Source organism: Peromyscus maniculatus, chromosome 7 (assembly GCF_049852395.1).
Source record: "Peromyscus maniculatus bairdii isolate BWxNUB_F1_BW_parent chromosome 7, HU_Pman_BW_mat_3.1, whole genome shotgun sequence".
In the NCBI taxonomy this organism is placed as follows: domain Eukaryota; kingdom Metazoa; phylum Chordata; class Mammalia; order Rodentia; family Cricetidae; genus Peromyscus; species Peromyscus maniculatus.
The window spans coordinates 24,617,531-24,905,212 of NC_134858.1; the positions used below are offsets into that span (position 1 = coordinate 24,617,531).

The window sequence follows — 287,682 nt, forward strand, 5'->3', positions numbered from 1 at the left end:
ATTTGTATGTGTGTTTATGTGTGAGGATAAGCCTGCAAATGATACACACATTCAGACCAGACAATTTGAAGGACTTGAGTCTCACCTTCCACTATGTGGGTCCTGGGGATTGAACTCAGGTTGTTGGGTGTGGTAGCATGTGCCTTTCTTCACTGAGCCATCTCACCAGCCCTCATTAATCCTTTATTTTGTGTTTTATTTAGTTAGTTATTGTTTTCATTCTATTCCATTAGTTTCTCCCTTGGTCTTAATTATTCCTTCCTATCACCTACTTTCGGGTTGGGTTTGCCCTCATCTTTCCATGGCCCTAAGGTGCGCACATCATTATTTACTTGAGATCTCTCACTTTGCAATGCACTTAGAGCTACAAATTTACCTCTTAGGGCTGAATTGCCTTCATTGTATCCCATAGGATTTTGTATGTTTTATTTCTGCTCTCATTGAATTCTAGGACCCTTTAAATTTCCTTCTTAATTTCTTTAATGACCCTGTTGTCATTTAACACTGTGCTGTTCAATTTCCACAAGTTTGCTGATTCTTTTGCTGATTTCTAGCTGGTCAGAGAAAAGTATAAGTATTTCAATTTTCCTATATTTGTTGAGACTTGTTATTTTTCCTGATATGATCTATTTTAGCTTAAGTCTCGTGGACTGCTAAGAAGAATGTGTATTCTGTAGTGTTTGCATAGAATCTGTGAATGAGTTTTAAGTACACTTAACCCATGGTGTTCTTTAATGCCAACATTTCTCTTTATTTTTGGTCTGACCTATTGGTGAAACTGAGGTATTGACATTACCTACTTTTGATCAGTGTGTTGGACTACTTTGTTGTAGTAGCAGTACCTGTTTTATGACATTCGGAGCACCTGTATTCCGTATGTGCATGTTAGAGCTGCAATCTTCTTGAATTATTCCTTCAATCGGTGGAATGCCATTTTTATTTATTCTGATTCAGTTTGAAGTCTATTTTGTCAGATATTAAAAGAGTGGTATGTGGTGGCTGGAATGAGATGTCCCTCATAGTACTGGACATTTGAATGCGTGTCCCCTAGTTGGTGGTGCTGTTTGGAGAGGCTTAGGAGGTGTGAGATTGATGGAGAAAGTGTGTCGTTGGAGGAGGGGTTTGAGAGCTTAGAGACTTCATTCCTAGTTTGCTCACTACAATTCTTCCTTCCAGTTCAAGACGTTAGCTCTCAGCTTGCTGTTTCATCCTCCACATCTGCCACCTCTGCTCTGCCACCATCAACTCTAACCCTCTGGAGCTGTAAGCCTTAATAAATTCTTTCTTCTTTGTTCCATTAATTATGGCACTTTATCACAGAAACATAAAACTAATATGTGATACCTGCTGGCTGACTGGTTCCATTTGCTTAAATACTTCCGCACATTCTTTCACCCCAAGGAAGCCTCTATCTTTGATGGTTAGATGAACTTTTCAGAGGAAAATAGGGATCCTATTTTCTCATTTAACCTGCTAGTATGTCTTCTGATTTGGAAACTTAGACCAATAAAATGCAAAACCGTACTGAAAAGTGTGTTTTATTGTCTTTGGTTTGTTTTCTTGTAACTGCCCTATCATCATCCATTTTTTTCTTCTTCTTGAATGTGTTTATCTTTTTTATTCCAAAGAATTCCTTTCAGTATCCTTGGTGGAGCTGACGTGGTGGCTATAAACTCTTTGAGTCTGCCCTTATCATGGTATGTTTTTCTTTCTCCCTCACACATGATAGCTTTGCTGGGTTAGTTTGGGTTCCCAGCTGTGATCCTTGAGTTTCCGTGGAGCGATCAGCTGCTATGAGCCTGCTTTTACATGAAACTTGGTGTTTCTCTTTTGCAGCTTCCATACACCTTTATTCAGTGTATCTGGTGTTTAAACTGTGCTATGGTGTGAAATTTTCACTGTGGTCCTGTCTATTAGTATTTCCTTAAATTGCTTGTACCTGGATGGGTCCCTAGATTTGCAGAATTTTGTTATGATTACATCAAAAATATTGTCTATGCCTTTGGAATAGAGTTCTTGTACTTCTATGCCCATATTTGTAAATGTGGCTTTCTCATGATATACCAAAGATTTCACGTTACATTCATACTTTCAAAAAATTAATGCCTTTAACTAAAAATTCCAACTCTTCCACTCTGTCTTAAACTTCTGAATTCTGCCCTTCTAATAATCTAATCAATTGGTAGGGTTTTCCATTGAGCTATTTACTGAAATTTTCATCTCCAGCATTTCAGATTTTTCCCCCCAGTATTTCTAATCTTTACCACCACCCCCCATCCTGTACTGCCTTCCTTATTTCCATCAACAGCTTATTTCTGTTCTTATTCGTTTGTTTGAATACATTTGCAGCCACTTTATAAAATTCTTTGTCTGGTGCCAGGCAGTGGTGGAGCACGCCTTTAATCCCGGGAGGCAAAGGTAGATAGATCTCTGTGAGTTTGAGGCCAGCCTGGTCTACAGAGCAAGTTCCAGGATGGACAAGGCTGTTTCACGAGAAACCTAGTCTCAAAAAAAAAAAAAAAAATCTTTATCTGGAATCTCATCTACATCTTTTCTACTCTGGGACTGACAGTTTTTTGTTGTTGTTTTTGGGACTTGCACATTGGTTTTTGTTATTTTCTTCCTGTGGGAGTTCTTGCAGTATTCTGCAGGAACCAGGTCGTGCTATGGTAAGCTGTTCTTTCTCCATTAGGCTGGTATTCTATTCCCAGACCTCAGCTTAGAGCAATGCTTCTCAACCTGTGGGTCACAACCCCTTTGTGGGGTTGACCCTCCCTTTCACGGGGGTCACATATCATCAGATATTTACATTACACAACATTACAGTTCACAACAGTAGCAAAATTAGTTATAAAGTAGCAACAAAATAATTTTAAGTTTGGGGGTCACCACAACATGAGGGAGGGTCACAGTATTAGGGAGGTTGAGAACCACCGCCGTAGAGTAAAATTCCAACTGCAAAACTAGACAGAGCTCCAGAGTAGAACCATTCACTGCTGTGTTCCCTCGGTGGTGTCTTACATTCCTGTCTTGGCTCCGAGAAGGTTGTCTTACAGCTGAGGTCCTATGATGGACATCCACTTTGTCTTCTCTCATTTTGATGACTATTCTGGAACAGTCTTAGGTGGTTACTGCCTCATACACTGGTCTGGAAGTCTGGAAGTGGCTCTGTAGATGGGTTCTGACCTTACAGTTCTTGAAAGTTCTGTGCTGAATGCTTGGTGTGGTGTTTGCTATTACCCCAGCTTGGCTTGGCTTGGCGGAAGTTCAGCATCAGAGAAAATTTTGAGTGGTGTGATCTGAGGTCATCCTGGCTTGGCTAGTTAACTCACAGGTGGCTGGGGTGGGGGGTGGGGTGGCGCTAACCATGGAGTTGTGGGTCTCTGACCTCACACAGGACCGGTCAGTTCAAGTGGGCTGTACCAAGAGGCTGAGTGCAAGGGTGTGGTGATATTCTCTATATGTTCTAACATAAAGTTTGTCTGAAGATCAGAGGGCATATCCAGCCAGAGTTAGCCACAGAGGTCAGGCAGTGGTGGCACACACCTTTAACTCTAGTACTCAGGAGACAGAGGCAGAGAGTTTGAGGCCACCCTGGACTACATGAGATTAATCCAGTCTAAGAGAAACAGAGCCAGGTGGTAAGGGCTCACACCTTTAATCTCAGTACTGGGGAGTCACACGCCTTTAATCCCAGCACTAGCAAGGTGGAGACAGGAAGTGATATGGCTGGGCTGAGAAAAGAATGTAAGGTGGGAGGAGACAAGTTTGGCCCCCTTTCAGCTGAGGACTCGGGTATTCAGTCTGAGGATTTGTGGAGACAGGACCTTTGGGCTGAGGAGTGGTGAGGTAAGAAGTGGCTGTGGCTTGTTCCTCTGATCTTTCAGCATTTACCCTGATATCTGGCTCCAGGTTTTTAATTGTAAGACCAATTAGGATTCATGCTACATAAAGGTCTCAGACTTCATATGTGGATGGGAGGGTCAGCATGGAATGTGCATGCATTGGAAAGCTGAGATGGGCAGTGGTCACAGATCTCTAGTTTGACTTTTAAATACAGAACCTTCTTAAAACATCATTTTGTGTATGGTGTGAGGTAGAGTCAGATGTGCCCATCCCAACTTAATGGAGGCAGAGTTCTTCTAGGATCATCTGTAGAAAACCAGCTATTTACCTATTGAATTGCTTTTACCTCTCATCATAAATCCGTGTGTGTGTGTGTGTGTGTGTGTGTGTGTGTGTGTGTGTGTGTACACGCGTGCGTGCACAGGCCATGAAACATGTAGAGGTCAGAGGGTGATTTGTAGGAATTGGTTCTCTTCATCCACCACGTGGGTTCTGGGGAACAAATTCAAGTTACCAGGCTTGGTGCCAAGCACCTTTAACATACCAAAACTCTATCTAGATAAGTGTAACTTTTTTCCAAGACAGGGTTCTTTTGTATAGCCCTGGCTGTTCTAGAACTTGCTCTGTAGACCAGGCTAGCCTCAAACTCAGAGATGCACCTGCCTCTGCCTTCCAAAGTGCTGAGATTAAAGGCATGGGTCCCCATGCCTGGCTGATTGCTGTAATTTTAAAGTAAGTCGTAAAAATTAAGACCTTCATCTTTACGGACTGGAAAGATGGCTCAGTGGTTAGGAGTTCTTGCTGCTCAGGTTCAGTTTCCAGCACCCACATGGTGGCTCCAGTTCCAGGGAAACCAATACCCTCTTCCAGTTTCCACGGGCACTAGGCAGTCATGTGGTACACATATATACATGTAGGCAAAACCCATACACATAAGATGACAATAAATCATTTTAAGAAAGATTTTCAAATTTAACTCTTTTACTTGGGCATTCAAAATCAAATCGAATACTCAGTAGTAAATATTTAACAATGGACATATGTAGGTACTTTTAGAATAAGCTCGTCATATTCTATTTTCAACATCCCCCCACCCCCGCCACAATCTGTGATTTTGCCCTGCACTGATTTCAACTGACTGTGTAGATGAACTTAGAGGCAAACCTTAACATTAACAATGAGATTTTGTTTATAACTTTTACATTTTTCATAGCAATATTAAATATCTTCAGTGGAGGAGGCCCTGTATATCTTTATGTTTGTATTTAAATGTAAATGTTTGGGGACATCACACATGTGATATTTTAAATCTTTACTTCTCAGTTTCTTCTTGTTAGTGCTGGGAAATACACTGTGACTTATCATTTTGAAGCTGTGGAACAAACGGTAGACTCGGCGAACACCGCACCACTGAGCTGTGGCCTCAGCTCTACTCCGCTCTTTAAGACGGCACTCCAACACTCTACAAGATTTCAATGAGGCTGATCACATGACTCAGCTCAGGGAGCACAACAAAATACCACATATTGGTGGGCTTAGCCAGCAAATATTTTCTTAAGAGACCAGAATGTCACAGCTTGGTTTTTGTCTGAGGGCTTTGAGGGACAATCTGTTCCATGCCCTCATTCTGGGTTCCTGTGACAGCTGGCAATAACTGGTCAATAACAAGGACACCCTTAATGGTGTCCTTGGGCCTGAGTCTTCATAGACTCTTAGAAGTAGTAACACTGTTTTATAGAGGTCTACCCTAGTGTAGACCTCATCACCTCATTTTAACTAATTATATCTGCCAAATTAGATTACATGCCAAGATGTTCAGAACTATTTCTAGGGGAACACAATTCAAACCCCAGCATCACCTCAATTCCTTCAGTGATGATGTACTTTCCTACACCCCAAACATGAGGGCCATGCCATATACCTGGCCTTACCATAGGAGTCTCTCAAAGAATAGTGAATATTGCTATAGCATTTTTGCTTCTACTTATGATATAGGACAATGATGGGAATTAGTTAAAAAGTTCATTGACCACTTGCTTGCCAGATGACTGGGAATATGAAATCTCTTAGTAATATCTGGAGATGACAGTAAGAACTTTATTTCAGTGCTAGAGGCGGAAGCCTAAGGGCTCCTGAACACGAGTTAAGTGAGCTACAATGCCAGCTCAAAACAGGGTCACTCAGTCTGTATGCAGCCCAGGCTATACTTGAACTCACGGCAATCCTCCTGCTTTAGCCTTCTGAGTGCTGGGATTACAGGACTGAACCCTCACACTCAGTTTGTATTTTTTTATTTTCATTACTTTTAATTATGTGTATTTCAGGGGTGTCTGTGTGAGGGTGTGTGCACATGAGTCCAGGTGCCTATAGAGGCCAGAGTTACAGAAGCTGGAGTTTACAGGCAGTTGTCAGATGCCTGATGTGGGTGCTGGGAATCCAACTTGGGTCCTCTGGAAGAGCAGCAAGTGCTCTGTAGCAGGAATCTTAAAAGTTCTTATTAATAAAATCAAACCCGAGGCCAGTTATTGGGGTCAATGCTGGTAGATCAGAGAGACAGAACAAGCCACAGCTATCTCACCTTGCCAATTCCTCAGCTGATCCTGTTTCCTCATACTGGAAGCTTCTGTGTCCTCATCCAGAATGAATCTCAGCTGAACTGTGCTGCTCGAAAGCCTGAAGCTTAACCAGCCACATGCTTAACTAGCCAAATGCTTCTAGTTTCTGGTCCTCACGCCTTATATATCTTTCTGCTGCCTACCACCACTCCCTGGGATTAAAGGCTGGCTTTCTGGGATTAAAGGCGTGTGTCACCATGCTCGCTATTTCCAATGTGGCCTTGAACTCACAGAGATCCAGAGGGATTTCTATCTCTGGAGTGCTAGGATTAAAGGTGTGAGTGCCACCATTTTCTAGCCTTTGTATCTAGTGGCTGTCTGTTCTCTGACCCCAGATAAATTTATTAGAGTACACAATATTTTGGGGAACACAATACCACCACAGTGCTCCTAACTGCTGTGTCATCATTTCAGTCCCACAGCTCGTACTCTTCAATAACCATAACTTCAAAGGCATCAGTACAGACAGCATTGTGACTGCTTCGAGGAGGAGCAGGAACCTCAGCAATCAGACTGGTTCATGACCAGCTCTCTGTACTAACCAGCTTCCCCAGTGGACATTCTAAGCACTGGTCTACAGTGGCTGTCACCTGCTCGCTCTCCCTGTTTCCAAGGATAGGCTAAGAGGCTCTCACACTTGGACAATTTTCAGTATTCTTAAGAATGGGTGAGCCGGGCGGTGGTGGCGCACGCCTTTAATCCCAGCACTCGGGAGGCAGAGGCAGGCGGATCTCTGTGAGTTCGAGGCCAGCCTGGGCTACCAAGTGAGTTCCAGGAATGGCGCAAAGCTACGCAGAGAAACCCTGTCTCGAAAAACCAAAAAAAAAAAAAAAAAGAATGGGTGAATCTGGAACCAGTGGGATGGCTCAGTGGGGAGGTGTTTGCTGTACGAGCTTGATGATCTCTTTGATTCTCGGAGCCCCTCACAGCGGAAGGAAAGAAATGACTCCCTGAGCTGTTCCACAAAGTGGTACTCACACATGGACATCATACACACACACCCCCACACACAGATAGACAAATAAATAAACAACCCCACCCATCTTTTTCCATTGTTCTAACCACACTTAACTCATACTTTGTTTCATGCCAACCCCAAACCACAACAAACACAAATGTCCGCACCGCCCACACAAATCCTGTACTCCCTCCCGACTTCTGCAAAGCAGTCTCCCTTTAGACATTTTCATAAAAGCTTAATCTGAGTTTTTACCTCCTCTGTGAACCTCTTTCTACCTTTCCTTGTTTCCAGACTATTCTGTCTTGTACAGACTCTGTGATCATGCATTCCATTAGCTCCTGTTAGGTACAGCTGTGGGACAGCAGAACCCTATTTTCAACTCTGAATTACACCTTGCTCCTTGTGCACAGGACAATTTCAGACAGCATAAGCATTCAGAAAAAATGTCTACTACAGTTATAGACATACATCCTTTTCTATAATCAGTGACCGTGGTTAACAAAACATCATGTACATTGTTCTTTCCTAACATCAAAAGATGGATTAGATAATCATCTGTAGCAGGGTTTTCCCAAAGTCCTAATCATTGAGTAATACTTAGACTTCCATACATGACAAATAATGCTTTGTTTGCAAAATTAATTAAAAGATGTACTTTTAAAAAGACAAACTGCCTTAGAAGAGATTCCTAATTATTCTAATATCCAATTGAATATTGAATCAAATATTTAATTATTCAAAAATCCAATTAAATATTGAATCAAATATATACTGAATCAAATCAAGTATAGTTATAAGGCTTATAGTTGAAAGAGGTAGATTTTATTTACCAAGGTACTAATAAAAGTACTTAAAAAGAGAAGCAGCCCCAAAAGAGGAAATAAAAGCCCATATAAAAATTCAAATGTTCCAAATAATCTTAGCCCTTGACATTTATTATGTGGTGGGGAGAGTAAAGATGTCTGATTCATAGCTTAGCAGTAGATTCCCACATATTTACTTCATCATGATCTGAGTTCAGGAGTGCTGTCCTGAGACCCTGCCAGTGCAGAACAGACAGCAGAAAGAGAGAGGCTGTCCACTTGCCTCCCCCAACCTCTGCCTATGCAATCAGGAAAAGCTTCATTGAGGGACCCAGACCCTAGGACAAGAATCAACGAAACGCACATCGTGTGAATCCAAGCCACAGTGTTGACTGCTTGTCTTTCCAGAATGAGGACAGCAAGAGAGCAAGTCTTCTGGCATGCTCCTCAGGGCCCTTCCAGCTCTACTGAGAATCCTGTTCCTATCTCAGAGCCAGCACACTGCTGACCACAAAGGTTCTCTATCAGAAGAGCACACCCTTCAATCTACTCCAGGATCCACTTGCAACTGAACAAGCTATCTGAGTACTCCACACTGATTGCAGCTGCACATGAACTCCAGGCCAGACTCTGCAGTTTAGGACCTAGTCCTGAAGCAGGCTTCGAGAGATCAGCATCCTCATCACCTCATTGCTACCTGCAAAGGGGAACAAGGAAGGAGTCAGTAGGTAAAGGGTAGTCATGGATTTAAACTGTTGCTTCTTTTGTAATTATCAAAAAACGACAGTGTAAGAAACAGTATTTACATTTGTTGTTGTTTGGTTTGAGACTGGCTCTAATGTAACCCAAGCTGTACTTGAACTACACATACAGTTGAGGACGACCTTGGATGTCCTTGAACTCCTCACCTTCCTGTCCCCACTAGTGCTAGCATTACAGGTGTACAACACCACACCCAGTAATATTCATGCCTTAAATTTTTTAAATTACACATATTTATTGTGTGAATGAGTGTGTGTGCGCGCGCGTGTGCGTGTGCGTGTGCGTGTGCGTGTGCGTGCCCATGCCATGGTGTGCATGTGAAGGCCAGGGGACAACTTGCAAGACTGCTTTGCTCCTTCCACCATGTGGGTCCTGGGGATCAAATTCAGGCCTTTTACCCACGAGCCATCTTGCGGGCTCCGTGAGACATTTACATTTTTTTTTTTTTTTTTTTGGTTTTTTCGAGACAGGGTTTCTCTGTGTAGCTTTGCGCCTTTCCTGGGACTCACTTGGTAGCCCAGGCTGGCCTCGAACTCACAGAGATCCGCCTGCCTCTGCCTCCCGAGTGCTGGGATTAAAGGCGTGCGCCACCACCGCCCGGCTAACATTTACATTTTTTAACACCTCTCCTGATGACAAAAATGACTGTATTAACAAGTAGAAGAAAAATGGTATAACTCTAATTTTAAAATTTTAATCATACTTGTAAAGGGATAGGAAAAAGTCCAAAGAATTTAACAACAACATATATATATATATATATATATATATATATATATATATATATATATATCTTAGATATAGAAACAGGAGTGTTTTTTTTCTTTTACTTTTTGTGTATTTTATAGATTTTCAATAATACATATTTCTTTTGTAATCAGAAAACTGAAGCATAAAATAAAACATTTGCCTTGAAGGAGGGAAATTAATAGCTCATTTTATTTTTAATAGTGGCCTTCAGTACATACAAAATACAAAGTAAAGCCCTTGCGGGAACAATAATCACATTGTCTCAAAGAAAGCCAAATCCAAACTTCCTTGCAAAAGGGTGACATTTCCCACTCAAAAAACTCTGCAAGTTTAATTTCAGTATAAGGGCCTGAGCCAAATACAGGTTAGAGCTTGTTTGGATAGAAGGTGGTCCTTTAGGATTCGAATTCAGACATAGGGAAAGCAGGGCTCAAACTGTTCCCACACCGGTGACCACAGCCTTCACTCGGTCCACTGGAGCAGAAACTCTGAGGGTGGGACCCAGGAGCCTACTTAAAATCCTCCCGAGGAAGATTATGGTGCTCACTCAGGTGTGACATGAATCCCTTTGAAGGCAGGGAAGCACAACCATAAAATACCCTACACTGTTTCACCAAGAGTCACAAGACAAGTCTCCATCCCACGCTTCCCCAGTCCTGTGACAGCCCTGGCTGCCTACACAAGCCGGGACAGAGCTGGGCTCCTTCTAGACTGACGCACTGATTGCTGAATGGAAGACGCACTCTGCACCTGACTAAAAGCTCACGCAGTTGCCCAATAGATGTCTGTAAAGAACAAAGCCACACGCTGACGATTTTACTAAACACTAGCAATACCAGAAATACTGACAAGGACGACATTTAGACAATGTGGCTGCCAAACTACTTTTGGAAGTTTAGGATCCCTGAGGTTCAAGTCCTTTACAACGGCACAAAATACCACCAGTGTGCTTTCCAACAAGACTGCTCGTGTACTAGCTTGGTTTGAGCCTTCTCTGAAATCTACAAAAAGAAGTGGCGTGATGCCTCACTCATGAGGGTGAAGCGGAGTCTCCTGGCGCCCAGCTTAGAGTGCTTCCTAATGCAGCGGGAGACCAGCTTCAGGGAAGGGCCGAGGAAAGGAAGAATGGAGGAAAAGACACAGGGCCTGGCAGGACCCCAGCTCAGAAGTACTGAGACCGGCTGGGAAGAGCATAGCAAGAGAACGACTTCTGCAAAGTTTTACCTTCTAGGATCTGGTGGACCCTGGAGTCCCGCATATACTGCTGAACAGCATAATCCTTCAGGTAGCCATAGCCCCCATGCATCTGCAAAGCCTGGTTGCAGATCTGCTGGGAGACAGGGAGTAGATAGATGTCTTTGATCCCAGGAAGCCTGTGGAGTCCTTGGCTCCCCTCCACACTCCAAACCTCAGTCTGGCAGTCGAGAACAAACAGAGCCCAAGAGAAGCTCCAGATTCTAAATAGTCAGACAAGACACAAAGGCAGTCTTCCTACTTAACCAGTCAAACAATGCACAAACATCCACACTGCTTCTTCATGTGATCCTGGAGGCAAAGCTGCCTACAGTCACCCATTGACTGATCATAGGAAGTTCATGCGCCACCTAGTGGCAATGTAGTCTCAGCGTGGAGACAGCTCCGTGCTGAAGTAAACATGGCAATTAGTGCTACATTTGGGCTATTTTGAACATTGCAAAGATGTGCTTCTTCCAGAACACATCTGAGAGACAGAGTCTTCCTGATGCATTTAACACCATGGAAAAGGCTACAAAGGCAGTAGGGAGAGCTCTCTTGCAGGCCTTTCAAAAAGTCGTTTGTAACCCTAAGCCCCAAGGTGATTCCTTCACTGTCTCAGGAGGCTAGGGTTCTATAGATGACTCATCTCTCTCAAAATCCCTAAGCACAGCAGCTCTTCCTGTCTACATCAGGAAGGCCAGAAGACTTATCACTTACAGTGAAGCATTCCTCTGTAGCAAAGAGCTTGGCCATGGAGCACAGGGCCACTGCATCTTCCCGCTCCTCCTGCAAAGCCACTGCGGCAGTACGGATCATCAGCCGGGAGGCAACCAGCCTGGTGGCCATGTCCGCTAACTGGAACTGCAGGTACTACAGCCACAGGAGAGGATGAAACCAAAAAGGACACATGGTTTTTAGACAGGCCATCTGGGATCTGATCGGGAACCACTGGTAAGACATCTTGAGCTGGCAAGCTGGCTCAGCAAGTAGAGGTCCTTACTTATACACAGATCTGACCATCCGAATCCTACCCCAAGATGACCCCATGCGTGGCAGGAAAGAACCAACACCTGAAACTTATCCAAACCTCCACATACACACTATGACATGCATGTAATTGCATGCACCTCCACATACGCACTGTGACATGCATGTAATTGCATGCACATCTGTGTGTGCGCATGCGTGTACACACACACACACACACACACACACACACACACACACACACACACATCTCAAGTTAGGTGCCTTGTCTAAGTATATCAAAGTCTTTTGCCACTTCTAAAGTCTGCTTTGCTTGGTATTACTGCCTCCTGAAAAAAGGCACAGGTACTTGTAAAACATACATTCTGATTAAGATGGGGGAAAGGTCTTCATGGGATATCAGCCCCACCCAATTCCACCAAGAACAGGGGCCCCAGGGAAGATCTCAACAGAATACAAATGCAGACCCCGGGTGTCTTACTTGGCTTCTGGCTAGAGGTGCTCCAAACTGCTTCCGGACCTTTAGGTGCTCTTGGGTAAGGATAACTGAAGCATGAGCAGCCCCAAGAGAGCAGGATGCTAGAGAGGAGGAGTCAGGACTTCAGCTGAGCCTGAATGGCAGTGGCTAGCCTCAGCTTTTGCCTTCCTTCCCCAATTCCTTTTGGGCCTCACCAACATTGATCCTCCCGCCGTTCAGTCCTTTCATGGCGATGAGAAAGCCTTGCCCCTCGCTTCCAATCCTGTTGGCCACAGGGACAGCACAGTCTTCAAAGATCACTGCGCGGGTTGGCTGGGAGTTCCACCCCACCTGGCAAAAATCAGGGTCTGGGTGGCTGCCCAAGGATTCCCCTTCCCTGTGGACAGAAGCTTGTAAAGTCTGGGTTCCAGCACCCTGGCACTTAAACCCATCAGAACACAAAACAGAAGACGAAAAAAGTTCAGATGTAAAAGTTTATCAATACTTAGAGAGATGCTTATTTCAGGTAAACAGTGTTTTGTTTATCTGTTAACATGGGCTTTCTTACTCTGTAGTCTGGGCTGACCTGTGGCATGCTCTTGCTGCCTCAGGCTCCTAGTGCCGGGGTTACAGGTATGAGTCACCATGCTTGGCTAACACAGTGTAACACATTACACAAATCTACTTTGTATACTCTAGCTACAAATACCTGTCACTTCTTGTAGGATCAGGTCCAGATCCGTCCTCATTTTCAGTGCCTCTGTGAGTGCTTTTCGTCTATGTGCTGCCAAAGCGAGCACGAAAAGTTAACTTTTAAAGGCCTTCTGAACAATCACCACATTTTCCCTAAAAGGCACTATAATTAGACAAGGTAAAGGACATGCACCAGAGAGCCCTGATGTGGCATTTAGCTGCAATGACACTCAGTGGGATGTCGCCTCACTAGAGCCAATTATACCGCATTTCCTAACCTGGCCATTCAATGACCTTGCAACGGTGTTTGAAGTCAGCCATTGAATTGGCAAATGCCACAAATACGAGTTTTTGTTCTGTTTCTCCAAGAAAAATGTCTTTCTGGAACATCACTGGATATGTCAGATGTAAGCCCAGAAAAACTTCAGAACGCTTGAAAGGCAGCCTCTGTCCCAGATCTACCTGGGCATAATTTCCATCTTTGGATAAGCTTGACTACTTTGTGACCTTTGTTTCCTTATGTAAGTGTTGACCTAGGAAGTTCGTAGATCCTCTTAGTGAAGTCTCCAACGTTTCATGCCTAAACAGAAAGGCCTCACTCCTCATCCCTGTCAGCTCCTCATCGAGGTACTCAGGAACTCAAAGGAACTTCAGGTTCAGCAAGGTAGCTCATGAAAACCAGGACCTAGACACACCGCCTGAGCTCCCTCCCACCTGGAAGACATGGCTTTTACATCATTCCTAACGTACAAACTTCTAGCCAGGCATGGTGGTGCCTGCTTGCAGGCAGCCACTAGACACAAGAAGCAGTGAAAGTAAGATATACAGAAGGAAAGAAAAGTAAAAAGCCCGAGGCTAAAGATAGATAAAGAGAAACAGGTTAGTTTAAGTTAAAAGAGCTAGCCAGAAGTGAGCCTAAGCAAGGCCAAGCATTCAAAACTAATAAGTCTCCATGTCATGCTTTGGGAGATGGTTGGTGGCCCAAAAGAAAAGGCCTGGTATGTTTTACAGACAGTCATAGAAAAAAAGTAAGTAGTTGATAAATAATAAAAAAAGAATAAGCCACATAGAGATGGGAAATACACAGAGAGTCTGGATCCTATAGAATATTATGTTGTCTTTGAATTTTTTGATTGCTGACAAGCAAAAGATAGCTGCTGGGAGACATGGGATTGTGGAAGAGACTGCTGAAATAAACCAGCCTAGATAAAATGCCTTAACTTTAAAATAGAAGTTTAAAAATGTATTGCTTTGGGGAAGAGGTTGTGCTTTTGTTTCCACAGGAAATGAAAGGCTGTGGATTCATTCAAGGTTAATAGAGATCAGGTTTAATTGGGGAAGACCCCCTGAAACCTGGTCTACCTCTACCTTCTGGAAGACCTGCATGCCTAGACAACTGTGTGAACAACCATTCCTGTTCAGTCTTTTTACTCTTCTGCATATTGTCCTCGCTTCCAGAACTCCATGACAAAACTCATTCTCCCATAGAAAGCCTCTTAAAAACTAAATCCAAGATAAAGTAAATAATTACCCTCCTATAAAGTGGGAGGTTAAAAACTCTCATTAATATTGTTAAGAATGCTAACTGAAAGAATCCAGCCCCTATCTTGCTCACTGCAACCCCACCTACACGCACCAAAATTCTTTTTTGCTTCTGAAAATAGGCAAATATTTTTGTTTTTATAATTTTGAGGTGTGTGTGTGTCACATGTAGCCTGGGCTGGCCTAGTACTTGCAATCTTACTGCCCCAGACTTCCGAATGATGGAATCATATATGTGCACCACCATGCCCAGCTGTAGAGATTCTATACAGGTAAGTCCAAACAGGGCTAGGAATGACTAAGGATTGCTGTGGGATATTACCGTGTGAAGATGTGTTGCTGTTATTGATGTAATAAAAAGCTGAACGTCCAATAGCTAGGCAGGAGGTACAGGTGAGACTTCCGGGGAGAGAAAGGAAGAGGAGAAGGAATCTCAGCATGCAGGGATGACAGGAGACACAGAGAGGAAACAGGATGTTCAAGGTGGAAGAGAAGTAACATGATAGAACATAGATGGATAGAAACGGGTTAATTTAAGTTATAAGAGCTAGTAGAACAAGCCTAAGCTATCAGCCAGACTTTCATAATTAACAATAAGTCTCCATGTTGTTATTTGGGAGCTGGCTGGAGGGACAGAAAAAGACTCCTTACAAAGGATTCTGCATCCTCCCAGGAGCCAGCACATAGTTTTGAACACTGTAGGCATCTAATAACCTGTTATGCTACAAAAGAGAGGAGGCACTAAAACCTATATATGACCCCTTGGCAGTTGTTAAGAGCCAAAAAGCATCATGAAGAAAAAGAAGAAACCCTATGTAGATGTAGGAAGTATTCAGGGGTCATTTCATAACTGACTTATCTCCCGAAACCCTGAACTAAGGACAGCAACTGTACTCCTTGTTTTGATTATCTGTCCTGAAAAAACCTCCTCACTTATCAGCAATTACATTATCACAAGTTTCCTGTTCAGGGCTTGCGTGTGGGGTTTCTCAACCCTAGGAGTATCTTAGTTTTCAAAGCACTTACAGAAACAAGTCCTGAGATGGCTGAAACATCTACAGCCTCTCCCTGTCGATGAGTGTTTTATTTTTGTCTAGAGAAGAAAAGTGTCCTGAGACTTCTGACAAGCATCAGATCTTCGGTAAGTATCTCTTTCTGGGGTAGCGAAGTGTGGTGAAAGCTGAGTTAGAAACACAGGACAAGAGCTTGGGAGATGGCCCAACTCGCAGGGCGCTTGCCGTGTCTGCACAAGGACCCGAGTTCAATCCCCAGTACCCACACGGGAAGCCAGGTGCAGCTGGGAAGGGGCTGACAGGAGGAGCCCTGGAACTCACTGGTCAGCCAGTCTCACTGACAGGGCAAGCTCCAGGTTCATGAGGAGACGCTGTCTGGTCAGGCAAAGGGAGGAGGGAGGCAGATCTCTGTGAGTCTGAGACCGGCCTTGTCTACATGAGAGCAGCCAGGGCTACATAGTGAGACCCTGCCTCAAAAACAGTAACAACACACGTAAAGGAATTAAATTAAAGGAGACCCTGGTGGGAACACGAGGCGGAGAACAATCAAGGAAGGCACCCAACATCAACGCCCCTCCAACACATGCACACGGCACAGAAACAGAGAAAAAAGACAGAACAAAAGTTGACACAGAAACAAGAGAATTTAAACAGTGGCCGCTTAGGAAATCGGCCGGCAAAGTTGGCCTTTCCCCAGGAGTCTGTTTCTTTAGCAATGACGTCTCCGCGACATACCCACTCGTGAACCTATTCCGTGAAAATGGGCAGGAGGAGTTGGTCTAGCAGACAGCACAGACAACTCATAACTTGAGTTGCTTACAATTGAGTAGCCACTCACCTTCTTCTCCTTCTTGCCAAAGCTGAGGCCAGGGGTTCCCTTCTCAACAACTACGCAGGAGATGCCTTTGGGGCCCGATCCTCCAGTTCGGCACATGACCACATAGATGTCTGACTCACCACCCCCACTGATGAAGGCCTGTGGGTGGAGAGGGGGAGGATGAGGACCAGCGAATGCAGGCGTTCTGAGCCTGACCTCTGGGAAAGCCACTGGAAGACTTCTGAGGACAGAGCAAAGGCACAAGGCAGAGAACGGGTGAACGGGAAAAGGGTGACTAAGTCCCTGATCCTCTGCCAGTGCCTACAGGACCCGGGACTTAGTCTGTAAAACTAGAAACGAGACGAAAATCCGTGCAATTGTTCTAACCGGATCGTAGAAGACACGCAGTGAGATTCTCTTCCCAACATGTAAACCTGTACATGGGAATGCGAGTCCACAGACTCAAAGGAACCGGGGGCTATCAGGAGGCATGAGGGAACGGCCCCTGGCTGCCAGGGGAGTGCACGCTCTTACCTTGGAACCATTGAGGACGTAGTGATCTCCTTGTCGTTTGGCTGAGGTCAGAAGAGAGGCAGCATCACTTCCACTTCCTGAAGTTGGGACCAAAAGGGGACAGACAGGGAAGGGCGTCAGCGAAGCTACAGCAGCTCAGCACAGCTCCACGTCCTCGAAATCTTCCTCAGAGAGCTCATCACGCACTACTTTAAAATCCGCATGGCCAAGGAATTCCGCACACTTGGTAGAAACTGCTTACACCCAGCCGTCCACTGCCTCTCTAACAAACCAGCTAACGGTGCTGTGCAGCCAGGAGGAACTCTGACTTAAAGGCCCCTGGGACCTATACTCCACAACCAAGTGCTTGGTAAACGGGTCAGGAGCCGGTGCTCAAGGCTGCTCAGTGGCCACACAGGCTCCACCTCTCTCCTTGCTGGGTGTCACTTGCAGGGGGGACAAACGCACCTGGTTCCGTGAGGCAGTAGGAAGCAAACTTCTCCATGGTACAGAGCGGTGGACAAAATTTGTGCCTCTGTTCCTCATTTCCAAAGCGATCAATCATCCAGGCACACATGCTGACAAGAAACGGCATTGGCAGAGATGAAGACAGAAAAGAGAATTGAGGGGGCGGGGATGGGGGTGGGAAAAGAAACAAAGAATGAATGAAAGCAGGAGAGAGTGGGAAAAGGAAGAGAGACAAATGAGAAGCTTCTCCTCCAAAGGAAGGGACTCGTTTAAAAACATTGCTTGAATACGTATACCTGAGGCCCAGGTGTTTCTCAGATTAACGAGTCCTAAAAATCAGAGATAAATGTACTTCCTATTACTGTCTCCAATTACTGGAGGTTTCAGCTGTAGATTGAGGAAAACTGGAGAAGTCTGCTGGTACCAAAACTGGGACTGGGGAGAAAGTCAGCAGAACCGATTCCCTAAGCACTAATATAGAAGACAACAGAATCAAACCCAGCAGCCAGCTGCAGACCCACTGTGTACCAGTACTAGCTTAGTTTTTCAAGTACAAGCAGCCCAACACGATTCATCGTCTTCTCATGTGAGCGTAGCCCTTCACCATGCTTTTGAGTGTGAATACTCACTTGTGGATGCTTATATAGGCCGTGGTGCTGGTGCAGCCCGTGGCCAAGGCTTCGAAGATGACAGAAGTATCGAGGCGAGACAGTCCAGACCCACCCACGTCTGTTCGTACGTAGATCCCCCCAAAGCCCAGCTGCGCTGCCTTCCGCATCACGTCCACAGGGAAGAGCTCCTGTGGGAGAGAGAGCAAGGCAGTCGGGAGCTGGCTCTGAGGCAGGCAATGGAGGGATGCGAGTGTCTGCATCCGGGAGATTATAGGGATTCTCTTAACTTCAAATACCCTTGCTGTTTTATAGTGGCATCCGTTAACATTATGTTCACCAAAACTTTTCTATAGGACTGCTTTGATTTCATGTGTGTCTAAATCTTTGTGGTGGTATTCTAATTGTACTGAAATGTGATTTTGATTGTATGTTAATAAATAAAGTTGCCCGGGGGTCAGAGCTATTAGAGCCATAGCAAGAGTGTGGCGGTGGTGGCACATGCCTTTAATCCCAGCACTTGGTAGAAGAGCTAGATAGATCTCTGTGTGTTTAGGGATACAACCAGCATTGGAGACATTCGCCTTTAAGCAAGAGTGTGGCGGTGGTGGCACACGCCTTTAATCCCAACACTTGGTAGAAGAGCTAGGTAGATCTCTGTGTGTTCAGGGATACAGCCAGCATTGGAGACATATGCCTTTAAGACCTGGGGGGCTGTACATACAGACAGTGACAAGGCATTCACGTATTTGGGTTTACAACCAATGAGAAGGCAGAACAAAAGACTATGAAAAGACATACACACAGGAAATAGCTCTCTTTCAGGAAGCTAGGACCACCGCAGGAGGAAGGGTGAGATTTTAGCTCTGAGCTCTGACCTCTTGGCTTTCTCTTTTACATTGGTTCTGTGTTTCTTATTTAATAAGACGGTTGGTTACATCTACAATCATTGTTCAATTAAGAAAGACAAGGGACATCTACATGATGTCTGGAATGGCTTCTATGAAAAGTCTTCTACTGTTCCAGTCAGTGATGAAACACAATGATGACAAGCAACTTGGGGAAGAGAGGGTTTATTTCACTCACAGTTCCATACAACATCAAAAGCAGTGAGGGCGGGAACTCAAGTAGGGCAGGTGGCAGGAAGTGACACAGAGGCCATGGAGGGCGCTGCTTCCTGGCTTGCTTCCCAGGCCTTACTCAGCCTGCTTTCTTATAGAACCTAGGACTATCAGCCCAGAGGTGGCCTCATTCAAATGGGCTGGGCCCTCCCACATCAATCACTAATAAAGAAAATGCCCTACAGGCTTGGCTACAGCCCCATCTTCTGGAGGCATTTCCCTAACCGAGGCTCCCTCCTCCCTGATAACGCCAGCTTGTGTCAGGCTGACATCAAACTCCAGCACATCTATCATCAGTCTTCACACCTGCAGTAAGAGTTGGGGAGTGGAGAGCAGACACTGAGTAGTTAGGACTATAAGGAGGGAGAGATGAGTCATTGCAGGAGGCCTTTGTTGGAACATCTAGCCACAAGAAGACTCCTACCTTCTGATCCCACTCCGCCATATTGGGAGCCATTTCCCGAGCAGCAAAGTCAAAGGCCACTTTCTGAAATTCTTTCTGTTCTTCATTTAGTCCCAAGGAAGCTGTGAACAGAACCAGACATATCCAATTCTAGGATGGAAGTGAGAGAGCAGTTTCACTGACAAGGAATGCCTCAAAGCTGAGGACAGACCTACTACAGCATTTCCTAGACAGACCCTGTAAAAGCAAGAGAATGGTGCCATCTATTGCGTGTTTCATTGTTTTTGTTTTTGAGATAGGGTCTCAGGCTCTAGATCAGGCTGGCCTGGAGCTCCTGATCAATCACCCTGCTTCTGCTACCCGATGTGAGCATCACTACTGGTTTCCCGGGTGGAGAAGGGACAGTTCTAACATACGCACTTACCCACATTACCCTAAGATAAAACAATTCCCGGACTTCTCTTCCTCAGTTACTAAGATACAGCGATAGCCCAAAATAGGTACAGGTCTCAGGAAAGCAATGGGGAAGAACCAGGATGCACAAAGAATCTGAGTGGGAGGAGCAGGGTGCATACAAACACTAACTCATCAAACAGCATGACTATTCTTTTTAAAACATGGTTTTATTTATTTATTGAGTGTGAATGTGTATACATATGTGGGTGCATATTGGGGTCAGAGGACAACTTTTGGGAGTGCGTTCTGCGGATTACACTCAGGTCATCAGGCCTAGTGACAGGTGCCATTACCTCCACTAAGTCATCTTGCGGGCCCACCGTTCTTCCTTTAATTCCAAGTGGGTCAGCTGCCTTTTCAAAGTTGTTTATCTCCTCTTACTCATAAATCCATTTTTTTTTTTTAAATGAAGGGCTGGAGATACAAGGCAACGCAAAGGGTTGCCTCGTTGAGGTCCCTGTTCAAGCTCAGCAACGTGAAGCAAAAATAAAAAAAAAACACTGAAGCACCCAAATGACATGTTTTCTGAAGGACTGTCCCAGCTTTTCTGCGTACATTCCTTGAAACAGCCCCACCCAATCTCTGCCTATCTGGCAGCAGCCACCGTTTCCACCAACACGTGCACTTGAAAACAAATTGAGAAATCATAATCTGTGTACTTTGGCACACTTTCCAACTACGGAAGCAATGGAATAATATGGCTATACAACCCATGGATAAGACTGGTTAACAAATAAATAAAGCTGTCTTACATCAAAACAGTTAAATCTGCAGTAGAGAAGTTGAACTCTTAGGACGTTTCTGTCTTAGCCACTAGTGCTATGACCTGGTAACTGCTTCATTTCTCAGACTGAGACAAATGAAGCTTGGGAGAACGAACCGGCAGAGTGATGGTGACAGACAAGGAGGATGGATGAACGGGAACATTTTCTAAAAACTCCTAAAACTTCCAAAGGCTGCACTAGAAGAGCATCTCATCAAAAGAAATAGCGAGAGGCACTAACGTAAGTGACCTGGTCCCCTAGTGCTAAAACACAGAGTTGATTTTTACATTCCTCCTCAGAGACCACATTCCGTAAGGAAGGTAGGGCTGAATTGGAAAGCAGGATTGTCTACCAACTAGCTAGCCAGAGTCCTTTCCGTACTTTCTAAGATGAAGCAGATTTCAAGCAGATTTCTTACTTCTAGTAAGAGCTCAAGATTTGCAGGCACTGAAAGCAAAGAACTCAGGCCAAACTCTAGTGAGAAGCAGTGACCGTTCAAGACTGGAAAAGAAGACAGAACGAATTCCAGGAGCCAGAGCAGCGGAGCAGACCCAGCAACTTGTAGAGAGGGTCAGATAGGTCTACACTGCTCACATCCATGTCTCTCTTACTGTAAGAACAACTGACTCAGGTGTGCAACTATAGGAAGGGGTGAGTGCATGCCTGTACTTAGAGGCCCAGTAAAGGTGAGGGTAGTGACGAATGCGTGCGTGCGTGTATGGCGGGGGGGGGGGGGGGGGGGGGGGGGGGGAGGCGCATGTGGATGCTCTGTAGTTATGTTCTAAGGTATGGCCCTTCAACTCGAAAACTTTGGTCATTATGATACTAACGAATACTGAAGAGTAACTACGAGGAAGAGATGGGGACATCTGAGGTGGTATGGATGTAGACGTCAAGGAAAAGGACAAGCCACTCTTGACAATAAATTACTTTGGTGCCTGCTAGCTATGCACGGTCCTTCCAAGAGCACACAAGTGTTGGCAGCGAAGTCTGTTCCTCTGGGAGTCAAAAGGAAAGCCTAGCATGGTAATTCACACCTTTAATCCCAGCACCCAGGAGGCAAAGGCAGGCGCCTCTCTGTGAGTCTGAGGCCAGTGGGACCTGCACAGAGAGTTCTAGAATATTCAGGGCTACACAGTAAGACCCTGTATCAAAAGGGGGGTGAGGAAGGAAACTTAGAAAGGAAAAGGTGTGAGGATTCTAGAGAATGCTTCCCTAAGAGATCCAGAGCAGAAACCTGAGGATATCACCCTTAGGAATATGGTGTGGGACAAAAAAAAAAAAAAATCAGTTTTCTTACTGGAGGTGCTGGGGAGAGGGAGCGTCAGGCCATTTTTCTTGCTTTCTTGTACAAGCGCTGTTATAGCTCATAGTTTAATGCTCATCGGCAAAAGAATTGGGGGAAGAATGCAGCTGAGAGGTAATGCCCTTGCCTAGCATGTGTGGTACACACACACACACACACACACACACACACACACACACACTTAAATGGTAATAATTCAAAGACCTTAAGATATAAAGAAGTGCTGTAGAATCTTACTTCTAGTAAGAGCTCAATACAGAGTCTGTTGTTACATGTTTTGTTTGGTTCTAGTTTTCTGAGATAAGACTCCAACTCTGTTAGCCCAAGCTGACCTGCAATTGACTACATAGTTCATGTTGGCCTCAAACTTGAGGTAATCCTCTGTCTAAGCTTCCGAAATACAGGAAGTACAGGTATGAGTATTAATAAATCATTATTATATTATGACAGAATGAAGGGATACTTCTTACGACAAGCAAGTTCAGGTAACCCAAGACTTAGAAATTTAGAATTTCATTCTAAGTAAAGAGTAGCTGCATATAAGTTATATATAAGAAAACACAATGTATAATCACATATTCTTCTTACATAACAAATACAGTTGATTTTAGAAACGGAAAAGATCCACAGTAGGAAAATACTGCTTAGAGGAAAAAAAAAATGGAGATGGCAAGCTAAATAGTCATGCTTATAACCCCAGCAGGGGTCACAGAGGATCATGAATTCAAGGCCAGTCTGAACTACATGGCAAATTCAAGAACAGCCTGGGCTGTATAATGACACCCTGACTCTAAAAAGCAAAGTGACTGAGCTAGGTCCCCAACGCCAATACCTTCTTTAAAAAGAGTGAAAGAGTATCTAAGTTGCTCAAGTGAAACCACCACTTCCTGGGGAAACTCACATTTTGTTCATTTGCTGGTGGGACAAACTCTTACTAGCTTTGGCATGAAATGGGGCAACATGGTTTACTCAGCTCTTAAGTGCCTGAGTTGGGCAGTGCCTTTAAAAGGGTCTCTGGTCTTCTACAGAAAACAGTCTTCTATGCCTTCGTGTGAGTTTATAGACATGTTCTCAATCAAGGTCATACTGCCATAAACAATGAATACTTATTTTAAGTAAATAAAAATCACTTCTAAAATTGCTTCAGAAGGAAAAAGTGGGTTTTTTTTTTTGTTGTTGTTGTTGTTGTTATTTTAAGTGATTGACAGAACTCACAAACTGGCTGGGTGTCCCACAGTCTGCGTGGGTGGCCAACACGCCTTGTTACATTCAAGTTTTCTGCCAGGTTCCTAAACAATCAGTTTGTAATCTCTGATAGTGTTTCTCAATGTGGTAATCTTTGTTTTTCCTGCAGCAGTTCTACAGGATAAGTGTTTTCTGCTCACAATTATAAATTAGGAAACCCACGTATGTGAGCAGAGCTTTTCATATATCTCGACCAGCACTCATAGTCTTACTTTCTTGCTACCTTGGGAATCTATTGCTATTACTTCAACCAACCAAAGTCACAATTTCCTTCACCTTTATAAAGCATGGGCCGGGGCTGGGAGGGGGCACTGGACTGGACTAAGAGCCGGTCGCAAAGACCACACGGAGCTGGTCCTGGGAGCAGATCCTGGGATATGGGAGGAAGCAGGTTCGGGAGACAGGACTGGTAGGGGAGAGGGAAGCGGGTCCGGGACGGGACAGGGCATAAGGAAGAAATGAGTCCGTCAAGGGACCCGAGGACTGGACCGAGGGAGTCGGGTGTATGTGTTAGGACGAAGCCCAGAAGCAGCAAGCTGTCAGAAACCGGGATCCGCACAGATGCCCACCAAAGTCCCGCTCTCCCTTCGCCCAGACGAGCCTTACGATCAATGCAGAAGGTGACGCTCCGGTGGTGAGCCTGGGACCGGAGAGCGGCACGCAGACAGCCAAGGCGCCGGGAGCCACACCGCAACATTGCCACAGCTGCTTCTAGTCCTCAGACCCTGGACCAGCTCGCTCGGGCCAGAATTTGCAGGTCGCGATTTTCCCCGTGGCACCCTGGGAGTTGTAGTCCATCAAGGCCTTGAAGCTCGAGCTCAAGAAGGACTACTGGGGTAGTGGGACTACAGTTCCCAGAGATTCTCTGGGCGGCGCCGCTGAGACGCGTCTTATGCAAAGTCGGCGGGGGCGCGCTAGTCTTCTCGAGGCATTTTGGAGATCCGCCTGGCGGTGTTTATCAAAGGTCTGGCTGGTGTGTTGAGAGAATGGTGGCGGGAAGAACGGAATAAGGGACTAAAGAGTGTTCAGGGGCAGATTATGCGAGATGGAAAGGGCGCAGATAACGGAGGGGAGGTTTAGAATGGCTTAATCATGACTTTTCTTCACAAGTCTCGGGCCCTTTAGGCTTCCTTGCCTCCATCTTGCACCGTGCAGGTTTTGGAAGACAAGAGTTGCTTCTTGCATGTCCGGTTATCTTCAGCCTCCTGCAGAGCGAACATGCCAAGACCCCGGAAGAGGCTGACTGGGGCACCTGGCCCAGGTGAGCTGCACCTAGGCTGCAAAAGGCAGCAGGTGAAGAACTCGTCTGTAAGGCGTTCATTGCTCGTTTTTTCCACTCCCTGGTTTGGGAGGGAAACCTTCAAGGCTCTTACTTAACTGTCATCTTGACTCTTTCTGCCAAACTCCCACTTGAAGTCCTTACCACTTGTTTGTCCATTCAGAAAACAACTATTAAGCACTAAGAATATTTGCAGTACATACACGTACGGGGCTGTGGTGGCCCACGCACGTGGGAGGTTGAGGCCGGAGGATTGCCTTGAGTTCAAGACCAGCCTGGTTACATAGGAGTGAGTACCACGCCAGTACTACATGCGCAGGATCTCCAAAAAGTGTGTGTGTGTGTGTGTGTGTGTGTGTGTGTGTGTGTGTGTGTGTGTGTGTGTGTGTGTATTCTTTCTAGCATGGGTGGAAACACTATATTTTTAAAAGTACATTTATTTACTTTTTCAAGGTGTGTGTGAAGTGCGTGCATGCGTGCGCGCGCACACACACAAACACACACACACACACAATCACACAATTTATTCAGAGGATAACCTGCAGGAATCAGTCCCCCTTTTCCACTTTGTGAATCGCAGGGATTGAATTCAGGTCATCAGTCTTTGTTTAAAAAAAAAAAAAAAAAATTGCCTTTGCCACCTAAGCAGCCCTTGGATCGTTGCTTTGAGTGAAATAAGCCAGGCAGAGAAAGTCCTGCATGGTTTCATGTGAAATGTAAAAAAGCTGAAAGTAAAGGGAAGATCGGTTCAAGATATTTCTTGACTACATATAGCGTTTGAAGCCAGCCTGGGCTACAGGAGACCCCACCCCACCCCACCCTTCACCCCCCTAACCCCCACCGCACACAGTTTTCTGAGGTTTTTAATCTTACCAGCCTTAATTTGGAATTGCTAAGTAATTGAGAGTGACCTGGATTCCTGATCCTTTTGCCCCTATTCCCAAGTGCTTTTGTTATAGGTTTGATAAATTGTCCAAAACAGTTTTACTTAATCTTAAATTTCTGAACAATGTCTTTCAGAGGCTACCAAAACCTTTTTTTTTCCTCGAGACAGGGTTTCTCTGTGTAGTTTTGGTGCCTGTCCTGGATCTCACTCTGTAGACCAGGCTGAGCTCCAACTCACAGAGATCCGCCTGGCTCTGCCTCCCCAGTGCTGGGATTAAAGGCGTGCGCCACCACTACCTGGCAAGGCTACCAAAATCTTATGTATATTTATTGCTAAGACACTTAATGTAGCTGTGCTGACAAGCCCTGTTGGCTAGGGCTTTCCCAAAGTACTTATCTTGTACCTTATCTACGTGTGCCGTGGCCAATGTGCTGGTGCCTGGAAGTTGGTTCCCGCATCAGATGGGCCCTAGGGGATGGAAGTCAGGTCATCTGGCTTGTCAGTAAATGCTTTACTGCCACACTAGCAGCTGTCTCTTAATGCATGTGCTTACTTTTATGTTAAACCCCTTTCCTGTTTTGAGACAGGCCTCTATTGCCTAGTCTGGCCTTGAACTTGTAGCAAGTCTCCTGCTTCAGGCTCTATAAAGTTCAGGGATTGCAGCCATGAGCCAACATGCCCAGCTTAAAATCTTTTAAACTCCAACTTGGCATCATTCTCCCTGGCCTTGAGATGCTTTTGTGTGTTGTAAGAATCCCAGGTTGTGGGTTCAATGCGGGTTACTGTAGCCAGCTTGCTGTGTTTCCTGTTGTGGATGACAGTGCACTGTACATTTCAGAAAAGCAGGAGCACAGACTTGTAAATGCTATCACGGTAAACAGTAGAGCCAAATGTGACAGCTCATGCCTGTCATTAAGATACCTGCCTGTTCTAGGCCGGCCTGGGCTACAGCATGAGACCCCTGTCTCCAAACCAACCAAACAGAAATCATCTGTGATGGTTCCTCCCTGTAATCCCAACACTTGGGAAGCTAAGGCAGGAGGATTTCTGCAAATTGGAGGCCAGCCTGGGCTATGGAGTTCTGAGACTCTATCTCAAAATAAATTAAGTAGATGCTTCAGGAAGTATATTCAAACTGAATGATGTATTCAACAATGTATACATGTGTGGGAAAACCATGTTGGTGCCTATTAAATATGTACAGTTTTTGTTTTCTATGTCCGTTAAAATTTAATAGAAAAAGGCAATTGACTTTAAAGTGAAAACAAAGAAGATACAGTACCTTTTCCAAGGAAAAATGCAAACATATATGAGTGAAAGGTCCTTAAGACAGATTTGCTGGAGGTATGGAAGGGGTGGGAAGACAGAGAAGGCCTGGAGAAGGAAGCAGAATTTGAGCCCAGCCTTAAAAGAACATGAGGGCTTTCCACTAGCAAAATCCTAGAACTCAGAAAACATGTTTTTTGGGTTTTTTTTTTTCATTCACAAAAAATGAATGTATGCTATGAATAAAGAACAGAAATTGAGCAGTGGAAGGTAAAAAAAAAAAAAAAATGAACCTCTGTTAAGAATTTCAGCTTGATCACAATACATTGTGGTTATTTAGCATAGCATGCCTGATTGCTGTGGGATGGTCTTCCTATATGCTGTGAATATTTGTTGCTCTCATTGGTTGATAAGTTAAGTTGTTTTGGCCTATAGCCAGGCAGAATATGGATGGGCAGGAAAGCCATACAGAGATACAGGGAGAAGGGGGGAGTCAGGAGAGATGAGATCCAGTCGCCTCAAGGAACAAGATGCCAGGGTACTGGTAAGCTATCAGCCATGTGACTAAACATAGATAAGAATTATAGGTTAAGTGTAAGAGCTAGTTAGTAATAAGCCTGAGCTATCGGCTGAGCATTTATAAGTAATATAAGCCTCTGAGTCAGTTATCTGGGAAGTGGCTGCTGGGTATTTGGGAGTTGGTGGCGGGACAGAAACTTCCACTTACACCTATTTTTTTTTATTTGAAAATAGATTATTCTGTCATAAGATATATCCTGACCACAGCCCCCTCCTCTGCTCCTCCCAGCTCCCCCCTCCCTCCCCATCCACTCCCCCTCTGCTTCCCTTCAGAAAAGAGCAGGCCTCCAAGAGGTATCCACCAAACACGGAAAAACAAAATACAGTAAGACAAGGCAAAAAGCCTTCACACTGAGGCTAGACAAGGCAACCCAACAGGACTATATCCCAAGAGCCAACAAGAGTCAAAGACACACCTGCTCCCACAGTTAGGAATCCCACAAAAATACTAAGGTAGCAGCCACAACATACATGCAGAGGATCTAGTGCAGAACCATGCGGGCCCTTGTGCTTGCTGCTTCAATCTGTGAGCCCAGGTGAGCCCTGCCTGGTTGAGACAGTGGGCCATGTTCTCCTGGTGTCCTCCATCCCCTCTGACTCCTACAGTCTTTCCACCCTCTCTTCTTTGGGGTTCCCTGAGCTCCAAGGGGAGGAACCCTATGGAGACCTCCAGTTTAGACTCTGCATAATGTCTGGCTGTGGGTCTGTGCACCAGCTCCCATCTGCCTCCAGCAGAAGCCCCTCTGATGATGACCAGACAAGGCACTAATCTATGAGAATACCTGATCTGAAGGATAGCTGGGAAATTGTGCTAAGATAAGCTAAGTTCAGAGCATCAGACACCCATAAAGATATTGAATGAAGACTGATGTGGTAGCAAACTAGATTCTGAGGTAGTAGAGTAAGTTAACTGTAGGTTCAGACAGACTCAAGTGATTCGATTCAGGGCTTCCTTCTGCCTGGCTGGATTGTGATATGCTGCAGCACATTGTTCAGGTGGGTAGAACACCTCAGAGGCTGTACCAGAGTAGGGTTGGGGCCTGATGTGTCGAGTGATTGCTGTGTCTCAAGCACATTTTCTTTTATTCACTGAGGAAAAGCCAGATTTCAGGGCTGAAGATGTAGCTCAGTGGCACAGCACCAGCTAGCATGTTTGAAGCCACAAGTTGAATCTTGAGAAGTTGGCAGGTGGGGAAACTGGGGCTGATTCTGAAGAGCTATAATCCAAGCTAATCAGGAGGTCGGTTGGTTCATTCTCGGCTCATCTAGACCACAGAGTGAGCTGAAGGCCAGCCTGGGAAATTTAGTGAGACTGTGTCTCAAAATAAAAATAAAACAAAACAAAAAGGGGATGGAGATATAGCTTAGTGATAGGTTGCTGGTCTAGCATAGGTAAAGCCCTGGGTTCCTTCCCCACCATTAGAGGGGGGAAAATCTAGTCTTTACCATGTCTACATGGTCCTGAATAAATAAACTCTTGACATCTTTAAGATTCAGAAAGGCATGCATGAAGCACGAAAAATGTATGAGATGATGATAATGGCTAATATTTACTGGACATTCATGGTAATGTGTAGATGTAACCAACAGTCTTATTAAATAAGAAACACAGAAACAATGTAAAAGAGAAAGCCAAGAGGTCAGAGCTCAGAGCTAAAATCTCACCCTTCCTCCTGCTGTGTCCCAGCTTCCCGAAAGAGAGCTATTTCCTTGTGTGTCAGTCGGTTCAAAGTCATTCTGCCTTCTCATTGGTTGTAAACCCAAACATGTGACTGCCTCGTCACTGCCTGTATGTACAGCCCTCTAGGTCTTAAAGGCATATGTCTCCAATGCTGGCTGTATCCCTGAACACACAGAGATCTATGGGATTAAAGGCGTGTGCCACCACCGCCACACTCTTGCTATGGCTCTAATAGCTCTGACCCCCAGGTAACTTTATTTATTAACATACAATCAAAATCACATTTCAGTACAATTAGAATACCACCACATTTCCCCTTTTCTATTTTAATAAAAAGAAAAAAAAAGCAAAAGGTTATAACTAACAAAAGAAAAACTATATACAAAAGTACAATAACTATATACAATATATAAAAGTAATGAATACCTAAACAGGTATTTGACAAATCAGAGAAAATAATTCCATTATCTATCCTATTTTGGTAAATCCAAGATGTATCTAATGCACTTTCTATCCTAATTAATTTTCAACTATAACTAATCTTCAACCATAACTAACTAATCTTCAACTCCCTCAGAGACCCAAGAAGGAAATAATATTAGCTAACAAAAATAAAAACAGGAAGTGCATGCAAGCAACTTCCAAAAAATTTGTGAGTTGACAGAAACAGCCAGCTGCCTGGGCAGTCACCTGACGTTTCTCCGTAGTGTTGGGGCATCATCTTCAGCCTATAGGCTTAGTGTATCTGACAGACTCATTTGTGAAGTAGGATGTACACAAGGTCAACAGTTCAACCTCACATTGGGTGAGAGCAGTCCATGTACCAGAAACACCTGAATTCCACTCGTGTCCTATCATGATTCAGGATTTTAAATTCTGGAAATTGTTGACAGTTTTTTAATTCAGCTGTCCATTCTTCTTGGCTGTGTATATATGGTTTCATCTAAATATCCCCTTCTTCTCCACATCCCTCCATTAAATGCCAGTCTACTATCAAGAGGTGTGAGCTTTCAGCTGCTGTTCCATTGCACAACAGAAGCCATCGGCCCTCTGCCTGTTAAGCTGCCTTCGAAGAAAAGGGCACTGTACCTTTTCCGGATTGCGAAGGCCACTTCAGGGATGGGGCCATAACCACACTTGTTTTGGCAAGAATCAGTATGCTTTGTTTTGTGTTCTGTCTGTCCATTTTGTCCTGTTGATTCAAGGATACTTTGTTGTCCAGTGGCTAACTTTTGCCACAATGAAAGTTGACTCCATATGCAGTTTTCTTCAATGCCCATATTTTCTCTAAATTAGATTGGTACTGCCAGGAGCCGACATGTCTCAAAAAAGAAAAATTTTCTAAGTTATTAAAATATTTTAAATGCCATATTCTGTAGATCTCTGAAGGGTTTGAAGATGACCTGTCTAAAACATCTCTGCTCAATTTTTAAAACATATCTAATATGACTACAAATTCTATTGTAATGTCTAATTACTAACTTTCATTTCTTTATATCCTAATAGTTGGTAATAATAACATTCAAGGATCAGAAAATTGCATTACATTGTTAAATGAATGGTATAAATACAATTAGAAATATACATATAGCATTTTCTAACAATATCAATTTCAAATTTGTATACAATATAAAACAATCCAATCCAATGTAAAGTATTTAAAACTAGTAATTGTCTTTCTCTTTTCTTTCATTCTTTCTTTCTTTCTTTCTCTCTCTCTCTCTCTCTCTCTCTCTCTCTCTCTCTCTCTCTCTCTCTCTCTCTTTCTTTCTTAACAAGAACCTTAAATCTAATCTCCTTTGCTTAGCCTTTTTCCTAACCCTTGACAACAACTTGTAACCAACCCCCCTAAACATTGAAAATTATCCCAGAACCAAAACCCATTAAAAAGACCAAAAAACCACCTGCCCCACACCACCTCTTTGGGAATGTGGGAGTCGTATTCTTAAAATTGCTTCCTGCTGGGTATGGGCGAAGTTTTCTTTATCCTGAAAGAAAAATTTTAGGTTAATTGTCAAATTCTAGGAAAGGTAACTATATCCTTCATTATCCAGTCTGTGTATAATGCCAAAGTTCAGGGTTTATCTCAAGTCCTTATTCAAGTAGTCTTTGAGACTGGATCATCTCAGCTAGTCATCTCAAAATTGCTCTGAGCACCTTGTAGTTCAAAGTTGATCTGTGGATGATGTTTGTCAGCTTAATGATATTATTATTTTCCACATGGAATTGTTGTTGTGGGGCCCCATCTTCTTTCTGGAGACTTCAGTTGATGTTAGGCCTGGCTGTGATTTCCTGCAGAAAACTGATAAGAGACTCGAACACAAAGACATATATATGCAGGTAATTGAAGCCTTTTTTTTTTTCTAGAATTAGTTAGTACTCTATATGACCATTCATATCTTAACAAGGTTTAAAATGTATAAATATCTCTCTATATATATTAATCTTATAAATTTTGATATAAAATTCATCCTTTAAGAAGAGTTTAAAGAATCAGAATAGAATCAAAGAGTTGAGATTAGTAATAGAATAGTCCCTTAATTAATTTGGCTTTTGTCCTGTCCCATATCAGAAGATGGCTCTTTTATTCTGGCATGATACAGGCAGTTTGCATTTTCATTTTAACAACATGCTTGAGTTTAAAGAAGGAGAGAGCCATTCTCCAACTCCAAAGTCAGCTTTAAATTTTAATTGAACTGGGACTATTAGAAAACCAATAGTATTAAATCTTTAGAGAAAAGCAGAAACAAACATTTAGGAAGACATAACAATTTTTTAGATAATATATACCCATACACCGTTTCACTCTGTTTCTTGGAATACATGATTTGTCCCTTTTCTTCAGTTGTCTCATTTGTCCAGTGTTCTTCAGATTCCTTAACCTTCATTCTCCTAAAAGACAAAAACAAAAACCTTTCCCCAAGACTAATTTTGGGGATGTTCCTTTTTGGCAAGTTATTATCTGATTAAATGAAAAGGCATGTGTTATTGATACAAGTTAGTTTAAATTGGATGTTCATGCTGGTTGATGAACTATCATCTCCTCTAATTAAGAGGTCTCTCTTGTTCAAATTGAACCTTTATCAATTTTGATGGTACCCACAGCTTATCTTCTCCTGTAGAAACAAAAGCAAAACCTCGTCCCCAATGTAATACATACCCTGGTTTCCATTCTGAGGTCAGCACATCCTTAAAGTATATAGGCTGATTTAATTCTGTAGTTTTTTCTATTATCCAATGTCTCTCTGCAGCTGTTGTTCCTTTCTCATTGGCATTCAGAAAATTCAAAGTTAGAAGAGCATTATGCACTCTATTTCTGGGGGTTTTTGTTACCCCTTTCTGTTTATTTAGCATATCCTTTAGAGTTCTGTTTGATCTTTCTATAACTGCTTGACCTGTAGGATTATGTGGTATGCCTGTAATATGCTTTATATTGTAATAAGCAAAAAACTGTTTCATTTTAACAGAGACATATGATGGAGCATTGTCACTTTGATTTGTGCAGGTATACCCATGATGGCCATAACTTCTAGCAAATGAGTGATTACAGAATCAGCTTTTTCAGAACTCAAAGCAGTTGCCCATTGAAATCCTGAATAAGTATCGATAGTGTGGTGTACATATTTCAATTTTCCAAATTCTGCAAAGTGAAGCATGTCCATCTGCCAGATTTCATTTCTCTGAGTACCCTTTGGGTTACATCCTGCTGGTAATGGCGTTTGATTGTAGAAGGAACACGTAGGACATTTCTTTACTATTTCTTTGGCTTGTTGCCAAGTTATAGAAAAATCCTCTTTTAAGCCTTTACTATTGACATGATGTTTTTTATGAAATTCTGAGGCCTCCAGCACATTTCCTATCAATAATTTATCAATCTCATCATTGCCTTGTGCTAGAGGGCCTGGCAGACCAGTATGGGATCGAATGTGAGTTATATATAAAGGACGATTCCTTTTCCTGATTGTATCTTGTAATTGAATAAATAGTGAAGTTAATTCTGAAGCATCAGGGATAAATTCTGCAGTCTCAATATGTAATACCACTCTTTCAGCATACTGAGAGTCAGTTACTATGTTGAGAGGTTCTGAAAAATCCATTAATACCAACAGAATAGCATACAATTCTGATTTTTGAACTGAATTATACGGACTTTGAACCACTTTACTTAAATTTTCTGATTTGTAACCTGCCTTTCCTTCTTTGTTGGCATCTGTATAAAATGTACGAACTCCAGATATGGGTTTTTCCTGTACAATTCGAGGCAAGATCCAATCAGCTCTCTTTATAAGATCAATTCTATTGTTTTTGGGATATTTGCTGTTAATTTCTCCCAAAAAAATTACTGCAAGCTCTTTGCCAAGGTTCACTTTCTGTCCATAATTTTTCAATGTCCTCCTTAGTTAATGGTACGACAATTTCTGCTGGGTCTATTCCTGCTAACTGACGAAGTCTCAATTTTCCTTTGCAAATCAAGTCAGAGATTTTTTCCACATAAGTTTTTAATTTTTTACTTGGTTTATTTGGTAAAATATCCATTCCAAAATAATATCTTCCCTCTGCATTAATATTCCAGTAGGAGAACGCCTAGAAGGTAAAATAACAAAAATGCAATCCAGCTTTGGATCATTACGATCCACGTGCCCTTCATGCACTTACTTTTCTACCAAGGCCAATTCTTTCTCAGCTTCAGGTGATAATTCTCTTGGACTATTTAAGTCCTTGTCACCTTCTAAGGTTTTGAACAAATTAGTCAGTTCATCATTTTTTACCCCAACAATAGTTCGTAGATGAGAAATATCTCCAAATAATCTTTGAAAGTCATTAAGAGTCTGTAGTCTATCTCTCCTAATTTGCACCTTTTGGGGTCTAATTTTTTGTAGCTCTATTTTATATCCTCAATAATTAATAGAATCTCCTCTTTGTATCTTTTCAGGAGCAATTTGTAATCCCCAGCAAGGCAAAATTTTCTTTACTTTTTCAAACATTCTTTCTAAAGTATCTGCATTTGAGTCAGCTAGTAAAATATCATCCATATAATGATAAATTATAGATTTAGGAAATTTTTTACGTATCACTTCCAATGGCTGTTGTACAAAATATTGGCACAAAGTTGGGCTATTCAACATTCCCTGTGGGAGGACCGTCCATTGAAATCTTTTTTTTTTTTTTTTTTTTTTTGGTTTTTCAAGACAGGGTTTCTCTGTGTAGCTTTGCGCCTTTCCTGGAGCTCACTTGGTAGCCCAGGTTGGCCTCGAACTCACAAAGATTCACCTGGCTCTGCCTCCCGAGTGCTGGGATTAAAGGCACGCGCCACCACTGCCCGGCCCATTGAAATCTTTTAACCGGTTGAGAATTATTATAAGTAGGCACTGTAAAAGCAAATCTTTCTCTGTCTTTTTCTTGTAAGGGTATTGAAAAGAAACAGTCTTTTAAATCAATAACTATGAGAGGCCATCCTTTTGGTAACAGAGTAGGCAAAGGCATCCCAGATTGTAGAGAGCCCATTGGCTGAATTACTTTGTTAATTGCTCTAAGGTCTGTTACCATTCTCCATTTACCAGATTTCTTTTTAATAGCAAATACAGGAGAATTCCAAGGGCTGGTTGATTCTTCAATATGCTGAGCATTTAACTGTTCTTCTACCAGCTCTTCTAAAGCCTGGAGTTTCTCTGTTGTTAAAGGCCATTGTTGGACCCATACAGGCTTATCTGTTAACCATTTTAAAGTTAGAGCTGTTGGTGTCTTTGGAAGATCATCAGTTATTGTGCCCTGTTCTTGTATAATATGGATGGCTGGTGACCACTCATTAGAACAATATCTTCTAATATTTCTCTCAGAAACATGTTATAGTTTATGATTTGTTTCTGAGATTGGAGGGATGTTAATCTGAGTATTCCATTGTTGCAACAAATCTCGACCCCACAGGTTCATAGCTATGTTAGCCACATATGGTTTTAATTTTCCTCTCTGTCCTTCTGGACCTATACATTCGAGCCATCTTGCACTCTGTTTCACCTGAGATAATGTCCCAATTCCTAACAGTTGAACGTTTACCTCCTGAAGAGGCCAAGTAGGATGCCAAAATTCTGGTGCAATTATGGTAACATCCGCACCTGTGTCTACCAGACCAGACAACAAAACACCATTTATTTTTATCATTAATTTTGGTCTTTGTTCATTAATAGAAATTTGCCAAAAATTTTCTTTATGTTTTCTCCTGAATTTTTTATTCTCTCTGTTTTATCATCCTGACCAGCATGATTTATTCCAATAGGCATTTGGTTATTTAATTGCTCAGAGCAAGGATTTCCTCTATGGCTGCAGGAAAGGTTTGAACTGGATTTGCAACGGGGGCCTGCATGAGGCCCCTCTGGGAGTTTCCCGAAGACTGAGGTGAAGGATTACCCTGTCTGTCCTTTGTTGATCTACATTTGTTGGTCCAGTGTTTTCCCTTACCACACCTTCTGCATACTCCAGAAGGGGCATTCTGTTGCCATTGTTCCTTGAAGAAACATTGTTTCTAGGAATGACCTGTCTACAGTCCCTTTTCAAATGTCCTTGCTTTCCACATCCAAAACATCTAACATTTCTCAAACCTTTTGAAATTGCTTCTCCTACCCACATAGCATCATGCTCATCAGCTTCAACATTAACTGTATCTCTAATCCAATCTTCCAAAGGTGCAGATCTTGCCCTTAATGACCTGATTATTCTTTTGCATGCTGCATTCGCATTCTCAAAGGCCAAAGATTCAATTATTGCCTTACTAGCTTCTGAATCCGAGACCATTCTCTTTACTGCTGAAGCCAGTCTTTGTAAAAAAAAAAAAAATCTGTAAAAGACTCTTTTGGGCCTTGCATCACCTTTGTAAATGACTCAGATTTTTTTCCTGGTTCCTCAACTCCGTCCCATGCATTCAAGGCTGCCGTTCAACATAAAATTAGGGTTTGGACATCATATAAACATTGTGTTTGTACTGAAGCATATTGGCCTTCTCCAATAAGCTGATCCTGGCAAACTTGTATTCCTTTATCCCTCCATTGTTTTTCTGTTTTTAGCCTCCTCCTTAAACCAGGTCAGAAATTGAAGTCTCTGGCTGGGTTCCAGAACACCTTGTGCAAGGTCCCGCCAGTCCTGTGGTACAATCCTATTATATGTTGACCAAGAGTTTAACATTTGCTTTACATATGGGGAATGCATGCCATAAGATACTATTGCCTCCTTAAACCTTTTTAAATCCAACATTTCAATTGGAGCCCAAATATTTTGTGTAGCCATTTGATCAGGCATCTGCTGTACGGTTACAGGATAAATTAAGGGTGACTGTGTGAAAACAGGCTTTCTTTCTATAACCTTATGATCCAGACTTGAAACAACTTCGCTGTTAATTTCTTCTGTCTGAATTTTTACAGGTTTAACAAGGTTTTCTAAAGCTGTTATCCTGGCACTTAAATTGACTATCTTTTTAAATATTAAAATGAGGATTAGCATAGTGATAAACTGCATAATTCCACCAATACTAATCTTCTCATATAGTTGTTCCATTGTCAGACTGCCTAAAATTTCGAACAAAACCCAATTTTCTTCCAATGTACACATAAAACCCATTTTTTTAAATGTGGAAAAAAATTCTCTTTTAGATAGTTTCCTTTAAAATATCTGATATGTTATGACTTACCAAATCTGTGTAGAACAGTAGAAATCCGAGGGGATTTCCAAAACAGCCACCTAGTGTCCAAGGTGTAAATCCAGACAGACAGACAGAGAGAGAGAGCGAGAGAGAGAGAGAGAGAGAGAGAGAGAGAGAGAGAGAGAGAGAGAGCGCGAGCGCGCACAAGAAAGCGTAGCCGGCTAAAGCTTAAATCCAGCCACGTGTTCCCTCTTGTGCTGAGTCAAGGCTTGGGTCTGGCTTCCTTAAGCTCCGACCACGTGCGTTGGCTTTACAGGCAGGGCCCTGTTCGGCAGGGCAGGTCTGAGTTGTTTGTAACACCGGCTTTAAGCAAGCAGCTCACAGTCCAGTCTGAGGTCAAGCAGACCTAGACCCGGGCTAGGAAGCCGCCGCTCGGACTAGGAAGCCAACCGCCGCCTGCTGCCCTTGCGGGGAAAGCAGACCTGCCGCCAAGCCAAGCGGTTTTTAATGGATTCTTGTCACGTGGGGCGCCAGATGTAGATGTAACCAACAGTCTTATTAAATAAGAAACACAGAAACAATGTAAAAGAGAAAGCCAAGAGGTCAGAGCTCAGAGCTAAAATCTCACCCTTCTTCCTGCTGTGTCCCAGCTTCCCGAAAGAGAGCTATTTCCTTGTGTGTCAGTCGGTTCAAAGTCATTCTGCCTTCTCATTGGTTGTAAACCCAAACATGTGACTGCCTCGTCACTGCCTGTATGTACAGCCCTCTAGGTCTTAAAGGCATATGTCTCCAATGCTGGCTGTATCCCTGAACACACAGAGATCTATGGGATTAAAGGCGTGTGCCACCACCGCCACACTCTTGCTATGGCTCTAATAGCTCTGACCCCCGGGTAACTTTATTTATTAACATACATTCAAAATCACATTTCAGTACAATTAGAATACCACCACAGTAATGAGATATTTCCTAAGTCCTTTGTATTATCAAATAATCATTGAAACAGTTTCAAGTAAGTGCTTCATTTCCTCATTGGGAAGTATAGCCTGATTAAAGGCACAGAATTGGGGTGGAGCACACTCACTGATTATTACTGTTGGTATTCTTGAACCACACAAGGAATCTACTCCATTGAGTAATTGCTCTAGAAGGTATTCTGTAACAGAGTATTCTTTTTTTATTAATTAAATTTCTTTGACAATTTCACAAATATACAGAATTTAAATGGACCATTTTTTAAAAGTTAAAAAAGAAATAACATTTTGTTTTTTTGGGACAAGGTTTCTCTGTGTAGCCAGGCTGGTACTTGCTTTGTAGATCAGATTGGTCTCAAACTCAGAGATCTGCCTGCCTCTTCCTCCCAACTGCAGAGATTAAAGGCGTGCACCACCGCTGCCCATTAGCTTTAAAAGCTTTTAATGTTTTATTTTTTATTTTATATGTATGGATCTTCTTCCTGCATGTATGTCTGTGCATCATACTCATGCAGTACTGGCAGAGGCCAGAAGAGGGTGTCAGATCCCTTGGGACTGGAGTTAAGAGTTGTGAGCCATGTGGGTGCTGGGAATTGAACCTGACGTTTATAGAATCTACACAGCCATCTATCTAGCCCTTGGACCACTTTTACCCCACTCTCCTCTCTCTCTCTCTACTGTACTTACACCGTATCCTACACTAGCTCTTGCCTACAAACCTCATATTCACATTTAACCATTTTGGTTTGTGAAGCACAATCATTTATGAAGCATGGGTTTGGAGCTGTCTAGTGGAGGCTGGTAAGCTCAGCAGTCGCTACATAATTGACATAATTCAAGACAGTGACTCCCCTCTCCCAGAACCTATCAGTAGCCAATAGTTTTAGTACTAAGGAATAGGACCCTTGAGCTCCTCCCCCATTCGTGAGTGACTGTAGACAGGGCCAATCTTGTGTGGGCCCAGCGCGGGTAGTTGCCGTTGATGTGAGTTGATGGTTTCAGTGGTTATGTTGAGCCCCTGAGCGGCAGGCATTTTTGTCCAGGTTTTGTAGAGAAGGTGAAGTTGCTTCTATACGGGACAGTGGTGCTACAGCTAATGTTTACAGAGCCTAAGTTTTGAGTCCGGGTATGACACCAAGTTTTTTGTTTTTTGTTTTGTCTTGTTTTCCACAATGGAACATTGCTTCCCAGCAGAGTGACAAGCATTTTCTTTTGCTTCTATTGCAGACAGGAAGGGGCTATCAGAAAAACGTCCTAAAACTGAAAACTCAGAAAATACATCAGCTAAGCTAGAGAATGCCAGCCCTCAGAAGACTTCAACCTCGAAAAACTGTGGCAAGAATTTAAGCAACTACTGGCTGATGAAGTCTGAGCCAGAAAGCCGGCTAGAGAAAGGTGTAGATGTGAAGGTGAGACTATCCTGTGTCGTCATCGTGTTGGCGAGATGGGGCCGTGGGTCAGAGTGCTCGCCTGATGACCTGGGACCCAGTGAAGGGAGAGAACAAACTCCTGAGAGCTGTGCTCTGACCACACATACTTCCACACTTCATACACATAACCACGACTAAAAAAAATGGTGAATATGGTTTACCGTAGGATTGATTCAGAATCAGCTTCTCATCTTTGAAGACTAAGGAAAAGGTAAAAATAAGTAAAAATTTCAGCATTTATGATTATTAGCTTAAGGGTAGATAGCCCTTACCCAAAATTCTTGGGGCCAGAAGTGTTCTAGGTTTTGCATATCCCTATCTGCCCCCCCCAAGTCTAAATACTTTAATAAAATATAAGAGTTTTTTTGTTTGTTTGTTTTTTGTTTCTGGAGATGGAATAAAATATAAGAGTTTTTGAATGTTAGAACATTCCAGAGTATTTCTGATTTCAGGTGTTAGCATTAGGCATGCCCAACCTGTATCTGTTTTGTGGATTTCCTAGCTAAGCAAGGGTTGGCAGACTTTTTCTGAAAAGAGCCAGAGATGCTTCTGGGTTTTTATAGCCCATGTTGTAGCTCTGTCCTGTTCACAAAGAAAGTGGCCACAGACAACACATAAAAAATGTGTGGTTATGTTCAGGTAAAACTTTATTTATAAAATCAGACATACGGTTCAGCTTGCCAGTGTCCATCTGAAGTTTGATTTTACGGTTGTTAGGTGTTTTAAAGATGGTCTTACTATGGAGCCCAAGCTGGCCTCCTAACTTTTGAGGCTCTGGTTGCCCTTGAATTTAAGATCCTCCTTGCCCCAGTTTTGGTGGTGTTGGGATTATAGGTGAGCCACCATACCTGGCACTAGTTTTATTTTTCTCCTACTATTTGCCATGCCCCTGGATGTCTCCCTGACAAGTGTCCCCATATAATTAGGGAATGAATATAAGATGATTTTTAATACTAGCTTGAGGAAAATAGAAATATTGGAGAATTATGATACTTTAAAAGTGAAACACAGGGGACCAGCAGACTGTCTTATTATCCTGATTATCCTTTCAACTAATCATCTTAATTAGCAAAGACCACAATGTAAAACCCGAGGCTCAACTTATATTCATTCAACATCATTGGCACCCTGGAACTAATTCCTGGTAATCTACCTAGCTTCTTTCTATCCTGTAGCACTTTTCAGGATTAAAGAGAGAACTTTTTGTTCCCATAGATGCTTATCAGTTGGCCAGCGACTATGTACTGAATGACTTTATTTTCTCTTGCCTAGTTCAGCATTGAGGATCTCAAAGCACAGCCCAAGCAGACAGCATGTTGGGATGGTGTTCGCAACTATCAGGTATGGAGACAAGGGGCAGGACCCTGAACCTAGGCTAGGATATACACCTGCCTTCTCCACTGTGCTCTTCAGCAGCGAGGACTTTGAACCGACATTGCTTGTCTCTGAACTCTATCCTGAAAATGTCTTCAGAAATATCATAATCACTGTGACCGCATGCAGTCTACAAGTGGCTTGGCTTGGTTCTGGCTGATGTCCTGGAACAAGGCTAGGACTCTGAATAAAGGGACAGATTTTCTTATGAATTTGAGAAAAGCGCAAAACAGGGGGGAAAAAAAACATCTACTCAAAACAGACTGATTTCTTCCCAGCTGGTAGGAGGGCAACCCTTGTTTCTTCTCCTTTGACACAGGCTCGGAACTTCCTCAGGGCCATGAAGTTGGAGGAAGAAGCCTTCTTCTACCATAGCAACTGCAAACAGCCAGGCATCGTGGGACTCATGAAGGTTAGGTGCACATAATTTAGCTTGGATTCCTCCCTTCGGGACTTACTCATGTAAAGCCTGCAGTTTAAATAGGTCACAACGAAAATATGCCCCCTCCCCAACTCCCTGTCACAGAAAATGAGGAAAACTGCCCTGACCGCCACCTGAATGATAAGGGTTAGACTAGGAAGACCTTTATTTCAGGCCCTGCTAATCCTTCTCACTACCTGAGGTTCTATCAGGTACCTCCTCTTTGCTGAGAGTTTCAAGATAACACTATGTGTGCAGTTGGGAGAAAATAAAAGCATGTGTTTCTAACAGTAACTTTCAGCATTTAGTTTTAGAACATGCTTGTGAAACTTTGTAAAAATAGGAGTTCTTTCCTAACTATGTTTGCTTAGGCGATCTTTTATTTCCAGATATCTGCATACCAACTGTCTCTATAGCAAGGGAGATGGGTCAGAATATGAAGGAAGGGTAAGAAGTCAAAGTGTGATGCATATTAAAACTTGGACAGGGAGCTAAAATGATTGGAGATTTTGGATTTGTTTTCAGATCGTAAAAGAGGCTTATCCAGACCACACACAGTTTGAAAAAAATAATCCCCATTACGATCCATCCAGCAAAGAGGACAACCCTAAATGGTCGATGGTAATAACTATGCTTCCTGTTTCCTAAGGGGAGAATGGGCAAAGGAAGGAAGAGGATGGGGTACTGTTAGGTCAAGGAGCAAAGCCCAGCCCTCACTTAGATGGAGTTTTGCTGTACTGGGATCTAGCACACTGGCAGCCCTGACACCATGCACCTCCTGCAAATAGTGGAAATGCTGGGTGGACACAGAAGCAAATGCCTATATTCTTAGCCACTCAGTAGGAAATTGATTCAGCTAAGGAATTCAAGACTAGACAAAGCAACACAGTGAGACCCATCCCTTAAATTAGACAGTCTGGCTGAACATGTTTCTGTGCCCTACAATGCTGTCCAATAGGTGGATGTACAGTTTGTTCGAATGATGAAGCGTTTCATCTCCCTGGATGAACTTAAAACCTATCACCAAGCCCACAAAGCTACCGGGGGCCCCTTAAAAAACATGACCCTCTTCACTCGCCAGAGACTTTCAGTTCAGCCTTTGACTCAAGGTAAGATCTCAATGTGGAGACAGCATTAAACCTCTCTGGGTTAATGTTGTCCCCGTCCCCACCCGCCCGTTACCCTTGAGGAGGGCTCTGCCGTATACCCAGTACCCTAAGATATTCCAGAGTGGACAGTGGCCCACTCCAGGAACTTGTGGTGCGTCATTAACTCCAGGGCCCTCACTAACCTCCCTCTGCAGGAGACGACACAGCACCCCATTCTCCCTTTTCCCTTTGTAGAAGAGTTTGATTTTATTTTGACCCTCGAGGAAACAGAACCAAGTTAATGAAGGCTCTACTGATGAATGAACAAGCCATTGATCCAGAGTCAAGATATGTAAGACAAAAGGAGAAAGCTTGCTGTGTCCACCTGGGGTCATGTGCACAGGGGGTTTGTTCATTTTTTTTTTTTCCCAATAAAAAAATATTCAATGACAAGGTAGAAAGCTTTTCCTTCTAAACCTGCGTTGGGTGGGGTAGAATCCTCCACTGTAGATGTCTTACATCCACGCCTGGTTCCTTTTGCCAAATGGAAGATGCAGGCCACTCTGTCATCTTCCCCTACCACTGCAGTTCTGTGGTCAATAGCAGAATGTAGGACTGAGTCCTTTGGTCTGTGAATACTCAGTGAATCTAAGTCTTGAAGTTGAAAATAGGAGTATTTGGGGGGTAAGCTGCCAGACAAGGTTAAAACCTGAACTCACTGAGCCATGCTTGCCTGACGTGGGTGGTTAATACAGTGTTCATTACTGTTTACCATCCACTGAAAAAGAACTTTGGTTCCCGGTGTGTCAGATAGGAGACCGTGTTAAAAAGGAAAAGACCACAGAATCTGGTGGACCGTGGGCACAATGCCTCCAAAGCCACAGGGCTTCCTTTAATTAGAGACATCATTAAAACAAATGTTCTTTTAAAATACAGCCATTGAAAAGACAACACATTAAGAAACATGTAAACACTGCAGCTTCTGAATCACAAGTTGCACTGCTTGGTTTAGTACCTATGCACTCCAGGTTTGGGGACCTTACAGGACGGGGGTAGGAGCCTCCCCACACTTTCACAGGTAGCAGAGAAAAGAAAATGGGGGTAGTCACAGCGAACAAGACCTGGCTTGTGCACAGCTCCTGAGAGAAACAAAGCATACTCTACCTTCTAGTTCTCCCAGACGAAAGGCTTAAGATGTTAGCAAGTTGGACAATGGATTTGTGTTGTCAGCTGAGAGGCAGAAATTGACAGATGCTTTTAATTAGCTATTAAAAGGAGGCACAGCAGAGTCTAGTCTCATACCCTGATAAAGGCAAGAGCACAGAACCTCCCTCCCTCATCTGCTAGGGCCCAGCCTTGATACCCAAGGTCAGCTGGATGGGTGAACCTGTTCCCATGGGGACTGTATGTCATACCTAAACTTGGGGTCTGACATGGGGAAAAACTGACTTAGCTCTGCTACCCCTAGTCACCCCAAGTGTCTTTCATCTGAACTCTAATCCACCAGCCCTGCCCTGTCAAGCCCAAGATTGCACTGATTTCTGAGACGAGACCCCATTTTCGACACTAACTGGAATGACACAGGAACAAACCCTTTACTTGGCAGATGACCAAGAACTCAGAGCAGCGAATACTGTACTCGTTGAAGATGGGTTCCACTTGCACTTTCTGTAGAGGGCGGGCGGCCAAGGGAGATAGTTCCCGGTCATTCCCAGACAGGGCAGAGAAGACAGACAACCCCTTACCACTTGCAGGCCCGAGGAGCACAGCGGGAGAAGAACCCCTCTTCTCTAGTGTGACAACATCCACCAGAGTTTTCCTATTTTGTTTTTAAATTAAGAAACAGTGGTCCTAAACTCGAGTCAGTGAATTGGTGAAGATAATGGCATAATTTGGCAAGCAGAATTTTTCTGAAGTTACGGTAACAGAGTCTTCTGCAGAGGCCCTTCTTCCCTCACTGTGTAGAGAGTGGGATGAAAGGCTTTGGGGAGGGAGCAAGAACAAAACGTCTAAGTGCCTGAAACCAAGCCCAATTCCAGAAGTCAATGGAGGACAAGGAGTATCAACAGACCCCGTTCAGGGAGGCAAATGGACCTCAGCCTCTTCTAAGTTCTATACTAAAGGAATTGGACCCTCTGCTTAGGGCTTGTTGGGTAACTTAACGCAATTGCCTACAACAACCCGGCCTTTGGGTTGCCAAGTGGAGTCAGGTGGTGAAGGCAGACAGCTGCCTTGCCTATGTTTGCCCCAGGAGACCTAGCGCAGCCTCCTGGCCATCCGTGGGTGACACCAGTCTGAGGGCTTCTGTGTGCCCGTATTTCTCACAAGTGAGAGGCCAGTCAGCCCCAGAACCTTCCTTAGGCTCTGCTCCTGTATGGTTCCTGACAAGCTAGAGATGGAGAAAGACCAGAGGTGACTGGAAACTTCAGAGCACCACGTCCCAGACGCCCAGAGAGAGGTAGCTTCCCAATCTTGAGTCTTCTCCCAACTTGGATGAGACAGGCCCAACAACTTCTGCCACTACCTCAGGAACAGTCGAAGGGAGTGTAAGACATGACTACCCAGAGCCCTGCAGGTGAATGCCAGGGACACGCTCAACTCTGTATCAGGAAGCCCAGAGAACCTGGAGCCAAGGATGCGTGCTCTCAACTCTGCTTTCAGGCTTGAGATAGCCTTGACAGACAGCTCTCATTCCCAAGGGAGAGACTAGCTTCCAGAATGTTTCCTCTCCCTCTCCCTACCTAGGCTGCAGACTCCCAGAGAGACTGCTGCCCAACCCAAGCCCCTTAGGTTCTTCAGAGAAAAGAATTTAAGTAAAAAACATGATTTGTTTTCAAGGTTGCGAGAAACGGTCGGTGAAGCCTCACACGGTTCTCCCCTCCCCCAGTCGCTGGTGGTTGGTAGACAGGGGGGTGCCGCAGTGGAAGCCCAGCAACTTCTTGGCCCCTGGGGCCTACTGCCTGCTGTTGGTGTCAGACAGTTGGCCGGGGGTCCGCACCTCACCCAGGGAGGTTGTGCCCTCGAAGCGCTGCGAGGCAATGGCCGCCTGGTGAGACATGCTCTTCCGTACGATGTCGCCCTTCCGCCACAACACCACTTCCTGCAGAGTTGGAAGAAGGGGCAACATGGTGTCTGAGAGAGGTTCAAGGGATGCTTTTCTCAGGGGTTCCCACCTTGGTCCCAGGGGATCCCCAGGAACAACCTCCTTGGCTCCTAAGACTGGTGTTCTGGTGTGAGCCACAAAAGCAGGGCTTTAGGCCCGAGAAAGGAGACCCCAGTATCAACTGGGAATTCGCACTCCGGCCATAGGGCTCTAGGCAACTCCATGTTTCTTCCTCTTGTGCAGTAACAAGCGATGGAGGCTTGACTGTTTTCTTTCAGCATTTTGCTCTAAGTCTTAAGATGGCCCTCTGTGGGAACAGTGGTGGCCTTTCTGCTCTGTGCCCAAAGGGACCCAGGGTCCCGGAGGAGGCACCCACCTGCTGCTTGAAGTAACGCCGCTCCTCTTCATCAATCAGCACCAAGTTGAGGTAATAGCGCACAGAGAACTTCTTGTTTATGTCCCTCATGGTGGGCGTGAGCTCATATCCTGCCAGGAAGAGCCTGATGGGGATGGACTCACCTGAAAGGGGTGAGGTAAAAAAAAAATGAGGGTGAGGGACACAGGAGGCACTGTTGTACACCAGTGCCCATCCTGGCCTCGGCGGGCCAGACTCCACTGAGCAAGGAAAGGAACACTGAGCAAAGGTTCTGCCTTTTGAGATGTCACACACTGATCCCAGCAGTTTCCTGACCTAAGTGTGTGGTTTTCCAGGTCCGTTTCAGTCTTGCAGAAAGCCGTGAGGAACGGTGACTGAACTGCATGCGGGAACTATTAGGAACCACTTGCCATGTGCAATGTGCCTTTTTGCTGGTTTTTTTTTGTTTTGTTTTGTTTTGTTTTTTTCCCACATTTATCTGAAACATGGTCTCTATGTAGTTCTGGCTGGCTTTGAACTCACAGCAATCCTCCTGCCTCTGACTCCTCCCAAGTGCTGGAATCAGAGGTGTGAGCCAATAAGTCTGTTAAGTCACTGGGTTTTCTTTTTCTTTTAAAAAATTTCTTTTAAAGATTTATTATTTTTTTTAATGTGTATGTTTGCATCTGTATGTGAGTATATGTATATGTGCACGTAGGTATCGAGGTTGCCAGAAGAAAGTTGGAGTTACAAGACTGAGCTGCTGGATGTGAGTGCCACACTCAGGTCTCTGCAACAGCAGGACATGCTCATAACCACTGAGCACTCTCTCCCAAGTTTTCCCTCCCTTGAAACTAGTTAGTGTATGCTCAGAGTACATCTCCACTCTAATAGTAATCTGCAGTAGGGTGGCCTAGAAAACAGGCAACTCATTTTGGAGCTAGGTCTCTCTCTAGTAGCCAGATCTGACTTCTAAATACATCTGTAGCTCTCATATGGAAAATCAGAGAACAGTTTAGGTCCTATGGCCCTCTACTAGAAGAACAAAATGAGGGCAGTGATTTTACTGAGAAAGGCCAACCTTAAGCTAAATATAAATGAACCTTTAATTATCTGCTGTTCTGTGCTGTTTCTCTGTGTCCCGTTTCATTTGGCTCAACTGGTCAAAAAATGGAACATCAGAGTTAAGAGAGCTGGGTTCCCATACTCTCAAAGGTCTGATACAGTGACTGCCTAAGAATCTGTGGGGTCTCCAGTGGAATGCACTGCCCAGGGGGACATCTTCCTTCCACACAGAATACCCACTGGGAATACGACCACACACTTCAAAGTGAGATGAGCCCTTCGTCCTCAATTGCTACAGAGCCAGTAAAGAATGCAAAGGACTGCCTTTTCCCTGTAATCATCCACATCCAGATTCCCAAACAGCAAAGGGCTTTCAAGCCCACGCATCCTAGGGGCCCTGTGGAGGACCACGTCCATCTGGGGCTGTCTGAAGCCCTTGTGGTATGGGCCAGCAATCTAGTAGTGCACTTTCATGACAGACAAATGAATTCCTATAGTGAAACCTTTTACTGTAGCTAGAACTAAGCAATGAAAATGACTAGAGTGCATGGATCGATCGATCGATCGATCGATCGATCAATCAATCGATCTCTCTCTCTCTCTCCCTCCCTCCCCCCGCCCCAGCAGAAAACATGCCAGAATGTCAAGAAGAAAAAGGAATTAAATATTCAAACTGTATCTTAAAGCAGTTTTCAAACTTGTTTTTTTGGGGGACAGGATCTCATATAGCCTAAGTAGCCCTTAAACTTTATGTAGCCAAAGATGACTCTGAACTCCTGATCCTCCTGCCTCCACCGACCAAGGTGTGGGACAACACACATGAGCAAGCAGGCCAGTTGAAATGGTAGAAATCAAAATATAAACAAGGTCAAGCTTTTCCCTCCCCTTCCCACTTCAGTGCTGGGAACTCCCATGAGTTCCAGACCAGCCTGGGCTACATAGTGAGACCTTGTCTCAAAAAGAAAGAGAGATATTTTATTTCAACTTTTGAAGTATAATCATTTGAAGCCTTCCCGAATTCTGAACATGGCTCGGACGCGAAGAGTGGCAGTGGCCCTGGGCCAGAAGGCTCACCTCGAACTGGTGCCCCGTCCATGATCTCATACTTGGCTATTGTGTCGTTCTCGTGGTAGACATTGGGACCGGTGCCTGTCGTTTCCCGTTTGATGATGTCTATCTCCATGTGCTTGATTTTGATTCTCACCAGCAGGAAGTATATCTTCCCTACAATGACATCTTTCAAGTGGTATCTGAAGAAGAGAAAGTATAGGAATTAAGACGGTGGTGGACAGCTAGTCTGTCCGTGTTCCGGCATGGGGGCACACTGTCGGTGAGAGGAGTGACGGAAGTGTGCGCTCCGCCTCGCTCCTGGAACAGTGTCCTGATAGGTCCTTTATTGGACTCTGTGTGGCGTCCCCTCTTCCAAATCCCGTTCAAAGGATGATACATGTTATTTAACAACTAATATTTATTTGCTCCATCTCTATAGGATATACCTTCAGTATTTTTTTAATGTATGTGTTTTTCTGACGTATTAGGCCAGTCTCACAAACACAAGAATGAAGTCTGAACTTCAGTTTATTCTCCATACAGTGCCTTTAGGGAACTGGGCCTTAGCAGTTCCCGGTTTGCTCCAGGCTGGAGCTGAAGACCACAAAACAAGGGAACCTCCCTCTGCACAGCCACCTGCTCTCTGGGCTCCGCTTGCATGGCTTGTGCTTCAGGAGCTACTAGGAATTCAGCCACGCTGCAGAGCACTTCCTTTTTTTTTTTCTCCCCCCCCCCCCCCCCATTTCTCTGTGTGGCCTTGGCTGTTCTAGAACTTACTCTGTAGATCAGGCTGGCCTCGAACTCACAAGGATCTACCTGCCTCTGCCTCCTGAGTGCTGGGATTAAAGGCATGCGCTACCACTGTCTGGCACATAATACTTTCTCCTTTTCCCTTTACATCTTTCTCTGTGGGCCAGCCAATGATGCTGGCAGCCTGTGTATACACCGCCCTGTATCAGGTACGCCAGAAAGACAGCACACTCTTCAGACCTGAAGCTCAGACTCATGGCATGTGGCCCCTGGCAGAGATGTCAGGATTGGGCCTCCTTACATGGCAGGTGGGAAAAAAGAAACTGGAGGAGACTAGGTCATTCAACTGGATGGGAGAAGGTTCAGACGGGCCTGTTGTTTACAGCCCTACTGGGAAAGCTGCAGGCATTGAGTGGTAACCTCCACACCTGCAGACACAGCCGGAGGCCACCTGCAGCACTTCTCAGGGATACTGACAGACCAGGCATGGATGCTAAGGTTTTCTATACTATACATGAAGCACTCATTTACTATAATGAAACCTTATACAGGAGAAACATGTTTCATGGTCCCATATGGCTCAGCCTGTTGTACAAGGAGAGGAGAAGACTAGGAGTTCCTATTCCTGCCTGCACATAACTTTCTCTAAAACACTTTTTATTCCAAGAGCTGCTGACCAGCAACTGCTTCAGGCTCTGTGGTAGCACGCCTGCTAGTGGCTGCCTTCATCAGCGGTCTGGGGGATTAGCGGGCAGGACCACGCCGAGTAAGGAGACTGAGGGGAGGAAGGAGAGGAGAAGCTCCTTCCTGGCACCTATCCAACAGGTGGGCCAGGCCACGCAGGGCTGGCTCTAGGTCACAATGGTCATTTTATGGAGGCATCACTAGGTTCCAAGCCAGGGAGTGAGGAACAAATAACTTTATTTCACAACTGTTCTTGGAGGTAAGTATGTTCCTGGTTTAAAAACCATTCCCATCAGACACGGTGACACATGCCTGTGATCCCAGCACTTCTGAAGTAGAAGCAGGATCACAAGTAGGCAGCCTGGTCTATACAGCTGAGCTGTCTCCCCTCTGTTCCCAAGCCCTTAGTGGGCAAATTGTGTCTCCCTAATTCCTAGGCTCTGGTTGGCAGTGGGCCTGGAGGAAGACCCCTGCAGTAAGGACGGTAATAAGGCTGAAAGTAGACGATCCTCTCACTTTTGGATTGGTCTCCGGATACTTTCAGAAAAAGATTATATTCAAGAGAAAGATACAAGACTGCCAGAAAATTCTGTGGTTTATAAGCAATTAAACATTTTGATGCTCTAATAGTAAACACAGTTTAAAACATAGCTTCCCAACCAGCCAGGTAAAGTTATTTCAAGACCTTCAGAAAAATGCATCGGGTACCCGGTGGTGGCGCACACCTTTAATCCCAGCACTCAGGAGGCAGAGGCAGAGGCAGGTGGATCTCTGTGAGTTTGAGGTCAGCCTGGTCTACAGAGTGAGTTCCAGGACAGAGAAACTCTGTATCAAAAGAAAAAAAAAGCATCATGTATTCTGTATTGTAACTCCTTTTGGTTCAGGGAGGAAGCAGCCCATTGCCGGTACACAGTTTCCTCACTTTGATTTCTAAGGCAGGGAGGAAACAAATGATAGTGGCATTGTGTTCTACGATTATTCTCACACATGGAAGGAAGTAGCTTTACCTAGTATCCAAAACAAACAACCTAGAAGCTAGTTAAGCTGGACTTTGAAAGGCACCTTAATGTTTAAATGTGATGGTAAATAATTTAATATACCGAACAATCAAGTTTCCATGTCCTGGCCTGTTTCTCTATAACTAGCCTCAGACATATTGACTGTATTATTTTTGTCATCTCCCCTTGCCGCATGTCACCATGAAGCTGTGGAGTCATGAGGCTTTGTCGGTGTGCACTCAACTCGAGAGCTCTCTTAACCTGCAGAAGTCATTACCACAGGAGCTTGGGGCTCAGGATACTCACTTGGATTTGTTATACTCAAATTCGATGTGCAGGCAGTCCTCGATCCCGACTTCCATCTTGATGGACGAGTTCAGCTCAGGGTACGTGCTAAGTGTGTGAACTACAATGTCCATCTCCTTGACAACATCGTTGAGGCGGCGGCTGATGGTGGCTCGAAGAAAATAGCTGTGAGAGACGGAGCCATCCTAAGTGAATACTTCCAGTCTCTAGATGCTACGGAGATCAGACACCAAGACAGCCTGCCTGGGAGAACTTTACAGTAGTGTTGAACCCTTCGGGGATTTATATCCCTTTGAGGATTTATGGGCCCTTTTCTTAGAAAAAAGAATACAGAGGCACCTATACACAGACTTCTGCAATTACAGTTTTAGGCAGAGCAGAGTCTTCCTTTAAGTAAAATACTTTTGGGAGCTCATGACTATGAACTAAGAACCTCATCTTAGCAAAAGTGATTTCTCTGCCTTCTACTCCAACAGCATGTTCTAAAGACCTTTCATGTCCCCTACCACTATCTACCATCTGTGTGGACAGTTTGTTTCTTTACCTAACTCCTGGCTGTGTGAGCACAGACATCTGGCCTATACACTTATGTTTACATGCCTGTCCACTAAGCAGTATCTAACCAATAAAAGTGAGGAAGAGGAAATGGATTAATCAAGCCAAGTATTCTTTTCATCTGTCTTTCTCAGCTAACCCTGTGCTAGGCACAGGATAAGTACAATATAGTCTCAAGGGAAGCTCACAATCTGGAGGGAGAGGAACAGACAGACAGAAAAATCAAGACAGGCAACAGGTAATCAGAAACTACAATCCTGGTTTCTGAGAACAAAAGGACTCCTCGAACAAACCTACATGTAATACAACAGAACAGCAACGAAATCTGTGGTCTAACTGGAGGAGGCAGCTGCGTGGGAGGGCACAGGTTTGAAAGAAAATACAGAAGAGGACCCTAACGGTGTAACAGCCACTCAGTGCAGCCTTCTCCAACATCCCAATCCCCTGGATGTAAAACTACACTAACACCCACGAGAGAAGAGTCCCCTTACTTATAATTTCTTCTGAGCAATCCTTTGATAACCCAAGTGCCCGTTAAGCATTACTGGAAAGTTAACAGACATGCTAGCCACATCAACCACACACGTAGGCTACCAGTGTGTGTGGCACTGACCACTTCTAGGCAGTCCTTTTTTATTTCCCTCAGTAACTCCTGCTACAACACAAGACCTTTGTCCCTAACCCTTTTCTAACTGCTCAGGTCTCAAATCTAGTTTGCTCTCTGTAGAAGACTGGTTTTTATTCTATTAAAGATTTTCAAGTTGAGACTTCTAATTCTTTTCTGTTTTGGGCTGTTTTTATTTAGGGCCTAAGCATGTCCCTGCCCTTCACCAGCCACCTTCCCCACTCCAAAAAGAAAAGCCCCTTTTCTCCCCCTCCCAACTGGGGAGGGAAGGAGAGGGGACTGAAAACTCCTGATACTCCAGTACTCACTGCTACTGCGCATAGTTTTGGTGCTGTTGTGTTTTTTGACACAGGGTTTCACTACGTAGCTCTGGGTAACCTGTAACTTGCTAAGTAGACCAGGCTGGCCTCAAACACAGAGATCCATCTGCCTCTGTTTTGCAAATGCATACACCACCATGCCTGACTGTAGGTTTTTGTTGTTTTTTGTTTGTTTGTTTGTTTTGTTTTGTTTTTTGAGCGGGCCTGGAACTCACAGAGATCCCCTGCCTCAGTTTTCCATCTGCTAGGAGTAAAGGCACGTGCCACCATGACTGCCTGCTTTCACTTTTTAATCACGTGAATAATACTGCTGCAGTCACAGGTGTCAGATGATCTGTTCCAGACTCTGTCCAGTTATTTTGGATCCACAACTGAAGTGGAATCGCTAGACCGCACAGTGATTCTGTTTAATTATGTATGTGTGTTGCTGGGGGCTGAGCCCAGTACTTTGTATACACTTTAACTATGTGCACATGCTGCTGCTTTATACAGAGCTATGCTTTCAGCCCTCTGTTTATTTTTGAGGAGCCAACCTACTATTTTCAGTACCTTTCTTCATGACATAAAAACACTAAGGCAAATCCACTGGGTTAGGGGTGGGAATTACCAAGCATGGTGGCACACACCTGTAATCCCAGCATTGAAGAGGTTGAGGCAGAGGGATCTGAGAGTCTGAGGTCAGCTTCGGCCATATAACAAGACCTTGTGTCAATAATTTTTTTTTTTAACAATTCCCAGTGATTGCTAGATAATCCTCACTGGTGCTTTCTCTGGAGTGATAGGATGAGTCCCTGTCTTGCAGGGATCCGGGTGCAACTATTTCAAGAGTCTGTGAACAGAGAGAGTTCTGATGGAGGGAGGGAAACCGGAAGGCAGAGGGAGATGCTGGTCTCACTGTAATCCTCACTGTCCTAAGGCCAGGCCCGTGTGATGAAAACAAGCAGATCCTGTGAGATGGGATCATGTGACTGAAGTGACAGGACACTCTGTTTTATCCCAGCAATGCCATATAATCTAAAAGTCTAGAGCTGCTGTGGTTTCTTTTTTAACCTCAGAGGCCCAGGCATCAGTCTCCTTCCTCAGAGTTTCCCAGACTGTAGTAGAAAAAAACAATCTCAGGTGCTTCTGTGCCCATTAACTTTTTTGTTTATGACCCCTGGGATGGGTTCCCGAGCCTTGTATGTATGTGCTAGGCAATGCTGTACCACTAAGCCAAATGCTTGGCCCTGTGTCCGACTTTTAAAGACTGTGTTATATAACATGAATTGCTAGCCGATCTTATTAATAAAAAAAACCCAGAATCAGATATTGGGGTGAATGCTGAAACATCAGAGAAGCAGAACAGCCACAGCCAGCCTCACCTCGACAACTCCTCAGCCGATCCTGTTTCCTTGAATCCTCAGACTGAAAGCCTCTGAGTTCTCACCCAGAAGGAATCTCAGTTGAACTGCTCTAAAAAGCCTCTAGTTCCTGGTCCTCACGCCTTATATACCTTTCTGCTTCCTGTCATCACTTCCTGGGATTAAAGGCGTGTGTCCTTCCCAAGCAAGGACATGGGATCTCAAGTGCTGGGATTAAAGGTGTGTACCACCACTGTCTGGCCTCTATGTCTAGTCTAGTGGTTGTTCTGTTCTCTGATCACCAGGAAAGCTTTATTAGGATGCACAATATATCAACCATAGTGTTATGCTGTTACATTGTTTTTTTTTTTTTTTAATCTCTTCCAAAAGATGGAGAAGGCAGATCTAGAGTTAGAATCCTAAACTAGTATCTATTTTCAATAGACAAAGCTTCAAGTTACAGAGTCCAAAATGACGTGATGTTGTGTGTCAGAACTAAATGACAAAGCGGTCAGCACCTCTGGAAGCCAAGCTAAGGTGTCCGCCTGCCTGGAGCCACCTCAGGTATGAAAGCCAATTACCGAATTTTCAAGACTTTTAAGAAGTGGTTGTTAAAAATGGCTATTATTTAAATTATATAAGCTTACAAAGAAATGAATTACCTCAGAAACGAGGGCAATCCATATTAAAATCCCTTTTTTCCCTCATTTTCCTGCGCTCTATGAGGCCGTTGGTCTGGAGGGACTCTGTGTGACGATGGTGGTGAAACTGTAACTGTGGTAACTGTACTCAGAGTCACAGACGGCCATGGGAAGTATAGTCAGAAGGCTTCCCAGGGGAGCCCAATGGTAACACTGACCGGCACCCCGCTGCTTGAGCTACTCTTCCTTCTTAAGAGACCCGGAAGAGCTCCGAAGCTCCAGGCCCTGCCCTCGTGGGTCAGGTTCGGGACTACAACAGAGAAACATCAGAGACCATCACTTACCGTAGCTTCACGTTCTGTCCTGTGTAGGATTCATACGGCTTTTCCACATGAGTAAACTCAAAGTCGAAGGCCTGTGATTGGGTGATCTCTCCTGGCCGAGCCAAGTCCTTCACCAGAGACACAAACTCATGGTGGTTCCCACGGTCATAGTAGAGTTCTGGGGAGAGAGCAGAGACTCCTCTAGCCGGCCTGGACGACACTGAACCTAGTGAGGTCACCGCCGGTTGGAGGCACCGTTCTCTTCGGAAGGCCCTGCCTGCACCAGACGTGTGGCCTTGTTTTCGGGTTTCTTCTCTTTCCCTGACCCCAGCCCCTCCAAGGATTTCCCCAAGCACATGCCTCTCCAAAGAAACTTCCTGTTTTGTTTGCTTGTTTGAGACAGGGTCTTACTATGTTACCTAGCTTGGCCACTAGTTCTTAGGCATAAGGAATTCTCCTATCAGTCTCAAACAGCTAGAAAAATAGGTGTGCACCACCATGTCCAGCTGACTCTCCTGCTTCACACAGTGGGAATCCATGATGGGGGGGGCAGTATGATGGAGAGATAACTGAGAGGTTAAGAGCACTTCTTGCTCTTACAGAGGAGTTGGGTTCAATTCTCAGCACCCACATGGTGGCTCACAACCATCTGTAACTCCAGTTCCAGGGGATCCAGTGCCCTCTTCTGGCCTCCATAGGCACCAGGCATGCAAGTGGTGCACAGACATACATGAAGGCAAAACACTCACACACATAAAATAAAGAAACCTAAATAAGTACACAAAAGCCAATGTGATGCTCCAGGCCATTGCTCCTGTTACCAATCTTCTGACTGGGCACCAGTAAAGGTAAGATTCTGAGATGGTTAGCATAGATTCAGTGAGCAGCTTCAGCATGTATCAAGAGAATCGATTATTTAAAAAAAAAAAAAAAAAAAAAAGAGCACCTTTCTAACATTCCTGATTTTTGCAGGAAATGCATGGTTACTTTATTATAACTTCCTTCAGTAATTCTGCAAGAAGGATAAGTCAGGCCTTATCATTCCACAGTTCAGTCTGGCCTAGAATTCACTATGCAGCATAGGCTAGCCTCAAACTCACAGCAAACCTTCTCTCTTACCCTCCCAAATCCTGGGACTATAGATGTGAGCTCATACCCAGTTGATAATTCTTCATGATAAACTCATGTTATCATGACCCAAATTATTTTATGACTTTTTGTACTCTGCAATTTAAGAATTAAGTTTTGAGATATACATGGTCCTTCTTTTCTCCTTTGGACTGAAGGATCTTTAAAGATGAGGCCCATAGCTCCAGCTTCCTGGCTTCTAGTTGTAAGCACTGAATTCTGCCTGTAATGATGAAGGGCCACATGACAGGTCAGGCCTCATCTCTCAAATATTCTTGAATTCAAGCACTGTGCTGTAACCCACAGGAGAAAGATGAACCGGAGCAATGGAACAGCTGCTTGAGAGACAAGTCCACTGCCCCTTCAGCCTGGTCTCAGCATCTCCAGAGCATCATCTGTCTCCCTCGGGAGTGACTGGACTGCTCAGAGCAGTATACTTGCTGTGGGTCCAGCTCCAACAGCGAAGATCTGAAGCCTCGATTGGGATCAAAACCTTACTGGGCCCAGGAAACCAGATATCCCGCCCCTCCGATGCCAATGCAGTCTTCAGCCCTGTCCCGGGGAAAAGACCATCTCCAGACAAGGAGAAAAAGTCTCGGCTGTTAATCTTAACCTGAGTGCAAATTCCCCTCAATTCTCCACAGGCTTCCCCTGACGTGCTCATCCCATGGGGAGCTTTTCCTTAGCTCGGGGGCATTTGGAAGTAGAGTGGGCTGTTGTAAGATACACCCAACTTGAGCGGTGGGGGGGGGGTGGTGTATTAAAAGTGGTTGAGTGCTTGTCTGGCATGCATGAGGTGGCCCTGGGTTTGAGCGAAAGAAAAAAAAAAAAAGAGGAAAAGAAAAAGAAATAAACAGACCAAAACTAAGCAAACAAACAAACAAAACTCAAAACACAATTATGCAGTTAATAGATAATTCCATTCTAGTAATGCTATTTCCATACAAGTTTACAGTGTATCCTGTGGCTAATATATGTGGCTTATTTCCTACCTCATTATACTTTGATCAATTTTTTTGTTTTGTTTTGGTTTTTGAGACAGTGTATCTCTGTAGCCCTAGCTGTCCTGGAACTTGCTATGTAGACCAGGCTGGCTTTGACCTCACAGAGATCCACTTGCCTCTGCTTTGAGTACTAAGTATTAAAGGCATGTGCCACCATACCCAGCCATCAGCCTTTTATTACAAATAATCTACTTCCTCTTTCAAATACTAAGTGATCTCAGTAGTGGGTGGCATGGTGGGTAGTGAGTGATAATCTCAAATCCACCAAAGGGAGAGGGTGGTTCCGAATTACGTGAGAGAAAGTTATCAACCCAGTAACTAACCATGCCCCCAGTGAAGTAAGAATATGCAGAGATGGACAGGGCAGGACAGAGCTGGCCCTCCTCAGCAACAGGAACTCTTCCACTCAGTCTTGTGACCTAACCTGGTAGCTGGCGCTGGCTCATGCAAGAACTGAATCCCTAACTGAGGAACGCTCTGTCTCAGCTCCCAAGCCCCCCAGTGCCAGTGAATTCAAGTAAGAAGCACAAAGCCCCAGGACCCGTGAACTTTCAATGGAAAATTGTAGCATCAAGAGGGAAATGGAAAGGGAGAATGGAAAAAACCACAAACTCGATGATCATACAGCCCAAAGGCAACATGAGGAATAAACAAAACAGAGAGGGTTCCGAGTGTGCTCAGGCTGCCAGGATTTGAGGATCCTAGCAACGGCTCAGAAGGACACTGCCTGGCCCAGCAGGGGACTTGGGGAGAAGTCCTTTTCTGTACAGCATCACGTTCTCCCCAGCACTTTTCTTCCCACAGCACATCAGTATCAGTGCCTGCATGAAACGCCACGGGAGAACAGTGTGGTCCACGGAGGGCTAGAATGGCCTTTCGTTGCTTTACTTTCTTGAAATGGGTCTTGTTACATACATATCCCAGGCTGGCCTTAAATTCATGGTCGTTCTCCTGATTCATCCATCCTCCCTAGTGCTAGGGTTAAGGTGTATGCCAGCGATCACATCTAGCTTGGAATGGCCTTTCTGATTTATAAGGTTATAAGAACTTGGAATGCTTCCGCAAACACTGTGGCCAAAAGGGCAGAAATAGTTGCTTTACACTGTTATTTGCCAGGAAGGTTGGTTTCATCTTGAATATACGGAGGCAGAAAATCCAAGTGTTCTAGCAAGAGGCCTAGGCCCTCCAGTGCCCATAAAAACAGCCTGTCTTCCATCCCAAACACGGAAGCCCTTCAGGCTAGAAGTAGAACTGAACCCCTCACTCCACTCTTTTTTTTTTTTTTTCCAAGTAACGTCTGTCATTAGTTTCCTTCTTCACTCAAAAGGAGGAAATAATTTTTGCACTCAGGATGTTTTCGTGGTAATACCTCCCACCAACGGCCAAGAAGTGGGGTTGCCACTATAGAAGGAAATTGAGCCAGCTTTGCATCACAGGCTGAGCCTCTGGGACACCCTGGGACCTGCTGCTGGATGAGCACCACACACAGTCTAGGCTTCATGTTGGACTTGGGAGAGGTATAAAGCCAGAGCCTCCTTCTCATCCAACTTCCCTAGCCTGTTTGCTGACTACATGATGAAGATCCTTGCTGGCTACAGCTCCTGCTCCTGGCACACCTCTGGGTTGTCCACACTCAGCTCTGCTCTGTGCAAATTCAAGCCCCGCTGAGAACTGTAGTAAGTGCTGGAACCAATCCGGTTAACCTCTATGTGCTTTTACATTTGGTATTTCAAAAGTAAATGCGTTTAAGAAAAAAAAAAGTCTCGAGAGTTTTTAAAAGTACAGGCTTATTGGTACTGATGAGCTCATTAAAAACTTCGTGAAAAGTATGCTTTTGGCTCTGGGGTATAAGGATATTTGTGTCTGCCCATCTCTGCAAGTTTGACCTTCTAATTATATTTGGTTCATTTAACCCCATTAGCCTGCAAGGTTCCCAAGTCTCGATTATATCCTCTAACAGTGTTTCCCAGAGGACTGCAGCAGGAAAACGATCTTTTCTATAACTATGCAGTAGTTCCTTGGGTGCTCTCTGTATACTACTGCATTGTGCTAATCCCACCGGTCTAACCTGGAAGACTTCCCTCATGACACATTTATTGGCATTGTTCCAACAGAGACTATGCCATGAGAAGACCTGAGCTAGGTACAGGGAGGGTAACAAAGCAGCTGAAGAACCTAGGAAGGATGACACAAACATATGGCTCTAAATGGAGAACTAGGAACTTACTACTCTCTTGGAACAACATTCAGACTGTAACACCAGAGCAGCTGCTGTAGGGCCCAGTGAGCCACAGGTCTGGCAAACTCTTCTTTTCTCAAACAGGGAGAGGTCATTTCAACTTGACATAGGAATATGATGGGAAAAAAATGCAAAAACAAGTGAGCTGGCATCAGATTTATTGTTTTCACATCCTAGATCCCTCAGGAAAATGCTGCTCCATAAGGTGCATGATGGTCACATGCCACCTAAGTTCTCTGTGGCCTTAACTGAGGAACAGCTAGCTAGCTCATGAATGTCTCCTACACAAACATGTGCAGGAGACCCAGCTGCTTGATGTAGACTGTTTCTTCCTCCCATTAGAGTAATTCCAGGGGCCAGGGATGTAGCTCAGAGTTGCAGAATACTTGCCTGGCAAAGCTGTGGCCCTAAGTTTGTTCCTGGCTTCTACAGAAGATGAGAAAAGGGGCTGGAGACATAGCTCAGTGGTTAAGAGCACCGACTGCTATTCTGGAGGACCTGGGTTCAATTCTCAGCACCCACATGGCAGCTAACAGCTGTCTGTAACTCCAAGATCTGACACCCTCACACAGACATACATGCAGGCAAAATAAATAAATGCAAATAAAAATTTAAAAAAAAGATGAGAAAAAAATTCCAGAAAACGGTTTCTGTAAAATCTTAGATCTGAACCAGTATTATCCAGTTAACAAACGTTTACTGAGCACTTTATATGCTAGCCATTGAGACTAGAGATTAACCACTGGGCTAGTGATGGACTGAAGGCAGTCTCTGGCGTTTGGGATAAGAAGATAGACAACTGAAAAAACAAGATAAACCCAACAATAATGAAGTCACAACCTGCTTGAAAAGAGGTATCCCTGGAGCTTATAGTAGAGGAAGTGACTAGGTAGGCCTTTGAAGAAAAAGAACAAATGGGTAGGTCATGCTTTTCAGAAAAAAAAAATGTTAAGATATAAGGGGAAGATGGCTGTGAGCTGATATGTGGGTGCTGGGAATTGAACCCAGGACCTCTGGAAGAGCAGACAGTGCTCTTAACCGCTGAGCCATCTCTCAGTCCCTCTTTACTTCATTTTCTAAGGTAAGGTCTCACTAGCCCAGGCTGGAATCGAACTCATGATCTTCTTGCTTCTGTCTTCCAAGTGCCAGGCTGACAGGTGTGCAGCACCATGCCTGACTAGAAGAGGCTATCTGAAGGAGCTATGGTCTGTGAGGATGAAGTTAAAGAGAGATGGATCTGGAAAGGCAGGCTGAGACAAACTCCATGAAAAATAGATAGACTCCCTCTAAGGAGCTGGTAAAAACAACAACAACATCAACAAAAACTTTAAAGGGATCAGCAATATGAGAACTGTCTTTTAGGGAGTTCATCCTTGCAGGAGCTAATGAGAAGGGTATAGAAGAAGAGACTGCCTGAGCCCGTTATGGAGTGACACAAGGGACTCCAACTCCTCCAAGACCCCAACAAACAAACAAACAAACAAACAAGCAATCTGCTTCATCAGGAAGGAGGACAGAACTCAGAGATGCCAAGTCGCTCTCTCTGCTTACAGCTACAGATACCCAGATAGCCTGACCTTATAACCTGGCAGAAGTTCCACCTACTTGATACATAGTCAAAGAATGCAACCAAGGAGAAAAACCACAGAACCACAACTTCAACAGAGCTACCCACTCGCCGCCTCGCTCCGCTGCCCTGAAGTCACTTCAGAATAACTGTCTTAGATGTATGACACAATACGTCATGCCTTGATTCTTTGGAGAAGTCACAAAGATAATAAAGAAATAAGAAACTTAAGAAAGGACTTTGCACCTCTGAATAGCTGGTGCACCTTTAACATCAATCAATTTTAGGAACAGAGGGCGGAGGAAGTGGGAAGATAAACTTTTACACCAAACATATCTAGAAAGGCTTTTTCTTTATTGCTTTGTTTTGAGACAGGATCTTGCTATAAGCCAGACTGGCTTTGAACCTCGAGAGAGATCTTCCTGGCTTAGTCTCTGCAGTCCTGGGATTATAAGTATAGGCCATTATGTCTGGTTAGAAAGGTTTTTTTTTTTTTTTTGCTGTCTTCTCCCTAATCAAGAAATATACCTCAAGCCCAAACAATGAATATACCGTTTATAATTCTGTTTTAATCTATTCCCATTCTCTTGTGTCACCATGGATAATGAATGGGAATGAACATGAACTATATATATATACTTTAGGCACCACACCCACCGCTAGCTGTTTGTGTCCATGTGGCACAAACAAAAGCTTTAAGGCAAAGAGCTGAAACATAAACTTTGTGAAAAGTCCATATGGCAACCTCACTGGGAAGAGTATAAGAAGTCTAGGGGAGACTGAGCTGGTGGCTGTAATTCAGTTTGTGATACACAAGTGTCACTACACTGACTGCTCTTATCTTTATAAAGGAACTCTCTGAGACATGAGACACAGTCCCCCAATAGCCCATCCTAATAACCAGGTGATTTTAGTATTCTAGATTTACAGGTGACAAAGCTGAGGCCTGATCAGGTCAGAGTGCCAAGGGCCCAGGGAAAATGATCCCAGGAAGCAATAAAAGGTTTTAAGAGAATTCAGTAAGGTTACAATCTTGGAAATGCAGGAGTTAGGCAAGAGACGGTGTGGGGGGTGGGGGGAGCCTGGGGGAGGGGCAATTAGAACAGTCTCTTTGCTCCTTTGCATTCAGATAAAAGAGACTGAAATCTTTTTTTTTTTTTTAACAGATTTAATTCACTTTATTTTTCTTGTGGTAGCCGGAGGGATAGCCGTGGGTGCTGGGAACCGAACTCTTATATTTTTGGTTGTGAGCCTAGCCTTTAACGGCTGAGCTATCCCTCCAGCCCGAGACTGAAATCTTGACACCACGCATTCCTTCTAGGATGGCTCATTTCATACTGTCTGAAGCAGGGGACATTCTGAGTTATTCATAATCACGGCGTAATGGTATAGGCAAAGACTAAAACATACCCGTTTACACTGGTATTAGAGAGCTAAAGAACTAATGTAGCAACTCTAAACTCCTACTTAAAATCCCAATTCTCAGTAGGCAAGTATTGACTATTTCATATGTTATACTTAACATAAAATGCTTTGGATTTATATAATCAGACCTGGCATTCTTTACTAAGAGTGATTTTATCCTCCAAGGGGACACATGGCAATATCTCACGGCATTATGTGTAAAAAGTAGGGAATGTCACTGGTTTATAGCACAGGAAAGGCTGAGGATACAGCGTAAAGTCTGCAACAACAATGATCAGCCGCCAGATATCAATCAACAGTGCACCTGTCCAGCCGTCCAAGCCAGAAGCAGGGGAGCAACCAGTGTGAAATTCACACTTGCCCTTTTCTGGCAGAGCAACAGATCTTTCACATCCTAGTTTTAAAAACAACCCAACAGGTCCTTTATGATCAGCCAGTCTTCAGCTGGATTTCCCATTTTAAATACCAGATGCTTAAGGACAAACAGTGGGTTGTAAAATCTGGCCACCAGGACTCCTTTTCCCAGGGCTCCTCCTACCAGTGCTCCCTGCCTCTGTAAAGGGGAGAGAACAGATGCCATGCTAAACTCTTAACATGTGAATTTAACAAGCTCTTCCAGTGAAGTCTCTAAAAGCAGTGTCCATATGTGCAGTATGGAGTACAGGTCAGGGATTTCCTGACAAGTGTTCACCATCCACAAGACATAACCTACCCATGACCTCATGACACAAATATTTTATTTTGGAAGCAGTTTGATAACACAAAAGACTCCAAATATTTAGAACTGGTGACAGCCCAGTCACGATGATGGGCAGCTCCCCAGATCTTTGCGGGGTTTTGTTTTGACACAGGGTTTCACTCACTATGTTTCAGCAGCCAGCCTGGAACTCACTCTGTAGGCCAGGCTGGGCTTCAACTCGCAGAGATCTCTGCCTCCCGAGTGCTGGGATGAAAGACGTGCGCCGCCACACTCAGCTGACTCCCCAAATATTTTTGTTTTACTACTTTCCCTCGTCTAGTTCTAGCAAAATTAGCAGCCATATTTTGAAGATGATTATTGAGCACTGCAAATTTTTGATCATTTAATTGTAATCTTTGCAGTATCACTTCTTTCACTTTAAAGAGAAAAATTAGACGGCTAAAAACCAGCATTCTAGTAAAGAAGTCTGAGAAATATAGGCAGTCAGAAGGAGGCAGGCTGAAGGTATTCAAAACATGAACATCAAAGGTAGTTCAGAGTGTAGGTGAGATAAACAGAACCTTTATTAACCCTGTCTACCAAACCTTATCTATCTCTCTATATGTACACATACATGTACATATACATACATACACACATGTATGTGTGATATATATATATATACATATATACACACACACACACACACACACACACACACACACACACATATATATATATATATATATATATATATATATATATATATATATGTGGGTGGGGCCGCCGCTTAACTTTGGATTGGATCTGACAGATCTGGCTGTCAAACCCACCTGCAGGATATTGCCTAAGCACCTCTCTATGAAATCCCTGGTGCAAGAAGCTGGGGGCATACCGCAGGGACAATGGGGGTACCCAGGTACCAGATGAGCATCCAACCGTACAGTAGGGGGCTCACTACCGTTCCTAGGCTGACCCCCCCCACACCCCCACCCCCAGCAGCACGCTGTCACTTTTGGCTTGGAAGAAGGTAATGAATGCATGGGGGAGTCGCCCACGGGCGGGACTCGTGGGTGAATCCTAGGCTTCAGACTGCAGTTGACAAGAGCCTGTCACAGGCCTCGCAGGAGCTGGGCCCTGAAAATCTCTGCTGCCCGCCCGTCCCACACTTGACTCCAGGGGCCGGCTGACGTCGGGGGGGGGGGGGCTCTGGGAGATCCCAGGGAATCGACTCACCGATCTGCCCAATGAACTCGATCTTGATGCCCTGGTGCTCTAGTCGCTTGTTGGGGTTCTTCAGAGATAAGCTCACCTTCCCCGAGACGGTTTCCCCGTCGTAGAAGAGGAAATATTTCTCCTTCTTCCCGTCCTCTGTCTTGTGCTCCGCTCGCTTCCTACTCTCGGCATCATTCAACAAGATTTCCACCTCCACGCTCTGCCCGAAGCCGAAGAAGCTCATCTCCCCGCCTGGCCGCGCCGCTGTCGGCACAGACTGCTCCCTCCCTCCAAGGTGCGGGCTGCCTGCGGGGAAGGCGGGCCGGAGGGCCGGCTGCGGGAACGCGCTGGACGCCGCACCGCAGCCCTGCTCCGCTGAGCTGGGCGGTGGGCGATCACCGACGGCCTGCGCCCCTGGGGAGGGGCAGGGCCGAGCAAGGCAGACGGCTGCGGGCTGCGGCGCCCGGAGCAGCGATGCACCGAGAGGCCAGGCACCGTGCCTCCCCAGATCCCGGAGGTGCAGCGGCGAGGGCCCAGGCGCACAGGCGCAAGCACGCTTCCCGTCGCCCACCGGGTGGGGTCCAGCGCCGAGCCGCGAACCGAACTGCCTGGATTCCCGCGGTGCAACGCACCGAAGTGCTACGGCGGCGCCGGGCGGGGGAGGGGGCAGGAGAACTCCGGCCCGGATGCGAAGGAGATGCCACGCGCAGGCGCACGTCTTCTGCTCACCCCCTCTCGCTCCCCCGCCTCCAGGCCGCCTGGAGGCGCGCTCATCTGCGCATGTGCGGCGCCAAAGGGCGGCTGGCCTCTCCCTTAATTAACATGGCGGCCCTGGCTTCTTTCCAGCAACACCCGGGCCCAGATGTTCCGTAAAGTCCTAGCACTGCAAGTGCGCCCTTGTAATACTTCTGGTTGCATTTCCCTTATTGCTTAGCCCGGCAAACGCCGGGATACTCTTCACGTTCGAATATGAACAACGCTTGCGTGCTGTCTGACGGGTGAGGTACCTTTGACACGCACGCCAAGTGTCACTCGGCAGGGGCCAAGGTGACTCCTGGTACAGGAAGTGTCCTAGCTCCGTTGGCCTCTGGGTTTCCTGTCGTGTAAGAAAGACAAGCCTGGTAACAAGAACGCTAGTGTGGTCCTGACCCCCCACTTGAACTGGCATGCAGGAGGAAAATCTGCACCCTTGTTTAGCCTCCAGCCTTCGCCCCACCCACTTCTGCGCACGCAATGGACGAAGCAGACCATTGGCTTAGGTTACGAACTCGGCCCAGCGCGGTGATTGGCCGACTGTAAATCCCGAAGGCTGTGACTGGTCCGCAGAAACGTCTTGGAGCGCGCGCGGGAGCAGAGGCAAGCCGGTACTTCCACGGTCATGATGGCGCTTCGGGATCTTGGGAGAGATCTGCAGCCTTGGTGTCCGCCGGATCTCAGCCTCGGTGAGCTCAGACTCGCTGCCGCCAGCCCTGGGTTCAGGGCTTGGGGTGCTTTGCAGGGCCCGAGGTGTCGCAGCCCGCGGCCTGGTCCGGGTGGGGGTGGGGTAAGGGGAAGACCCGGTCTGTGCAGCGACCGCGAGCCCCAGGATTGTGACAATCCCTCCCGGGTGGTGGCCAGCCAGACGTACGGTGGGATCTCAGTCCAGACGAGCAACTGTTAAAAAGGGAGCTAAATTGTTCTAGCGTGCGGGAGGCCGAGGCTGGAGGATTGCCATGAGTTCAAGACCATCCTGGGCTGCACAAATGAGTTCAAGTTGGTATGGGCTACAAAGGGTGTGTCTCAAAAACAAAACCGCAGCAACGTAAAACGCTAATAGTTGGCCTCTCCTGGTGCTAGCGCATCTGTTCTCTTCATCTGTCACCTTCATTCTGCCAAGTCTTCCTGGACTTAACCAATCCCATCTCCAGGTGGTTGTAAACAGCCGATGTCTTTGTTCAGACAGATTTTGTTTTCTTAAAATCTGTGGTCATACGTTCAACTAGATGGCTCACATGCAGACCTCGTTAGATGTCCGAACGAAGTCGAGATTCCCAAAGCCAGCCAGGTGTACCGGCTAAATCATAAACTTGGGAGTTCCCGCTCTCACGCCCACTGCCCCCTGTTGTCCCTACAGCCAGGCTCCAGCCCTACTGCTGCTGTCCAGGCCCAGGTCCTCATAGCCAGCCTGGGCAATTGCAGGATAATCCTCACTGCTTTCTGATGCTGTCACTGACACCTGTATGCCCTGCATTACCCCTTTGAAGGTACCGGTTTGCATGTCTCAGTTCTCTGGGTCTTTGACAGATGACCAGATCATTGGCCTACCGTGGAAGAGGAGTTGTGGAGGTCTGTCCTGCAGGCATGGCCTCTGCTGTCTTGACATCAGAGCAGTTGTAATTATCCACAGGAGACTGTTGCAGGGGTAGAAAGGGAGGAGGATGTCAGTAGACCCCTAGGAGAAGTTCCAGCCATTCCTCCCTTTGCCCTTCCCAGCTTGATATAACCCTGACCCAGCTGCATGTGGTCCCGAGCAAGAGGGCGTGCTAGGATATGCAGCAGGTGGGGTAGCAATGGAGTGCAGTGGCGTTCACTTGTGCCACGGCGTGGCTTTTAGGTAACTCGGCTGCCTGAGAATCGTCTATGCCTCTGGAGGTAACTCCAGTAAACAAACACATTGGCTCACAGTGCTGGGCTTAGGTGGAATCTTTTCTTTGGTTGTTAGCGCCCTTACAATCTGGTGATAAGATATGTACCTGAGGGCAAGCTGAACGTGGAAGTATGCGTGAGAGGAATCCTAGAGTGGCTGTCTTCCTCTGTGTGAGTGGTTCTCAACCTTCCTAAGGCTGCGTCCCTTTAATACAGTTCTTTATGTCGTGGTGACCCACAACTACAAGATTATTTTGTTGCTATTTAGTAACTGTAATTTTGCTACTGTTATGAACTGTAATGTAAATACCTGCTATGCAGGATATCTGACATGTGACCTCTGGGAAAGGGCTGTTTGACCCGTCCCCGTTGAGGACCACAGATTGAGAACCACTGCCCTGTGTGCTATGGAGTACAATGCCTTTTGGATGGAGTTCGCCATACAAGCAGGCTATGGTGGTGGGGATGCCCTGAAAATGGAGAATGAACTAGAGAATATAGTGCGGTGTTTGAAAACAGCACATTGGAAACTGGGTTACAGGCCGGCTAAGGCAGCAGCTTTTTGGTCCTTGCCATTGAAGCCATGCCATCTACCCAGAAAAAACTGCATGGGGGTGGGGGGGGACGACGGACACATGTGACGCCGCCCTCCACGTTAGCTTATGTATGACTCAGGAAGTGTGGGGAGAGGTGATGAGATGGAGGTATTGGCTTGCTGCTTTGAATGGACGGCAGTGGGGCATAATGGAATCTGAGGTAGAGAGCCCCTCCTGGCATCCAAACCTTGGAACCTGTGGGAAAAACCAGAGAGGAGGGAGAGAATAAGGGAGAAGTGGTAAACAATGTTACTCTGGTTTAATTTTTAGTACAGAAGAAGCGGGGCAAGGGTGACCCATAATTCAGCATGAAAACGGAGGCCTTAAAAATGGCCTAGCATAAGAACCTGTTGCTTAGGGGACACACTGCCTCTAAACTGCTTCAGTTGGTAAGGACTTAGTTAAGAAATGAAAGAGCCTTTCACAGCCTGGCTTGTGAGGCTACGGGACATGGAAGCAGATGGGATCAGCCTGAGTGCCCTGAAGCGTAGAAACTGAGAAATATAATTGCACCTCCCTCCTTGAGACAAGGGCTGCATAACCTGAGGTGATACAAAGGAAATGGTTCCTGATAGACTGCCTCTTACAAGCCGGTGGGCACACTTGGCTGACACTGGCCCAAGTCTCCCTAACTATCAGGGCCAGGAAGATGAAAATATAAGGAATTAACCGAAGAAATTGAGGATCAGGGAAGTGTCTGATGCCCAGGTCTTTGGGCCATATAGGCATTGTGTTCATGGGGTCGGTGAGGAAGAAATTCAGCAGAGACCGCAGGTCTGGTGTGGGACTTCGGTGTCTTTGCTGACCCCACAGTAAGGCGTGATCTTTTAGAGACAGGAGAGGCTGTGGTGGGTCATAATGACAGCCTGGCATATACACAGGGGACATGTAAATCAGATAGGAAAGGTGCTGAAACCCTCAGGAGGGAATGAAAAGGAGGGAAACAGACGATGGGGAAAGCAAGCGTAAGATCTGTGTCGAGTGAGAATTCCTTGGGGAAGAAATGACAGGGAGCCAAATCCAGTGCTTGTGAGCCTCTGGAAGGCTGTAAGAGCCCAGCCCACGGTTTGCAGAAGGCATTAATGATAGAGTAGTGCATGTGAGAAAGTTTTAATCTTGTTCAAAGAGTGGGTAATTACCCCTTCCCGAGCATACACTGTTTACATGTTCCCATCGCAGTAAGTATTCGGGGTGGAGTTGCTTGGGACTTGGGGCCCTTTCGGTAGCCATGTGTGACAGACAGAGAGGTGCTGCCCATGAGGCTGTCAGGCCAGGAAGCAGGCTGTATGTAGTGGTGAGCAGGTAAGAGTCAGCTCTACCGCCCCCCCCCCACCTTGTGCCGGGGCTGGCCCTCATGCAACACAACTTCCCCTGTTCTCTCTGTCTGCTTTCTAACATGTTACCTTTGGCATCGGGGTGCTTTTCGGTTAGTTTGTTGTTGTTTGAGCTGCCATTGGACATATTGTTTAACCTTGATGAGCCTCAGTTTCCTCATCTGTCAAATGTAGTTTATAATGTCAGTGGGATTTTTGTACAGAGGAACTTAGTACCTGGTGTGTGTGAACAGATGCTGATGCTGACTCTGACCCTCTCAGCTCAGACCCTCAGGTTGGGACTGTTCTGTTTCCTTTGCCCCCGCTCTTCGTTAGCCCGTGTTCTCCGTCTTCCCACATTCTTTTCCCTCATGCACCCCCCTGTTCAGGTCCAGTTAAGAAGCCATCCTCCCTCCATCTTTCCCTTCTCTACCAGTCCTATTTCCTGTTTCCTGTCAGTGCTGTGCACACGTATCTCTTACTGTATCGACACTCACGCATTATTAAAGAAATGATAGTTGTTTGTTCAGTGAGGGTTTTATTTGTGGCTAGTGCATTTTTTGGTCTTTCACAAAAATTATGGAGTGCCAGTGATGAGTAGATTAGCTGTGCCTTAGTGGACAAGTTAACACACTAGCTTTGTACTTTATGACTCAAAACTCAGTAACATTTCTTGTAGGATAAACTGTTTTTGCAATATTGTAGCATGTTGATCATTGTGGGTATTCATCTTATAATCTAGAACTTAAAAGGGCTTTATCAAGTATTTTCTTAAAATGTTTGTTGAGGGGTATCTTTCCACTTCAGTCTTAGGTCAGCAAAACAGGAGTTGTCTCCATTTGACAGCTAAGAAGTAAGATAAGGAGTGGTTTGGTTTATATGGGGAAATTAAATGATTCGATGACAGTCTAAAATTAAATATGAGCAGAGTCATTTTTAGGAACTAGGTTACCTGACACCAGAGTATTTTTCTTTTTTTTTAATTTTTATTTTTATGTGTACAGCTGTTTTGCCTGCACATATGTCTGTGTACCACGTGCGTGCCTGCTGCCCACAGAGGCCAGCAGAGGGTGTTAGATCCCCTAAGACTGGCGTGACAGAGAATTGTGAACTGCTGTGTGGGTGCTGGGTCCTCTCGATGAGCAGCCAGTGCTCTAACTACCGAGTCATCTCTCCAGCCCTTTTGGGTTTTGTTGTTGTTTTGTTAGTAGATATGTATTCGTTTACAAAAGGGTGAGTTTTATCAAGACCTTCTCCTATGTGTATGTCATGTACCTTGCTCATGTTCACCATCACCACCCCTTTGAGGGGGAACTTTACCTGTTTTCTATCCCAAATTTTTCCAATAAACCACTTCTCTTAGGCTGAGTGTGGTGGCCCACGCCTTTAATCCCAGCACTCAGCAGGCAGAGGCAGGCGGATCTCGGAATGTGAGACCAGCCAGGTCTACAGAGTGAGTTCCAGGACAGCCAGGGCTTCACAGAGAAACCCTGTCTCAAAACCAAACAACAACAAACTAAAACCCACCAACACCAACAACAAAGCACTTTTTATGTAATTGATAGGTGTTATTACATCTTAGAGATGAAGTGGTAGACACGAGAAACTAGAAATGATATGACTTAAGTCACACCAATAATTTTAGGAAGATTCTAAAATCAGGGCCAGTCATTGCCTTCCAAATTTGACCTGATCTAGTGACAGTATTGAGCTATCTCAAGCAGAGCAGACAGGGAAAGATTCTTTCTCGCCTGTGATGCCTGTAATGAGCATTGAAACATTTCTGCGAGTTCACAGAAGGTATGGTTATATCCTTCAGTTTTCTGAATGTTGGGTCCTATTTTGCTTGTAGCTGTGGCTTCACCACCAACTGAGCTGCATTCCCAGCCCCGTTAGGTCTTCTCTCAGACAGTTTGCAGGTGTTTAGAAGGAATACTGTGCAAAGGAACTTGAGCTACTGAAACTTCCAATTTACAGAAGATGATGATGGACAGATTGTACTCTAAGGAGACAAATTGCTGAGTATAATGTGATACTGAGAACCATGAAGTGAAGAAGAGACCTCTCATCTCTTAATTCTGTCTTTATATTATGCTCTGTTCAATTTCCTCCTAAATGATGATGGACTTACAAAGAATATTACTTTGAAGATATACCTGACTAATAATTTGAGATAGCCACAAACTCATCTGGTCCTAATTTTAGATGGGGTTGGGGAATATCTGGTTAGAAAAAATGGGTTGAGTTTGGGTTGAGAAGCCTGGTGAGGAACACCACTGGAAGGCTGTTTGCTCTCTCTAAGTCACATATTCCTCTCATTGGTGTGCTTGGGAGTCACTGAGTACTTTTGTATGAGCCTGGCTTGTCTCTGTTAGTTTAAACATTGTGGGAAGTGGTTTCTCTGTTTTGGCCCAAGGTTTTATTGTCCGGGGGCCCAGTGAAATGCTGTATGTTTTATTTGGGTTTATTACCTTGCTTATGAAATTTTCACAGAGAAGTGGCTGAAGAGCTCAGTTGATGCTTGGGTCTTTTTTGTGCAAAACTTACAAGAAAACTTGATCACTAAGTTTGTTCAAGAACTGTTTTATTTCCTGGAACTGTTAACATCTAAAAAAATGTTTTCTTGATATTTTTAGATTTATTTTTATTTTATGTGAATGAGTATTTTGCTTGCATATATGTCTATGTACCACATTCATGCCTGGTGCCTACAGAGGCCGGAAGAGGGTGTCAGATCCCCTGAGACTGGGGTTAGGGATGATTGTGAACCGCTGTGTAGGTGCTGAGACTGGAACCTGGATCCTCTGCGAGAGCAGCCAGTGCTCTTCAGCCCTCTTTGATATTTTTAGATGATTAACCTAGTTAGTTGTCAGTTGTCCTTTGTGATTGTAAAAAGAGATTATCTTTTCTTTGTTTTTCTTCTGGTTTTTGTTGTTGGTGGTGTGGTGGTTTTTTGTTTTGTTTTGTTTTGTTTTTGGTTTGAGACGGGGTTTCTCTGTGTAGTCCTGGCTGTCCTGGAACTTGCTTTGTAGACCAGGCTGGCCTAAAACTCACAGAGATCTGCCGGCTTCTGCCTCCCGAGTGCTGTCATTAAAGGTGTTCGCCATCATGACTGGCTTTGGATTTTTGAGACAGGGTCTTGCTGAGCAGCTCTGTTCTGGAATTCACTGTGTGGCTCTAGGTAGGCTTTGAATTTGTGGTAATCCTCCTGTATCAGACTTCCAAGAACCTGGATTATTCCCTACCACTATGCTTACATTAAAAAAGGTTTTCTTAATCTTTATGGCTTTCCTTTTGTTACATATAACACCTGTATGACTGTAGTCGTATCTGTGAATGTATCTAGAATACACCTGGCATTTAAAGGTGATTGTTATTTACTTGCTTGAGAGCATTTATTAATTTTACTCTATTTTCTCTTAAAGAATGGGTGAACTCAGTATGGGAACTGGACTTCACAGAGACTGAGCCTTTGGATCCCAGCATAGTAGCAGAGATCCTAGAGACTGGAACAGATGCCTTCACAAAACTCTATGGAAGCCTTTTGCCCTTTGCTACAGAAGAAAGTGGATCCTTAGAGGTAAAAAGATAAATAAATAATCAAACGACCTGCTTTTATGTGCTACAGAGGATGAGGGTCATTATAGTTTAAATTAAAAAGAATTTTCTTGGGTAGGTAATGTGAAAACTATGCTCTGTTCGTTGGGCTGTCTTAGAAGCTTTGCTCCAAATGTTGGAGGTTCTGGTTGTGATTTTTGTTTTCAAGACATGACCGCTCTTTTACAATATCGGGTTGAAGGTGAAACAGAAAAGGAAGGGTTACCAGACAAACCAAGCGAAAAGGCCACTGAAAGTTTAATAGCAGCCCAGGCAGGCCTGAACTTTAAGAAAGCTTGTATTAACCGGCTGGTGGTGGTGCATACCTTTAATCCCAGCACTTAGGGAGGCAGAGGGAGGTGGATCTATGAGGTCAAGGCCAGCATGGTCTACAGAGTGAATTCCAGGACAGCCACAGATACACAAAGAAACCCTGTCTCAAAAAAAAAAAAAAAAGAAAGAAAAGAAAAAAAAAAGAAAGAAAGCTTGTATTAAAGCTTGTATTAAAGTAGTAAGGTGATTTACACATGGCCGTAACACTGTGCTCTGCATCCTGTGCTGGTGGACGTTGCAGGTGTCAGAGAACAGCTTAGTCTTGCCTCTCAGATGCCTTCCACTTTTCTTTGAGTTAGTGGGCTCCACTAACTTGGAAGTTTTCCAAGTAGGCTAGGCTAGCTGGCCGGTGATCTTCAGGGATCTGCTTATCTCTGCTATCTGAGAGTCCAAGCTCAGGCCTCATGCTTTGTGAGCCAAGTGCTAGGCCCACTAAGGCATCTCTCCAGCCTTCTTGTGCTTGTTGATATTGAGATCATTAACTTCTTTTAAGAAAGAAGGTCAGCAGGGCGTGATGATGCACACCTTTAATCCCAGCAATAGAGTTTGAGGCCAGCCTCTTCTACATAGTGAGTTCCAAGACAGCCAGAGCCACATAGTGAGAACCTGTCTTTAAAAAGAAACAAATGAATGAATGAATAGATAGATATGATAGATAGATAGATAGATAGATAGATAGATAGATAGATAGATAAGAAGCAGTCATTGTGGCACACACCTGTAATCCCAGTACTTGGGAGGATGAGGCAGGGGATTGATAGTTGCTGCAAATTTAAGGTCAGCTTGGGTTATAGAGAAGATCTTGTCTCAGATACCGAAAGGACCGGCAAGAGGGCTGGATACTCAGTGTTTGGCAGGCAAAGGTACTTGCTACCATACATGACGACCTGAGTTTGATTCTCAGGACCCGTGGGATAGAAAGAGAACCAACTCCTGCAGGTGTCCTCTGCCCTCCACATGTGTGTGATACAGTCACAAGTGTTCACACACACACACACACACACACACACACACACACACACACACAAATGTAATTTAATGAAGTTTTTAAGGGAGAAAAAGAAAAAACCCAAAAGGCTAAGAAACAGAGTAAGAAAGTCTTAATACAGGCCAGATGTGATCATGCACACAGCTCTAATCCCAGTGTTTGGGAGGCAGAGGCAGGTGAATCTCTGTGATTTGAAGTTCCAGGCCAGATAGGACTGCTCAAGAGTAAATCATCCAAGTAAACATGCCTTTAGAGGGATACTGAGCATTCCAGTGAGTACTTTAGAAGACAGGGTTAAGGTTGAGGCACAGTGGCAATATGTAAGGAATGGTGAGAATTAGGACAGTGCGCTATGAATGGCATTCAGAATTTTTAAAACATTTTTAAGACACCGGACAGTAAGTTAGACTGAGAACAGATTCCAGGTCATTTTAAATGCTGTCCTACTGAGGTCTCTTTTGCTGAAATAAAGCACCATGAACAAAAGCAATTTGGGAAGTTTATTTCAGTCTGTCACTGAGGAAAGTCGGGGCAGGAACCTGGAGCAGAAGCCATAGAGGAGTGTTGCTTACTGGCTTGCTCCATGGTTTGCTCTGCCTGCCTTATAGCATTATAGCATCAGGACTAGCAGCCCAGGGATGGCACAGCCCACAGCCAACTGGGCCCTCCAACATCAGTCATCAAGAAAATGCCCCATAGGCTTGTCCACAGGCCGGTCTGGTGGAGACAGTTTTTCAGTTGAAGTGTCCACTTTCCAAGTGACCCTAGCTTGTGTCAAGGTAATATAAAACTAGCCAGCATAAATGGGCTTCACTTGTGGAGTTTGGTAAATTTAATAAGGCATGATTATATATGAGGTTCTGTTTTAAGTAGCATGCATATATTAACTCACGGCATGAATAGATCTGTTTTAAAACAAATGTTCTTGCCCATAGACAGACTACAGTGGGGAAATCTGCACCAGGAGATCCTCTGGGAGAATGCTGGAAGTATGTGCTGAGTGCTCATGGTGTGGTTTGGAGTTTAGTTGTGGAAATGGATAAGGAAAGCTAAAAACAGGATTTTTTTTTTTTTTTTTTTTTTTTTGAGGCAGGGTTTCTCTGTATAGTTTTGGTGCCTGTGCTGGATCTGCTCTGTAGAGCAGGCTGTCCTGGAACTCACAGAGATCCGCCTGGCTCTGCCTCCCGAGTGCTGGGATTAAAGGCGTGTGCCACCACCGCCCAGCTAGGAATTTTTTTTTTTTCAAGATTTATTTATTATGTATGCAGTGTTCTGCCTGCAGGCCAGTAGAGGGCGCCAGATCTCATTACAGATGATTGGGAGCCACCATGTGGTTGCTGGGAATTGAACTCAGGACCTTTGGAAGAACAGCCAGTGCTCTTAACTGCTGAGCCATCTCTCCAGCCTGGAAATTTTTTTAGATACAATTAATAGAGGTTTTAGAACTAAGAAGTCTTTGCCATGTGTCTAAGGCATGTTGTAAATTGCCAAATTAGGAATGAGAAAAGAAAGAAGGGCTAGCTTAGTTCCATGGCACAATGCTTGCCCAGCATGCATGAGGCCTTAGGTTCAGTCCCCGGTACTGCCAGTAAAACCCCAATGCAGCACCAGAACTAGGAGGAGGATGCTGACCATGGGAGATTATATCTGAAGATCCTTGAAAGGTGTGACTGGTCGTTAGAAATGCAGGTCAGAAGATAAGAGCAAAGTGTTCCAGATCAAGGTGTGAGTAGGCCTGAGACAAGCGTAATACTAGCTAGGGCAGGAAGAGGACATGGTAGGAAGGGTGAGGTATTGAATAAGGCCACAGGGTAGTCGTCAGTGATGGGAATCCAGACCCTGCAGACTAGACAGCAGCCATGAAGCCACCTCAGCTGGGGTGATGGAACTAGCAGAGCTCTGGTGACCAGATGGTGCAGTCAGAGGGAGGTGCCCACTGCATCTGGAGCAGAGTGTAACTGTCAAGGACAGGAGCGTCCAAAAGGATTTCTCCTCCCCTTTTCCTTCTCCAGCAGGGTCTTGCTGTGCACTCCAGGCTGGCCTTGGACTTTCTGCTGCAGCCTCCCAAGAACTGAGATTATAGATAGACATAGGCCACCATACCCAGAGTAGTCTGTGAAGCAGTCTGCTGTGCAGTGAGGCGGCCCTGCAGCCTGCCTACCCCTTACCCTGTCTTTTGTGTTACTGTTGTTGTTTTTGTTTTGAGGAGGCTCTCACTATTTAGCTCTGGCTATCCTGGAACTCCTCACTGTGAAGACCATGCTGACCTCAAACTCAGAGATCCACCTGCCTCTGCCTCAAGAGTGCAGGGATTAAAGATGTGGGCCATGTGCCCTGGTTTTTGCCCTTCTTCTGAAGGAAGGCAGAAACAGGCAGCCTGGGTTCCTGGATTTTGTTAGCCTTTGTTAGCCTTTTGAAAGATGCTCTAGGCCTGTTGAGGTTGTGCATACACGGAATGGACTTAGGAGCGAACCGATGCTGTGGGCTTGTCAGGATTGTTAATTTATGGAGGAGGGCTTATTCCCCTGTGGCTGGTACCATAACCAGGTAGGGTAGTCCTGGGCTGTATAAGAAGCTAGCTGAGGAGAGGGCAGAGAGCTAGCCAGTAGGCAACATTCCTCCAAGACTTCTGCTTCAGTTTCTACTCCTGTTCCAGCTCTGATTTCCCTCAGTGCTGGAGTGTGACCTAGAAGCATAAACAAAATAAGCCCTCCGCTCCCCACAGGTTCCTTTTGGTCATGATGCGTAACACAGCAACAGAATGCAAACCAGGGTATTTCTCTCATCATTATGGACTTAAGCAGAGCTGGCTACAAACCGTAGCTGGGCCATAATCCTCAAAAGCCTGCCGCTAGTGACCTTCTGCCAGCCAGCCCCTACCCCTTAAAGCTTCGACAGCCTCACAGTATGGTACCAGCAGCTGGGGAACAAACACTCAACACACAGAGCCGTGGTGTTGGTTCAGAGTCAGACCAGAACACCGGCAGACATTTATAAGTAGTAGTTAGACTGTGTGTATGTGCTCATACGTGTACCTGGGTATGTGTGCGTATGCGTGTACGTGTGCATGTGCGTGTGTGTGTGTGTGTGTGTGTGTGTGTGTGTGTGTGTGTGTGTGCATGTGTGTATTGCTAAGGATCCATGGAGCCTAAGACTTGTACATGCTAAGCAGTCTCTGAAATGAGTTACACTCCTTATATTTCCCTCCTGAGGGGCTAGCTCCTTGTAAACATCAGTAAGCTTTTTTCCAGGTCATCTAACTACTGGCTTTTGTGATTTGCACTCCCCTCCCAGAGCATCTGGACCTTCTTCACTGAGAATAATATTTCCAATAATGCACTGGTGGCGTTATTCTGTCACTTTGTCCAGGAAGCACATAAAAAAGGTGCCAGTGCGCAGCATCGAGAATATGGCCTTCATGCTGCTGGGCTCTATTTTTTGCTACTGGAAATACCAGGTATGTCTACATCTGGCCCTCCATGTTTATAGGTTCCACATCTGTATGCAGCCAACTGGATGGGGAAAATACTTGAAAAGAAAATGTTACATTGTTGATACTGTGTATGTTCTTAAGTCTATGATGTCTATATGGAACATGCACAAACTTTCCTCTTAGTTCCTAACCCATACAGCAGAACAATTATTATATAGTTTTTACCCTGTGTTGGATATCTAGAGATAATTTGAAATATACAGGAAGATGTGTATAATTATATGTAAATAGCCATCTTCAAAGAGAAACAAAAGTTCATGATTATTCAAATTTTTATACAAGGGTTAAAGTCCCTTGTTTTAGTGTCCTCAGATCTGGGAGTATGACTTTTTTTTATTACTTTTCAAGATATCTTTATTTTTTTTTTTATGTTCCTTGTGTACTTATCTCCCACTGCCCTCCCTAGTTAGAGCCTCCTCCTTTTTCCCATTTCCCTGATCAGATCACTGTGTCCTGCTCATCCCCTCTCTGTCTCTCCTACTCCCCTACCCTGACAGTGGTCTTTTTTTATTTTCTGGTTTCTGTGGTTACTCCAGGCTCTGTATTCACATCTGAAGATTTGGAAGTAGGAGCCTCTGATAAGAGAGAACATGTAGCATTTGTTTTTTGGGGTCTGGCTTATCACTCAATATGATCTTTTCTAGTTTACCTGCAAATGTCATGATTTCATCTTTCTTTACAGCTGAATATATTCCATGTGTAGATAGACCACATTTTCATTATCCATCCGTCAGTTGAAGAGCATTTGTTTAGGCTGTTTCCATTTCCTAGTTATGATGACGAGAGCAGCAATGAGCGTGGCTATGCAGATAGCTGGAGTATGGTGTCGAGTCCTTGGCATCTGCTAGGAAGTGGTACAGCTGGGTCAGGTGGCATCTTTATTTTGAGCTGGTTGACAGTTCTGCATACTGATTGCCATAGTGGCTCTACCAGTTCACAATTCAGGGTTCCCTTTTGCCTGCATACTCTCTAGCTTTTGTTTTTGGTAGTGGTGGTGAGCTTTGCCATCCTGACTGAGGTGAGATGAAATCTCAGAGTTGTTTGGTTTGCATTTCTCTAATTGCTGGGGACTGTGGACATTTTTTGAGATAGTTCTTAGCCATTTTTTTCTTCTCCTGAGAGTTCTCTGTTCAGGTCCCTGTCCCATTTTTTGAAGTGGTTGCTTTTTTTTTTTTTGCTTTTGATTCTTTGTGTTTTGAGTTCTTTCTATAAAGTCCCACTTGTCAGTTATTGGCTCATTTCTTGGGCAAATGGAGTCCTGTTCTGGAAGTCGTTTCCGATACCTGCATCATGTAGGCTGATGCCTGATGTTTTCTTCTAGCAATTCCAGGGTTTGTGTGCGCATGTTTGTGACAGCTGTGTAGACATGTGTATGAAGCCTGAAGTTAATTTCTTATTACTTCCTTGATAGATCCCCACTCTATTAAGACAGGGTATCTCTGGCCCCAGAGCTCATGGTTGCTCATCAGTTTTTGTCAGTCCAGCTAGCTAACAGATTGTCCTAGGGATACCCTGTCTGCTTGAGTGGGGAATTATAGGCAGGCCATTATGCCTGCACAGCTTTTGTGTAGATTCTGGGGATCTGAACTCTGGTCCTTAACACAGCACATATTTTCAAACTAGGCCATCTCTCCTACCTAATATACATATTTTGAGACAACTAAACCTAACTTGCCTAAGCTGATGGAGTTGCATGCCTATGATCCCAGCGCTCCAAAGGATGAGGAGATATGAGTTTCAAGTTAGCAAGGCTTTGTTTAAAAAAAAAAAAATCTAACCTGCACATTCTCTATTTCTTGTGACTAGGTAGCGTAATCAATCAGGTATTCCACCCAGTGATGTTTGACAAGTGTATTCAGATTCTGAAGAAGAGCTGGCCTCAGGAATCTAACTTGAGTCAAAAAAGAAAAAAGGAACACCCCAGAAGTTCTAAGAATAATCATAGGAGGGGCAGAAAAAGAGGAAAACCACCTAGGAAAGAGGATGATCAGGTAAGGAGACATTTCCAAGCTGGGCTTGGTGGTGACACACTAGCTTTGTTTACATGGTGAGTGCAGGACTGCCAGGACTGCATACAGACTGTAAACGCCCCCACATGGAGAAGTTACAGGGACTGTAGTATGCAGTCTAGTGCAGATCACTCTGGCCTTGGAAACCTAGAACAGCATAGGGACCTGGGCAAAGTTAGATCATCTTATGAGCCCAGTGACGGACGACTGGCATTGACTTCATGTGGGCAAATGAAACCATGGGACAAGCATGTGAGACATCACAGGCACTTGTACATTTTCTATGATCCAGGTGGATGAATTTTCAGGAGAGGAAGAAGAGGAGGAAGAGGAGATTTATTTTTCTGCCTGGGACCTCTCTCATATACGAAATGCCATATTTAATCTTCTAAGGAATTTTTTAAGGCTTCTGCCCAAGTTTTCCCTTAAAGAAAAGCCACAGTCTATACAAACTTGTATAGAGGTAAGTGAAACCCCCAAGACTTGGGGCTAACTGCAAAGAAATGTAGTTATAGCTAGTATTTACTGAATAGAAGAAACTCATTTTTCTTTGGTACTTGTCTTCCAGGTGTTTGTTGCATTAACTAATTTTGAGCCAATTCCTCATAAATTTCTTGTTTCACAAGCCAGGTAAGCCCTTAGTCTTGCAACATGACGATGTAATGATTTTTTTCAGATCTGAAGTGCTGCTTTAACTAGTATGTTAGCAGGATTTAGTTATTTAAATTTGGCTTATGGAAAATGCTGATGTGGCACACATGTGTGCTAGCTGCTTAGGAGGAAGAGGCCCTTCAGTAGTTTGAGTGAAGAAGTTCAGGGGCAGCCTGGGTAACACACACACACGGATACTGCATCCAAAAATAAAATAAATGAATGAACAGAGAAGGCTTAACAGGCGGGTGAATATTCCTACTATAATCAAATCCATTAGCCAAGTTTTTTCCTTTTTCTTTAGGAACTTTAGTGGAGTAAAACACATATCAGAGCTGGCCTATTATGGATTGTATTTGCTGTGCTCCCCAATCCATGGAGAAGGAAATAAGGTAGGGGAGAAGTGTATTCTAATTTCCTAATTGAATCGGAAGTGGACAAACCACATATGCAAAGATGTTTGATACTCCATATGTCTTTGGTTAGCTGAAATTATGTCTGGCTAAAAGAAGTGAATACTGGTCATATTTTTAGGGAGCGGACACATATCTTTTGTTATGTTGTATTATTATAATTGCTTTACTTTTGAAATCTCATTCATCTCATTGTTCATCTATATTGTGGTTAATTGAGCCAGCAGCTTATCCTGGGGCTCCCTTGTGTCCACCTGACTGCTAGCATTACAGGCAAACTGCATGCCTGCCCAGCTTTAATGTGGGCTTATAAATTAAGTTGTACTATAGTTACTTCTGTATAGGAAAACTGGTACAGGATTGGTACTGGGCACGCTTTTAGACATCACTGGGGAAGTGTCTTGGCAGTATGCTCTGTGGCTAATGGGCAACTGGCTGTGATACCTTTTGACTTACTATATCGTTTCAGGACTTGATATTCTTTTGGTAATAAAATGTCACTATTTCTGCTTGCTGTCTAGCCTTCCTTACCCAGTACTCAATATATTTGGTGGCCCCATAAATTATTACTAAATTTCCAAGATGAAACAGATGTTTTTTTTGTATGACGGCCCTAGTTTTCAGCAGCAAAATCTTTGATGCCACTGGATTCTCTATCATACTTTAAGCCAAACATTATTTTCTCTTCTAGGTTATTGGCTCTATTTTCCACCAAATGCTAAATGTAATATTGATGTTAGAAGTAGGGGAAAGGTCCCGTTGTGCCCCGCTTGCGATAACCTCACAAGCCATCAACTGCAGAAACCAGGCAGTCCAGTTTATCAGGTAAAGCGCATGCATCTCGACTTCCAGTTTGTATCACTCTTCCTTGATAGTCTGGGCCCTGCGCTAACCAAAGTATCTGGCACTTGTGGCATCGGATGTCAGACCCACCGTAGCCATTCTGTTCCGTGTGTCTGAGTCACAGTTGGCAGCTTCTGTGTCGGGGTGGTGTTAAGGACATAGTGAACCTGTAGTTCTTGAGCCGGAGTCCATCAGTTGTGCCGTCAGCAGAGGACGGCTTCCCCCTTTCTGTCGGAACAGAAAGTCTGCCCCCTCTTCCACTTTTTCTCTCTACTTAAACGTTTCTCTGTTTCTTGCACATTTTCCTTTGTTCTCACTTTTCTATTCCATCCTCGACAACAGAAAGTACCTGCTAAAGGGTGACAGTAAGTGCTTTGAATTTCTTAAAATAGTTGGTAGTCTGCGGTTTCTGCCATGAATTGCTTGGCTTCTCTTAAAAGTCCCCTCCTGAAGCCGGGCAGTGGTGGCGCACGCCTTTATTCCCAGCACTCGGGAGGCAGAGGCAGGCGGATCTCTGTGAGTTCGAGGCCAGCCTGGGCTACCAAGTGAGTCCCAGGAAAGGCGCAAAGCTACACAGAGAAACCCTGCCTCGAAAAATCAAAAAAACAAACAAACAAACAAAAAAAGTCCCCTCCTGGCTTTATTGGGCAGGTACATCTGCTGTCTCTTCCATTTGCCCCCTCCCTCCCCCTGAGGGTCTGGTGTGCAGTGTAAAGTGAATGTGTGCGGGTCAGTGTGTTCATGCTGCAGGCTTCTTTCCCGAGTGTGGTTGGAGGTGTTGGCACTGGATAACGTTATTATCTTGTCACTGAGCGAGTGTCTCTTGGCAGGGTTGGTTGGTTTGGTTTGGTGTTTTGCAGGCTCTCACTATTACCTCAGCTGAACCAGAACTCACTGTGTAGACCAGCCTGGCCTGGACCCCGAGAGAGTCCTGCCGCAGCCTCCTGAGTGCTGGTTTGCAGGCGTGAACCACCACTGCCTGATTATTTTCCTCTTTTTCCGTGTGTGTGTGTGTGTGTGTGTGTGTGTGTGTGTGTGTGTGTGTGTGTGTGTGTGTGTGTGTCTCAGCACACATAAGGAGGTCAGAGAAGAGTTTGGAGGAATTGGCGCTCTCCTTCCCTCATGTGGGTCCTGGTGATTGAATTCAGGGCACCAAGCTTTATTGGCAAAGATTTACCCACTGAACCAACTCACTGACTAGCTTCATGGATAAGAATTTTAAAACATTAAATATCTAGGATGTGTTAAGTAGAGACATTTTTTTTCCATAAGAATTCATGGCACATGCCTTTAATGTGTACTAGGGAGACAGAGGGAGTCGAATCTCTGAGTTCGAGGCCATCCTAGTCTACACAGTGAGTTCCAGGACAACCAGAGTTACATAGAGAGACCTTGTCTCAGAAAAAGCAAAATTAAATAAATAATTCATCATATTGCCAGCTGAACGTTTATGTAAAGATGAAATCAAAGAGTAGACCAGGGCACTGCAGTAACTAGCAGTCCCTCTCTGAGCTGGCCCAGCCGCCACTGAGTCCAGGTGACGTGCTCATCCTAAAGTGATGTAGTTTACATCGTACCATGAAAATTACTGTAGTTAAAGGAGCCCATGAAGATTGCATTTTTGTCCTTCTCTAAATGACTCCACTTCTCAATGAAAACTCTTTACGGAACTGCTTAGGAAGCGTGTTTTTCTAATCTGTTGCAATGTATCTTTATTATTCTGAAACCAATCAAAAAGGAATAATTCGTTTTTATAATTTTTAGTTATTATTACATGTGTGTTTGTGTGTGTGTGCACATATGTGCACGACGTGCACTCCTGCCCATGCCACAAGCACATGGGGAAATCAGCAAACCACTTTGTGGGGTCAGTGCTGTCTTCAGACCTTTCAGTGTTTAAATGGGTTCTGGTTGCCAGGCCTGTGGGCCAAATGCTTTCACCTGCTGAGCCACCTTGCGGCCCCCAGTGGGTAGACTGTTTTTAATATCTGAGGTTCTAAAACATACAAATACTGGTGTTTGAGCACAGACTTCAGAAGTGACTGCTGGATTGTCATCATAGGTACATTGTAATGAGGTTTGTGTTTTCATTTGAACCAGCTCACTTGTGGATGAACTACAAGAAGGCGTCTTCCCAGTCCTGGGCACCTTACTGCAGCATATCTGTGCCAAGGTACTGTGTACTTCGGTGGTTACCGTATGTCAGTATTGCACACACAAAGATAGGTGCCGGCGTTTGTTCTTGAGCCTCACCGCAGGGAGCTCTTTAATAACAGATTCTCTCTTAAACAGTGCGCTTTTTCCTTGTTTTTTGTGGGTGTTCGCAGGCAGGGTCTTCCTGTATGCTGGCGGTAGGCTTGAATCACAACCCTCTCGCTCCTAGTCTCTTGAGTGCAGAGATGAAAGGCAAGCACCACCATACCCAGCCAACAAATGTTCCTTTAAAATATAAAATTTTTATTTTGGAAAATGATAGATGTGTACAGGAACAGGAAGGATGGTGTGAGTCAGCACATTTTCATAATTCATCAGTTTTGTTTGGTGTGTATATCCTGAACATACATGCGCACTGGTTTTTTTCTTCTGAAGCAAATTCCATCATATTGTTTCATCCCTAATATTTCAGTGTATTTCTTTATAAAGGATAAGAACTTTTAAAAGAACATAAAATATTTACTATCTAAAAGACAAACTAATATCAATTATCTAATCATGTTCTAGTCTTAAAAGTTTTTTTTTTTAATGTATATGCATGTTTTACCTGCATGTATATTTGTGCACATGTGTGTGCCTGGTGCTTATGGAGTCCAGAAAAGAGTCCTGGATCCCCTAGAACTGTAGTTAGAGATAGTTATGAGCCACTATGTGAGTGCTGAGAACTGAACCCAGATCCTTGGCAAGAGCAGTAAGCACTCTTTATTGCTAAGCCATCTCACTAGCTTCCATTCTCAAGTTTTTTACTAATATTTCATAAGTTTATGGAACTGTTTAAGCAAATGATTTTTAATTTGAACTATATCTACTGTGCATAGTCTCTGAAATTGTGTTTTCTGCAGAGGGTTATAGTTTAGTTTTCATTAGGGTATAAAAGCATAAAACTTGTTAGTCGTTTATCTGGTATTTAAAGATCATTGAGCTAATCACACCTGCTAATTTCCAGCTACACCATGAGCTTCAGTCATTCTGCAGTGGGTGGCCAGTCAGTTTTCTCTTATGTGTTCCAGGTGGTAGATAAAGCCGAGTATCGGACCTATGCAGCACAGTCCCTGGTCCAGCTGCTTAATAAACTTCCCTCTGAGGAATATGCTGCGTTCATCGCCTGGCTTCACAAATACTCACGGAGTTCTAAGGTAGGAGATGGGTTGTAAAAAAGCCTGGGTCCTGGCTCTGAGCACCACATGACAGCCAGGTCTGAATGCAGATGAGCTCTCTTCACTTTGGTTCTGACTCTTACTGATGGATTCCTCTGATTCTGCCTTGGCAGATTCCACACCGGGTTTTCACTCTTGATGTTGCATTAGCTCTCTTAGAGCTGCCTGAAAGAGAGGTGGATGACACTGTATTATTGGAGCATCAGAAGTTTCTAAAGCATAAATTCTTCGTGCAAGAAATTATATTTGATCGTTGCTTAGACAAGGCACCTACTGTCCGCAGCAAAGCGCTGTCCAGCTTTGCACATTGTCTGGAGTTGTCTGCTAGCAGCCCATCGGAGAGTATATTGGAGATCTTCATTAACAGTGAGTGGGAGAGGGGAGAGGCGTAACTAGGTGATATGAGGCCATGGGTCAAGACCCATATGGATGACCAAGAAAAAATAAACCAAAAAATAAACTGCAAGTGGATCATTCTTTGTTAAGGCCGTGTGTGTGTGTGTGTGTGTGTGTGTGTGTGTGTGTGTGTGTGTGTGTGTGTGTGATTTTAATTCATCCTCATAAACCACTTGATCATTTGTTATTAAACTACTGTATGTAGGCTCAACCCCAGGACCTCACACAACTAAGCATGTGTTGTACATCTTGAGCATATCTCTAATTTCAAATCCCTGTTTAAGAAGGGAAGCCTGATACATTTGAAACTCCTTTCTGAAGCCAAAGAAAGCTGTCAGCAGTTCCGAGCATGTCTGCTGACTGTGGCTCTGTGTGTTTATGTGGGATTTATACTCTTTTATCCGTCTGCTTACTTTCAGGTCCTTTAGTTTCAGGACTACAGAGTCGCTCTAGTACTTTACAGAGACACTCAACAGGTAATCATCAGTATTTTTCAAACACTGAATTTGCTCTTAAGGAAAAAAACAAAACTGTGCTGACTGTTAGTATGGCTCCTGATTCCATACTCGCTTGTCCTAATGATGTTCTTTTCTTCCTGGAAACTGAGGTCTGTTTCTGCCATTTTACCATCTGAGTAACATGCAGTGCCTGTGCTATTGAAATACAACAGACTTTTGCCTTAACCTCTTTTCCTTTTTATAGTGCTAACCAGTGGAAATTGGCAGTTGACGCAAAGCAACACTGATAATAATGGCGAAAGAACGCAGTCTGGAGGTACCCACACTTGTTCTTCCCGCTCCCTCTTGCTGCCTCTTCCTAGTGTGCCCCTTCCATCTCACGTGTGAGAACATCTGTGATAGTATACTTCTGAGTCTGCTTATTTCGCTTGACATGATCTCTAGCTTCATGCATTTCCCAGCAGGTGGCCTCATTGTGTTCTTCTATGTTGTTGAATAGAATCCCACCTGTGTGTGTATATCACATTCCCTATCTTTGTAGACACTGAGGTCAATCTGTGACTTGAGTGTTGTGAATAATGCCGCAATAGGCATGAAAGTATAGGTATATCTGTTGTATATTGATTTCTTCCAGTGAAAAACCCATGTACATGTGATAAAGCTGAGTCATATGACAGTTCTGATTTTATTTTAGTAAGAACTGCTTATTATTGTGTATACATTTGAGGCAGTGTCTCACTATGCATCCTTCGGCCTTGGCAGCCCTTGCCTCCCTCCCAAGTGCTGGTTTAAAGGCATACACCACCATACCCAAACAAGAAAGTCATTTCTACCGGCAGTGTGTCAGGATTGCGTTTCACTTGCCAGAATTGGTTGTTTGGTTTATGTTTTTGAGACAGAGTCTTTTGTAGCCAAGGATGATGTGCTCCTAAATCCTCCACATCCCAAGTGCTGTGGTCACAGGAGTACACCGCTCTATCCAGTTTGTGAAAAGTTTAGGGTGTTAAAATCACCTCCTGTTTCACTGTCAGAAGTGTTTGTTCTTATGAAGTTGAATGTATTGGCTTTTGGTATATATTTGTTCATGATTGCATCCTTTTGATATATTCTCTACTAATTATTTATTTATTTATTTTGAGGCAAGTTTCTCTGGGTAGCCCTGGCTATCCTAGAACTCACTTTGTAGACCAGGCTAACCTTGAACTCAGAGATCCACGTGCCTCTGCCTCCCAAATGCTGGGATCAAAGGCGTGCGCCACCACCACCTGGTATTGGCATAGATAGATTTAGATAGATAGATAGATAGATAGATAGATAGATAGATAGATAGATAGATAGATAGATATTCTTTATTTTAGCAATATGATTATCTCTTCTGACTAATTATGGCTTGAAGTCTGCCCTATACTATACCAATATTGCTACTTCTGCCTGCTTCCGGGTTTCATTTGCTTAGAATATCATTTCCTATCATTTTACTTCAGTCTTTGTATATGTTTGCTAACAAGGAATATTCTTTTTTAAAAAAAACTAATTCTTTAGGAATTTCATATCGTGTACCCCAATCCCACTCACCTGCCAGTCCCTCCATATTGTCCCCTCACCCCTGCAGCATCCCCCCAGAAGAAACCTCCCCCCAAAAATTTAATTAGAAACAATAACAACCCAAAAAAACCACATCACCCCTCCATCTTTACAACACCTCTTTATTCGTCCTAGTGGCATTGGGAGCTGCGGTGTGTCACACAGTATTGGACCCCCTTGTCCAATCAGCCGCACCCACAGAGTGTTCATCGCAATGAGTCTTTGGTCTGGTTCAAGGCCTCTGGCACACCATCATCCCTGGAACCTCACTGAAACTCCTCTCGGACATCCTGCTGTTGCCCTGAGTCATGGAGATCCTGTGGTTATTGTTCCACACGCACTCCAGCAGGGTAGATGTTAGGGTGGGCCAACCCAAGGCCCAGGATGTGGCTCTGGGTGGTAGCTGATCTAGTTGGTGTGGGCCACTGGCACCACCACCTTTCACCTCCTCAGGCAAGGGGCTCACCCACCAGCATGGTTCCTATGACCCTCTGTGGCAACACAGGCCATGGACATCATGGCGGACCCTAGCTGCAGCAGGAACACAGACCCAGACAAGGCCCTCGGCAGCATCTCTGGCCTGGACATCAACATGGATCTGGTGGCACCAAGGCCCAAGGAATATTTCTTACAGGCAGCAAACAGTTGTTGTTTTTAAGCCAGACAGCCTGTGGTGGGTTTTTGATTTTTTGATTTATTTGTTTGTTTGTTTGTTTGGTTTGGTTTGGTTTTTGGTTTTTCAAGACAAGGCTTCTTTGTGTTGCCCTGGCTGTCCTGGAACTCTGTAGACCAGGCTGGCCTTGAACTCAGAGATCCACCTGCCTCTGCCTCCTGAGTGCTGGAGTTAAAGGCGTGTGCCACCACTGCCCAGCCCAGCCTGTGTGTTTTAATTAGAGAATTAAGACCACATTCAAGGTTACTATTGGAAGGTACATAGTAATTCCCATCGTTTGTCGTTTTCCTAATACTTAGGCTTGTTTATTGCTCTTCTGCAGCCTTCCCCCATGCTCTTGAGGCTGTTTGTCCTCTGTGTAGGGATTTCTTTGTCTTCTGTAGTGTTTACTTAGACGTCATAAAGTTCTTTAGTCTGTGTTTATCTTCAAAGCACTTTCTCTTGATGCTGAAAGCTAGCTATTCTGCTTATAATGATCTGATCTGCCAGGGTTTTGTTTTTGTTTTTCCTTTGGTGGGCTTGTTTACATAAGAGAGATGGTATTTCTCTTGTGGGTTTCATATTCTTTCTCTCTTCTGTCCTCTTAAAAAACAACCAGGTCATGTTGGCTTGGGGTGCAAACACTTCCTTTTTTAAATCAATGTTCTTTCCCAAGATTTGGGAAATTTCCTATTTCATTGAGTAAGGTTCTTTTTGGTTTGGGTTCTGTTTTTGACTTTAATCTCCATGCCGCCTTCTATACTTAATCTGTTATTTTGATCCCTCCCCAGACTGTATGCGTGTTCTGTTCCTAATTCATTTTTGTCTTTATTACTGCCTGGGATCTTTGATTCATCTACTTTGTCTTCACATTTTGAGATACTTTTGCTTGATCCAGTCAGCTAGTAAGGCTTTCTGCTCAGCTTTTATTTCACTTAGTAAATTTTTTATTACCAAGCTTTGTTTTTTCAAAATTTCTCTCTTTATTGAATTTCTTATTCATAAACTATATTATTAATTTTAATCTATTCAGTTGTTTTTCTATATTTTTTCTTAATTCTTTTGAATTCTTCACCCTCCATCTCAAATACTTCAGAATTTTTGGAGTCAGTTTCTAAAGAATTATGAACTTTTGGAAATGTCACATTGCTTTGTTTTTAATACTACTTGTATTTCTGTGTTAAGATTTGTGCGTTTTCGGGATGGACATGCCTTCCCCTTTTGTCTGAGGACCTCTTTAGAGAGCACACTAGTGCTGGCTAGTTTTATGTCAACTTGACCCAAGTTAGCGCCACTTGGGAAGAGGGAACCTCAACTGAGAAAATGCCCCCACCAGACTGGTCAGCGGGTAAGCTTGTGAGACATTGGTTTTTGGTGTGGGAGGGGCCCCCTGCGCACTGTGGGCTGTGCCGCCCCTGGAGAGAAGCCCTGAGGAGCAAGGGTAGTAAACAGAATTCCTCTAGGGCAGTGGTTCTCAACCTCCCTAATGCTGCAACCCGTTAATACAGTCCTCGGGTTTTGGTGACCCCCCAACCATAAAATTACTTCATTGCTACTTCCTAACCTTAATTTTGCTGCTGTTATGACTCATAATGTAAATATCTGACGTGCAGGATACCTGATATGTGACTCCCCAAATGAGGTCAAGACTGCAGGTTGGCCTCTGTGGCCTCAGCTTCAGACTGTGCCTTGGGTTTTCGCTCTGTTTTTCTCGGTAATGGAATGTGACCTAAGACTTGCAAGCAGAAATAAACCCTTTCCGCCTCAAGTTGTTTGTCATGGTGTTATATCACAGCGATAGAAACCCTAACTAAGGCAGCCCCTGCACTATTTTGCTCCTGGGGATATCTATTCTTGTGAAGTATCACATACATTTCCAGTTGGATTTTGTAGTACAGTTCCCATTACTTCTGTGGTGGGACTTGGTGCATTTTGATAGAGGTTGACATAGTTAGGCCAGCACTTGAGAGTTCTGCTTTCTTTGTGCATCTCCCAGGGATGGAGACTTACAGATGAGGCAGATGTGCTGTAAACAGCCAAACCACTGGGTCCTTCCTGTCTAATTACCCCTTTAGTCTTGTCAGTAATGTATGGCCGTGGAGCAGTCTGTGCAGCAGCCCAGGTGGACACGGTGTGCAGGAGTCTTCTCTGCTGTACTGCAGGGGTGGAGCAGTCTGTGCAGCAGCCCCGGAGGACACGGTGTGCAGGAGTCTTCCTTCCCTCTGCTGTACTGCAGGGGTGCGGCAGTCTGTGCAGCAGCCCCGGTGGACACGGTGTGCAGGAGACTTCGTTTCCTCCTCTGTACTGCAGGGGTGGAGCAGTCTGTGCAGCAGCCCCGGTGTGTAGGAGTCTTCCTTCCCTCTGCTGTTACTGCAGAGGTGGAGCAGTCTGTGCAGCAGCCCCCAGCAGCCCCGGTGTGCAGGAGTCTTCCTTCTCTCTGCTGTACTGCAGGGGTGGGTAACTGCCAGCTCCTTCTCTCTAGCCAGGTCTGCTATAGCCTGATCGTCAGCTTGAGCTTTTCTCTCCCATATTCTTTGAGTTGAAGTATCCACTCACATTCAAGCAAGGGCAACTTGTCTACAGAGCTAGGTGTTTTCTTTCCGTGGCTGGGAAAGGAGCTCAGTGGCAGAGCGTTTTGTGTAATGTAGTCAAAGCATTTTGCCAGACAGTAGTAACAGCGACAAGTATAAAGTAGAAGCCAAGTACCACTTCCCATATCCATATTCCACACCCGGATTCCGACAACAGGAGTGGTGGGATAGGAGTATTCTGAAACAGAAACGTTTTTGTTTTCTTGTTTTGTTTTTGTTTTTGTTTGTTTTTTGTTTTTCGAGACAGGGTTTCTCTTGTGTAGCTTTGCGCCTTTCCTGGAACTCACTTGGTAGCCCAGGCTGGCCTTGAACTCACAGAGATCCGCCTGCCTCTGCCTCCCGAGTGCTGGGATTAAAGGCGTGCGCCACCACCGCCCGGCCTTGTTTTCTTGTTTTTAAGAAATGTTTTATTGGATTAGTGCGTGCGTGCGTGCGTGCGTGCGTGCGTGGTCTGTGTGTATGTGTGTTTAGGCATGCATGCCATGGGTGCATAATGAAGGTCCAAAGACAACTTGGCGGAGTCAGTTCTTTTTTCTATGTGTGTTCCAAGGATTGAACTTAGGTTGTCAAGCTTAGCATTGTCTGTCTGCTAAGCTAACTCACTGGTGCCCCTAAACAAAAAGCTTTAAAAGCAATAAGTTTTAGACAGTTGTGAACTACCATATGGGTGCTGAGAATTGAACCACAGTTCTTTGAAAGAACAAGAACAGCCAGTACTCTTAACCATCTCTCCAGCCCTAAACCAGAAAGTTTTAAAAGTTGAATGAAAAGGAAAGGGAGAAGAAAATGGGAAATGAAAAGCAAAAGAAAATCTAGACTATTCAAATGTGGAAAGGGAGTAAGTAGAGAGAGTTAGAAAGTGAAGTTCATAAGTACGTTGTTCAAGAAAAGGCAGGTTTAGAGTGAATAAGATGATTTGACTATTAAAAGGATCAGAAGGAAAAGTCCCAACATCAAAAATAATAAAGGGCGAGCTTGGAGACGGCTTAGCAGGTAAAAATACTACCCAAGTTCAGTCCCGGAACCCATATTTTTATAAAACCATGTGCAGTAACCCCAGCATTCCTAAAACAAGGTTCAAGATGCAGACAGTAGACTCCCCCAGAGTCTCAGGGGCCAGCCAGCCTGGTATGCGGCACCACCAGAAATGAGTGACCCTGCTTCACCAAGGTAAAAGCCTTCAGAAAGCTATAGTCCCCAGGGGTGGGAAGATGCTGTACCCACCTCACCTGTAACGTTTCTTGCCCACCTTACATGTGGACTTTAAAGGGGGACACCCAAGAACCCGATGTCAGCTGGCCCAGTTCCAGTTTGTCCCTGAGGGTGAGTCAAGCCCATCTTTCCTGAAAAGTCTTTTGCCTCTCAACTTACATTAATTGGGTCAAACGCCTACAAGCCAAATAGCAGCTTAGTAAGAAAATCGGGTTTACTGACATGTGGGGTGCACATCATGGGAGAGAACCCTCGGTGCCAAGTAATCAGCGGGGGCTTAGCCTTACATAGTGTCTTCAACAAAAAACAGGAAATTTGTTGAAAAAAGATGTGTGTGTATGCGATTTTAGGCTTCCGGGTGTGAGACAATAAGGATATAGATGTCTAGTAGACTGAGATTTTGTTTGAAGACCCCTTCCTTGATGCTTCTGGGCTAGTAAGACTCATTGAGGACAGAGAATTTGTTCCATGCCTTTGGGCAGAGAGTGGAGACAGCTTTTCCCTGTTTGCACTACTTAACTGCTTTCAGTTCAAAAGTCTTTTTGTCATAGAAGGCTATTTTGCAGTGACATGTTCTGGATTGCATCATAGGTTCTAAACATCAGGAAGTGTGAGTTCTCTGTGTTTGCTTTTTCGAAAGTGATTTGGCTCTTCTGGATCCTTTGTATTCCACAGAAATTTTAGAGCTACCCCCCAGCCAAAAAAAAAAAAAAAAAAAAAAAAAATGATACACTTGTGGTGTATGTGTGCTGTTCTCAGGGTAAGGGTTCTCTGTGTAGCTCAGGCTAGCCTTGAACGGAAGCTCTTCCTTAGTCCCCCAGATGGTAAGATTACAGGAGTGTGCACCATTCCTGATCCCCATCTTGCATTTTGATAGGGCTTGATTTGAGATCAGCTTAGAGAGCACTGTTACAGAAATGCGATGATGCTCTCACCTGTTAACATCAGGTGTGTTTGTAATAGGTGCTTCATTTGTTTATTTCAGGGATGACTTTGTTGTATTCCTTTCCTTTTTTTTAAATTTTGTTTTTGAGACAAGGCCTTCCCATATGTCTCAGGCTGTCTTTGAACTCTCTGTGCTCTCGCCTTCATCTTCAAATGAAATATGGCCTGTATATATTGTTGCATGAATCATAAATGGTCTTATAATAAAAACCTGGAGCCAGATAGTGGGGTAAATGCTGAAAGATCAGAGGAAACAAGCCACAGCCACTTCTCACCTCTCCAACTCCTATCTCCACCAATCCTTATACTGAATGTCTCTGAGTCCTCAGCCCAAAGGGGCCTGAGTTCCTGTCTCCTCACACCTGATATGCCTTTCTCTGCTCAGGCATTTCACTTCCTATCTCAACCTTCCTAGTGCTGGGATTAATGGAGTGTGCCACCACTGCCTGGCTCTGTTTCACTCTTAGACTGGATTGATTAATCTTGGGTAGCCTAGGATGGCCTTGAACTCACAGAGATCCAGACCAGTCTCTGCCTCTCGAGTGCTAGGATTAAAGGTGTGTGCCACCACTACCTGACCTCTGTGGCTGGCTCTGTCCTCTGATCTTCAGGCAAGCTTTATTTCTTAGATTGCAAATTGTCAGAGACAAGGACAGAATCTCTAATTAGTGGAAAAATACAGGCCCCCCCCCCATAAGACAGGGAACTAGATCATCTTACAGTCAGGTTGCCTAGCAACAGGACATTGAGTCAGAGCCCTTGACCCTTTCACCCTGTAAACATCCTATACAAACATCCTGTTAGCTTGCCCCACCCTATGCAGATAACAGCTTCCTGCTTCCCCCTACGCTGCAGGAACTATATAAACCCTCCTGGAGAAAAATAAAGTTGCACCTTGATCAGAATCTTGACTTGGTGTATTTCCTTTGTGTCTCCTGTCCCTATCATTCCGTCCTTAGGGTGGTTGAGAACCTGTAGAAGTCCTGCTGGCCGGGGCAACAAATATATCACCACAGTATATTACTGTGTCTGACTTGTCTTATTTTTTGTGTAGACAAAAATATTCTTTAGAGTTTCACCATGCAACCCAGGTTTGCCTGTAATTCATGAAATAGCTCACACTGGCCTGAAACAATTGATCTTCCTGTCTTAGCTTCTTGAAGTGCTGGAATTTCGGGCATGTACCACCATGGCTAATCTTCATATAAGTATAAACATATGGTCAACCATATAAACAACTCTAGCTCTTTGAATTTAGTCCTGAGTATTGTATTCTTTTTGGTGCTATCATAAATTGAAATATTCTCTTTATTTGATTTTTAAATTTCCACTAATAGTTTTTACAAAAGGTTTTGGTTATTGATCTTTTTATCCTATAACTTGGCTGTGGTGGTTTGAATAAGAATGGCCCCCGTAGGCTCAAATATTTGAATGCTTAGTCATCAGGGAGAGGCACTATTTGAGAAGGATTAGGAGGTGTGGCCTTGTTAGAGGAAGTGTGTCACAAGGGGTGGGCTTTGAGGTTTTAAAAACCCATGCCAGGCCCCATGTCTCTTTGCTTAAGGATCAGGCTTTAGCCCTCAGTTACCGCTCTAGTGCCTGCCAGAATGCTATCATGTTTCCCACCATGATGATAATAGACTAACCTCTGAAACTGAGCAAGCCCCCAATTAAATGCTTTCTTTTATAAGAGTCACTTTGGGGGCCTGGAGAGATGGCTCAGAGGTTAAGAACACTGCTTGCTCTTCCAAACGTCCTGAGTTCAATTCCCAGCAACCACATGGTGGCTCACAACCATCTGTAATGAGATCTGGCACCCTCTTCTGGCCTGCGGGGATACGTGCTGACAGAACACTGTATATGTAATAAATAAATCTTTTAAAAAAAAAAAGTCACTTTGGTCATGGTCTCTCTTAACAGCAATAGGACAGTGACGGTGGTAGTTTGAATGTAATTGCACCCATAAGCTCCTAGAGAGTGTCACTATTAGGAGGTGTAGCCTTGTTGGAGGAAGTGTGTCACTGTGGGATGGGCTTTGAGGTCTCAGATATGCTCAAGCCACACTCATTGTTTTAGACCACTCACTGCCTATTACCTATGGGATCAAGATGTAGCTCCTTCTCCAGCACCATGTCTGCCTGCATGCCACCATGTCCCACCATGAGGATAATGGACTAAACCCCTGAACTGTAAGCCAGCCCCAAGTAAATGTTTTCCTTTTAAGAGTTGCTGTGGTCATGGTGTCTCTTATAGCAATAGAAACCCTAACTAAGACAGTGACTAAATTCATTCCAATAGTTTTTGTTTTGTTTTATTTTATGGAATTCTTGGATTTTCTGTATAGAAGATTAAGTCTCCTACAAATAGAGATAATGTACTTGTTTCTTTGCACCCAGATTCTTTTTATTTACTTCTCTTACCTAGTTGCTCTAGCCTAGACTCTCAAGCACAATGTTGAATTGTTTGTTTGTCTTTAATTGGGCAGAGCTTTTGGTATCCACTGTTGAGTATGAGATCAGCTGTGAGCTTTTTCAGGCTAGCCCATGTCTTTGGGAGGAAGTTTCCCTCCGTTCCAAATTTGCTGCGGCATTTCCAGTTGTTGGTATTGGAATCAACATGGAATCCCTGAGATAAATAGCAGACACAGTGCAATCCTTTTTTAATCTTGCTTAGTTCAACTTCCTAGTGTTTTGCTGAGAATGCTGGTGTCTGTAGTCACAAGGGTTCAGTTTTGTTGAGGTGTCTGGTTTTGCTGTCAGTAATAGTAGTGCGGTATTATTATGAGGGGGAAGTATCTTCTTCTCTTGTGCCTTTTGATCAAGTTGGTGAAGGGTTCTCACTCATTTGTGTGTCATCATTTGGTAGAATTCCTAGGAAAACCATCTTTGGCTTTGGTGTATATGGTGCAGGATCCTTTTATGACCAATGGAGTTTGTGTACAGATGCAGCAGTTTTCTTTCCTTAACTCATTTTTGAATGTTGGTCTTCTGAACGCTTGTTGGTGTCATCAATTCGTTAGCAGTCACTCCTATATCCTTTTGTGCTCCTTTTTCTTCTGTAAAACTGCTGGTAATGTCATAATGTTGCATGTCTGGTTTTAACAATTTGGATACGATTTTCTTGGTCAGTCTAGCTAAAGCTTACTATAAGCTTTGTTAATTTTGTGGATGTTTTCAAAATATTACTTGGGCTTCACTGAGTTTTCTCCATTTTCTGTTCTGTTTTTGAGGTGCCTTCTTATATATCTAAGCACTTTCCATCTTTTGCTTGGGAACCTCTCAGGGGTTGCTAAGCCTCCTTTGTAGGTATTTGATATGAAAACCATGTTCATATTTTTATTAAGGTCTCATTTACTCCCCACACCTTGATCTTCTCACAAGAGTAAATTGATATTTCCCTGAGATCACATAATGTGTGGTTATAACTGGTGACAGCCAAATATTAGAGTGTACAAAAAGATAAAACAGTGCCTGTCCTTTGTTATATTTTAGAAAGTATAGCTGTTTTTTTAAATGTGTTTTATATAGTACATGTCTTACTTGTGTTTATTTAAAAAACTATTGTTGTTGTTGTGTGTCTGTGTGTAATGGAGTAGATAGGCCATGGTGCACATGTGGAGGTCAGAGGTCAGCTTGGAAGAATTACTTTTCTCCTTTCTTTACGTGGGTTTCAGGGACTCAAACTAAGGGTGTTGGGCTTGCATGGCAAGCCCCTGGGCCCATAGAGCCACAGCTCCTCTTATTTTTTTTTAATGAATTATTAAATGTTATTACATTTTTCTGTTTAGGTTTCTAATTTATACCAAAGACATAATCTATAGGAACAACTCTCAGGTGCCTAGTAATTCCAGAGCCTTTCTAGTAGAAAATGGAAAGTTGTTACATATCACTTCATCAAATCCTTACAACATCTCTGGGTCTTAATAAGTCTTCTTTGCAGCCAAGCAAAATAGAAGTAGTAAATAATTCATTCCAAGTTGTAGAGGGCTGCTGGAGCCAGGACTTAGGAGTTCAGAGGTCGCTGCTCTTCGGGAAGTCATCCCAAGTTCAGATCCCAGCACCTTCAGACAGCCCACAACTGCTTTTGACTCTAGCTCCTGATGCCATCTTCTGACCTCCACAAGCACCCCTACACACACACACACACACACACACACACACACACACACACACCCATAAATATTTATGTATTATTACTTAATAAGAATAAAATAGTAAGAAAAAATAATAAGGATTAAAATGAATCTTTAAAAATTCATTTAGTGGTAGAAGCCAGAATTTAAAATCAAATTCCTAGATATTCTAAAGTTATTGCTTTTTTATAGTGAATGCCTGATAATTCAAACTTTCTTCTCTTTCAAGACTTTCTGATACTTTCTTTTCTTACTTATAGTGAGTCTCTAGCCAATCCTGTCTCTTCAGTGTTGTGACACCGTAGGTGTGTGTGGTCTTTCTCAAGACTGTGATTCTTTGGTATCGTCAACAGAGAGATGCTTCATGGCGATGCTGAGAAAAAGAACCAGGGATGAAAAGATCAACGTCAGGAAGTCTGCACTCCAGGTGGGTCCTTCCTCCTTACACACGCTTGCCACACGACAACTCAGCAATGTCGTACTCTTTGTTTATTGTTTAACTTGCCTTTGGTTCTGCCGTTTATAACTACAGAAGAACTAGAAGACTGCTGATTTTTAAACTTTCAAGTTTACTTGGTGCCTTTTGAAGACACAACTGTTGTGGAGTGTAGTGGTTTGTGCCTGTAATCCTTGCTTTCAGGAGGCAGAGGCAGAGGCAGAATGTAAGCGAGTTTGAGTTTGAGGCCAGCCAGATCTACATAGTGAGTTCCGACTCAGCCAGGGCTACACAACAGTATAAAAAACAACTTTTTATATGTATTTGTTGAACTAGGAGACCATAGATGAATTTCAGTAAATTTGTGAAATTGGTTGTAATGTTCAATTTTTTCTTGAGAGAATCCTTTCTTTCTTTCTTTGGTTTTGGTTTTTTGTTTGGTTGGTTTTGTTTTGTTGTTTTGTTGTTGTTTTGTTTTGTTGGTTTTTTTTCAGGACAGGGTTTCTCTGTGTAGCCCTGGCTGTCCTGGAACTGGCTCTGTAGAACAGGCTGGCCTCAAACTCAAAAATCCGCCTGCCTCTGCCTCCCAAGTGCTGGGATTAAAGGCGTGCAGCACCACTACCCAGGAGAGTCCTTTCAAAAGAGAATATCATAGGGAAATAAGGTTGATCTATGACCCCTAAAATGTTAAAAACAATGAGCTTGAAGTATTTCTTTGTCTGTGTTTACTCTGTGTTGGTGCCTTTAGTCACCACTTCCTGTTGTACCTTCCAGGTGTTAGTGAGTATTTTGAAACACTGTGACATCTTGGGCATGGAGGAGGACCTGTTGATCCTGCGGGACCATTGTCGAGACCCTGCCGTGTCTGTGCGGAAGCAGGCCTTACAGTCCCTCACAGAACTTGTCACGGTAAGGAGGAGCATGCTGTGTAGAGATGGCTTAGTGCTTTGTATCAAAAGCAGCTCTGAGCTGGCTCTGATGGTTCACACTTAAAATTAACATTCATAAAGCTGAGCATCACTGTGAGGCTGAGGCCCTTTGTCTACAGTATACCCTGCCTTAAAGATAGATAGATAGATAGATAGATAGATAGATAGATAGATAGATAGATAGATAGATAGATAGATAGATACATACATACATACATACATACATACATACATACATACATACATACAAACATACACACACACACACACACACACACTCTGGAGTTGGAGGATTAGGGATAGAGCATGTGCTTTATATGTACAAAGTGCTTGAGTTTAGTCCCCAACACCAAACAGGGGCAGGAGTAATGCTACATAATAATTACCTGTTGTGGGGCTGGAGAGATGGCTCAGAGGTTAAAAGCACTGGCTGTTCTTCCAGAGGACCCAGGTTCAATTCCCAGTATCCACATGGCAGCTCACAACTGTCTGTAACTCCAGTTTCAGATGATCTTACACCTTCACACAGATATACATGCAGGCACAACATGAGTTCACATGAAATTAAAAATAAATAATTTAAAAAAAATTAACTGTTGTTAAATGTTAAGTAAACCATTTAGAGGACTGAACACAAACCACGGGGAATAACAAGTATCTTTGGCAGATGACTTTTAATTTCAGCTAGGAACTAATGCGCGATGCTGTGTCACTTCTTAATCTTATCTTACATCTCAGCTAGAAAAAAGAAATAAGAAATTTAAAAATTGATTTTTATTTTTATTTATGTGAATGTGTTCTCATGTCTGTGTCTGAGTATATAAATGTGCGTTCACGTGCCCACAGTTGATTGTGAGCCACCAGATGTGGGTACTGGGAATTGAACACTGGACTTCAGGAAGAACAGCAAGGGCTCTAACCACAGAGCCACCTCTATTACCCTTTGCTGTTGTGACAAAACACCATAACCAAAAGCAACTTAAGGAAGAGAGAGTTTATTTTTGCTTATGGTCCCAGAGGGTAAGAGTCCACTGTGGCAGGGAGGCGTGGAAGCAAGGAGCAGGTATTGTGATGATCAGGAAGCTGCGAGATCACCTCTTAACAAAGCAAAGAGCAAACTGGAAGTGGGGCGAGACTTTAAACTCTGACAGCCCATCCTGCCCAGTGACATCATACTTTCTCCAGCAAGGCTGTACCCTCCCCAGCGGAACCTCTCCAGACAGCACCAGCAGCTGGAGACAGTGTTCAGATGCCTGAGCCTAAGGGACTTGCTCGTTCAAATCACCACACCATCTCTTAAGCCCCAGAAACAGGAACTTTAAAGTCAAATTCACTAAATTCAAGACCTAGATTAATGTTTCTCAATTAATATATGTAGCTATGTGGTGGTGGTAGTGCACGCCTTTAATCCCAACACTCTGGAGGCAGAGGCAGGCGGGCTAATCTGAGTTCCAGGACAGCCAGGGCTACACAGAGAAACCCTGTCTCAAAAAATTAAAAAAAAAAAAAAAATATGTAGGTATTACCAGAAGAGCATATTTATTAATATGATATATAATTTATTTCTCTCAACTAATTGACTATTGAAGAATTTTTAAAGGGTTATTATTTTTATCAGAGAAGACATTAAAGAATGCATACCTTTAAGATTTATTTTTATTAAGTGTGTGCGTGCCCATGGAGAACAGAGACATCAGAGCCTCTGGAGCTGGAGGAACGTAGAGTTGTGAGCTGCCTGACGTGGTGCTGGGAATTCAACTTGGCCCTCTAGAAGAGCAGTAAGTGCAGTTAACTGCTGAGCCATCTCCAGCCCCAGCAATGCATATTTTGGCTTTTTCTGTCAGTACAATTTTCCTTGGAGTAAATATCATTTGTTGTTGTTCTTGAATAACCAGAATAATACTAATAATAAAAAAATGGCTTTAATTTATAAGTTTAAATTTTAATATGAATTGATTCATCATAAGCTGGAGGTTATAGCTTTTCAGGATCTCTGAATATTGTTTTTTGGTTTTGGTTTTGGTTTTTTTTTGCTTTATGTTTTATTTGCAGTTAAGTGCAATTATTTGTTTGCTTGGGCATAGTGCCAAGTATTATACCCAGGGCTTTGAACATACAAAAAATACCTTCTAATATTAAACTGTAGTTACCCTCTTTGGATGTGATTATATTTAGCATATCTGTTGAAACGTTTATTCCACCTTTATTGGCTTCTCCCTAGACTTGTAATAGTGTTAGATCTTCTGCTATAATGTTTTCAACCTTAGGCCCAGCCTACATGTGTCCCAGTCCAGAAAGCCTGGTTGATGGGAGTCATCCCAGTGGTGATGGACTGTGAAAGCACAGTGCAAGAAAAGGCCCTGGAGTGCCTGGATCAGCTCTTGTTGCAGAACCTTAAGCATCACAGGAAGTTTCACAGTGAGGACAGAAGCCAGGTGCTTGCTTGGGCGCTACTTGCTCTCCTTACTACAGAAAGCCAGGATCTGAGGTACGTCAACTGTATCACTTCAATTTCTTACTGACGGCCATGTTCTGTTTTCGTTGGGTTGTGTTTTAAAGATTTATTTTTATTTTATGTGTATGGATGGTATGTGTGTGGGGGAGGGAGGACCTGAGGAGGCCAGAAGGTGGCACTAGATCCCCTGGAACCAGAAACTAGAGCTATGTATGCTTTTTGAGCCATCATGTGGGTACTGGGAACCAAATGTAGGTCCTCTGTGAGAGCAGCCAGTGCTGTTAACCACCTGAGCCATCTTCCTGGTCCTCATATGGTGTTTTAATAATAGTTTTCTATTGATAACTAAAGACCAGAAATCCAGATTCTTAGTATATGTGAAGACCCTTTTTCTTGACACTCTTCACATCTCTTAGCATGATTGTGGTGAGTGCTTTTGTGGTACCTTTAATCCCTTGGCTTCCTTCTGACTCCTTTCCAGTTTTAGACTGGCGCTGTGTTAGTACTGAACATAGTGTGGCACTGTAGCATCGACATTCCCCACAACTTGCTGTTAGGAGGACTGCATCTTGGTGTTTTGGTTTCTGGTTTTTCAAGACAAGCATGTCTCTGTGTAGCCCCAGGTGTTCTGGAACTCCCTCTATAGATCAGGCTATCCTCGGACTCAGAGGTCCACTTGCCTCCGCCTCTTAAGTACTGGGACTAACATGTGTGCCACCACACCCAGCCTACATTTTCATTCATAAAAACTAAACCTTTGTTGGGCGGTGGTGGCGCACCCCTTTAATCCCAGCACTCAGGAGGCAGAGCCAGGCAGATCTTTGTGAGTTCCAAGCCAGCCTGGTCTACAGAGCAAGATCCAAGAAAGGCGCAAAGCTACACAAAGAAACCCTGTCTCGAAAAAACCAAAAAAAGAAAAGCTAAACCTTATTCATTTTATTGAGCTGGGTGAAATAGCTCTGCACTTTTGTTTCTATTTAATAACATTGAGGGTGGTAGAGATGGAGGATGGTAGACATTGAAGATGGTGGAATTTGAGCATGGTGGACATTGAGGGCGGTGAACATTATGCTGAGGAGTTAGGATCTGTGATGGTACCTTGACTACAGTGATCTTATGATTAGTTTATATTTAAATTATAGTGGCTGCTTTTTTCTTTTCCTTACATCTCCTTGTCATACAAGAAACACAGACTTTTCCATGTAATTATGGAGGGATTATACAATAGAAAGTGATCGATTGCTATAAACTTATGCCCTGTGGTCTTTGCAGAGAACTTCTTCCTGGGCCTGAGTTTCCTCATTTTTGAGCGCAGGTAATGGGTTGCTTGGAGTTTTCATCTCTTTTGGTGTTAGAACTTTACCACTAAAAATCCATTTATCTAGTCATTGTTTTCTCGGTATTACAGAGGATGCAGCGTGCAAGGTACTACCTTGAAGCAGAGAATGAGCTCAGCAGATACTAAGCCTGGAGCCTTAACCTCAGACTTCTGAGCTTTCAGGATTGTGAAAGTAGATTCTGTTCTTCATCAATTACACATACCCGGGTGTTGCTATAGCAACTCAGAGGCCAGACTAAGATGACACCATAAAAAACATTCGAAGGACAGATTGAAAACTGTAACCCGGGCTGGAGAGATGGCTCAGAGGTTAAGAGCACTGGCTGTTCTTCCAGAGGTCCTGAGTTCAATTCCCAGCAACCACATGGTGGCTCACAACCATCTATAATGAGATCTGGTGCCCTCTTCTGGCCTATAGGCATATGTGCAGACAGAACACTGTATACATAATAAATAAATAAATCTTAAAAAAAAAAAAAAAAGACAGATAAAAAAGAAAACTGTAACCCACATGAGGGATGGTCACTTGTATTTACTAATGACTCTTACCCAGGAGAGGATTCCTAACAGAAAACAGATGAGGTGAAAAGCAGTTCACAAAAGTTGAAGTAGAGATGAGCAATAGACAGAAATATTGAATCTGATATTAAACTTCTCTAACAGTCAACAGAGTTAAAAATAACACAAGTTTCAGTTTGTTAAAATGTGAGACTTGACAGTCTATACTGTAAGTGTTGCTGAGAATTTGAGAAAATGATAATTTTGCATGCTTGAGGAGTGCACAAATTGTCAAAACCTGCTTAGAAGACAGCCCAGCAAAACCTGCTTAGAAGACAACCCAGCAATGTATATTTCAAGCATAAGGAACGCTTGTTGTTTTTTTATCTCAAGGCTGTGCCCTCCCTTCCTCTCTGGCATCCCAGCCCACCCAGGCCGGGTCTCTTCTGTCTGGTCTGCTTGCAGTCCACCCGTTGACCTTTCTTCATGCATGACCTTCAGGAAGCATCAGAAAGTGTCCTCTTACTGGGCCACTTGACCAGTGCTTCCTCTTTGTCTCTTAGGTGTTCCACCAGGTGCATTCTGGGTCTTGACAGCCCCTCTCTGCTCCCCACACAATCTGCCCTGCATACAGGTACCTCTGAGGACAGCAGGTTCTCTCTGTGACATGCTCTTTTAGCCCACTCTGCTTTGCTTGATCTTACTTGTCCTTAGATTTTCCTTTACTTATCTCTGGCAATCTTCCTTGGCTCCCCCAGTGTATTAGGGTTCCCTAGAGTAAATGAACTTACAGAATACAGATATTTATTATATATGTAGGTACACACACACACACACACACACACACACACACACACACACGGGATTTATTAAAATAACTTACAGGCTGTGTGGTCCAGGTGGTCCAACAGGGCTGTCTACCAACGGAAGGTCTAAGAATCCAGTAGTTTTCCCATCCACAAGGCTGGATTGTCTTAGTTAGGGTGACTGTTGATGTGATAAAACACCATGACCAAAATAGTAACTTGGGGAGGATAGGGTTTATTTCACTCACAGTTCCATATAACAGTTCATCATTAAAAGCAGTGAGGGCAGGAACTCAAGCAGGGCAGGATCCTGGAGGCAGGAGCTGATGCAGAAGCCATGGAAGGGTGCTCTGCTTACTCAGCCTGCGTGCCCTCGCTCTCGCTCTCTCGCTCTTGCTCTCTCTCGGTTTTTTTTTGTTTGTTTGTTGTTTTTTTTGGTTTTTTTGGGGGGGGGGTTTCAAGACAGGGTTTCTCTGTGTTGTTTTGGTGCCTGTTCTGGATCTCACTCTGTAGACCAGGCTGGCCTCGAACTCTCAGAGATCTGCCTGGCTCTGCCTCCCAAGTGCTGGGATTAAAGGCATTCGCCACCACCCAGCTCAGCCTGCTTTCTTATAAACCCCAGGACCACCAGCCCAAGGATGGCACCACCCACCATGGGCTGGGCCCTCCCCCCTCAATCACTAATTAAGAAAATGCCTTTCAGTTGGATCTTATCGAGGCATTTTTTTCTATTGAGGTTCCCTCTTTCAGATAACTGTAGTTTGTGTCAAGTTGACATAATACTAGCCAGCACACTGGATGTCTCAGCTGGTCCTCAGTATATGCCAGGATCCTGAAAAAGGAGGCTCTAATTCCAGTGAATGAAATGGACTTGCTAGTGAAAGCTAGAGCAAAGGTCTTCCATGACCTTGTTATGGGCTGCCAGCAGAAGGTGTGGTCCAGATTAAAGGTGGGTCTTCCCAGTTTAAAAGGTCTCGATTAAAGGTGGATCTTCCCACCTCAAAGATCTGGGTTAGAAGTGGGTCTTCCCACTTCAAATGATTCAGTTAAGAACAGTCCATTACCTGGGTGGTGGTGGTGGTGGTGGTGCACGCCTTTAGTCTCAGCACTTGGGAGGCAGAGCCAGGCGGATCTTTGTGAGTTCAAGGCCAACCTGAACTTCAGAGTAAGATCCAGAACAGACACCAAAACAACACAGAGAAACCTTGTCTCAAAAAAACCAAAACTAAAACAAAACAAAACAGTCCCTCACAGGTGTGCCCGACCGTTCGGGTTTAGTTAACTCCAGATGCAGTCAAATCGATAATCAAACCTATCCATCACACTAGCCTGGGTTCCTGCATTCCTAGGTCTAGGAGGCATGTTTATATCAGAAATTGAGGCTTACCTTAGGCTTCTTCAGCATCACAGCATCCTCTGTCAGGAATGTTCTCATTTTCAGGTAGAGGAAACCTATCTGAATATAGGTTTATATAGAGGTCAGAGGTAAAGGCAGGTGACTACCGAGGGTGAATGACAGATGAGTGATATTTAATGAAGAAACCTGGGGAAAGGTACTTGAAGAGCTGTACTTTATAAAGGTGGTGGGGCGGGGGGGGGGGGGGGGGGGGGCGTGATAATGATTGCTGGAGCTTGCTGTTCTTTCTTTCCCTAATAAATTAGCCATCAGAATTATCCCAAAGTGAGGAGGAATGTACAAAGGAGGCCTTAAGTGTGACAATCATGTGGACCTGGGCTAGGGAGTAGTAGAGCTTTTAATTATAACAGTAGGAGGTTTCTTGGCATTTTTACTCTTATTTCATGATTATAGAGTGGAAGTTCCAGAAGCAATATGATGATACTGAAACAGATTGCACACAAAAGCAGATACAAGAAATCCTATTTTTGATTGAGCCAGGGTTAATAGGGTTACAAAAGGATACAGCAGTGACCCACCCTGATTATTTTGTTTGGGAAGAGTTGTTTTGTAAAGAGTACTGTTACTTACACTGATGTAAATGGGTTTGTTGGTTCTAGGTTTTTGTTGCTTTTGGTTTTTGTTTTCAGCACTAGGGTTTGAGGTATACTAGATGGCATTGTGTCTTCAGCTTCCTCTTTGCATCTTATTTTGAGATAGGATCTTGCTAAATTGCCCAAGCTGACCTTCAACTCAGTCTGTAGCCCAGGTTGTCTTTGAATGTGCAATCCTCCTGTCTCAGCCTTCTAAGTAACTAGGATTACAAGCTTGTACTACCAGGTCCAGTTTATTGTTAAATTTTAACTGGCAAACATTTAAATTCCTAACATAGTACGAGTCTCAGTCTCTCTCTCTCTCTCTCTCTCTCTCTCTCTCTCTCTCTCTCTCTCTCTCTCTCTCTCTCTCTGTGTGTGTGTGTGTGTGTGTGTGTGTGTGTGTGTGTGTGTGTCCGTGTCCTTCCATCCTACATATGCAAAAGTTTTTTTTAGAGGTGATCACGAATTTTAAAGAATTTAAAGGGATCTCTACATAGGGTGTAGCTCAGTGGCAGGAGTACTTCCCTGGTATGTACAAGGCCCAGCGCCCTTAAAATACATAGACATGAATAAGCGAGTGAGTCAATTTAAAGAAGTCTCACACTGAAAAAGATATGAGAGCCACTGATCTGGAAATCAGTTTGAAAAGTAAAAAGTACTAATAGAGGGCCTGGGGAGATGGCTTGCTGAGTGGTGTCCCTGGTCCACAAGTATGAATCCCCAGCACCCACAGCAGCAGACAGCTGTTAATGTGGTGCTGGGGATGGAGAGGGGAATATGGATGGAGCTCGTTGGCTGGTAAGCCTGGCTGCTCAGTGAACTCCAGATTCAGTTCAGGAAAGGTGGATGGAGCCGGGAGATGGCTCAGCGGTAAAGTGCTTGCTAGGTGAGCGTGAGGACCAGAGTCATTCTGGCCTTGAATTTAGATCCACAGCACACACATGAAAGGCCAGGCATGGTAATCCTAACCTAAGGAAGGCAGAGACAGGAGAATTCCAGCTTGCTGGCCACATAGTGTAGCCAAACTGGTGAACTTCAGCTTTAGTAAGTGACCCTGTTTTAAATAAATGAAATGGAAGAAGTCTCCTGGCATAGACCTGTGGCCTGCACATACACACACCCACGGGTACACACACAGACATGCATTCTCAACATGTGAATAAAAACAGAACAAATCAGATGGGGGGTGTTGGAGGAAGTCACCTCTGACATCCACACGCATGTGTGTGTGCTTGCATGTGCTCTGTGCACACCCACCCACAGACATGCACACCGATGCTGATACATACATAATACGCACCCCCAAAAAGCACTATTAAGAACAGTAGGGCTGATAAAATAAAGAGCTCTTTAAACAGTAATATACAAGATTTACGTTAAGATCTTTAATCAACAGAGAGCAGGTACTTTATAGGATAGCACTGACCTTTGAATTGACTTTTTATTTAAGATTTGTTTTATTTTTTAAATTGTTTGTGTGTCTGTATATCTTTCTGGGGTATGTGCACTTGAGTGTGGGTGCCTACAGAAGCCAGAAGGCCTCAGATCCCCCAAGCTGGAGTTACAGTTGGTGGCAGCCCAGCCTGGCTGCTGGGAACCAAACTCTGAGCCTCTGCAAGAGCCATGTGGCTTTTTCACCATTGGGTCGTTTCTCCAGCTCCCTGAACTGATTCTGGAAAGCTAGTAAGAAGCAAAAGGACAACCAGGAGAGGAAACAGCCCCAAATGCATGAGGGTGTGTGTATTGCACTAGCACCTCAGTGCATTGATGTCTGCTGTGACTGTGGGGACCTGGGACCCAAATTAAACAGGAGCATTGCAATACAACATGCCAAGAAGCTTGACGGTATGTTGAAAGCAGAATAGCAAGGAGGAAGTTGCTGGTGAGCTTATATGGAGGGAGAAGACAGAAGTTGACACGTTAGGACCTACAGAGAATGAATTTGTGTTTGGAGACCAAGGGGACTAAACTGGAGATTGAGAACACAGGCCTGTGTAACAAGGACAGAATAAGGGGGGGCCAGTGAACTGGAGGAAGGAGGTGTCTCAGAGCTGCTTAGCAAGTGTTGGAGGTGGAGAGTAGAAGGACCCGGAAGAGGAAGTCGAGTGTGTTCAGTTAGCAAACGTCTTAAGTACTTCATTTTCAATGCCCGGCTCTCAGTGCTCAAAAGTTGCAGGACTTGACACCTCACTCTATTTAGGTTGCTCTTAATCTGGTGGGAATTTCACAAAGCAAAGTCAGTTTTGGTAGGAAGTGTGTTACAAGCGCACAAAAGAAGGATAAAAATTACAGTTTGTTATTTCTTCTCTTCCTGCTTCCCTCCCTCCATCCTTTCTCTTGGCAGGAGATTGAATCTAGTGTGTTGCACATGCCATCCCTAGCCCTGAGAGCTGTGTTTTTATCTTCTTTCAAATACACAATGTGGCATTGTCTCATGAATCATCTCATCTCATTCCATACTATGGAAAGAAAATAAAAGTGATTTAAAAACAACAGTGAAGGGCACTGGGTAGGGAGTGCACCAGTTGGAAATGTGCTTGCCCCACAAGATTGGAGACCTGCATTTTGGATCCCCATTCCCCATTTAAAAAAAAAAAAAAAAAAAAAGAGGAGCATGGTGGCACGTGACCACAATGCCAGCACTGGGAAGGCAGTTGGGAGGATCCTTGAGGTTTGCTGGCCAGCTTGTGTAGTTGAACAGTGAGTTCCAGAAGGCAGTCAGCCAACCTCCAGAACATGGACCTGCCACGTGACACACAAAAACAGTGACATGGATACTTTGGAAGCACTTTCGATTTTGTTTGCATATTACTAAGGTATAGCAAGTTTCAGCTCATCTGCTATGCCATGTTTAAATGCTAGGGTGTCCTTTCTCTCCAGTATCTCATTAAATGAAGGACACCGTATCTATTCTTCTGTTACTTTGTTCCTAGCAACATGGGCGAGCTGTTATAGTAAGCTATATGTGTGAAAATTTTGGAGGGGCGATTTTGCAGTTTTCTTCTTTATTGTAAATAGTATTTTGTGAGGGCGCATAATAAGGACAACTTATTCTGAAGGGAAAATTAAGAAGACACCTTGTTTGGTATCAGATATGCAAAGAGCTGGACTCACTGAGTGGATGTTTTATGTGCCAGAGAAATCCTGCATCTGCAGAAGTTGATACCCTCTCAATGAGAGGTTGGTCTGAATACTTTGGTATTTTGATGGTTACATTTCTCCTTTTCCTTCTCTTTTTTTCTCCCAGCCGCTATTTAAATAAGGCTTTTCGTATCTGGTCCAAGAAAGATAAATTCTCATCCGCCTTTATAAACAGTGTGATATCCCACACTGACACAGAACACTCTGCACCAGCGTGGATGCTGCTCTCCAAGATCACTTGCTCATCACCCAAGCTGGACTACACCAAAATAATGGAGTCCTGGGAGAAGCTCAGCAGGTTTGCATGCTTGTAAAGTAGCCACCAGCAGACACCAGTTGGCTGGAAGCAAAGCTCATGTCTTCAGGAAATGGCCTGCTCCAAAGCTGTTGCTTTAAACCTTTAAGCTATTGCTTAAAACCAAGCTTGAAAAATAAGAATCACATCTGAGCAGTTTACCTTTGTCCAAGCTCATTAAGACCTTCCTGTGTCCAGACCTCAGTTAAACCGTGTTAACTACTCCACCTTTAATATTAACAATCCAGAAGCAATGGGTGGTGGTTGTGGTGGTTGTGGTGGTTGTGGTTGTGGTTGTCCTCTTGGCAGCATGCTGTCTCATTTGGCCCTTTCTCCTTTTCCCTAGTGAACAGTCTCCCAATTCAAACACCTTAGGCTATATGCTGTGTGTCATTGGGCATATTGCAAAGCACCTTCCCAGGAGCACCCGGGACAAAATAACCGGTGAGTCTAATGGAGACTGTCTTGAGGCCTTGCCATTTACGGCAGCCTTTTCCCCCCTCCATGGTTCTGTGTAATTTTAAGCGGTTAAATTTCAGGTTTTTCATTTTCCTTAGGTGTTGTCAAAGGCAAGCTGAATGGATTTCGGTGGTCTCTAGAGTTGATCAGTTCGTCTGTTGACACTTTGCAGGGGCTTTGCAGAGCGTCTGCAAAGACACTGCAGGAAGAGCAGGTATGGCCGCACACCCTTCCTGCGTTTCCAACGTCTGCTTGAACATGCTGCTCCGTAGAAGTCTGAGGAGTGTGGTCTGTGACTAGAGAGCCTGGGAGGAGAGCGGTCCCCATTAGCTTTGCAGTACGTCAGCACCCGTGTGTCCAGCGGCCATGTGTCCAGCGGCCGACTTTCCTTAAGAGCTGGCTGCTGAAGACACGGCTCCCTTAGATCCATCCCTGCTTTGACTCCACATACTAATGTAATGGGTGCCTCTTGATTGATATTTATCTTTCTGGGGACAGTTCTGCAAAATTATCGTTGAGTGAGTGATGATAGCCTGAACATTCCAAGGGTGTTTAAGACATTCATTGTCTTTTACCTAATTGTAGAGTTCCAGGCACAGCAGATGGTGTTTGATCTTTTGCTCTATCATATTCCTGGGAATGCCTGTGCCGTTAGTTAGTCACGCAAGTGTTTCCTGCTGGTATTGTGTCTCCAAAGTTGTCTTGCCAACTTGTAACTTCTTACAAATATGTTATCAATTCTAGTAATTTTTATATGAATAAATAGTCACAAATCCAAATGAATACTTTATGTAAGACGGTTACTTTGCCCACTACTGGAAAATTCTCCTATCAGTATTTTTTTTTAAGTTTTATGTATTTAATGTGACTCTGGCGGCAATTGTGTGAGGATCAGAAGACAACATGTAGGAGTCAGTTCTGTCTTCCACCAGGTGGGCCCAGGGCTAGAACTCGGATAGTCAGGCTTGGCAGGAAGCAGGGCGCTTTGCCCGCTGAGCTTCCTCACCACTGAGTAACCTCACCAGCCATATCAGTAGTTCTTCCTTATCCCTTTTTCTTTCTTCCTTTCTTTTTCTTTTTCTTTCTTTCTTTTTTTGAGGGACCTTTTATTTATTTATTTTTGTTTTATATACATTGGTGTTTTGCCTGCATGTATGTCTGTATGAGGGTGTTGGGTCCCCCAGAACAGGAGTTACAGACAGTTGTAAGCCACCATGTGGGTGCTGGGAATTGAACCCAGGTCCTCTGGAAGAGCAGCCAGTACCCAAAACCGCTGAACCATCTCTCCAGCCCCCCCCATATCAGTATTTCTAATAAATCATTACTGTCATCTGCTTTTATCATGAGATATGTTTTTTCTTAGTTTTTAAATTTTTCATTGACCTGTATGTGTGTCTTTGTGGATGAGTGCAATGTGTGTGAGGGTACCCATGGAGGCCATCAGATTTCTTGGAGCACAGTTGAACAGTTATCAAACAATAAGAAAAAAATAACTGGTGCTATGTTGTTTGGCATGAGATCTTGGGAAAATTGGTGGCAGACTTTAAGGACCAGTGGCACACACCCTACTCATGGCAGAACTAGGGTTAGAAGGAAGGTCTCGGTCCTTTCCTGGCATGCTAGAAAATTCGTCTCTGCTGTGGGCTCGTCTTATGAATGCCCGTGGTCATCAGGCTGTTCGGTCAGATTGTTACTAGAGCCTGGGAGAACAGAAAAAAACCTGTCTTCAGATTTAGAGACAAAGAGCTAAAGAAAGCTGGACTGTGGCAGTGTCACACCCAGTCCGTTGGGCTCCACAGGGAAGGAGAGAGACAACGCTTCCGGCTCCTAAGGTTTTATTAAATCACCACAGACGCGGGCCACTGATCTGATGGATCAGGGCTGCAGGACAAGGACGCGGGAGCCTTGTTTCTCCTGACAGCCCGGAACAGGGGCAGAAGCAGGGTTTATAAACACAAAAATCACAAACATTGCCAGGTTACAGGTCAAATTTTCACCGATCGGATCAGATATCAGGGACTTTGCTTGTGTGTTCTGTTCTGTCAGCTGTCACAGAATGGGAGCTTCTCAGTCCAGCCAGTCAGATTCGATTGTTCTTTCTGTTAGGAATAGCCGTAATTTTTTAAAGAACTAAGGGGCATAACAGACTATTTCTATTGTTTAAGGAGGAGGTTGGTCAGCCATTGGAAACCTCACAGATCCGCTAGGGCTTGGGAACTTGAACTGTGTTTCACCTGGTAAAATGGAGTCTGAAGTCAAAATGGCAGTACTCAGGCCAAGGTGCTTCTCCCTTCAGTAGGAAAGTGGCCACATTTTTTTCTGCCAACATCTCCCTTGGTAGTCAATGGTAGAATAAGACCTTGTGATTTTTCTGGCATCCTAGGGTGTCTAAGGCCATGTAAACACACTTCTCTCTGGTTTTCCTCTGTAAATCAGCGTTCTGTATGTTACTGAGAACAAGAAGTGACCAGTACACCACTCGGCAGCAGTGCCCACGTAGACTTAGGTCTTGGACAGTTTGGGGATCTGTTAAGCTTGGTAAGAGTGGGTATTCTGTGCATGTCATTAAACTCTTGGTGAAAGCTTGAACTACATTAGTGGGGAAAGAAAGTGTCTAGAATAAGAGGGACAATGGTCCTGCTCTTTGTCCTAGCTAAACTTAAGGTCCGAGCTGTTTTCTGTAACTCAGTTTCAGTGATACCATTTTAGAAACATGTTGACAGATGGACTTTATATGGAAGACAGTTAGATGAGGGGATTGTGAAGCAAATTGTGTAGCATGTAAGAAGCTATGTGAGGCGGGCTGCCTAGCTAAATTCAGATATATGAAGACTTTGACAGAAAAGAATTGAATTTATTTGGTGTACCCAGATGCCCAATCTATACAAGTGTTTGAAAATTAGAAGGGAGCAGATTTCAGCCAACTGAAGCAAACTTACGGAAGTGTGCCTGAAATAAAGGGACTTGTCTTGGTACCTGTCCTGAGTCACTGTCGGTGCTCACAAGAAGCTGTACCGAAACTGGACATTAGCTGTGGTGTAGCAAGGATCCCAGAATTGTTTGGCCTTGACAGCTTTCCCAGGCTCTGTGGTTCTAAGTAGTTATCTCAGAACACTGAGGTCCTTGTCTTTAAGCTTTTATACATCAGCCCTTATTTCTTTCTTAGGATTAAGGCCGGTTGATTTCAGGAGCTCTCTTGGCCAACAAGTGGCGGTTAGGTTGTATAATCTATTAAAAGTCATAGGTGTGATTATTCTTTTAAGAGTGATAAACACATGCCAGATGGTGGTGGTGCATACCTTTAATCCTAGCACTCAGAAAGCAGGTGGATCTCTGAGTTCAAGTCCAGCCTTGTCTATAGAGTGAGTTCCTGGTGCCAGGGCTACACAGAGAAACCCTGTCTTTAAAAAGAAAAGAAGTAAGCTGGGCGGTGGTGGCACACCTTTAATCTCAGCCCTCGGGAGGCAGAGCCAGGTGGATCTCTGTGAGTTCGAGGCCAGCCTGGTCTACAGAGTGAGATCCAGGACAGAGAGAAACCCTGTCTCCGAAAAAAAAAAAAAGGGGGGGGGGGGTAACAAACACAGTGGTTTGCTAGGCTGGGTCACATTGTGTCTCTTGTGGTAGTGATTTCCTGATGTTTGGCAAGTGTGGCACCACATTGCTCTAGTGCCACGTGCACTGGGCGATCCCTAAGCTGGTCTGTGAAAGCCCCTGGCATACATGTTACAGATAGTGTCGTTGCAGTACAGTTCTCCCTGAAATAGAAGGATATGTCCTAGCGTTCACTTCTGTGGAGACACTTCACTACACCTAGGTATTTTGGAGTGGCCAATGAAGCTCAGGAATTCTGGGTTTTGAGAATGCTCTTGGGCACAGAAATGTGGTTGTATGTTGTGAGTAGCAGTGACCCCCTGGAACTAGAATCAGTAAGAGACACTAAACACTTGTACCTAAAATATTACAGAAGAATAACAGCTTCTGTTTGTATGTGTGCATATTTGTGTGTCTGTCTGTGTCTGTCTTTCTGTCTATATCTATGTCTTGGTCTATGTGCATGTGCACAGGGACCAGAAGAGGACTTTGATGTCTTCTTCTATCATTGCATACCTATTAATTTTCCGGCAGGGTCTTTCCCCTGAACCTGGGGCTTACCCTCAGCTAGGCTGGAAGCCAGCAAGCCCCAATATCCTCTTGTCTCTGCCCCTGTGGAACAGGCATTCGTGGGAATGCCTGGCTTGTTATGTGCTGAAATCTGAAGTCAAGACCTCATGATTATGGACCAAGTACTCTTAACTGCTAAGCCATGTCTCCAGATCCCTGCTATTTTTTTAAGACAGTGTCTAGCTATGTAGACACATTGGCCTGGAGCTCTCTGTTTAACTAGACCAAACTGGCACTCAGGATCTTCCCGCTTCCACCTCCCAATGTGGAAAGAAAGATGATATACACAATACTCTTTCAACATTTGACTTAGCCAGTTCCCATGGCCAGGATGCTGAAAGTGTTGCCGTGGTGTGGGGCATGTGATGGGAAAGGTGAAAACAGTGAGTGTGGTGGCTGGGGTCTTCCTGCCTTCCAAGAGCCTGGAGGTTCTGGGAACTGGGCTTGGTGAGTCATCTGAGCCATATGAGACCCGTCAGAGCTAACCTGTGACTTGTGCAGGAACTGCTGAAGCAAGTGTGTGGGGATGTGCTCTCCACCTGCGAGCACCACCTCTCTAACATCCTCCTGAAGGAAGATGGAGCGGGAAACATGAATGAAGACCTGGTGGTAAGCAGCTGCTTTTTCTTCATCTTTTTACAGTAGGGTTTCTTCGAGGGTGATTATGTAATGTGGGTTTCAGTTGCTATTGACAAGAAAAAGAAAGGCTTTTAGAACTTACTTTTTTAGGGTTTTTTTTTTTTGTTATGTGTATGCTTGTTTATGTGTGCTGGGAGGAGGCGGGTATATGAACGTGAATGCAGATACTTGTGGAAACGAGGAGGATATTAGATGCTAAGGAGCTGGAGCTACAGGCATTCATGAGCTGCTGATGTGGGTGCTGGGAACCAAACTCAGATCCTCTGCAAGAGCAGCAAGTGCTCTTAACTGCTGACATCTCTCCAGCCCCCGTTTGGCCTTTTGACTTTTAAAATAATTATAACATGTCTTCTGGGCTATTTAAACTTTGGACTGTAGCACTGGAGGAATAGAGCTGAGCTTTCGTAAGGTGCAAAATAAAAGGGGAGATTTGACCGCCAGGACACAGATGCTGTTTGCTGAGCCAGTTATCTTGGTGGGCACTCCTGCTTTAATAGTAGTGTCGGCATAAGAGACCACTTGAATCAGGACACATAGGCAGTTAGCACTGTTAACAATGGTCCTGATGCTGGCATCTGACGTTGTCTGTTAGAGGAAATAGGCCATGGTTTGATGCCCGTCAGGATGGATGTCATTTAACCAAGCCCGGCTGGTGTCTCCTCTGTGTAAATGAGGAGAGCACCTCCTGTCTGTGTTCAGTTCCTGCTCTGCCAGCTTTGCTCTTGCCGTTAGTGATTGTAGACCAGGGTTAGAGTTGGAAGGGAAGGCCGCTCTACCAGCAGCTCTGTGTGCACACGTTCTGTGATAAGCATTAGCATTATGGGACTCTAGATGCTGTCAGCAGACTTCAGAGGGCTTGGATTTTATCAAGTGTCAGTCATTACCCACACCAATGTTACAAAAAAAATGAAAATCACAGCAGCTAGCAAAAACAACATGTTTTATGTTTAAGATTTTTTTTAAAACTCAAATACATGTGCTATTGGCTTCCTTACCACAAGGTTAAGGAGTTATTTATTTGTTTGTTTGTTTTGGTTTATTTGAGTCAAGATCTTGCTATGTTGCTTGGGCTGACCCTCCCAGCACACCCCTGCCCCAGTCGCTAAGATTGTAGGCATGCATGTACAACTGTTTTAAGCTCTAAAATAACCTTTCACCTGACCTTTGACTTTTTAATAATGCTCATTCACCTTTGGGGTGAAGAAAAATAATAGTATTTATTAAAACAGGATGTCACTAGAAAACATGAATAGTGGTAGCTGGCTCTGAGGAAGATGGACCTTGTGTGTGTTCTGAGCAGGAGTTTAAAACAGTAAACTAACCTGGAGGACAAATTGGAATTGTTTTACAATATAGAGTGAGTTTACATGCTTCTAAAAACAAATTTAGTTTGAAGTGCTGGGGATCAAACACAGGGCCTGGAGCATGCTAGGCCAGCTTTCTACCGTTGAGCTGGACGCCCAGCCCTTTATGTGCTCTTTCGGTCTGGATTTCACTGCTAGGAAAATTAAACAGCAGGTTTCACAGAGGTCTCCATCCGGCTATTGTAAGAATAAACACCCATGCCAGGCATGGTGGTGCCCACCTTTAATCCCAGCACTTGGGAGGCAAAGGCAGGCGGATCTCTCTGAGTTTGAGGCCAGCCTGGGCTACAGAGTTCCTTCCAGGACAGCCAGCATTGTTATACAGAGAAACCATCTTGAAAAACAAAAAAAGAAAAAAGAAATACCTACTAACTGTAGACTATTCAGCAAAAGTATCATGAAGCCCATAGCTTTCACATGGCATCTTTATATTCTTTAAGCATTTGTTGTATATATTAATATGAAGAGATGACACCTTCTATCACAACATGATTATTAATAGAAGCCCCAATTCACAGAAATGTCTGGATTTTGATGATAAAATGATATGGTCATTCTAATTTGGAATGAATTTTATTAAGTAGCAGCCAAATTTTTATTAATAGCCATGTATATTTTCTGAAAAAGTAGTGATTGTTTTGTAATTTGTGAGACAAAATAATGCTCTTTTGACATGTTACTCAAGCTAGAGTTTAATGGTTTGTTTTGCCTTGCTTTTACTACAAATTCAATTCTCTTTGCAGGTGAAATGTATTTTTACCATAGGAGATATAGCCCAGTTATGTCCAGCCATAGTAGAGAAGCGAATCTTCCTTCTAATCCAGTCGATTCTGGCTTCTTCTTCTCACGTGGATCACCGTAAGGCCTTTGAAGTCATACCCTGCACCATTCCGTCCTAAGGCTCATTAACTGTCTCAATAATAATTCATTTCCCCTTCCTTCCCCACAGTTCCATCATCTCAAGGGAGTACAGATGCCCTAGCCAGTCAGCTGCCTTTCCAGGTCAGAAGCTCTGCCATGCCTTCCGTGATTAGAGCACACGCCATCATCACTTTAGGTAAGGCACCATGGGAGAAATGTGACTGTAGTCTGTATAGCTCTTGTCTCAAATAAGCGTCACCACAGTAATGTGCTATGTGCTGTTGAGGCTGTGCCTACTCTAGCTTTTATGACTTTAAGAGTTAATTCTGATGTGAGGGACCAGCTCTGCAGATGGAACAGAGCACTCACAGTGTGAGCCTGTGAGACTGTCACTCTGTGTGGTGATTACATCTCTCATTGCCATGCTGAAATACCGACAGAGGCAACTTCAAGGAAGAGGGGTTTACTGTAGTGCATGCTTCAGAGGGCGCCTCTGTCCATTTTACAGAGTGGAAGCATGGTAGCACTGGCTGGTCACTGCAAAGCAGGAGACGGGAAATGAGGTTCTCTGGCCGGAAGCCAGGCTGAAATAGGATCCTCAAAACCCCTCCACACTGACCCATGCCTCCCACCTCTAACCTCACAAAACAGTGACATCAGCTGGGAACCAAGTATTCAAGTATTTAATCACGTGAGCCTAAGTGGGACATTTTACATACAAACCATTATACAGGGAGATTCTTTTGTAGGATTATGGTAATTAATTTCAAATGCACCTGTTTCTGTCTTTATGGGGGTTTTGTTTTGCTTTTTTTGTTTGTTTGTTTTCAGTGTTCACGGTATAGCTTGTGAAGTCTGTCAACAAGCATATTTCAGAGGCCGGGAGAGGGCTCAGTTGATAAAGTGCTACAAACTACGAAGCACAAGGGCCTGATTGTGATCCCTAGAAGCCACATTTTTTAAATGCCAGAGTCTGGAGAGATGGCTCAGTAATTAAGAGCACTGGTGCTTTTCCAGAGGACCCAGGTTCGAGTCCCAGCACCCATAGCTCACAACTGCCTGTGACTTCAGTTCTAGGAGATTGATGCCCTCTTTCGTCCTCTGCAGGTACCAGGCACCCAAGTGACAGATGTGCAGACAAAATACCCATGCACTTAAAATACATTAAAATAAAAAATAGTTAAAGAAGCCATGTCCACTGATACATGCCTGTAATCCCAGTGCTGAGGATTCAGAGACTGTCAGACCCCTGGTGCTCCCCGGCCCACCAGCCTAGCCTGCTTGGCAAACTGCAGGCCCGTGAGAAGCTCTGTCTTGAAGGAGAACACTCAGGGTTGTCTTCTGGCCTCTACCGACACTTGTGTATACACATGAGTCTGCACACACCCAAAACAAGAATTGTAGTCTAGATACTACACTGGGTTTTAGGGATGGAAAGTTTGAAGTTCTGTTTATAGAGCGAGATGGTTTATTTAATATTTCCCAGAACTGACAGATGAGTTGTGAGCACATTTCTCCACAGACTCAAATAGTTTGTCATGAAAACACTGACCTCTGGCTATGATTGAAATAGTCTGTCTTTAAAAGTGCTTATGTATTTTATAGTAGAAAAGTTTGGAATGGTGGTTTTTGTTCCCTGCTGTGGTTTGGTTTGGGTTTTTTTTTTTTCTTTTGGTTTATTTTGTGGTATTGGTTGTTTTAAAAATAACTAAGGAGATCTGGACTGGTGGTTCTGGCGACTGGACGCATTTGCGTCCCCTCCTGCCCGCGTCGGGTGCCTGTGGTCTGGATGTGTCTCGGCAGGTGCGGGAAGGAGCGATTGTTGAGAGACGGCCAGAAACAAGCAGGGGAACCCTCCGCAGTAAACACGTTTCTTCGTACTTTGAGACTTCGTGGGGTTTTTTTTTTGTTTTTCTCGTTTCCAGCACATAAAAGACATTGTCCCCCCCCCCAAAAAAAAAAGTCTACGGCCATACCACCCTGAACGCGCCTGATCTCGTCTGATCTCAGAAGCTAAGCAGGGTCGGGCCTGGTTAGTACTTGGATGGGAGACCACCTGGGAATACCAGGTGCTGTAGGCTTAAAAAATAAATAAATAAATAAATAAATAAATAAATAAATAAATAAATAAATAAATAAATAAATAAATAAATAATAAAAATAAATAAAAAATAAAAATAAAAATAACTAAGAATTACAAGTAAGAGCAAAACATTCCCCAGGCCACAAAGCAAACACACTAGAGAATATAATTCAGCAGTCTCCTTCTAACTGAATAAAAAAAAAAAGTGACACAATATTCTTTCCTGCTATCTAGCTTGCATTTTTAATTCAATAAGTTTTTTAGAGCATGTATATGTCAAAACTAAAATGTGTTAGGTTTGACTGGTCATTTTGTGGGTAAGTAGATAACTATAAAATTCAAAGAATGACTTTAAGTGCAAGACGATTTTATTATTGCAGAGGAAAAATCACATGTCTCAAGAAACTTGTGGGATTTATGTTTTTGAGTGCTATTTTTAAACTTTCTAATATTTGTCTGTGAGCTTGCTGTTGTTTGTGACTTGGGGCATATGTTTCCTCTGTGTAACCTGAAGTATGGAATCTAGACATCTTCCTCTTTTCTGTAATAGGTAAACTGTGCTTACAGCATGAAGACCTTGCAAAGAAAAGCATCCCAGCCCTTGTGCGAGAACTTGAAGTGTGTGAGGATGTGGCTGTCCGCAACAATGTCATCATTGTGATGTGTGATCTTTGTATCCGATACACTGTCATGGTGGACAATTATATTCCCAATATTTCCATTTGTCTGAAGGATTCAGACCCATTTATCCGGAAGCAGACACTGATCTTGCTTACCAACCTCTTACAGGTATGAGTAGGACTCAGACTGCCCTTTTCTGCTTACCATACTGGTTTAAGGGAACATTCAGTTAACAATGATATGCCTACTTTGTCGTAGAATCAAAGACAATTATTCTCATCTTTGTTTAGTCTTTGTTTACTGTTCACTGGCATACTTGTACAGAATTCCATGTGAAGCAGGGCGATTCTGTGTCTTTAGACCTGCAGAAGGACGTACTTGGGGACAGGCGCCTCTAGTCCAAGACGCCCTGCTCCTCTTGGCCACATCCATGTGTTTCAGCCATCATGGCTCTTGCTTTAAAATGTAGATCATATTTGGAATGCACTGTCTTACAGCATTGCTGCAGGAGTCAGTGAACGGTTTTCAGTCTAAAACATCGGGAGCTGCAGGGCTGTCTAGAGCATATGATACTTCCGTGTACATTCAGAGCTTGTAGTTAGCCTATAATGAGAAGGAATAGCTGATTATACATCTTTTCTAAACACTCATAAGCTTATCTTTTCCTGCATTACGGATTATTATAGATCTGCCCATTGAAGCCATATTCTTTGTGTTATTTTCTTTATGCCGTAGATTTGGTAAGTTTTTGCCCAAATACTCCTCTACATCTCTTTGAACTGGCAAGTGCTATGTGCTTTGAAGGAGGTTAGGAGGTAAACACGATCAAACTATACTCGGGTCCCAGGTGGAGCAGTGGCCAGCAAATGCCTCTGCCCCTTGGCCCATCTCACGTTTCCCTGTCAGAGTCCATCCTGAAGTGTGCTGCTTTCACCCTCGCACAGGAAGAATACGTGAAGTGGAAGGGCTGTCTCTTCTTTCGCTTTGTCAGCACCCTGGTCGATCCACACCCGGACATTGCCAGGTAATCTTGCCTTCCCGTGTCAGACAGCTCACGTTCCCCTAGTTCCTGGTGTGCACTCTCTTTCCTTTCAGGAGAGTCTACAGTTGTTGGGGATTTAGTTGGCTTCTAATAATTACCAGAAAATCTTAAAATACTGAATGATAGAACAGACCTTATATGTACATGTTTTAAAAGCAAAACAAACCAAAACTGAGCAGACAGCTAACTAAATAATCTCAGCTCGGACTCCATCATTTGCTAACGCTGCCTGCCCTCACTAAGGAGTAGTGACGAGCACGCTGTCTTGTCATTTAAACTGTATCGATGGGAGGAGGCATTAACTAGTGACTCTTCTGATGATTTCTAGAGACAAAAAAACACTTAATTTTGACAAATCCAATTTTCTTTTAAGTTCAGAAATTCTAAGGAAGAGATTCTAAGAATTAAAGAGTGAATGGCACAGTGTAAAATACAGTGTACAGATTGCAAAGCCTCCTTGGAAATGACTTTCCCATTCCTTAATTCCTATTCTTGTATTTTTTTTAAAGACTTATTTTCAAGAGGTTTGGAAATGCTCTGATAGGATTTGCTACTCCAGATTATGTTGTATGAATAATTATTTTTAAGGCAAATCTTCATATGGAAAACAAGATGCTGAATGCCACAAGCAAAGCCACTACAGCAGGCGAAAGGTCTTTACGGAGTCATTAACTATAAATAGCTTATAAGAATGGCTCTCTCTGCTTCTAAATTTGGTCACCAATTATTTGGTCTGCTTTCCATAGAAGAATCTCTGTTGAGTTCTTTGGGTTTAATTTTCAAAGAGGAATATTTCACATAACAAAGTAGCAGAACATTAACCTTCTAATTAATATTGTCTAGAGCCAGAAGCAAAAACACTGGGGTCACCAGCTTCTTCTTTGTGTAGTTGGGGAAGGGCTGAGATGGATGTGCCACCTGATTTTAATGTGCCCCTTAAGGACCCTTGTGGCCAGTGGTCAACGTAGTCACACCGGCCCTGGCGGAAGTGTTCAGAATGCCTTCAGGTGATGAACCTAGGATGCAGTGTTTTCTGTTTAAGCTGTATCTCCATCTTTTCTCTCGTTTTTTATCAGCTCCTATATAAGCATGTTTAAAAGAGACAATAGATGCCGGACAGTGGTGGCGCACGCCTTTAATCCCAGCACTCGGGAGGCAGAGGCAGTCGGATCTCTGTGAGTTTGAGGCCAGCCTGGTCTACAGAGTGAGATCCAGGATAGACACCAAAACTACACATAAAAATCAAAAAAAGAAAGAAAAAAAATGAAGCACTAGATAAGTTTAACCCAATTTAAACATTTCACAGTATATACACATGTTAAAATATCACATGATACTCCATAAATATGTATAATGTATGTGTATTGGTTAAAAAGAATACATTTCAGATAGTTGAAAAGAATATATTTAAAGAAGAGCATTAGTCAGCATATAACATTTACATAGATGGTATAAATCCAGATCCTCGGGGCATGGGTCAGAAGGAAATTTGGTCAGATAAAGAGATGTTCTACACTATGGTGAGACAATCAGCACATTTAGCATTTGATATTCTATCCTTAAATCTCTCACTAAAATGTTTTTATTACATCTTATTTACTTATTATGTGTATCTGTTTGGGGGCATGTATGTACTACAGCACACGTGTGGAGGTCAGACAACTTGCAGGAGTTAGTTCTCGCCTTTCATCATGTGGGTCCCCATGACTGACCTCAGATCATCAGGACAGGAGTTTCTTCTTTCAGAAAAGCTGATGTCTACATAGCTAGGCCAGTGCCAGGCCAATTTGTTTATATTAAGTGGATTAGTTTCTTCATATGTTTCTGCCAAGTCAGAATTTACAGACACTGAGAGACAGAGCCTATTGAATGTATTTTTGGTCCAGTTGGATTTCCTGAAGAGTCTGGCATGAGGAAATTAAGGAAGAAAAATGGGGGATGGAACTGAACCCAGGGTCTTGTACATGTTATGTAAGTGTTCTGCCACTGAGCTATATCCCAGCACGTCTTTAACAGGGTCATCTAAAACTTTGTTTTGAGGCTACAAAATTATATCACATATTTTCTCCTCTGACCACTAGGTGGCGGTCTTGTCGTCCCATAGTCACAGGGTGATAGCCAAGTAATACGCAGCCTGTTTAATAGGCAGTAGCTGCAAAAATGAGTTCAAACGAAGTGCCACTGAGAAAGAAAAGGGAGGAAAGCAAAGGTGACTTGGTTTGGGAGAAAAAGAAACTCCACTCTGGAGAGCTCAGTGAAGCTGCAGAACAAATGGGCTGGGATAGGGAGTCCAAACAGCTGGGAGGACAGACAAGGTGCGTACAGAAGAAGCTCCGATTCCATGCAGTGGCATGGTCCACGGCCACAGAGTGGTGACATGGAATACGAATGTGGGGGGACCATGAAAGAAGTCTGGAAAACGGCAGGTGGGGGTGACAGCTGGGTGTTTATCTGTGAGCCTTGAAGACACTGGGTCATGACTTGGGGTGGAGAGAAAAATAAGCTCCCAAACTAACAGAAAACAGATAGCTAGAGGAGGCTGCCATGCTGGACCAGCTGCTTGTCTGTTGCTATAACCTGTTGCCACCTCTCCCATTCCTTGCCTTCGCCTTCCTTGAGTCTGAAATTAAATTTCTTTGAACTTTTCAGCAGACCAACAAGAAAGTTAGACCCTTTTCTCCAGTATATCAAGACGGAAACTTGCTGTTAAAGTAAAGCCCCTGTAGGTGCAGCATGGAGCCTGACACTGTGCACTGACTGATTGCAGCTTCTCCTAACGAACATCTCAGTGGCAGCCTTCATCCCTGAACATGCAGTCCTGCCGGGCTCATGTGACCGTGAAATAGAGGTGCATAGCTCCTAGTAGGGTACAGGCTAGTGTCTCACCATCAGTTACCCCTGCTGATCTGCGTTCCCAGCCTAAAGCCCAAGAAAATGAACGTCTGTCCTGGGATCAGGTTCAAGCAGCCCCTCCCCCCTGATGAATTAGCAGATTCATAATGCGAGTTCAGGTCTGAGGAGGAGAAGTTCCTGGTGGACATGAGAACCACTGTGCTATAGTAGATTGACCATAAAGAAGAGCACAGAGGGCAAATTCCTATTCTTCCTTTTATTATACAAATTATGTTTGTTTCTGTATTTGATAGTTATCCTAGACAGAACCAGGGTCCCTCTAATTCTACCTGTAGCCTTGTCTTCTAACCCATTTCCATTCTTTTGTGACACCCACCAACCTGTAGAAACACTCTACCAGGGACCCCACAGCCCCCACAATTAGCTAAGACACAGTAGGAACAGCAACCCAAGAATAGAGCACCCAACCACACCCAACAAAGAGAAGAGAGATATCTACACAGCAGACACTACAAACATCCTAACTCCAGATGCCCAGATCCCAAAGCAAAAACCCAAACATGAACAGCTAAGCCGGTGTGCCTCCTCCAGAAACTAGCAACCCTACTGCAATAAGCTCCAAGGAAAGCAATTTAGCTGAAGCCTAAGATAAGGACTTCAAAAGAGTAACTGTGAATATGTTGTAGGACCTTAAAGAGGATATGAATAAATGCCTCAGTTAAGACCATGAAAACACATGCAGTTGAATGAAATAGTTGAAACAATTCAAGACATGGAAATAGGATTTAACAAAGAAATAGTCACGTAGACCTGCTTCAATTTCAAGGAGAAAGGCCAGCTCACATATAAAGAGGGTCCTCAGGATATCAAACAGAAGCCTCCGGTAAGCTTTACCAACAGATTAAAAGACATGGGAGAGAGAACCTTAGGTCTTGCAGACAAGGTAGAAGAAATGGATAGGTCAGTCAAAGAAAATGTTATACCTGGAAAAAAAAATCCAGGTACAAAACATGCAGGAAGTCCAGGATTTTACAAAAAGCCCAAATCTGTGAATGGTAGGGGTAGAGGATGTTGAAGAAACCTAACTCAAAGGCACAGAAAATATTTTTAACAAAATTAAAGAAAATATTTCCCCAGCCAAAAGGAGGTGCCTATCAAGGTACAAGAAGCATACAAACACCAAATAGACTGGACCAGAAAAGAAATTCTCCCAGACACATAATAGAACACTAAATGTATAGAATAAGAAATGATATAAAAGCTTCAAGTTCAAGGGGAAAGGCCAAGTCACATATCAAGAGAGTCCTATTAGAATAACACCTGCCTTTTCGGTGGAAAATGAAAGCCAGAAAGGCCTGGAAGGATGGTCTACAAACTGAGAGAGCACGGACTCCAGCCCAGCCCACGATACTCAGAAAACTACTAATCACAGCAAACAGGGAAAGAAAAACACAATAAAAAAAATTAAGAGATTTCTGTCCACCAGTCCAGTCTACAGAAGGCACTAGAAGGAAAACTTCAGTCTATAGAGAAGTTAACTACACCCAAGAGGACATAATAAATAATTCCAGAACAGTAAATCGAGAGAGAAGGGTGGAGGAATTTGTACCACAACAAATAACAGGAATCAGTAAACACTGTTATCAGTAACTTTCTATCAATGGTCTCAGTTCCCCAAAGAAAAAGACAAACTAACAGATTGGATTAGAAAACAGGATCCATATTTCTGCTGCATCTATGAAGCACACCTCACCATCAAAGATCGCCATCACCTCAGGGTAAAAGGATAGAAAAGATTATTTCAAGTAAATGGAACTAAGAAGCAAACAAGTATAACTATTTTAATATCTGATAAAATAGACTTCAAATCAAAACTAATCAGAAGAGATAGGGAAGGTCACTATATAGGTCATTAAAGGAAAAGTCCACCAAGAGAATATTGCAATTCTAAACATATATACACCAAATGTAAGGGCACCCAAGTTCATAAAAGAAACACTACTACAACTAAAATCACATATTGACCCTAACCTGGTGAAAGTGGATGACTTTAATACCCTACTCTCTCCAATAAATAGGTCATCCAGATAAAAAATTAAAGAGAGGAACACTGGAGTTAAATAACATCATAAATCAAAGGGACCTGCCAGATATTTACAGAGCATTTCACTGAAACACTAAAGAATATGCTTCTTTTTCAGCAGTTCTTGGAACTTTCTCCAAAATGACCACATATTAGGAAACAGCAAGTATCAACTGATATAGGAAAAGTGGAATAACACCCCACATCCCATCTGACCACCATGGATTAAAACTTGATATCAACAACAGAAATAGCAGAAAGTAAACAAACTAAGGAAACTGAAAACTCACTACTGAATGAACTTTAGAACTGAAGGAAAATGAGAACACAGCATACCCGAACCTATGGAATACAGTTCTAAGAGGCAAGTTCATAGCACAAAGTGCCTACATAGGAAACTCGAGAGATTGAATAACTTAACAACAAACCTGAAAGCTCTAGGAAAAAGAAAGGGAGGGAGGAAAGAAGGAAGGAAAAAGAATTGCTGAAACACAGTGGGTGGGGAGAAATGATTAAACACATCTGGAGTTTCAGGGCAGCATCAATGAAATAGAAACAAAACAACAACAAAATCACTGAAATGAAGAGTTGGTTCTTTGAGAAAATCAACAAGATTGACAAACTCTTAGCCACATTAACCAAAAGATGGAGAGAGAAGGTCCACCTTAATAAAATTAGAGCTGGAAAGGGAAATATTACAGCAGACACTAAGGAAGTTCAGAGACTCCTAAGGATATATTTTAACAACCTTTGTTCCACCATACTGGAAAAGGTAAAAGAAATGAATCAGTTTCTTGATATATATGGCCTAAATCAAGATGAAATAGACCGTTTAAACAGACCCATGGCCCCTAGTGAAACAGCAGTAATTTAAAAATCTCCCAACACAAAAGAGCCCAGGGCCAAATGGATTCAGTACAGAATTCTACCAGACCTTCAAAGAAGAACTAATGCTAATACTCCTTAAATTATTCTGCAAAATAGAAACTGAAAGAACACTACTACCTAATTTTAGCTACTATTAACCTGATACTCAAAACACACAGGTGTGTGTGTGTGTGTGTGTGTGTGTGTGTGTGTGTGTGTGTGTGTATCCCTTATGAACATAGATGCATAAATTCTCAATAAAATACTTGTAAACCAAATTCAAGAAAACATAAAAAAAAATTATCTACCATGATCAAGTTGGCTTCATTCCAAAGATGAAGGAATGATTCAAAATATATATCAATAAATATAATCCACCACATAACAGACTGAAAGACAAAAACTACGTGATTATCTCATTTGCTAAAGAAACAGCCTTTGATAAAATCCAATATCCCTTCATGGTAAAAGTCCAGGAGAGGCTAGGAATACAAGGGACATACCTCAACATAATAAAGACTGTTTAGAGCGACCCACAGCCAGCATCACCCTAAACAGAGAGAAACTCTAAACATTTCCAGTAAAATCAGGAACCAAAAAAAGGTTGTCTGTTCTGTCCATTTCTATTCAATATAGTACTTGAAATCTTAGCTAGAGCAGTAAGAGAACTGAAGAAGACCAAGGGATACAAATAGGAAAGGAAGAAGTCAATGTATCCTTATTGTAAATATGATTTTATACATAAATATCCTCAGAGACTGCACTAGGAAACTTCTACAGCTGATAAACACTTCAGCAAAGTATTAGAAAATGAAATTAACAAAGAAATCAGTAGCCTTCCTGTTTACCAATGGCAGACTGAGAAAAGAGTACCTTGTACAGTAGCCTCAACCAAACAAGGTAAAGACCTGTATAATAAAAACTTTTATGACACAGAAGAAAGAAATTGAAGACATCAGGAGGTGGAAAGATCTCCCATGCTCATGGATCAGGAATATTAATGTGAAAATGGCATCCTACTAAAGCCAGTCTACAAATTCAGTGCAATCCCCATCAAAACTTCAACACAATTCTTCTGAGAAAATTTAAAAAACAAAAAAACAATCTTCATGTCATAGGGAAATACAAAAAGCTGAGGACAGGCTCAATGTTCAATAATGAAAGAATTGTTAGTATCACCATCCCAGATTTCAAATCGTATTACAGAGCAATAGTAATAAATAAAAGCATGGGATTGGCTTAAAAACAGACACATCAATCAGTAGAACCAAACTGAAGACAATTCTACATATCTGATTTTGATAAAGAAGCTAAAAATACATACCGGAGAAAAGACAATATATTCAACATATGGTGCCATTGAAACTTCATGGCTGCATATAAAAGAATGAAGATAGATCCATGTCTGTCTAACCCTGCACAAAACTCAACTCCAAATGCATCAGAGACCTCAACACAAGACCAAATACCCTGAATCTGATAGACAAGAAAGTGGGTAATGAGCTTGAACTCATTGACACAGGAAAGGACTTTCTGAACAGGACATAGGCATTAAAACTAATAGTTAATAAATGTGACCCTATGAAACTGAAAAGCTTCTTTATGGCAAAGGATATATCATTCAAGCAAAATGACAGCATATGGTAGAGAGTTAGTGTCTAGAATATACAAAGAACAAAAAAACTGAACATCAAAAAAGAAATCTCATTTTTAAAATGGAGTACAGAACAAATCAAGACAGTTCTCAAAAGATAAAACACAAATGGCAGAGAAATATAAGAACTGTTCAAAATTCTTAGCCATCAGAGAAATGCAAGTTAAAATTGCTTTGCGATTTCATCTTCCCGCAGTCAGAATGGCCAAGATCAAATGACAGCTGATGCTGTTGAGGATGTATGTGGGGAACGGGGAATACTTACATTTGCCGATGGGGGTGCAAACTGGTTTAGCCATTATGAAAGTCAACGTGGAGGTTTCTGGGGAAGCTGAGGATTGTTCTGCTTCAAGATCCAGAAATCCCTTTCTTAGGCATATACCCAAAAGACTGCGGAGATACTTACTCACGCATGTTCATTGCTGCTCTGTTTCTAATAGCCAGAAATTGGAAACACCTAGATGTCCATCAAGTGATGAATCAATAATGAAACTGTGGTACATTTACACAATGGAATATTATTCAGCTGTTGAGAAAAATAAAATTATGAATTTGGCAGGTAAGTGGGAAGAGCTAGAAGCAATCATTCCAAGTGAGGTTAACCCGGCCCCCAAAAGGCAAACATAGCATGTTACCCCTTACATAAAGCTACATATGGTTAGCTTTTAAGTTTTCAGTATGTTTGCTACCACCTGAATAACCACAGAGGTTAGGGTGGCAATGGAGCAGGGATGAGGAGGTTTCCCAAAAAGGGGGAATAGAATCTAGTACTGTGGAGAGAGTGTGTGTGTCAGTCCTGTATCTGGAAGACACTGTTTCCTTGAAGTTGTCCATGACTTCTGGCTCTTGCAAATTGGAATAGAAGAATTAACTGGGAAGAGGGACGAGAGAGTAGGATAAAGGAAGGAATTGGGGAGGAACAGCTAACACTGAAGGCCTTTTGGAAAGCCATATGGAAACCTACTGCTGTAGAAGCTTCCCAGAATATACTCACATGAAAAGAAATGGAGCCCCCATACTATGGGGGAGACAGTGCCCAAACTAGATCCCTTATGCCAAGTAAAACCTCCAGTTCCAGGAATGGGTTACATCTTGTTGAGTCATTGGCTAAAGGGATCCCTTGGGCTTCCTTAAACATCACAGACTATTACCAAGGCTATTGATTGCTCGACACATCCTAATGGTAAGACCCTATTGCTAAGGACACTTAGAATTATCACTGAGCATGGGAAAATCCAGCTGGTACTGAATTAGAAGCTTTTCTTCTGCTGGCCCACATTCATGGTACTAGAAGGTACTCTGCATGCTGCCAGAGGATAAAAGTAATCAATATCTTTCTGTATGCTGTGAATATGTGTTGCTCTGAGTGGTTGATAAATAAAGCCATTTGGCCTATGGCAGGGCAGGATGGAGCCAAGCAGGAAAATCCAAGGGTGATAGTGAAAGGAGAAAGGAGAGGCAGAGAAGACGCCATCCCACCGTCCAGGGAGCAGCATGTAATAGCACATAGGTAACGCCATAGAACATGTGGCAAAACATAGATTAATAGAAATGGGTTAATTTAAGTTATAAGAGCTAACTAGTAAGAAGCCTGAGCCATAGGCCATATAATTTACTATTACTATTAAGGCTCTGAATGATTGTTTTATAAGCGGCTGCAGGACCGCGTGTGAAAGAGACATCTAGACTGCACGGGGCTACAAATATCATTCAGCTATGAACCCTACAAACTACGGTGGCCCGCCTGCAAGATAGACTGGTGCGGTAGTGGCACAAATGTTTGGGAGTAGCTAATCACTTTTTTAAAAACTGGATTCAAGGCCCACTACGTGAAAGGGAACCCATGCCTGACACTGCTAGAGTGGCCCAGAACCTGAGACTAGTTAGCTAGTGGGCCTAGGGGAAAAGCTAATACTGTTACTCTGCTAAAGAAAGGACTGTGTGACACAGTGCTACACCCACAGAGCATGCCTCACTCAGCCCTCATCAGAGAAGTTTCTTCTTGCAGTAGATGATGGTTAACACAGAGACCCACAACTGGACGGTGTGCAGAGAGTGAGAGACTTGGGAATACTGTCCTAATACAGTCCTAATTGGGATGTCTTTATCAGACCCCCTCCCCTCAAGGCTCAGGCACTATGTGGAAGAGGAAGGAGAAAGATTGTGAGAGCCAGAGGTGGTGGGTGACTTCAAGGAAACAGTGTCTTCCACACACAACAGGACTGATGCACACATGAACTCACAGAGACTTGACAGCGTGCGCAAGAACTGCATAGGTTCGAGTCCCACAGCATCCCAGCACCGAGAAGGGGAAGTGGACACAAAGTCCCAGCCCTAACCAACCATCTCTTGGCAGTTGACACCCAGTGGAGTGTCACCGGGTATATCAGCTGCACTCCAGGGCAGGCCCCATGCTCGGGAGTAGTTGGCCAACACAAAACAAACTCCATGTTCTGTTTTGTGGGCTTTTCTTTTTTTTAATTTTTGTTAATTTTGTTGTATTATCTTACCGTTTCTTAGACAGGCAGGAGAAAAACTTGGAAGTTTGATGTTTGGTTGGTCGGGCAGTAAGAAGGATCTGCAGGAGTTGGGAGAGGGGAGTAGCTGATCAAAATATATTGTATGAAACAGTTATGTTGTGCTTGGCACCATTTTTTAAAACTATTTCTTTTAGTAATAAAAATTATCCTGATACCTTATTTCCTAGGCAGTGCCTGACTGTCCTTTGCAGAATTTTTAAAAACTTAAGCTTTTTAGCATCATGGTTTCTGAGCTCCCTGTTCTGAATTTTAATTGATATGCGTGATTCAAGCTAGCTTGCTTCTCAGCCTGAGAAATACAACTAGAAGAGATCAGTTTCCAGCAGAGTCCTAATGCCTTCCAAAGCCAAGTGCAAAACGTGACACTCATCCTTTTCTCTGGTCTCCAGAAGGGGGCGGACTGGTGTTCCTGGGGAGGTGGGAATCATGACTGAGCTGTACAGTGAAACTAAACCTCCGTCTTGACAAAGTAAACCTTAGCGAGCCCCACCTCACCTGGGTTGGCCCTGTAGCAAGTCTTGGTGTTTGCGCACTCACTGCTGGGATAACACAGAAATGGTCAGGTAGGCTGCAGGTGACAGTTTGGCTTTGGAAACCAGTAGACGTTTGTATGTTGTTTTGGTGGCCCTAAGTGGTGTTTATTAAAGGTGCAGCATTGTATGCAGGTATGCTGAAAGGCTCCCAGGTGTGGAGCCACGGGTGCTAGGAGAGTGCCCGGAACTTCTTGGTGGTTGCAAAGCTCGGTGACAGTCATTAATTCTCTGGAGAGTACTTGTCTTCCTAGCCCAAAGCATGAAGCTCTTATTACCACTGCTCTTATGGAAAGTTTCAAGTATTCAAATGGGGTTGTGTTCATTATTATGGCCAGCAACTTGAAGTTGGAGTATAAAGACCACGTGTTCATTTTCGGGTAACCGTTATCATTGCATTAGACCTGAGGACCCAGGCCTCTGCTTGAAGGAATTTTAGGAAAGTTGTTGTTTTTTTCTATTAGAAGTAGATACTAGATAGTACCATTTGATTTGAGTTTTGAAATAAAAGCAGAATGGAGAGATGGTTCTGCAGGTAAGAGCGCTGCTTTTGCAGAGGACACAGTTCTGTTCCTCATCGGGTGCCTCAGAACGTGGAACTCCAGCTCCAGGGAATTCAAAGCCCTTTGCTGGCCTCCACAAGCTGGACATCTGCAACATGTGGCCATACCCCTACACACAATCACACATTTAATTAAAAGTAATAAATCTTAGCAGTAAGTAAAACCTGGTAGAGAAAGCATTCACATGGCCCTTAGCTTTGAAATGAAATATTGAGCAAGGACAGACAAAGCATGTAGCATTCTTCACTTGCTTGAGCCAATGAGGCCATTTGTTGGGATGTATTTGGAATTCTGTGCTTTGCTGTCTGGCAGAGTTCTTGGCGTATCTGTAGACTGACAGTGAGTAGTAAGTGGGTCTCCTTTTGCCTCTCTCCTTGGCAGCCTTGGGGAGTTTTGCCTGGCTCACTTGTTGCTGAAGAGGAACCCTACCATGTTTTTCCAGCACTTCATTGAGTGTATATTCCACTTCAACAGCTATGAGAAGCATGCGCAGTACAACAAGTTTTCCCAGTCAGAGAGGTGAGTGAGCCGCTGGGGTAAGCACATCTCATGTCTCAGGACGAGCTGTGGTCAGGCTCCAGAGGTGCTGGCTGTATCGTACACTCACCTGCTGTCTGCGGCGGCGGTCATTAGCTTCCTTGGCACGATGATAAAAGAAAGCTCAGTCACAATGATGGACTCCAAGGGTCATGTCTGGACGACACTGGAACCTTGTCACTGTCACTGTCACACAGCCGTGAGGGTGCTGTACTTAGTCCTCGTCACCTGTCCCCACACAGTGCAGTGACCTTGTCCTGTTCCGCCACAGAGGGAAGCGGCTATTTTTGCTAAAGGGGAAGACAAACAAGGAGAAGCGAATGAGAATCTACAAGTTCCTTCTTGAGCACTTCACAGACGAGCAGCGGTTCAATGTCACTTCCAAGATCTGCCTTAGTATTTTGGGTATGTCTGGTGTGTTTGGGGTAAATGTGTCCTTAAAATGCTGATAGCACGGCAGGTCTGTATGGAAGACATGTCCTTTTTGTCCTTCTTAGCATCAGTTATGTCTCTTAGGACCCCATCCCCACCTCCCGTCACAGCCCAGACTTGTCCTAGTTCTGTGAACTCCCTTTCCCCAAGGCTTTCTCAGAACCCGCTCCCCTGTGCTCTCTCAGCATGCTTCACTGACGGCATCTTGCCCCTGGACATGGAGGCCAGCGAGTTGCTCTCAGATACCTTTGACATCCTCAGCTCAAAGGAGATCAAGCTGTTGGCAATGAGAGCTCAAGCGTGCAAGGACCTCCTGGAGGAAGATGACATGGCTCTGGCAAATGTGGTCATGCAGGAAGCCCAGATGAAGATCATCTCTCAGGTGTGTGCACACTCTGCTGCTCCAGTGGGGGTCGTGAACCGGAGTCCTGGAGCCGTTCTTACCAGTGGCTTTATGGGTGGTTGGGATTCTGAAGTCTCTGCCTTAGCTACGCACGGCTCCTTCCGTGACTCTGAATGTGTGTCTACTTGCCTGCCTGGTGTACCATGGTGTCTCACACTCACGGGCAGAACTGAATTAATCATTTCTCCTTGCTTGGTTTCTTCTCCCAGTCTTTCATAGGGAATGGAACCATTATATACCAAAGGTTCCTTTTTAGAGACTTTGTGCCGCAGCCAAAGGCAGAACAGGAGTCTGGCATGCCAAGGATGTGTTTGGGTTAACCGAGATGTCAAATTAGAAATGCAGTGCCTGGGAAGGCCTGGTTACCACGGCCCTCAGCAGGCTCCATGGTCTTGTACCTAGCTTGAATGTCTGGTTCATATTTCCCACCTGATCCCTGGAGTCTTTTGATCCCAAAGGATTTTGATTACATCCAGTTTTGCAGAAGATCCTGTCTCTTTTGCCTTTCCAATGGTTGTTTCTTTAAGCCTGTGCCATTTCCTATCAGCACCCTTCCTGTGTCTGGTTCCTCTCCTGCAGGACATGTACTACCCTGCTGTCGAGACAGTCTTCCTTAAGCACAATTATTCTCTGCAAAATATATTGAAAATGGCTGTTAAGACAGCAAGGAACTTCTGGGGGGTGGGTTGTAAATGATCTGTGCTATTGAACACTTAGTACTTTGTGAATGCTCGTGGAACTTTTCTCTTAAAATTGATCAATGTGGGCTGGAAAGAGGCTCATCAGTTAAGAGTACTTGCTGTTCAGTTCCCTGCACCTACGTGGTAACTCACAATGGCCTTAACTTGGGCTCCAGGGAATATGATGCACTTCTGATTTCTGTGGGCTCCTGTATGCATGTGGTACACACACATGAACTCAGGCACACATACATACACAAAATAAATAGTTACTTTTTAAAAATCTGTAAATGTATCAGATATTATATAATTTTAAGCTACCTTGGTGGTATCCTGTCACCTGGATAAAATCTGGATTCTCAAAGACATGGAAAACTGCCTGCCCTCACCTTCTCCTTCCCTCTCTCAGAACCTCAGATGTGTTCTGTTCCATGCCTTTGGCACTGGTTCTTCTGCCTAAGTGCTCTCTCCCAAAGCTTCAGGAATGAGTGGTGTACATGCAAGAAACACTGTTAGCTGTAAATGAAAGATAGATTACATGTTAGCGTCAGAAAGAGAAATCTTACATGTGTGGGCTAATATAATAAATTATCTTTAATTCTAAGATTTACTGCACAGGATCTCGGTTACTGATTATTTAAATCACATACTGTTGTTTGTTTGTTTGTATTTGAAAATCATCTTACTGTGTGGCTCAGGTTGGTCTCGAACTCTTGAGCTTCCATCCTCAGGCTCCTAAGTGCAGATACTCTGGCCCAGATCACCACGCTAGTACATCACAGAGTTACATATGTATATAGAAAGGTACATACAAAACAAACAAACAGAACTGGCCATCTTAATGCTTACCCAACCAGAGATCATTGCCTTTTTACACACAAGATTATAATGTGTCTCTTTGGTAGTCAGCATGAACAGATTACCTTTCAAAAGGAAGGGTGTAGGTTAGAGCCAGGGCCAAGGTTCTATCAGGGTTGTGTGGAGATTGGAACTTTTTGTCAAGTTCCTCATCATATTTCTTACTCCTTGTTCTCACTTAGAACATGTAAGTAGTGTTAATATACATTCTGCTGTACAAGCCTGCATATGCTGTGGCGCCGCTTACAGTCTGAGAACAAGCTGGACATAGACCCTCTTCATTCCCAGTATCCTGGTCAAATGGTAGACAGGCCTCTGCAGTCTGCTAGATTTGGTGTACTTAAAGAAGTAGATCAAGGAAAAGTTTTTTTTCAGATGTGTGTGCGTCTAAAGCATGCTTTTGTTGTGTTCCTTCAGGTTCAAAAGAAGAATTTCATAGAGAATATTATTCCAATCATCACATCCCTTAAGACTGTGCTGGAGAAAAACAAGATCCCTGCTTTGCGGGAACTCATGAACTACCTCAGGGTAAATGAGGAGCTTGCCCTGTGGGCTTTTCCTCCCCAGCTCCACTCCCCCAGGCTCATTGCTTAGTCTAGACAGTGAATGAGAAGAACTCAGAATTCTAGGAAACGTAGTCTGTGTAGAAATGTACCGCCAGGCTGGCCTGTGACTGCCTGCCAAGGACTTTGAGGTACTGAAGCATTTGGCCAGAGGCACCACTAAGGTTGCTCCTGGTTCTCAGGCAGCTGAGTTTTTAAAGCACACGTTCCTGTTCTGAACCCCTATACCCTTCCTTGGGAATAAGTTCAATCTAAAAATCTTCTTAACCAAAGCTGAGGACAGGACACTGTCCTAGTCCATCTTGTAAGGAAGAGATGGAAATTAGTGGGCACACTTAATGTTGGGTGTTTGTTTTTATGGGCAGGAAGTCATGGGCCTTTGGCAGGATCACACACACAGGGATGGGGTGTTACCTTGAAGCAACTCCTGTTCCTGGGCTGTCTGTAAAGCAGGGGACCATGAGAAGCTGCCCTAGGAAAGCTGGAATGTGTTTGCCTGCAGAACAGACCTAAGCAAGGCCTCATGCCTTTGACCAAAAATACATTAAAAAAGAAGTGGCCCATTTTCTTCTTTAATTTAGCAGCTGTTAGCTAATGACCCACATCATGGTCACCTGCTTAGGCGGTCAGTGTTTCCTCAGAAAGTGCCCTTGTGCTTAGGAACCTATCAGTTGGTGTAATGGGGGTGCTGATAGTTTCTTGTTGCTGTGGAGATAAGGTTTGCTGTGTAGCGTGAGCTGGCCTGGAACTCAGGATCCTCCGGTCTCACCTGCCCTGCACCACACCGGAGAAGACCTCACTGTTCTATCAAGAAGGTCCTAAAGGATGCTCTGGGTCTGTTTCAGGAGGTGATGCAGGACTACCGAGATGAAATCAAAGATTTCTTCGCGGTTGACAAACAACTGGCCTCTGAACTTGAGTATGACATGAAGAAGTACAATGAACAGTTGGCCCAGGAGCAAGCTCTGACTGAGCATGCTGATGTGAGCAGAGTGGCTGAAGGCGGTGACAGAGCGCAGGCCGTGCAGGTAGGAGAGGCCACCTTGGGCTCGCCAGCTCTCCAGTCTGCTGTTTGCCATCATTTCTCCTTGCATTCCTCCAAATTCTGGCTGTAATCTGAGATTGGAGTTGAGCTTTGGACTTGTTCCTTGCTGGCCAACGTGTTACCTGTGACAGACACACCGGTAGCTCAAGGGTTCTTTGTCCAGGCCCTGTCAGGGGACCTTGCCTGGAAAACTATGGTAATCATTAGAATGTGTGAGCTGCCAGTAGGTCCCCTGGCAGAGCACACATGACCTCTGATTTCTGGAGCCGCCTCCACCTCCGTCTTTCCATTGACTCTGCACTGCAGAGCTTACTGTCTGTGAGGGCATTTCTGGGTGTAGCTGTTGCTCACGTTCTTCTGCCTAAGGAGTCCAAGCAGATACGCTGTATTAAAAGAGAAAGACAGACCTGCTGCAGCATCGGTGTGAGGCTGTTTGCCTATAGTTCCGTTTTAAAGGGAAGGTTGTAGTTGCCCTTGTCCAGGGTGAAAGTGGATTTCCTAAGCACTTCTCGTAGCCCATGATGATATTCTTGTTCACTCCTGGCATAGGGTGCTCCTGACTTACAAGCTGTACCTGCTGCTGCTGACCAGGAAAATGTTAATGTGTCTTCAGCCAACAGCCGGACTTCAGCACCTGGGTCCAGCTTCACACCAACTTTGTCTCCCATATCAGAAAATGGGCCTCTGAAGATGATGCCCAATGCCAGGTAGGGAGCCCTCTGAGATAGCAGCCGCCTGCGTCTCTCATGGTATTTTCATAGCTACCTCTTCATCCCCCCCCCCACCAGGCTCAACCTGAACTGTCTCATCATACCACATGCTTCCCTGAGAGGCTGGAAGGAGAGTGGTGAACAGTCTATCCACTTCCTTTAAGTGGGTGGGAACTGATGCCTCCATGGTGGTCTGCACTCGGAGTCAGTGTCTGGGATCTTGTCTCCATAGGTCCATGTCCCTGAGTACCATCGCAATCCTGAATTCAGTCAAGAAAGCTGTAGCGTCGAAGAGCAGGAATCACAGTCGAAGCTTAGGGGCATTACCTTTCAGTGTAGAGTCTGGAAGCCCAGAAAAACCCCAGAGCCATGGTAAGCCTTAAGGTTGGCACCAGATAGACTGAGTGCAGCTCAAAAAGCGAGCATATGTCTCATTGGAGATTTAGAATTAAGATTGAGCACATTTCCTGTTCTAAGGGATTTTGAAAATGCAGTGTTAATAAGGCCACCTCTCTTCTAACATACATATGCTTTATTTATGACTGGGTTCTTACTGTGTGTTGCTTTATAACTCACTTCATCTACACACCTGTAAGACACACAGTGAAGATGCCTCCATGAGCGTTTCAGAACTCTTGTCTAGTGGCTTTGTAGTCTTGGTGTGGACTATAAAGCCATTTTAAACTGGAAGTCCTGGGCCTTTAGTGACTGCCCTACTCTTAAAAGTGTTGATGCTTTTCAATTTTTTTTATGTAAATGACATAGTAAAATGTCCTTATAAATAGTCTTTTTTTTTTTTTTTTTTTTTTTTTTGGTTTTTCGAGACAGGGTTTCTCTGTGTAGCTTTGCGCCTTTCCTGGAACTCACTTGGTAGCCCAGGCTGGCCTCGAACTCACAGAGATCCGCCTGGCTCTGCCTCCCGAGTGCTGGGATTAAAGGCGTGCGCCACCAACGCCCGGCCTTATAAATAGTCTTATATTCGAAATTATTTCCAGTGGCAAAGACCAAAATCTTTAAAATCCTCACGCTGGGTTTTGGTGGTCTGCACCTATAATCCAGCACTTGGGAGGATGGGGCAGGAGGATTGCCATGATTTTCAGCCCAACCTGGGCTACAGAGTGAGACTTTATCTCCAAAATAATAACAATAATAAATAATTTAAACATATATATGCAAAAATAAAACTGGTATTTTGCCAAACTGTCAAAAATGTAAAAATAGTATGATTTTGCTTTCTACTTCCTTGAATGGTTTGAGTGTGGACACTGCCCTGCAGCCTTAACATTTATTTTGCATTGCTTTCGTAATTTCTGTGGCCTGTTTGTTTGTATGTCACTTGAAACATAGGGAATTTTAACTTTTCACATGTAGTTCATTTTCTTTTTCTGTATGATGCTGCTTTGGGATTTTGCACTGATAGATTTTTCTCTTCTATCTTAGCAGCTTCCTTAAGCATGGAGCAAGAGTCCGATCGAGCTGTCAGACATGTAACTAAACGGGCAATCAGCACCCCAGAGAGTAAGTAACTAATTGGAATAGCATAGTTTTTCCGGTCCTTCCCTACAGTTCTCATAGTAACACCAGTGGTAAAACTCCTATTATTTTTATTTTTTTTTTTTCTTTGAGACAGGGTTTCTCTGTGTAGCTTTGTGCCTTTTCCTGGAACTCACTTGGTAGCCCAGGCTGGCCTCGAACTCACAGAGATCCACCTGCCTCTGCCTCCCGAGTGCTGGGATTAAAGGCGTGCGCCACCACCGCCCGGCTAAAACTCCTATTATAAGATAGTCCCTGTAATTGGCGTTGATGCTCACTGTGTTACTGTCCAAACTGCGTGTTTTATAGCGATTGCCCTTACTTGATGGAGAATTTACTGAATTGTAACCACTCATCCCAGTGCTGCATTCATTAACTCAGTTAAACATCACAACAACCTGAGAGGGATTCTGTGCAATCACTGTGAACCAAGGGACAGATAGGTCAGGTCACAGCCCAAAAGTGGCATTATGGAGGTAGCCCTCTGCTGCTCTGGGAATATTGGAGGTGCTGTCTGGTTTGATCTGGGCTGTGGTCAGAGGTTGCTACTGCATGTACCTTGTGTGCTCTGGTGCTCTGCCTGGTGCACACCAAGACTGCTGGTTCACACTCCATCTATACCAAGAGTCTGTGGGTCTCCTCACTTCCTACTGTGTGTGTGTGTCCCTGATGTCCTAAGTCAGAACAGTTAGCTTCTTATTCTCCCAAACCTAATGAAAACTCTTATTTCAAGAGAATTATTATCTAGGTAGAAGACCCTACCTAAAATGCTTGGCATCTGAAGTGTTTACAATTTCAGATATCTTGAAACTTCCAATTCCAAGTTTTGGAATATTTGCATATATTTAATAAGATATCTTTGGAATGGGACCCAAGCTTAAACACACAATTCATTTATGTCTCGTATATACCCCAAACATATAGCCTGGACTGGTTTTATATAACACATCTAGTGTACCTGTGTTTTGACTGTATAACCTGTACTAGTTTTATATAACACATCTAGTGTGCCTGAGTTTTGACTGTATAGCCTGGACTGGTTTTATGTAATACATCTAGTGTGCCTGAGTTTTGACTGTTTAGCCTGGACTAGTTTTATGTAATACATCTAGTGTGCCTGAGTTTTGACTGTCACCATCATGTGAGGTCATTTATTTTCCACTTTGACTTTGTGTTGCACTGAAATCATTCAGATTTTTAGGTCATTTCCAATTTCCACGTTTTAAGATTGGTGTCGTTCAGCTGGTCCTATGGAGACCACTGCTGCCTGCCGTGCACTCTCCGGTTCCTGAGAGCCTGCTTGGTGTGTCCCCCTTCCCTTGCCCCGGCTGTGCATGCCAGGGTGCCTGTGTCAAGCCACTCTTGATTGCCTGAGGCCCTCACTCTCCAAGTCCCCATCCAGAATGCCCCTTTGCTCGCCTCTTCATTCTGAATAGAGGCCTCAGACCTCTCCACTGCATCCCACACTTCAACTTCATCCTGTCTGTCCTTGCTGTTTTTTGGAAGCTGTTTTACTCCTGCCTGTATGAGGCCAGCCACAGAGCCCTGGGATAGGTGATAGAGACCTGTTCAAAAACACCATATTGTGACCTCTGTGCCCCTCTAGGCCTGTCTCTCAGCTTGGTTCCTGTGACAGCGAGATGAGAACAGCTTCCATTCTGTGTAGCAGTGATGAGACACTCATGCCTTCAGCCCGTGTACTTTCCCGGCATACCTCCTGGATTCTGGCTACTTGCCATTCTGTTAACTTATGGTGCTGTGTTGTCTTAAAATACATGAGGTTATAGGTCATTGTCATGCAGGACCCTCTTTTAAAGGAGATTACTAATGATCAGAATTCTTACCATACTTTTCCTTAGGTAACAACTAGATCGTGGCAGTTTTTGACATTAAGACAGCAATTTTGACTTGTTGGGTACCAGCAGGTATGACGTTAGATATGCAAAATTGTCCTCCTCTTACAGAGAGAAGTTTTTATGTTCAGTGTTCTGGCTCAGGGGAACAAAATGCTTCTATTCTGGCAGTGAGGTACCATATGCTATAGAAGCAGAGCACATGTACCTCATTTCAGCTTTGCGTATCCCATGAGTCCCTGATGTCAATCTTGAGTTGGTTTCCTGGCAGCCTGTGTTGCTTAGCAGTGAAATCTGGTGTGGTGCACTAATGCTGCTCTAGTTTGCATGTGTGGACTCAGCTTTGATGAGAAATCAAACTTGGGTGTCACCGGGTCAGGACACCGCTTGTTCTTTCTCTGGCTGTTGGTGCAGTTTCTGCCCATCTATATTTTGAACCAGGAAGGAATGCTGGGAGAATCTTCAAACCATGCACTGCTGCTTTCAGCATGATTGATAAATCCCACCCTGACCTGGCATCATACTCAGCCCTTTTCTTGACGGTAACCATCCATTCTGATGAGGTTGGTATCTGGTCTCATTTCAGTTACGATTCACATTTCCCCAGTGGCTCGGGATACTGCACATTCTTTCCGCGTATCTACTGGCCACATGTGCTTTGAGAACTCGTTGGATTAATGTACCCACTTACCCGCTGGATTTTGTGCTTCGGAATTTATTAAATTCTGACACTGTGGCTGTTTACTTCACCAGAGGAACAGCAAAGGTTTTGCCTGCTCCCTACGTTGTCTCTTCGCCCTGTTGTTTCCTTTGCTGGGTAGAGCTTTGAGATTGAGTTGATGAAACCCCATTTCTTAGGTCTTACTGTCATTTCTTGGGTTCCTGACAGTCTATTCAGAAAGTCATTGCCCATGATTGTATCTTGACCATTTTCCCTTGTTGCCTCTAGCATTTGAAAGTCTTACATTGAGGCCTTTGACCCATTTCCAGATGGTTTTTGCCAAGCGTGAAAAGGATTTCATTTTACTCTTCTGTAGGTAGAGCCCGGTTTCCTTGTGCTGTTTACTTGCTGAAGAGATGGGGTTTTCCCTTCATTTTAAGGCACCTTTGTTGAAGATCAAGTGGCTCCAGCTGTCTAGGTTGGTGTTCCCAAGCTGTGACAGCCCTGCCACTGCACTGGGTCTAGGTAGCATGAATCAGGTATTGTTGATGCTCTAGTGAGCTCTGCTTAGGCTCTTTAGGGGTCTTTTGTGCTTCGGTGTGAATTTTAGAATTGTTTTTTCCCATTTCTGTAAATATCAATGGAATTTTGATAGTCATTGAATCTGTATTTATTTTATACATCCATTTTCATGATGTGAATTCTCGTGATCCATAAACATGGGAATCCTCTCTTTGGTTGTGAATCTGGCCCTTTAATAGCTGAGCCAGCCATCATCTCTTTATTGCACACAGGAAGTCTTTCTTCAGCATTTTATAGCTGTCATTGTAGAAGTGTGTCTCTCCCCTGCCGCCCCCCCACCCCCACCCCATTTCATTAGACATTTCTAGGTTCTGGTTTTGGCCATTGTGAATGGAATTGTTTTCCTGCGATCTCATTCTGCCTTTGCTTCTGAGCAGAGTGCACCAGAGCTGTGTGAGCCACCCAGGATGCATATAGGCTTCCAGCTGGGAGAGGCAGTGTGTGAGGCGGGGGTGGGGGTGGGGTGCACACATGATTCCTTGGACAGTGCAGGTAGACCTTCCAGGGACAGAAACAAGCAGCCCTGGACTGCTTGATGGTAGTAGCAAGAGATGGGATTCTCTGCCAGTGTGTCAGCAGGGCTTGAGTAGCCGTTAGTGGCCCAGCACTGCAGTGGGGGTTAGCATGTTTCCATCCATGAAGGCTCGCTGTATGCTCCTTACCAGATGAGAGAATGTGGGCAATGTGAGCTCTGCAGCAAGCTTCACATGTGCCCATAGGAATGCAGCGTGTGGACCCAGGCCTGCTTCCTCATAGTCTTTTACAGCTTAGGCTGGTACACAGGGCACCAAGGCTGTAGGTGTAGGATTCCAGGATGGGGCAATGTGTCATGGGCAGGTTGAGGTGACAGGAGCTGAATATGCACACCAGTATGACAGGCTAGGGCCTGTTGAAGAAAGATCATCCACATGTCCAGGGGACGCAAGTGGATTGCACCAGGTTTCTGAGTTTATAAAGGTAGCTTGGGGCTGGCTCAAACTGGTAGATTTTAGGTTTTCTTTGATAGACAGAGCCCCATCAAGATACCTAACCAGGACACTAACTTTACCTGTTCTTTAAATTAGCATGACTCCAGTAACAGGAATTATAGCTAATAAATTATTTCTTTGGCACTTAACTTGTACCAGATACTGTGTTAAAACACTTTACATCTCGTCAGGCAGTGGTGGTGTACACCTCTAATCCCAGCACTCAGGAGGCAGAGCCAGGCAGATCTCTGTGAGTTTGAGGCCAGCCTGGTCTACAAAGCAAGATCCAGGACAGGCACCAAAAACTACATAGAGAACCCTGTCTTGAAAAAAAACAAAACAAAAAACCACTTTACATCTCATATAAACTGACTATGAATGACTTGAATTTCTGCTGGTGAAAGAGCCAGAACACAATCCAAGTCTACTCCATGTTTCTAAGTGTGAGCTAGAGGCTGGGGAGGCCTTCGAGGTCAGGGACACACCATGAACGATCAAGAATGTGGGGCGTGTCGGACTGAGCTATGTATGGTGAACAAGGACAGGGACAAGGAAGAAGAGTGGACAGGGCGGTTACTGTTCCTTGCGGAGATGTAGCCTGTGGCGCTGGCCAGTTAAAGCTTTAGAGGACCACAGAGCAATCCTTCCAGTGTAGTGGAACAAGGCAGAAACGCCATGGGCCATAAGCAATGTGCTTTGACATCTCCTTAGGAAATAGAGGTGGAAAACATAAGAAATGGAGAGAGAGAGAACCAGGAGGGAAGTTGAGGGTCACCCCCATATGGGCTGTCACTGAAGGAAGACAGGAGCTGGGGGGAGGAGCTACAGGTGTGTGAAGAATGAAGACCTGTGCTGCAGTGCAACCTTGGGAAGGCCCTGGGGGAAAGAGGAAGTCAGGAGGGACCGAGGGTGTCTCAGTCTGGGTACAGTCCTGAAGCAAACGGAAGCTTTTGGTGAGTGGCTGTCACTTGTGTGTGAGGTAGAGGCTAGGAATGAAAACCTGAGTAGAGGGAACTCGATGGCTAAGTCACTGAGCTCCGTCCATTTGATATCTGTGTATTACTGAATTCTTATAAACACTGTTTCCCTTTGCCCAGAGTCCATCAATGAAGTCACATTTGGAGCAGGGGTCAGTTACATAGGGACACCAGCAACGCTGCATTTTACCAAAGGTAAGTTCTGGGTGTTCCTCTCTCAGGTCATCCACTGCCTCTGACGTTCTGGAAAAAACTAAATTTCTTTGTGTTTGACTCCTTTTCAGAGACAGTCGAAGCTCAGGATCAAGGAAATGACATTTTATGTTTATCGCTGCCTGATAAATCGTAAGTGTTCTTGGGGGGGCATTTTTCCAGAGCTTTTTCTTTTCATTGATTGTACATTTTCTTCTCCAGGCCTCCACAGTCACCACAGTGGAATGTCAAGTCTCTAGCCAGAAACAAGGGCAGCCCAAGATCTAGCAGGAGGTCCCTCCGCAAGGCCCCCCTGAAGACAGCCAACTGAAACAGTGTGCGTCAGCAATAACTGAAGGCAGAGCCCTGCAGGGGCATTTGCCATTCCCGCGTGGAAGGGGAAAGGATGGCGTGGCATGGTCTGCATGTGGAGAGACTTGCCTGTACAGTGCCAAGTCCTTTCATAGGATACCAACATGGCTTTGTTCAACTTGTGTGTGCCTAACCAACCTTCCATATGTCTTTATGTTACTGTAGTTGAGATTTGTAAATATATAAAGATGGCATAGACTTTTTTACAATAACATTAAGCTATTTAATATTGTGATGTTGTATTTTGAGTGTCAAACCTTCTGTGGTAAGTGACAATCTGGTCTTTAAGGAACACAATTTTGAAACCAGTTTTCTTCTATATGACTGAAGTGTCTATAGTTTCTCTGAAGTCGTTATGAAAGATATGTCCCCTTGGCTAATGGCAAAATTTTGACTGAAATATTTTTCTATTATTTATAATTGCAGATTTTATTAAAAGAGGTGTACAGTCTTTCTAAAATGAAGTAATAAAGGTCAAAGATAAATATAACCTCTTAGCATTTAGTATAATTTTTCTGGCTTTTGGGACAGGGCTTTATTGGTAGTCTTCTTAACATTGCATCAAGGATTTACAAATACTTAATACAAATAAGATCAACTCTTTCCCATTATGGTTCATCTGCCCACCTGCCTTTGTTCCCATGTAGAAACTTTCTGTCTCCCTAACAATAGACATCCCAGTAGTATATTCGTTATAATCCTGCTTATGGATTATAAAAGGGCTCTTGACCCTTGGAGTGGTGGTGGTACTGATAGGTGATGCTGCTAAGGACTGCTCCACAGTTGGGATGACTTGAGTCCTGTGTTGGTACAGTTTCAGGAATCCAGAGAGATGGAAATGAATGTTCTACTGTTTCGGAGACATGAGTCTCACTGATTGCTCAGCATGTTGAACTGGACTCATCCTTTTCTTGTTTCAGCCTCCTGAGTGGCAAGGACCACAGGCATGTTCTGCCATACCTGGCTAGTGCCCCCCTCCTCCCGCCCCATGCTAGCCAGGACCAGGCAAGCCCTCTGGCACCAGAATTACTGTGTGTAGTGCGCGTGTGGTAGCCAGATCCGGGGATGGAGAACTCTATACCCCGCCATCAAGAGGCTCTGACAGTGGGTGGATAAGTGTCCCAGCTGCTCTTGAGTGAACACCGGGCTGAGTACAGACGCCGATTTCCTTATTGTGACGGGGCCTTTGTGGAGTATGTGCCTAACCAAATGCTAAGGCTACAGGGTCAACTAATACAAAGAAAGCAGTGGTTTCATTTGGTTTTTTAAAAGTTTTTTTAAGTGAGTGAGTTCTAACAAATAACCAGTTGCAGTTGTGTTAGTTGAAGTGTGTAACGTGTATGAATAGCTCCAGCATCAGCAGCCAGAAAGCAGCCTCTTGGCTTCCTTCAGTCACGTTCACATCCTACTGGTAAGTGAGCTCCTTCGGGCCATGTCTGCTCTCCAGGCTCACGTGTTGCTCTGTCAGACGTAGTTCCCGTGGCACTGTGAAAGACGGCTTTAGGGCATAAGCGTAAAAGAGGGAGCAACATGACCACCCTACTGCTGTGAGAGCCACTGGAAGGCCGGGGTAGTATTCTCCCAGCCCATTAGAGTGGCAGCTCCCCTGCTCTATCAAGGGAAAGACAGAGGTAGAGGAGGGATGAAACTACCCAACATGCAGAGGTAAGAGAGACCAGGCTCCACTGGGCAGCCACAGAATTACTGCCCTGCTGTTCTTACTGGTGTCTTAGCATACAGCCGTCCACATAAGAAAAACCAGTGTGCTTCAAGTATTCAGTAAAAAAGGAAGAGAAGGGAGAAAAAAAGCAGTAGATGTATAAAAAAATATTAAGATCACAAAGTAGCTAGCTTCTCCATAAAAACCTTTCTGGGTGCAAGGTAGGATTAGGAACTCCTTTAGACGCTCCTGGCTTCAAACCACTTTACATCATGAGTCTAGCGTGGTAAAGTGTTGGAGACCAAGGACGTCTGTTCCTAAAGAATAAAGGCTTTGGATGGTGTTTCTAGTGTCCCATAAAATGAGCAGTGTCTCAGGTAGATAAAAGATTTAAAATAAAAATTAGAAAACTGCTTTTGGTCAGGCGTTTTCCTTTGCTCGCCCACAGGCTTTGTACCCTGGCTGTGCTTTCTGAGTCTTCAAAGAGCTGGACACAACGGCTTGTCATGGGGGAGACAGCCTGCAGTGCTGAGACACTTTTATCACAACACAGAGTTACAATAGAATCTTTTTAAAATATTACTGGAGTCCAGGCTCAGTTTCAAATTGCCTTTGGCCTTAGATGCACTTAACAACTAAGCAAACAATTAAAATGAATTTTAAAAACAAGTACACTGAGCCGGGCGGTGGTGGCGCACGCCTTTAATCCCAGCACTCGGGAGGCAGAGCCAGGCGGATCGCTGTGAGTTCGAGGCCAGCCTGGGCTACCAAGTGAGCTCCAGGAAAGGCGCAAAACTACGCAGAGAAACCCTGTCTCGAAAAACCAAAAAAAAAAAAAAAAAAAAGAATGATAAAAAAAAAAAAAACAAGTACACTGGCTTTGTCTTATGACCTCTCCAAAACAGACTGGAGTTCTGCCACAGCACCCCAAGACTGGGATGCCACTGACCAACAGCCTTCCTCAGCTTCCCACCTAAGACCAGCAAGCACTGCCCGGCCCAACATACCATCAGTGAGCATTTGAATCCGAGCAGAGCTGAGGTGGGGGCTGGGCAGGCTGTAAGGGGAGATTCCATCCCACACAAGTCAGTGACCATGAGCAGTGACTTAACTAACCCCAGGAACCATCCAACTTGGTCTATACGGTACCTCTGTGGGAGAAGGAATCTCAAGGAAGAGGCCATTCAAAACTAACCCAGGAGACCCCAGGGTTTCTTAATGCAAAAAGATAGAAACATGACTCGATTGGAATCTTTTAATGGTTTCCTAAGCAACAGTGGTCAGACAGTAAGTTTTCTTATGAAAAATGCTAAAACTTTTTGTCAACAAAGGAATGTTCAGCCAGCCTCCTTAGGAGAATTCCTTAAAAGACTTTATTACTGGTATTGAACACTAGTAGCCCAAGCCTTCTAACCGTAAGTTGAACTCTTAAAAAAATACGTTTTGAAACACTGTGTGGCAATATATTTACAGTTTATATAGAAATCTTCAATAATCAAAATACATCTTTAGCAAAAATTTAGAATGTTAAAATTTTATAAAATAAGCAAAATCAATAGAAAAGCAGACTTCAGTACCATTTCAGACTTAGCTTAAGACAGGTTCTAAATCCTGGCAGCTCTTGGGAACAAGAGTTCTCTGGGTAAGATCTCTCTCTTCAGCAAGCAATTTTACCTTTCTGGTTTGGGTTTTTATAAAATGCTGATCCAGACAGATTCTCCAGGAGGGACGTGAAACTACGGGCCCGTCAACAGAGGCAACACGGTGGGTCAGGGTCCAAGGGAGCAAGGCACTGCCTGAAAACCTTCATGGGCACGTCACAGGGTGCTCACCCAGCTGCTGCTCACAGCCAGTGCTGTCGTGGCTGCTAAAGAGCATGGGGCAAAACCAGTCCAGAACAAGAGAACTGATGACAGAAAAGCCCTGAAGATCATCCTAACCCCCTCGGGGGTCCGGCTAGCAAAGGTTTAGGTTACTAGGCCCATCTCCAGGAGGGTTTCTTTTATTCGTGTGGCTTGTTAAAGAGCAAGGAAGGAATCAACTTTGGCCAAAACAAAAGGCTTCTGCATGGTAGCTCTGTCCAGGTGCCCTGAGCTCCCAGCAGCCCTTGGCCTGTCTCCAATAGAGGTATTTGCAAGTGCTCTCCCAGCCGTCAGGTCTCAGATAACAAAGGACGATTTGTGTCTGAAGTCACCCTGCAAAGGCAGCACAAAGAACCATTCAGGGGCTTTTGTTGGGTGGTGTTAGAGACACACTGGTCAAACCATGTCCCCAAGAGAGGAAGCCGGGGCAACTAAGCAGAGGAAAGCCTCACTCAGTAGTAAATGAACCCACAAGGAAGGAGTTACCATGAAGGCCAAGGAGCTCAGGGGTGCACTGTGACTCCCGGGTACCTTGAGATCTACTGGGTTTCCTGGCAGGGCACACCCAGACCACTATGTTTTCTGCTCTCTTACCTCCTCATTTGTCCGAATGTAGTTAACTCCTTCATGCTTCCCTGGACTCTTATAACTGTAAACAGAAGAGGGCAGGTCAGTGGTGTGCCTATGTTAATGGAAGCCTGAATTTCACCTTCAGACAAGGCAGGCATACCTTTCTCCATCTTGTTTATTGTTGATGAAGCAGCCTCGTCTGTATGCACAGCAGATGGCCATTGTGATCAGAACAAGAACAATAAGGACAACCAGGACGCCCCCAATAATCCCAGCAATGTTCAGATCATCTACAGAAAGTTTGTGGGCAGAGATGGTATGATCCATTAAAAGACCTTGATCTTGTTAGGTCAGGTCACCTTTCCAACCCCTAGCCCCCACCCCCACACCATTTACCCCTCTGTCCATTCATGCCTACTCTATCCAGAAGAGAAAACTGACTCTTAGCATCTCTGTGGCTTAGAAGATACAGGCTACGATAACCCCTGATCAGAAAACATACGAGGACATGGATGGTTTAAATGCAGTTACACTCAAAGCCACTGAGGAGTTTACCAGTGTAGAAAAGACTTTAAGATCTTGTAAGTATGGAGAAATGGCTATATTTCTGTAGAATTAGGAACCAGGAGCCCTAAGGAAGGTCACCTTCCTAATTTATAGAGCCTGCCTTTGCTGTAGATTACTTGGGGAGAAGAAAGCTTCAAATCTTAGACATAAACACTGTTAAGGCAAATGACCTCTCACTTCTCTGGTTGCCTATCCTCGGCCCTCTGAGTCCCTGCAAGATCAGGAGGAGGCTCTGGTAGTTTTTCCTTTATGTAAATAAAGATGCCTGAGGAATGCAGGAAGCCTTCTACAACAGCAAATGACCTAAAGTAACTCCCCAAACGACGGGTGAGACACACCAGAATGCTACATGTACACAGACACTTCCAACAATTCCGGGTGGTCCCTGGACCCTGTATGTCCTCCCACAGGCTATGGAAGCCACTGCTCTGGGGGTGGCCACAACTGAGAATCTGAGAAGCTCCCCACGTGGCTCAACTCAGCCTGTCTGTCCACTTCCTTCTGACCCGTGAGCCCACTCCCTGGAGATGGCATCACAGAAGAGGGAAAAGCACGGGGCTTTGGGTTTCCTGCAGAAATAGCTACTCGAACTGACTGGATCCTGAGAGGCCCATCGGGGCTCCCCATACAGCTGAGTTTTGACACTTCTAATTTACCAAAGGGTTTTTTATACCCTGTGAAAGTCCCACGGCTGTGCTGTCAACCCCCACGGCCCCCAGGAAGGTGGTTTGAGGATCATGTGCTTTTTCATGCTCCCCTCAGGCTCCATTGGATTGGAGGGGTCCCTTGTCAGCTCCAGAGGAAAACTGACCCATGCAAGGGCCTAGCTAAACTGATGTCTAGCATTCAACTTTAAATGTTCTATTCATTCCCCAGACTTCACAGTGTAATCTTTTCAAGTGACTCACAGACTTCCATGTCCTGCCCCTCACACCTGGATGCGCCTGCATCATTGGAAGCAATGCAGTAGTACTGCCCAGAGTCATCCTTGTGGACAGCATTGAAAACCTGGTTCAGAAATGACAAGGATTATTTCACTCAACAGGACAGACAGACAGACACCAAGGCTGACGCCTGAGGCGTGATTCTCACCTCAGAGCTTGCAACAAGGAATTCTCTCCAGGATACGGAGAGAGCAAAGCTGTGTAATAGCTCGAAGAACCCAGCTTCACTTTCACTGAAGTCAAAGCGATCCTAATAACGCTCCTTGGACAACACCAAATACCCTATTACAATTCACCTGATCACTACATGCAGTTGGAAATTTCACAAACCAAGACAACTCCCGCTGAGAAGTACCTCAAAGCCAGCATATGTCCTTTGGTGAGTGACCAAGCCTCTTTTTTTTTTCTTATCCCATGTGGCCTCCCACTACCAGTAGGTTACTCTGAAGCAATTTCCCGATATGTTTTATAAGTAAGTATGTATCTCTATATTAGTGGTTCTCAACCTTCCTATTGCTGTGACCCTTTTAATCCAATTACTCATGTTGTGGTACCCCCAACCATAAAGTTATTTTCACTGCTACTTCATAACTATAATTTTGCTACAGCTGTAAATCGTAATGTAAACATCTGTTTTCTGACAGTGACCCCTGTGAAAGGGTCCTTTGACCCCCAGGCTGAGAACCACTACTCTATCTGATAAGGAGTTAACTATAGTCACAATACAATTGTGTTGATAACTGCTTAATAACAGACATCTGCCCAGTAATCACATTTCCCTCCCATGATAATTTACCTGTTGGGCTGGGTAACTAGGATTCCAACAGTGCCTGACACTTGTTTACTTGCCCCTTGGGCTCTTCTAGATGACAAGTGCCCTTTTGTTTACCCTTAGCGCTTCTTTATAGAAAAGCAAGCACTTTTCCTGTAGAGTTCCTGGGGCTCTGGGTTTTTGCCTCTGCCTTGAAAAGCAGCCTCACTGGCCCTCCTCAAAAGGTCTGTGTCCTCACTTGAGAAGCGATCTTACCAGCATGCCTGTCTCTGAGTTCACAAGGAAGGAGGAATTGTGGAATCTGGGGTTGGCTCTGGAGTCTGTGGGCAGTGGCACGTCGTTGCGGTACCAGCTGTAGTGAGGCCGGGGATAGCCCTCGCTCTCCTGGCACAGCAGTGTCGCCATCTTGCCTACGGGCACAGCCTTCGGGACTCTGCAGACAGGGGTCACTGGCTTCACTGCGGGCAAAATACGAGTTGGCGTTTAAATGTCAGCGCAAGCCCCTCGCAACAAAAGCCCAGTGCAGTAAACCTGCTCCAAAGACCACGCCCATCTGCGGCTGCCTGCTGCCTGCGCCCTGCCCGCCATTGGAGCTCATTCCACCCCGCGTGTCCAATCCTGGTTTCCAGTTCTCCCACCTTCAGGAGTAAACCGAAAAGGAGACTATGCAAAGGCTGGTAAGGGACACAGCCGGTGCTCTACCTGTGGGCTTCCCACCCCAACTCTTGACAGCCTCACTAGCCCCCCTCTCCAAACTTCGGAAAGCCCCAGCAATACAGCTCTGGAGGAATGAAATCAAAACATGAGCTTCACTCTTAATCTAGAGCGAAGGCCTCGTAAGGCCTGGCCAGCGGAAGGGCTTCACATTAACGGGTTCCCACCTTGCACAATTAACTCAATGGTAATCTCATCAATTTCTTTTCGGTCATTTAGAGCAACGACCTCACAGCGATACATGGCTGAGTCCTTCCGTGTCACATTCCAGATCCTTAATGAAGTTTTTCCAAACACATCTGAACGACCTAGCAGGTCCCCTATAAAAGAGAAAACACAAGTTACCAGCCACTGGAAGACAGTGTGGGGCTGGACTTGATGGAAGGGCACGAAGGCTGCAGACTGCTTTCTGCTCTGTCCCCAGCTGAAAGAAGTGATTTCCCTGAGGGCTGGCCACTGACTTCTTCCCATACGCAATCTGAGCATCAAAAACAGTAACTGCTGTTTAAGGTGAGTCCAGTAACCTTATTTCTCTTTATCATCTCCACGAGAGAATCCCCACCAACAGGAAAACCAAATAAACATTAAAAAACAAAACCCACAACGGATGTGTGGCTAACCACATACAAAAGCTGTGGAAAGCTGAATACTAGCTGCCCTCCCTATTCAACAAACACCTAAATAAGAGCTGAATGAGATGCCAGGTGAGGCACTTGGCAGGCAGAGGCAAGTGGATCTCTGTGCGTTCGAGGCCGGCCTGATCTACAGAGTGAGATCCAGGACAGCCAGGGCTACAAAAACGAAACCCTGTCTTGGAAAAAAAAAAAAAAAAAAAAATGTTGTATGAGAGTTAGGCTTAGTGGAACATTTATTTGTAACTCTATAAACTTATAGGAACTTGAGTTTGAGGTTAGCCTGGGCAACACAGTAAGCTCCAGGCCAGCCTGGGCAACATCAGCAAAGTGCTGTCCCAAAAAGTAAAAACTATAAAAGTCTTAAGGGGAAAAAAAGCATAATTTTTTTAGATTTATTTAATTCATGTGTATGAGTGTTTTGCCTGCATGTATGTTTGTACAGCAGGTGTGTGCCTGGGGTTCACAGAAATCAGGGGGAGGACATCAAATCCCCTGAGTTACAAATGGCTGCAAGCCACTATGTGGGTGCTGGGAATCAAACCTAGGGCCTCTGCGAAAGCAGCCAGAACTCCCAGCCACTGAGCCATTTCTCCAGAAGGCATCATCTTCATGACCTTGAGTTAGGTAATAGCTTTGATATGAGAACAAAGACATAAGCACAAAAAATTGGGGTCATATTAGATTTCATCAAGTGAAAAACATTTGTGCTTTAAAGGACATAAGCAGGTGAACAGACAATCTACAGAATGGTAGAAACTCCATGTCATACCAGACTAGTCTCTGGTTTACATAAATTTATATTGCAATAACAAATATACAAGTTTTTTAAGTGAACATAATGGTTGATTAGATATTTCTCCCTAGAAAATCTACAGCTGCCCAATATGCACATGAAGATGAAACTTCACTGAGATACCTTTACATATCCTCTATTAAGACTACTAAGGTCGGGCTGGAGAGATGGTTCAGAGGTTAAGAACACCGACTGCTCTTCCATAGGTCCTGAGTTCAATTCCCAGCACCTACATGGTGGCTCACAACCATCTGTAATGAGATCTGGCACCTTTTCTGTATGCATAATAAATAAATCTTAAAAAAAAATTTAAAAAAAAAGACTACTAAGGTCAAAGGTCAGATGATCACAAATGTTGGTAAGACAACAGGGGTGGGATGGGGGTCAACATTGCTTGTGAGGATGTAAACTGATGAAGCCAGGGTTGGGTAGATGGCTCGGTGGTTAAGAACATTTATATTACTTTTGAAGAGGATCCAGGTTTGGTTCCCAGCAACCACATGGTGGCTCACAACCATCCACATCTCCAGTTCCAGGGGATCCAATGCCCTCTTCTGACCTCTGTGCACTCAACACACAGATCTAGTGCACAGACATGCATGCAGACAAAATACTCACACACATAAAATAAAATCTAAAAAAAAAAACAAAAAAAACAAAACCATGACACCACTTTGGAAAGCAGCCTGACAGTGTCTTCAAAGGCTCACCATGCAGCACCGCATGATCGATCCAGTGGCTGTGTACTTGTTCTTCACACAGACATGACTGTGGAACACTGATAGCCAACGTGTGAAAGCAGCCCAACTACACACATCAGCTGATGAATGGGTAAAACAATGTAGTAACTACACGGTGAACACTGATTCAGCCGCAAAAGGGAACAAAGTTCTGACCCATGTTATATGTGGATGAGTCCCAACCGTACTGTGCTAAGTGAAAGAAGCCAAGAACAAGAGACTGATGTTCCCTTTATAGGAAGTCTCCACAAAAGATCCAGAGAGACAGAGTAGAGAGGGCTGCTGAGAGGTGAGGGAAGGGTCCTGACTGTTCACGGCACCATTTTCTTTCTTGGCTATGGAAAGGTTCTGGGATTGGACAGGGTGGTGGTTCCAGACCTTTGTGATCATAACAACTTCAAGGGGGACAGATCTAATAGGTGCTTGGACACAGTCCTGCACCACGGCATAAGGAGAGACCTGCCTCCAACCAGGTTCTTTGTGGTAGATGCTCTTTATGGTAGCCATTCCTATGGCTAAGGGTCCATAAAAAGAAAGTTGTTATTGTTTGTGATGCAAGTGATAACTTAGGGCCTTGTGTGAACTAGATCAGTGGTCCATCACTCTGCCCACCCCTAACTCTGCTCTAGGGAAATAAGAGTTTTAAAGATTTATTCTTTTATTACATATATGTGTGTGTGGGCATTGCAGGTATGAGTTCAGGGTCTGCAGAGTATAGAAGAGGATATCAAATACCTCAGAGCGGGAGCTACAGGCTGCCTTCAGTGGGTGCTAGGAACTGAGCTCAGCCCCTCTGCAAGAGGACACTCTTATTCATCTCTCTAGGACCCCAAAAAAACATTGGGTTTTTATGTTTTTAATAAGTATGGCTTTTTTTAGATTTACTTATTTATATTTTATGTATGGGTGTTTTGTCTGTGGAGGCTAGAAGAAGAGTTGTGAACCTCTAAAGGGTGCTAATTACTGAGCTACACATACAGTCCTCGGATGTTGTTGCATTTTGGCCTCCCCCGCCCCAAGTCTAGAGACTGAATTCATGGTTTGCGAATGTGAGGCAGGCACTATACCACCGAGCTACAGCTGTAACCAACAAACTATTCTTAAGAGCAAACAACTCCTGACAACATGCAGAGCTCAAATCACAAAGACTACAACTTCCCTAGAATGGAACATGCCCAACTGGACCTCGTATTCATTTCTTTCCTCAGTGTGAGAAGGAAAATAACATCTACTCTGTGTGACCTCTGTAAAGCTCCTCAGACGTGCAAACAGCTGCTCCCCAGACTTCTCTAACTGCCCTAAACAGGCCATTTCCAGCCTCTCCAGGCAGCAGAGTGTCCAGGCCCCACCCTACAGAAAAAAAGCCCAAGATGAGGCCACAGAATCCCACCAATCCCAGTTTGCCCCAAGATAAGGCAAGCCACAAAATCCCTCCAATCCCAGGCCACCCTGGAAAGCTCCACCCACCAAGGAACCCTATATAAAGCCTGCCTCCTGCCCAGTTCTCTGCTACTTCTCTCCCGAGCAGAGACAGCTGCCCTCCCCACAGTGTCTTTGCCAATCAATCTCTTGTGTGAAGTTTGCTGTGCTGTGTGACTTTGTGGTATCCCCTTGGCTCCCAACTGCCAGGACCCCTTTCCCCTCAGAGCTGTAACACCTAAACTTCTCATCGCTCCACCACTGCCCCCTTCAGCACTGCCAAGTCTGAGCAGTTCTACCCTTGCACTTCCAACGTCCGTGCCTCGGCTCAGCCACTGTGAGCAACCCCATCCACCAGGCTGCAAAGGGAATCTGATGATATATATGGTCCTGCTCTGAGTTGTGCTCATCTCCAGTCTCTTTTTACTTGAATCTTCAAAGGGTATGAGCATGTCGCTTCTCCTAGCACCTTTGATGGGTATTCTCTACTGCCCTGGCTTGTCTGACAAGCCAGGTTGTCATGACATGAAGCTGGTACACTTCATGTCTTCCTCATCTCCCTCTCTGGCTGCAGCTCTACAGGGTGTCCGCATGTAGCATTCTTCCCTGCCACCTCATCTCTCACCAGGCCACACTTGCTATCTTGTACTCTGCAGCCCACTGCCCAGATGCCTGGTCCTCGTTCTCCTCCTCCTTGCCATCCCATGGCAGCTTACATTAGTCCCACCCCCAGATAATGTCCCGCCAGCCCATGTAGGGAGACCCAGCACTTTGCCCTGGACAGTGGCAGCTCAGGGAGTACCTGTGGCCCCATGCTGCTGTGATGATCCCTCTGTTACTTGCTCACACTTTGTCTGTCATGGGCCACAACAACAAGGCTAAGGAGACTGTCTGCTGGGATTTCTCAGACAGGCAGATTGTGCAGAGATCCAAGTCCTTGCCAATGAGCTGATATTGTTGAAGCGGCATTTACAGGTACAGGGAGGCTCAAAATGTCAATGCTAAAATTGAAATTTTCTACAAGAATAAACTCAGAAAATCAGAACAGTCCTAACTACAGGTGCATGTTAGTCTGGGGTAAATCTCTGCTATAGATAAATTCCAAGACCTGTGGACAAAAGAGAAGTTAAGTAACACAAAGGATGATAGGATCATACCTTGAATCTTGTTGTCAAAATACACATATGTGGTTTGGCCATCTTGGATTTTCTTCCATTCAATTCTAGGCTCATTTGTCTGTGAGTCCGTAATGATACATGACAGTTCCACACCTAATGAGCAAAGGGAGAAAAAAAAAAATAAGATTAATCTTTCCAAGGTCTCAAGGTGATTTTTTTTTTTTTTTTTTTGCCAGAAAAACAGTGAAGGCATTAGTGAGGATTTCACTATAGGGAATTTTCACACCTTCCTTTAAAGACACCGAGTCTATTATATGAGATTTCTTTGTTGTGTAGGTACAGTGATGGGCAGGAAACAGATGGCAGCCAATGTGCACTGCTAGTCGACCCATACACAGTAGCCACCCTCAACAGTCCTGACATTACATCCAGGGGAGCAGGGCTGGAGGGGTAGCTCAGTGCTGAGAAGTACTTACTGCTCTTGCAGAGAGCAGTTCAATTTCCAGCACACAACTAACTACCTGTAACTCTAGCTCCTAGCAGTAAGGCCCCCTTCTGGCCTCGGCAGCATCCCGCCCCCAACATGGGCACAGACACACAGTCACAAATAAAATGAATATTTTTTAAAATGATAATAGATTGGGTATGGTAGCGGACACTTTTAATCCTAGCACTTGGAAGGCAGAAGCAGGCAGTTCTCTGTGAGGTCCAGGCTAGCCTGGTCTCTGTAGTTAATTCCAGATTAGCCAGGGCTACACAGTGAGATCCTATCTCAAACAAACAAATGTATAAATAAATGAATTAATTAAATTAAATAATCACAATAGGGGAACAGGTGTTGGGTTGGCTGCAGAGCTACCCAATGTCCACTAGGGGGCCCATCCCTCTCCATGTTTCCTTGTACTTACTTTCAAATTCATGTACCACTGGGTTTCGGTTGCTGGATTTGAGATTCACCGCCTCTATCAAGCAGCCTGAAGGGAAAAACAAAAGTAAAATCAGATACTCTGCAGCCCCATAACAGCAAGAAACACTGGGTGGGGGCCACAGCTTTTCCTTCCATGCAGATGTGGATGTCTGTCACAAGGAACCAGGCCTGGGAAAAGACATCCTAAACAGTCTCTTAGAGATAAACAGTGGGTGATGCTTCCCTTTCAGTGTGGCCTCTGGAAGGAACCAAGAGAAAGAGAAGAATCTTTAAACCCACATTCCTTCCCAGTCCCAGAGACAGCCCTTGGAGAGCTAAAGCCTTTCCAAGCACGTCTTTATTGATGCTTTGCCATCTCTCAGACAGACGGTAGGCCTCTACCATTCCCATCCTGCCTTTCCTTTCTCTTTAGGCATCAAGTTCTGTAAAGGCAATCTTGACGTCACAGCACAGTTAAAACCCATGACCTGAAGCCTCCCCTTCAGGATGGCTGCAACTCTCTCTGGCACGGTGATTAGCCAACTAAGAGTCTACCTTACTGGATTTTCATCTAGCTTAGTGTGTCTAGTACATGGAGAAGTTCACATCAGACTTAAGTGAAGTGAGAAAGATATCAGTATAGTGGTTTCCATGCAGCTAAGTTTGTAGACTTGATGGAATCAATCAAGATATGCTGCCTGCATGGTCTCAACATTTTCCAACCAATCTCACAGAGATGATAAAACACCTATAATAAGCTGTCCTTCAGCTTCTAGCCTCTAAGAAAAGTTGCCATCCCCCAAAGAGGGCTTTGCCACAGAAACGTTTACTGATGGCTCAAGATATTGGCTTACTATGTGGCTAGAGACAGTGCTGTGAGCTGGTAAGAGTTTAGAGAATTCACCCACATTTTGGCAAGAGTCTACAAGAGTTGAATAAAAGGTGATGGAAAGCAGAAGCGTAATATACCCAGGCTGCTGTTACTGCTATGGAAAGCTGTAGAACCAAGACACCTGAAGATAACCTGGTTTGGGATACCCATGAGCTACTCTTTCTGAGGGCCAGCAGAAAACACTGGCCAGCCGCAGAACTCCAGAACTGCTGTCTGGGCACTGGGGCAGCTACAGTGCTGACAGTTAATTTCCACAAAGGCCAACAGATGTGTGTGCCTACAGCAAACCTTTGTGTCCCATGATCTAAAAGAACATAAAGAAAGAGCTTTGAAAGTGGAAATACAGCTTTATATGACTCTGGAGACCTAACTCAGCTCCTCAATGCTTTCAAGGCAAGCACTTTATTGACCCAATTATCTCTCTAGCTTATATTTTATTTTTAAATGGCACTTAGTGTCTTAGGTTGGGTTTCCATTTCTGTAATAAAACCCTATGACCAAAGCAACTTGGGGAGGAAAGGGTTTATTTCATCTTACAACTCATTTCACATTCCATCACTGAGGGAAGTCAAGGCAGGAACTGAAGCAGAAGCCATGGAGGAATGCTGCTCACTGGCTTGTTCCTCATGGCTTGTTCAGCCTGCTTTTCTTACATGCCTCAGGACCACCTGTATGGGGGTAGCACCACCCCCAAAGGGCTGGGCCCTCCCACGTCAATCATTGATCAAGAAAAGGCCCCCACAGACTTGCTGCTATGATCTGTTGGAGGCCTCCCTATGAGTTAATGGTCATAGAGGCCTCAGAGGCACTCCAATCAACACAGGCCATGCCTTTGCTCTTAGCTGTCCACCAACTAGATGTAAGACCCTCTTGCTTAAGAGACTTTGGAAACAAGGCTCTGGATGCAAGAAATAGAGAAATCAACTCAAATTCACCAGGAAACTAGATTACACTGGGCCAGAAGATGCTATGCAGGTTGCCAAAGGAAAAAAGACAGCAGTTGTTTTACTAAGTGCTAGACACTGCATGCTGCAATACTGACCTCCTGGCAAGATATGGAGACTGGTATGATAATGGATAATGGTTATGGGGGTAGCCCTACTCCACAGGAGGGGTTTTGTGCCTAGTACTATAAACCTAGTCAAAGGCTTGGCTTGGGAATGCTACAGCTAATGTTTTGCTAAATGCCTATATTGTCAAATGACTTTCTACAGACTTACATTTATGCCCACAGATTTCTGCTGCTCTCAATCTTGGGTAGAGAAGCTTCTTTTTTGCAGTGGATAGTTGTTAATGCATAGGTTCAAAATTGGTCCAAGTGCCAAGTATAAATAATTATGAGAGCTCAGCTATGCATGCATCATCTGTATCAACTTCACACCATCCAAAGCTCAGGGAACTTCACAAAATGGGGTGGGAAGAACGTAAAAAAGAGCGGACAGAGAAGAGAGATGTGAAACACTCACTTTTGGATATGACACAGCTTTGCATCCACAGACTCACAGCAACTGTGGTTACTGTGGCACAAGAGCAGTACAAGACCAAGCCAGTCAAAATTCCAGTGCGAATTAGAGAGGGCCCCAGGCCCCATTCCTATTCAAGGAAGTACTCGCAGCTGATGGCTTCTTAGAGAAAAAGAGTCAAACTTTCTCTGGGGATGCAGCTGCTGATAGGTGGCTCATGTCCTAAGGGATGGCTACACACTCATGTGCATATGGATAGCACTAATACAACTCAGGGTTATTAACAACAACAAGAGAACATGAAGCTGGAAGAGGAACAGTGTAGGAGGTAACGGGGTGATGTTGGAAGAGGTCGTGACGTATGGATATAATCAAAATACATTGTATAAATGTGTGACATTTTCAAACAATAAAAAATGATTTAAAAATAATAAAATAAACAGAAAGAAATGAAGCACCAGGAGGGGAGTGCAAGCAATTTGAGGCCAGACTATGATACATATAAATTCAGGGCCAATTAGGGCTACAGAGTGAAACCTTGTCTCAAAAGAGGAGGGATGATAAACACCTAGAAATCCCCTCTCTCTGGTCTATCTACTTATTTCCCAAAAGCTGAAGTGGTCCAGTGGCAAGGATATCCCAGGATGCAGCAGACACAGGTAATTGGAGACACAATGAAAGCAAGCTGGAGACGAGTTGACATCCTTAAGTCCGGGCAGAGCAAATGCGGCTGCGAGGGTCAGAGGACCTGAGGTCATCTCCTAGTGTTCATAGCCTCTGGTTTAGAAGCTAGCTCCAAGAATTACCAGCATCCCACCCTTCTGGACATTATACCCATAACGAGAATTTATGCTTTCCCTGGAAAAACAAAACAAGTCAGGGGAAGGTATGTCATAAAAATCCACCAGCAACGGAGTGTAAAAATTCACATATGAGGAGCCAGTCAGTAGGGTGCAGAGAAGACAGACCAGAAATAAGACCTAAACTTGTAGACAGCATGATTTTCTCAGGCACCAACTAGGATGGTTCGCTTCTTGTAGGTCAGCTGACTATTCTGCTAAAGGAAATTACTATCCTGCCTGCAGACTGGAGCTTATTGGAAAGAAAAGAACGAGCAGACACTGTAACTCCCCTCCCTCCCCCAGGACTTTGACAGGTGATAGAGCAGAGGAAAGATGCACACTGTGCTGCTGGGAGTCTAATGAGCAGTCCAGCTGAGCATCACTGGGGCTAACAACGTTCTCAATACCGCTGTTAGTTGTGTTTTACTCTTTTGGGGAGCCTGCCACCTAGCTCCCAAATAAATCACCCACAGAGGCTTATTATTACTTATAAATGCCTGGCCTTAGCTTGGCTTGTTGCTAGCCAGCTTTACTTAACTTAAAATTTATCCCATCTATCTTTTGCCTCTGGGCTTTTACCTTTTCTTTCTTCTGTAACCTTACTTTCACTCTTCCTCCATGGCTGGCTGTGTAGCTGGGTGGCTGGCCCCTGGAGTTCTCCTCCTCCTCTGGCTACTTCCTCATCTCCTCCCAGATTTCTCATTCTATTTATTCTCTCTGTCTGCCAGAGCCATCCATGTCTCTCTCTCCTGCCTCACTATTGGCTGTTCAGCTCTTCATTAGACCATCAGGTATTTTAGACAGGCAAAGCAACACAGCTTCACAGAGTTAAACTAATGCAACATAAACAAAAGTAACACACCTTAAAATAATATTCTACAACATACTCCTGACTCCGCCTCCTGGTATCCCTTGAGTTTAAAGAGTACTGCATGTACTTCCCAGGCAGGGGAACAAAGCCTAGAGAGGTTAGTGACAATAAGGACAGAAAGGACAATAAGACTACAGGCTGGGAATTTGGACTTGTCATTCTTACTTCCTGATTTATTTCATAAATTTTCTTATAGGAAACATAATGCTAAAATCTACTCAGAAATAGACAGCAACAGATACGTGTAACAGAGATTTTATACTAAAAGGAAAACATGAATCAGACCTTGAAGTCTAAATTGATAGCCCATTGTTTTACTGAAGCCCTTTTTAGATGAGTTTGCCAGGGAAGTGGCTAAAAAAGGCCTTGGTGTAATGTGCAGTTGGCACTGTCATCTTCGACCCAACACTTCTTCCCACTGAAGACATGGAACTAAGCTAAGGGGGTGCTGGGAGACGGCGAGATGCCGATGATAAGGGAAGGGAGGAAATACGGGTGCTCTGACATTCACAATGCCCTTCCTCATTGCCAGAGCACCTCAGAGCTACCGTGCTCCTCGCTTCCCTTCCCTTCCCTTCCCTTTCCTTATCTGGAACAATTGTAGCAGCTGTGGACAACAACTGCCGTTTCCTCCTTCAGTGCTCAGAGACCCAGAGATTCTGCCAGGCTCTGGGGCAGGATGGGGGACAAGTCACACGCTGATCCTTCCCGTCTACAGTTCCAGTTCCCTAAGCAAGACTCAGAAAGACATAGATCATGTTTTCTCTCTTATGCAGCTACACAAACTCGTGCAGGCGCTCTCTCTCTCTCTCTCTCTCTCTCTCTCTCTCTCTCTCTCTCTCTCGCTCTCGCTCTCTCGCTCTCTCTCGCTCTCTCTCTCTCTCTCTCTCTCTCTCTCACACACACACACACACACACACACACACACACACACACACGACATTGGAAGTCTAAAGGGAGGAGAAGAGGGAACAGGGTGAAAGGAGAAAGAAAATAGTGTTTATTCCTCATATATACGAGGGGGGGAATGTCAGGAGGAGGAGGACTATTGGGGTGGAAGGGGGTGGGAAGGCAGAAGGAGGGGCAAATATAAGCAGGGTACGATGACATGCACATATGAAAACGCCACAGTGAACTCCGCTCTGCTAACTAGACTAGTTCATTTTAAAAGGTGTTTTTAAGTACCCTGCCCAACTCCTCCTCGTTCCTTGGAATGCTCGCAGCTTTTGGTCTCACCAAGCATGTCTGGACAACCCCACACAAAGTGCTACCTAGGAAGCCTTGAGCAGTCACTCAGTTACACTCAGCAACAGCCTGCTGCCCAGCATGGCGATGCCCATGCCGCCTTTTACTATCCCAGAGAGTTATTGGCTATAATGCTTCTAGAGCCTCAAGCAAAACCAACCAATGACGTAAAACACGAGAAAAAGACTTAAGCCAAGGAGGTGCTGAAGTGTGAACTGCTGTGAGTCTCACCCACACACTTAGTTCAGCAGAGGCCGGCTTACTCTGGTTGAGTGTCCTAGGAGCTGTGGCACACTGGGAAGAACTAAGATCCAAAGGTAGCTCAACAGCCCATGTTACTGTTGCTCAAAAGCTCCATGCGAACTACACATCTTTTTTTTTTCACTTTCTCTTTTTTTCTTTTTCTTTTTTGAAGTTCAAGTCCTGTAAGCAGTAGACCAGATCTACTGACTCACAAAGTGTTACAATAACAAGAGATACAAGGGTTTCTATCTTTAACAGTGGCTATTATTTACCTACAGGGCCACCTAAAAAAAGAAAAATCAATAATCCTAGCTTTTCAAGTAAACTACATTAACTTGGATTTATATTCACTACTATAAACCAAGATAAAAAGTTTTCTTTTAAAAAAATTTCAGTCTACGATATGTTGTTGGCTAAAAACTAGTTTATGTATGACTAGCTCTCAGAGGATTTATATTTAGCTTTCTGACATTCTGTTCACTTTGTCTCTTGCTCAAAAGAAACTTTCCTCTAACCAGGACTCAAGCACGCAGCGCTGTGGGGCTGCTGGCCCACTGGGGCTCAAGTCTAAATATAAAGCAGTCGCACAGGCTTTTCCATGAACATTAACTACATGTTTACTGTTCAAAACAGAATGCTTGCTTACACTTGATCAGTGAAGTCCACCTTACAGAATTTGGTCTTTTGGGTTTTTTGTTTGTTTGTTTGTTTTGTTTTTTAGTAAAAAGCATCTTTTCAACACTATCACTGCTTATTAGCCAACTTTCAAGGAATTTAAGGGCAAGAACTGAGGAAGCACAGACACAAAACACTATTGTCTAGAACCATTCACCTACACATACAGCAGACTATGAATCATTTAAAACAGGTTCTGACCATAGCACAGCTGGATGAAGCCCTGCTTATGCTTACCCACTGTGATCAAGGCCAAACTAAATGTCAAAATAATCACACAGAAGCTTAAAGATAAAGTATAAGCCCGGCTGGAGTTGCATGTGGGAGGGCAGGGCAGGACAGATAGGAGTTTTAGAACAGCTTGGGCTATAGAGCAAGGCCCTGTCTTTATATATTTAAAAAAAAAAAAAAAAAGCCCAGCCGAATATGATGGGCTTAAAAATAAATCTGGCTTGGATAGTTAATTTTATGTGTCAACTTGGAGGGTGTTTTTGCATAACATTACTATTTAAACTGTGGAACTCTGGGTTCTGTGATATCATTATATCTTATCCTAAAATCGGCTGCAGATCTAAAAGAATTAAAGAGTGCCCTCCCGATAGAAAAGGGAGTTCTTCAGCAAAATGTCTTTGGACTTGGTAGCAGCACCACTGTCTCTCCAGGACCACCAGGCTGCAGGGCCACATGGTAAATTCTGACCATGTCAGCTCTCATGCTCTGACAAGACAACCCCTTACCATACCTCTTCTGCAGAGATTTGTTTCTCTGAAGAATGCTGACATTCTAATGCCCTGGCTGTGGTACTCCTTAAAAGAACAACATAAGATGTCCCACCGTCCAGGTGCTCGGAAGAAAGGGAAACTCAGAGTGTAGTCAGAGCAGCGGCTTGTGACAGCTCCGTGTTATGTCAGTAGGAAAACATCAGATGAGGGAGGGGCTGTTTCTCAGTGATTCCACTGTCTCCCAACTCCAGCCACCCAAGATTTGTTTTTTAAAAAAGAGTTTTATTCTTAATTATGTGTATATGTTGGGGTGGAGGGTGCACAGGATGCATTCAGAGTCTAAAAGATGGCACTGGATCCCCTACAGCCAGAGTTAGAGGTGACTGTGAGCCGCCTGATGTGGATGCTGAGTGCCAAAGCCGGGTCCTCTGTAAGAGTGGTGTGCATTCCGGACTGCTGAGCCACCTCTCCAGCCCCACCATCAACCATTTCTTTCTTCCTTCCTTCCTTTTTAAGAGACAAGGTTTCTCTGTGTTGCCCTGGTTGTCCTGGAACTTGCTCGTAGACCAGGCTACCCTTGAACTCACAGAGATCCACCTGCCTCTGCCTCTTGAGTGTTGGGACTAAAGGTGTGCGCCACCACTACTCAGCTTCATCAAAGATTACTTAAGCACAAATATAATGAATGTAAAAATAGTATAACTCTGTCTAGCAATACCTGTGATAGACATAACTAAAAAATACCTGTCCTGGAAGAGGGGCCCCCTCCTCTCCTCTCTCACCATGTAGCTATATACCCTTTAAGAAGGGGACAGCATGTTACAGTCTTCAGTACCAAACTCCCAGGCAATACGATACGGGCTTCGTGCTCCATCAGCACTACAGGCTCTTCCAGGAAGGACGAAGGGAGGCTGAGGCAGCAAATACAACCGGGGATGAAACAGGAACGGGGAGAGAGGCGGAAGGGAAGGAAGAGGAAGGGAAAGAGTGACCCAGAATAACAGCATCACCTCTTTTTGTACCTGGTCAATGACCCCCACTTTTTTAATCATTCAAAAAGTATACAACACAAAGAGAGCTAGATGGCGTCCCTGCTTTGCTTACCCTAAGTTTAGCTTTTCACTGAAGTAGTAATGGAACCATAGCACACTTGGTAGAGAGGTTGGTCAGCATGCTCATACAAACCCAGCACCGTCACCTTCTCTAAGAGCAGACTAAGCAGACCGAGCATATGCTATTCTTGGCTCGAAAGCTTAGAGAGACACTCGAAATCCTCCAATCTTTTTCCAGGAGACTCCTCTTGGAGGTGCTGAGGCATGACAAGTCATTATGACTAAATACACAACGTGTGTCAAGGCACATTCTTCTTCTGTAAAACACCTCATCTGTAAATACATCAGTCCTAACGCTTGCCCCTTGGCACAAAGGAGTGGAGACCTTGGCACAAAGCCACTCTCTGTGGGAGCCCAATCCTATACAAACACTATCTGCATCTCATTACAAGTGCTGATATCAGAGGTCCAAGACAAAAATACGTGCTCTCACGTCCTACAAAGAAGAATTCAAAGTTGTATGTACATTCCAACTGCACAGACTCTGCAATGGTCTTCCATCTTGCTTAAACTCTCCAGGGCCCTCTCTGACTCAGCAGCCTCAAGAGGTACATGGACACAGCCTCAGCTGTTGTCAAAGGCAGTGAAGGAGTATGGTGCGAAGAATACCACTTCACGGCTCCCAGACTGGACATGGTAAGGTAATTCATCTACCACAGACCAGTGTAAAGAAGGGATGAGATTTTATTCCATTGTCATAGCAGTAAGAAACATATTCAAGCTGCATGAATGTCAGCTTTCTTTTAACATAATATGCTAAAAGAAAAATAAACATGGTATAAAATTATCCAGTGTAACTGAAATGCTAAAGGCTGGGGAAAATTAAGAGTGGTTTCTATTTTAAAAAAGGAAGGAAAAGAGTAAGTTCAATTCTCATGTGTACACTTCAGCTTCAGGTCAGCTCCACCAAACAGAACAAGAGTATACACCACCAAGTCTATTACAGGAAAATCTCTTCTAAGTCATGACCACTGACTTGTATTCTTACAGATAAAGCAACTTGGTTTTGTTTTTTCTTCTTTTTTTTTTTTTTTTTTTTTTTTTTGGTTTTTCGAGACAGGGTTTCTCTGTGTAGCTTTGCGCCTTTCCTGGAGCTCACTTGGTAGCCCAGGCTGGCCTCGAACTCACAGAGATCCACCTGGCTCTGCCTCCCGAGTGCTGGGATTAAAGGCATGCGCCACCAACGCCCGGCTGTTTTTTCTTCTTAATGAATAAGAAAAATATTCAAACCAGCTAGGTAGGCTCAGTACCTAGAACTCCAGCACTCAGAACACTGAGCAGAGGGGAGACCATTTGAGGTAAGTTCTGAATATGCAGCAAGTGCAAGGCCTGTCTGGGCTGTAGTGAGACCTTGTTTCATGACAGGAAAAAAGAACTATTTTTATTTTAATTTTTTAATAAAAGAAATGCATGTATATTATACAAATATAGACTATAAGTTAAATATAGTCAATAAATACAGCTAAAAATTCAAAATAAATATTTTAGTTTTATGTCTAGTTTAAGGAAACAGGCCAATATAAGAGTCAACACTGCACTTTAATGCCATATATACAATCATGACTAAATATCTAAAGTTCACTGAATAAATGAATAAATTCATAAATATAAGAAAAGAGCAGGAATGACAAAATATTTTTAAAGAGGTAGAAAAGAAAATGCACCACACATCCCAGTCAGGAGGCTGCGTGAACTGCACTGAAAGGGATTTACAATATCAACAGTGGGCGGCTCTGGACTATCTAACCAAGAGGCCTCTAGCTTCTTTTCTGCTGGTCAGCTCCCACTCACGTGTTTCAAATGGCTCTGCCACGGGTGAGAACATGAGAGGTGCCATTTCAGAGGGAACTACTCAAGACCCCATGCTGATGGCAACCATTCCAGTACAGAATGAAGACCAGGCAATGCTATTCCTAGATGATTTCCTTACTGTTAATTTCACATGTCAAAATTCAATTCATTTAGTCCTGCCTAATCTACATACTTTTTATGTCAAAAGCCACTGTGGGGAAAAAAAGGCCATGACATTTTTTTCTGTTGGTTAAAAATATATACTATCAGTATTCATGAAATAAGTTACTATAACAAGTAAAGTAAAAAGATGCCAGGAAGGATGACATAATGGAATTTCTGGAGTGTAGCGCTGCAACAGTGAATACATGACTAAGCATTTGTCAAGAGGTTAGACTAAGAGAGAGCATAAAGAATGAACTTTATTGTATGGAAACTTCAAAGAATCAGCTAGGGTGTTTAAGAAGCTAAGGTGGAGGAGAGAATATGACAAAGGAAATTGTTACAAATAACAGAGCCTCACTCACAGGGATCCCTGAGGTAAAAACTATTGAAAAGTACTTTCTGACACGCCACTGCACTCTAGTTGATTTTCTCCCAACAGCAATGTGGGTTAGCAACTCAGACAGAAAAAGTCTTTGCAAACACAAGAGTTAAACAAATAAACCATGCTGTAGATAGAGAACCAAGTTTCTTACAAGGAGAGAAGAAATGAATATTCAGGGGTAATCAAAGCTTTTGCACTGGATCAGAAGAGATATCGGCATAAAGATTTTAGTTTAACGTACACACATGAAGAAACAGACACAGACATGCACAGAGCAAGAGAAATGCATGTATTGCCTAGCCCTGTTCCACAGAGAGCCTAGGGGCACAAGACCTTCGCTTTCTAAATAGCATGCTCCACTAACAGGTCTAGGATTCCCTGGAGAACTGGCTGATTCCAGGGCACATAAAATATAAGACGAGCCTCGCAGTACCAGACGGTCAGAAACTGCCTGAAAACAAACAACAAGCTATTAAAGGACGGGCCAGAGAGGTGGCTCAGCAGTTAAGAGCACACACTGCTCTTGCAGAGGACACAGGTTGGATTCCCAGCACCTACAAGGTAACTCATGACCCTCTGTAATTCCAGTTGTGGTGATCTGATGACCTCTTCTGGACTCCACAGACTCCTACACATACACAGTACATACAAAATCATGCAAACATACACACACACACACACACACACACACACACACACGGACAAGGAGCCAAATTGGCAGTACAGAAAGTTGTCTGATAATGATAAAGAGGTCATTCTTCAAGAGAATATAAAATTCCAAGAGTCATGCACCTAATTTAATACAAATCTGGAAACAAAGAGAAAGAGATACTTTCATTGCAAATTTCAACAGTTCTTTTAATTCACAAAACAAGTAGGCAGAAAATCAGTGAAGAAGGAAAAAAAAAAACCTACCAACTAACTTAACCTCGTTGCTAATTCTAGAATACATTGTTCGCATAAAAACAGCAGAAGACAAATTCTTCTCAAATTCACATGGAGCACATACCAAAATGAACTATGTTCTAACCATCAACCATAGTAAATTTTAATAGTGAAGTCACAAAGCCTGATTAAAATATTAATCCATAACAGAATTTATTACTCTAGAAACAAAATCACAAAAAAAACAAAATTTTCAACAACCCACAGATCAAAAAGGAAATTCAGAGTGGTGGTACACATTTGTAACCCTAGCACAAAGAAAATGAAGGCCAGGGGGTTGCAAGGTCAAGGTCAGACCCTGTCTCAACCAATCAAAGGACACTAAAAGTATTCTGAGCCAAGAGCAAGAGAGAAATGGCTCAGCAGCTAAGAGAGCTACTGCTAGTGCAGAGGACCTGGGTTCAGCTCCCAGCGCCCAGGGCCTGGAACTGCAGCTCCAGGGAGTCTGGCGCCCGCTCCTGAGCTCCCTAGACACAAGTGAGCATGTGCACATACTCTCACAAAGACACACAGACACATGCTCTCACACAGACACATACAGAAATCAATCTTTTTATTAAAAAAAATCTAAATTGAATAGAAAATCTGACATTAGATTTTTGTGCTAGGACACTAAAACAGTGATTTGGAATCAATAGCATCTAAAAGACTTACATTAAAAAAGAAGGCAAATCTCAAGTCAGTGACCTTAGTAAATGTTATCTTAAGAAATCACAAAAATAACAAATTATATCCAACATAAACAAAATGAAAGAAATAAAGGTAAAAGCAAAAACTACATAATAGAAAACAAAAATGGAAAAAAAAATAAAACCAAAACCTAGTTCTTTAAAAAGATTAATAGTTAATAAACCTTTACCTAGTCTGACCAAAAGCAACAAAAACAACAACAAAAAAAACAGACTGCCAGGCGTTGGTGGCGCACGCCTTTAATCCCAGCACTCGGGAGGCAGAGCCAGGCGGATCTCTGTGAGTTCGAGGCCAGCCTGGGCTACCAAGTGAGCTCCAGGAAAGGCACAAAGCTACACAGAGAAACCCTGTCTCGAAAAACCAAAAAAAAAAAAAAAAAAAAAAAAACAGACTAACACTGTCAAGAAAAGAAACAATGTAATGATACAGAAATTGAATGAAAACATTATGAACAATTTCATACTTACAAATTAGACAATTATGGTGAAATAAACAGATTCCTTGAAAAAGACTGAAAAGTCTCACTCAAGAGTAAGTAACCAGTGTCGCCTAATATTGACTTAAAACAAAAATGTTTATAGCTAAAAGCCTCCCCATGAAGAAACTGCAGGTCAAGCATGCTTCGCGAGTGAATTTCACCACAAATTGAATGTGAAAATTCCAACTCTTCCTGAACACCACGGAAACATAGAAGAGGAGGAGGAAGAGGAAGAGGAAGAGGAAGAAGAGGAGGAAGTAGTAGTAGTAGTACAGTAGTAGTAGTATTCATCGTTCCCACCTTATTCTGTGAGGGCAGTATGACCTGGATATCAAAACCAAATATTTTAGAAGAAAATTACAGTCAATATTCTCTATTGTATAAAAATGACAAAGGCAGCCATCATGAAGAAGACCAAATGGTTAGAACAGAAACATGAGGTTGGCCTGGCACATGGTGATCAGCTGATAGAACTTATCAGGAGGAAAAAACAGAAACTTCCTAATCTGATAAGCAACATCCTTGTAAAAACTACAGCTAAGATTTTAAGTGAATAATAAAATGCTTAATGCTTTTCCCTGAGATCAGGAACGAGATAAAGACATCTACTCCCACGATTTCCATTCAACACTGCATTGGACATTCTAGCTGGTGCACCCAGACATGAACAATTAAACAACAAAATAAGGCCAGGCATGGTGGTGTGCACCTTTAATCCCAGAGGCAGGAGGAGGCATAGACGGGAGGATCTCTGTAAGATCCAGGCCAGCCAGGGCTACATAGGTAGATTGTCTCCAAAAAAAATTAGAAAGAAAAAGACAAAACTGTCTTTATTCACATGGACGCGATTATCTTCATCGGGAAGAGTAAATTACAATCCCATGGCTGAACGCCAGCTGCTGTCTGATTGTTGTTGCTTCAGTATAGACAGTTTTATTGGAACACAGCCATACTCTTCCTTTGCTTATTATCTATAGCTGTCTGCACCCTTAAAACAACAGAGATAAGTAAGTGTAAGACAGTTTACAGGTGATAAACGTAAGATGCTCAACATCAATACTGAGCTGCAAATTAAAGCCACAGCAGACACCACCACCATAGTAGATAAAAATGGCCAAAACTAAAAAGACTGACCACAACTGTTGATATAGACATCAAACATTTGATTTCCCCAGTGAAAATATCAAGCAATTTGGAGAACTGCCCTGCAAAATGAAATATATCCCTGCTTTCCCAGCCATACTGCTCTTAGGTACAAAGAGAATGAAATTATATGCAAAGCAATAGTGTGTGTGTGTGTGTGTGTGTGTGTGTGTGTGTGTGTGTGTGTGTGTGTGTGTGTTGAGAGAGAGAGAGACTAAGAACTTGAAATAATGCAAATGCACGTCAATATAAAGAGAAAACAACTGGTACTGTGTCCTGCAATGCTGCTATGATGGAGAACAAAGGATGAACTGACAGGGATACAGAATAGCTATGCTGGGTGAAAGCAGCCTGATCAAAGAGTACAACATGTCAGACTACAGGAGACTGCAGGAGATGGGCTGGAGGGATGGCTCGGTGGTTAAGAGCTCTTGCTGAGGCCTGAGTTCAGTTCCCAGCACCCACATGGTGGCTCAGAAACATTTGTAACTCTAGCTCCAGGGAATCTGGTGGCTTCTTCTGGCCTCTGCAGGCACCGCTGAGGACGGCTAGACTCGGGGGTGTGCCCACTGGGAAGTACCTGGAGACAGCGGCTACAGTCACTACTTTAATGTGGTCGTGGTTGCAAGGCCTTTCACTTACACTAAGCTTATCAAATTAGATATTTAAAATTTATACAGTTTATCATATGGCAACTATATCTCAACTGTTTTTTTTAACTCCAAATCCCAAAATAGTACTGATTGTGGACCAATTTAAACAGTAACTGGACATCAGATACGGAAGTAATATAACCATGTCCTCCTAGGAAAAAATTAGGGAATAGGAATGCGTTTGTTCCTCTTACACCCTTCCTGTATTCCCCATACTGGCATCCTTTCCAACCCTACCTATTTTTAACTCAGCTGCAGAACACATCTATGAAAGGTCAGTTTCCTTTTTGTGCTGTTTCTGTACTGTCCTTAGAAAAGAAACAGGTGAATTAAGTCATTAAAATCAGGCTGAGGTTAATCTAGTGTACACGAGGCCTGAGTGTGATCTGCAGCGTACAAGGAAGTGATGGAGGAGGAAGGGAATGGGAAAGCAGCTTCTGTGAAAAACAAGCCATCTCATGGCAACTTTCTCATCACAGGAGATCCAGGGCAGTCAGCGTAACAGAGTAGGACCCTGTCTTGGCAAACCAAAAAATTCAAAAACCACCACCACCAATCCCCCACCGCTCAAAGAAGCTATCTATATGTTCAGCATCAGAAATGGAAGTGTGTTTCAAATCAGACAATCTAAGCTACTATATTTATGTGTGTATGCCAATCATATATGTTCATATAGAATTTCCTGGAGTGTTTGTTCCGTGCCAAACACCACAATCCTAAACAATATTTTTTTTTTTTTCTGAGACAGAGTTGCTCTGCGTTGCTTTGGAGCCTGTCCTGGAAATTGCTCTGTTTAACAGGCTGGCCTAGAACTCATGGAGATCGGCCTGCCTCTGCCTCCTGAGTGCTGGGATTAAAGGTGTGCGCCACCATCACTGGACTTCCTAAACAACTTTTATATTCCTCCCAACTATCCTAGAAGGCGGGTACTGTGATCACCCAAATTACAGACGAGGAAACGGACTCAGCAGGATCACACAGCCACTGAGTGCAGCAGGTGAAAGAGAGGAAACCAACAGGGTCTCCAGGCACGTGAGGGGCAGAACACATACTTTGTGAAGTTCAAACAGTCCGTCTTCACACAGAACAAGATGGTAACAGACATCTTCAACATGAGAAAGGAAGGTCAGAGGATAAACACTGTCTCCTGCGTGAATTGGAGCAACAGATTTGCACTAAGCAAACTTCATATGCTGCCTCCTGTGTGATGGGCAGGAGCTGGAGTGGCCCAGGGCTCCTCAATAAATCACTTACAAGGTCATTAGCCAAGCACTCCAGCCAAGGGCACTTGACAGAGAGCACCGCCTGGTCACCTCTGAGCCATGTGCTCGCACAGAAGTCAGCATGTAACAGGGCTCATACTGGTCTTGCTGTTGAACCCTGACAAGTATTTACTGACGGTAACTGACCCTGTGGTTCTGGAACTGTCCTGTCTGGGTTGACACAGGACCCGCCATTCACCATGCTATGTGGGGTGTCTGTTTCTCAACTGTGAAATACTGAAATCAGTGCCTATCTCATAAAGTAACTGACATAATTAAATGCACATATAAAAGACCTACTTATAAAAATTCCTGGTACATAGCAAGTACTCAATAAAAACTGAAATGAATGGTTAGCAGAGTAGTGTGATCAGACTTCTTTTGGATCCAGCGAGAGCGCTGCTGAAGTGGACAGAAAATCCCACCAAAAGAACACTGTATCCCGACAGGAGCATGAGGAAGCTCACTTATTTCCTAGTATCCTCAGGATACTTCCTGGTTCCAGAGAAAAAGGAATCGCTTATCTAACCTGGACTAACCTAAATTCCTGACACCTGAGTCCTACCCCAATGTTCTCAACATTATGGTATAGAGTTATTTCACCACTTCCTGAGGAGATGTTAAACAAACAAAATTAGCAAATTGATGCCGAGATGAGTCAGTGAGTAAGAGCACTAAGTTCTCTTGCAGAGGATCAGAGTTCGATTCCTAGCACCCACATCAGGCAGTTTACAACTGCCTATACTCAGGTTCCAAGGGATTTCCCACTATCTTCTGACCTCTGCAGGCACACTATGCTCATGTGTACAAATCAGCCCCCCCACACACACACACAATGTCCATAATTTAAAATTTTTAAACACTCAGCCAAACACCTGAGCACCTCTTTGCACTATATAGGGAGAGCTACAGAAAACAATCTCCTATACCAGTCCAGACTGGAGAGCCAATGTCTGTGCGATTATTCATGGGTGAGGCAAAGGCAGCTACACTACCAGGAAGTCCCCTGGGCAACCTGTAGCTGCTTCAGGAATGAAGAAGAGTTCACCAGAAGCATGGACAACTCACAAAAAAAGCTACACCCTTAAAGACTGTCACACACTCACAGGCTATACCACTCTGAAGTTCTCCTGTACCAACTGTTTACCTCCTGGCTAACCTCAGGAAGGGGGCCCTTGGAGCATCTTGTGAGCCCTGTAGGCAGCCTCCCTAACTACAAAGGACTGTCAGTAGGCCTTCTTGAGGGTCTCCTGAGAGTGATCACAGCCACCATGACTCCAGACCAATCATTAAGTCCAACACAACCTAACAGAAGCCGGACAATCCTGACCAAAGACACTATACCTGAATAAATATCTGGTCTTACCCTTAGCCAGCCAAGGAGTCTACTTAGTGATGTTCCATGGAATACTCAGTGGTTCCCAGGGCAGGTCACTTACTACAGAAATGGGGTGAAAATCTGCATTTTAATTTGCATTGAAATGGTAAGGCCACATTAACTCACCATTACACTAAGCAGTACATGTGAAGCCCCTCACTAACACATGCTGGCAGTTGCTCCGGCTTGTCCTACTTTAAAGGAGAAGAGTGGAGAAGCAATGTATTTACACTGGAACCTGTCAGGGGCATCATGTTCCTTAATTACAAGCATCACCAAGCACAGCAGCATGCTGACCACTCACACTGAGCACAGTTTATTGTAAAGAAGCATAAAACATCCCTGTGATCCTGGAAAATTAATTTTAAGCTCAGTTCATTCACAGTTTTGCTCAAAAGATATTTATTTAAAAGCTACGTGTTTGATAAGGAAGTGGTGTGATATCATGGGGTTTGAGTTCTGCTCACCAGCTGTCCTGACTTGGATCCGAAATCCTAATGCAGAAGATTTAAATCATTAGAATGCTTTCTTTTCTCGGACAACAAATAATTGCAGGGTCCTCTTTCCCCCTTGGCCTGTAGGCCACCAGGTCAAGAGGGGAAAAGACAGATGGGGCGAGCACTCTGGCAGCCATGAGCGCAAACAGAGACAGCCCTCCCGGAGACAGATTTCAGTGAATCAGCTCAAATTTATTCCAGAGTGTAGGGAATATATAGGATTGGGGAGCCTGGGGACAAACCCTAATTTACATCAACTGTCACGCTCCTATCACAAGGCTTAGTGTGTGGCAGTAGGTCCTATAGCAGAGCCCCTAGCACAAGTCTTCTTAGCAGAGATCTGTGCCAAGGGTCAAGCTAAAGATGAATCAGGCATCTGGTTTAGAGGCAGCTTTTAGACAAGGTCAGTCCTCCAGGCCCAGGGACATCCTCCAGATAAGGCTAGGCACATAGCAGGAAGTTTTGCTGGAGGGAGGGAGCTCCATGTTGCTGAGCTATTGAGATAAGCTGCCAGGCCATGGGGAGACTGTAACCTCTGACCAACCAGTAATGTCTTGCAACAAATAATAAATAAGATAGCATATACAGAGTGCAGTGCCCTGCATCCTGAGAACATTTGGCTTATGCCATTACATTTATACTGGAGGATGATTTTATAGGTGCTGAGGTATCAATGATGTACAAATTCAAGACTGACCTCAACAAACTTACTATCAACTGGGAAATAGAATTCTTCATGTATAAATAAGACTGGGTATATGCAAGTAGTATTAACTTCAAGGTCATTCAGAGCTACACAGTGAGTTACAGGTCACCCTCATCTGCATGAGACCCAATCTCAAAACACAACACGACATCCATACACACACACACACACACACACACACACACGGGAGGGGAGGGCAAGAGGGAAGGAGTTGGGGGAGAGACTATGGATGTGAATGTCTAATTATGAACTTTTAAATCTGCTATCACTCATTTAATTTTTAGCTCCCCAAAGGGTTTTCCTCACCATCTGGGCCATCAATTAAAGCAGGTCTGAAAAGCCTTCATAATTTTCCTATATCACACCTCCTCCTCACCAAGAAAGGCTCTGTGGGTGGAAAGCAGCAAAGAACACTGTATGTTAAGCACAAAGCAAACACTCTTCAGAAGATACATGGGCCTCACAGGAGAGTTAAGAAACTTGTTTGGACCGGAATAAAAATACAGGATCCTTTTTTTTTCCATGCACAGATAATAACAACTAACTTTTTTAAGGTGGGAGAGAGGGATTAACTTCAAGTACTTTTCTTATCAGAAATGTGTCCAATTCTTCACAAAACTAGAAAAAATAATCCTAGAATTTATATGGAAATACAAAAGATCACAGGTAGCCAAAGCAATCCTCAGCAGAAAGAACAGTATCCCAACAACACTTGAACTCAAATTATACCACAGAACCACAGAGATGGAGGCAGCATGGTAGGGCACAAAAACAGACATGAAGACCAATGGAACAATGTTGTGTGATATTTTGATCAAATTCTGACGCTCCCGAGCATCAGAGGGCAGAGCTAGCTACTAGTTAACCAAAATTTAACCATAGAGGTTTAGGAGGACTGAGGACAGATAGACACTGGAAGTAGTGGGACTGAGAGATGGTCTTGGCCCTTTTGGATGGAGGAATAAAAGAAATAGGAGGTCACTGGTTGCTTCTCCACTGCTTCTCTGATCATTGAGGTTCTTACCCTGATATCTGACTCTCAAGTTTTTATTGATAAAGAATAATTAAATAAATGCATCAGAACAAAATACAGGCCTGTAAATAAACCTACACAGCGACAGCCACCTAATTTTAACAAAACTGTCAAAACATATACTTGGAGTCTTGGAACAGTTAAGAGAACTGGCTGATCTTCTAGAGGACCTGGATTCAATTCCTAGAACAGACATGGCTCACAACCATTTGTAACTCCAGTTCCAGTGGGCACAAGGCACACATGCTTGAACATGGTGCACAGTCACACACGTAGGCAAAATAACCACACACATAAAAAAATAAAAACAGACTTAAAAAATTTAATCATACACTGGCAAAAGACAACCTATTCAACAAATAAAGTGCCGGCAAAATTGGATACCTAACCTTGGAACAGTGAAATTAGATCTATTCTCTCACCTGCATGAAAACCAATTCAAAACAGATCAAAGACCTTAATTTAAAACCTAAACCCCTAAAACTGCTAGAGGAAAATCTTACCAAACTTATCAAACTAGCTGAAGTTTTCCTGTGTCCCACCTGGCCCATGGTCAGGACAAATCTCTCTCACCCACCAGTCCTGCAGCCGCTCAGACCCAAGTAAACACACAGAGGCTTCTATTAATTATAACTGCATGGACATGGCTCAAGCCTTTTGCTAGCTATCTCTCATATCTTAAATTAGCCCATAACTCTTAATCTATGTATTACCACATGTTCTGTGGCTTTACCTGCATCCCATTACATGTTACTCCTTGGGCAGCTCGCTGGTGTTTTTCCCCACCTTCTTCCTGTCCATCTGTTTGGATTTCCTGCCTGCCTTTAAGCTACCTTGCCATAGGCCAAATGGCCTTATTTATCAACCAATCAGAGCAACATATATTCATGGCATACAGAAAGACATTCTCCTATCAAATTTGGGGTCAACAGCCTGTACCCCAAGCAGCCAAATTCAGCCACTACCCTAAAGAAGCCACTTTTAACCGAGTTTATATGTTTTTATTTATTTATTTATTTATTTATTTATTTATTTATTTATTTATTTATTTATTTTGGTTTTTCGAGACAGGATTTCTCTGTGTTGCTTTGCACCTTTCCTGGAACTCGCTTTGAAGACCAGGCTGGCTTCGAACTCACAAAGATCCGCCTCCCTCTGCCTCCCGAGTGCTGGGATTAAAGGCGTGCACCACCACCGCCCGGCAGAAGCCCCTTTTAAAATACCTATTAATAGTAAATAGCAGATAAGGGAAGTTTACTCAATGCAACCACATAGGAGGAGGGACAGAGAGATCCTGTGACCTGCCTCCAGTCCATCTTACTAAGGGACAAGGGTTTGCACATCCAAGCAGTCCCAGTCCAGGTGTGGTCTTACCCACCACTGCCTACTTCATTGTCTAGCTCAGGCCTCATCCTGTGAAGTGGTCTAAGCTGTAGGTCTCTTCCCTGAGAGTAAGTTCCCCCTGTGGCTGGTGCTTTTCTTTCTGCCAGAATGAGATTCCTGAAGAAACTACCATTTCCTGGGATCCACTGTTAAGTGTCTATTTAGCAAATGTTGATGAGGATGTGAGAAAAGAGGAGCATTGGTGGAGAGAGTAAAAACTGGGGCAGCCACTATGTGGTGTGGCTGTTTCTTTAAAAACTAAAAATAGAACAACCACATGACCCAGCTGTACTACTTTGGGCATATCCCCAAAGGCTTCTGTGTCCTCTCACAAAGATACCACACATTCATTCTTACTGCTCTCTGTTCACAACATTAAGGAACTATATTCACATTAGATGCCAATCAATAAATGACTGGATAGTAAAAATGTGTTATATACACATAAATGGACTTTTATTCAGCCATAAAGAAAAATGAAATGAAAATTTTCAGGAAAATAAATAGACCTGGGAAGGATTATATTAAGTGAAGTGACCCAAACTCAAAAGAACTGCATGTTCTCTTTCTCATGAGTCTGAGCTTCTCATTTTTATATGCATTTATGTAGAAGTGGGTGTGAGAAGTCATGAAATTAGAGAAGGAACCATGAGATAGGAAGGAGTTTTAAGAAAGAGGGATATGGGGTGTAGTGTGGTACACACCTTTAATCCCAGCATGAGAGGCAGAGGCAGGTAGATCTCTGAGTTCTAGGCTAACCAGGTCTACAGTGTTAAGTTCCAGGACAGGCAGGGCTACATAGTGAGACCCTGTCTCAAAAAGAAAAAGAGACAGACAGACAGACAGACACACATATAGAGAGACAGCGACAGGGATACAGAGAGACAGGGACAGACAGACATCGAGATTGATCTAATACAAACAGACAGGAGGAGTGAGTTGTCTGTAGTCCTTTGTCTGGGGATGAGGCCCCGTGAGAGTTCCCCTTCCATGTTAGCATGACTATTGGTGTTGTCATTGTTCGGGTCTTGTTCACGCATCCACATCACTGAGGTACCATAGCTGTACCTTCCCTCTCATTTCTAGGAGACACGATCTCAACAACAGACTTCCTGTTCCCCATGCCTTTACAATCTTCCTGCCCCTTCTTCCAAATGTTCCTGCGCCTTACGGGAACTGAGTTGCAGATGTATTTGCTGGACCTGGGCACCCCACAATCAGCTGATCTCTGCACTTTGACCAGTTTGGATTTTCTCTAATGGTCTCCATCTGCTGCAAAGAGAAGCTTCTTTGACATAGGGTGGAAGCTACAGTTATCTGTGGGTGTGAGGAGAAGTTTCAGCATGCAGTTAGAGTTAAGCTGGTCTAGTAGGTCCTCCCATAAGATGTATGAACTTGCTAGCTCCAGGGAGCTGGCTATGTTTTCAGTACTACACGAGTTCCCTCTTGTTGAGGAGGCCTTTAATTCAAGTAGAGAGCTGTTGGTCTGCCAGGACATGAGCATCCCTACTGCACCTTTAGGGACAGCCTGCCATGCTGGTCATTGTTGTGGTTCACAGGTGTCACAGCTGGGTAGGACTAATGAAGTGACCACTTCCCTCCCTTGGCAGCTTGCATAGCACCTTCTTGTACTGGGAAAGCTAGACCTCAGGAAGGAGGCTCTCAGGCCAAGATCCACTCAAATCTTCAGGGATGAACCCCCTAATTGAGTATTCAATACCAAGTGATTAGCCCTCAAATCATATAAACACAGCATCACTAAATGGACTCAGGAGGCTGTGTGTGTGTGTGTGTGTGTGTGTGTGTGTATACACGTATATATACACACATATATATGTATGTATGTATATACATATGTGTGTACAGTACACATATATACATATATGTGTGTAAGAATAATAAAGGGAAAAAGGCCATGAGTCTGAGAGGAGTGGGGACATGGGGAGGCTTAGAGGGAGAAAAGGGAAGGGGGGAATAATGCAATTATATTTTAATAAAAACAGAGAGGTGAGGAGTCTAACAACACATGTGACAGAAAGTGGACTGAGGACTGCTGGGGAGGAGGGACAACCGGACTGGGGAGGAGCAGTGGAGAAGGATCAACCAATGGAGTTTAAAAATGTTCCACAGAGCCTGTTCATTAAAAATAAATAAAATCCTTGTCTGAACAACTTTTCTCACAGTTTTAATGAAATACTCAAGGTGCTAAGACTCCATCTCTGGACTAAAAAGGGGCCCAGCAGTGAGGAGCACTTGCCGCTCTAGCGGAGGGGACAGGCTTGGTTCCCAGAACACACGGGGCAGCTCACAAACACCTCTAACTACAGCTCCAGAGGGTCCAGTGCCCTCCTCTGGCCTCTGTGGACTCCCATGCGTGTGACACACAGAAACTCACATATGCACACACCTACAGAAAAAAATAATATTTTAAGTAATATATCTCTGTCAACCACAGTAGCATATGCCTATACCCCAGCACTGGCGAGGCTGAGGTGGAGGATCTGTGTAATAATTTCAAGCTGGTCTACATAACAGGTTCCAGGCCAGCCAGGGCTACATAGTAGTTATGACTCATTCTCCAAAAAAAAAAAAAAAGGAGGCTGGTCAAATAGTTCCATCAGCAAAATGCTTTTGCCATGCAAGGGTGAGGACCTGTGTTCAAATCCCAGGACCCACATAAACAAGCCAAATATTTTCATTCATGTTCACAATATCAGCTCTAGGGAGATGGACACAAGAAGATCATCAGGGCTCCCTATGGCCTAGTCAAATTGGTAAACTCCAGACACCAGTAAGAAACTGTCTACAAAAAAAAAAAAAAAAAAAAAAAAAAACACAAGATGGAAAGCCAGGTGTGGTGGCACATGCCTTTAAATCTAGCCCTCCAGCAGCTGAGACAGCAGATCTCTGAGTCTGAGGCCGCACTGGTCCACATTGTGAGTTTGGGCCAGCCAAGATTACATAGTGAGACCCTGTCCCAAAAAACCAAAACCAAAATGGAAGGCTCCAAAGAAACTGAGGTTGACCTCTGGCCACCACAAACATGAAAATGCACCTTCACATACATGTGCTGCCACATGTACATGAAGACAAACATGAATACATCTCTATCTTTATATCTATCCACTTACCATCTGATAAATGCTATTGTAATAAACCTTGCAGAAATGAAGGTACTCTAAAGAGATACTATGTTTCTCAATCCATCAGACACTGGACCCCAAAGAAATGGAAATTTCCCCAAGAATCTCAGAGGAAGCAAAGGTGTCAGCCAGAGGAGGATCTTGTTCCCAAAACAGATTTTACACATTTCCAACAAGTGGCAGACCACCTTGCAGATGAGAAGGAAGCCTAGCTGATGATGGGCAAGTGGTGGGCGGGACCACACTTGGACCAGGACTGCTTAGATGGACACATACTTCAACCTCTACTTAAACCTTGATCTCACTTAAGGACCTGAAAACAGATAAGGGAAGTTCACTGGATGTTTTTTGTCCCTGGGGTGGTCTGGATAAGAATGGCTCCCACAGGCCATTTGAATGTTTGGTCCCTAGTTGGTGGAACTGTTTTAGGAAGGATTAGGAGGTGTGGCCTTCTTAGAGAAGGTGTGTCATTTGGGGGTGATCTTTGGAGTTTCAAAAGCCCATGGCAGACTCAGTCTCGCTCATTCTTTCTCTGCCACATGCTTATGGATCACATGTGCACTCAGCTCCAGCTCCAGCTCCAGCACCATGCCTGCCTGCTGCCTGTGGATAAGATGGTGGCGCACGCCTTTAATTCCAGCACTCGGGAGGCAGAGCCAGGCGGATCTCTGTGAGTTCAAGGCCAGCCTGGGCTACCAAGTGAGTTCCAGGAAAAGGCGCAAAGCTACACAGAGAAACCCTCTCTCGAAAAAACCAAAAAAAAAAAAAAAAAAAAAAGATGTGAGTTCTCAGCTACTGCTCCAGCACCATGCCTGCTGCTGCCGCGTTCCCTGCCATGATGGTCATGGACTCACCCTCTGAAACTATAAGCAAGCTCCAATTAAATACTTTCTTTTATAAGTTGCCTTGGTCATGATGTGTCTTCACAGCTAGAAAAGTAACTAAGACAGTCCCTCTTCCCAACATGGCCATATTGAATAACTATTCTTCTGATCACCATTTTTTGTTGTTTTTTTCAAGGCAGGGTTTCTCTGTATAACAGCTCTGGCTGTCCCAGAACTTGCTTTATAAACCAGACTGGCCTCATACTCACAGAGATCCACCTGCCTCTGCCTCCCAAGTACTCAGACTAAAGGCGTGTGCCACCACCACCCGGGCTCTGTTCTCCACTTTTAGTTTGGCTTTTTAAACTGGTGTAGTGAGGATGGGTGGCCAGCCCTCACTTGGGGCACAGGTTGTGATGCCCAATTCAATAACAACTTCCCATATCGTGGGATTAACTTTTATCAAAGAAGAAATCTGATCTTACAGACACTGGTGTATAAAAATAGCACTCTGATTTATATATATATTTAAGGCAACCCTGAAAAATATTCACTGGGCATAGAAAAGCAAAAGGGCAGAAATCTGGAAATTAACGTATACAAATGACTGACAGATGTCTGACTTACAAATATAATACAGTTAATGGAGACTGATGAATGCTGTCTTCTCCAACACCAGAGCAGATCAGGACAAAGCAGAGGAAGGATCTAAACAGAATCTTTGTATGTGCACCCTCAAATCCCTTCTAGTTAGTGAAGAGTCCTGGGCACAAAAGAGAATTAAGAGAACACAGACAGACTTCAACGTCATTTACCACTACTCTAGCTGCATCTGAGCCTGTCGTTCTGATTCCACAGCCAGGTGTCAGGCTTTCCCCAACACCTTCCTCTCACATTTATCTCACCTCACCCCTGTGCCGCATAGTCTGCATACACTTAAATAGGGACTCTCTCGAGGTTCTCACAGCCCTAAGTTCTGCCTCTGAGGAAGAAATACCAATGCGTGTTAGTGGGAAAGAGCTTAAGGACAGAGTATTTATTGAGTAGCCCTGAAAGGACCAGCAGGTGGAAAGCTAAACATCAGCAGATGGCTGGGAAATCACACGGATAGGAAGCGCTGTATAATGTTAAAGACCCAGCAAAGATACAGAGAAAACACTATCAGTTCAATTCACAGTTCGGTGCAAGGCGACAATGTCGTGAGTACCTGGCAGCAAAGGGTTTTCCCTACCACTTCTACAGTCTTGTTGAGGACAAGGTCCACAGAAAGGCAAACAGCTTGCCCAACTAGAAGAAGCATTTTCTTGTGGACTTGGGCTGGTACTTATGCATCAGAGACCACAGTCCTTACTGTACAAGCAGGAAAAAACAAACCCCTTGGCAGATAAAAAATAATTTAATTTTCTTTCCCAAAACATTGAAGCTAATTTAGCTCCCAACCATCTCACATGAAACACCAAGTTTCACTGGTATCAGCCACTGAGCGTGAACTTTTGTTACATTAAGTGACAGCTTTCTAAATGGATTTCCAGGAACCTGGGGCTGGTCTCAGTTTTTCTTATGTGTCTACGTACAGGTGATATGTATAGTGAGGCTTAGCAGGACCAGCACTCCAGAAGAGGCAGGAGGATCTCTGTGAGTTCAAGGCCAGTCTGGTCTACATTGTGAGTTCCAAGACAGCTAGGTCTACACAGTGAGTCTGCAAAAAAGAAAGGAAGGAAGGAAGGAAGGAAGGAAGGGAGGGAGGGAGGGAGGGAGGGAGGGAGGGAGGGAGGGAGGGAGGGGAGGAGAGGGGAAGGAAAGAGAAGGAAGGAAGGAGGGAAGAAAGGAAGAAGAAAGAGAGAAAGAGAGAGAAAAAGAAAGAAAAGAAGGAAGGAAGGGAGGGAGGGAGGGAGGGAGGGAGGGGAGGAGGGAAGGTGGGAGGGAGGGAAAGAAAGAAGAGAACTGCAGGGCTAGCTCTTCTTCTGGAAGGCAGAGTGTAGTAGAATATTATTTTAAGCTGTGTTACTCTTGTTTATGTTGCATTTGTTTAACTCTGTGAAGCTGTTTCTGTGCCTGCCTAAAACACCTGATGTCTAATAAAGAACTGGTCAACAGCAAGGCAGGAGAATGGTGGGGCTGGCAGGCAGAGAAATCTGGAAAAGGAAGGAGGAGCCAGAGAAGGAGGAGGACATCAGGGACCAGACACCCAGCTAACAACCAGCAACAGAGTAAGATTTACAGAGTAAGATTTACAGAAGTAAGAGAATGGGAAAGCCCAGAGGCAAAAGGTTTTACAGGCAAGTTAAGTTAAGGAAAGCTGGCTAGAAACTAAGCCAAGCTAAGGCTGGGCATTCGTGATTAAGAATAAGCTCCTGTGCGTGATTTATTTGGGAGCTGGGTGGCGGGTCCCCCTAAAAGAGCCAAAAACCAACAGCAGCAGCAGAGCCCGTGCCGCTCACTCATTCCTGTGTATGCAGCAGGCTCACTCACTCCTGTGGTGTATGCAGCAGGCTGGCTCTAAATACTGACTAGTTCCCAAGGCTGGACCTGAGCCAGATTTATGAGGAAACTAAGGAAAGGAAATGTTTCCTGTGTGTTACATAAAGTTTGTTTTTACAGACTAAAATAATTAGAAAAAAAATTAATGTAGTCCTCACACTTCTTTCAAGACCTTAAAGACTCAAGGGCAAGCCAGAGAGATGGCTCAGCAGGTAAAAGCACCTGCTTTGCAAGCCTGACAACCTGTTTTGGAACCCCAGAACTTGTATGAAAAACAGGATGCAACAGTGCACATCTGCAATACTAGTATTCCTTCGGGGCAATAGAAGGCAGAACAAGAGAATCTCCCAAAAGCTCATAGGCCAGCTAGCCTGCAGTACACAGGACAGCAGCAGAAGTAAGAGGCCTTACCTCAAACCTCAAACCTCAAACAAGGCTACAGCAACTCATTCTCTCCTCTCCTCTCCTCTCCTCTCCTCCCCTCCCCTCCCCTCCCCTCTTCATCTCTCTCTCTCTCTCTCTCTCTCTCTCTCTCTCTCTCTCTCTCTCTCTCTCTCTCCTTCTCTCCTTCTCTCTCACTCAAGTCCTTAACGAGAAAAACTTAGAATCATTTTAAAGTGCAAAGAACATACACACGCAAAAAGAAAAGTAAGAATGGATTTTAGGTGGCAGCACACTGGAGAAGTAGAAACAGGTGGATCTCTGTGAGTTCCAGGACAGCCAGAGCCATATATTAGAGACTCTGTCTCAAACAAACAAACAACAACAAAAGATCAGATTTAATTGTTTTTTAAACCGACAGAGTGGTGCTGCAAAACTGTCATCTCAGCAGTTAGGAGGCTGCGACAGAGGGGCACGGCTTCGTGGCCAGCCCCACTGCCAGCAGGGCCCTGTCTTGCTGGGGAGGGAAGTGCAGACAACCAACAACCTGAAAGAGAGGCCTTAAATCTATTTTCCATAAATCATGGGATTTATCAAAGAACAATTAATCCAAAAGAAGCATTATCAGTCAGAAATACAGCAAATGTTAAAGAAAAGTGTTGACCTATTTATTAACTCTTAAACACGAGCTATCTCCACAGCTAGAAACGGGCTTGCTCCTTCAAACTGCATCAGCCAATGAGATTTAAAGAATGGTTCTGCAAAAGGTATTAAGTTGTTTCATCATGCTCCAAAAAGGTTTACCAAATGTCTCCACGGGTATCAAAAATGATGCCAGGCTAGCTGGAGAGATGGCTCAATGGTTAAGAACACTTGCTGCTCTTATAGAGGAGCGAGGTTCAGCTTCAAGCACCCCCATGGTGGCTCGAAACCACCCATAACTCCAATTCTAGGGGATCAGTGCCCTTTCTGACCTCCACAGGCACCAAGAACACACATGGTGTGCATACATACATGCATGCAGGCAATACATTCAGACACACAAAGTAAAATAAATCCAACAAAAAGTTTTAAGAAAATACTGCCAGCGGCTGGAGGGATGGCTCAGGAATTAAAACCACGGGCTGTGTGTCCAGAGGAGTCCGAATTCCCAGCACCCACATGGTGGTGGCTCCCAATCATCTGTTAATTCCAGTTCCAGGGGATGCCAGTGCCCTCTTCTGGCCTCCAGAGGGCACCAGGCATGCAAGTGGTGCACATGCACACATGTAGCCAAGAACACACACACACACACACACACACACACACAAAATCATCTAACAATTTGTCAATGAACTGTCACCAGCTCTATTCCTGACTGCATGACTCAGAACGGTCAACAGCTGGGACAATCCAATTAGCAAAGGTCTTGAAATGCAGAGCACCTACCACAGATATGCACAACTGTGGCTACAATCTGCCAGTTTTCCTCTTAGAACTTGGCTCAAAGTGTAAACCACTGAGAAGGAAGACGTCAAAAGGAAATGAAGACACCATAGTGTCCGTTCCTATCTTAAAGTGTCTGTTCTCATCCAAGCTCTCAGTGAGGCATGAATGTCCAGGGCAAATGGGTTTCTGCAGTATATCCTGCAAAGGCAGTGACTACAGCCCTTTACAACAACCCTAAGACACCCATACACTCTTTCAGGTAATCCATAAACCATTCTGGAAAGTACCAAGAACAACACCGGCACCCAACAAATGTTTAACCATATTAAGTCAAATTAAATATGTTAACATTTGGTGAGTTAGTTACTCATCTAACGAGTAAATCTAGCCACTGTCTCCAAAGGAGAGACGAATCGAAATGTTTATCAGTGACCAACTGCACTCTCCAATATTCCAAAGCTGTCAGTTTGCAGTACAGGGTGCTGGAAACAACTGAAGAGAACCATTCTCTGCTTGAAGGAAAGCATACTAGGGCAAAATACTGAACTTGGTTTTGGACATCAGGAATCAGGAGACTTCAAGGGGCTGCCACCCTAGAATGAAAAGCCAGAGTCTAGAGCCTGGTAATAACAAAATCAACCAGAGAGCAGGGAAGTCCTTGTGCTTCTGTTTGCCTGAGCTGTCCCAGTCCTCAGCCGCGGACCCTCTGCCTGGACTGGGAAGATAGACAGGGAAATGACAGCAGTTCTGCCTTCCCATTCACACTGAACTTGGAGCCCACTGTGTCAAAACCAGTCCTCAATGCACACAACAGAACTGATGCTCCCAAGTTGACCTATAACTTTATATGCAGGCCATGCCACGCACATGCATGTACACAGAGATGCAAAATAAATGTCATTTTAATGTTTTAAAGAGGGACTCTGAGGCAGATGTTCTAGTCATATGGGTTGTCTGATCCTAGCACTAGACAACAGGGGACAGGAAGCAGCAGGTGAACACTCTCCTTCACAGCCACCTCTTAGTCCTGATGCAACAAGGTGAACCTGAATCCTAGCCGTCCTGTTCAAAAGCACCAGTGCACCCAAGAAATTCACTTAATATAGTCGTTAGCTCTTTAAATTAGAGTTCAGACACTGACTACCAACCACAGATGACTGCCCTGGGTATCCTTAGGGAATTGGTTCTGCAACCCCCATCAATACAAAAACCTGCAGACACTCAAAGCCCTATTTATTTGTTTGTTTGTTTAATGTATCTATCTATCTATCATCTATCTGTTATGTATGGTTGTTCTGTCTGCATGTATATCTGTACACCAAGTGTGTGGCTGGTGCCTACAGAAGCCAGGAGAGGGCACCAGATCTCCTGGAATAGTTGTGAGTCACCATGTCAGTGCTAGAAACCCACCTGGGGCCTCTAGGAGAACAGCTAGTACTCCTAACCATTGAGCATCTCTCAAATGCCTTATAAAACGGCATAGCACCCATACATTAGTGTAGTTCTTAGACCACATTAGACAAGTCTGTATGTAATGGACAGTGGTTAACACAAAAATTCACAATTAGAGTGCAAAAAATAAATGTCAGCCACAAATGGGAAATCTATATCACATCTCCTCCTCCCCCTCCTCCCAAAACTCCTCAGGGTCCATAGCGGAAGAGGGGTAGAAAGAATGTAAGAGCCAGGGGTCGGGAGGACCGGAGCAAACGGTGTCTTTGGACATGACAGGACCATTGAACTCATGAACTCACATCAGCAGCTGCAGTGGCCTGCACAAGACCTGCACGAGATCAAACCATCGACATTCTCCAGGTAGCAGGGAGGGACTCACAAGCCCCCACGCCTTCCTGAGGAGCTGACATTGAGGCTTCTGGTGTACAGAGTTTACTTTAAGGACGTGACCCTGGTAGGCTGACCATGGGACTCAAAGCTCTTTCATGCTGTAAATTCAGTTTTAGAATCACATTATATAACAACCCAATTATCCCTAAATCCAGAAATCTCAGTAGATTTAAGAAGAAAAGCATCTTCAAAGCAGAGCATATGAGGTCTTCAACGGGGCAAGTAGTTCAGGCGATTTCAAAAGATAAATGGCTTTGTTACACACCGCCAGAGAAAAAGTCCTACTCTTGACTGTCCTGTAGCCAAGAGATTCCTCAGCTACGAGCTTGAAAGCACCCTGGAATCCTGATGTTCAGATGATGTGACCTGACCTTACAGAAGTGTTTGCTTAACAGTTCTGAACGCCCTGCCGAGAACTAACTGTACTCAACTTTTTGTTTGATTGATACAGACTCATGAAGGACAGTCTGGCCTCAAACTCACTGTGTGGCCAAGGATAACCTTGAACTCATCTTCCTTCTCTATCTCCCAAGGGCTGGGATTATAGGCGGGCACCACAGCTTGTTCTCATTTCTCTAGGACATTCCTTCATGACTTTCCTTACATGTTTCCAAGTGAATCTTGAATTTCTATGCACTAAAGACTCAGGACATAATAATTTAAAAAAAGATCAGGTCTGGAATTAAACAACAAATGTACTAAGGAATTACTCTATGTAGTTTTTTGCCTTTATTTTTATTTGTTTATTTGGCTTTTGGAGACAGGGTTTCTCTGTATAGCCCTGGAACTTTCTCTACAGACCAGGCTGGCCTTGAATTCAGAGATCCTCCTGCCTCTGCTGCACAAGTGCTAGGATTAAAGGTGTGTGCCACCACTGCCCACCAGGTTGGCATTCTTAATTAGACCTAATTCTTTAGTATATTAGTGTTCGTTCCTGTGCCCGTGCTGAAACTGTAACAGGGAGGAAGCGTTCATTTAGCTCACAGTTTTGGAACTTGGAGTCCATCATGGCATGGAGGAGTGCGGCAATGCAGTTCAGCTAAGATCATGGAGGCCAGGAAGCATATCCAGATGGAAAAAAGGAGAGGAGACAGCAGGAAGAAGCAGGGGAGAGAAATGGACTGAGAGGCTGGGTGTCAGGAAAGGCACATGGGTGTGCTTACTCATCTCCAGGTGCTTCATCATCACACTTATCATCAGCTAGGACATTTTCTCTTTTGCTGTATTCGGTTTGGCTATAAACTATCTGGCTGTATTTACTTACTTACTTAAATGTATTGTGTATGTGTGTGTTTGCCAGCATGTTTGTATGTGTACTGTGTGTGTGTGTGTGTGTGTGTGTGTGTGTGTGTGTGTGTGTGTGTCTGGTGCCTACTGAGGCCAGAAGAGGATGTCAGACCCTTGGAACTGGAGTTAGAGATGGTTGTGAGCTGCCAGGTGGGTGCTGGGAACTGAACCCTGTTCCTCGCTGGAGCAGTGCTCTTATGGCTAAGCACTCTTAGCCATTGAGCCACATATCCAGGGCTGATCGTCTGTCCTTAAAGGATGAGTTTGGAGCCCAACTGGGAGTCTTTGGAGGCATCCCTCAATGAGAACAACTATTTCCATGTCTTTTATGTGTAGGCAATGTTTTAGACCCTTAGGGAAGACAAGCTTGTGTTCTGGATACTCCATAGGAGAAGATGAAAATTAAAATGTCTTCCAAAAACATTTTTATGAACATCCATATTAATTGCAATGGAAAAAGTAGGACCAGCAGGTAAAAGGGCCTGCTGCCCAGCCTGGTAACGTAAGTTCAGCCTTTGGGACTCAAATGGTTCCCAGAAACGTCATAGGGTGACTAATGAGGGCATGTAACTCCAGCTCCAGGGTCTCTGACACCTTCTTCTAGCTTCTGTGAGTGGGTACCTGCACACCTGGCACACACTCAGAGAAATAAAAAGTAAATCTTTAAAAAAGTAAATAAAAAAGCATTTTAGATGCCTAATTTGGTGAGTTTCCTGGTGTACCCTGGTGCTAACACAGCCCCAGGAGGTAGCAGAGTTAAGCCACATAGGAAACAACAAAATATAGGGATGAATTCGTTGCTGGAATTTCTCTTCCATCACCTCTTCCACCTTCAGTGTCCACTTATCATGCCTCCCACACACACCAATGTTGAGAGGATGTTTCACAGCACTGGATGAGGGATTTGGACCCCAATGAGGCCAAGGCTCTCAGCCCATGGCTAATGCCTCATTTGCTGTTTGCAAACTACGGCAAGCTATTTCTCAGAGTGAATTCAGAACTGGAACTGTTGAGGTGTATGTGTTGTGTTTTGTTCTCTTGAACTCACAGAATGTGTTCTTCGTGTTTCTCTTGTCGAGTACGTTCGCTATGTGCGAAGTAAATAAGATCTGTTAAGACTTGGTTGCTTCTATTCTTACCTGTGCCAGCACCTTTAGCTCACACATTTTTAAAGCTTCTTAAGAGACCTCGAGGAAGAAAATTAGCTCAGGTTTGAAGTTACCATTTAAAAAATAATAATCATTATTTCTCGAGAACTCCATACATGTATACAGTGAAACATGATCATATCTACCCCCACTTCATCCTCAACCTTCCCTGAGCCTCCCACAAGACCTGTCAAAATCTGTGTATCTCTCTCTTTTTCTTTTTTCCTTTCTTCTTTTTTCTTTTTTTTTTTTGGACAAGACACTAAGTTCCGTTGGTGCTGCCCACACATGTGTGGGGTGGAGCCATGCATGGGAGCAAAGGAGCATGGGAAATCTACCACTGGCCACACATTCCTAAAGAATGATTCACCTTTCACCTGCTCACCTGCTGATAGCACCTCAGTAAGGGACGGTTCCTAGGGAATACTTCATTTATGCTGGGATTTCGGCTGGATTGATCCTGTACATATCTTTGAAAGGACACAGGCAAGACTGTGAGTTGACAGGTGTGACAGCTAAGTCAAGCATTTCACAGGACCCCTCGCCCGCCATCCTAACTCTGACATTCGTCTACTTCCCCCTAATGTTCCCTGAGACTTAGTGGTGGCAGCAGTAGTGGCAGAATGGATGTGATAAAGATGTCCCATTTAGGACTGAGCACTCAATTTCTTATTCTCAGAATGTTGACCGTCATGCATTTCTCCAATGACTGCTGCCCTGTGCAGAAAGCTTCTTTGACCAAGGTTGAGCACAGCTCAGGCCTGAGTTTAATCATAAACATTGAAAGACAATCTGACATTTGAGCAAATTAATGCTTTGGACTTCTACCTTAGGTTCTATGACCTCCCCAGCCATGGTCTTGTGACCAGGATTGTGTACCAAGGCAAGAAATACTCTCCTGTGGAGCACGCCTCTGATCCCACCAGAACGCTTTAGTTACTCTCTAACCGTCATGCCACTAATGTACACACGGCCAGATCTTGCCTGGTAGGTAGGTGCTGTAGTGTGCAATTCCCAGGACTGGGCAAGAAAGCCCACATGTATTTTCTCCCCAGTAGTTTGCATAGTACCTTCTGGATCTGTGGGAGCTAACCAGGAGAGAGCTTCCTGGTAAGTCTGATGGATTTCTCAATGTCCTGCAGGCCAAGTGTGTGGTTAAGATACCCGTTTTTAGCCTTATGGCTTATTTATCCCTTTTTCTCTGTTCTTTGTAACGGAAGAGTCATGTGGCCTGCTTTGTTGTAAAGCCTTGATGTCCAGTGTAAGTCCCCTTACCTTCAAGGGTTTAGCTTTCTGGATGACAGTGTGGTACCCTTCTTTCACGTCTGAGTTATCTCAAAGAGAAGCTGGGGATGAAGTTGGGTTCTAGAGAGCTGATGCTTTCCCCTCCCGTTGTCTAAGCATAGGGCTGTGTAGTAAGGAGAAATCGATGATGAAACTTGAATGGTTGATTTTCTGCTGGAGGATCCCGAGGTCAGCAGTGTGCTGTCAGGTTCTGCGGAGTCTCGCCGTCTTCTGAGTAACTGCTGCCTTCGTGTCTTCTACTTCCACGACTCTAGCCGACAGGTGCACATGCGGGACGTCACCTTTCGGCCACTCCTTTTCACGACTTAATCCAGCTTAATGGATTCTCGGTGTAGCCTCTTAGTAGAGCTTTAGTCTGAAGCAGTCTCCTTCCCTTCCACATCCCTATTTATCACAGCGAACATAAGCTAAGTCTGACCTTGAATCTCATTCCTGCTGTGTCCACTCTAAGTCGGTTTCCTTATCTAAAATCCAGGAGTAATACATACCTCCGTGGGGTTATTTTACAAAATACGGGCTGTATAAAGCTCCCATCAAAGTATCTAACAGTAACAAAAATAACTTATTAGTGTGCTAGAGTTAAGATGAAATAATTCAGTTTATGCTGGCCCACACCCAGCCTGGACTACATGGTGAGTACTAGACCAATCTGGGCTACATTGCAAGGTCCTGTCTCAAAAAACCAAAGTCAATGAATTAACAAACCATAAGCTAACAGTTCATGTGGAACACAGCAGCATTCCTGGCACAACCATGAGTGCTTTAGGTTTGCTTTTCGGCACTACATGGTAGAGGTTTACCGTTGCCAACCCCTGCTGCTGCAGGTCGTTTGATTCTTAGTTGTCGAGAGACAAAGTGGAGTTCCCACCCTCACCTTGGAGGAAGCCCTTCCAAGGCCCTGGATTCCATCTACCAATATGCCCTCAGTTTTGCAAAAGATGCGTTAGCTATAATTAAGACTTTTTTCTTTCATTTCGCCTCTCCCTGCTGTACTTCTCTTTACACAGGTGGTGTTAGAATGGCCACAGGCATTTTCCCCGGTTAAGCGGAGATGATTTGGGGGGGGGGGGTGCAAATAAAAAAAATTAAAAATTATTAAAATAAAATATATTCAAAATATATTCAAAATACAATTGGTTGTTCTGAATTTTTCCCGCAAAACATTAATCTAATTTTAAAATTTGTGAGTAAAGAAGAAAAACATTTCTTGGACATCCTTAGTTTCAAAAAGTGGTCCCCTGATTATTTATAGAGTTTAGACCTCTCATTCCTAGGAGACGTTTTCCTGCCTGAACCAGAACACACTGGACAGCAAGACATTTTAGTGGAAATTCCAGCGTCTTTTGAAGGAAAGGAGATGCCACTGTAACTCGCTGAGTTTACACTAAGGATGGAGAGCTGGGTCAATAAATAAACACCCTAAATGGATGAAGCTGGACAGACGGTGCAGCTCTCAGGAGACTGAGGCAGGAGGATTGTGAATTCCAGGCTGGCCTAGCAAGACCATGTCTTTTTTTTTTTTTTTTTTTTGGTTTTTCAAGACAGGGTTTCTTCTCTGTGTAGCCTTGGCTGTCCTGGAACTCACCCTGTAGACCAGGCTGGCCTCAAACTCACAGAGATCCACCTGGCTCTGCCTCCCGAGTGCTGGAATTAAAGGCAAGTCCTGCCACAACCACCTGGCCAGTTTATACTTTTTTTTTTTTTTTTTTTTTTTTTTTTTTTTTTTTTTTTTGGTTTTTTCGAGACAGGGTTTCTCTGTGTAGCTTTGCGCCTTTCCTGGAGCTCACTTGGTAGCCCAGGCTGGCCTCGAACTCACAGAGATCCGCCTGGCTCTGCCTCCCGAGTGCTGGGATTAAAGGCGTGCGCCACCAACGCCCGGCCAGTTTATACTTTTTAATAAAGGCAAAAATCAGGGACTGGAGAGATGGCTCAGCAGTTAAAAGCACTGGGTTCCCTTCCACAGAACCCACGTTCGATTCCCAGGGGATCCAATGCCCTCTTCTGGCTTCCAAGGACACCGAATGCATGTGGTCTACAAAGCGAGTTCCAGGACAGCCAAGGATACACAGAGAAACTAACTCTATCTTGAAGGAAAAAAAAAAGCCATCTTAGTTCTCACCCTCATCAAGGAAACTTCTCTTTCCAACAGATGGAGACCACTACAGAACAAGTCACTTCTTTGAATCTAATATTTAAAATTAAAAGTCATTATTTAATAATAAAGGGAGAGAACCATGCATATTTTGGTAGTAGTGTAAGAGAAGGAAGAGGTGTGATTTTAATTACTTTCAAATTATTTGGATTAAAACCAGTATTATTTCCCTGAGATCCAAATATGAATCATATGAACATCTGGAAAGAATCTAGAATGTTCAACACCCACAATGCTGTGCTCCTTCCGTCACCCAGGAAATGTGTGCATATGAACAGGGTACAGTGGGTGGCATCGGTCCTTTTAAGACAGTATTCATCCTGTACAAGCAAGAATCTCAGATTTCAGCTGGAAGCTCCAGGTCACCTTTGTCTCTGGCCTCTGGACACCTCACCCACAGCTGTGACTGCCGTGACTGCCACTTCGGGCAACTGTAACTCTCCCATCTACGTTGCCGTGTCTTGGATGACAGATGGTCAGAGATTACTAGGCACATGACTAAATGACAGCCCCAACCTTGAAGAGGTGCTATTTGCACCCTCTCCCCAGAGATATTGTACCATTGGGGGGAGGGGGGTATAAAATAGAGCAGATTACATTTGAATGACAAAAGCATTACTTTCATAACAAACATTAAAAGAAATGTGTATAGCTCTTCTGTTAATCCAAAGAGGAAACAAACAAAACAGAGCTTTGCAGAAATGCAGTGGACCCCAACAGTGAGATCTTCACTCACTGCACCTCTGGACTCACAGGCAATGGAGGATAGTAAAAGGGTAAACCCAAACAGCTTGGGTGAAACTAGAAAGCAGGATGGGGGCCACTGAGAGCACATACTCATTTTCATTCTAACACTTCAGGGTTCACTGTGTTCTTAAGCCGAAGGGAACAAAGGGAAGCAGAACCTGACATTTTAAACTATTCCAGGGAACCTGAAAAGGACAACAGTCACCCTAGAGGGTGGCAGCTGCCATTGGATGAAACTCTGCTCTCAAAAAAAAGCATCCTTGAGTTAGGCCTAGTTGTCAGAGATTAACCATGCTTCTTTTAAGCATAGAGGCAAACCACAACATGTAAAAGTCACAAGAAATAGTAGATTTATGTGCCTAAGACTTTAGATATTTGGAATGTCAGATATGGAAAATAAGATAGCTATGCATAAGTGTTAAAATTTGTTTGTTTGTTGATTGAGACAGGATTTCAATCTATAGCCCAAACTGGACTCATACTCAAGTCCCTTCTGTGCGAGTGTCCTGAGTGACAGGACTGATTATAGACACATACCACTGTGTCCAGCCTAAAGGTTTTCAAAACTTGAAAACTTAAGCAAAAAGTCCCAAGAAAAAACAAAATTTTAGAAGTGAACAAAATAATAAGTGGGGGAAGCCCTCCAGGCATGGTCAGTGACAGACGAGGTAAGGCTGGAAGCAGAAGTGGCTAGGTACAGAACCCAGAATAGCTTACACGGGCAAGAATATAAAAATATCAGAGAAAAATGAACAGTCACGGAGGACACAGTAACTAAATACATTTAATCAGAGCCCCAAAAGGAAAGAATAAGAAAACAAAAGACAACTACTCAAACAAATACTTAAGAATCCATAAGAAAAAATTCATAGATAAACAAATTATAAAATGTAAGTAGAAAACTAAAAAGGAATTCCCCCTAGTGACACACTGCAGTAACACTTCAAAGTGTCCCCCAAAAGAAAGGAAAGGGGATGACCTTTAATGTAGCTAGGGAAAAGAAAGCTAAGCAGGGGATGGAGAGATGGCTCAGAGGTTAAGAGCACTGGAAGCTCATCCAGAGGTCCTGAGTTCAATTCCCAGCAACCACAAGGTGGCTCACAACCATCTGTAATGAGATCTGGTGCCCTCTTCTGGCATGTATACATAATAAATAAATAAATCTTTAAAAAAAAAAGAAAGAAAGATAAGCAATATAGAGGAGACAAGAGATACAACTTTAGACTTCTTAACCAGAGAGCACAGAGAACACAATACACTCTCCCTCTCTCTCCCTCCACCCCACCCCAAGACAAAATGACTGACAACCTAAAACACTGTAAGTAAGTATTCCATGGACAGCGTTAAAATAGGTATAGTTTCAAACACAGAAGCCCTTGGCAGTGGTTTTAGTTAGCTGGGGTCAGAAAATCCCAAAAGTAGCAGTTCCAGCTTAAAAACTGTGCCACTCAGGAGTGGTGAGATGAAATCTGAAGCCATCCTGCTCCATCCTACATCATATATATGACTGCTTACTGTTCACTTCAGGAGCATCTGGCTACTGAATCAACTATCACAACATCATACCGTATCCACATAACCCTTATGTTACTTAATGGCCCAAAGTGCCAACACTGGCAATTCAGACATGGACAGAGAAACTAGACAGTGCTACTCTTGAGTGAGAAGCTGAAAATTCTTGATTTGATAAGAAAAGAAAAAGAAGTCATTGGAAGTTGCTAAGATATGGTAAGAAAGAATCTTCTAAATATAAAATTGTGAAGGAAAAAGAAATTCATCGTATTTCACTGTCCTCAAACTGCATACATCTCAGCCACAGTACACAGTGTAAGTGCTTAATTATGAGGGAAAAGGCATACATATTGTGTACTAGAAACATCACAGGACACATAGGGTTCTGTTCTACCCAGTTTTAGGAATCCACTGGTGTCTTGGAACACACTCCCCACAACTAAGAGGGAGGGTTTAAAATATAAACAGAACCTAGTCTAGAACCAGATACCCATACTACAGAATGTCACTAAAACTATTAATAATAAATAAATAAATAAATAAATAAATAAATAAATAAATAAATAAATAAATAAATAAATAAATATTCTCTAGGTCAGTGGTTCTCAACCTTCCTAACGCTGTGAACCTTTAATACAGTTCCTCACATTCTAGTGACCCCAACCATAAAATTATTTCATTGCTACTTTATAACTGTAATGTTGCTACTGTTATGAACCTGTAAATCTCTGAGTTTTCCAGTGGTCTTAGGCAACCCCTGTGAAAGAGTCATTCCAACGCGAAGGGGTCTTGACCCACAGGTTGAGAATCACTGTTGCAGGTGCTCTTTCCACTCCAATCTTCTTGACTCCTTTTGTTCCTACAGATTCCGGCTTTCACCTGACAGATGAATTCCTACACTACACTGTGAAGCCGAATATCCTTAACCTGGTGTTTAAATGCCTTACAGCCTCTTGTTAATGGTCTCCGATGGACAACTGGCTCCTTTTGTCCTAGGTCCACAGAAAGGCTTTCTAAGTCCCACTCCCCAGCAACTATGAGTCCTCAGGAAGGTGGCCTCATGTACTCTTCCCCCTGCGACAGAATGCTGACGAGTCCAATCTTGTGCAGGTGGTCTCAGCTAGTGGGAGCTTAAGAGTGCAGTGGCTACGTGTCACACATCACTCCAGCCATTCTTCGCGCTCTTTCATTCTTTCTGCCTCCTCTTGTACACTGGCTCCTGAGCCTTGGAGAGAACACTATAGATGCCTCACTTAGGCTATGGCTCTTTTATTTACTGTGACCTCGGACCAGGCCTTGCATTCCTTATCTACAAATTCAGTACCTGCAAATAAAAATGACTGCTGAGATCAGCTGAGATAGCTCAAGTTTGTGCCCCACTAAAGTTCATGTTGAAGCCTTAACCTCTAATAAGATGGTAATAGTTACAGGCTTTAAAAAGGAACTAGGCAGCCAGTGGTGGTGATATATGCCTGAAATTCCAGCACTCGGGAGGCAGAGGCAGGTGGATCTCTGTGAGTTTGAGGCCAGCCTAGTCTACAAAGCAAGTTCCAGGACAGCCAGAGCTGGTACACAGAGAAACCCTGCCTCAAAACAAAGGACTAGGTTTAGATGAGGTCATGAGGGTGTGACCCCATCACAGGGCACTATGACCCAGTGGCCACTGTAAGAAGAGGCATCAAAGCTGTCACTCCTCTATCATGTCATCCACAAGCCGCGAAGGCCTCGCTAGGAACTGGACCTGCCAGCAACCTTGATCTCAGACATCTGCGACCCCACAACAGTGAGACACAAATGTCTATGGTTTAAGGCACTTTGTTTATGATATTAGTAGTCTGAACTCACTGTGAGATATTATCCTGTACAACCCATATAGTGCCTGGCACATAGCATTCAACAGCTGTTGTTATTTATCATAATAACCCACAGTCTCGGCAGACACTATATACACTCCCAAGCACATCCCTGCATACACTATTTCCTCTACTTTCCTCTCTTTCAACATCTCCATTCACCTAAATCTGCACTATGTAAGTCAAAATTATCCCTAAGAAGGCCAAGTGTGGTGTCACACTCCTATAACCCCAGAATACCAAAGGCTGAGGCGGAAGAATCAGTCAGTAAGGTCATGAGGAGCTGAGCGGATTTCCCGGAACCCACACAAGAGCCCAGGCAGGGCAGCAGGAGCTGCAGGCCCAGTGCTGGAGCCGTAGTGACAGAAGCCCCTGGGGCTTGCTGTCCACCTGCCTAGCAGGATCTGACAAGTTCCAGGCTCAGCGAGAGGCTGTGTCCCCAAAAATAAGATAGAAAGCCATTAAGCAAGTCACTTGACATCAACCTCTGGCATTATGGGAGCGTGTGTACACACACACACACACACACACACACACACACACTTACTTTCAGGCAAGCTTGAGCTACACAAGCTCTGCCACAAAAGGAAATAATAATAATAATAATAATACCCCAGTAGAAATGCTTTAGTGAAAACCTTGGCCAAAGAAAGAGAAGCAGCTGTCTGAGGATTTGCTTCAAGACAGCTGCACCTCATTCTAAAAACAGGGACGTCCACAGCGGGCAGACAGAAAATAACAGGGCATACCTCGGACAACTCTCTGCTTCCCATGAAGTCAACCTGCCCTCATCATTCCCATCACCCATGAGAATCATCCTCCAGTGCTCAGCGGCTGGCACTGAGCAGGGCTCAGAGTGCAGCAGCAAGCTAAGCAAGCCCCGGGCTCTTTTGTTTGTTCCTAATGAATGGGGGGCGGGGCAGGTACTCTGAGCAGCTTTCAGTCCCCCTTAACCATTTGCTGTAGCCACAGCTGTTCTCCTACCCAAACCAACGGCAATTCATCTCTCAAATATGTCACAGAGAATACCCATGCCAACAACTGAACTTCAGGGACATTCCTCCTCTATCCAAGTTGGCTGTGGTGAAGAAACCAGAAAAAGCCACAGATTACATGTGTTTAAACAAATTCCGTTTTCCCTTTATTAATGTCAAATCTAAAATTCCAGAACTGTAGCTGTGAGAAATCAAAACAAACACAACTTTTTCTAATTATACAAAAAAAAAAAAAAAAGCCTCATTAAAGAAGACTTCAAAGGAAAGCAGAAGAATCAGGGAAAGGCACAGAGCAGTGAACAAGCAGCCCTGAGCTCACCTCCTCAGAAACACAACCCATCAACGTTCGGTACATTTCCCCTGGCGTCTTACACAACTGTAATCACGAATTGTAGCTGTCGCAGCCCATGTCCTTTAAAGTGCATCCTAAGAATTTCTCTACGTTTTTCTTAACTTTGCAGCTTCACAGAGGAGACGGCAGAAAATACCATTTCCTCCCATGACAACTACTAGAGTAAAAACTGAGGCTTTCCTGACGTTCCTGCAGCCACTGAACTAAAATAAGATACCCTAAAAATGCCTAGACACACAGAGTGGCTAAAAACGTTAACTGGCTTTCAAGGGACAAAGACAGACAGGCGAGACTTACTAGAGCCATCTCTGTTCTGGGTCAGTTTCTTTTTTAACATCTTTTTTTTTTTTAAAAACATCATTGATAATATGCATGGTACTCACACCCAATACCCAAAGCCCAGCGTGAATGGTCATCCAGACAGGCTGATTCTTCCAGGGCTGGGCTTCTTATTCATTGTGTGCCCCTACCAAGGACAATAGTAACTGACACTACACAGACAATGTAAGACGTTTGTTGGAATGAAATGAACTACAGACTCAGATATATGCTTCTTCAGAGACAGGAAAGATTACTGTGAGCTGGAGTTACCAGACACAACAAACAATGTGACCGTAGAACTTGATTTTAACAGTAATTGTACGAACAAGGTGAACCAACTAAGTATTGGGATACTCTACAAAAGAAAGACAGAAAGAGGCTGGAAAGAGAGCTCAGCAGTTAAGAACACGTGCTGCTCTTGCAGAGGACCCAGGTTCTAGTCCCAGTACCCACAGAGTGATTCACAACCACACATTCCCAGCACTCACACAGTGACTCACAACCACCAGTTAATTCCAATTCTAGGGGATCTGACACCCTCTTCTGGCCTCTCTGGGCATCTGCATACATGTCATGCACATACAGACAAACAGACACACATTCATACAAATAAAATAAAGTTATGGGAACTGGAGAGAGATGGCTCATTAGTTAGGAGCGCTTGTTTTCTTCCAAAAGACTTAGGTTCAATTCCCAGTACCAACCTGCCAGCTCACATACACCTATTATTCTGGTCTCAAGGAATCTGATGCCCTCTTCTGGCCTCCTTGGGCACTGCACACACATGGTGCACAGACATGCAGCAAAACATACATACATACAATCATACATACATGTGATGGTTTGCACGAGAATAGCCCCCAGGCTCATATATTTGAATGCTTGGTCCCCTGTTGCTCAAACTGCTTGGGAAGGATCCGGAAGTGTGGCCTGGTTGGAGGAAGGCTGTCACTGGGGTGGACTTGGAGGTTTCAAAAACCCATGTCATTCCTAATTAGTTCTCTACTTTCTCTTCTCTTCTCTTCTTTTTCCCTCCTTCCTCAGGATTAAAATTAAGTTCTAAGTCACTGCCCCAGCGCCCCGCCCACCTGCCGCCAAGCTCCCCACCATGATGGTCATGAACTCTCACCCTCAAGAACTGTGAGGCCCAAATTAAATGCTTCTTTTTATAAGTTGCCTTGGTCATGGTGTTTTGTCAGGGCAATTGAAAAGTAACTAAGACAAGACAAAAATGAAACATTTATTTGAAAAAATCAACATTTAAAAGAAAAAGACGTAAGGGAAGACGTTTACACAGCCTGAATCCTCCCTATGGCTTGAAAAGCAGCACAGCACTGCAGTCCTGCTGTACGCGGTGACTGCTGGGAAATTCAGTACAGAGCACATAATACATACTATTGAGAGGCAAGAAACCCCGAACACCCCCACATGAAAAACCACTGCTTCCCAGGACATCAGAAACAGGGCTGCTTCTCAGGATGGTTTCTGTGCACCATGGCAAGCAGCAAAGGGGCAGTGAATTGATGCTTTCGCTCCCATACTGTGGATAGTGTCCTTGCCAACCTGAGTGTAAAAGAATGTGCTTACCCAACTTAGTTTCCGGATCTCTTCATACACCAGTGGAGATATTTGCATACAGTGTTAGAATTCGGAGGGCACGTGCAAAGATTTAAAATTTGCACTCAACCCTGATGTCATCACACTCCCAGACCTGATTGGAAACACACCTTAAAAGAGAATCTGCCATCACTAGGAGGTCTTCAGCCGACTGTACACTCTAACTTCACTCACACTCACACATATTTTCTTTTTTTCATCCCACTTGTGCTCTGAAAGAATTCAAAGGATTTACGAAGAAGGAATTTGTTAGTATCACATCTCTAACAGCTGCTACTTGGGTGTGCTATATCCACAGCGTCTTCTATTACAACACATAGCCATCTCAGGAAGCAAACGTGAGCATCTGCTTCCTTTCAGAAAACTAACTTAAAGCTATCCCTCACCTTCCACAGAGCCGAGGAGACAGACCGCTGTGAATCTGAGTTTAACACTGAAGTTATTTGATGGCTAAGATCTCTAGCAGCTACCCATCCAGCCTCCAGCCTGTAGCATGGCCATCAACAAATCATCTGGAGATGAGCAGCTGATCCAAGTAATTCATGTTTTGGGGACCAGGTGTCCTTTGTTTTTCTTAAAGCACACCTACAACCCTGACAATGCATCTAACAATCAGGTAATCAAAAGGAATTAAAATATCATAAAGGGGGAGTGGGGGATTAAGTTCAGTGGTAGAGCGCTTGCCCTGGGTTTGGTCCTCAGCTGGGGGGGGTGGGGAACGATGACAAAATGTCATAAAGGGGCTGGGGCTATAGCAGCAGCAAAGGGCTTATTCAAGACCCCGAGTTCAGTCCCAATCAGTCAGTCAATGTAGACCACTCTCAAACATGCTTCAGGAGTCCAAATAAATGGAAGAATTAGAATACTTGGTTAGAGATTTCTACATTTCCCCTCACAAACTGTCTTCAAGACTACAAACTGTTACTCTAGTTCTAAATGAAGGCTTCTCTTCTGTCACATCAAAAGTTCTGGAAAGTTAGCCAAGCGGCGGTGGTGCACGCCTTTAATCCCAGCACTCAGAGGCAGAGGCAGGTGGATCTCCGTGAGTTCAAGGCCAGCCTGGTCTACAGAGTGAGTTCCAGAACAGCCCACACTACACAGAGAAACCCCAGCTTGAAAAACAAAAAAAAAGTAACAACAACAAAGTTCTGGAAAGTTACTGAATTGCTAAATAATCACTCAAAAAGGAGATGAGGCACAACATTTGTAAAGCTGAATCACACCAGTCATAAATTCCACATGGAATATTATATATACAAACAGCACGGCTTTGAACACTCGATAATTTTACAAAACTCATCCATAATAAGATTTCCACTGTCAAATAGAATAAACAAGTAACAAAAGACTGAGTTACCACAGACTAGAGATTTCCAAGTTTAAGATGCTTGAGGTACCACCTCAAGCACCTTACCTCTGCTTGCTAGTGTTTCTTAACACACAAAACAGGAAAAACAATAACGTGCTCTTAAGTTATCAAAATCAAATGAATTAATTCACATTAAGTTGTCATAACAGAGCCCAGCAAAGGGTAATCACATGAAATGTTTACTACAGTGTTAGAAACTGCGCAGCCCTGGCATGCCTTGAATTTGCCCTGTAGCCAAGGCTGGACTTGAACTGGCAATGATCCTCCTGCCTCTGCCTCTTAAGTACTGTGATTACAAGAATGTGCAACCACATCCAGCTTGGAACTAGTAATTTGTTGTTGTTGCAGGGTCTCACTCTACCCCAGGGTGACTTGGAACTTACTGTGTAGCCCAAGATGGCTTAAAACTCACAGTGATCCTCCTGCCTCAGCCTCCAGAGTGCTGCAATTACAAGCATGAGCTACAGCTGACAGGAACTAGCATTTTTTAAGTGGAAATAGTGCCTAGTGATAGCATCTGAAAAGCATAACCCGAAAAGTTAAAAAACAAAACAAAACAAAAAAAGTAGTTTCCACCTGTGAAGATGACATGTTTTTAGAGATGTATTTTCTTTTTACTCCTATGTGACGGAGATAAGTGCATATATGAGTGCAGGTGCCTGCAGAGTTCAGAAGAGTGTGTCAGATCCCTGGGGGAAAGAGTCTCACGCTGTTTGAGCCACCCAACCTGGTTGCAATGGACAGAACTTGGGTCCTCTGCCAGAACACACCTTTGTAATCACCAAGCCATCCCTCCAGGCCCAGGAGTACAGCTTTAAGGTATATGTAAGCTAAAAGCCATAGAACAGAAAACTCCTCACATTAAAAAGAACGCTACAGCTTTCCAAGTGGACTACAGCCACCCTAGCAACTTCATCTTGGCCATGGGTCCTAGATTACAAATTTGCATTGTACTTCTTATGTAATGCAAGTGAATCTCATCCTTTAATAGCAAGAAACCCGTCAAATCAGCACACACACCCCCCCCAAGGGCAAAACCGGAGACTAAGAATATATGAAGACCTCAGCATTTTCTGCTTTTACCAACAAATCAAATAGAAATTCATCCCTGAAGTCAACTACAAATGTATCTCCAGTAAAATCTGCAGACTTTCATGTGAACAAATCTCTTCAACAATAGGGAGTTGTTCTAGTCTGTGAATAGAACAGTGTCAGTGTGACCAACACAGTGGGAGCTGGACATTCCTGACACTCCTGTCTCCTGGCTAGCCTCTGGTCATCTGTATCTCCCAACTGCATTTGGTTTTGAAGTAACTTTCAGACAAAGTATACGGTCAACCAGTATATGCTCATCCTTATCACGGAGGTGTGTTTCCAGCACTTCTGCACCAGACCCCCTCTTTTTACCACCACCCCCACTCTGAGTACCCCACTAGAATAAGCATCAAACACAAAAACGCTTTGTTTTCCTAAGTCTGTCCACCCCCCACTCCCGACGGTGCCAGTGCCTTGGTATATTAATTTGTATTTTTTGGAAAACACCATGGGCGGCAACAAACCCAAGAAACAAATGATCCAAGGGTGGTCCGGGTTGGGTTACCTGTGAGCAAGGAGTGGTGCTTTACGCAACCTTAAGTTTGGCACTACTTTGTTTGGCAGGCAGTCTTGAAATAATAATTTTTTAAAAAAAATTAAAGGCTATTAAATAGCCTCTGAAAATGGGTTCATAAATCTACTTCACCTAACTGTTTTAAGGACGAGATAATGGCTTCAAAGTGCCGTGTGGTATTTATAGAAAGTAAACTTCCAGCGCTTCAGCTCAACTGACCAGGGAACTACTATCTCCCAGGAATTCCAGTGGAATGAAAAAGCGCAAAACTTTCAAGTTTAGCAGTGTGTCGGGATCCAAGTGGCCCGGATGCTACTGGAGGGGGGTGGTGGTGGTAAGGGTCTCCTCCACCACGCTGCGACAGCGGTGCTCATCCCTGTGCAGTTCCATCTCCGCGCAAGGATGGCCGGCCTTGCCCCCTCGTTCAGCTTCTTTGTTGACCCCAGCAGCTCCCGGGAGGGCAGGCCCCTGGCTGGAGCTTCCCCAACCGCTCGTCGTCCAGGACTTAGAGCACCACGCTGCTGATGGGGCGTTTTCTCCAGTAAGTTTTCGAGCCCGGGAAGTGGCTGCCACGGTCCTTCTAGAATCTAGTCGGCCGTGTCCCTGTCCAAGACCAGCCGCATCCACGCGGGTCAGCCCGAGACGCGACCCGACAGCCCGGGGAACCGCGCCCGCCCCGAGACCGCTATTCCACGGCGGCCCGGGCCGCTCCGTTCCCATCGCCACACACCCCACTCCCCAGGAGCCTAGAAGCGTCCACTCACCCCTGAAGAGCAACAGCAGAAAGAAGTCGGGCAGCCGCGCGCAGAGCCGAAGTCGCAGACGCCGGCTCAGCGCCATGTCGAGGGGAATGTGAGGGGCTCCGGCTTGCCGCGGAGAACCGGCCTTGTGCGCATGCGCCCGAGACTGCTTGGACCCTGCGACCCGCCTCCGGTTACCATAGCGACCACACGGCCCAGCCAGGGCCGGCACCATGGTGACCGAAGAAGCTCTAGTCTGGTTGCTATGGGTGCAATGATGCTCAAGGCTTGCAGGTGGTATCTTGGTGGATGGACTGAGCGGTAGGAGGATTAAAAAGCGTGTCTGGGAAGGGAATGGAGTGAATTCATAAAACTGTAGATTATTGCTAGAGATCTAAGAAGGATTACTCCATTAAAATTTAGGAAATGATGGGGCTGGAGAAATGGTTCAGCGGTTAAGAGCACTTGTTGCTCCTAGAGAGGACCTGGGCTCCATTCCCAGCACCCACATGGTGGCTCACAACCATCTGTAACTCCAGTTCTAGGAGATCTGACATGGTCTTCTGACCTCTAAGAGTACTAAACATGCATGTGGTGCACATACACACCTGCAGACATACACATGAAGTAAATCATTATAATTTTTTTTTAGTTAACGAGTGTTATTTTACAAATAAAGACATTGCAGAACAGGCAAGGCTCCCAGTGGTGGGAATGGGACACAAACCCAGCCACAAAACCTTTAATCCACACCTGTCCTGACTGCAAGATGTGCAGGGCAATGGTGGCTCAGAGCTTGTGAAAGTAGCCAACTAATGACTGTTCTAACTTGAGGCCTAAACCATGGGAAAAAGCTCATGCCCATCACTGCCTGGATGACCAGGAACCAGAAGTATGATGATGGCTCAGAGACCTAGGATAGAACTAAACACACAACTGACAAAAAAAAAAATCAATGAAATGATTCCTAACAATATTCTGCCATACTCATAGATTTGTGCCTAGCCCAATAGTCATCAGAGAATCAGAGAGGCCTCCTCCAGCAGCTGATGGGAGCAGATGCAGAGACCCATATCCAAACATAAGGCAGAGCTCTGTGAAACCCATAGAAGAGAGGGGAGAAAGGATTGTAGGAGCCAAAATGCTCAAGGACACCAGGAGATTATGGCCCACAGAATCAACTAAGCAGGCCTCTTAGGGCTCACAAAGACTGAAGTGACAATCAGGGAGCCTGTATGGTTCTGCACTAGGTCCTCTGCATACATACTGTGGTTGTTTAGCTTGGTGTTTTTATGGGACTCCTAACAGTGGGAGTAGAGGTGTCCCTGACTCTTTTGCCTGCTCTTGGGACCTTTTCCTCCTACTGGATTGCGTCTTCCAGCCTTGATATGGGTGTGTGTGCCTAATCTTATTGTATCTTGTGCTGTGTTCAGTTGATATCACTGGGAGGCCTGCTCTTTTCTGAAGGGAAACAGAGGAGGAGTGGATCTGGGGGAGAGGACAGGTAGAGGGATGAGAGGAGTGGAGGGAGGGGAGGCTGTGGTAGGGATGGGAAAAGAGTAAATAATAAGAAAAAATGTTGCTGAGTAACAGTAGTGTTTGAAAACAGTAGTATTTCCACACCTGGAGAGCCCCTGATTCCATATGTAATAAAAGAAGGTGCTGAAATCTGCATAGAACATTAGCAAGCATACTTAGTACATAAAAACAATAAGTTTCTGTAGAATCATAATTCATTTCTCTAGTAGAGCTAAAGCATAATGGCACACCCAGTATCCTACACAATAGAAGGGTAATTCTTGGCACTGGTGCTGAACTATTTTACTCATTTTTTATTGTTTTTTTTTTTTTTTTGACAGAGTCTTAAGAATTCACTCTGTAGACCAGACTGGCCTCAAATTCACAAAGATCCGCCTGCCTCTGCCTCCCAAGGCCTGGGATTAAAGGTGTGCGCCACCACCATCTGGCTATTTTTATTATTTTTAATTATATGTAAGTGTATATGTCTGCATGTGGGTGTGTGCAAGCAAGTGCGGGCACTCAGAACAGAGGTTCAGAATTACAAATGATATGAGCCACCTGGAGTGGGTGCTGAGAACAGAACTCGGGTCCTCTGGAAGAGCAACAAGTGTTCTTAACTGCTGAGCCATCTCTCCAGCCCTCTTTTTCACTCTAAAAATGTTTGTTGTTGTTGTTGTTGTTGTTGTTTGGTATTGTGTGTGTGTGTGAGTACAGGAGTGCATGGTAGGATGGTACATGCCACAGTGCGCTTGTGGAGATCAGAGGACAACTCTGTGAAGTTGCTTTTCTCTTCTATCGGGGACTATGGCGGTCCAGCCCCTCGATAGTCTCCTCCCAGGGTCTGGGAAGAATCTACAACCAGCTGATAATTAATCTTTAATGAGAAGAAATGAATCTATGTACACGAAACTCCTTAGTTCATACACTCTATTATTCTGTGATAGTTCTCTCTCTACACAGCTTCTATTCTGCTCTCATGTTTAGCTCCTTTCTTGCCTGATTTCTCTATACTTATCTACTGTCCCCTCTAGGTTCTATCTTAATTCCTTCATCTAGTTCTGTCCCTTCTAGGTTCTCATCTATCTAGTTCTTTCCCCTAGCAGCTCCTCTCCCGTCTCCTCCTCTCTCATCTGGCTCTTCCTCATCCTCCATCTTGTTCCTCTAGTCCTCTCTTTTAGCCCTTCAATCTAGTTCTTCCCCATCTCGGTTCGTTCCTCTCAAGTTCTTACCCATCTAGTTCTTCCATTCTCTTTTTTCTCCCCCCACTGTCCTCTGCTTTACAGTTATATATCTCCCCAAAATCACAATCCTCCCCTCCACCCAGGACACTCAGCCTGAACTTCCTCAGGCAGTAATTGTCCGCTATCAGGATCAAATGGAGGGTTGATAAGAATTACAAAGAGGGCCGGGCGGTGGTGGTGCATGCCTTTAATCCCAGCACTCGGGAGGCAGAGCCAGGCGGATTTCTGTGAGTTCGAGGCCAGCCTGGACTACCAAGTGAGCTCCAGGAAAGGCGCAAAGCTACGCAGAGAAACTCTGTCTCGGAAAAAAAAAAAAAAAAAAAGAATTACAAAGAGGGGCACTAGTTGTTAATTACCATTTGTGACCCAAAGGGGAAGTGACTAATGAATTAACTAAAGGCTAAATACTGGTAATATCTAAGAAGAGGGATCTTATGCACACAACTATAATCTTAAATGTGTTTTGTAAAAGATGTTAAAGATCTATAAGTTGTTAGGTCAATGGGAGAAAATAAAACTGTCCTGTGGCTCCTATCTGTCCAAGCTGTCTGCCGTTTTTCTGCAGGGTGGGGGAAAGTGAGCTCAGTCACTAGGCAACCTGTGTACAGGTAGATGCCTCTGGTGATAGTTAAAGGGAGATCTGGATCTGGAGGTAAGATTTGGGAAAGGAGGAAGTTAAGCTTAATTAGCACATCTACCAGGCCTTCTCAAACAGGTAGCCTAGATGCTTAAGTCTGTTCTTAGAGAGTACAGCGGTATCTCTAATAAGGTACTTCCTCTGTCTGGGGATGGACCTGGCCGGATGCTGCCAATGATGATAATTACAGGGAGGCTTGAACTGGGGTTCTGGCTGAGCATAGCTGTTAGCGCAGAATGTTATCTAAATATTCCTACAAGTGGTTCGGTAAGTAGTTAGAGGTCTATAAAGTTAGTAAGGCTGTAAGAAAGGAGGGGGTCTGAGCTAAATTGTGTAAAGCTATTACTTAATGTCTACCTGACCTAGGCGGTGTCCCCTTGTGGAATTTACCTTAAGTCAGGAGACTCGCCTGTGGGTTGTTATCACTGTTAGTCCTCGGAAATTGGGTGACCACCTGGGCGGTGTCTCCTTTAGTCCTTGAAAGTGGCTAGGGGAGATATCTGATTCCAGAGAAAGCCTTTCCTGAGGCTGTTCTCCAAATGCCTGGAATGTGTATGTCCAGAGAGTGATCAGTCTACACTGTTAGTCCTTCTTAGGGAAAAGTCAATTGGGAAAACTATGAAGGCACACATGATTTTCATAACAGAATACAGCTGACATGTAACAAGTCAAGTAACACCAAAAACTCCTTGGGATTTGGCTTCCTCTGGAGGAATTCCCTGATTCCTCCAGGTAGTGACTTTGCCGTAACCAGCTGAGTTCTTACGATATTCCTGCGGCCCGCAGCACTCTTCCACTTTTACATGAGTTCCGGGGGTCAAACTCAGGTTGCCAGGCTTTAGGAACAAGCGTCTTTACCTGCTGAGCCATTTTACTAGGCTTGCTCTGAATTCTGAGTAGTAGGAAATGGTAAGGTTAGGGAAGAAAACTGCAGCAAGCTTTTAGCAGCAGATGATGAGAAGGATAAAAATGAACTGGAAATTAGACCTAAAGAGCAAGAGAATCTAAAGTGTTATTTAATAGAATGGAAAAATTCTTGAGAAAAGTTTGCACCGTGTTTAATATAAAAAGAACATTCCTACCATTCCAGAAACAACATAGTTAAAATGGAATTCTAAGTCTGTTAGTAAAATGTGCCAAAAATTCCCAACAACCAATATTATTATTCAATGGGTAACATAGGGATATTTCAAGAAATTTGAAAGAGAAAGGTCATTGCCAAGCATGTTTCAACTTTCATCCGTATATGATCTTCAGTATACATTTTATAAATGCTCAAACCTCTATAAACATAAATTTGATTACTCTCCCACAATTCCAGGAAAAAAAATAATCTCAAAATTAAAAATAAAATTTTCAGATAAGCTATTATAATTCAACTTGTCTTTTCCTTCTGTCCATTCCAGATCACCATGCACCTAAGTCATCAGTAAATGTGTGTAAAGAGTATTTTGCAATGGTGATCTCTCTCCCTCATTAAACACAGAACAAAGTAGAGTCTCGGGTGATTTTCCTTAAGCCAAGTTGGTTTTTTCCTGCTCTCATTTTTCCTCTGGTCACACACTCAGTCATAGTTACCTAACTGAAGAAACCATTCTGATTGCTTGGGGAATGTGAGATGGTGTCTGACTGTGGGCAGAGTATCGCTATTCAGAAGCCAATGCCTCCTTTCTCCTGCCGAATTCCTGTGTTTGCATTATGGCATGGTTCTTCCTGTTAAACACCCTTCTGTCTTAGAGTTACTTGAAATCCAGGCAGAGATAACAAAGAAAGGCTTTATGAATATTCCATAGAGGGCAGAGGTTCCTGGGAAAGGGGGTGGCAGGTGCTTCACTGTATCAAGTATTGACTTCCCTCCACAGTGGAGTTTGCGCATCATTAAAGGTGGCTAAAGCATGGTCTTGGAATGGAAGTGTAGCTAGAGATGCTGCAAGGCAGGGTAACACATTTGTCTGTGATGTGGTCTGTTTTTTCTAGAGAAACTGTACTCCGGTCAGTAAGAAACCAACTCGATGAAGTCAGAATTTATTCTAGTGTGTGGCATACTAGGGAGAGATGCATTTATTTTGTTTTTGTTTTTGTTTTTGTTTTGTTGTTGTTGTTGTTTTTGTTTTTGAGACAGGGTTTGTCTGTGTAGCCTTGGCTGTCCTGGAACTTGCTCTGTAGACCGGCTGGCCTCAAACTCAGAGATCTGACAGCCACTGCCTCCAGGGTCCTGGGATTAAAGGTGTGGGCCACCACTGCTGAGTAAGAGATGCATTTTTCTTTCTTTTCTTTTTTTTTTTTTAACATAATTTTTTATTGATTCTTTGGAAATTTCACATCATGCACCACAATCCCGCTCACCTCTAGTTTCTGGCACACCATCATCACCAACACTCCTCTCAGATATCATGACTGTTGTCCCGAGTCATGAAGATCCTGGGGTTTGTTCTCCAGGACCAATCCTTTCATGTACTCCAGCAAGATGGGGTAGATGTTAGGGTGGACCAACCCAGGGCCCAGGATGTGGGTCTAGGTGGTAGTTAAGCTGTTTGGTCCAGGCCACTGGGACTGCTCCCCTCAGGTGAAGGGGACAGACCCAGTTCTCCCACACCTGTGGTGAGGGGTGGGGCCTAAGAGTTGCATTTCTTAAAAGAACTAAAGAAATTAAATCTGGCCAAGTGGTGGCGGTGGCAGTGGTGTATGCTTTTAATCCCAGCACTCACTCGGATGCAAAGGAAGGAGAATCTCTGCTAGTTCAAGACCAGCCTGGTCTACAAAGTGAGTTCCAGGACAGCCAAGGCTGTTACCCAGAGAAACTCTGTCTCGAAAAACAAATCAACCAACCAACCAAACAAACAAAAAAATTAAATGTGCATATGCTGAACTTAAAAGTTTTACAATACTGTCATTCAATATAAACACAAAAAAAAGGCAAATCAAGAGGCAAAAAGAGTGGGCTGCCTGTGTGGTTTGCCTCTGAGAAGGACAAGGCTGATTATTTATGTTTATCTAAGGCTTGGATTCCTTACCTATGAAGCAGGGACACCACTACTCATTCCAATGAACTGAGGTTAAACACCTGAGACACAGATGGAGCTCAATACATATTTACTCCTCAGACTTCTTCCCTTCCTCTCGATCATGCTTCTGATCCAGCAAAACGGCTTCACTATTCTGCCAGAGCCTGGACAAACAAAACACCCTCAACCTGCAGAGAAGTCAGCGGGAATGAAAAGCAAAGACGAGCTTTACATGAGTGGCTGCTTTTTCTTAGAGTCTCTCTGTGATGACTTGAGAAAGTGACTCAAGGTCTGGCACTTACTACGTAGACCAGGCTGGCCTCAAATTCACAAAGATCTGCCTGCATCTACCTCTCAGGGGCTGCAATTAATGCCATATGCCACAACACCAGCTGACACTATTTAAAAAAAAAAAATTACACAATCCTCTGGGAGATGGTGGTGCACGCCTTTGATCCCTGCACTCGTAGGAGGCAGAGGCAGAGGCAGAGGCAGGTGGATCTCTGTAAATTCAAGGTCAGCCTGGGCTACAGGGTGAGTTCCAGGACAGCCAGGGCTACACAGAGAAACCCTGTTTTGAAACACCAAAAAAAAAGGAAAAAAATTACACAATCATAATTTCATTTCCTCCTATTTGTCATTAAGTTCCTAAATAATCACTTGAAGTCAGCTTTCCCAGCATGAGGGAAGGGGGATTCTTTTCTTTATGGGAGTCTCCACCCCAAAGTATTTGTCTGCACAGCTTTCTGGAAGCTTGGTCATATGTTTGTTGCTAAGTTTCTCATTCCTTTCAATTCCCTTTTCCTTTGCAATGTTTTCCACTACATTTACCTACATTTTATCCCAACTATCACCCTCTCATCTCTGTTCCAATTCCTTCTGCTCCAGGAAAATGTGCTGAAGTTCACTTGATTTGCATATGCCTCTGTGATTCCGTTGAAGAAGGTCTCACTGTTGGCAATTTTTTTCAAGTGACTTCCTATGGTGAGGCCTTCAGCAGCAGCTATTGAATAAAACTCCCACAGGGGACCTGAGTAAATAACTCAGGTATTTGATAGAGCACTTGCCTGGCACGCAAGAGGCTCTGGGTTCCACCCCAAGCACCGCACAAACCAGGCTTGGTAACACAGAAGGATCAGAAGTTCAAGATTATCCTCAACTACATAGCCAGTTCACTGCCAGCCTAGGCTACAGGAAACTCCACCTAAAAATTTAAAAATAAGAATAAACAAAACTATTTCATGGGATCCCAAGTGTAGGTGCTTTGTGTATGTGTGTGTGTGTGTGTGTGTGTGTGTGTGTGTGTGTGTGTGTGTGTGTGTATCTTCATGTACTCATATGTGCCAAGAGTTAAAGGCAACCCCTCCCTTATGCTAGAGCAGGGGTTAAAGTATACATTAAAACACAATACCACTGGGACTGCTGAGAAGCCTCAAGGACAGCCTGTGCTACCTTGGGACAAAGCCAGGAGCAACTATTGCTCCTGATGCGCAGGGTGGACCCATCTCCTGTTGCAGGGTTCCTAACCTGTGGCACTTTATGCTATAGTTGTATGCCTCCAGTATATTGCAATTGCTTTGTTTACATATTGGAGATATTTTTATCCCAGCCCTCCAATTAGAGGTAATTTTCATTTCACACAAATTGCACCACAGAGTGTTTACTTCCTCAAGGCACCAGGGAGAAACCAGAAGCCATCATGTCACTGTCACTGTTCCTTTGCTGCAGGGATCTTGTGCCCTTAGTAGAGACCCTGCTAGACCCAATTTGGTGTTTCAGGCCTTTGCAAGGAGCAAATTCTTCCAGAGAGTACTGGCCTGTACTGCCCAGACCTTTCCAGGGATGAGTAGGGAAATTTCTCTGTGGTTGCCATTGCATTAATTCTGGATACCATGGTCTAGGAATGGAAATAGTGGGGATTTGATTCATTTCCTGGGTCACCTACATGAGAGAAGTCTCAGGAAGTCCAGCTATTATTCAGACCAACAGGTCTTAAGACAATGAGTAAGCATTCCAGCTGATACTCTGTAGTTTCTCTTCAATTGCATGTTATTCTAATCCACAACATTTAGGATTAGGAGGAGTAAATGTAGTCAGGTAGCCAAAGTGAGGGTATAGGGATGATGTAGCATGTTAAAACCCACTATGAGAATGTACCCCAATCACTAGAGGAAAGGGTTCTTTAAGAGTGCACATCCAGTTCTGACTAGCACCCAAAGAGAAATCAGCCTCGAAATTTTAGCAGCTTATATAGGTCTTGGGTTTTAACCTTCTGTATACACTGTCATCTTTAAATCTGTTTCAAGTCTCTACCCTAAGTTACATTTTGAGCAATTAGACTGAGACAGGAGACTATGTCTGGCCATCTGGACAAGTAGAAGACTAATCAGCAAAGATATTGTCAAAATTATGTTCTAAGTAAATCAGTGTTGTTCTTTTCCTGTAGTTGTTACTCAAGGTCACCCTGGCCACCTGACAGAGTTATGGATATCCTGATAATCCAGTGGGATTTAATAGCAGCTGTGATTCTTGGACCTACCCATGGAGTCATGTTCTTCAATATGGGAATGGGCCTGATTGCCAGTTGTAAGCCGGGATTGTCCCTTTTGGTTATGGATGGGAAAGAGAGACTAATTGGTGGCAATCTTAGTGAATAAATCTTTTTTGGGGAGGTTGAGACAGGTTTTTCTGTGTAGCCCTGGCTGTCCTGGAACTCGCTCTGTAGACCAAGCCTCAAACTCAGAGATCCACCTGCCTCTGCTTCTAGAGAGCTGGGATTAAAGGTGTGCACCACCACCACCCAGCTGTGAATAAATCTTAATAGAAATGTTTTCTCAGCAAGAAATTATGTCAATTATGTTAAAGGTACCAAATTTCCTTGTAACAACCTGGTTAGTATGTCACTTATCTCTAAGTCATATCAGAGGCAGTGCTCTTTTTTTAGCTAAACTCTACTTTGTGTGACTTAATATTTTCTAAGCAAGTAAATCCATTGTAACATCAAATTGTTACTCCCAGTTTCTCCTACTGAGAAAAGATGCATCTTAAAACCTTCTACTGCTAATATTTCAGCAAACAATCCTTGAACTTCTTGTCACTGCCTAGCTAAAAATGAATCAGAATTCTGGAGAGGTGGCTCAGCTATTAAAGGCTAGGCTCACAACCAAAAAGGGCAAAAATTAACAAGAAAAACAGCTCAAGACTCTCGAATGGCTACAAAGCTAAAGGATAAACACATGACAGTATATACAGTTAGTTGTGCCTTCCTGACACAAAAGATAAACTCAGGATAATATAAATGTGGTTAGCTATCTCCTATTTCAAACACTATCCTGAAGGTTGGGCCCCACAAACCAGCCTTTAACTAACTTAACTAATGTTAAGCTAACATTAATAGAATACATTTTTATTTCTTCTTTGGTTAGCCTAAGAAAATGGAGTGTGTTTGGGGCCCAAGGCACTTGGGTGCAATCAGAACCCTGAAAGCATTGGTGATACTCAGTGGAGACCCTGTGAAGGATAGAGAGCTTGACTGGCCCATTTCTAAGAGCACCTCTGTTTCACCACCTTTAATATTCTGGGGTGACCTTTGAACCAATTCGTTCTTTCCCGGCAACACTTTGTCTTTCAGGCAAGCCTTGTCCCCTGGAATGCAGGAAGGAAATAGGCAGTTTTGCCAAGTTTTGAGATGCAAAGTCCCCATATGTCCTCCCCACAGCGTAGTGGTGCTACTGTTATCGACCTAATGCAATTTCATCATGTTTTATCTGTATTGTTGCATGATCTCCAGGCAGCTCTTTCCATATCTAAACTTCAAAACTGAGGCCAAGACAATAGTAGATGATTAGTTAATACCCTTAGAATGTAGGAAACACTCCCATGTCCTGTAGACAACTGGCTAAGGTATTCAGATTGAAATTCTGATTCTCCTCCTCCTCCTCCTTCTCTTCCTCTTCATTCTTTTTCATACAGGGTTTCTCTATGTAGTCTTGACTGGTCTGGAACCCACTCTGTAAAACAGGCTGGCCTTGAACTCAACAGAGATCTGCCTCTGCCTCCCTAGTGGTTGGAATGCCCGGCTAATCACCTTGAAATTCTTAAGTTGTTACTTATGCCCCTTAGACTCCTTAGTATGACTGCAGAAGTCACAGCTAGAAAACCATTTGTTATGTTTATGAGCTTCACAACTTCATTATCGTGCATCACCTTTTCCTCTGTTCCCTTGAATCTGCTTGCACTGACAACTTAACCTTTCTCAAAACTCCTTGGACTATCACAAAATAATGGCTGTGTGATACTTCCTGTCTGTATTTCCCTTCCCTTTGGCATGGTCATTTTCAAACTCCATCATGTCCTGTGTATCCACTTGAGATATTATGTCCTCATGACTAAACTACTAGAATTTGCTGGTTCCATTGTGCTCTCCAATACAATCTAAGTGGCCTTCTTCTGCTTTCCAAATATAACATATACACTTCTAATTTGTACTATACTATATTGGATTGTACTATATATTTCCTCTGTAAACTTTCTAGACTTTGAGTCTAATCGTTTTTAACTTCTCTTTTGTGTTATATGTGTACCAGGCCACAATCCCTTTTTAGAACAGTTCTAGATGCTTCCTTAGCCGTGCCTTTTTTACGATGTGGTCCCAAGTATTTTATGATTTCATTCGTAATCTCTACTTTTTTTTTAAAGATTTTATTTTATATTAGGTATATGGGTTTTTTGCCTGCATGTATGTCTGTACATCACATATGCACAGTGCTCATGGAGGTCGGGAGAGGGCATCAGGTCCCTGGGAACTGGAGTTACAGATGGCTGTGAGCCACCATTTGGGTGCTGGAAACTGAACCATCTGGGTCCTCTTGAAGAACAGCAAGTGCTCTTTACTGCTGAGCTGTCTCCCAAGCCCCTATGACCATTACTTTAGATTTTACTATTCATTATTTAGAAGTCAACTTTCTTGGAGTCTTTTTATTCTCCCCTCCCACAACCCCATGCTGCTGGGATTAAATCCAGGGCCTTTCTAGTGGTTGGAATGCCCAGCTAATCATCTTGAAATTTATGTCCCCAGCCCCTGCTAGAGATTCACCCACTGCTGTGGTCAGAGAATGAGATCTAAATAAAATTAATGCTTCTGTAATTGTGGAGAGTGTCTTTCTGTCTTGCTGATACTCAACTTTACATGTGTGCTTTTTTTAAATTAGAAAATGTGGTATGTTCTTGGAAGTTGGGTATACAGCTGTAAATAAATACCCTTTCAGTTAAATTTATATATTAGGCTCTCCCAAACTCCAATCTTTTCATGGAGTTATTTGTTCCTTTTCTGGAAAAGTGGTATTATATAGCACATTGTAACTACAGGTTTCCTAAGATCTCATTACGGTTCTGTCAAACTTCCTTTTATTTTTAACTGCATGGTGTACATTGAGCCATTATGATCATTTCAGCAAAGGTGAGGCCCCTCCATCTTATAGCCTTCTTCTTCCATATCCTTCTAGCTTGAGAGCAAATGCAGCCCCGCTTGCCTTGGAAAAGCTTTTCCATCCTCAAGCTCCCTAGAATCGGAGCTTGTCCCTCAAATAGCTCTGTTAAAGTATTTTTTTTTCAAACACATATAACCACCTCAATGATCAAAATCATGACAAATGGAATGTGCCCTGTGGTATCACGTTAGACTTATGGTTTCCACATCATCTCTTCAACAAGAGCAAAAGCTCAGTGTAAGCTCTGCATCCTGTACCACACGCACTACATCTACCATATGTTACTCCTCTTTCGAGGCCAGGCACGGTGGCCCACACCTTTAATCCCAGTACTCAGGAGGCAGAGGCAGGTGGATCTCTGTGAGTTCAAGGCCAGCTTGGTCTACAGAGCAAGTTCCAGAACAGTCAGGGCTATTACACAGAGAAACAAACAAACAAAAAACAAAATAAAAAGCACTTTTGAAATCTAAATAAAGTGAAACATTCATACAGGTGTTGTACATGACATGTGTAGCACAACTCTTCTATAAAAAGTTTAAAGAATAAAAGGCTATCATGCCAGGTACAGTGGCATATGTCTTTAACCTCAATACACCAAAGGCAGAAAACAGGTAGATCTCTGTGAATCTGAGGTCAGCTTAGTCTACATATCATAGCAAATTCCAGGTCATGAAGAGCTACATTGTGATACCCTATCTCAGAAAATGAGTAAATGAAAGTGTCTTCATGTTGAGACTGCTGAATAATATATTTTCCCTGAAGATAGAGAAATACCTAGAGGCCTGTCCTTGAAAGGCACTGTTGTAAGTGTATCATGTCAGTAACATAGACAGTGTCAGATTTTGTTGGCAGTAAATTCACAAGCTATACTGGTTTCATTGGCCACAACTGGCCACATCCTTCTGATTTCCCTTGATAGCCAGCTAAGGGCAAACATAAGTTTTAAAAAATTCTGATCTTTACATATATTAACTCTCAGGTTATAATACATAATAAATAGTAAATATATGTCTATGTATTTGTAAATATGTGTGTGTATATGTGCATATATATACATATGTATAATCAATGCATGTTGTATAGGTTACAGAATGGCTACAAAGAATTAAAGAGGCTACAAGGAGTTTCAAAGAGGCCTAACTGGAAATAAGCAGAAAACCCAGAGGGATGCAAAGAAAGTCTTTTGAATGAGACAACGTTGGTGGCTCCAGGCTCTGCTGCAGGGTCAATCCATGGGGTCAAGTGGAATTGCAGAAGCGACATGACAAGACCAGGGAGGCTATAGAAGTAAAGGACAGGACAGAGTCCAGATGGACAAAGGTGCGAGTGATCTGCAGGTCCAGGCAGGCAAGCAGGTGAGTAGATGGGTGGGACAGAGCCAAACAGGAGCACTTGGAACAGAAGAGAGTTCTCCGTTTATTGATGCACACACGCGGTGATGAGAAGACAGGTAGGTCATTATAGGCTCCTGTCATTACGGTGTTAGATGCCATTCTCTTCATAGGGCACTGGTGACGCTGTTGTACTCTTTCCTCGGTCTGATGTATTTGAAAAGCACACGGGCCTGGTTTTCCTGATACGATTTTAATGCGCCCATGTGTTGTGTAATAGTTTCCTCCAAGTCTGAGACATTCTATCAAACAGAGAAGCTACTTGAGGAGGAACGCCAACAACTCAAAATAGCTTCAGGAAGTTCCTGAAACCGAGGGGATTACAGTAGGCCCCTCCCTGCTAGAGTTAGCAATAAATGTTGAGAGTCCCTCTCAGACAGAACAAAGCTGAGCCACAAAAACTTTCACACAAGAAGACTCTGAGACCAGACCAGCTGCCTGGATGAGATTTAAACCAGCTGGGACACCTGGAAAGGACAATCTCTAACCTGTTGGGCTGCCTGCAAGCTGTGCAGTATGCTCCAGGCTCCCAGCTGTGTGAGCTGTCACCCATGCTGAGGAGGTTTGAGTGATGCAGCTGTCTTTGAGACATTTCTATTCCTGTAAGTAACTCCTCACCCATATTCCTGTAACTCCAATTAAACCCATAGTCCATCAAGTTAGACTTTATTGATATCTGTTGAGTACTCCCCATCTGGGGGGAATATATGTGTGTATTAATGTCTCCCATGAAAGGATTTTATCATATAGCAAACACCATGCCCACATGCAGTCCCAAATTACCTTAATAACTTTATAGGCTGGAACTTTTTTTTACTGTTAAGAATAAGCTTTTGGGCAGTCTTTGCCTCATGGGTAGTACTAGACAGATGTTAGCTACATGCCTCCAAGGTGCAGAGTCATCCTGTCTCTGCACTCAAAATGGAGTCGAATGCTGCTTGGAAAATTGAGTTTCTTAAGGCAGGGCACAGTCTGAAAAATCACTATTTTACACATTATAGAGCGACTTTGAGAGGAACAGCCTGATCTAACAGGTTCTTCTGCCACTTAACAGACATTATGTTGTGCACGTGCTAGGTTTTAAGGAAGGAACGCTGCAGGAGTTGAGGTAGAAGTTTCCTGCCTCAAGGAGCTTGTGTTCCAGTAGTAAAGAGAGGAAGACAAAAAGTGAATAAGGCTGTGGAAACCTTCAGCGTGACCTGACGTTGATGTCCACTACTTGGCTGTGTTACACAGAGAAAATCTGTATAAAACAAAAGAAGAAAGTTAAATATACAGAGCTGGAAACAGAGAAATAAATTCCCTAGTGAGAGAAACTGAAAGGAATTTGAAGCCAAAATAATGTTTGAGCTTTAGAGAGGCGATAAAGGAAAGACAGGGGGAGGGGAGGAAGGGCAGGAAGGTGAACAAGGAATCAGGCAGAGCTAAGCCCAGACCAGCACCCACTGGGTCAAGAGGCAGCCCTGGGGGCCTGTTTCCAGCAGCAATTCTGCGATTGAAAGCTTCCTCCCTTGGAGGAGGGTGATCAGGACAAAAAGGGAAAACATCAAGTTCTGCCCCTGAGCTCTGGGTAAAAGTAAAACCATTTCCTACGACAAATCCAAACCTCTAGGACTGTATCGAATGCCTGTGTGGGGTGTGAGCTTGTTGGACCCTCCACAGCCCACACACCCCAGAACTCAGAATCGAATGGAAAAATCTGTGCAAGTCTGGAGGTGAATGAAATGATCCAGAAATAAAACAACAAAAACAATACAACAGTGGAAGAATTAAGTTAGAGAACAAAAGAGAACTGGGGAAATGAAGGGACACATGAGGCAATTACCTGGGGTGAAACACAGGGAGGATGAGAGGTGGTGAGCTAAGACGTGAAGAATAAGAACTGCGGGACGACATGAGAACAGGGATGTAAATACAGTGAAGAAAAGGCGCAGACTACCCAGAATGCATGGAAGACATGGGCACTGGCTTAAAGAGGCTAGCTATCCTTGAGGATGCTCGAGGTGTGACAGTTAATGTTAGGTGCCAGCCTGCCTGCATTAAGAACCCCCAAGCAACTTGGTAAACCTGGTTATGACTGTAGAGTGTCCCAGAGAAGATTACTGTGGGAATCTTAGTGGAGTAGGTGGGAGAGATCTGCTACAGGAGTTTTTAGGGTCGAAGCCTCCTTCATTTCTGGCGGTCCCAACAAACTAAGATTGACCATCTATCCCCTACATACTAAGTGAAGAAAAAAAAAAATCATGCTAAGCAGAGAAATCTTTAACAAAGCCACTCTGGGAAGAGAAGATAAAGGCTCTAATAACCCTGAAAGTCTGTCTTCAGGCTTCTTACGTGAGGTTTAGGTTTAAATAGAGGACATGAGATATGTGTAAGTAAATAGTCCTGGTCAAGTTGTTGTCCTGCTCATCCTGGACCTGCCACTGTCTTGGCTATGACCTGTCCTGTAATTTGCAGAACTATGTGAAATCTCTTCCTCAAGTTCCTCTCTGGCTGATGCCAGGATTTCAGCCTTTCTCTTCCCCCAGTGTGAGACTTGTGGGGAATTTTTCTTTGGCATCCTTTGTTTCAATAATCTGATAAACAAAGGAAGGAGATCAAGGCTTTCCATGTGGAATATCTTCTCTTCTGCCAGGATGGTTATAGACCCGCCTCAGGATGACCCAGCCCTTTCCCATTGCCCATATCAAAGAGAACAGATAGAGAAGTGATTTGGTCTCTTCTCCAAGAGTCAGGATCAACTTTTTGTCTGCTGTCTCGTACAGAAGCATTCCAGGCTTATTGGTCCTTGGGTTCTAAGACTTAAACCAAAGTTTTTCAACTCAACCTCTGAGTTCTTAGGGTCCTTGGCCTCAGGCTTATAGTCATGTCACGCCTCTGAAGCCTTTGGACTTGGACTGAGCCATGATCGAGCATCCAGTCTTCAGCTTTGCAGGCAGCCTGTCATAAGACGTCTCGACCCCCATAATCACATGAACCAATTCCCCTAGCAAAAGACCTTCATGTGTCTATCCCGTTAATCTCCCTGGAGAATCCTGACTAATACATCATAACTCTCCCATTTTGTTTATCATACCTAGCCACATGGGTCATTCCTAAACATAGCACAGCAAAATACTAGAGAGAAAGAAAAATAAGAGAAAAACCTTAGTTACACTGAAAAGCCACAGGATTCTGTGATCAACCAGTTTTGATTAAAGAGTGTGATAGTTAATCGTCATTGTCGACTTCACTGGAGTTAGAATCACCATGGAAATTTACTTCTAGGTATGTCTGTGAGTGTTTTGAGAGCAATTTAACTGAGGAAGGCTTGCCCTGAGTGTAGACAGCACTATTCCACAGGCTGGAAGAGTCCTGGACCAAATAAACCGGCACTAGCACTTGACCTTGGACCACAGACGCGGTGTGACCAGCTGCCTCGTGCTTCTGCTGCCCTCCCACCCATGATGGGCTTTAAGAAGGAACAAACCCTTCCTCCTCAAGATGCTTTTGTCAGGAATTTTGTCCCAGGAACAAGAAAAATAAACACTACAAAGAGTAAAGACAAATTGACAGGAGGAACAGCACCTCAAGGTTAACTTTAGGTCTCTACTACACATGCACATGAAAGAATATGCGCACGCATGCATGGACGGAAATTAACCCTACCTAATACTCCTCCGATCTACTCTGGGCAGAATTAAACCATTTTATGTTCCAAAGTACTTTTGGAGCCGGCTCCTTATGCTTTGTGGTCTTTATGTTTATATGTGTTTAGCACATAACCATCTTCCTGCTGTGCTGTAAATTCCTAAGAGAAGGAACAAAAGCACATCTAAGTTGACGGCCTTTCAGAAGAGTGTTTTTCTGTCTATTGCAAGATACCTAATTGTGTTCGTCAGTTCTCTGTCACTATAATAAAATACCAGAGGTAATTAGCTTACACAGAGAAAAGTTTTTTTTTTTGGTTCCCAGTTGTGGAAATTCAAGGTCCAGTGGATTCGTTGCTTCAGGCCTTTGGAAAGGGCAGACCATAAAGAAAGGAAGACATGGAAGAGCAGACCTCTCGTATCATGGCCAGGAAGAAAGAGAGGAGGGGGGCTGGGAAGATGGTTCAGCAGTTAAGAACACTGGCTGCTCTTCCAGAGGACCCAGGTTCAGTTCCTAGCACCCATATGACAGCTCACAACTGTCTATAACCCTACTTCCAAGGGATCAGATACCCTCACACAATATACACAGGCAAACACCAATGCACATAAAATTAAAATTTTTTTTTTTTTTTTGAAAAGGAAGGCTGGGGTTGCTCAGTCTCTTTTGTGGGATATTCCCAATGACCTGACCTCTCCAGGTTTCACTGCTTCCCAATAGTACCGTGCCGGGGACCAGGTCTTCAGTAAACGAGCATTTGGAACATGCTACATCCAAACCACAGGGTGGGGGTAGGTCCCTCCGTTCCAGCGGCTTGAAGCCATAGCTCTTGGAGCCACTTGTCCATGTTGCTCAGGAAACCCAGAGTGCCTGGAAGCTCACGTCCTTCCAGTCAGGCTCCACTCTGAGAAGCCATGTTTAATGCAAAGCTCTCCCAATGTCCGGTGGAGGTAGGGGCTGTGGACCTCACAGTTGCTGACTTGGCTTCCCCAGGTTTCCTACACCCCTCCACCCATCTGCAGTGTCTTCATGAAAGCATGTCCTTCACAGCAAGATGGAGATCAGCAAGTGCCAGTCAGTGGCCCCTCCCCATTGTTTCTTTCATCTTCCTCCTAATTGAGGTTCTCTAAACCCGAGGCCAGGAACAGACACTCGGCTCTACTGTCAGGCTCTTAGTCACTTTTACTCCTCTTGGATTTGTTTTCCCAGTTTTTGTTCTTTTGTTCTTTCACTTGGTTTTTCGAGACATTGTTTCTCTGTGTAGCCCTTGTTGTCCTCGCATCAGGCAGGCCTTGAACTCAGAGATCTGCCTGCCTCTGCTCCCCCACCCCGACTCCAAGTGTTGGGATTAAAGGCATGCAGCACCACCTCCCAGTACGTTTTTTCCCCCAATTTTTTAATGGGAAAGACAGCATCTATTTCTCCATAACTCCTAGGTTTTTTGTGACGATTTAAATGAAACAACTGGACACACATGTATTTTGCAAGGAAGTGTCTACACTTGTGGAGGATTAGGAGTCCCTTAAGGATTAGAGAAAGCTCTCCAGCCACTTCTCCCTCCCTCCTAGGGGAGCCCTTCCTGCAGCAGGTGTGGATGGCCAGAGGCTGTCATACCAATGCCAGGCTTTGAGAAGCCTCTGGGCTGGATGAGAGGCTGCCTGATTCCTCTGCGGTCTGGGAAGTATTAATAACCGAGGCAGGGAGGATTAGCCATATGCCACTTAATTCCTGTTAATCAGGATTGAGGGGGAGCTTGTGCTTGTAAGTAACAGATGAGCTGGGTGGCTTCCCCACAGGCCTGGCTGGGCTCGCAGACGGCCTGCTCAGCCCAGTGCACATCAGGGCTGGCTCAGCTCCCATGGTTGCCTGCTCTTCCGTCTGCTCTCTCCTCCTTTCTTCCTGCTCGGATGGCGTTGCCTGTCCTGCCTTTATTACTTCCACTCTTACCCCCTGGGCCCCCTCTTACTAAGTCTGTTTTACCTTACTCTGGTATGGACCTCTTTGGTAACACTGTCTCCACCTTTCTGTACTTTCCTTCTCCTGCTCCCCTGTTCTTCACTGGGTTGGTTTGTTTTTGAGACAGGGTCTCACAATGTAGTCTAGCCTGACCTAGAATTCATTATGTAGCCTAAGCTGGCCTCGAACTTACAGCAGCCCTCTTGCCTCAGCCCCCAGACTCCCACCCCTTGCTGGAATCGCAGGTATGATCCTATGGCTGCCTTGTACTGAACTATTCTTTTTTTTTTTCATTCATTCCTTCAAACACATTGCCTTCTCCCACATATTTTTTCTTTCTTCCATGAGCAAAAACAATGATCCCCCACCCCTCAGCTGCTCCACGAAAACTAAGCTTAAAGGTCTGAGGCAGTCCCTTCCAGGCCCTACTGTGACTGGCTTCTCCTGGTATCTTCCTCATGCCCCCTGACCTCACACAAAATTCCAAATCAGACCCTCCCGCTTAGAAATGCTTTTGGCTCTCTAGTTAGATAGGACAGGTTACAGCTCAACTCTTCAGAATTTCTTCTCCATTTCTCTGCCCTTCACAATCATTGCTGAGCTCAAAATCAGCATGTATAAGAGGAAAACCAGTGTACCGCTCCAAGGTCGAATGGTGCTCTGCCCTCATGCTGCAAGGGATGGTTACTCTTGCCTCTGCAGCATTTGCTGTGTCTAGCCTGGTGTGTGTGTGTGTGTGTGTGTGTGTGTGTGTGTGTGTGTGTGTGTGTGTACAGGCATCTGCTTTCTGTGTGAGACAAATGTGCACATAATTCTGTAGGATCACTTCGTGAGGAGACTGGAGAGGGTACACGAGGCTGTTCATGAAATGTGGGCTCCAGAGAGGATGGGCATGTGTGCATCTGTGCACAGGCATGCTTCTGACTAGCAATTCGAAGAAAGCCATTGGGAAACATCTAGAAAAGGACGTGTGTAGGACACAAGAACTGAAGCGAGAGAAATCTTTTATGTGTGTGGTCCTTGTGTAGGATGGCTTTTGGATCGAAACCAGAAGGGAAGCTCTTGTGCTTCCTAGAAGCTTTCAAACCCTGTGCCAGGAGAGCCCTTGAAATAGCCAGTTCTGACCAGTTACAGTGAGTCAGACCTGTAATCTCAGCAACTGGGAGACTGAGGCAGGAATGTTAGGAAGCTGAGGCCAGCTTGGGCTGCACAATTCCAGACAGTGCGCATGCGTCCGTGTGTGCGTGCATATCTGTGTGTACAGCTACTGTTTAGAGTGCAGCTTCTCTAGGAACCGGCCCAGCTTCCAAGAAACTCATTACATGACAAAGATAAAACGGCTTCGACCCTGCTTACCAGTGTCTCCAGCATTAAGGTCACATGCGCAGCAGTCCTGTGACTCGCAGAGCCTTTCAGCTCTTGGCATGTGAGAGCTGCTTCTCTCCCTGGTTTCTTGGGACAATATCCAACTGAAGTGGCCCTGGGTGCCCCGGGTCGCTCTCTTGGTCACAGACAGAGCACACAAGAAAAGGAGGAAAGCAAAGAGGAAAATCTGCTTCTGCAAGTCTTTCCCCATATTCCAGAACCCACCTTGGAGCCAGGGCCCTAGCTTTCCCAGCATCCTTTTAGGTAGCCGAAGCCACTGTTGCTGCTGGTGGAAAAGGGGATCCCGTTCCTGCTCTGGCCTCCAGTTCCTCCAGCCTCACTGCTCCACCTTGTGGTCCATTCTCACTATTACAGTTCATTTTTTCCCCTCTCCAGTCCCCTTGTCAACCAGCCCTCTTTAATGCCAAATGTTCCCTAAAAATGCTCTGTCATTTGGTGTTCTATATAAAGTGTCCTAGCATTATAAGAGCTTGAAGTTGTAAACAGAGATTCCACATGGATATGAGCCCAGAGCTGAGCATGTACGAGAAACAACAATGCTAAAGCCTGTAGGTTAGTATGTTTCTGTGAAGAAGAAGAAGAAAGCCATAGCCCAGATATTTCAAACTGGAACAAGGAAGACTGTAGGGAAACCCTAAGTTAGTCTTTTAGGCTGAGTTTTCTACCCTCCAAGAGGATTTATGCAGCAGAGAATGGAGCAGTTGTGAGTGCTTGCTTTGGAATCAGCTTGCTTTGCATCTAGGGACTCTGTGGGGATGTGGCAGCCTCCCCACCCCAAAAGGACTCCACCAGTGGGGAGGGGAATGTGAGCATCCCAAGAGAAGGAACTTGTGCTGCTTGTCCAAGGAGTGCTGAAGTTGAATTCAAAAGAACTGGCCTAACTCTGCTAACTGTGACTTTGAGATGTCTTGCTTTCACTTAGAAGCTGCCCAAGGCTGGATGTGGTAGACACTGAAGCAGGAACATTATGAACACATGGCTAACCTGGACTATATAGTAAGACTCCCCAGACTAAGTTGTCTATAGGCCTTGGACTCCATTCCACCCACATCTGCTATCACTTTTCTCTTGTTAGTGTTTTGGTCAAACTAGTGTATGTGGCTCATTGGTTCTAACTTAGTTATCCCGATGCCTTCCCTACCTGACCTGTGCCTCTAAGTCCTCTGTCTTCAAGGTGAACTCAAACTGTGCTTCTTCCACAAAGCCTTTTCTGCTTTCCCTGCCTGGTAATGTCCTCTCACCTTCTCTTTAAAATTCTCCCTGGGGCCAAAATCCTGCTTCTCTTGGGGGTCTTATCAGTGCCTTAGAGCAAGCCCATAATGCTCCTCTTCAGGTATAAGTCTGTGGGGACTAGTCTGTGCACCAATGACAAGTCTTCCATGGTAATTACTGAGCAGACCACTTGTTGATGGAAAAACAATGCCCCTCCTTTTCAATAGTTCAATCTAAATACGACTTTCCCCAGTGAGATTCAGTGAGTACCTTCTACCACCCTTAGCTGGGGGTGTGCCCTGTCAGTGCCTCCAGGACATATGCTCATTCTTCCTGCAGCTGGCTCTTCATGTACTTCTCTTCACAATGACAGCTCCTTGAGGAAACAGACTATGCCTTAGAACTCTACCTTGGGCCGAAGATAGAAGATCTGGGAGCTATTCATGAATCAACAGTTACATAAACGAATAGATAGGTAGATGCATGGAAATAGGAAAAGAGAATAGTTAGAGATAAGAGTCCTTTCAGCTCTTCAGATACTTTTTTTTTGGTGTGGTTACAGAGCTGTTTGTTTGTTTTATCTGGTTTGTTTGAGCCAAGGCCTCACTCTGTCTGACCTTGGAGCTCACTATGCAGCCCAAGCTGATGTCCCATTCTTTGAGATTCTCCTGCCTCAGCCTCCCAAGGGTTAGGGTTACAGTTACAAGCCCCTACTCTGATTTTCTGCATTTTTGAAGCTATTTGGAAAAACAGTGTTGGTAGGGGTCAAGTGGTGATTTTCCCTTGACTGACGTCATGGATATGCCTTGCTTCTGTGGGAGGGTTGCTCCTTGCCTGTTCTCTGGGCTAAGCCTGGCCCAGAATTTGGCAAGCTCTCTGGGGCGTTTGTTTTTGTCACCCAGCCCTGGTAGGAGGGTGGGTGGGAGGGAGGGGAACTGTTTTGGGAAAGAGTGTTGGGGAGTGTTTATGTGTGTGATGAGTCAGGGCCACTGGGAGCTGGGAGCCGTCCTCCCTGCTTGCCTCTCTGTGGGGGTAGCTCTCACCAGTTGATGGCAGAGGGTGGAGGATCACCAACTGTCTTTGGAAAGTTGGGGAAGTTTTCTTAGTCACAACTTATACCAAGTCAGCTGGAGCTTTATGTAACTGGGACTTCACTCTACAGATGAACAAGGGTGTGATGGCATCAGAATGGCTCCCCGACATTGTATAACAGCTCTTACCTTTTCATCCCCTCTGACTGCAGCTGTTGGGAGTTTTGCCTTGTTCTTAGAATATAGTAGTTGGGGGTGGGTGGGGCTAAAGACCACAGCTACTTTATTAAGACTAGAAAGCAGTTTACATTATCTTAGTGAATCCTACTGGAATAGCCCCAAATCAACATCAGATAGGGCTGGGTAGGGTGGGGATGAAGGCCAAGCTAGTTCCAAGGAGCACTTGGGTTTGCATAGAGCCAATCTGCATATGATCATCCCCCTGCTAAAGCTCCCTGCAGCCCTGTTGGTGAATGCAGGCCATCTCTGCCTCCCTACTCTCTGGTCAGAGATGTATCGATGGGTTTCCCATTTCTGTCTGATACTGAGCCAATTTTCCTATCACAATCTGAGTCTTCAGTGAAAGCTCCAGGTAGGGTCTGATGCTTGTGTGCATGTGAGATGCTCATACAAGGAAAGAATCATGGGAAAGGAAAGGTATCCAGCCTATCAAGATGGATGCTGATGACTTATTGAGGCTGAGGAGACCTACACTGAGTTGGCTAGAAGAAACAACAAAGGCCAGAAGTCGGTGGAGTGTCCCAGGACCTCGTATAGAACCTCTTTAAGGTAGCCAACCTTAAAGGGGGTTTGTCTTCATGCATGACAAGCTGGAGCTTCAAGTCCAAGGAATTGGGGCCATATGGGAGTAAAAAGATAAAATAGAGCATTGATTTTGTTGGGGGTGGGCATTAACACGTACAGTCGTTGACTTGGTGTGCCCACCTCTTTCCTGGAACAAGAAGGGATGGATGCATTTGGGAATCTAAGCTGGAAAATGTAGATGGATTTCCTGGCAGGGAGGTTGACCACCCAAGCCCAGCAGCCTAGAAAGAAGAAAATGCTCCAGGACAGAGCTAGGGTTAGGACTTGGGTCAATGAATATAAACCAAACAGAAGGAGCTTAGCAGTGGCTAGAGCAGTGGAAGAGATCCAGGTCTGTGGCTCTTCCAGCCCAGCACTCAGTCCTTCCCCTTTCTCAGTACCAGGGATTTCCATGGGGTCAGATATAGAAGGCATAAGTGAGGACCCCCAGATGCACTTGAGATTGAACAGGACCATCCAAGAACGAGGTTAGCTAAGAAAAACAGTGATGGAGGATGTGGGTGAGGCTGGGCACTACCAGGCAGGTTTTATTTTCATCTGCAGGATTCTGAGCCATGCTGGCACATCTTGCAAACTGCTGGGAAATGGGGACAAGGGTGGTGGGGGAGTGAACAAAGCAAGAAAAGACACAATGTCTTCCACAGCTCATGGCCCTGCTGTGTGACATACAACAGGACTTTCTGAGTGCAGAGAGAGAAAGGACAGAAGTTCCCCAGCACACCACCAGGTGCCAGGCAGGGACAGCACTGAGCTGGCCACAGGCTGCAGCCCTAGGTAAAACAGCTTTGTCTGCAGTGAGGTCTTTATTCAGGCCCCTGCTTGCTTCTGGGCTTGTGCGAAGACCATGACAGGCTCTGTTTCTACCTACCCTCCCATGCTGAACTCTAAGCCTCTGGAGATTTGTGCCTTCCTACACCTCCAGTCCCACCCCCTGCCTTAGCCTATGGTGCCGAGACATTTCCTATTGCTTCTTTATTTAGGGTTTAGGAAAAGTCTCAGTCGTGAGGCACCAGCCAAAGCCCTCAGCACTCACCTGTGATCTATGTCCACCATGACCTACTCTTGTCCTGGATCTGTTCATGTAATTGCTTGCCTAAGGCAAAGGCTTCCTTTCTCAGTCTGTAGTTGTCCCCTGCCCCTCCCCCCACAGACGTCAGAACCCGCAGATTGGGCCATAATGTCTCAGCTGCATTGCAGAAACTCCTCACTGCCAGGGTCTAGGAGTGAAGGAGAACACAGAACAGAGAAATTGTACCTGCATCTGTCAGAACCACATTGTGGGACTTAACACTGGGTTCCACTGCCTGCTAGTCCTCTGACCTTGGGAAAAAGACAAAGACACTCCATGGATGGCTTAGGTTCATCCTTGAATGGCTGTTTCCACTTCCTCAGGGAAGGACTCCTCCACCTTGGGAGGAGTCATGAGTCTTGGAGATGTTACACAGAGCATCATCTTTGTTTTGTGGCGTACCACATGGTGAGCTCTCTATAAATGTGAGCTCTTGTTTTTATCCATACCCAGCCTTTCATGGCTAATATTAGCCACAGCAAGCCCAGACAGTGCACCCAGCTGGGCTGGCCTCCTCTGTTCTGTACCGAGAGCAGCCCATGCTCAGCTCAGCTCCCTTTTTAACGCACATAAATGTCCTCCTACCTTCCGCCCAGCCTCTCACACTCCCCCATCTCAGGGCCTCACAGAAGTGTTGCCTCTTTCCTTGATCATTCCAACCCACACAGATCTCTGCCTCATTGGACTTCCAGCCAGTGCCTGGAAATTTAAGTTAGGTGGTAGAATTACAGAATTTGAGAAGTGGAAGAGTCCTCAGAAGTAAGCCCTGTCAGTTGCTCTTAATTAACAATGGTTAATAAATAGCAAGGCTATTGCCAGGACATCCCAATGGCATGCACAGAGGCATCACCAGTTGTTATAACACTCCTGATAAAGCTGCATGCTGCCTCAGAATCCTTTGCAACACAGTGCTCCAAGTAGACATTACCAATCAATGAAGAGTGGCACAGCTATCTACCATCTAGACCATAGAGAAGTTATCTATGATGGAGTTGGAGGTAGCTAGAGCTTTTGGAGGTATAGGGACTTACATTGGGCCCAAGGCACTGGGATAGCGATTTAATTTCTATCCAGTGAGCCTATACTATCCCTGGAGTCTCTTTGTCTTTTGTCTTTAATTGTCTTTTGATTGTTCTCCACTTGTTAGTCATGATTTCCCAATTAAAGCTGTAGTATGTGTGAAGGTAGGAACCAGCATCTCACGTGGCTCTCATATCTTCCTCAGCACTAAGCACATGGCAGGGTAATTGCTTGTTCACCTGTTAATATACTGACTACTTGAGGTTTCCCTGGTCTTTCTAACCCATCTTCCAAACTTAGCTCTCAAGGACACTTGACACTGGAAAGGGCTCAGTCTCTGCTGATCAAGTCTACCCTGGACTCCCTGGGTTCCTTCTCTCTACCCACATACCATGATTCCTTGAAAGATGTGACAGATCCTGGTCATCAGGAGCCCAGAGAAGCCAGCCTGACCTGTGTACTGTCTGTCTGGGGTCTTTGGGAGGCCATCCCTCCTGCAAAGCCTCATTGCTACTATTAATTCAACCGTGACTTGTATGGGAAAAGCCATGAGGAGTAACTGGGTGCTCACCTCTTCTGGGAAGCTGTGGGCATGGTGGTGGGTTTCTAGAAGGGGTTTTCTTGCTAAAACTTTGTGGTGATATATTGTGTCCCCCAAAATATTGTGCACCGTAATAAAGTTTATCTGAGGATCAGAGGAAAAAGCCAGCCACTATAGTAAATATAGAAGTCAAGCAATGGTAGTACATGCCTTTAATCCTAGCATTTGGGAGGCAGAGATCCATCCAGATCTCTATGAATTCAAGGTCACACTGGGAACAGAGCCAGGTGTGGTGACACACGCCTTAAATTCCAACACTAGTTAACTACAAAGGTCTGGAGGTACAGACAGACAGAAAGTGATAGAGCTGGGAGGAGAGAGGAAGTGAGATAGTGGAACAGGAAGGCATATAGGCATGGGTATACAGGAAGTAGGTCTCTTTGGAGACTGAGGTGTCAGTGAAGTGAGATTGTCTGTGGCTTGTCCTATTCTTCTGATCTCTTGGTTTTTCACCCCAATATCTGACTCCGGGTTTCTTTCTTTCTTTCTTTCTTTCTTTCTTTCTTTCTTTCTTTCTTTCTTTCTTTCTTTCTTTCTTTCTTTCTTTCTTTCTTTCTTTTTTTCTTTCTTTCTTTCTTTCTTTTTTATTAATAAGGCCATTTAGCAATTTGTCTTACAAAACTTAGATTTTTTTTTTATCATTTCCTGTTTTAAAACGTCATTATCTCCTTTGTCTTAACACTATCACACTCTTACACCCAGTTTCTTAACCTCTTGAGCTACTTCTACTAGGGTGGGTGATCTGTAGCTGTGGACTATCCTGTGATGGCAGCATGCTTAGCTCCACCCTTACATGCTCGGAGCAAGCCACTTCCCACCTCTGCCAGTTTTTATTTCTTCATTTGGTTGGTGGGTTTCTGAGACATGTAGTAAAGGCCAGCCTCGAACTCCTCCTGATGCTCTACTTCCTGGGTGTGGAGATTGCCAGTGTGCACACCACACCCAGTTGTGACTACTTCTGCCACGTAGGAGGACCAAAAACTGTTTATCAGACATGGTCAGATGTTCTCTGGGGAGTTCAACCAGTTGAGAATCACTGGCATGACCCATGCAATAGGCTACCAATAACCACTAACAGTACACACTCTCTTAGCTCTTGCTACTGGCTTCTCCCCAAGTCTCTTATTTAACCCCGGAACATCCCTGTGAGGCAGGCCCTATTATCATCCATTTCACAGAGACTTAGAAGGCACCCATTGAGAAGGAAGCCAGGTCTTCCAGGAAGAGCAGACCTTGTCTTTTGATGTGGGGTAAAAAGAGAGACAGATAATTCAAAACTTCTTGAGACAAGAGTCACAAAACCAGAGACTAGTCAATGAAGGACTGGAACCCAGATGTGTCCACTGGTAAGATCTAACTTATCCCCTGACTTCTGTCTACACCTCCCAACATCACACCTGTTGGCAGCTCTGGTCCCTTACTGGACAAGTTCTCCTTGGACTTGGTAAATCCATTATCCACGGCCCAGGCAAAACCTCTTCCTTGATTCTGATAAAGGCCTGTAGGTCCTATAAAAAGAGGTAATTCTTCCTCCTGAGTGTATGTGCACACAGCCTAGGCACACATTATGTGATGGCTACTCAAGCAGGGGTCTTTCCCTGACACCCTACATAGGGACAGGAAATCTGGAACCTGGCTTGCCTTCCTTTGTAACAACTACTCTAAGTACCATAGACAAACAAGCCTTCCAATGGCTTACTATTATTATTGTTTGTTTGGTTGGTTGGTTTTTGAGACAGGGTTTCTCTGTGTAGCTTTGGTGCCTGTCCTGGATCTCGCTCTGTAGACCAAGCTGGCCTCGAACTCACAGAGATCCACCTGGCTCTGCTTCCCGAGTGCTGGGATTAAAAGCATGTACCACTGTCACTTAGCTATTGTTATTATTATTATTATTATTATTATTATTATTATTATTATCATTATTGCTATGTCTGTGTTGTGCATGTGTGTGCACATGTTTGAGTGTATGTGGGTATATGTACAGTTACATATGTGTGGAGGCCAGAAGTTAACATGGAGTGTCTTTCTTAATCACTCTCCACTTTATTTACAGAGGCAAGGTCCTTACTGAACCCAGGCATCATCAGTTGGGATAGTCAGGCTGGCTGTCTTGGCCCAGGGATTCCCTGTCTGCCTTTAGAGCACTGGGGTTACAGGTGGGCTGCTATGCCCACTCAGACTTTAATGGGTTATAGAGATCTGAACGTCCTCATACTCAGGTGGCAAATGATTTATATACTGAGCCATCTCTCCCATCGAGTTTTGAGCAGAATGAAACGATTGGGTGGATGAATGATGGCTTCTTCAAGTAGCTAATGCTTAGCACCTAGCAGATCCCAGGAGTCTTAGCAGATGAGACATTGGAGCCCTTCCTCGGCCTCAGTACAACTTCTCAGCACAGGACACAGGTTAAGGAGCAGTTGTTTAGTCCCTGAGCTGGGACTTCTAAGCTATGCATTAACTGTTGTCTCAGGGTCTGCTTTGGTGCCCATGGTGCCCTCCTGACCTGATTTCTCATCCAGTCTTCTAAGAATGTGTGCATGCAGGTTTACGTCCTTGTGAGCCAATGTACAACATGCAGGCCTCCAGGGAGAAGTGGTGTAAGCCCTCTACAGCTGTGGTGGTACTGAAAGTGTTGGTCATGTGCTGGATACATTTCTGAGCTGTGGCACTAGGATGCATATACTGTCACATCAACACAGAGTCACGGTAAAAGCATGAAGACAGTCCAGAACCCTGAAGAGCGCATCCACAGGCCGCTCTCGGATTGTAACACTGTGCATCAGAGCTTGCTCTCCCTCCTTCCTCCTCCAGGCTTAGGGACATGACACTGATGGGGAGAGCAGCATCAGGCCCCTGGCCACACAGCTGGATGGCTTCTGGTTTGGTAGAAGTGGGGTAAGTAACAGGAGAAGTTCAGCATAGCTGCTGCCATTTCCTATGCCTCTGTCTACCACCATAGAAAAACTTACCTGACAAACTGGCACAAGTTTTGGGCGAGGAAGAAGCTGGTGGGCAGAGGAGGGTGTAGACCTTGGGGCAGGGTCCTTGATTATGATGGAGGCCTAAGATGATTGTGTTCATAAGCACCAGGGTTGGTGTGAGATGAGTATGAGGCATGTTCATGGGTGTGTGCCTACCTGGTTGGGTATGAAGTGAGTAGGGCATACACCCATGAACACACAGGAGGTCGGGTTGCATGGTGCAAGGGGATATATTAACCCATGAGGAATGCTTAGCTGTTTCTGTATGTTCCCAGAGTCGTTCCGGCATCACCACGCTTACTTGTATGCATGGTAAGACATGTACATACAGAAGGCGGTCATGATCATGTGCCTCATGTCTGCATCAATATGTTCCTGCCCTTGAGCACCCATGTCTGGACCTGAAGTCTAACCTGGCATGCTTATACAACACCCATGGCGCCCCAGTACCCTTTATATTTAGGGGAAAATGAGAGGGTAAAGGACCAAGAGATAAGAGGAGGTAAAAATAGCTAAATGTAGGCTCTTCAGACCAGAAAGCGCTCTGTTCCTGTGAGTCACTGGTTTTCCAGACTGAATACATGCACACATGCAAACACACTCACATGCAAATACAAACACCACCTCGCTGCCAAGTCACGCTTGCATTGCCTGCCGCTTGGGTACCCTTGATCTCCCACACTCACCCGTGCTCTGTCCTCCTGAAGAAATATTACTCTCTAAAAGGTGAGCCTGTGGCTCTCTTCAGAATGCTGTTTTTGAGCTCCAAAGGCCTGAACCTTTGGTCAGCTTCCTACAAGCACGGGTTTATTTCCGCTTTCCAGCCTCTTCTGGTTTCTTATACTTCCTTTCCCCTCTTCCTCTGCCATGGGGTTCACAGGAAGCTGTCCCACAGAGGCCATGCTGTCTTCTTCAGGAGGCTAGGATGCCTGGAGAAGTCAGCTGACTCTCCATACAGCATCTCCGGAGCCGGCTCCCGTGCTCAAGGAGAGGAGACAGCTCTGGACGCCATGCAAGATTTATGACTGTGTTTTGTTAATTGCATTGGAGGCTCTGTGGGAGAATGGCATGTGCTTTGGCTTTAAACAAAGCAGGCCTGGCAGAGGCTTCCATAGAGAAGGCAAGACTACAGCACTGTGTATAAGCATCCTGCAAGGCCCTGTAATCCTGGGCGCTGTCCCCCCTTTCACCCCAACTGCTTGCTGACACAGGGCTCTGCTTCCACTCCTGTGTGCTCTGTCTCCATTTCAGCTCTGCAGACTTGGCCTTTCCCTCGGAGACTCTACTAGCTGACGGTAGTTGAGAGGAAGGACTGATTGACAGGTCTTTTTGAGAACACCTTTTCACCCTTGTTCTCCTTTCGACTCCCTTCCTTTCTCTCTCTCCCCACCTCCCTTTACTTCCCTGCCTCCCGTTCTTATGAAATCCAAATCCAAATCTGCTTTGAACAACTTAGGCTCCAAGGGCTTAGCAGGACTTGCTGCCTTGTTCCTTTATCTCATGGTTTTCTTTTCTTTTCTTTTTTAATATGCATTGGTGTTTCGACATGGGTGTCAGGTCCCCTGAAATTGGAGTTGTAGATAGTTGTGAGCTGCCATGTGGGTGCTGGGAATTGAACCTGGGTCCTCTGCAAGAGCAGTCAGTGCTCTTAACCACTGACTCATCTCTCCAGCCCATCTCATGGTTTCTTGACAACCTGGGGCCTCTACAGCCCTGGAGTTGGCTAGTCATCATGTCCCTGCACCTTGGCAGACAGTAGGGAAGTACATACATGTAAAATCAAAACAGGACACTGGAGAGGATTGACCTTACAACTGGGAGTAGCTAGGACATGTGTGTGTCCAACATTACAAGCTCTTCCAGTAAGTAAGCTCTATGGGGACAAATCCATTTCTCTTTGTTTTGCTCCCAGCATGACTTTGTTTCTCTTTCTCATCTCCTTTGTGGGTCTCTCAGGGCTATGGTTGGGTATGTCGCTCTGGTTGGTCCAGGCTTAGTGCACTAGAATCCAGGCCCACTTCTGGCTCTGTGAGGAAATGTTTCTGTCATGGGGTCTTCCTTTCTTCAACTGTCAGAGGGACTAATAATACCAGTACCTACAACTCTGGGTCCTTGTCACACTTTTACACAGCAGCTCGTGTGACAGGCACACAACAGTGTTGGTTATTAAGGCCTACCCCAGGCTACCTGCCATTGTCTTGTGCCTCTTTTCTCCTCTGAAATGCAGCCATGAGAAACTCTATCTCTTACGTAATAAAGTTTTTGAAAAGTCCAGGGGAGATGCGGCCCTGAGAAGGTCCCGTCTTTACCTTAGTCTTATCTGGTCTCTGGCCCCGCCTTCTGTCCCTCCTGCATGAGCCTTCTTCAGAGCTCTGGCCCAGCCAGAGCTAGATATGAGGCGAGGAGGTTATTTTTAGCTCCAGACAGAGGCAGCAGCTGTCCACTGCCTCTCTGAGCTCATCTCTCCACTGGGGCTTCCAGCTACTGTGGGAGAGGCTGAGGAAGGGGAGAAGGGCTGGCCAGTCAGGCTTTGAGAACCTACATGGCTTCCTCTCTTCTGTCCCAGATAGGGTCCCTTTTTTTGTCCCAGGTTAAGCCTCTTGCTTGTTTGCCGTCTGTCCCCACTTATTAAGTCCCAGTGGCTTGGCAGCTGAACTGTGAAGATGCAAAGTGGGGCGGGGAGGAAGGGGCAAGTGGAATTTATCCAGAGGGTCCACGGTCTGCATGGAGGTCTAGTGTGGTCCTGGCCAGGTTTAGTGCTCTTTTGTCAGAGTGCAGGCTCTAAGACACTGAACTTTGCAGCCCTGTTCTCTTTGGGAATACTGGCTTCCAACACAAGCTCAGCACATCTGTGCCACCGCCAAGGGGGTCCATCCTCTTTCCTCTGCAGCAGTAGCATGAAGGCTCAACTTGGTTTGGCATGCATTGCCTTGATTTTCTTTTTTTCTTTTTTTTTCTTTTCATGGTGGTAAGTCTTTAACAGCAGGTGAAAGATCTCAAAGCACACTATTAAATTGCAAAATAATTGTTGCAATATTTTTGTCACAGTCCTCAAATGACAGCAGTTCTTATGGCTTTTGCACGCTAAGCGGTGGCCAGGGGAAGGGAAATACTCTGCAGATCAATCAACCTATCAGTTTTGCATCTGCACACATTATGGAGAGGTATCGGTCCAAGCTTTAAGCTACCTTGGTAGGCAAGTAAACACACAAGAACCCGTGTAGAACTTACATACTAGAGTAAATATATGCAAAATGAATACTCACAAATCAAGAAAACAGCAGTCCAGCCATTTTAGGTCTCTGACTGTTTCTAGATGCCTAGCAATTGATTGCTAAGATCAGGTTTCTCTGAAGCCTAGCTTCCTGAATCTGTAAGACAAGGATTCTCAACCTTGTCCAGGTGGTACATTGCTTTATAAATCAATTGAAACTGTAAAGCCCTCTTCCAGTTCACATCGAGAGCCCAAACACCCCAAGCCTTGCCGGCACTTGGAGGGGCTTGGGTTCCCTTGCTGCAGAGTAGGAGGCTCTTCGTGGTCCTGCACTGGTGCACAATATATACTGCAGTTCCTGGCAAGAGCTGTGCGGCTGAATTTTAATCACAGCCATCTTCCAATGCAGATAAAGGGAATCTGGCTACTGCTGAACCTTTGGAAACGCTTCTACATGGCAGAAAAGAACTGCAAATCTCCCGAACAGTTATAATCATGTGACCCCAAGTGACCTCTGGGACACTGGCCAATTCTCTGTTTTTCCTCGGAGGTCTTAGCACTCTTGCATGCTTGTTTGTAGAATGGGGAGGAGTCCTGGGGTCCCTTCTGGCTCCTCTGTACCCTTAGGCTCTGCCATGTTGTCATACAGGTTCATCCTCTTTGAAAGTGAAGGGGAGAAACTGACACCAACCTCAGATGATGTAGTCCTTCTGTATGGGAAGAACCCCAGTCCTGGAGAGGAGAAGTCCCAAATGTCCTCAGTGACCTCACTGTCTGCTCCTTGGGCGCCACCACCCTCCACTCCCCACTGCTGAGGACTCCTCCCCCAGCAGCTGCGGCTGAGGCCGAGGCTGCAGAGGCTGCTCCTGGGTTTAGGGAGTTGTTAGCAGCCTATTCTGTGATTAAAGCCGACATTGTCTTGGTTTTGGCAGAGGTTGTAGACTTATAAATTTCAGCCCACAGAGGAAGGATCGGCACAGCCCAAACAACTGAAAATGGAGAACAGGTGGGGCTGTCCTGTAGTGACAGTGGACAGCCTCCCCTGGCAGCTGGCCAGGGATGCGGGACTGAAGCCGTCTCTGTTATCCTGAGACTCATGGCACTGTCTGGAGTGAGGCACATGGCTTTGATTAGACCTGATCTACCATGTCTCTGACTGAGGCACCTCCTGTGAAGGTAGCCTGGTAGTTCCGTTGTCACTGGGATGGTTTTCTCAGGGCTTTCACAGCTATGGATAGGGACGTTTCCTCCCATCATCCTCCGAGTACCAGACTTGGGGCCCAGCCATGGCTCTAATAACACAAGTGGGGGAGTAGGGGTTCAGAGTCCAGCATGGGGTTTCAGGCACCAAAGGGGTTCAGGCCAGAAAGTTCAGGTGCCAAACACAAGACCTATTAAGGCTCCATCTCCCCTAGAGAGACCTTCATTTTTTTCCTGGGCATCCTCACTGTCTCCAGGCTAGAATTTAAATGTTATTAGCTACAATCGATCTGCCTAGGACTAAGGCTTCTCCTGTGCTCTGCAGAATGGGGAGGGGAGGAGAGGAGGTGCCACAAAGTAGCAGGAGCTCTGCCAGATGTTCTGGGCCCAGATGCTCTTATGGGTGTGTCCATAGGTAAGAAAGATAGGCAGAATCTTCTAAGAACTCCATTGTGAGGAGAGAAGCACGGGTGAATCTTAGGGAAGCCCTAAGAAATGAACCCCATGGTTGGTGCTCATGAGGTGCATTCAAACACAAGCCTGTACTCATATACATATTCTTGAGCCTGTCTGAAGAAATTCTCCCTTATAATAAGCCCGAAAAATGTGCATGGGTCCTGTTCACATCTCCACACAAACATGTCGTTCCCTTCCCTTTCTATATCTTACGTGCATTTGCCACATTTTACCAAAAAATGTAAACACCTTCCTAGAACATCTCTATAAGCACACATAATATGTGTGTGAACGTAACACCAGTGCACACCCCAGTCAGCAGAAACAGCACCCTTAGACGGTCTATGAGATCACAGTGGGCCACGTTACCTTTCAGACCACGCCTTCTCCTGCCATGCCCACCAGGAAGGCCAGTCCCTCAATCTCTCGAAGCCTTGCTGCCTCTCTCCAGGCCCACTTGTCAGGTGTTAGCCCACTGCATCACACAATTGCCCCACTTTCTTTTCTCATCCCTTCTTCAGGCATCAGTCTGTGGGTGGAAGCGTCTGTTCCCAGTCATTTTGCCATGTCTCTTCATCTTGAGCTAAGAATATGAAGCAGGGAAATGATTACATATTAGGTGTCCAGGCACCTGGGCCTTCAGCTTGGCTGATTCATAATAAGCTATTTTGCTCACTTATTTTTGTGTATTTTCATAAGCCATAGGAAGATTTCCATAAATAGACGCTCAAATCCTGCCTCAGTTTCCCTACTTATAGGACTAGATCAAAGCACTATTTTACTCGTAGGAGCAGACCTAATTATTTCATCTTCACAATGACAGTATCATGGGACTCAAATCTGATGTAAAAGAAAGCAGACCGGAGTAATGTATATGCTAGTGTGGACGAGTAGGAGAATTTGTTTCATCTATAATGTTCATGAAGATTTTCGTAGTAGGCAAGAGGCCTGGGGTCCAGGGCGCAATGAATCAAAGTAGAAATGTCATTGCCAGATCCTTTTAGCTTTCTGCTAGAAGTCACTTCATCCTCACTGTTGCCACTTTACAACATAGCATGGCTTCAGATCCAGCACTTAGTTAGTGGAGGCTAAGAATGCCCTGACATTGATCTGAACGTCTGCACTGGCCGTATAGGTACATGGAGGCTTGGCTCTAGACTGCCTAAGGCTTACACCTGGGAAAGTTTCTTTCTGCTCCTGGGCACTGGGACTATGCCAAGCAACTGAGTGCAAGCAAGAGACCCTGTAGTGTGGTGTTTCCCAGGACAGGCTGGGCTGGACATGTGTGCTACCCTGGGCAGGTATAGTGCTGCTGAAGACAATTCAGCATCTTGATATCTAAGTTAGGCTTAGGAAGACAGAGTTTTGCCAACCTCAAAGACCCAAATGTTCCAAGCAGAGTGGCTAGTTTGGGGTAGGGGAGGAGGCAGTGAAGCAGAAAGCTGGAGCCAATGCTAGCTTTGGAAAGACGCCAGCAGCTGGCACAGGGCTGGCTTGCGTCCAGTACGACCTTGGGAGAGGTTAAGGCATCGCTCTTAAGAGTGCTGGTTGGCTTTAGGACTTTAACGGGCTTAGATTCAGCTCAGAACCTTTATTCCTTTAGCTTAGCACTGACAGATCCGCAGTGCTGTTTGTCTCAGTCACTCCTCCCTTGGGACACTTCTTTAAGAAGAAATTCCCGTACTTGGGACACCCGGTACTTGGCAGCACACTGGCGCGCACGCGGTGGGCGGAGAATAAGGATGGCCTCCTAGAAACCTCAGGGCTTCCCCCAAATGAATATGGGAACAAGCGAGGAAAGGGTGAACGGGGCTCAGGTACAGAAAGCCCATTCCTGTAGACGTCTGGCTTTCTGCAAGGGTGACTCTAGGTGGCCCGCCCCCCGGCAGCACTGCAGCAAGCAGCATCCGGTTGCTGGCAGGGCTGGCTAGGAAACCTGGCCAAGGGGGGCGAGAAGCAGACTGGGTTGGAGGTGGAGCCTGCAAACTCCGCAAGGCTGCAGCCTGGCTCCGCCCCTCTCCTGCCTGGAGCTCCAAGGGATGACATCACCTAGACTGAGGACTCCAGCCTCCAAGGGCTTCGCCAGCGGGAAGCTGGCACCTGAAGGGCGGAATGACTTCCTGAGCAGGCACGCAATTCTCTGCTTCTCTTGTGGATCATTTCAGACCCCATGGATCTCTGCTTTGGGGTCTTGGAGATGGCACCTGGCTATTCAAGTCTGGGGCAGTTTCCTCCGCCCCGATTGATCCCGTGGCCACCGGTCTAAGCACCCCCCCCACCCCCCCACCCCCGCCAAGTGCGGCTTCCTCTAGCCAGCACTAGCGGCAGTTCCATTTTTCTGAGATTCCACCGAGAGGGATTAGATCACTAATTCTGACCAGGCAACATTCAGCCACAGCAACAGCCCATGTCCCTCTCCCTGCGGGGCCCATGTCCCCTCCCCCACCCCAAACCCTACTGGGTGCTTGTGTTGCCTGCTTGCAAAGCATATGCTTGGCTGGTTGCTTGGTGTCTGCTGTTTATCCGTCTCTTCCTACTTAACTTCTGTTTCTTTTTGGCCCATCTGGCTCCCTGGTACCTGTCTTTCACTCACACTGTGTCTGCACTGGATGCTGCATCCTAAGCCCTTTCTGTCCCTCTACCTGGTGGAGTCTACCACCTCCCCTGGAGACTCTGGTCCACTTTGAGGCCACTTGTGAGAACCTCTGACCTTGGGTTTAGGAGTAGGGAAAGACTGATACCATCGCAACCGGGAGCCTGGTCTGTGTGTCACTGCAGCATTATCACAAAGAGGCTCTCTGGGACCGGATGAGGTATGCAGGGAGGGGGCATCGTGAAGAGTTACTTTGGACTGTAAAGAGGGCTAGATCTTGAGCATCCCTCCCTCCCTAGATATTCTGAGCCTCCTTCCTATTAGAGGAAATTCTTGGGGGAAAGGTATCATCCACACCAAAACCCATTGATGTTGCTCTCTACCCATTGAAGGGGGCTTGTAGACGGCAGCTGTCTGTGGAGAATGAAGCCAGTGAAATCCCAATTTTCTTTGACCCAGGTCCCACTCAACTCCTTTTTGGTTCAGAAGAGGTGTGGCAGTCTCAAAGAGCTGCAGCCAGCATGGCAGGGCATCCTTGTTAGAGGGGGGCTTCTGGAAAGACAGCCTAATAGCTCCCCCTTCTCCAGCAGGGCTACATGATAATCTCTCTCTACAGCTCTTGCTTCTTGGCACCAGCTTCTAGCTGTGGGCTCATGGAGTCATTTCTCTCCTCCCCAGTCCTCCCACCAGAGTACACACCCTTGTGGTGGCTCACACTCACCCCTCCAACACAGCCCACTTCCTTCCTGGCATGTCACGAGGTTGCTGCTCATGACTTTTCTGGGATTCATGAGACCCGGGGATGAAGATGGAATGGGTGGGCGTCGTCTAGAAGAGGGTGGAGGAGAAGAAACGGAGCCCTGATAGGGGCAAGGGTGTCTCTCATCTGCGTCTCTGGACCCAGACTGTGCCTCCAGGCTAAGGCTGGCTGCCCAGGAGGCTGCACTGGGCCTGGACTCAACAAGGATGCACGTGCTCAGGGACCACCAGCTGCTGCTCCCATCGAAGCATCTGCTTCTCTCGGAAATCCACAGGGCTTGGCTGCCAGGCCTCGCTGCGTGCCCACTCTGTGGCTCTGTTCTCTGTCTCTCTTGTTCCATCTGCCTGCTCTACCGGTTGCCTGGCTCAACTCCTCTCAGCCTCCTTATTGCTCTACCAGAACGCTTTCCCTACTGGTTCCCGTTCATCCTTCTCCTGTCTGTCCCACCACACCCAGGCTCCATACCTTAGATCCTGGTTGGGTTTTTTTTTTTTTTTCGTCCTTATCCATCATTTGCTTTTTTCCAGTTTCCCCCATATTCATATTCATCCATATTCTCAACCCCTCTCTCTTTCTCTCTTTCCTCTCTCATACATATTCAGCTCCTCTTTGAAAAGTCACTTCAATGATTCTACATGTGAAAAGCCCAGATCTGCTTCGTCAATCAAACCTCTTGGTCTCTAGACCACGCTCTAGACTGACAAGAGGTCTGGGAGCCCACCTATGCTCCCGGAGAGCCTCCAAAGCACAGGCTGCTCTGCAGAGCCTCCTCTTCTGACGTGGACAGAGCAGCTGGTCACTGTGTTGTGTAGTAAGTGTTGAGGCCCACAGCCAAGCCGGGCCACCTTGAGTAAGTGATGTGATGCAGCCACAGTAGATACCAGCCCTTAAAGGAAGCAAGGAGCTCAGGCCTGCCAAGAAACCTAGGACTAAGAGTTTTATCATGGCTGGGTGGCGGTGGCGCATGCCTTTAATCCCAGCACTCGGGAGGAAGAGGCAGGTGGATCTCTGCTGAGTTCAAGGCTAGCCTGGTCTATAGAATGAGTTCCAGGACAGCCATAGATGTTATATAAAGAAACCCTGTCCAAAGAGTTTTATCATTTGGTGCTTTGACAAACCATGTGTATGTGCTTTCCCATTCCTGAGAGCTCTCATGGGAGGGCCATAAACTGAGAAAAGGTGGTTTCACACTGGAAGTCCCTCTCCAGTGTTCCCAGCATGGGAGGAGCAGATCTAGAACCAGAATCTCGGCTTCTGGATGCTCCGACTGTGAGAGGGAAATCAATAGAGAGTTTAGAAAGACTCAGAAGGGAGCAGTTCAAGGTTAAGAGGGATGATGAAGCAGTACTAAGCTCAGCCCCCAGAGAAAGAGGCAGCAATGGGGGAGGGAAAGGGAGGGAGAGAGGGAAAGTGACGTGGGCTAAGGGGTAGGAGCAGGAGGAAAAGTTATGAATGGCGGACTCCTGGTCTCCTGCTCGTTTATACCAGCTATGACCTGTGTCAGTAGCTGAGATGGGGCCGGGAGAGCCTTCTTTTCCTCACACACTATTGGCTGTCACTCCTGCAGCCCCTGTACCTTCTCAATTCCCTTCTCTTCTTGGCTATTACCTGCCTTCCTACACCCTTCTTCCTGCTCTGCTTCCTCTTCTTTTCTTTGGATGCTTCTTGTGTTTGCTCCATGTCCTTGAGGTCCAGCCCCCCTTACCTTGCCATCCCTGTACCTTCTTGCTCCCAGATTGCCTCCTCCTAAGCCCAACTCCCCAGCATTGCTTTCTCCAAAGGAGCCAGGGTCGGTTCAAGGTGGTTGGTGGTCAGGTGTAGGTCCATGAAACATGGCCGGCATCTGGGACGCTTTGTGCCTCCCCCCGACCTTCTCACTGGTCCAAACCACCAGGGCTCCTGTGCACCTCTCCTTTAGAAACACTGTGGGGTTGTAGGCTCAGGTCTGCGACAGGATTGCTTGCCGGTGGCATAGGATCACTTGTTTCCTTTCTGGGGTCCCTGGACAGCAATGAGCTGACAGGTGTCCTTCTCCTGGGAGAGCCCCAATGGATACCAGCTCCTCCTGGCCACAGATAGCTAGCTGGCCAGCCCTGAGATGCTTTCTGTTTCATAACTTGGTTTCCTTCCACAACCTGAAGTTATTTAGAGACTTCCTAGGCCAACATCCTAATTCTTTGCTGAAATTTTATTTATTTATTATTTTTTTATTTCTGTCAAAAATATCAAACTCTTCTTTTAAAAAGATTAATTTTAAAAACTTCTGTGTACCTGTGTGTGTCTGTTTGTGGGTATGTACACGTGAGTATGGGTACCCATGGAGGTCAAAGAGGGTATTAGTTCCCCTGCAGCTGGAGTCACAAGCTGTATGAACCACCTGGAATGGATTCTGGGAATGGAACTCCAGTCCTCTGTAAGAAGAGCAAGTGTTCTTAGTCATGGAGCCATCTCCCAGTAATCTCTTAAAAATGCATTGTGACTGAACTCTCTGAAGGACCCTAACATCTGGTCACTTTGCCTCTTTGCCTAGGCTTGGGGTGGGATGAGGCAACAGAATCTTGTGGCCTCTTGTTTGTCTGTTTCAAGAAAATAATATTTTTATTAATTATTTGAGAACTTAATATAATATATTTTGATCATATTATCCCCTCCACCAAATCATCACAGATACACCCTCACCTCCCTACCCACCCAGCTTCTTCACACACACACACACACACACACACACACACACACACACACACACACACACATATATCCATTGAATCCAGTTTGTGCTGACCAAATACTCCTGGATGTGGGGCTTGTCCTGGAGCACCCTTGACCTAAGGTCATACCCTTAAAGAAAAACGTTTCTTCCTCTCTCTGCAGCTGTTCATTGCCGGTAACTCCTCAGTAAGGAGTGGAACTTTATGCCTACCTCAACCCCCATGCTGGGATTTTGTCTGACTTGAGTTTATGCGGGTCTTGATCATGCTGTCACAGTTGCTGTGACTGCATGTACACACCTGCCTTGTTCTGTCCAGAAAACACTGTTCCGTGTGCTTATCCACGACTCCGGCTCTTCCTCCCGGTGCCTTGGAGGAAGGGGATGATATAGATGTCCCATTTAGGGCTGAGCACTCTACAGTTTCTTATTCCCTGCATGTTAACCATATGTCGGTCTCTGCAGTTAATTGCCATCTACTGGAAAAAGAAGCTTCTCTGATGAGGGTTGAGAGATGCACTAATCTATGAGTAGTGTTAAGTCATTTTTATAATATGTCCATGTAGCAGAATAATAGTACCAGGTTCTCCCCCCGGGCCATAGGTTTTTGGCCCCGATAATGGTGCCAGGCATGAGTTTCATCTCGTGGAGTGGTCCTTAAATCTAATTAGAAAAGGCTTAGTTACTCCCATTAACATTCATACCACTATTGCATCATTAGCTATCTTTGCCAGGACAGTGGTCACTGTAGCTCACAGGGGTCACAGCTGGGTAAGACTGATGACTGCTTTTCACCTCCGACAGCGCACATAGCTCATTCCAGCATTGTGGAAGCTAGCCAGTGGGGATGAAGTTTCCAGTTCAGATCCAGCTGGATTTCTCCACATTTTGGACTTAAGTATGTGGTGTCTTCAGTCTTACCCTCAAGTTCAGGAGGGTCACCAAGAGATATAGAGCAATGGCAATAGCCTCTAATGTTTGAGGGCCAATGTGGTCCCACTGGCCAACAACTCAAAAAGAGGTAACCCATTCCTGGTACTGGAGTTTTAATTTACTAGCATGTGGTATCTAGTAAGGAGATTGTACCTCATTATAGGGCAATTCCATTTAAACTCTTTATGTTTGTCTATGTGTATTTAGCACAATGTCTATAGTTGTAGGTTTCCATTTAACTTTTTCAAAGGGCCTTTAGTGCTAATTATCTCTCTCCATGTTCTCTCCTCTACCCTGCCCTCCCATCCTCACCCCATTTAATCTTTCTTGTTCCATTTTCTCCTTTCCCCCTTTATGTCACTGTATTCTGCCTTCCCTCTTGAAAGAGTCCCTTCTCTCCAAAGGCCCCTTAGAAGTTTCCTAACCTTTATGGGTATTCCAGATGAAGCACACATATCTAAGATTCAAAGCTAACATCCACATACGAGAGAAAACATGTCCTGTTTGTCTATCTGGGTCTGGGTTACCTTACTCAGGATGATTGCTTCCAGCTCCAGCCATTTACATTTGAATTTCATAATTTCATTTTTCTTAGCAGCCAGATAATTTCCTATGGTGCAAATGTATCGTGGTCTCTTTTAAACAGCCATTGTAGTCCTATTGTGTTCATGTCTGGGCCCTGTGAACTTTTATCTGCTATTGGTTTATTTATGTATTTTTCCAGTCTCTTAAACATAGCTCAGGGCTTTTTCTTTTTAAAGATTTGTTTATTAGGGCTGGAGCAATGGCTCAGTGGGTGAGAGCACTGGTTGCCCTTCCCGTGGACTTGGGTTTGATTCCCAGAACTCACAGGATGGCTGACAAACATCTGTAACTACAGTTTCAGGGGATCCAACACCCTCTTCTGGCCTCCGTGGGCACTGCACACACGGTGCACAGACCCACATGTAGGCAAAAATCTTTGGGATTTATTTCACTTTTACTTTATGTAGTATTTGTCTACTTAATGTTATAATTTGTTTGTTTCAGTTAAAATATAGCTCAGAACTTTGTTTATGATATATTTTTTTTGAGACAGGGTTTCTCTGTGTAGCTTTGCGCCTTTTCTAGAACTCACTCTGTAGCCCAGGCTGGCCTCAAACTCATAAAGATCCGCCTGGCTCTGCCTCCCGAGTGCTGGGATTAAAGGCATGTGCCACCACCGCCCAGCTAGAACTTTGCTTTTTTTAAGATTTACTTTACTTTATATATATGAGTGTTTTGTCTGCATATATGCATGTATAAATATGTGTATGTTTACCACATGCCAGCTGAAGCCATAGAGGGTGTTGGATCCCCTGAAATTTGAGTTAGAGATGGTTGTCATCTGCTGTGTGGATGCTAGGAATTGAACCCAGAGCCACTGTAAGAACAGCAAGTGCTCTTAACCACAGAGTCATCTCTCTAGCCCTGTTTCGGTTTTGGGGGACAAGGTCTCAAATGTAGTCAGGGCTGGCCTTGAATTTCCTATGTAGCCAGGACTTGCTTTGCATTTCTGAATCTCTCGCCTTTACCTCTCCAGTACTGTAACTGCTAGCATGGGCTGCCTTGCCTGGATACCTTGTGAACTGTATAAAAAGGTAAGGTGGGGATCTGAGGCGAAGCCTCCATGAGGCTCAGCAGGCCCAAGGGAGTGGGTGATGTGACGTTTTTAGGGGAGTGGTGAATTCTCTGGAAAGAGCAGAAATTCCCCTAGTTTCATGTAGGAGACTGTACAGGAGGGAGAAAACATAGTGCTTGGAACCGAAAGAGTCCTGTGAAGTCGCTGTTCAACTATGCTCCCCCTGTGAGGGCTTGGGCCATTCATGAAATCTCTGTGAGCCCCTGGTTCTTATGTGTCGAGAAAGAGCATAATAATCCCATCTCACAGCTTTGCTGAGAAGATTAGATGAGAAGCTGTAAGTGCAAGCCCTTCACACATTGTGAAGAGCTCTAGAGAAGCTATTATGGATGGGGCAGATGCAAGCGTTCAGGCGTCAGGACCAAAAGAAGAGAGGATGCAGTGAGCAGCCCTTGCCCTCCCCGAGGCTTAATCAGGGATTCAGAGGAGAATTTAGGAACAGGAGACATCTCAAAGCCTCCGGGCCTTGGGAGCAGAGGAAGGCAGGTTTCCTGTTCTACAACTCCATCTGCTCAGAGAACCACCATCATGGCCTTCAGACCCTTGCACTGGGCTACAGAGATGCTGAGCTTGATTGACATGTCAGGGTATGAAAGTGAGGCACTGGCTGAGCAGGGCATGGATGGGAGTCTGCAGAGACGGAACCAATGTCTTGGAGCAGCTTGGCTTTTTCCATGGATGAGGAGACAGAAGACAGATACCCTCGAACATGATAGTGCTGTAAAATTAACAACCAATCTGGGTAAAAGAAATGCTAAAGCATTAAAGGCACCAGAGAATCCTTTATCTGCCTCCCTGCTGTACGAGGGCAGCAGACTGCCTTTAATACCCCATCTATGTTGCATCCTTGTGGGATTTTAAGTTCCTTTTGGACAGGGACCTTGTCATTTTGGATTACATTTCTGCGCAGTGCCTTGCAGACAGAGCCACTTAATACGTATGACTTGACTGGAAGTGATTGGGAAAGAGCAGGAAGAAAGAGAGAGGGAAATAAGAGGTGAGCTGTTTTTCTGTCATCCATTGTGTAGGAGCCCAGAGCAGCTGAGTTTTGGCACTGATTAGGGCACAATTTAAATGTGACTTCCTGCCTGAAAAGAAAAGAAGCCATAATACCAACAAGCCACTGCCTTGTACTCCTTAGATCTTGACAGTGTCTGGAGGGCATAGGAACATCATCAGCCTGAGGGGTGGAAGGCATTGTTGGCTGAAGGCAAGGAGGTATGGAACAGAACGAAGGTGCTGCAGAGATCATAGCAGCATCTGAAAATATTACATTGGGTTAGTTGGTCCAATTACTATGAAGATGAAACTGAGGCCCAAGGCCATAGTTTGTCAGTGACAGATCTAGGACCAGAATGAAGGTCTTGATTTTCAACCCCAAGCCCTTCCAGGGACTACACATTGTTACTTAAGATTGATCCTAAAGAGAGACCTGGTCCTCTGAGTTTGCAAGTCCACTTCCTGCCTGGAGACAGAAGGTCAGCCTGAACCGAGCAAGTCTACCCCAGAGAACAAAAATGTCATACTAAAGGCTTTCTTTATTCCTCTTCCTTGTGATCCAGGCAGAGGCTGCAGGTATGACTAACTGTGCTGGCTAGTTTTATGGCAACTTGATACAGGCTAGAGTCATTTGAGAGGAGGGAACTGTAATTGAGAAAATGCCTCCATGAGGTTGAGGCCACCCGACATTTTCTTAATTAGTGATCAATGGGGTGGGTGGTGGTGTAGCTAGAGTTTTCCTGCCTGGCCCACAGTCAGGACAAATTTGTCACCTGCCAGTCCCAGAGCCACTCAGACCCAACCAAGTAAACACAGAGACTTATATTGCTTACAAACTGTATGGCCGTGGCAGGCTTCTTGCTAACTGTTCTTATATCTTAAGTTAATCCATTTCTATAAATCTATGCCTTGCTGTGTGGCTTGTGGCTTACTGGCATCTTCACATGCTGCTTGTCATGGTGGCGGCTGGCAGTGTCTCCCTGACTCAGCCTTTCACTTCCCAGAATTCTCCTCTTCCCAGAATTGTCCCGTCTATACTTCCTCCTGCCTGACTACTAGCCAATCAGTGTTTTATTTACTAACCAATCAGAGCAAAACATTTGCCATACAGAACATCCCACAGCATGGTGGTGTCCATTGTGGTGGTGCCAAGCCTGGCCTAGTAGTCCTGGTAGATTTGGGTTCCATAAAAAAAGCAGGTTGATCAAGCAGGGGAGCAAGCCAGTAAGCAGCACCCCTCTACAGCTCCTACCCCTTTTGAATTCCTGTCCCGAATTCCTTTGATGATGAACTGTGATGTGGAAGCATAAGCCAAATAAACCTGTTCCTCCCCCAAGTTGCTTTAGTCACGGTGTTTTATCATGGCCATAGCCACCCTGACTAAGACATTCCCCAAGGAAGTACAGATCAGAGAAGAAAGTTTATGGTCATAGCTTGTATCCAGGACAGACTGGGGACAGAGGTCCTACATCCAGGCCCCCATCATGACCACCTCCTTCAGTACCAGGACTGTGAAGAAGCCCACCCCATTTCCTCTTCGGCATATGAGAGGAGAAGGAGATAGGCTGAGTGTCCTGTTCTGGCTTCAGTCTCTGTCTCTTGCTCTCCTGCTTGAAGTGAGCCAGAGGGGTAAGAAGAATAGGAAAAGAGAAATAAAAATAGCCAGAGGATGAAAGATGCCATCTGTTGTGTGGGCGAGGGGCCCCGAGGAAGAAGGTGTGCTGCTTAACGTCCAAGCTCCAAAGCTGATATGGGGAATTTCTGGCTTTTAGCAGGCCACAAGGAGCAGCCAAGGTCAGGAAGGACCAGGGATGGAGCAGAAATTGTGCAGCCTCTGGAGCCAGTTAAGTTTGGGCATAGAGCCGTTGTGGCCGCACATACAAATTACCTGATGTCCCACAGAGAAGGATGCTAACGCTATCAACCTTGTGGAATTATTGCGAAGGTTAAACAAATGCATATGTCAGGATTTCTTGAACTCTGAAATGCCAGCTCCATTCTTCTCCACGAGCCCAAGTGTTTGGCACTTCCTAAGATGTGTGATTAGCCAGGCGACTTCTTGGAACTCTCCTGAAGATTTTGGTGTGTTCTGCTGAGGGGCTTCTCTCCCTTGTGGGAATTTCCTGAAGTTGCCACCATACCATTGGAGCTCTGGGGCCACATATGAGCACCTGACTCTGAAACAACTTCTGGACTAGTGGATGTTGGACTACTATTCTCAGAGCTGTATTTCAGGACAGGGGGCTAGAGAGGCACTGAGTGCCTGGACCTGAAGCCCTGTTCTCTGACACAAAAGATGGCATCTATTTGGCCTCAGGACACCTGGATGTCTGCTGGTACATCAGGGAGAGTGGGATTTGCGAGCAGACAGATGCAAGCTTAGACTCCATCTTTGCTCCCTTGTGACTGTAGGACTCTAGGCAAATAGTTCACCTCTCCAAGACTCAGTTTCTTCATCTATAAAAAGAGAACACTACTTCACTGAAAGGTTTCCCTCGGGGCTGGGGTGTAACTGAGCAGTAACACGCATGCTTAGCATGTGCAAGGCCCTGGATTTAATCCACATGCACACAAGTGTTGGTCACACCCACCCACCCACACACACACACACATACACACACACACACACACACACACACACACACACACACACACACACACACGAGTGCCCACACACAGCTTTGAAGATTCAATTGAGATAGGCACAATGTTTTTACTCACTACTGAACACAGATTGTGCTTTTGGAAGAAAGCAATGCTAAATCACACCGACAGACTAGAGAAGTATTGGTCTTGGGACCCTAGTAAGGCCTGGGACCCTACTTAACCTGCTTCAGGAGCCTCTAACTTCATCTATCTCTTAGTGTAATATACATTTCAGCCAGTGACCCGCCCAGCCCTAACTCTCACCCTGACAACACCTCCCCTACATCTGAGCAAAAATCCCCGACCACTGTGGTTTCTTAACAGCTATGCAAGAAGTGCCCCGGTGTCACCTTGGCTGCATGCTCACCTGGGGACAGAGGGGAGAACAAGGAGGTCTTTTCAAGACGGCTCTTGAGCAAGGAGACGGAGCTGCCAGGCAGAGATCTCTGGCAGAAAAATGGGCATCTCTATTTGGGGGCTGCTTCCCCAGCCATTGGAGTCCTCTGCTGGGGAGCTGGTTCAAACCCCACCCCTGGCCTTTCAGCTCTCTGGGGGATCTGCTTGGTGACAATCCTTTGCCCTCAGTGGCCCATTACCAATTCACAACAGACCCTTTCACACCTCAATTAGCCACTTAGGGAAAAGGCAGCACAAGTGCAGGCTGGGGAACCTGTCCAGCCCGAGATGAATAGCTTCCCAAGCCTGCTGTTGCCATGGCAGCCAGCTGGGAACACCGTTTCCAGGGCCTAAGGCTCTCAGACATGCATGGAGGGGAGGGGGTGCTGCGCTGCCCTGCTGGGCTGCCCACTCTCTTCTCCCACCCTGGCCTCCTGGCTGGCTTAGCAACAGCCATCCCCATTGCCATCGCAACCAGTGCTACAGCTTCTGCACTGGCCAGGGGCAGTATCCAGAGAAGCAAGGTGGGGGTATGGTGTGCGTGCATGTGTGTGTGTGTGTGTGTGTGTGTGTGTGTGTGTGTGTGTGTGTGTGTGTGTGTTGGTGTGTGGTGTTCTGTAACAAGTACAAAGCTGGAGAGGAAAAGGAAAGGGAGAGGTTTGGCTGTCTTAGCCACACTAGATTTTAAGGGAGCTTCCTGATTATATGGAGAAGAGACTCATCAACTCGGGCTTAGAAGGACCCTCTGTGATATGATTATTATCCTGAACTTCTAAGAACATTCTTGTATATCTGGCTATGTGTGGATTTGGAGGGGACAAAAAAATGACTTGTCATTTTTTTTTTTTTTTTCAGATTCTCAAACATGACGAAGGTCCCTAGTAAGTAAGCAAGAACCTTAATTACAAGGATGTACTTTGAAGAATGACCTTGGGGACTGGCTAACCATAAGGCTTGGGAGAATGCTTATGAAAAGGAACTAGCACACTGCCCTTCAGGCTCCTCCATTCCACAGAGTTCCCACTACCCAGTGTTTTCCCTGGTATGGACCTCTGGGAGAATGGAGGTGCCTTCCTCCCAGCAGCCCCTTTCACTGTTCTATTCTCTTTGACCCCCTTGCCAGGGAATGACTGGATGCCAGGTAATGTGCACTTGGTAATGTAACCTCTGTGTCTCCTAAGCACTGGACAGCATCAAGGTTTCTTAGAGAATAGCTGTCTAGTAATTACTATTGTGTTTACAAAAGTCAAACAAAAGCCATTCATGGAGCAGTGCCATAGTCCAGAAATGTACTCACTATCTGGTCACTGAGAACCCTGTTTCTGCCCTCTGGGGCTGTATGCCCGACCCTCAGCTGGTGGCTCAAGGCAGGGATCCCAGTGTGGTACTCTTGAGGCAGACAGATGGCATGGTGCCTTTGGGTACCCATGTGCCTGGGCTGGAAGCCAAAATAAGGATGCTTAGGAATTCCACAGAGGCAGCTGGACCCCAGACTTTGTTGGCAGTAGTGGAAGGGAGGCAGGTGTAAATGGGAGGTCAGAGGGAAGGGCAGAAGGGCGGGTGAAGCCTTGGAGCACCCTCCAAGAGGTGTCATAGACCACACTGGGGGGCGTGGCAGTCTGTTCTAGGAGGCTGAGTAATTAGGGAATTGAGAACAAGCTTTATTAGTCACAGCCGAGGAGAAACACAACAGGTATTATCCAATCAGCTAATGGATGGCTTCATGGTCTTCTAGAGGCTGCTGTAAGGAAGGAATTTTGTTCCCTTCTCTTTTAGCCCCCAGAAGACTTCTTGGTGCTGAGAGCAGATGGTGAGGGGGAAGAGGGTGGGCCTTATTCTTGAGTCACTTAGCTGCCAGGGTACGTGTTGCAGGATTCTGGGAAGCACAGCACAGTCACTGCCTGTTGGTAGGAGGTGAGGGTCAGAGGAGGGAGGCGACGCTGCCAGTGACTGGGGGTCTAGTCAGAAGCCACAAATGAAAGTGATTCAGTGATGGAGGAGAACTATTGGGAAGCACAGCTGACTCAGGATTGAAGCTGGCTAAGCAGCTCTGCCTTCCCTCCAGCCTCACCTGCTTCTGAAGGAGGGGGGGGGGGCTGCCTGAAGGAGGAGGTGAGTGATTCAGAGGCTGTTACAGAAGCAACGTTTCTTATGCTGGGAAGCTTCAGAATCAAAGACTCTTTCTTGCTTAGAGATGCTGCTCAATAATAGAACACTTGTCTAGAATGCCCAAGGAAGGCCTTGGCTTGGATCTCCAGCACTGAACAAAACCTAACAACCTCCTAAAAAAATAAACGAAAACATCCCACACAGGACTTTTTCAGTAACTCTAATTTTCTAGTAGTAATATGGGAAGTTGCAGTCTTCCCTGAGATGTAGGGTCAGGGGATGGGATGAAGATGCTAGGGCCCCAGACACATGAAGCTGTGAAGCATCCCTCAGAAGGAAAGATGAGAACTTCCCTACTGGAGATGCTAGTTAAGGATACCCAGGTTTCAGGCAGGCATAGATGCACAGTCACCGCCCCTGGCTCCACTGCTCTGTAAAATGAGTATGAAATATCTAGTTTATAGGGCATGATTGGAAGGGCCTCTGAGCTGGTGTTGATGTGGTCATCAGCAGAGCTGGGAGGAGACCCGGGGTGGGGTGGCTTTAGCTGTTTCCATCCTAGATGAGGCCAAACTGAGCATGTGCCTTCAAAGAAGGAGCTTAATTTTCTTCCATTCATCTTTTCTCTGTTTGAAACAGAAGTGAGAAAATCAGACCCATAAAACAGAGCAGGCTAGAATAATGTGTGCTTGCCATGATGGAACCATAAGCACACAATAGGCAGATCTAACTCTCAAATAAATAAATGGTTACAACAGAGTTGATAATCATTGCCTCTGCCTTGGGTTGGTACTAAAACTACATGTAACTTGCAAATGCCCAGTTGGCTTTCGAGGAGACCCACATGGGATGACTTTGTGTTTGGGGTACAGTCACAGAAAGGAGAAGTCAGGAGGATGTGGGCTTTCAGGAGAGCATAATGTGAAATACTGGAGATGTTCTCTAACTGCTTCTCTGTGGTCCCTGTGGCAGGCCTGTTCTCACAGGACTGGAGCTAGATCTTATATCTAATGTTCAGTCTCAGGCCAGGGCAGTACCATCTCATGCCCTAAGGGAAGATCTCACTGTTTTCAACTTCTTCTTCTTCTTTTTTTTTTTTTTTTGGTTTTTCAAGACAGGGTTTCTCTGTGTAGCTTTGTGCCTTTCCTGGAACTCACTTGGTAGCCCAGGCTGGCCTAGAACTCACGGAGATCCGCCTGCCTCTGCCTCCCGAGTGCTGGGATTAAAGGCGCGCACCACCACCGCCCGGCTTGTTTTCAACTTCTTTATCTTAAAAAAAAAAAAGGGAAGTTGACCAGTAAGAAGAAGGAAGATTAGATCTTGCATAAATACCAGAGTATAAAAAATGTGATAATGGACACAACACAAAAGTGGACAAAATTAGGGATGTCACTTCTTCAGGGACACACAGTCAGGGCCAATTAATTGCATATTCCCAGGGCACAGCTGCAGGTGCCCAGAACTCCCATGAAGATCACCGCTAAGAGTGACACTACCTAGGGAGTTGGGCACTTGTGGGGCACATCTTGAGTTGTTGATTCTCCATTCCCTGCTGTTCGATGTCCCCTGCCTTCATGCCACCATGACCCCCAGATTGGTCCAGGTTCTTCTGATTTGCTGTGAGCTGAAATCTTTTTTTTTTTTTTGAACGCCATAACCATTTATTTCTTGTTCCCCAAATTCTTATGTTAATATCATAATATAAAACACAGTGTAAATTTTAAAAATGAGCTGAAATCTTATACTTCAGGTCCAAGATGTTCATGCAGAGTCTCCTTTTTCATTTCCCACTGTTTATTATGAGATTGGGGATAACACAAAGATAGTTTGTGTTAGGGGCATTTCCTCAGCAGTGTTGAGTGCAGACTTAACCAGAATTCTTTCCTGCAACTTACGCCTGGAGCATCCCAGCCACAAGAACTCTGACAGTTAGGAAGACAGCCATCAGAGTGAGTGGTCCCTGGACCACGACCTTTACTGCAGAGGTCACAGGAAACAAGGCCTTGGTTCTTACCTCCACCTAGAGGCGTGCCCTTCCCTGGCAGGGGAGGGCTGACGGTTCTTTGAGCATCCTTTTCAGCTCTGAGCAATCCAGTGCTTTTTCTTCCTCAAGCTGCTTCCTCCCATACTGTCCAGTCCCTATTAGCTGCAGAGCAGTAAACACTTCTATCGTGGAAGCTTCCTATTCACTTAACATTCGTGGTTGCCGTTCATTGCGTGGACAACAGCAATCAGCATATAGATTGAGTTGCTAATATAAGAAGTACGTTATAGAGCTGAGTTAGCCTCTTCTGGGGAGAAAGCTAGCTTCTCAAAGGAGGGACTGATTGGCTGTCTCTGTCACTAGGGAAAGGAAATGGGGAGGGTTTTTTTTTATAAGGAGGCCACCTCCCCAGTCCCCTGTACACATAGCAGCAGAAAAGCAGGGGAGAAAGAGCATTGAAGTGGGCTGAGAGATCCATCAGTCTGCATGTACTGGGGCCTGGTCCCGTCTTTCTTGCTGAAGACGTTTTCTGTTATGTCTTCTATTAGTGATTGTGGATGGCCCTCCTTGAATCCATACACTTTGTATTTCTGCAAAGGCTAATGTGGCCAGGTCTCATGTATCTAAGGCAGATAATGTGTGATGTTAGTCTCTAGGGACACAGGACAGCAAATTCAGGCAAAGATCATATTTAGGCCAAGGGCGTAAGGGGGAGTATATATAAAAGATTTACAATAGGCAGTTAGAGCTCTGGAAAAATGAACTGAGACCTCAGGTGGCGAAATGGTTCACCACAGACCTGTTTCCTGGTGGGAGGTCAGGGATAAAACTTGGGCCATGAACTCGTACCTGTCCTGTTGATGACGGAGCCTTCCCAAACAGGAAGCTGTGGAAGACATGGTGGTATAGTTCTGGTAAATGAACAGAAATCTTGCCTAACAACCAGTTTCTTTTTAGAAAGATGCCCCTTGCTGGGCATCTTGTGATTGGCTCTAACAGGCATGAACATTCTAGGGTTTGCCCTGACCTGATAGTATAGCCGGGACTCAGAGAGTTGTTGTTATGGCCATGGAGACATGCTTCAGCTTGGAGAGATGCTGCCTTATGTTTTGGGTCACGCCAGCCATTACAGAAGTCAAAGCTCTACAGGAGGGTCAGAGAGAAGGCTCAGCAGGTAAAGGTGCTTACCACAAGGCCTGACCACTCGGGTTTAATCTCCAGAGCCCACATGGTAGAAGGAGAGAACTGACTCCTCTGAGTTATCCTCTAACTCTCCAAGTGTGTCATGGCACACACACACACACACACACACACACACACACACACACACACACACACTCATACTCACTAAATAAATAAATAAAATACAAGTTTTAAAAGTTTATTTTTTTTTAAAGCTCTCAAAAAATGTCAAACCAGTCATTTCCTATTCATTTCCTTGACTCTTCCTGCAGCCAGCATGGCTCGTGATTTTCCTGGTAGTTTAGTGTTTCCTTGTGTTTGGATTTATCATCATGACTCCTACAACTGATCCTGAGCATGCCTCACCCTCCCTCCCATCACTGCCTCCACTGAGAACGCCTCCACTCCACCTGTCGCCACTTTCTGGGCACTGCACAGCTGGTCTTGTCCCGTCAGGGATGTTGTTCTGCCCCCGTGCTGGAGGGTAGCGCAAGAAGGCTCAATGGTGCTGGAAGCCTTGGTGTTGCCCAGAAGTGGGGCTGACCTCTCTCAGCAGACCCGGCACTGTCTAGCCGTGTGTATCTAGCCAACAAAGTTCACTGCATACCTGTTTTGTGCCGGGCACTGTGATGCTACATGCTGGTTGTACCTTGTCACCTAAAGCAGAGTCTATGGCCCACAGTAACACTCTGTTGAATGAGGAAACAGGCAAACCAATGGGTTCCTTGCAGTGTGATAGACGGATATCTGGCCATAATACACAGGGATTTTAAGAACCAAATGGAAGGACAGCCTCCGTTTTTCAGAGGAGGTGACTGTACTAGAAAGGGAACAGCAGTGAAGTGGGTGAGCAGAGCTGGAGGAAAGGCACAAAAGAAGGCCACTTCTGTCCCTCTCTGGCAAATGCCAGGGGAAGAGACAGGCAAGTGTCTACAAGCCAGAGATGGTGGTGCAAAGATTCACCTCTGTTGTGGGCAGTGAGCTGCCGAGGGAGAGAGATGTATATTTATCTCCCTGATAGGATCGGGACTCCTCTGCCTATGAGCTAGAGGGCATTCAGGCCACCAAGTCCCCCAACGCAAAGCAAAAGAACCTAGATTGAGGGGCCAACCCCTGTCACAACGGTTCATTCCCGTGCTATTCTGCACAGTAGAGAATGAGCTATGCTAGCCATACCTCATGCCCTCGGTTTCAGTGAGTAAGTTTAACAAGTAATAGCAAGCAAACTTAAGGATAAATAGCACGATATTTCTCTCTATGTATACTCAGCCATCATCATATCGGGTGCTCAAAATATCTAACAGAAATGGACTAGGGAAGTCCTGGTGAGGCAGTCAGCTGGAGTTCCCAACAGAAAAAGTTGTAGGCAGAGCGGAGCGTCCCCCTTGGGTGGGGCTTCAACACGAAAGAACAAATAGCAGCTGAAGGTGACATCGTCAAATTGGGGGTGTCCTGCTTTCCTTGCTGCTACCGTGGTAAAAATCCGCTGACCAGCAGGAACTCAGGGAAGAAAGGGCTCTATTTTAGCTCACACTCCCAGGCTACAGTTCAACATATCGAGGAAGTCAGCAGAAACTAGTAGCAACTAGTCATGCCCACAGTTAAGAGCAAAGGGGGGATGAGTTCAGGCATGCTTACTGTGCCCAACCCCTCCTCTGCTTCTACACAGCTCAGGACCCGGACCATGACATGGTGCTGCCCATATGCAAGGTGGGTCTTCTCAACTCAATACCCCAACTAAGAAAATCCTTTACAAGCATGCTCACAGGCCAACCCAATTTAGACAATTACTGAGACTCTCTTCCCAAGTGATTCTGGATTGTGTCAAGTTGACAATTAAAACAATCACAAGAGATTTACGAATATCTGGTAAAAGCCGAATAGGGAAGCCCATTAAGGCGGCAAGCTGGAGTTCTCCATCGAAAGAGTCCCCTCGGGTGAAGCTGTCAAATAAAAGAACACATATCAACAGATAGATAACATCGTCAAATTAGGTGCTCCCAACCTCCAAGGGAAGCCAGCCAGGCAAGTTGAGGCAGTCAGCTGGAGTTCCCAGGGAAGTTGAGGCAGTCAGCTGGAGCTCCCAGGGAAATTGAGGCAGTCAGCTGGAGTTCCCAGGGAAGTTGAGGCAGTCAGCTGGAGTTCCCAATTGAGCTTGGTCTCTATGGATGAGTGCCCCATGGCTGAACCGCTGGGGAAATTCTGGCTTCTCTTTTCCGCTGTAGGGCACTTTCACATCATGAGATAAACAAGAGCAACAGCTGTTGGAAATGGTTTACCTTCTAGCTGTTTTCAATGATGGTGTTTTTCCTCTTGGGCTGTTTTGCTTTTCTCTTCCTTCCCTTCTACAGAGTTGGGGGGAAGACCACCCCCATACATGGGCCTTGTAGGATACTTTAAGATACACATACTTGGGTCTGAAATAGGAAGTTGGGAGCAATCCTGCTTCCCGAGCCAGCTTCTCAGTGAGCTCAGACAAATCTATGACAAGGTTTCCGTATAATGTACATCACAAATGCCTACAGTTCTTTCATATACCGAGTGATTTATTCCCCAAACATAAACCCAGCAGCAAAAGAAACTCTTTCCTAAGGTGGAGGTCTCTGCTTCTCTGTCCCCTCAACTTATGTCTGGAAAGAAAAGGGAACTCAAGTTACATTTTTCAGTCACTCCAGGCAGCTTGGCTTTCATAGGCAGAGCTTGCTACAGCTTTTCAGTTCACTTACTGGAAACCCAGGCAAGTATCTTCCCCTACTTTGTGACTTAGTTTTCCTGTCTTTGAAACTGTAACAAACCGACTTGAGTTTCCTTTTACAAAAACCTTGGGAACTGCAAAGACTCAGATTCTGGCCAGGTACTTGGTGAGACCAAAGTGGTATCTCCTCCCTGTTGGGTGGCACTCCCGTGGGAACCCAGGTGGAGCAAAGCCTTTTCCTCCATAGTGCCATCATAGGCCATTAGGGGAGCTCCTGTTGACACCACTCTCTGAAGTGTTAGGCTGAACAGCTTGCTTAGGTGAGGCCTGAGATAGCTTGCTACATCCTTTTGGATAAAAAGACTCTCTCTCTCTCCCTCTCCCTCTCTCTCTCTCTCTCTCCCTCCCTCCCTCCCTCCCTCCCCCCCCTCTCTCTCTGTGTTTACACATGAGTGGGCTGCATGCACAGCAGGAGTGTGGAGGTCAGAACGCCTCTGGTGTCAGTCCATAAGAGTCTACCACCTTTTACTTGAGACCGATTTTCCCATTGGCCATAACGTCAGCACACATGAGTCAGGCTAGCTAGGAACTTCCGGATCCTGCTGGTCTCTACCTCCCATCTTGCCACTGTTAGTGTTGTAGGCACACGCTACTGAGCCTCAATTAAAAAAATTCTTAAAAATCCTTAAAGGTGTGGCGGCACAAGGCTTTAATCATTCATGACTTTTGGTTTGTCTTTTTGTGACCCACTTAGTCTAACTGGGGTCTTCTGTGTGACCAATGGATTGGGACTATCCATTGGAGCCTGGTGGGGGCACCAGTAGGCACTCAGCTGAAGACAATGGCTTCACCTCTCTCAGAATTTATCAGTAACACATAGTTCAGCAGTGAGTAGTCTACTGAGTCCCCCTCCTCCATCCACGCCTGGCTAATGACCAGTTCATTCTTGTGCAGACCCAGCACAGGCATCAGCAGCTGGTATGAATGTAAGATTCCAATGGTTATGTCCTGCCCAGAAGATGTTACTTAGCAGCCCTTCTTACATTCTTTCTACCCTCTCCTGTAGTGTTCCCTAAACCTCAAAAATGATGGTGTGAATGCCCCATTTAGGGCTGAGCATTTAACCGTTACTTATTCTCAGCACCCTGTCCACTGGAAAGACTTCTCTGAGACAACCAAACCAAACTAGTGGGAACTCATGAACTGTGGACCAATAGCTGTGGAGTCTCTATGAGACTGGACTAAGCCCTTTGCATAGGCGAGGCAGTTGTGTAGCTTGACCTGCTTAAGGGGCCCCCTGAGAGTAGGATCAGGACCTGTCCCTGCTGCATGAGAGGCTTTTTGGATCCCAGTGCCTATGGTGGAACACCTTACACAGCCTTGGTGCAGGGGAGGCGCTTGGACCTGCCTCAGCTGAATGTACCAGGCTCTGCTGACTTCCCATGGGAGACCTTACCTCAGAGGAAGTGGGAGTAGGGGGAGGGTTGGTGGGTGAAGACTGGGGGGCGGGAGGAGGGAGGAGAGGGGAACCTATGGTTGGTATGTAAAATGAACAGAAAATTTCCTTTTTTTTTTTTTTTTTTTGAGACAGGGTTTCTCTGTGTAGCTTTGCGCCTTTCCTAGAGCTCACTTGGTAGCCCAGGCTGGCCTCGAACTCACAGAGATCTGCCTGGCTCTGCCTCCTGAGTGCTGGGATTAAAGGCGTACGCCACCACCGCCCGGCTAACAGAAAAATTCTTAATAAAAAAAAAGAAAAGACCTCTGTGAATAAGGTGAAGAGCAGAATTTATCTTTGAGTATACAGCTAAATATAGAAGGCAGTTTGGTACTGTGTCAGCTTAGCTGAACAATAGTATTAAGTCAGAGTGCATGACTTCCCCCAAACCTAGCCTTTTCTGTAGGTTCTGGGAATCTGAACTAGGGTTTTCACCTTTGCCAGGCAAGTGCTTTATCTCCTGAGCCCCAACAGTTGGAGGTTTTATCCCTCCTAATAGTCCATTTTGCTTGGTTTCTTCTAACTGTAATAGAAATACAAGAGGAGGAGCTCTGAGGCAGTGGGGGATGGGGTGAGCAGTACATGTTACCATGGCATCTGGAATGGTCACGTCCTCCCTGGGATCCAGAAGGACCTTTTGTCAGAAGGACCTTTTGTTTATTCCATCATTTTTCAATCAGCATGTACTGTCTATATTTTAGTCACTAAAAAAAATGTAGTTTATATTGTAAGTCTTTCAGGGAAGAGTAAATTGACATATAGTAGGTTTCCAATAAATACTTTGTCTTTCAATTATTGATAATTATAATCCCAACTTCAGGACTTATGAATCAATGAGAGAATTAGAATTGTGAATTGCATGAATATGAGGAATTTCTGGGTGTGGTGGCTTACCCCTGTAATTCCAGGATTCAGGAGGCAGAGGTAGGAGGATTGCTTCGAGTCTGAGGACAGCCTGTTCTCCATAGCTAATTCTCGCCAGGTCAGCCAGTGCTGCATCCTGAGACCTTTTCTCATGATCAAAGAAACAGCCAGGAGGAGGAGGAGGCGGCGGCGGCGGCGGCGGCGGCGGCGGCGGCGGCGGCGGCGCACGCCTTTAATCCCAGTACTCAGGAGACAGAAGCAGGCAGATCTTGAGGCTAGCCTGGTCTACAGAGCGAGTTCCAGGGCAGCTAGGGCTACACAGAGAAACCTTGTCTTTAAAAACATTACCAAAAAACAAATAAGATGAGGAGTCATTAAGTCCTAGTCCCAACCCAAGCCATCAAGCTTCTCCCCAGATGTGCACGACCTAAGCTATAAGGTTTAATTTGCAAAACCCAGTCTTATATCCTTAAAGGGAAGCCTTGTGCATGTGAATAGGTTGGTTTCTTTTATCGTTCTGTTCTCATTCTAAGGATGAGGACACTGTGGTCTGAGAGGGTAAAGCGACAATGGGGGCAGCACCAGGATTCAGACAGTCTGATTTTCTGTCAACCAAGTCAGGATGTTTCTTGCCGAGTAGCAGAAGCGGTGATTTCCCAGGAGTTTATAACTCTGCCGTGGATCAGCATACCGAGAAGGAGTTCCCAGTGACACAGCAGGAAGGAGCAGAGCCAGGCATGGGACCCCTGGATCGCAATGGTCTGCTAGGCAGCCTGTGTGTCCTTTCTAGTTCCCAAAACAGAGGCGTGTGTGTGTGTGTGTGTGTGTGTGTGTGTGTGTGTGTGTGTGTGTGTGTCCTCGCCCATGCGCACCCACACGCCAAATGCATTGAAAGAATAACCTCACATCTGCACATTCCATGCAACTATTTAGCAAGAATGTAGCTTCTCGGGTGGCCTGGGCTCTGAAGCCCCATGGGTACACCCGTTTTCCTACACCCCTGCATCTATTTCTTTCCATCCAGGAAGGAAAAATGCTCACAGACATGCTTATATTGGCAGTTCTGGTTTCATGGATTCCTTCTTGGTGTGTGTGTGTGTGTGTGTGTGTGTGTGTGTGTGTGTGTGTGTTGTATACATAAGAGTCAGGGAATGATGAGATTAAAGGTCTTTATTTCTGCCAAAGGGAGCTCGCTGCAAGGTGATTAAACTATGATGAGGTTTAGGAGGGCTTTCTAACCATGCAGAAGCTACCCCTCGATTTCAATACAATGCCATTCAGCATAGCTCCTTTCCCACCACTGTCTGCTATGACACCATGAAGCTAAACAGCAGAGCTGCTGGAATAGCAGTTAGGGAGAGAGAAATTAGGCAGCATTAGCAAAGGAACAGACTTTTCCCTTTCCTCACTCCTCCCCCTCCTCCTCCTCCTCTTCCTCCTCCTCCTCCTCCTCCTCCTCCTCCTTCTCCTCTTCTTCTTCTTCTTCGTAGATAGGATTTTATTACTTAGCTCTTGCTGGCCCCATCCATCCTCTGTCTCAGCCTCCCTATTGATGGGCAGACACATGCCCAGTGCCCAGCTTAAAAAATTACTTTCTTGCATTGCAGTATGATGGTGGCTCATGCCTTTAAGAATCCCAGCACTTGGGAGGCAGAGGCAGGCAGATCTCTATGAGTTCAAGGCCAGACTGGTCTACATAGTCAGTTCAGCACAGCCAAGGCTACACAGAGAAACCCTGTCTTGAAAAATCAAAAACAAAAATAATTTTTTTTGCATGTATATGTGTGTGTGGTGTGCACAGGTATGCACATGTATGTTCATGTGCATGTGGATGCCTGAGGTTGATCTTTGATGTTTAATTGATTTCTGTCTACCCTAGTTATTGAGGCAGGATCTCTCAATTGAATCTGGGGTTTGCCAATGTGGCTAGTCTAGCCAGCCAGCTTGCTTCATGGATCTCCTGTCTCTACCTCCAGAGTGCTGGGACTAAAGGTAGGTTGCCACACCCACCCAGCATTTACATGGGTTCTGGAGAGCTAAATTTTGGTCATCATACTGGTGGTGTGCTGGATAGTTTTATGTCAACTTGACACAAGCTAGTCATCTGAGAGGAGGCAACTTCAATTGAGAAAATCCATAAGACTCGATTGTAGGCAAACTTGTAGGGCATTTTCTTAATTAGTTATTGATGGGTAGGGCCCAGCCCATTGTGGCTGGTACTATGCCTGACTTAGTGGTCCTGGGTTCTATAAGAAAGCAGGCCGAGCAAGCCTTAAGGAGCAAGCCAGTAAGCAGCATCCCTCCATGGCCTCTGCATCAGCTCCTGCCTCTATGCTCCTGTCCTGTTTGAGTTCCTTCCCCAACTTCATTCAATGATGAACAGTGATGTGGAAGTATAAGCCTAATAAACCCTTTCCTCCCTAACTTGCTTTTTGGTCATGGTGTTTCATCGCAGCTATAGAAACCCTAAGACAAGTGGCAAGCACCTTATCCACTGAGCCATTTCCCCAACTCCCTCCTCCAAAAGGCTTAAAACACACACAGACACAGGCACACACACACACACACACACACACACACACACACACACACTCACATGAACAAGACAGCAGCTATTAAAACTGACAGGAACAAGATGCATTTGCCAGGTGGCAGAGATGTCCTGTGTGGCAAACGGGTCTAAGATGACAGCCATGCAAGTCAACAGAGGGCAGTGATGACAACACTCTGTGTCACCACAGAGTCTGACGAGTGTCAGGACTTCTCAGAAATACACATTTATTTGATCATGTTGTGGCCCTACAAGATGAGTCAGAATTAACAACGTTTCATATGTAAGGAAAGTGGCACGTTTGCATGGGGAAGTCAGGGGAGCATGCATCTGATGTCAGTCTCAGGGCTTTGGACCACTGTGGTGCTCAGGCCAGTGCTGACAAGACTTGCTAGAAGGATGCGGCAGTGAGCGCTCCAGATCCTGGAGGGCAAGGCTGAACAGGTAGTTGGCACCAGATGCTCTTACCATGCTTCTAGCCAAGTGATCACCATTCTGTAACAAAATTAGCATCTGTCACTGGAGAAAGCCCATGATCTTCCCTCCCAGTCATTTGTCCTGGACTTGAGTGGGACACTAAAGACCTGGGAGTGAGTATTGTCATAGGGCCAGTGTCTCCAAGGACACCTTGCGACTTATCAGGTACATAAGTAAGCATAAAGATAGTCATGTGTGCCTAACGGCATACTCTTCTTCCTTGGCCAGGCAAATCTTCAAATCTCTCTGCACCCAAGTCCTCGAACTGCGGCAGTTTCTCAGTGAAGGGCTTGCTTCTGTAAGTCATATTTTCTCGTCTTCCTCCAGCTCCACCCTCTCTACTCATTACAGTGTGTGAAAAGCGCTCCATATTAGTCATAGCAGGGGGGGTTTCTGTGAACACACATTCCGCTTAGATCACAGTCTCTTCTTGTGGCACATAGGAATCCAAGGCGCCACCGGCAAGCGACTGAAAAACGACCTAACCAGATACTAGAGGTGTAATTAGCACTAATGCTAAGTCCAAAGGCTTGCGATTTGGAATCCAGGTCTTCTTTGGCTTGATGAGATCTGCTTGTGTTAGAGTCGGGTGGCATCTTAATGACATTCACTCCAGCTCACTGTTTAACAGGAGGCGAAACTGAAGGTTTAGAGTGTTGACTAACTAGGTGCTTACAGTCACTTCTCAGTGCTGTTCACATGATTCTTACTCCCTTTTGGCTAGCCCCACCCCTTTTGGCCAGCCACACCCCTATTTTTAAATGTGTTGACTCTCCTTTTTAAACATCTTATAGGGCACGTGCCTTTAAGCCTAGTGTGGAGAGCATGACTGAATTGTCTACTGAGCCCATCAGAAAGGACATGTCATCCTAACATCATGTGTAGTCTTTTCTCTAGCCAGCTATGATTTCCCATTCTGTGCCATTTCTTAAGTTTTTTAAGTGAAGAGAGAGAAAGAGGGTTTCCACTCAGATCTGTGTCCCCACAGACACCAAACAGGCAAGGTTGACTCCTCTCCCATGGCCTCCCCTCCCTTCCTCTGATCTAGCCTTCTCTCTTTTTTTTTCTTTTTTGAGACAGGGTTTCTCTGTGTAGCTTTGTGCCTTTCCTGGATCTTACTCTGTAGACCAGGCTGGCCTTGAACTCACAAAGATCCTCCTGCCTCTGCCTCCCAAGTGCTGGGATTAAAGGCATGCACCACCACCACCCGGCTGCCTTCTCTTGTTAAGGTGACAGAAACACAACTTCTAAGTTTATAAATTAGATGAGCCCCAGCATAAAGGCCACTTGTCTTAATGACCCCCGAAGTAATATCTTTAAAAGCTTTCTTTTTCATTTCAAGCCAAAGTGCAGTTTGATTTATTAGATGCGAGCCATTCGCTCCAGGCATTCAAACACATCAAAAGTAAAGATGAGACAGAGAACAAGATGGGGATCTTCCTATGTGGGGTCTGGAGGATAAAGGTACAGTGGGCGAGTTTAAGGGGAATTCCCAATATTTTTTATCATGGAGTCCTCAATATGTGCACATAAACGTTTTGGAAAGCACCCAGAAAACTTCCAGGCTAAAAATAGTGATGGAACAGCCTTGCTCAAGGAGAATGCAGAGATTAGTGTGAGGTCTTCACCGAATGTGTGAGACTCAACACAGGAGCCAGACTTGGTGCATAGCTTCGGATCCTGTGCCAGGCAACAGAGCCGTATCAACTGGGTGTAGCTAGGAGAAGTGTGCCAGTCTAGTGCAATAGTGCAGGAAGGGTGGCCAATGAAGACCTGCCACCCGTCATGTGGTTTAGCACTGCAAGTGTAAGGATGCAACCACTGTCTGGAAAAGTGAATGTTGCTGGGCGGCTTTTTTTTCATGCTGTTCCAATGAAAGTTCATGTCTTAAAAAGGAACCAGTGGGGTGCCATTTATGGCATTACTCAGTGTTATATTAGCCATTACGAATGAATACTTCTAGCTGGGTCTGGTGACACGTGGCTATAGATTCCAGCCCTCTAGAGGCTGAAGCAGGAAGACTGCAGGTTTGAAGCCAGCTTAGACTATATGGTAAGAAAAACAAACAAATGAAAGTAAATAATAAGGTAAGAATAATAAAATTCTGTCTCCAAAGAATAAATACTTAGGTAAATATTCTGTATACTTTCTTTGTATAATTTATTTGTTCACTTTTAAAAACTGAAAGACACAAATCATATATATTTATGGCATGCCAGCATGTTTGGATACACGTACACATTGTAAAATGACCACACTGAGCTAATTCACAAACATTGCCTCGTATTTATTATCTTGGAATAGGAACACAAACTCCACTCTCTCTCAGCAAGCACAAAATACATTATTAGTAATCATAGTCACCATGTCATAAAGGAGAACTTCAACCCCCTTCCTCCCAGCTGAAAATTTGCAGCCATGGCCCAGCTTCCCCTCATTTGCCCTCTGTGAGTTGTGACAACATTGTATTTACTCCCCATTGCCCTTCGCTACAGTTGTAATTGGGCTTTATCAGCTTCCTGTTCTCTGTCTACTCCAACTCCAGAGTCTTTTTGCTAATTCTTTTTTAGATTTCTTTTTTTTCTTTTTAATTATGCATATGTGTGTAGGTATGTGCACATGTGTGTATGTGTCCATGGAGGACAGAGGTGTTAAAGATCCTGGAGCTGGAGTTATAGGACATTGTGAGCCATCATCCTACATGAGTGCTGGGAGCTAAACTATGCTCCTCTCCAAGAGCAGTGCATGCTCCTAACCATGGAGCCATCTCCCCATCCCACCTTCTATTAGTTATTAATTCCATGCTCCTAATAAAGACCTTCTCTAACCTGTATCTTCCAGTTATGAAACTTCCCTTCTTCATTGCTGGGAGGTCTTACCAGCAGAGCATGTCCTGACTCTTTTTCAGGGCTCTGGAGGCATTTCCAATAGCGATCAGGCTCTTTGACTCCAGGTAGAAGCGCCATACATAACTCCAACATTCTGTGTAGATGTTTTTAAATTTTATACAACCGTCCAAACTGAGGAACAAAGGAGAAAGAAACACTGAATGGGGGAGGCAGTTTTTTTTCTTGAGTTCAAGGTCATGTTCTATGTGTTGGTGAAAAACAGGCAGAATCACCTATCTGTTCATTTTTAAAAACTACCTGCTATGCCATAGTTGCATGTACTTATGCCACAGTACATGTGGCTTTGACATATATGTGTAATGTGCAATGATCGAGTCAACATAATTAGCATGTCCATCCTCTAAAATATTTATCATTTCTTTGTGTCAGTAACATTTAAAATCTTTTCTTCTTCCCTCTTTGAAATCCGTTACTGTTAACTGTGGTCACTCTACTATGCTACGCAACTCTTGAATTTTGTCCTAATGGGATTTCCATAACCAATCACCAGCTCTTCTTTTCCTCCCTCTTCACACCCTTCCCAGCCTCTGGGAACCACTTCTCTCTGTGTCTGTGACATTTTTAGCTCCTTCCTTTCAGTGAGAATATACAGGATTTGATTTTCTGGCTCTGGCTTGTTTCACTTTGTTCATGTTTTTTAAATAAAAATTATAGTTTGAGGAAGAGACTTGTTTTTGAGGAATCAAGTCAAAGACAGTATGATATAAGCAACCGCCCACAGGACACAGCGAAGGAAGTTCCAGAAAGTAGATGTAACATTATGCATTTAAATTATGCACAGATCAAGGTAAATGTGTTTGTCACCCTGATGTAATTTGGTTAATCTGTCCCTGGCTGTTCCCTCCGGAATCTTCTCTTCTCCTGTAGCTTAAATTATTTCCAAAGTCTGTTCCTTCTAGAGGACAAAAGTCAGATCTCCATGACCTTTCAATTGTGCAGTCCTTCGGCCAGCTGTGATTTCATGAGAGCTGGATTCAGAGGTCATCAGGTGGCTCAAAAGAACTGAGTGCTATTGACAAACTTTTGGGCAGTTTGTCAAAAAATTTAAATGCCTGCTTTCTTTTGTTCAGGTTTGACCTGCTGCATAAGTTTCATTTTGAGTGCTCCATGGAAAAACACTGTATGTACCACCCAGGTTGTCTAACGAAAAATGAACACACAAGTATGCTGAGGGTGCAGAACACCCACGAGTTCTGCAGAGCTTCCTGTTCTATGGCAGACAAAGGCAAGTCAGCTGGTGAGTGGAAGGTGGGGGATCGGCATGGCTCTACACTCCTCAGATCCAGAAGCCATTTTCTCTTATGGCTCCCAGTGTCCCATTCTCTCCTGGGGTTAATGGTCAGTGGTGGTGCATGTCTCCATCCTGCTGCTCTCTATAAATCTAGAAGAGTCTGTCTCGGTCGGTCCAACTTCATATTGCTACAGCCCATGCTCCACCCAGCCCAGGTAACACAGCCCACACTGCACCCAGATCAGTGACTGCGTCCATTCTCTACATACTCCATTCACTGCCCCATGCCCGACTCAGGCCAGTTATCTTACCCCAGATTCCCCACCAGAGCCTCCACCAGAACTGACCCTATGCCGTCTGTCCTCCATCAGGGCTATGGAGGAGTGCTGTGTCTTCTGGAACTCCTTCCGGGGAAGGAGCTCTTGACCCTTTGGGAGGCAATGGGGACCCTCCACTAGAAAATAAAGGAAGGCAGGAAACAGTTTTATTTTTTACACAGTAGGTGATTGATAAGGCTCTCTTTCAGAGATGAATAAATGACAGAATGAATATAGTAGAGAACAGAAAAGCCAGAGGCTGAGAGATCTTTGATACAAAGCAGACATGGAAAAGGAAGTTGCTATGGTTTGGATATGGTCTGTCCCCTTTGAAATCCATGGTGAAATTTCACTTTTGGTATAATAGTGCTGAGAGCTGGTGGCTATTTATGGACTTTTGTGTCCTTAAGAAGGATTAAAGGCTTTCTGTCTGGAGGGACTGAATTAGTTGCAGAGAGTGGGGGGCTTGCCTTTGTCTCATCCACACATGTCCACTTGCCTCCAGTGTTCTACCATATTATAAGATAGCATGAGGCCCTTGACAGAGGTCACTGCCCAGTCTTATACTTCCAGCCTCCAAAGTAAATGTCTATTCTTTATAAATTACACAGTCTCAGATACTCAAGGACAGCAATAGAAAAGACGTGGGAGGGGGATGCAGCTCAGAAGTGAAGTCCTTGCTTGGCATGCACAAGACCCTGGGTTCCATCTCTAGCACTTAAGAGGGGAGAAAAGGGAGAAAAACAAAGTAGTAAACAGATAAGAAAGCATATAACCTGCTCCTGAGACAGATGAGAGGCATCATCTGTCCCCATGGCACTAGGTAGGTGTCAATCATTGTTAAAACACTGTTAAATTCCCACTAGCCACAGTGGCTCATGTCTGTGATCCCAGAGAGGCTGAAGTAAGTAAGACCATTGTGAGTTGACGGCCAGCCTCAGCTATAAAGTGAGTCCGTGATCAGCTGGGGCTAGACTGAGACCTTGCCTCCCAAACAAAACAAAACAACAAAAAACCAGTTAAGCAAAAGGATGGTTGCACAAACCGCCAGACAGACTGCCCTTAGGTCAATCTGTCCATTTGAACATCCCATAGACACCTGAGGGAGCTACCCCACGACTGAAGGTGATTGTTTTGGCTCCTGGAGGTGCATACTCTGACAGAGTTTTTGCTGTTATAAGCCTCTATGAACTCTAGGTGCCGCGTAACCAGTTTTCCAAACTGCCAGTCAGGGAGTCAAATTGCCCCCTCCCAACTTCTTATTACAGGAAAGTGAAGATCAGGAGTACTTACACTAGGAACTTCAGACACATTGACACTATTGGGTAACTTAACTGGTTTGCTTTCTTCTGAAAACTAAATATCAACAAAAATATCAAATACCTATGACGTGCAGGGGACTTGCTAACAGCTGCTCCCATCAATGCTTTCCCAGCCCCGTGGCCAAAGAGTTCCACTTCTTCCTTGTTTAGATGAGAAAGCTGCATCCTGGAGGATTGGCAACTTATCCCACTCTTCTCAGGCAACAGGCAGATTCAGGAGTTGGACTCAGGAATGTCTGAGTTACAATTCCAGTTCTTTCCCTAATATAAGTGTCTGGTGCCATGTTGCTTAGAAGTAGGCAGAGGCCCCAGATCCATAGGTCATAGGAAAGAGGATAGTTTGCCCAAGAAGTGTAGAGGGCTGCAAATATTAGTCACAATATAACCAGAGCCCGAGACCAGAGGACTGGATATAATTCTGGATAGAAAAGAAAATGCCAAAGGCTACCCATTCACTGAGCTTGTTCACTGTGGATAACACCTTCCTTGCAATGGGGGCCCAGTGAAGGTGGTGCTATAGCTCTCTCAAGTTTAAAAGTCCTGCAGAGATGTTGAGTAGCTCATGAAGGCCATACAGTCAATGAGAGGCAGAGACAGAGGGAGAATTTGAACTGAGACAGAACTCTTTCACTATGCAAGGCTGCCCTTAAGGTTAGAGAAAAAGTTCCCAGATCTTAGTGTTAACAGGTAGATTGAACACTAAAAGATGGCTACAGATACTATGCCCCCCAGTCCTTTCAACTTTGCAAGTGTGACTAACAAGCCATGGAAAGCAGTACTAGGTGACTTCCAGGGCTGGATCCTAAAAGCCAATCAATCAGCTTTGCCTTTTCCTGCTGAAACCCTCAGTTTTGGATGCCCAGAATGACTATGCTCTGAGGAAGCCCAGACCAAGAGCAGGTCACCTGCAGGTGCTCAGCAGAAGTCAGCACTTCTAAAGCGAGGTCAAATCCCAAAGGCAGGGGTGATTAATAGGCTTGTAAGGACTGTGGATGTCCTGTCAAGCAATCGAAGCCTTCAAGGGACTTCAACCTCAGTGAACATCTCAACTCAAAAACACAAGAGACCACAAGACAGAACTGATCAGCTGAGCCCCCACCCACTCTTTCTCTGATCCACAGAATTGTGAGAAAAAGACTGAAGTGACAATTAATGAGGCAATTCCATGTAGTATATCTGATAGTTAAAAGAGGTTTATTTTGGGACGACTTACCACCAGTAAAGGGATTGGTTACAGGATCCGGGAGAGGTGAGGTGCAGTCCAATGTGGTTACCTGGAGAACTCTGACTTGGTCTGCAATCTAGTATCTAGGATCATGAAGAGCCAAGAGAGCCAGCACATACACATCTCCTGTCTTAAGGGTCCAAAGAGGCCATGGCCAAGGGGCAGGTCATAGGCAGATGTAGCAGTCACCTGCTGCCTCACTAGGGGCAGTGCTTCAAGGTCAAAGCTGGAAACAGCTACCCACGACAAAAGACAGTGGTTCTTTTGAGCCATTGAGTTGTAGGATCATATGACTGTTAACTAAAAAACAAGCCTCAATTTTCTGATCCAGCCTTCCTTCCTGTGAAGTGCTGGTACTTTCTAACAACTGTTTCCATCAATGCTTCCTAAGCTCTTTGTTCAAGGAGCTTGAATTCTTCTTTTACAGATGAGCAGGCCATATCTCAGAGAATCTTAGCATTCCTTCATAGATGTCCTAAGTCAACAACTGCTGCTACCTCTTCTACCTCCACCCCTGCCCCTGGACCACACATTGTCATGCTAGTTGAACAGATCCTCCAAAGAACTCTTTGAGTAGGTAATGTGCATTGCATTTGAAAGACAGGATATCCAAGTGCCAAAGAAGACATCTCTCTCACCCAGAGTGCTTCCTGCTTCAGCACTGTTTAAGCGACCATGATGTCTTGGATCTGGGATGTCTTCTCAAGGCTCAAATGTTAGAGGCTTGGTCCTTGATTGATGCTGTTATGTATCAGTTGTGGTTCTAAAAGGTGCTCAGTTTCAGGAATCTTTAAGAGATGGGGTCTAAGCCTGGTGGTGGTGGCGGTGGTGGTGGCAGTGGTGGCTCACACCTATAATCCCAATACTCAGGAGTCCAAGTGGATCTCTGTTAGTTTAAGGCCAGCCTGGTCTACAGACCTAGTTCTAGGACAGCCAGTGCTACACAGAGAAACCCTGTCTTGAAAAAATAAATAAATAAAAGATGGGTCTAGTCAGAAGTTTAGCTCTCTCAGGTGGTGGTGGGGGTATGGGACACTGATCTCCTCTCTGTTTTCACACACAGCCCTCAGGAGAGAAGCTTCCTTCGCTACACTCTCCATCTTGCCACCATAGAGCTAAAGTATCTGGGCCAGTCATGGCTTGAACTCTCCAGAACCGAACCAAAATAAATGGTTACTTCTTATAAATTGATTTATTTCAGATTTTTTTTATAGGAACAGAAAGCTGACTCACACAGAAAAGTATATTAGAGTAAACGTAAGGCAGAACAAGACATTCTGGCTGCTACTCTGACTCCTCCTCTACCGACTAATCTATTCTAGTATTGTGCTGGGCTCTCAACTTATTGTAGGGCATCCATGCCTTCCATTGCTCCAGTTTACAAACATCGTCATCTCTAATGTTTTGAAGGAAGTTGAGGCGTAGAGAGGCAAAGTGACTTCCCAGGTCGCCTAGGTGGTAAAAATTAGAGTCAAGATTGAATCCTATATGCCAAACCCATGTCCTTAGTCCAACTCTTATAGAATAGATATAGGTCAGAAAAATCACTTTTAAAAAAAGTTACGGTTTTTAATTGTTAAATGTACATGCAAATAGAAGAACTCCAAGAATAAAAATGCACAGGTCGATGAAGGGTTATAAACCAAACACCTGTTTTCTACCAACGAAAGTCAAGTAAGCTGCTTTGTCATACCCTCCCATCCCCCTCTTCACAGGGGCCCCAGATGTCATCCCTCCCACTCCCCTCAAGGTCCTCATTACATTTTCTCTTAGGAAGCTGCCATGATTTTACCATTTAGTCTTTCACCTGCAAAAACTGGCAGTAGTAGCCATCTATAAATTTTTCATAAATTTTACTCCATATTACATGTGTTTGTGTGTCTTTTATTAAAGATGATGCCTAAAGATCTTCTAGGGTCCGTTCACATTGTTCTGTGTAGCTGGTGCGCTGGTCTGTGTGGCTTTTTACTCCTTTTGGTGTTGTTGGATATTTGGCTTGTCAGTGTTTGTTGCAAATCCTGTGCCTAGCATTCCAATGTGGGTCTGGTGTGGCTGTGACAGGGGATTGCTGACTCATAATGGAAGTGCTGACAGGTTTTCCATACTGATGTACATTTGAACTAGGACCAGCAGCACATGACAACTCTTCTTCTACAGTCTTGTGGTAATCTTACATTCTTCGTCTTTTTCATTTTAATTTCCCCAGTGGGTGTGTAGTGGTATCTTGCTGTAGTTTCAGCTTGCATTTTCTTGAACACTGAGATAATGTGGTGTGTCTTGTGGGCCGTTCAGATATTGTCTGGTATGAATTGTCTATTCAGTGTCCAGGCTTCTTGTTTTTCTTTTGGAATAACTGCCTTTTTCCCTTTTCTAAATTCTCATATATACTTATTTTGTTTAGTGTATGTGTGATCCTGCACAGAGGTCAGAGAACAACTTAGGGGAGTTGGGTCCTGGGGATTGAATTCAGGTTATCAGGCTTGTGGACAAGTGTCTTTACCCACCGAGCCGCATCTCTAGCCTCTACATATATGAGATAGGGAAGGAGAGAGACAGAGACAGAGACAGACAGAGAGACAGAGAGAGACAGAGACAGAGAGGGAGGGGGGACAGAGAGAGAAAGAGAGAAAAAAAACCCAGACAGACAGACAGAGACAGAGAGACTGCATAACTCCTTCAGAAGGCAAGGGTCCTTTGCTACGCCATCAGGGAGGGGCTTAGAGATCAGATTTCTTGCTTCTCCCATTAAAGGAGAAAATGTGCAGATTCCTCTCTTTAGTGACATGGTGGTACAAGAAGGGAAAGAATGTGTACTGGGGATAAATAGTCTCTACAACAGATGAAGATTGGGCTCCACATGTGACAGAATGTACACAAAATAGCTGGATGGAAGTCGGCCAGGTCTTCTCTCCCGCAGGGGAGTAAGCTGACTAAACGTGTATCTGTCTTCTGCCACAGCTTTTGTGGAAGGGGAAAGGCTCAGGGGTCAAGACCCCCACAAGTCTCCCTGCAGGCTTCCTCACTTGGTAAAGTGGAACAGCTCTAGGCTACTGTGGCAGGCAGACTGTCTTTCAGTGAAGCAAGGGCCCAGGGGAAAGGAATGCTGTCCTCTTGCCCTTGGCATTTGCCTCTCAGCTCACCCTGGGCAGCTCTGCCGTTTGCATAATGTGCTTTATTGGATTTGCCTCATCCTTGCCCACACCTGCCACCTACCTCGAGTACTGGAGAGTGCGAAACACATTTGCTGACAGGCTTGCTGAGGTCTAGTTCTCTGAAGCCCCCCCCTTTTTTTTTGTCAGATGATGCCATTTTCATGGGCATCAAGGTCCAGGCTGCTCTTCCATCCCATGGCCACTGAGTCTCTGTCCTATATTTTCCCTGGAGGGATGCAGCCAGGTGGCTCTGAGCAGAAAGGCCCTGCTTGTATTATTTACCAGAGCAAACAGCATCAGCACAAACCGCCAGCCTGTGAGATCAGATCCGCTTATGCATGGTGCCGAGGACCCTTGGGGATTGGATCAGCTCTGTGCTGTCAGCTTTGAGAGAGCGCAACACAGCAATATGTAGTCTTTCGTCTGGCTTCCTTCCCTTCCTTCCATTTGGGAACCTTCAGGGGATGAAGGAGAAGGGAGAGAAACAGCCTGCATGGGCTTTGTTACTATTCAGCTCCTTGAAGGGTCAGCCCCGGGACCAGCACCTCTGTTCATGGGGCTGGGTGAAGTCAGATGCACCAGAGGCAGAGGCCACAGTATGCCACTCAGCACCCACAAACAGCTTGCAGAAAGTCAAGAGGCACTCTGCCAGGGATATACCTCAGGCAAGGTCACAGGACCTAAGAAAAGCACCACTGTCTGTTGTATGAGACACAAGGAGCCTTGAATTGGTCACTTCAGAATAACACTGTAAACACAGGCTGGGTCCATTCTCTGTTAATTTTGATTTATGATACCAATAGCATAATTTTCTTAAGGTAAATGATCCCAATCACAACCTCACAGAAAATGATATCTAAATGAAAACATTTAACTAAAGTGTGTGGGTCTTGGGTAACCATTACCTGTATGTCCCCATGATCCCATTGAATCTTTGAATGTTGGAGTAGAATGCTGTCTTAGAGACGACTAAGCTGCTCACATCCCAGCTCAGCATCTCCCATACGGTATCTTAGTCTGTTTTCTATTGCTATAGCAAAATACTTGATGCAGAGTAATTTATAATGAATGGTGGTTTATTTAGCTTACTGTCCTGGAGACTGGGATGTCTAAGAACATGTCTCTAGTGTCTACTTGATATCCTGTGAGGGCCTTCTTGCTGTGTTATAGCCTGACAGGAGATATCATGCAATAACATATAGTGCCAGTTTGGGTGTCTAATCCTTTACTTAGCCACTAACGCCATCATGTAGGCTCCACCTTCAAGACTTCATCTAATCCTAATCACTTCCTGAAGACCCCATCTGCATGAACACAAATATGGATATTAATTTAAATCGCCTGAAACCCTGGGAGCGACATAGGCAGTATCAGCCCTCCCAGCACCCTACTGCTGCAGCCCCCCCTCTTAGTTTCTTTCCTGTTTATTTTTTGGTCTTTTGAGACAGGGTTTCTCTGTGTAGCTTTGGAGCCTGTCCTGGAACTCACTCTGTAGTCCAGGCTGGCCTTGAACTCACAGAGATCCATCTGGCTCTGCCTCCTGAGTCCCGGGATTAAAGGCGTGAGCCACCACTGCCCAGCAGTTTCTTTCCTCTTTTACTCCACGAGGCTAATCTGCTGACCTTTCTAACAGAGGTAAAACATAGTGGATAGTTTCTGCTTCTCTGCAATTTAACCTCATTTATTCAATAACAGGGAAGGTCTTATACATGCTCCTCCCAGCACCCAGTCTGTGTGGTCATCCCTCATTGACTGGGCATGATCAGGAACTCTGACAGTGACTGTTGCTAGGCCCTCAGGCAGCCAACTCCAGGTTGGCTCATAAGGAGTATGTTATGTGGATGCCTTGGCAACTGGTCTGAGCCAATTTCCTCGACCCTAGAGGCCTGTCCTGCTACAGCTTCCCCCCCTCTCTCTCTGTCTTTGGTTGGAGTTCATGCCTCAGTGCATCCTCTAATGTCAGAAATTTCTTTGCGTCCAGTCGTACATGCAATCCGTAGTCTCCACGGCCCCAAATCCTTGCCTCCTCACATCCACATCTTTCATAAATCCTCATTCACTAAATGCATGCCACTGGATGATGTCTGGGCGTGTTCCGAAGTGCAGCAGGCAATGACTGAGCACAAGTCAGAAAGTGCCCTGACTTGTGTCTTTCAATTTAGCGAAGAGCTCCATGGACTAATGGGTCCAAACCTGGATGTTCGGATTGCTGTCTGAGCACTAGACTCCAGCATCAATGATGTCAACGTGGCTGCTATCTCAGCTACTCTCTACCACTCTCATTGTGGGTTATCTAGTTGTATTTTGTAGCTTTTGTCATGAGGAAAGTAAATTATGAAAAGAAAATAAAACCAGGGTTTCCCTTATGTCAAACCAGTATCTTTGCATTTTACTTATTTATTTATTTAATAGCAAGTCTTTATGACAGGGCTCGTGATATCCTCTTATCCCTAGATGAGAGGCCAGGGCTCCAAGACCTTAAGAAAACTGCCCAAGCTTATAAAACTAGTAAAAAATGAAGCTGTAATAAAACTCAGCTGTTAACAGTCCAACCCAGACTGACTTTGGACTTGTGGTATATGTTTCTTGTTATATCCCCACCTGAAAGAAGAGGGTTTTGTTTATTCCTTCACAGCTTCAAACAAGCTCAAAGTTTGTGTGAATGCCGATGATTGCTTGGGAAGATTTTAACCCAGGTAGTTGGAAAACACACACACACACACACACACACACACACACACACACACACACACACACACACACACACTGTGCAGTGGGAAATAGGATGAGAAGAGTTCACCGACTCCTCTGCTGCATCCTTTCACGGCTCTTTGTGCTGGCAGGTGCTTTGATCAGGCTGATTGCTAGCTTCACCCCTGCTAACACAGTTCTGTCCTCCTGCAGGTAGGTGCTGGTGACTTGGTGATGGTTCTTGAGGAGATCTTTGTGGTAAGTCAGGGCCCATGCCATGCTCTCCTTCAATAATAGCACTAGTGTAATTATAATCCAGAAGTGTAAATTCCAGTTTGCTTACATCTCTGGTATGTTTCTTTTCAAATGTGACTTTCCAGCTCTTTCTCTCTTTTTTTTCTCTCTGCATGCCATAAAATATTTGCATATTTGAATGTCAGATTTTCCAAGTGCTGGAAGCAACAGGCTCTGGTATGTTCTTGAGTTATTTTGTATAGCAGCATCTGTCTCGTTTCAGCAGCCATCAGAGCTGTGAAGTGACCCAGGAGCAGCCTGGCAGGAAGAAAGAACGTGGGATCCATGGGAAGTTCCTTATAACACGGAGCCAGCAGAGGCCTTGGGGGGGCCGTTTAGTTCATGGCAGCTTCAGGACATGTTTTCCACCAGTTGACTTTTTATTTTTATTTTTTTAAAGGCAGATTAGCAAAGGAAACAAATACTGAGTGATGACTACAGAATGTATCTTTGGAACTTGCTAGACTAATTACTGAGGCTCCAAAATCACTTGAAAAGCAACACATTTTGTTTTGCAATATACATTCTTGTTGCCAATTTTTTTTTCTAATTTCAATCAGAATCTACCTCACACTGGAGAGTTGATTATGGTAGAACTGGAGCTTGGTGGAAAATACTCTTATTAAGACATCATAGTTCCAAATACTCCTTGACTTTTCTGTATATAGAATGATGTCAGGAACATCCCCCTAGAAAATGTTCTCAGAGTTTTAAACAGCTTCCTTCTGAAACGATACCTTCTGGTTAAGTGACTGTAATAATAGATGTTTGTTGTATGCCAGGTAATATGTAGCTAAGTCCTCACAGTTCCCTTCAGAGGTGGGTGTTTCAGTGATCTCTATTTACAGAGGAATAACCTGACACTTTTCTAAAGCAAGTTGCTATAAAGGGTGGGCACTGGGTCTGAGTGGTGATTTTTGGTACCTATGGTATACATCATGTTGCTACTATTTATAGAGAGATGGTGACAGCAAGCTCTCCTAACTCAGTGTTACAATTAGTATTGTCAACATGACAAAATCTAGAATCATCCAGAAGACAGACCTCCAGGCATATCTATGGAAGATTATCTTGGTTAACAGGAGTGGAAGGACTCATCTACCATGGGTGACACTATTCCCTTGGCTGGGATCCTGGACTATGTAAGTAGAGAAGGAAAACTGAGTAGTAGCATGCATTCAACTCTCTCTGCTTCCTGGCTGTGTATGTGATGCAACCAGCTGCTGTATTCTCCCACTGCCTTGGATTCCTTGCCCCGATGGACCATACCCTTCAACAGTCAGCCAGAACAAACCCTTTCTCCCTGAAATTGCTTTTCCCATGGCATTTTTACCACCACAACAGGAAAAGAAGCTAAGATACCTAGTATTTTGATGTTTGAATGCTCAGGTTCTGGCCTATGTACATATCACATTTTCTAAGGAGCTTCCTGGTAATTTCCAGATAATATTTTACCAAAAAGAGATTGGATTGTAGCTTAAATACAGCAGTGTGACTGCTTTGAGACCTTATCAACTGGAAACACTTACTAATTTCACAAAATGTATCCTGTGCTGATGTGGGTCAGGGCAATTACTAAGGATCTCATGACTGCAGAGAGTACATCTTTATTCTTTACACTGAGGTGGTGACAACTATTTTTGAAGTTTACTATGTGATACTGAACAATCTAAGCAGATACAAGTCTTTTGGTATCTACAACTCTTTCATAGGTATCTTCAGAGATATTCTTTTCCCTTGATCAATAGTTTTCTCAGATTCCAAACAGGGATCCTAGTTAATTTAGCTATACCGCTTTTCATTCATTCATTCATTCATTCATTCATTCATTCATTCATCCAGCTAATCACAGAATTCATATTTATTTTGTATCTAGTATGTGCTAATGAGCACCATAGGTCAGGTGCGATTCCTATTCTCATTGGGTCCAAATGGAGCGGCATATATTGACAAATGCAATCATGATTATTATGAATGCCAGCAGGACAGAACAAGGGCAATGGGAGGGACAGTATACAAGAGGCTTGGTTCCTGGTAGGTTATCACTGTGTGCCTGTGTGCTATAGTCTGGATCTTAGTCGTCCTCTACATGTACATGTGCTTGATGCTTTGGGACAATCACAGTAAAGACTCAAAGATGTTGAACTTAGTGGGGGGACTTGGGCAGGTTGGCCACATATTCTCACGGGGTTTGGGTAAACCTATTTCTTCCTCTCTAACGTTCAGGTATGGGGTTAACAGTCTTCCCCTATCATGTGCTCCCAACATGATATACATGGCCAACTGGACACGGACTGAAACCTCCAAAGCTGTGAGCCAAGTAAACCTTTTATCTTTTGAAGTTGATTTTTTGCTTATATTTGTTACAGTATTGGAAAGATGAGACACCATGCCTGGGTGAATGACTGGCAAAAGACACATGGCTCTCTAAAGTTCAGTCTGAGGCTCTGGAATGGTGTCTGTCTCCTGGGTACCATGTGCTCATGATGGTCTTGAAATCAGGACAGCTGTAATTTCCACATGAGATCCTTGTGAGACTGGGCCCACTAACATCCTTTCTTGAGCTGAAGGCTCATGACAGAAGACTCATGAGGTACACAAGGGGAGTACATAGAGAGCCCTGAGGCAGTGCATGAGCAGCTCACAAGGCTGTATGTGAGGCTCATACCCTCTGTGAAAATGTCCATGTGGCTGATGATCATGACAAGAGAACATGTACTCCCAACATGGTATGCTACTATGCTATGGACTTCTGCTGGTGTAGCTGACTATAAATTATCCATATGTCTGTAAGTATCATACATACTTCCATAAGCTATTAGAGTTAAACACACTAGCTCACCAAGATAGACATGGGGGTTCATTACAATTTTTAAAAATATTTTATTTGTTTTGTGTATGGTGGTTGGAGCATGTGGAAATCAGAGGGGAGCTTGGGGGTGTTGATTCTTATCTTCTACCATGTGGATCCTGAAGATGAAACTCAGGTCATAAGGTTTGGCTCTAAGTGCCTTTCCCCCTCGGAGCCATCTCACTGGCCTGGTAAGTCACTCCTTTGGTCTATCATTGGCACCCTATCTGGAGTAAATGGGTTTTTATTCATGTCTTTGCAAGAAAAATTAATGCAATATATGATCTGGTTGTCCAGGCTGAGTGCTAGCTCCATCAAAGTGAATTTTCCTAATTTGCTTAGGCCTCCATCAAGGTACCAGACAGTGAAGAGCAGGGTGAGGAGCTCTGGGGAAGAATAGCATGACTGGTGAAGTCATGGACAAAGAAAGAGCTGTAACGTGAAAAAGGTCCTAAAAGGACCGGGCAAAGCAGATGATACTTGGATCAGGGCCTTGCAGTCACCCAAGCATTAGGGTTTCCATTTCAGTGCAGGGAAAAGCCATCAGAGGCTTCATCATGATCAGTGGCTTACAAGTAACCACTTGGGCTCTTTTTTTGTTTGTTTGTTTGTTTTTTGTTTTTTCGAGACAGGGTTTCTCTGTGTAGTTTTGGTGCCTGTCCTAAAACTCTCTCTGTAGCCCAGGCTGGCCTCCAACTCACAGAGATCCGCCTACCTCTGCCTCCCGAGTGCTGTGATTAAAGGCGTGCGCCACCACCGCCCAGCCACTTGGGCTCTTAATATCCTCATCTTTGCCTCTCTAGCTGTACCTGGATCCAACCCTGGTCACCCCAGCATCTCATCCATAAACAGGGATCAATAGCATCTCTCTCAGGGCTTTAGACATTTCTTTCATTTAACAGTCAGGCAGGGTGTCACAGCTAAAAGTCCATCTGAGAATTCTTTCTCCACGCTCTCTGAGCACAGAAGTAATATTAGCCAAGATTTATAGGGCATTTCCGAGAGCCCGACTTTATAAGAGGCTGTCTTGTTTCTACACATCTAATCTGTGTGAGATTCTGCTCTGTGTATGCTCTCTCACTGACTCTCGTTTCTGTGATGCCGAGGCTGAGGTATGAAGTTCAGTGTCACGGTCCCCTAGCTAGTGAAAGGAGGGAGGAAGAAAAACCACAGGTCTCAGCCCATGTGGACAGTTACCAACAGTCTCCACCAAGGGCTGAACTCTGTGTTCCAAACTAGAACTGTCCCACATGCTTCAGGGTTGCAGGATTTTGAGGGGAGTTCACACTCCTACAGCTTGCCTCCACCTCACCCTCCCCACCCTTGAGCGGCAGCATCTTGGAGACGGTGTCATTTCCATTCCTAACACTGGGGTTACCTACCCTTCTTATATGCTGCTGAAAGCTTCCTTGACTCGGAAATAGTACAGAAAATGCAGCTTTAAAAGAGCTGACACCTCCATTATATTTTGGTATCTGTCGGAAGGAGTGCCGGTATTTAGAGACCCGCTGAGCTCATGCCAACAGCTCTGCAGGTAAAGTCTGTCTTGAAAGGCATTTCTTCCAGCTTCAGGCTGGGTTTAGAAGTCAAAAGCGAGGGCCCGTGAGGTGGTGACATCTGGGCCACATCCCAGGTCCTTGCTACCTGCAGCTTGGTGTTTATCGGAACACGTGTGACACTTTCCTTATCTGTCCGGATGATCCAAAGCCTGCCAGCCCCTGTTTGATGACGCTCTTTTCATGAGTTTAATGGAATAGGCCAGAGGGAAGAGTGAGCAGAGAGCGTGGGTCTAAGTGTGGTTCTGCTATGACCTTGAATGAATCAGGCTCCTTGGAACTCATCAGGTTGATGAGAGGATCAAAAGAGAAGATTCGAGGATGAGCACTTAGCAAAGCTTAGGAGGCTCTCAAAGTAGGAAACAGTGTGATTCCTGAGGTATCATTTCTGACCTAGCAGTTGCTTCTGCTCCTGGCTCAGAGTCCCCAGAGGGAGGAGGGAAGGAGTCCTTCACAGGGTTAATGTTGTCCCCAGAGGCACAAGGCATGGCAGACCTAGGAAGGGGTGTCTGCCTTGCTTTTGTGTCTAAATTAAATGTGTTTCTGTCAAAGCTGTCATCAGGATGTCATTTCCTTCACAAGTACAGTGAGGGAGAGAGGAATATGCAGAGCCCCAAGGGTATGGCAGAGTTTGGGAGGTAGGACCCAGCTTTGTCAAAAAGTGGGTGGTATTTCATTAATGAAATGGCTCAAGGGCTTTGTCTGGTTTTTCTCTACATCTGGATTCTGCCTTCATTCCTTATCCCAGCTTAGCATCTAGAAATGCTAGCCCTGTCACAGCATACCTTTCTAGGTTCCACTTCTTTCTGTGTCAGGGTAGTGTGGGCTTGCCAATGGGAGGACAGAGAGAGGTGGAGGAGCTGGAGGTTTTCTTGGCAGGGGGAGGGATTTGAGACCAGAAGCTGGTTTTGAACAAGGTTGCCTGTCTTCTTGCCAAGTGCACCCATGCTGGGAGAGATTCAGAAATCATCCCAGTGTGCTCAGTCCTGGGCTTACCACTACTAGTCCTGGGTCTACAGAACCCTTGCTCCTTGGAAACCAAGCTGGTTTATCACCTTAGAGAAACCCTTGCAAGGAGCTGGAGATGTGTCTCGGTTGATAGAATGCTTTCCTAGCATGCCTAAAGCCCTGAGTTTAATCCTCATTACTAAACCAACCACCTGTGGTAGTGCATGTCTGTATTCTAGCACCTAGGAGCTGTGGGTGGGAGAATCAGAAGTTCAAGATCATCCTGGATACATTACATATTGTACTTGAGATCAACCTAGGATAAACAAGACTGTTTCAAAAAAGAAGGGGGAGGGGGAGGAAGAGCCTTAGTGATAAAGAAGAACCTTAGTGGTGGTACAATAGGTGGGTCCCCTCCAGCAGATCACTTGATCATGAAACTGCTGTGGGATGTCTTTCTGTATGCTGTGAATATGTGTGGCTCCCATTGGATAATAAATAAAGCTGCTTAGGCCTATGGCAAGGCAGCTGAGAGGCAGGTGGGAAATCCAAGCAGAGATACAGAGAGAAGAAGGTTCAGGGAACAGGTAGCCACAACCAGCTCTTGTGTTTGGGTAAGTAGCCAATGTCTGCCTGCTGTATGATATTTTGTTTGTGTTCTGATACATAAAGCTTGCCCAGAGATCAGAGGCTGGAGCTAGCCACTAGTTAACCATAGAGGCCAGACAGTGGTGGCACACACCTTTAATCCCAGCATGTGGGAGGAGGAAGCAGGAAGACCACGAGTTCAAGGTCATTCTTGCCTGCACAGTGGTTTTGAGGCCAGCATGGATACATGACATCCTCTTTTTCTTTCTTTCTCTTACGGTTTTTTGAGACAGGGTTTCTCTGTGTAACAGTCCTGGCTGTCCTGGTACTTGCTTAGTAGACCAGGCTGGCCTCAAACTCACAGGGTAGACAAGGACGACCTTGAACTCCTGATCTTCCTGCTTCTTCTTCCCAAGTGCTGGGATTAAAGGTGTGTGCCACCATTGCCTGACCTCTATGGTTAACTAGTAGCTAGCTCCGAACTCTCCAGGCAAGCTTTATTTGTCAGAATACAAACAAAATATCATACAACATCTGCTTCTTTTCCCTGGCTGCCTCCCAGGGGGACTTGCTAGCACCTTCTTTTCCTCTGTGGTTAGAAGGAAACCTTCACCACCCCCACCACCCCATGCAGTAGCAAGTGCTATTTCCCAGGTTCTTCCTCAGTGGCCTTCAAGGTGATGTGGTTGGTGAAGGCACTCAGTGGGTTGGTGGCAGAGCTGATAGTGGAATGGGTCTTCTGTTCTTTTTCCCAAAGACCACGGAGTCCTTTGACGCTCTGGCAACATCTGCACCTTGGTGATCTCTAGGGAGAGACTAAGTGGCTCCCTTGGCCTCCCATCCCCAAGGCTGGTGTCCACACTTCTTCCTAGTTTGATCACGAGCCTGCGGTGGGTGGGTGGGTGGGTGGGGGGACACTCGCGCTTCTCCGTCGGTGTTGTGCACCAGGGAGTGGGGCTTCTCCATCTGCTCATCAGGTGTCCCATCTGTTGCCGCTGTCACCTTTCACAGTCCCTTCCTCAGGGGCTGGCAACATAATAGCAGTCCTCCACTTTTGAAAAGAGGTTTCAATCTGGCATCTGGAGATCCCAGTCAGCAGCAAATGGTCTGAAAAAGACTCTAATCATATACTTTTCAGAGCTCCAAAGACAGCTTTGTCTGATCCGTTGTTTAAGATCTCCTTGCAGGACTGACATCACCCAGAGACAGGTCACAAGAAGGCTGCTGGCAGATGACTTGGGGCTACCTCAGAAGGTCACCCTACTTCTCTTGGAGTTCCAGAGTAGAAACTTGAGCTTTGACACAAGACTGACCATCATTTATTACCCATTCATTCACAATATATGTTTAAGTGTCTACATACAGGCAGCTTTTCTATCTGAGGCCACTCTTCAAAAATTTTATTTACTTATATCTATGTATGTATGTATGTATGTATGTATGTATGTATGTATGTATGTATATATGTAGCTGATGTTTTCCTGGTCCTGCCTGGCCCACGGTCAGGACAAATCTCTCTCACCCACCAGTCCTGCAGCCGCTCGGACCCAATCAAACACACAGAGACTTATATTATTTATAAACTGTATGGCCTAATGGCTCAGGCTTCTTGCTAGCTGTTCTTATATCTTAAATTAACCCATTTCTATTAATCTGTAAGTTGCCACATGGATCGAGGCTTACTGGTATCTTAACGTGTTGCTTCTCATCATGGTGGCTGGCAGTGTCTCCCTGTCTCAGCCTTCCACTTCCTTGAATTCTCCTCCCTCTTTGTCCCGCCTATACTTCCTTCCTGGCTACTGGCCAATCAGCGTTTTATTTATCGATCAATCATCTACAGCATATCTATCTATCTATTGTCTATCTATCTATCCATGATTTTTTTTTAAGACAGGCTTTCCCTGTATAGCCTTTACTATCCTGGAACTTGCTCTGTAGACAAGGCTGGCTTTGAACTCACAGAGATCCACCTGCCTCTGCTTCCCGAGTGCTGGGATTAAAGGTGTGTGCTGCCCAGTGAACTTTCTGCTTTTATGCCAACTAGGAGCCTTGTCTTTCCTTGTGGCACATAACAGGGCCAACAGGGAGAAGGTGTTGTGAGGCAGAGGAACAGTTATGCAGAAAGGCCCAGAAGGAACCAGGAAACAGGATGAAGCGGCATGCCTTGCTACAGTTCCCCATGTGAGGGGTGCTGGCATCTGGAGCTAGGAGTGTGGAGAGTATTTCCCACCTTTGTTCCCTAAGACAAACCTCCACCTGACATCCTCTTCTGCTCTACCCAGAAGGGCTCTGCAATATTTAGCAGATCCAGGCCCTGCAAAGCAGCGCTGAGTCAACATATGGAAGATAAGAGCTGTAGCCTGAAGCAGGGGTGAGGAAAGAGGGCAGGAAGAAGATGGGTTAGAAGAGCCCCCTGACTCCTTTGCGCCCTCTGGCCCCTTCCTTCCGTCATACACCCTCATTTGTTCCTTTAGCAACTTAATGTGCAAGCGAGGGACAGTGGGAAAGAAGGTCCCTACCCTCATGGAGTTTCATTCCTGGTGGGAAAGATGGATGGTAAATAGATTAACTGAACTGTTAAGTGGAGGTGAAGGAAACGGGTGGGATGAGTGAGTGAGTGAGTGAGTGTGTGTGTGTGTGTGTGTGTGTGTGTGTATGCATGCTTGCATTTAAGGTGGCTTTCCTTAAGGGCTTCCTGGAAGAAGTGTATTATTTTAATGTATTTTAATGTATTTTAGTAGAGACTGGAATGAAATGAGTGAAGAAGCCAGGTGGGGCTGGCCAGAAGACGTTTGCAAAGGGAATGAGCAGGAGCACAGCCCTTGGATGAAATCAATGCTCTGTTTGTTGAAGGGAGGCTGGGTTCCTTTAGAAGTACCAAGGGAGGCAGCTGAGGATGTCACCAGACCCCAGGGAACCTTAGGGACTAACAAAGCCTTTCCCCTGTAGACAGAGGCTGGTGGCCAGTCTTGGGGGATTACAAAGCCTAAGCTGGTTTTGGCTGGTCTGTATTTCAAGCACTCATTGGATCTGTAACATTCTCGATTTCTTCCTTCCAGAGGCCATTATTTCACAGTAAGTGCAACGGTTTGCATCAGTGTCCTGCAAAGCCCATGTGTAAATGGCCTTGTCCTGGCCCACAGCACTCCTAGAAGGTATGAAGTCTTTAAGAAATGGGTTGGAGCCTTAGCTCAGTGGTAGAGCGCTTGCCTAGCAAGTGCAAGGCCCTGGGTTCAATCCTCAGCTCAAAAAAAAAAAAAAAAAAAGGACCTTCAAATAGGTTATTGTGACTCCCGTTGCCTCCTTTTTGGCATTCTGGCTAGGAGGTGAGTGACTGCTTGCTATACTTCCCTTGCATGATGTGTTGTCTCACCAGAGGCCCAGCCAACCATAGGCTGAAAGCCAAACCGTTTCTCAGTCTAAGTTGATCTCTGGTGTTTGATAGAGTAATGGTGGGCTGGCTAGCAGTGAGTGCTGTCAGGAGGCAATGCTTTGAATGGTTTTAGAGGGATTTGCAAGGTAAGTCCTGCGTCCCCCAGGAGCCACCTCTGTGCTAGACCTGGAACCTTCAATATCCAACCAGAAGGTAGTGCTTGCCGCAGTCTGCATGTCGCTCCTCTGTCCACTCTGTGATCACCTTTTATCACACTCTTATTTCAGGGATGGGATCTAGCTCAGTTGGTAGATGCTCCATCTCTCACAAAATTGGGTGTGGTGGCACATGCCTGTAATACCAGTTCTCTAGGACTGGAAGATAGGAGGTGAAAAGTTCAAGGTCATCGTTAGCTATATATCACATCCAAGGCCAGCCTGGGCTACATGAGACCCTGTCTCAAACAAAATAAACAACAACAACAACAACAAAAACAACAAAACCCGATCATTTCAAAAGGCAGGATGGTTTCTTGTTTTCTGCCAAGATCCTGGCCAATAGAGACTCCTAAGGAATACAAATTGATTCTCACTGGGTATCATGATTAGGATGCCTAGGCTGAATCACTGTTCCTTTTCTCCTTCCTTCATCTCTTCTTCTCTACCATTGAGCTGTGGTCTCAGCCCTACTTTTCTCCTTTAAACTTTTATTTTATTTATTAATATTTGCATGTGTGTGACTGCAGGCCCTGCATCTAGCAAGGCATCTCATATGGAGGTCAGAGGACAACTTTTGGAAGTTGGTTGTCTTCTTCCGCCATGGGTTTGGGGATGGAGCTGAGCTCTTCCAACTTGTGCAGCAATTACCTTTGCCTGCTGAGATGTCTTCTTGATGCTTCTTTTCTCTTTTCAAAGAGCCAGATTGGTGTTGTGAGTTTGTCCTCTGGGGGTCTCTGAGCAGAGACATAAGCTCCCACTCCCCATAGTCTTATCTAGGATATTTGGATAAGGTCTCCCTCCAGAGTAAAGGACAAATTTGTTGTGGTCCTATATAATAATGACAATGGCTGGGCGGTGGTGGCGCACGCCTTTAATCCCAGCACTCGGGAGGCAAAGCCAGGCGGATCTCTGTGAATTTGAGGCCAGCCTGGGCTACCAAGTGAGTTCCAGGAAAGGCACAAAGCTACACAGAGAAACCCTGTCTCGAAAAACCAATAATAATAATAATAATAATAATAATAATAATAATAATAATAATAATAATAATGACATTGTCTTCCCTGGACCAACATCAGGTAAATGGACACCCATTCATTATAAAGGATCTGAGTTTCCTGTGCTTCCCAGCCAGTGCAGCCCGGCCTTTCCCATTGTCTTATAGGGAGGGACTGGGGTTTAGGAAATGTTGACTTTTGGCCACTGCTCTTGATTCTGACCCTGGAGTCAGGAATGCTGTCAGCATCCATATAGCTAACGCTATGGCTGGTTCCATGCTAGTTCATAATTGGGGTAAAACCTCAGGCTTTTCATGATTCTTAACTGGAGACTTTCATGTTTATGACAGGTTCTTTATTTTATTATTATTAATTGGTTTTTCAAGACAGGATTTCTTTGTGTAGTCCTGGCTGTCCTGGAATTCACTCTGTAGACCAGGCTGGCCTTGAACTCATGGAGATCTGCCTGTGTCTGTCTTCTGAGTGCTGGAATTCAAGGTGTGCACCATCACTGCAGTTTCTTATGTTATGTTTTTATGTTCTTATATTATGTTTTATGTCCTTTTATGTTATGGCAGGTTCTCTAACCCCCTGCTACAATCTTTTCTTTCCATACAATATATTTTGATCATGGTTTCCCCTCCCTCAACTCCTCCCAGATCCTCCCCACCTACCCAATTCCATGCCTTTTCTTTCTCTCTCTCTCCCTTCCTTCCTTCCTTCCTTCCTTCCTTCCTTCCTTCCTTCCTTCCTTCCTTCCTTCCTTCCTTCCTTCCTCCCCCCTTCTCTTTTACTCTCTTTAGAAAACAAACAGGGAAACAAAAAAGAAAACCAAACAAACCAAAATTAAATAAAACAAAACAAACCCCCCAAACAAAAAAAGAAACAACCTAGAAACACACACACAAACAAAACCCATAAAAACACAAAATGAGAAACCATAATATACAAGCCAAAGACCAATAAAACAACCACAAAAATGCCCAAACAAAACAACATGAGACAAAAAGTCTAGAAAAATCTCATTGAGTTTGCTTTGTTTTCACTATCTACTGCTAGGCATGGGGTCTATGCTTAAGTGTGATTAATACACCCAGGGAGACTCCACTGGAGAAAACTCAGTGTTCCTTGGCACCTGCTACCATCTTGAGCACTACATGTTCAAAACCAAAACCATCACCTCACTCCCCTTGCTTCCTTCTATGACAACATCCTGTTTGAATAAAAGATTCTTTGTTGCATTGAAGGATACTGCACCCTTCAGTCTCACTCCTTATCATGTCCAATTCTTTAGCAAATTCATCAGTCACTTTCAAGATGTCAGCCACATCCTCTGCTGTCCCAGGCTACACAAAGTCTATAATGTGTCCAAGTCTGTAGTGTGTCCCATTTTGCTTACCAAACTGACTGGGCTCTACCTTCCCTACTCAGTTTTCTAGACCATATACCTTATATTCTTTATGAATCTTTCCTTTTAAAGAATTCATTTTAGGGTTGATGAAATGGCTCAGTGGGTAAAACAGCTTGTCACCTAGTGATGTAAGCCTGAAAACCTAAGTTTGATTCCTGGATTCCACATTGTAAATG

At 44.7% G+C, this 287,682-nt stretch overlaps 5 protein-coding genes and 1 non-coding gene across 10 annotated transcripts; 3 read left to right on the forward strand and 3 right to left on the reverse strand.

The window, feature by feature from the left end:
* Nucleotides 1–8,222: 8,222 nt before the first annotated feature.
* Nucleotides 8,223–24,137, reverse strand: Acad8 (acyl-CoA dehydrogenase family member 8). Of its 2 annotated transcripts, none has more exons than XM_006976577.4 (11): nt 23,973–24,137; nt 19,617–19,717; nt 18,093–18,262; nt 17,464–17,573; nt 17,017–17,093; nt 16,504–16,641; nt 12,633–12,768; nt 12,442–12,539; nt 11,691–11,843; nt 10,962–11,067; nt 8,223–8,922 (listed from the first exon to the last, which is right to left on the reverse strand). In XM_006976577.4, exons 1-11 carry the CDS (start codon nt 24,061–24,063, stop codon nt 8,870–8,872), a joined length of 1,233 nt encoding a protein of 410 aa, XP_006976639.1. In that variant the 5' UTR covers nt 24,064–24,137; the 3' UTR covers nt 8,223–8,869. The 2 variants fall into 2 exon arrangements, with proteins under 2 accessions (XP_006976639.1, XP_006976640.1); XM_006976578.4 differs by having other exon boundaries at nt 10,962–11,064; nt 23,973–24,136.
* Nucleotides 24,138–24,223: 86 nt separating this feature from the next.
* Thyn1 (thymocyte nuclear protein 1) lies at nt 24,224–42,427 on the forward strand. Of its 3 annotated transcripts, none has more exons than XM_042280592.2 (8): nt 24,224–24,330; nt 24,522–24,627; nt 38,889–39,070; nt 40,364–40,432; nt 40,785–40,877; nt 41,412–41,507; nt 41,845–41,995; nt 42,190–42,427. In XM_042280592.2, the coding sequence occupies exons 1-8, from the start codon at nt 24,259–24,261 to the stop codon at nt 42,237–42,239; spliced, it is 819 nt and encodes a 272-aa protein (XP_042136526.1). In that variant the 5' UTR covers nt 24,224–24,258; the 3' UTR covers nt 42,240–42,427. The 3 variants fall into 3 exon arrangements, with proteins under 3 accessions (XP_042136526.1, XP_042136524.1, XP_042136525.1); XM_042280590.2 differs by having other exon boundaries at nt 24,317–24,339; XM_042280591.1 differs by having other exon boundaries at nt 24,321–24,339; nt 42,230–42,427.
* A 393-nt stretch (nt 42,428–42,820) lies between these two features.
* On the reverse strand, nt 42,821–64,572 carry Vps26b (VPS26 retromer complex component B). The gene is made up of 6 exons (XM_006976574.4): nt 63,368–64,572; nt 54,111–54,267; nt 50,286–50,450; nt 47,572–47,747; nt 45,454–45,596; nt 42,821–45,074 (listed from the first exon to the last, which is right to left on the reverse strand). The coding sequence occupies exons 1-6, from the start codon at nt 63,588–63,590 to the stop codon at nt 44,928–44,930; spliced, it is 1,011 nt and encodes a 336-aa protein (XP_006976636.1). The 5' UTR covers nt 63,591–64,572; the 3' UTR covers nt 42,821–44,927.
* On the forward strand, nt 64,436–142,615 carry Ncapd3 (non-SMC condensin II complex subunit D3). 2 transcript variants are annotated; one of them, XM_076575908.1, is made up of 35 exons: nt 64,436–64,788; nt 71,306–71,460; nt 76,093–76,255; nt 78,098–78,282; nt 78,593–78,763; nt 78,869–78,930; nt 79,256–79,343; nt 80,056–80,189; nt 82,308–82,380; nt 83,432–83,557; nt 83,692–83,944; nt 84,394–84,450; nt 84,677–84,748; nt 95,902–95,975; nt 96,759–96,893; nt 99,181–99,401; nt 107,251–107,442; nt 107,786–107,883; nt 107,997–108,112; nt 112,561–112,668; nt 114,806–114,920; nt 115,012–115,119; nt 117,557–117,795; nt 118,572–118,651; nt 130,141–130,278; nt 130,568–130,701; nt 130,914–131,110; nt 133,087–133,197; nt 134,078–134,260; nt 134,827–134,984; nt 135,220–135,359; nt 136,431–136,505; nt 141,682–141,756; nt 141,846–141,906; nt 141,976–142,615. In XM_076575908.1, exons 1-35 carry the CDS (start codon nt 64,725–64,727, stop codon nt 142,082–142,084), a joined length of 4,470 nt encoding a protein of 1,489 aa, XP_076432023.1. In that variant the 5' UTR covers nt 64,436–64,724; the 3' UTR covers nt 142,085–142,615. The 2 variants fall into 2 exon arrangements, with proteins under 2 accessions (XP_076432023.1, XP_076432022.1); XM_076575907.1 differs by having other exon boundaries at nt 64,441–64,788; nt 136,428–136,505.
* Nucleotides 116,886–117,004, forward strand: LOC121831179 (5S ribosomal RNA). The gene has a single exon (XR_006074566.1). It is a non-coding gene; the product is annotated as a 5S ribosomal RNA (ribosomal RNA).
* A 2,411-nt stretch (nt 142,616–145,026) lies between the features above and the next one.
* Nucleotides 145,027–202,754, reverse strand: Jam3 (junctional adhesion molecule 3). Its single transcript, XM_006976572.4, has 9 exons — nt 202,531–202,754; nt 154,828–154,893; nt 153,959–154,072; nt 149,382–149,534; nt 148,756–148,958; nt 147,693–147,792; nt 146,378–146,507; nt 146,242–146,296; nt 145,027–145,980 (listed from the first exon to the last, which is right to left on the reverse strand). The coding sequence occupies exons 1-9, from the start codon at nt 202,739–202,741 to the stop codon at nt 145,945–145,947; spliced, it is 1,068 nt and encodes a 355-aa protein (XP_006976634.2). The 5' UTR covers nt 202,742–202,754; the 3' UTR covers nt 145,027–145,944.
* Nucleotides 202,755–287,682: the final 84,928 nt, after the last annotated feature.

What these genes read in the sequence shown, in the direction of transcription:
- Acad8 (XM_006976577.4), bottom strand. Translation starts at nt 24,063, where the DNA reads ATGTTGCGGTGTGGCTCCCGGCGCCTTGGCTGTCTGCGTGCCGCTCTC. An exon ending in CGTCACCTTCTGCATTGATC is followed by an intron (nt 19,718 to 23,972) that starts GTAAGGCTCGTC and finishes TTCTGTTCACAG; the next exon opens with CTTCCTTGGGACTAAATGAA. An exon ending in TTGGCAAGAAGGAGAAGAAG is followed by an intron (nt 12,769 to 16,503) that starts GTGAGTGGCTAC and finishes GATTTTTGCCAG; the next exon opens with GTGGGGTGGAACTCCCAGCC.
- Thyn1 (XM_042280592.2), top strand. Translation starts at nt 24,259, where the DNA reads ATGCAAAGTCGGCGGGGGCGCGCTAGTCTTCTCGAGGCATTTTGGAGA. An exon ending in AGAAAGGTGTAGATGTGAAG is followed by an intron (nt 39,071 to 40,363) that starts GTGAGACTATCC and finishes TCTCTTGCCTAG; the next exon opens with TTCAGCATTGAGGATCTCAA. An exon ending in ACAACCCTAAATGGTCGATG is followed by an intron (nt 41,508 to 41,844) that starts GTAATAACTATG and finishes GCTGTCCAATAG; the next exon opens with GTGGATGTACAGTTTGTTCG.
- Vps26b (XM_006976574.4), bottom strand. Translation starts at nt 63,590, where the DNA reads ATGAGCTTCTTCGGCTTCGGGCAGAGCGTGGAGGTGGAAATCTTGTTG. An exon ending in CGAGTTCATTGGGCAGATCG is followed by an intron (nt 54,268 to 63,367) that starts GTGAGTCGATTC and finishes CTCTCTCCCCAG; the next exon opens with AACTCTACTATGACCGTGGG. An exon ending in TTTGAGTATAACAAATCCAA is followed by an intron (nt 47,748 to 50,285) that starts GTGAGTATCCTG and finishes TCTCTTCTTCAG; the next exon opens with ATACCACTTGAAAGATGTCA.
- Ncapd3 (XM_076575907.1), top strand. Translation starts at nt 64,725, where the DNA reads ATGATGGCGCTTCGGGATCTTGGGAGAGATCTGCAGCCTTGGTGTCCG. An exon ending in ACATGAATGAAGACCTGGTG is followed by an intron (nt 112,669 to 114,805) that starts GTAAGCAGCTGC and finishes TTCTCTTTGCAG; the next exon opens with GTGAAATGTATTTTTACCAT. An exon ending in CCACACCCGGACATTGCCAG is followed by an intron (nt 118,652 to 130,140) that starts GTAATCTTGCCT and finishes TCTCCTTGGCAG; the next exon opens with CCTTGGGGAGTTTTGCCTGG.
- Jam3 (XM_006976572.4), bottom strand. Translation starts at nt 202,741, where the DNA reads ATGGTGCCGGCCCTGGCTGGGCCGTGTGGTCGCTATGGTAACCGGAGG. An exon ending in TTTTGACAACAAGATTCAAG is followed by an intron (nt 149,535 to 153,958) that starts GTATGATCCTAT and finishes TCTCTTTTATAG; the next exon opens with GGGACCTGCTAGGTCGTTCA. An exon ending in ACTCAGAGACAGGCATGCTG is followed by an intron (nt 147,793 to 148,755) that starts GTAAGATCGCTT and finishes TTTCTGAACCAG; the next exon opens with GTTTTCAATGCTGTCCACAA.